We start from the raw sequence: 288,358 nt of genomic DNA, 5'->3' as shown, positions 1-288,358 counted from the left end.
TGCTAGTCACTGGGCATCCCTTCTAGTCACAGTGCATCCCTGCTATTCACAGGGCATTCTTTCTAATTCGCAGTACATCCCTCCTAGTCACAGGGCATCCCTGCTAGTCACAGAGCACCGCTCCTAGTCACAGGGCATCCCTTCTAGTCACAGAGCACCCCTGCTAGTCACAGAGCACCGTTCCTAGTCACAGGGCATCCCTTCTAGTCACAGTGCATCCCTGCTATTCACAGGGCATTCTTTCTAATTCGCAGTACATCCCTCCTAGTCACAGGGCATCCCTGCTAGTCACAGAGCACCGCTCCTAGTAACAGGGCATCCCTTCTAGTCACAGAGCACCCCTGCTAGTCACAGAGCACCGTTCCTAGTCACAGGGCATCCCTTCTAGTCACAGGGCATCCCTTCTAGTCACAGAGAATCCCTTCTAGTCACAGAGCACCCCTGCTAGTCACAGAGCACCGTTCCTAGTCACAGGGCATCCCTTCTAGTCACAGAGCATCTCTGCTAGTCACAAGGCGTCCCTTCTAGTCACAGGCATCCCTTCTAGTCACAGGGCATCCGTTCTAGTCACAGAGCATCCCTGCTAGTCACAGGGCATCCATTCTAGTCACAGGGCATCCCTTCTAATTCACAGCGCATCCCTGCTAGTCACAGAGCACCCCTGCTAGTCACAGAGCACCGTTCCTAGTCACAGGGTATCCCTTCTAGTCACAGGGCATCCCTTCTAGTCACAGAGCATCCCTTCTAGTCACAGAGCATCCCTGCTAGTCACAAGGCATCCCTTCTAGTCACAGAGCACCGCTCCTAGTCACAGGCATCCCTGCTAGTCACAGAGCACCCCTGCTAGTCACAGAGCACCGTTCCTAGTCACAGGGTATCCCTTTTAGTCACAGGGCATCCCTTCTAGTCACAGAGCATCCCTTCTAGTCACAGAGCATCCCTGCTAGTCACAAGGAATACCTTCTAGACACAGGCATCCCTGCTAGTCACAAGGCATCCCTTCTAGTCACAGGCATCCCTGCTAGTCACAGAGCACCCCTGCTAGTCACAGAGCACCGTTCCTAGTCACAGGGCATCCCTTCTAGTCACGGAACATCCCTTCTAGTCACAGAGCATCCCTGCTAGTCACAGAGCATCCCTGCTAGTCACTGGGCATCCCTTCTAGTCACAGAGCATCCCTGCTAGTCACAGAGCACCGCTCCTAGTCACAGGGCATCCCTTCTAGTCACAGGGCATCCCTGCTAGTCACAGAGCACCGTTCCTAGTCACAGGGCATCCCTTCTAGTCACAGGGCATCCCTTCTAGTCACAGAGCATCCCTGCTAGTCACAGGGCATCCCTTCTAGTCACAGGGCATCCCTTCTAATTCACAGCACATCCCTGCTATTCACAGGGCATTCTTTCTAATTCGCAGGGCATCCCTCCTAGTCACAGGGCATCCCTGCTAGTCACAGAGCACCGCTCCTAGTAACAGGGCATCCCTTCTAGTCACAGAGCACCCCTGCTAATCACAGAGCACCGTTCCTAGTCACAGGGCATCCCTTCTAGTCACAGAGCACCCCTGCTAGTCACAGAGCACCGTTCCTAGTCACAGGGCATCCCTTCTAGTCACACAGCATCCCTGCTAGTCACAAGGCATCCCTTCTAGTCACAGGCATCCCTTCTAGTCACAGAGCATCCCTGCTAGTCACAGGGCACCCCTGCTAGTCACAGAGCACCGTTCCTAGTCACAGGGCATCCCTTCTAGTCACAGAGCATCTCTGCTAGTCACAAGGCGTCCCTTCTAGTCACAGGCATCCCTTCTAGTCACAGGGCATCCCTGCTAGTCACAGAGCATCCCTGCTAGTCACTGGGCATCCCTTCTAGTCACAGAGCATCCCTGCTAGTCACAGAGCACCGCTCCTAGTCACAGGGCATCCCTTCTAGTCACAGGGCATCCCTGCTAGTCACAGAGCACCGTTCCTAGTCACAGGGCATCCCTTCTAGTCACAGGGCATCCCTTCTAGTCACAGAGCATCCCTGCTAGTCACAGGGCATCCCTTCTAGTCACAGGGCATCCCTTCTAATTCACAGCACATCCCTGCTATTCACAGGGCATTCTTTCTAATTCGCAGGGCATCCCTCCTAGTCACAGGGCATCCCTGCTAGTCACAGAGCACCGCTCCTAGTCACAGGGCATCCCTTCTAGTCACAGAGCACCCCTGCTAGTCACAGAGCACCGTTCCTAGTCACAGGGCATCCCTTCTAGTCACACAGCATCCCTGCTAGTCACAAGGCATCCCTTCTAGTCACAGGCATCCCTTCTAGTCACAGAGCATCCCTGCTAGTCACAGGGCATCCATTCTAGTCACAGGGCATCCCTTCTAATTCACAGCGCATCCCTGCTAGTCACAGAGCACCCCTGCTAGTCACAGAGCATCCCTGCTAGTCACAGAGCACCGTTCCTAGTCACAGGGTATCCCTTCTAGTCACAGGGCATCCCTTCTAGTCACAGAGCATCCCTGCTAGTCACAAGGCATCCCTTCTAGTCACAGGCATCCCTGCTAGTCACAAGGCATCCCTTCTAGTCACAGGCATCCCTGCTAGTCACAGAGCACCCCTGCTAGTCACAGGGCATCCCTGCTAGTCACAGAGCACCCCTGCTAGTCACAGAGCACCGTTCCTAGGCACAGGGTATCCCTTCTAGTCACAGGGCATCCCTTCTAGTCACAGAGCATCCCTGCTAGTCACAAGGCATCCCTTCTAGTCACAGGCATCCCTGCTAGTCACAAGGCATCCCTTCTAGTCACAGGCATCCCTGCTAGTCACAGAGCATCCCTGCTAGTCACAGAGCACCGTTCCTAGTCACAGGGCATCACTTCTAGTCACAGAGCATCCCTTCTAGTCACAGAGCATCCCTGCTAGTCACAGAGCACCGCTCCTAGTCACAGGGCATCCCTTCTAGTCACAGGGCATCCCTTCTAGTCACAGGCATCCCTGCTAGTCACAGGGCATCCCTTCTAGTCACAGAGCATCCCTGCTAGTCACAGGGCATCCATTCTAGTCACAGGGTATCCCTTCTAGTCACAGGGCATCCCTTCTAATTCACAGCGGATCCCTGCTAGTCACAGAGCATCCCTGCTAGTCACAGAGCATCCCTGCTAGTCACAAGGCATCCCTTCTAGTCACAGAGCATCCCTGCTAGTCACAGAGCATCCCTGCTAGTCACTGGGCATCCCTTCTAGTCACAGAGCATCCCTGCTAGTCACAGGGCATCCCTTCTAATTCGCAGTACATCCCTCCTAGTCACAGGGCATCCCTCCCATTCATATAAAGCATCCTATACCACCAGCATCCCTCACACTGCATTTATATGTACAGTACACCATGTATCACAGAGCACCAGTCATCATCACCATAATGAGCATCCTGCACAGATCATCCCTCCTGTACACAGACAGCACAAAAGCAGAGCATTGCTCCAGTACACAGAGACAGAGCATTGCAGCCTGCACACAGCAGCATCTTGTACACATCCAGCATCCTGAGTGGCCTGGGTGCAGGATTTGGGTGTGGGGGGCGTCAGGTTGTGGCCACTGCAGACACATTGGCTCCTCCCACCAGAGTCTGACAGCCCTTAGGAAGAGAGAGAGAGAGCCAGTATGAGTCCCTGTCGGAGACAGCTGGAAGCGGCTGTACTCCTCCGTCTCCCCGACACAGCACAGCGGGGAACCCCTGGGTGACTAACTGATTCTAGAGGTCCAGTAGACCTCTAGTATATGTCTCCTCCTAGGCGACGGCTAGACCGCATGGAATCTTCAGCCCCCCAGCCACCGCGCCCCACAAGCCTCCGCACCCCCAAGGCTTAATGCCATTAATGAGTGTTTTTGTATTCAACTTGTATTTCACTGTTACAGCCACATAAGTCACTTTACTTTATCTGAGGGCAAGATCCGCTTATTTTATTCGTTAGTATGCAATTTACTGGACGTCTAGTTGTCCGGCTATTTAATAAAACATGCCAAATTATTTTTCCCTTTTTACCTGGTTTGTGTGAGTCATCAGTCTAATGCTGGGTACAAATGTAACCATGTGTACCCGGCACGAGCTACTAAGCGATGGGACCAGCAGGAGTATCGGCATTGGCAAGTGCATACATACTTGCTGATGTCAGGAGCGACATCGCCACAGTGGGGGGCATGCTGCATTCGACATGGCCCCAGCCGTCGTGATGTCGCTCCCAACATCAGCAAGTGTGTATGCACTTGCCGATGCTGGGACTCCCGCTGGTTTAATCTCTTAGGAGATTGTGCTGGGTACACATAGTTACCCTACCCCCTTCTATCTCTGCACTCTCTACTCTCCTAGTCGGTCACCTGGTCTCCTTGCTCCCGTCCCATACCCATTCTCACTCACTGCCATCATCTCCCTCCCATAGCCATCCCATCGTCTCACACCATAAACCCAGCCAATCTTATCCATATCTCCCCTCTTCCAACTCTAAACTTCTCCTGTGCCCTCTGGAATTCCAGATCCATCCATAATAAACTTCCAGCTATCCATGACCTCTTCATCTCCAACTCACTCAATCTTTTTGCTATCATTGAAACCTGTCTTTCTTTTACTGATACCACTTTCCCTGTTGCTTTCTCCTATGAGGGCATCTTCATCAACCACTCCATCAGACTTGATGACCGCCCAGGCAGCGAGATGGGCATCTCCCAATTGTACCTTTCATGTCGTCCCCCTGAGCCCTACCTTTCCTTCTCCTCTTTTGAAGTCTCTTCCACCCCATCCATCTCTGTGTCTCAAGTTATCTATCGCCCCCCCAGGCCCCACTTCCCAATTCCTTGATAAATTTCGTGCATGGCTTCCCCACTATCTCTCCTCGGACATCCCCTCCATCATCCTAGGTGACTTTAACATCTACATTGATCTCCCCACTGACCCTGCTCCCACCAATCTACTCTGCACTGCCTCAGCCACTCTATTGACCTAGTCTTCTCTCATCTGTGTGCTCTCTCTGACTTCTCCAACTTTCCCTTCCCACTCTCTGACCACCATCTCCTCTCCTTCACTCTCTCCCCTTCTCCTGCACCACTCCAAACACCCAAATCTATTGTCATCAGATGCAATCTTGCTGTTCTTGAACCCGCTACACTGTCCTCCTTGATAGTCTCCTATGCCCCCTATCCACCCTGACCTGCCCCAACCTGATGGCCTCGTTCTACAACCTCACCCTCTCTTCTGCTCCCGACTCTACTGCCCCTCCTCTTTGGTCCCACTTTGCCACTCCAAACCCTAACATTGGCACTCCAATCTTACCCGATACCTCTTTCTCTGAAAGCCACTGGAAAAATTCCCACTGCTGTGCAGACTTTCTCCACATTAAACAAACCAGTGTGGTCCCACACTGATATACGCATGTATGTATGTATGTCAATATCTAAACCAGAGAATAAACGGTATATTGATTTATAATGACCTTACACCATCAGTGTGTTCTGAGATCTCAAATATTTCTTATTTCAAAGTTGATAAATGAAGGTGCTACCTAATCTTGTGAAAATACAGTATTTCAAACAACAAGATTTAATTCTGGTGCATTATAAAGGTCAATTAATCTATCTATATAATTATCTGGGAAAACAATAAAATTAGAATCTTTATTTCTTATTCATTAAAATATATTGTCCACAAATTAGGCAAAATATTGAATAATATCAAAATATAGTCTTCATAGAAAAAGTTGTATGCAAATATATAGAAAATCTGATTAAAAATTCCTTCTGTCGTTGGTCATGACACGTAATATAATTATGTATATCCAAGTGATAAACTTTTAATATACAGTTATATTCTCCGATACCATCTATATTGATGTAACTTTAAGTCATATAGAGGTATATTTTCTTTGTGACTGTACTTTAAAAAAAGCAGCCCTTGGCAAAACGCGCATCAGCATTCTATAATTATATAGAGAGATTAATTGACCTTTATAGTGCACCAGAATTAAATCTTGTCTTTTTTCTCCACATTAAGTTCATTGTCTCATCCTACAGTTCTGCCCTCTCCCTTAATAAGCAATCCTTCTTCAGCTCTCTCATCTCCTCTCAGTCCACTAACCCATGCTGTCTCTTTGCCACATTCAACATGTTCCTTTGCCCCCTCCCATCCTCCCTTACTGCCACTGATTTTGCATCCTTTTTCATCTCCAAAATCAAAACCATCCATCATGAAATCTCCTCTTCCCATCACTCTGCCACCTCCACCACTCCACCCTCCTCTATGCCAGGCCACCCCCATCTGTGCTATCCCCCCACCACGGGTAATGAAGTATTTCCCTAATCTTATTCTTTACCCCTTCTACCTGCCACCTGGATCCCATCCCCTCTCGCCTCTTTCACTCCCTCTCTGCCTGCTCCCACCTTTCTCACCTCTTCAGTCTATCCCTCTCCTCTGGCATCTTTCCCTCTTCCTTCAAACATGCTCTCGTATCATCCATTCTCAAAAAAAACAACATCAATCCCTCCTCACTATCTAACTACCGCCCAATCTCTCTTCTTCCTTTTGTCTCCAAAATACTTGAGCGGCTTGTCTACAATCGTCTCACCTGCTACCTCTATGACAATTCCAACTTTGATCCTCTTTCATCTGGCTTTTGCCTGCTTCACTTCACTGAAACTGCACTGACCAAAGTCACCAATGATCTTCTCTTGGCCTCTTCTCCCTGCTCAACCTCCTGGACCGATCTGCTGCCTTTGACACTGTGGATCGCTCGCTCCTGCTGTGCACCTCCAAACCACTGGTCTCTCTGAGTCCATTCTCTCCTGGTTCACCTCCTACCTCACCAACCACTTCTTCTCTGCCTCTGATTCCATCCCCCCATCCATCCTTAACATGGCCATTCCACAGGGCTCTGTCCTTGGTCCTTTGCTCTTTTGTTTGTATACCTCCTCCTTTGGTGAACCAATCAGTCCATTCAAACTCCATTATCACCTCTATGTTGACGACACTCAATGCTACCTCTCCTCTCCTGATATCTCCCTCTCCCTCCTCTCTTGGGTGTGCAGTTGCCTCTCTGCCATCTCCTCCTGGATGTCTGTGCACTTTCTCAAACTCAACATAGTCAAAACGGAACTCATTCTCTTTCCTCTCTTAAGAGTCTCCTCCCCTCCATCTCTGTCACAGTTGACACCACTATCTCCTCTGTTCCCCAAGTCCACTGCTGGTGGGTCATTCTTGACTCTCTATCACCCCCCACATTCAATCTCATGTAATGCCCTATCCTGTCATTTCCAGCTGTGCAACATCACTCTCATCAGACCCTACATCTCCCAGGATGTCACCATATCGTCCACTCACTAATCATTTCTCATCTCTACTACTTCAACCTTCTCCTTACTAACATCCCCGTCTCCCGTCTCCTCTCCTATCTGTACTTAATGATGCAACTAGACTTATCTTCCTCTCCCACCGCTCCACGTCTTCCTCCTCACTTGTAAGCCCTACACTGGCTCCCCCTCCACTACATAGCCCTCTTCAAACTCCTCACTCTCACATATAAGGGCCTCTCGAACTCCATTGCTCCCTACATCTCTAACCTCATCTCCCTACATAGTGCCTCATGCCCACTCCGATCAACCAATGACCATCGCCTTTCCTCCCATTTGGAGATTATTTCTCACTCCGGATCCAAGATTTCTCCCGTGCTGCCCCCCATTACTGGAATGTTCTCCCTCATTATATCAGACTATTTTCTAGCCTGCATAGCTTCAAATGGGGTCTGAAAACCCACCTGTACTCAAAAGCATATCCATCCACCAATTAATCATGTCAACACGTAGTCTACCTCACCCTCTTGAAATCTCCAATTCTCCCACTACTGCTTCCTGCCCTTAGCTCTGCCAATACTGGCTCATTCCTTGTGTCTTCCGTTTGTCTCCCCCTTCCCTTTAGACCTATCCGTTTTAATGCCGTTACTTGGGCGCGCAGAAATTAGCCACTGCGACGGCATACGCAGCTTGTGTACTCACCGCGTGCGATGAGGTTAGCAATTTCTGAGTAAGGTTAGACCTGTTGTAATTGTGCGTGAGGGGCCGATGTTACTCGATGTTCCCTATGTATATGCAGAATTGCAAGGTATTACGGATGTGCAAAAGCGGTAGTGGGCGTCTCCATGCTGGCTGTGGGCGTGTCTATACTAGCTTTGCGATTGCAGTCATTAGCATATTTTCACAGCAGACCTGCGTGCGTAATCGCAGCTGCAATTGTAGTGAATCAGGCCCATTGTGTGTATTACAGTAAGTGCATTAAAGACGGGTTGAAATAAAAGAAAATTATTTGTGGTTTCAAGTGTGTGATAATCTACGAAGATATGTATAAAATTCATTAAGTTCACATGGGGTTTACATGTGAAGAAGTGTACTACAGCAAATGCATTAAAAATAAATGACTGTTTGAAGGTGGAAAGTATGAAATAGTGAGTATTGCAGTCACACTACCAAGACAGCAATTATATTAAACAGTTTTTATTAGGCTTTGTATTTTTTGTATTGTATGTAAAGTAATAATAATAATAATTTTATTTATATAGCGCTTTTCTCCTAAAGGACTCAAAGTGCTTTACATTTATCTTTACAGTACAAAACACAAAATAAGCTTAAACGAGGGACATTAGTGAAATGCTTGGGTGAATCAGTGCCAGATTAAGGCCCTCATGGGCCTGGAGCTGAAATTTACAAAGGGCCTATTGCGTGCTGCTGCAGGGGGCGTGATTACTGATATGGGGGTGTGGCCAGTGGTGTGGGGGTGTGGTCTGGGCGTGGCAAGCATCATGAAGTATAGCTACCCACCTACATTCAACTATCTCAATCTCCCTCCCCTCTTTGATTATATGAAGCATACACCACCTGGTTTATTAATAAAATACAAAAAATTTTACTAAGAAAGTGTTTTAACAGAAACGTATGTGAGAATTGCTAGTTTTCCAATATTTACCGTTAATATTTACAATTATACAATATTTACAAAGTAAAAGGTGCAGAATATGAAAACATAATAAATAATACTAAATAAATATTAAATAAAGCTAAAATAATATGCACATTATTAAATATTAAATAAATATGAAATATATGAAGTGTGACTGCAAAAATGGCTCCATAAATATGGGGCCAAACTGTAAAAAAGTACACTTTTTGGAATTTTGTACATAGGGGTCAGACCGCAGTCTCCACAAAGAGTGTGATTGGGATCCTGCTGCACCATTGTTGGCCCAGTGTCAGTAATTAGCTTGGTAATTATTATGGGCCTGATTCACTTTGCATCTCAATATTGCGTACGCATGCAGTTCAACTGTGATAGCAAGCCAAACCACTGCGGATCACAATGCAAACTCAGCACTACATAAGGACGCCCACTTTACCATAAGCACATCTGTAATACTTAGCAGAATAGCGAAGCCATCGGTACAATCAAGTACCATCGCAGCCTCACGCACAGTAGGACAAGTCCTGATCTTACTCAGAAATGCTAACAGCCACGCACGCTGAGACCTCACACTGAGTATGGCTTCGAAGTGACTAATTTATGCACGACCCTGAAACGGCATGTGAACGCAGTGGCATGCCTGTGTTTCCCCGACCACCCCACCGTCACCACCCACAAACAGCACTTCCTGTCAATCACTCTGCAATGGGTCTGCGTAGCCTTCGCAATGGCCGGTTCGTGCCCTGTGTTGCGTACTCATGCGCAAAAACGCAACAATCAACCGATTGTGTGCGTAATCGCAATTGCGATCGGTAATGAACCAGACCCAGTGTTTGTATGCAACCTAATAAAAATTTTAATCTTTCACCTCCCTTCCTATCTCAAATATTGCACTTTTATTTGCCATTGTCTGTGTGTGTGTATATATATATATATATATATATATATATATATACACACACACAGACATTATATATATAAATATATATATATATATATATTAATTAGTATAAGTGTGTGTATATATTATAAATATTTTGAGTACACTAATTCTGCTCTCCCTGCATTATGTGTAAAATGTATACTACTGCAGTATACACAGCAGCAGCCAGGCAGCCTGGCCAGCAGGACTGACATGCACCTTACCTGAGGGCTGCCGGACCACCTTCATGCTGAGCTGCTGTGTGTGCCTGCTGGGTCTGCCCATGGCCATACTGGTGGATATAACCGGGGGCGATGCTGGCTGGGCTGCTTCAGACTCTTGGTGCGGTGGTGGTGGACGGCAAGTATGTAACGTCACACGCAGTGCGTCACGTGGCGCGGAGGCGTCGCCACCGCCGATTGACTGCGAGATAGTGGCGCTTGATGGCTACTAAATCATGTTGTTGCTTTCAACTTTGAGCTACAGGTGCCGCGGGTGGGGTGCGCGGCCAGGGGGCGGGGTCTCGTATAAGCACTGCAGGCTGCTGTAGAAGGGTAAAAAAAACCTGTCTGTCTACAGCAGCGCACACAGGCACAGCACAGATCCTTCTGTGTGGGCCTATTCTGATTGTGGGCCTGGAGCTGTAGCTCCATCAGCCCCATTAGTAATCCGGCCCTGGGGTGAATAGGTGAGTCTTGAGTCTATTTTTGAAGGATTCTAGAGTGGAGGCCTCTCAAACTGTGCGGGGAAGTGAGTTCCATAAGGTTGGAGCCCCAAAACTGAAAGCTCGACCCCCAGACGAATTCCGGGAGATTCTAGGTACTGTTAATAGCCCTTCACCAGCGGATCGCAATACTCGTGTGGGACGGTACGGAATCAGAAGCTGCTTTAGGTACCTTGGGCCATGGTCATGTAGGACTTTGTAAGTTAGTAAACCGATCTTGAAAACAATTCGCCATCTGACAGGCAGCCAGTGAAGGGAGTAGAGAGTGGGTGTTATGTGGCAGGAACGGGGCTGGTTGGCTAATAGCCTGACGGCTGCATTTTGTACCATCTGCAATCGGTGCAATTCTTTTGCTGGGAGTCCAAGGTAGAGGGCGTTGCAGTATTCTAGGCGTGATGATATAAATGCATGTATGACTTTAGGCAGATCTTCTAAGGGAATTAAGTGCTTGATTCTGGCTATGTTCCTCAGATGAAAGAATGAGGATTTGATTGTGGCTGATACCTGATGTTTAAGTGTCAAGCCACTATCCAGGACAACACCAAGATTCCGCACATGTTCAGTGTTTTGTAATTCTGAACCCCCAAGTGTAAGTCCTGTGGTTGGCTATGCTGTAGCCCTGACTTGTGACCTATCATAAGGACCTCTGTTTTATCAAGGTTCAGTCGCAGGCAACTGGCACTCATCCACTCCTGAAGCTCAGCTAGGCAGCCATTTAGGGTTGTTATGTGGTCCTTTGTTCCTGGAGCAAAGGACAGGTACAGTTGTGTATCATCTGCATAGCAGTGGTAGACCAGGCCATGACGTCTGATTATTTCACCCAATGGTAGCATGTATACTGCAAAAAGCATGAGAGATAGTATAGAACCCTGTGGGACACCGCATGGAAGTGGCACTGGTGATGAAGAGTTTACTCCAGAAGAAAGTAGCGACCCGCCACGGCTTCGCACAGGAGCAATTTCATATCATAACAGGTTCCTGCATCTCATAACAACCTACTCCATGTAACCTTTGTCCCCTGCATCTCACCACAGCCCCCCGCCTCTCACAACAGACTCCTGCTTCTTACTCCTGGCTGTAGCATCTCGCAACAGCCTTCTACTCACTACTGCCCCCTGCATTTCAACACAGCATCCTATATTTCACCACAGCCCATTGCATTTCACCACATGCCCCTGCATCACACCCCAGGCCTCTGCATCTCCCCCAGGGCCCCTGCATCTCACCACAACCCTCTGCTTCTCACTCCTGCCTCCTACATTTCACCAGTGTAACCACAACCCCCACTGCTGCTGCCCTGCTGCTGGCTGGGGCCTAGCCACTGGGAAGTTCTGGGTAGGGCAGGAGGATCATGGATGAGAGATTTGAATTGCAGCCACCATAAGCATTATCAGCACCATGTCCCCGGGGCTGGGGCACCTGTTCATATTTTCCGCAGCCTGCATGCACACCCCTCCCTGGTTGAACATGGCGATATCAAAGTCCTCTTTGCACAATGTGCCCTGTGTTTCCTGAGCTTGCTGTTGAGCTTCCTCGCCGTGGTGCTCCTGTTTGAGAACATTGCTGACTTCCATGGGAGGTGCTTCCTGTTCACCGAGGGCGCATGACTGAGCGTGAACATCATGCTGGAGAGGGAGCACTTCATGGTGGAGGAGTGGTGGCTAGAGTCCGTCTGCATGTAGGGATGGACATCAGAATCCGATGGTTACTACCCCAATGTTTTTGTTCCAATGGTAGTGTTTTTACCATTTGATGGTGGCAATCCAATGTTTGCCACCATCAAATGGAAATCATTCGATGGTGTTCCCATGGTTGTTTGTATTTATTAAATTCCTGATAGCTATGCCTCCCCTGGCTACTGTATCCGCATCAGGGCATTTTCGTGGTTTCGATAGAGACTGGGCCTGATTCAGAGCCGAACGCTATTTGCGCTCGCTCGTCCAGAAAAAGGGGCTGGCTATTTAAATTGACCAAAACATGCAGACTTTTTTTTGTAAAAAAACGTCCCCTGGCCGCTCGCATCATACGTCATCTCCGCTATTTATTAGATTAATCGAGTACATCGAAAGGCGAATGAACTGCTCGCTATTCTTGTGGTTGCATTTTCCTACCGCAATCATGCGAGCAGTTCTGGCTAAAAGACACCCAACTGACGTGGTCGATGAAGCAGCTTTGTTAATTATGCACACCCTTAAAACGCCCGTTTTGACCTTTTGGCACGCCTGCATTCGGATCTCCACTCCCCGTTTTCAAGCACCTTCCCCTGTTACCACCCACAAACGGCTCATCCTGTCACTCAAATTAGCAGGCATTCGCTATTTTGTGAGCACACGATTTTCGACCACACTGACTGGTTCGCGCATGCGTACTAAAACCCATACGCATGCGCAGATGTGCGAATGAGCGGCAGCTTACGAGCGGCTCTGAATCAGGCCCACTGTCTCTTAAGCTGGGTGCACAATAAACGACGTGTGTACCCAGCGATGCAACTGGCGACTTCCCCACCTACTGGCCGACATATCGGGTGGCCGGTAAACACTATACAATCTGATGTCCAACCACCCGATATGTTGGCCCCTGCTGCATCCCTCTGCAAGGGGTCTTCATCCGCATCATCGGGTTGGCCTGCATGTAGGGCCGACCTGACGATGCGGCTGACGACCCCACGGGAGTGTGATGCGGCAGGGGATTGTAATATCAATTGCACCGATGATTGACTGCACTACAAAAAAACCCCTTTCTATAATGCTGATCATCACCAGACCATAGGGGGAAAGAAATACCCCAGGATGGATTCCATGATTTCAGGGACACCCACATTTGAAAAGGGGTGTTCCCTTTTTAAAATGAATAACCCTTTAGTAATTATTGTCATTTGATCAAACTCGAAACTAAATGTTTGTGCAACATCAGTATTGGAGGATATTGTTCTTTGGCTGCACACCAGTTGCTGAATATGCAAGATTCAGTCACAAATCTTAGACGCTGTGGGTTACCTAATCTCAGAAGAATTTCAGAAAATTGTGACAAGGCCTTATTGAATAGAATTAGCTAGTGATCTAAAAGCCAGACAATGATGTAATAGATTGTCCTGATCCTGTGGGTCAAGCAATTCTCAATGCATATAATAATAAAAGTCAGTGAACCGGTCTTTCTTGGACAATATGGCATGCGGATTGGGGGCGCGCTGACGCGATCGCGTCATCAAGGCCCCGCCCCCACTTTATAATGCCGTGCGCTGGACTGCTCAGCTGACAGGGAGGAGGGGTCGGCGTCATAACCGGGGCCCTGCCGGGCCCCTCCAGCTAGCCTGGACCTGGGTAATTAGTACCTGCTGTCAAAGCCGGATGATTGGCTGAGACAGAATCTGTTAAAAATCGAAATCTGCAAGACGCCATTTTGCGAATGGCAAGGAGACGCCATTTTACGAATGGCCGCCCAACGCCATTTTAGCAAATCTCACACAATACATACGGCGATGTTATTATTTAGCGTTGTGCGATTCCCACGCAATAGAACACTATTAAAAGTCCTAATTATATAAATACATACATTTACTAAAACATATAATATGAACAATCCTGCAAATCACGTACCATGGTGTACTCCACAAACACGTAGACGCACAATGCTAACTAGCGTCTTTTCTTAATATCCCTACACTTACACATTGCCCACTTACATAGAAAGGTTCCCTAGCATTAAGGTTAATATTCAAGGTTATATTCATTATTAATTATGTAATAAAGTGACTGTATTTAAGATCTCAGGTTTAGTACATGATAAGCAGACCGTGTTTGGTGCTATTCTAAACCACTGTTTATTTGCAGATCTCTGGTTCCATCGGCAGGGAGATCGCAACATGTGTCTGCAAATTATGGATCATAGAGAGTTAGCCATTGAAATGTACTCTGTAATGCAGCCAGTTTAGACTTGTTCTTCGCCAGGAAAACGAACACAAAGAACTGTTGGAGGCTGAACTATTACAATACAAACTGACCTATGAACTGTATCGTAACAGAAGAACCAGGAGGAAGAACCAATGGTATTATGCCAACTTGTTCTTTTGTATTGCCTGTCTCTGCAAGGGTTTATATGCAAGCACCCTGGATCTATTAGTTAGTCATCTTTCTTTTCTGTTAACGGAGGTTTCATAGTTGATGCCGGGGATCTGGATCCAGAGCGCATGCGTATGTATTCGACTGTACCTTGTGATTGTATAATTTGTTTGCATTTAGATCACAGCATGTAACTATCTGCTTTTTGGTGAATAATATCTTTTTGTGCTTTGGAACCACAATCAAAGTCTGGAAAGCAATTATTTCTTGTGCGACTTATAATGCTAAATAGCGACATTTAGAGTATATAGATCATTAGGGGCGCTCCACCCCTTTCGGCGCCCCTGCTAGGGACACATCATATGTTTCCTTCCCGAAGGGTGCATAATAGTGGCCGGGTCACCTCACTCTTCCCCCGCTATATATTAGTGAGGTGACCCTACATATGCCGGGACACCACACTCACACCACACTTACAGCCCACTGCGGCTCGCTCTGCCCCCACCCCCACAATATAGTGCAGTGACCCGACATATGCATATGCCGGGTCCCCCCACGGCCAACTCGTTCTGCGACACACACACGCCCACAAGACCCTCCCCCCCGCCACCGCGACCTGCAAGGCAAACTGGTGCATGCGCAGAATGGACCTGCTTTCCACTCGCCAGTTACACAGAGAGGACCGCAGGAGAAGACAGGATTGCCAGAGCCCTCGTTTTCGGATTACTTTGCCAGAAAGGTAAGTATACATGAATTGCTACTTAACAAAGCTATATATCGCATCAAACTGATGCGATATATAGTGAAAAGTAACAATTCTCTTATCACTTTCTTTATGAATAGACCCCTAAGGCATTAAAAACTCTACCTGTTCCATGTTGTTTATTTATGTACCCACCATCATTGTCTGGCCATGTTTCTGTTGAGAAGTTTCTGAAAGAAGAAAACACCATATCAGAAGGTCGTTAATTCTACTAGGTAATTAATATCATACACGTTATTCTATTCAGGAAGCAAACTTTCAATAACGTCATAGGCTAACAGTCGATCATTATTAGCTTTAGTGCTGTCTTTTCCCCAAGCAATGGCTTGTCCTACTTGCATGACTTCAGTAGCATTGTTACATACTGGTTTCAGCGTTTCATGCCACTGCGCTACTCCATGCCCTGATTTATAAAGGTGGCACACGGTTTTCTGATTCTTTTGGAAATTGCAGTCAGATGATAGTTGACACCTTCATCACGTCATAATCTAATAATGTGCACCTAATTAAACTGACTCTAAACCAGGGGTTCCCAACCACGGTCCTCAAGGCACAACAACAGTCCAGGTTTTAAGGATAGCCATACTTGAGCACAGGTGACTTAATTAGTAGCTCAGTTATTTTGATTTAGCCATCTGTGCTCAACCATGGATATCACAAAAACCAGGACTGTTACTGTGCCCTGAGGACCGAGGTTTGGAATCACTGCTCTAAACACATTGCAATGCCAGAGTATAGAGCTCCATCATTGCTCCATCTTCCAGATTTTCTCCTGTGCTTACCAATGTTTCAGACTTCAGCTTGTTAGACTATTCTTCTGATTACTACTTTGTACAAAGCTTTCTATACCAATCAGCTTGTTATTACCAACTCATCATGCTGAGGGCCACAGCCTGTAGCTTACTGCATCAAACTCCCTGGTGAATACCAGGGGGTTCTTTATATTGCCTTTATTTTGCCAGAGCTCAGCTTGGTTGGCAATGGCAATCCACTACCTCCAGACCTCAGTACATGACAGCCATAAATGTCTAACAAGAGAGGACTCAAGTTTCCAAGGTAGTTTAAGTAAAGAAAGCCTACCTTTAGAAAGTGTTTTTGATAACTGGTCTGTGAATGTTGAATATGGTTGATAACTTGATATATGATGACACAAATAAATAGCACTAAACACTTTTATTGAATTCTAGAAGGTCACTGTTGACGTATTCAGAATAAAATCAAGCTTGGAATGAATGTCCTCTGAAAAATCATGTCACGAAGACTCATCTTTGAGGTGACATTTGCAGATCACAGTAATAAAACATATGCAGTATAGACCAAAACAGCATTCCACCCCAACAAGTGACTTCAAATTAGGCACCCAAGAAATAATCAATGACAACTTTAGAGGAAGAACACTGCAGGAGATGTCTGTCTCCAGAAATGCCCTGTAGAGATGAGTTAATCTAGTTTATTGATCCACACACATGATAGCTGCAGACATGAACAGATAAGTTACATCTTTCTTGTCAGTGCCACACAAGACATACTGTGCCTGCTTTTCTATAGAGTTCTCCAGGGAAGGAATCTAGGGCCTAATTCATTGGTGGTTGGATATGCTACATCTGTGCATGTGTCCGAAAGCCAATGCGCATGTGTCTCAATGGCTGCCAAGGGTCGCAGATCAGAATTGCATGGCGGTCCATGCAATTCTAATTGGCATTCCTGGGAGGTATACACGGGGGGAGAGGAGACTGGCATCAACGGGCGTGCCGCTGTCAGGAACTGCATTGAAAGACACAGTTACAATGACTCTGGCAGCCAATTTCCGTTGGACATTTTGAACATAGGGTTGCTCAGAAGTCCCTTTAGTGTTGCTGATGTCCGACCGATGGTGCAGCGTTTTGCGCACCACGGCGGATTAGAGCGGCAGATGGTGGGTGTCTCAGTAGGCAGCACATCATCTGCAGCATTAGCAAAACTTTGCAGTAGTAGCTGTGACAACAGCAACTGCATATCCATCCACCTCTAAATCAGATCCCTATAGTGTTGTGTTTTGTAATAATCGTCACAAAAATGTCCACTTTGAAGTTCGTTCACGGATTTCACTTATTCCATGCTGAAGAAAAATGTAAGATTATTGTAGTTATGAAAGCCACTTTTCTAGTCTTTTCAATGTTAGTGGTGTCTGCAACAAGGCGCCTGATTCAGAGATGGACGACGCAATGTCGATGTTGAACACAGTGGAGAGATCTTTTGCCACTGCACATGCATCATAGCCATACTGCGCACAAATGCGGTGATAGATAGAGGATTTGTCACAAAGTGAGTAATAGGTCTGGAGGACTGTTTTTTGGGCATGCTCTAGTGAGCCACTGCAAATTCGTTTGCAGCTGGAGAGGCCCTGGCGTCTTAGGAGAGTCACTATTTATGAGACAGCATAGGCTTATGGGGCCCTTACATCTGACCTGTATCTGGTCAATTTCTCATCCAGCCCACACTGGGGTTAGGGTAACAGAGAAATCCAATCTCGATCGACAGAACGGGGAAGATCGATGTGCAGTCGATGTGCGACCAATGTTTCTGCTTTTGTAATTAAATGGTGGTGCAAGACGACGGAGGTGGGCATCTCAGTGCAAAAGGCATCAGCTAAGTCATTGGCATATTTTCACAAGTTGGAATCGCAGTCACGACTGTATTTGTTTCCATCTCTGAATCAGGCCAATAATTCTGATTGTGATTTTTATTGAGAGTCCAAAAAATGCATCCACTGGGTTAATTTACTCTTATGTACTATGAGTCAGATTCTGAGTAGCATGCAACTTAGAATGCATCAAGCTATTGTTTGCATACCGTGAATGCGTTGCGGGCTTCATACCCATCTTTACAAATGTACACACAAGTCAGAGTCGCACGCATCTCAGCTATTTCTCTGTACAATTTTGGGTGGTAACTGGGCAGCAAAAATGTGAAGGTATCCAAGAGAACTGATATATGGGTGTCGTGGGCAACATGTATTGTTGTGCCATGCATAAGCATGAAGTAGGTGTAAGGTGCCAATGCAATGATGACAACTGCTCTCACATAGATGTATATGCATTACACCATGCATATAGTTGCATTCTGGCCCTGATTCAGAGCCGGACGCTCTGAAAGAGCGCTCGCTGTGAATCAGGGCCAGTCTTTTTTTTTTTAGAACGGCCTCCTGGCCGCTCGTATAGCTGTGGGTGACCACCCACAGCTATAGCGAGCGGCCAGGAAGATGGTCGCGATGGTCAAGACCATCGCGACCATCAGGCTTGCGACGAGACCCTGATCTCAAAACGAGGCAAAACATCATCCTCCCGCTGTTGGTTTCTCGCGGGTTTAGGATTATATAAAGGTCCCGGTGATCGGCGCCATTTTCACTCCGGGTGTGGATGTTGAACTGAACAGACGTGTTGCTGTCACTGTCTGTGTCAGTGTGTTGACTAGCTTGTCCTGTTGGGGTCTGGAGCTGAAGGCTGCTGCTGTGTTGTCCATAAAGGGGCTGGGGCTGCAGTATATAAAGGGGGGCATTAGTGGGTGCTGCAGCTGCTGTGTCACTTGTCCTGTCAATCAAGGGGCTACTGCTGTGTTATTATACATAGAGGCTGCTGTTGTTGTCCTGTCCATCAAGGGGCTAGGGCTGCAGTGCATACAGCGGTGCTGTGTTGTCTAGGGGGGGGGGCTCTGTCAATCAGGGGTGCTCTTCCCCAGTGTAAAAATAAATAAAAGTGCTTTTTTTTTGTGCGTTAGCAGCTTAGCTGCGCTATTATTGTTTGGTGACACTGCCGTCCAGACCGCAGTTTATCGTCCACGTATTTGTGACTCTGCAGGTGGTCTGTCCTCCCTCGGCAGGGGTGTTTTGTTGTCCATAAAGAAGGGGTCCTGTCTGTGTTGTTCATGAAGGGGCTGCTACCTCATTCAGAGGTGCTAATTCCCAGTATAAAAAAAATAAATGTGCTTTTGTTTGTGTGTGTGAGTTAGCAATATAGCTGCGCTATTATTGTACGGTGATACTGCCGCAGTTTATCGTCCACGTATTTGTGACTCTGCAGGTGGTCTGTCCGCACTCGGCATGGGTGCTTTGTTGTCCATCAAAAAGGGGTGATGTCTGTGTTGTTCATTAAGGGGCTGCTGCCTCATTCAGGGGTGCTCTTCCCCAGTGAAAAAAAATAAATGTGAAATTAAATTAATAATATCAATATCAATCCACAAAAAAAAATAATATATACTTTGTGTGTGTTTGTGTGTGTTAGCAAATTAGCTGCGCTATTATTGTTTGGTGACACTGCCGACCAGACCGCAGTTTATCATCCACGTGTATTGTGATACTATAAGTGGTAGTGCAGTGTGTTATTCATATTCATAAAAAATTAATCTTGTGACACTGTAAGTGGTAGTGATGTGTGTTATTCATATTCATAAATAATTAATCTTGTGACACTGTAAGCGGTAGCGCAGTCTAATATTTAACTTTTCACTTCTTTGCTCAATTGTGAATAAATGATTACTCTACACGCCGACTACAAGACCACAACAAAGTGCTAAATGACATGCGTTATATATAAAACATAATGACATTATTGTAAGTGGTAGCGCAGTGTATTATTCTTATTCATAAATAATAAATCTTATCACACTAAGTGGTAGCGCAGTGTGTTATTCTTATTAATAAATGATTAATGATGTGACTCTAAGGGCCGTATTCAATTGCCGGCGAAAAGCCGAGATTGATGAAAAGTTCTCGCCGGTGACATCATTTCGCCAGACGAGAACTTTTTCCCATATTCAATTGCAAAGACTTTTCGCCGTTGCGAAAAATCTGCGCCTTGTAACCAGCGGAAAAGATTCGTTTGTGAATCGAGGCGGAAAAAAGTGCAGAATTGGGGGTTTGGGGTGCAAAGTTGTGGGAACACCCCTGCAGCCTTGGGATAGTTCCCCAAAGGTAAACTGCTTCAAAATATGTTTAAAAAATACTTTACAACACCCCAAAAAAGTACTTTCGTTTTGGGGGACAAAAAAAAATCAAAGTTGGAGGACAAACTTAAAAACTAGCTAAATCGACTCCAGGGGGTCCCCCAAGTATGCTCATGCTTTTTTTTATTGCAGGTGCATGCTGAAGGTGCATTTTTTACGGTTTTTAATAACGCACTTTAGCGATTTTTAACCATGCTTGCACCCATTTTTATGTACCCCAAATTTGCTGGGACTACTTATTTTTGCAAAAAAAGCTGCTAAATGCTATTTTTCCCCACTTGTGCAAAGACGCAAAATAGCAGCAATTGAGACCATTTAAGCACCCCAAATACCTTCAGCAGGGCTATTCGGGGGTATCCATAGCGATGCCCCATGTCAGTGCATCTTTTGGGGGGTGCCAGGGTGTTTTCCCCAAATCTGACAGGACTTTTCACCGATTTCAGTTTCGCCGGGACGCGTTCTCGCATCCTTTGCAATTGAACTGGGCGAATCACGGTGACGAGTGCGAAAACTCCGGCATGCAAAAACTCCGGGACTTTTCGCCGGCAATTGAATACAGGCCTAAGTGTTAGTGCAGTGTGCCATTCTAATTCATAAATAATCTTGTTACACTGTAAGTGGCAGCGCAGTGGGTTATTATTTTCTTATTCATAAAAAAATCTTGTGACACTGTAGGTCATTGATACCACAGTGTAATATTTAAAATTGGTACAAATTGACGTGTGTGCTGTACCCCACTTCATTCGTGTTTGTTGATATGGAGAACGATCAGTTGAAACTTGAGAGGAGAGCAGGAACCACATACTAGTGCTGGAGCTGCTGCCAGTGCCACCAGTCATGACGACACTAGTCCATCTACATCATCTACTAAAGCTGATGCCCAAGGGCATACAGGGCTTAAGTCAGGGCATCTAAAATCAAGAACCAATATTTTGCAGTGGTAAAGAAGAAAAAATCAAAGGGAAAGTTAAAAAATATAAAATTAGCAATATGCCAGTTTCACCACATGAACTGGCAAGGAAAGGCTAAGGCCTTGGCCTTTATTTATGACTGGTGGTTTTGCTTCTTATGATGGTGTAAAAACAAGTGAACATGCTGACATAGAAATCCAGGATGCTTCTGTGGAAGTGCACCAGAATGAGCAGGATATTTGTGTAGCTGACACTAATGACTATGTTGATGATGAGGATGTTGATGAGGATGTTGATGATGAGGATGTTGTTTGTGTAAATTAGGCACCAGTGGATGAAATAATTGTTGCCCATGATAAGGAAAAGCCCATTGTCATGTCTGGGCACAAGACAAGAAAAATTGGTTGTGTTGACTCATCTGCATCACCAGTGTTTTTTTTTTGGGAAAGTTTGGTTTTTATCTGGGCAGATGCACTTGCTGTAGAAACTGAAGGAGAAGCCACCACTGCATCATGTGCCACTTGAGCTGACAATTTGCTTACCAACAGCTATTTGCATCTCTTCAGATCAGTGTCCATTGGGAAGAAAGACACAATGGGCCTAATTCAGACCTGCTCGCAAGCGCATAGCACTCGCAAGCGGGTCGATGGCCGGGCAGTGCGCACACGCGTGGTGCTCGCCCCCGGAGCGAGTGAGAAATTCACTCGCTCCGGGGCTCGCTACAAACGGGGTGGATGTTGATCGACAGCTCGTCCCATTTTGTAGGCGGGTCGGGGGGGTGGCTTGCCAAATGGAGGCGTTCCTAAAGGAACGCCTGCTGTTTGGGGGCGGCCCTACTGACATCACGTGTGATTAGAGCCGGAAGCTCACTGTGGCTTGCGATGGACGAGACCCTACCACAAGGGTCTCGTCGCAAACCCGATGGCCGCTCACAAAAGCTGTGGGTGGTCAGAACAAAAAAAAAAGCGCCCTAATTCAGAGTGAGGGCTCTGAAAGAGCGTCCGGCTCTGAATCAGGCCCGCAGATCCAAAACCAAAACACGGGGGTCAGCGCAAATCTCTACATCAGACCAATGCTGATTGGGATTCCGGACGGGGGGAGCAGAGAAGAGCTGGATCAGGCGGAGGACCAAAGACAGCAGAGCCGGGTGGGGCAGCAGAGAAAAGCAGGAAGAGAACTCTCTTCCCTGCTTTTCTCTGTTTGTGCAGACACATAAAAAAAAATCTGATTTGTCCAGTACGATTATGAGGGGGTACCGATCATGTTGTACCACTGTTATCCAGGTGTCACTGCCAAATACAGTGTGAATCCAATGGCTGCAGTGATGATACACAAGCATTATGCAGTATAACTCACCAGCTCTAGTTATAGGAGAGCGCAGGTAAAGCTGTCCATTAGATCAGCCATTCACAAGCCTGGAGCCGGCAATGTAGATCACTGAATGAATTTAGAGAAAGAGAGCTACTTGTAGTGTATATGTAGCAAATATCAGCGGCGGGGAGATCAGTGTATGTCCTCTGCGCCGGCAGCTGAACTCACTGGCAAGGGTACTCGATGTGTGCTGGTAACACCTGTGTCGAGATTCGGTGGCTGAGTTCAGTGCTGCCATCTGATTCAGGGCTGCCATCAGAAATTGTGGGGAAGATTGCTGTGCGTGTTAAATAATAGAGGATGTTACTGAAGGTGCTTGGGGAGGTGGCAAGATGGAGGGGGAGTCTGCCAGGGAGGAGTTAGGGGCAGCCAGGAGATGCTGGGGATAAAAGAGGAAGCTACAAGTGAGAATGTGTCACAGCGTGTTGGACCTGGCCTGCAGCGGGGCAGCAGTCGGGGAATCCGCTGCTCTCTCCTCCGGCTTCCTCTCCCGGCGTTCGGATCCAATTTGCAGGCAGCCATGGCTCCCCTGGGGGTGCGCATGCCGACCTGTAAGGTATTTAGAAGGCCAAGCACACCATTATGTGATGTCACAGAAGGCGCCAAATTCAAGCCCTGCCTATTTAAGGAAGTCCCTGGGAGAACTCCTGTGCCAGAGTATAGGCTCCCAAATGTTACTCCAGCGTTCCTGTGTGTGACTTTATTACTTGTTCCTAGGGCCAGCTAGAGAAATCTTGGGGCCCGTTACACAGATATCTCTGGGGCCCCCCCTCAACACACTCCACACATTCCTCCCAATACATTTGTCACCAAATATAACACACTGTAATTGTGCTATCTATCTATACAGCAGTAGGAAAGGTCAGGTGCCCTCTGTGGTAATTCCGGCTAGGGATTTATGACAGGCATCAAGATACCGACGCCTGTCACAATCCCGACGCCGGAATGCAGAACGACGAGGGCCTGAATGAGGTAAGAACGGGCGCCCGTCCTCTTAGCCGCGGGAGGGGAGGGTTAGGTTTAGGGCACCTCAGGGGAACTTAGGGTTAGGCACCCCCCCGGGATGGTTAGGGGAAGGGGGGGTTAGGGTTAGGCACCCCCGGAGGAAGGTTAGGGCTAGGCACCCCCCAGGAGGGTAAGGTTTAGGGTGCGGGGAGGGGGGGTTAGGATTAGGCACTAGGGGGGAGGTTAGGGTTAGGCACCCATAAAGGTGGGTGAGCTGTACTTACCTCCGCTGTCAGGATTTCCTCCCTTCGGCCAGCTGCTGTCGGGATTTACAGCCGCCGCAATACAATCCCATTCCGTATGTATGGATATATATATATATATATATATATAAAGAAAACTGTAGCTATATGTAAAGTGGACACTTACCCCTACAAACATCCACTGGGACAGACAGTGGAGGTGCGGAGCACTAGTGTGCTGGCCTGTCTGTATGCCCGGCGGCGGTCGTGTCCACTTCCTGGCCTCACTGCTCCTCGCTGAATGGATGGATGTTGCAGTGGCAGGTCAGTAATACAGGGGGTCCGGGGTAGTCATGAAGCGTCATGCGCAGTGACATCATGTCGCACTATGCGCAGCCACAGACAGAACGGGTGACGTGGCCGCTGGGGTTTCCATTGGGGCGGAGGCACGGGCTGGAGGGTAATAAATTTTTTTCTTCCTTAGCTACAAGTGCCAGACAGGTGGCCGGCGGGGCAGCAAATTCATTATTTACTGTTAGCCGCGGACCCATGGCAGATGCTGTTCGTGCCCGTGAGCCATCGGGGCCCCTCAGAACCTTGGGGCCCGACACGGGGAAAGGTATAATTCCCCTTCAATAGCCATACCTGGAAGTGACATGAGTGAGGGTGGAAGTGCAGGTTTCTGCCCAAAAAGTGCAGGTTTCCACCAAAAAGAGAAATTTGTCCCCTTGCGGGCTCTCTTCGATCGCCACAAGAATATATTCCCCATCTATGCCCACTTGGATGATAGGGAATGACGTTGGACACTGGCTGATGACGTCAGGGTACAGAAATTGAAGGGGATCTAGCTCTTCTCCCCGACACACCTTGGCTTTGTCTGTGACTCGATTTCGTCTGCTCCCTGGTACTGCGCTTGGTATTCTGGTTTGAACTTTGGCTATCCTCCGTGACCTGCATACGTCTGCTCCCTGGTACCGTCTTGTTCGCTTGGTTCTGACCCAGCCTGTCGACTACGCTGTACATCTTCTTCGCTCCATCCAAAGCTCACCAGTGCCTGTATTGGGGAACCTAGTCTGAGGGCCGCGACCTGTGTGTCAGACGCAACTAAGTCCATACCTTCTTGCGAGGGTTCCTGGTGAACACCGCCAGCACGTTAGACTCTGCGCCTCAGTTATAGGTCTCGCCAATCCCGAATACGAGTTTGCATCCATTAACCACCCGAGCGCTGCGACAGAATGATTGTAACACAGAAATTTAACAGGCCCGAGCAGCGCCCCCTGCCCTGCGGTGCCCTGTGCCATGGCACATGTCGCACCACCCAAGTTACAGCTGCTCAGCCCCTATTATATCTAATGGGGGCTGCAGGAATGTGACAGGAGAAATGAAAGGGCAAAGAAATCAGTGATTTCTCTGCAATTTTCATCTATCAACATACAGAGAAAACAAAAGTATGGCTTTCTTCAGCTAAAGTTCTGGAGAAAAGACAAATTTTGTTTATGCAATAGTCCCTTAAAGCTAGTACTGTATATATTTTGTTGTGGGATTGATTAGTTTTATAAATTAATTTGATAAAAAAGTCACCAGGATGAAGCTAATATTTTGGTAAATTAATTTGGTTTGATAAACCTTTAGCAAAATTTTAACTTGCAAGCAGCAGTTATTATTATTATCATTCATTTATTAGGCGCCACATAGTGTACGCAGTGCCATGTTATAAAAAATGTCAGTATTTTTCCATAAACAATAGTAGCCGTTGTACAACAAAAAGATTATTTTTGTGCTTTATAAAGCATACTCTTTTATTCAAGGATATGATGCAAGCATACAGATCTATTAATAAGTATAGTCTTCCAACCATTTCTAGTAATATCCTGCAGCTGGACCATGGATACTGTCACCATGGCAGCTGGAAGATGAGAGAGGCGGGCCCCATGGAAACTGTTACCAAGGCGATGAGAACTGCAGCATCCTTGCTATCTGAACTGACTTATATAATCACTAGAGTGCATACCTCTCAAGCAGACTTGTTACCAGATAAAATGCTGGCAGTAGGAGCAGGAGTCATATTACAAATCTCCAAATAAAATGCAGATCGAAGTTTAAATGCCTAAGTTCAACATACAGCGTTGCTGAGTTGAATATATGCCTGTTTGCGGAGCGTACATTACGTATTTTCGTACTGTGCAGGTTCCGTAACAGTGTACATGCTAGTAGGGTCTATTTAGAATTGTACACATTTCAATAACATTTTCAGTTATGACTGAAGAGCCGTAATTGACCTTTACTGGGACGTTCTTAGAAGTCAAAGTTCAGTTAGGGTGTTGATACAGCTGCAGGCTATGCAGAGATAGATATAAGCATAGATATATTTGGTTTCAGATGAATCTAGTATAAGGCTGGTGCAAGTGCACCATACTTGCCTACTTTTGAAAAAGCATTTCAGGGAGATTGCGAAAGCAACACCTATGAGCGTTCATTAAAGTGGGCGTGTACTGCTATATCTGAGAGGCGTGTCATAAAATTGATTTGAGCCCTAAAGCAGTTAGTAAGATCTATATGGTGATGAAAACACACTGACACTTTTCAGAAAATGCATATAGCTATACTGATCATTGTGCATTATAGCCAATGCAGGGAAATTATACTAATGATCTTATTTGAATGTATATATCCACACCAGTGGTCGAAGTGGAAATTTTACAGTGGGTGTATGGAAATATCAGGGGGGGTTTTACTTAGGCAGTCCCAAATCCTAAACTCCCTTGATATTTCCATACCCCCTCTTCCTCCCCTCACAGTTGTACAAACAGCACACCTCAAAACACAGCACATGCCCCACCACACTGCACAACATACTACACCTCACAGGACTGCACAGCACAGAACCGCTCCACACCTCACCTTGATGTGCTGTGCTCTGCTCAGTCCGGTGACTGCAGCGATGAACTGCTCAGCCCAGTGACAGCGGTGCTCCTAGGCTTCCCTCCCAGGCTTCCACTCACTCCTCGGAGCATTTTTAATTCAGTGCTGGCTGCGAACCAATGACAGCTCGCGGACCTGCAGCCCAGCCAATTAGAGGCAGCCACGTGGCCGCCGAGCCAAAGTGAATATGCTGACAGCTGCCCTGATTGGCTGCCGGTCCGCGTGCATTTGCTTGCAGCCGGGGACGAACTGTTGACTGGAGCTGGGACAGTGACAGTCCCAGCACCAGTCAGGTGCCGAAGTGAAGTGTCGGTATGACATACCGTTCATACTGGCACACTTCGAGCACTGATCCATACCTCCCAACTGTCCCGCATTCAGCGGGACAGTCCAGTTTTTCTGGGACTGTCCCGCTGTCCCACCAGTGGGCCGCAGTGTCCCGCGGTGGAGGGGAATTTTGGGAAAGCATACACCGCTGCTATAGAACACATGCGCGCAGCATCTATTCACAGTACGGGGGGAAGCCCGGGGGCAGCCCAGCATCTCGGAGATGCAGGGCACGCCCCATTAGTGATGCAAACAGGGGCGTGTCATCAGTCCACACCCCTTTATGATCAGGCCAAGCCCCCTTTCGGGCGCGACTCTGGGACTCCAAATGTTGGGAGGTATGTATATCTTTTTTTATTTTTATATAACCGCTTCATAATGGGGGTAAGATGCAATCAGGGAGACTGCTAGACTCTTCAGGGAGACAGGGAGATTGCTACTATTTCAGGGAGTCTCCCTAACAATCAGGGAGAGTTGGCAAGTATGAAGTGCACACTGATGAGATAGTATCAAGGCAAGCATACAGATAGGGGATAGCAGACTGCAAGATGGAGGGAGGGAGCTCCCGGCGCTATTCAAAACAGCGCACTGTTAAGGATTTCTTCTGGAGGGGTGCGAGCAGAAATCCGCCAAAAGTACAGGTGCGATGCTGTTTTCTGCCCTTAGCGCTGGGAAAACAGCATCGTGCCGGGAAGTTTAGTCAGAGAATGTCCATTCTCATGACTAAACACCCTGCTTAAGGCGCGAGGGGCAGGAGAATGGGCATTCCCCGACCTAACAGCTCGCAGAATTGAGCTCCCGTCGCTATTTATTTTGCGATCAATTGAATCGAACCCGATAATAGCTAGAATAATGAGTGTGTGATAAGTACAGCAAGAAATTCTGTCAGGCTACTCAGATAGAGCTATCTGAGTAGCCTGCAGGGATTGGGCTAAATCAAATGCACATTGGACAATTTGAAGTGCAGTGTTTCAAGGGTTTAGGACTGCAGCAAGTGAACTAATTCGAGAGTGTTTCTTCAAACCAGAAACTAACCCCTTGAATAACAGTGTTGATGCCTAAAATGGAGACAGAGGAACTGGACCTTTGAGCTAAAACAGCTGAACCGCAGTCTTCGCCAAAGTTTGATAATGGTGGTATGTAGTCAGTTTCACTAACGTCTTCTGGCAATACAGTGCCTCCACCAGAGTGTTCTCTTCTAGGTAGCAGCGGTTGTGAAGGGACGTTCCTCCATTGAGTGACTTGGAGACCAACTTATCACACCAAACTATGTCACTCCACACAAATTATTAACTGTAAAAACCACTCTGGTGGCTTCTCGGATCTGATACTATGTCTGAAAACCATTGGACATCTGAGTAACCCTCCGGTGAAATCACTCTACCAGGTCCAGTGAAGCTAAGTCCAAGGATGCAGCCACTGGCTTCGGCACACCCAGAGAATGGGGACAACACATTTTCAGGAATGCTGGCCATCGTCACTCCCTTTTGGGGTACTGCGAGTGGCATCGCAGACCTATATCTGCACATGTAAGTTTACAAAGTGGTGATACCTCCTTTGGCGCTGGGTGTTCAACAGAATAAGATAAATATAAATTATATTATACTTGATACTTGGGGGATGACGTATAAGGTGATGATATGAAAAAGACACAATCAAGAAAAGTAGGACTCGCCCCTTTTTATTGCATCATTTATTATGGTTACCATTTTCCTGTAAGACCCAGGTATTCCCCTCATCTTTGGCAGTGTTGGCTTCTGTGGCTGCTTGGCACACATCAGTTTCTTGGGTAAATGAGTTTCACTTTCCTACCACAGACCTGTCTCTGGATGCTATTGCCAGGTTAATCTCTGATTTGAGTTTTGACACATGCTCTATATTCCGCATATCTTTTATATTCTTTAAATGTATTTTACATGCCGAGATGTTTTACAAACTGATTAATCTGCTATATTTGACCCCTGCTAGATTACACAAAATATGGTCTTTTATTTCTAATCAATGCTGGCGAAACTGTGATCATGTGGGGGACTTATACCACATGTTCTGGGCTTGCCCGAAATGTAAACAGTTGTGGCATCAAGTTTTTGAGTTAATTTCTAAAGTAATTGGGACTTCTATACCCCCAGATCCCCTTATAGCATTATTTCACTTCCACTAGGGAGCTCTGGCTACTGGAGACAGGTATGTAATGGGCCACATTTTATTTGCCACTAGAGCTCTTATTGCTTACCATTGGCGTTTGGATATTTTACCAAATCTTACTGCTATAGAAAATAAAGTACAGACTCACTGTGATTTTGAAACAGCTGGTGTGTCCTACTCCTCTTCAGCTACTAACCCATTATTGAAGTGGTATGGGTGGTGTGATTATAGGGCAGATGCTAGACCGCCTGTCGGTATAGTGAGTACTTAAGTTGATTTAAATTAATTGAGCAAGTTTCAAGTAAGATCAGTCTCCCTTATTATGTGTTTAGAGATGAGGATTAGATTTTCATTCTGTCTAAATCTTGTGTTACTTATTTTCTTTATTATGTGTATTGTTTTTCTATATGTTGGTGATCAGTTACAATATGTTTCCGGTATGTCTATTTGTTATTTGTTTTTCTTTGGATGTACCCTTATTACTGATGTTTTTTTTCTCTCCTCCCTCTTTCCCTCCCCCTTTTTATTTTATATTTTCTTATATTTTGTTTTATATGTTTGGAAAAATATTTTCTAGAATTGTTTGTATTTGGTTATATTGCAGATTTTCAATAAAAATTTTAATTTTGAAAAAATAAAAAAGTAGGCACAGAAAAATATGCACAATAGTGTAATAACTTCACAGGTTATCATGGACATATAAAATTTGACAATTTATTAAAAACAAGCTCACGAAAGATAAGTTAGCTCTGAAACAATAAGGTACTGTAAATGGTGAACAATCAATGTAAAAGCTAAGAATATAAAATAATCATTATAAGTAAAACATATCATTGATAAAAGACATGGATTGAAATTTGAAGCAAATAAAGAGCCTGATTCACTATGGATCGCAACTGCGATCGCAGCTGCGATTCCGCACGCAGTCTCACTGTGATGATATGCTAATCCATTGCGACCGCTATGCCGTTGCAGCACTACATAAGGACGCCCACCTTACCTTACACACATCCGTAATGTTTAGCAAGACTGTGAAACCATCGGTAACATCGACTAGAATCGGAACCTCACACACACTTGCACAAGGTCAGACCTTACTCAGGAATTGCTAACCTCAGCGCATGCACTGTGTATGCGAGCTGCGTATGGCATCGCAAGGGATAATTTATGCATGCCCCTGCAACGGCGTTCGAACACACTGGCATGCCTACGTTTCGCCAACTACCCCCTCCGTCAACCACCCACAAACGGCACTTCCTGTCAATCACTCCATGATGGGTCTGCGTAGTCACTGCGATCGCAGTCCCGATTGCAGTGACTGGTTTGCGCACGCGCAAAGCGATGCATATGCATGCGCAGAACGCAACAATCGTCCGATTGCGTGCGTAATCACATTTGCGATCCTTGCTGAATCAAAGTCAGTTAGCCCGGTACCATATATTGCAAACAGAGGGAGTTCCAGAATTCACCTGTGTGACTCACTGTTATTGTCCTCTGGAAATGGGTATCAGGATAAAGTATGCCCATGCATTTAGATCAAGTACTCTTAATTAATGTATCTCCCTTAAGCTGGGTACACACTGACAGATATATTGGCCAATCAATTGATCAGCCAATATATCTAATGCCCGTTGGCCAGTGTGTACCAGCGATATGTCTGTGAACGACGTCACTGCACAGCCGATGTCAGATATATCTGTCCATCGGGCAGTGTGTACAGGAGTTCTGATGACCACTCGTTCACATGCAGCAGAGGTCGTGGGGAGGGGGCGGGACACGCCCCCCAGCCAGATGATGGTCGTTCAGTGTATATGAACGACCATCATCTGCAGATCACTAGACCTGCAGATATATCTGTGCAGTGTGTACCCACCTTTAGGCTCCCTCCCTCACTGCTAGAGGGGTTTTGGCTCCCCAGGGTATTGTTTGTACTTCCAAAGCATGGCTGCCTCTCTCCTTTCCCAATTTGCTGCCTTCTTCCATAAGTCCTTTCCACCCCCCAGGGGTTCCTGAGAAGGGATACTTGGCTCCCTATTGGTCAGTGGTGGCCATCATTGTGTAGCTCACTATGTGGGCAGCCATTTTCTGCTAGTCCCTGCTGCGTAGCCAGCACTATGAAGGGGCCTAAAAGTACATGAAGAAACTGTTAGTGAGGCACTTTTATGCACTGTGCAATTGCAAGCAAAGCCTAGGTAAAGAAAGTACAAGTTGCTTGCCATACCTAAGTAGAACAAAGAACCGTCGGTTTAGCCATATTTATCCACTGTGCAGTTGTAAGTACAAACAAAGTAAAGGCATCAAGTGTATCAAGCCGCACCTAAGTTACAAAAAGACAAGCAGAAGTGGTTTGTAGTGAATGCTGCACCAGAAAGCTACCAGAGACACTTAGGGATGCACAGACTAGTTTATTTGGAAAATGCTAACTGGGCAGTGGATTGAAATTCCACAGAAAGCTATAATTTTATTTATATACCTACCTGAGGACAGTAACCAAGGAGTATGTAATTTATACCTAAAATAGAGATTCATCCACGGGAAAGTACAGGTTGTTAATGTACGGGCAGCACAGATGGTGCAATGGTTAGCATTACTGCCTCACAGCACTGAGGTCATTGGTTCGATACCCACTACGGCCTTAACTGTGTGGAGTTTGTGTATTCTCCCTGTGCTTGCGTGGGTTTCCTCCCACACTCCAAAAACACACTGGTAGGTTAATTGGCTCCTAACAAAAATTACCCCTAGTGACTGTGTATGTGTGTCTGCATGTTGTAGGAAATATAGATTGTAAACTCCATTGGGGCAGGGACGGATGTGAATGGCCAAATATTCTCTGTAAAGTGCTGCAGAATATGTGTGCGCTATATAAATAACTGGTTTTGATTTAGTAAGAAAAGTGCACTAACAAAATATACGCCATAGGTTGTTAAGGCTATTGTCCTGATTCAGCAAGTTTACGCACACAGGGTCTGATTCAGAGCTGGACGCTATTTGCGCTCGCTCAGAAAAAGGGGGTGGCTATTTGAATTAACCGTTCGCTCTTTGCGGTCTGTTGACACCTCTAGGTCTGAACGAGCGAACAAAACATGCGGACGTTTTTTTGTAAAAAACGCCCCCTGGCCGCTCGCATCATAAGTCATCTCCGCTATTTATTAGATTAATCGAGTACATCGAAAGGCGAATGAACTGCTCGCTATTCTTGTGGTTGGATTTTCTTACCGCAATCATGCGAGCAGTTCTGACTAAAAGACACCCAACTGTTGTGGTCGATGACGCTGCTTTCTTAATTATGCACTCCCATTAAACGCCCGTTTTGACCTTTTGGCACGCCTGCGTTCGGATCTCCACTCCCCGTTTTTAAGCACCTTCCCCTGTTACCACCCACAAACGCCTCATCCTGTCACTCAAAATAGCAGGCATTCGCTATATTGCGAGCACACGATTTCTGACCGCACTGACTGGTTCGCGCATGCGTACTGAAACCCATACGCATGCGCAGATGTGCGAACATCACTCGGAATGAACGAGCGGCCGCTTACGAGTGGCTCTGAATGAGACCCACAGTCTCACTGCGAAGATATGCTAATGAGTGCAATCGCAATGCCATACGCAGTCTAACATAAGGATGCCCACCTTACCTTACACACATCCGTAATACTTAGTAAGACTGCAAAACCATCGGTAAGATCGAGTACAATCGGAGCCTCACGCACTCTTGCACAACGTCTGATTTTACTCAGAATTTGCTAACCTCACGGAGTAAAAGTCCAAGCTGTGTATGGCATCACAGTGCATAATTTATACAACGGCGTTCAAACGCACTGGCATGCCTGCATTTCGCCAACCATCCCCCCTCACCACCCCAAATGGTACTTCCTGTCAATCACTCTATGATGGGTCTGTGTAGTCACTGCGATCGCAGTGGAGGGTTGGTGCATGCGCACTGCGATGCATGCGAAGAACGCAACAATCGGCCGAAGGTAAGTAATGACTAACCTAACCCCCCTAACCCTAAACCTCCTTAGGGGTGCCTAATCCTAACCTCCCCCCCAAGTGCCTAACCCTAATCCCCCCTGTAAGTGCCTAACCCTAACCCACCCCTTCCCCGCTGCCTAAATCTGTCCCCTGGGGGGGGTGCCTAACCCTAAGTCCTCCCCGGGGTGCCTAACCCTAACCCTCCCTCCCCCTAGCCTAACCCTAACTCTCCCGGGGGGTGCCTAACCCTAAGTCCCCCCCCCGGGTGCGCTAAACCTAACCCTCCCTCCCCGCGGCTGTCCGCTCGCGGCGCCCAACATTCCTTCGATCGGGATGCTGGGCGCCGGTCTCCCGGCCTCGGTGAAATGAGCGGCGTCTACATCTAGACGCCGGGCATTTCACCCTCGCCAGGATATGACAGTCGGGAAGCCGGCTGTCGGTATAATGTCAGCCGGCTTCCCGATTGCATCCCCTGAGGAGGGTTTGGTGTATTTGGGTCAGGACAGGGCAGATTGGGAACTTAAAGGAGTGCTAAGGAAAAATATGTAAGCTGGACCAACTTAACAGTATGCAGGTTTGAAATGCCTTTTGCCTAGCAGGGTTAAAGAAAAAATTTATTATGTTGCCTCTGCCTACATGTACCTAAACCTTACACATCCTAATGACCATATAATACAGAAAGAATATAGGTGACCCTGATATAATCCAAAGAGCATCTTAGTAACAATGCTTAGAAACAAATACAAGAGACACATCATCCTCCACTTCATTCTCAAGAAAGTAATTGCCTCTACCAGATCATGTCTCACTCATATTGATTCACATCCAGATCATGGCTGACTGCATTCCTGATTCCTACTTCAATATTACTTAGTACAAACATGATGGTGTTTTATCAGTCTTTAAAGAACAATAATAAATACCAGGTGAAATAATGCTAATTCACATGTATAACACCTCTTTCGTATATGCCTATAGAGTATGGCCATGTAGAAGTGATGTCCACGCAGCAAACACTCTTCTTTTCAACTTATGGTAGCGCCTCCACCTAAATCTGGACAGGCCACAGAGGTAATGAACAGGTCTGCCGTCCACCAGAAATCGATTCAGGAAACCTCTGCCTCTTTATACTTGACAAGTAAAAAACACCAAAGTGTCTGATTCACTACCGATCGCAACTGCAATTACGCACGCAATCGGCCGATTGAGGCATTCTGCGCATGCATCGCAGTGCGTTTGCGAGAACCAGCCACAGAGAATGGGACTGCGATCACAGTGACTACGCAGACCCATCACAGAGTGATTGACAGGAAGTGCCATTTGTGGGAAGTGACGGGGGGGGGGGGGGGGGTCGAAGAATGCCGGTACAGGGGTGTGCATAAAATATCCACTACGATGCCACACCCAGGTTGAGTTCTCACAGTGTGCGATGAGGTTAGCAATTCCTGAGTAAGGTCAGAACTTGTGCAAGTGTGCGTGAGGGTCCGATTGTACTGTTACCGATGGTTTCACAGTCTTGCTAAGGATTACGGATTTGTGTAAGGTAAAGTGGGCATCCTTCTGTTGTGCATGCGACGGTATAGCGATCACAATGGATTAGCATACTATTGCAGTGAGACTGCGTGTGTAATCGTTATTGCAATCGCAGTTGCGATTCATAATGAATCAGGCACAAAGGGCCTGATTCAGAGCCGGACGCTATTTGTGCTCGCTCGTTCAGAAAAGGGGCCGGATATTTAAATAGAGCGCTCGCTCTTTGCGGTCTGTTGACGCCTCTATGACTGAACGAGCGAACGAAACATGCGCTCGCTATTTTTTAAAAAACACCCCCTGGCCGCTCGCATCCTACGTCATCTCCGCTATTTATTAGATTAATCGAGTACATCAAAAGGCGTCTGAACTGCTCGCAGTGCTTGTGGTAGCATTTTCCTACCGCAATCATGCGAGCAGTTCAGGCTAAAAGACAACCAAGTGACGTGGTCGATGACGCTGCTTTGTTAATTATGCACACCCTTAAAACGCCCATTTTGACCGGTTGGCACGCCTGCGTTCAGATCGCCACTCCCCGTTTTCAAGCACCTTCCCCTGTTACCACCCACAAACGCCTCATTCTGTCACTCAAATTAGCAGGCATTCGCTATTTTGCGAGCACACAATTTCCGACCGCAATGACTGGTTCGCGCATGCGTATTACAACCCATACGCATGCGCTGTTGTGCGAACATCGCTCAGAGCGAATGAGCGGCCGCTTACGAGCGGCTCTGAATCAGGCCCAAAGTTTGTTGCCAAAACCACCAAGGTATATTTAGTTACCCTTAATGTGTGGAAAGGGTGGCAATCTCTCAACTATCAAATATTTAACAAATATTAGCAGTGAGGGATATATAGGGGTAAATGTATTAAATGTCGGTTTTGGGTATTTGGGTGATATTCCTTCGGTTTTGCAAACCAGCTATTTACAAAACCGATGACTAACCAACCAAAAACCGACTTTAGAACATTGGAACAATAATCAATACTTTTGCATAGACCAGAACAGGATCCTCAGATTTACTTATGGTCAGTTTAAAACCGACTAAAAACTGACTATAAAATGACAGGAAACCACTATGATCTGTGCAGGCTTCGTTGGGTTTAAAAATTGCAGGGGTACCCCCCGTAACATCTCAGCTGGGCTGGTATGGGAAAATATGGGGGGGACGGGGACGGTGCAGGGTTCCCCTTATTTCACTATAACCAGCAACACGCAATAGCAGTGGGACACACTGCATGGGGTCCCACTGCCATAATGGCAACCAGCTTCAAAATGGTCAGACCAGTGCTGGAATTCCTCTGAAATTTGGGGCCTCAAAAATAAAATGAGGTCCCCTCTCTCAAGGAACAACAGGTGGGAGGATGCGGCATTAATGACAAAATAATAGATAATATTGTTCGTTATAGGTGGACTACAAGTCAGTGGCGTAAGTTCATCCCAGACGCCCGGAAGCAAGTTATAATTTGGTGCCCCCCCCTCACAGCCGCTGACACTGTAATGTAACATTTCACAAGCAGATACACCCGCAGTTGCACACAAAATGTAAGCATGCTATGGAGGAGTGACACAGAGTTGTGGGTGAGGGGACGCCGGACGTGTCGCACTGACAAAAGAAGCTGCTGAGGAGCAGCAACACCAATGAGTATAGATATAGGCTATAGATAGACGGAGGCGGCAGCTGATGGTCTGACATTGAGCTCTCCACTAGTATATGCAGTGGCGTCACAAGGGGGGTGCGGGCCGCACCCGGTTGTCACCCGCCGAGGGGTGACACCAAAGTGCAGACTGCCCCTCTGGTGACAGGAGCCGGGTGCTGCACTGTAGAATTACGTGCAACACTCGGCTCCTGTCACAGTGAGGGAGCCAGCAGTACAAGCACACTGGTCCCCCCAAAGACACTAAAACCGGACCTGTCCCTCCTTGCCACCGCTAAATGTTGGCAGGTATGTAATGAGCCCAAAACAGCTATTTGCAGATACTGCAGCAAGAAAATAAAAACATGTGCAAACACAACTAATTTAAAATGCCACCTTAAAAACAAACACCCTCTTGTGCTGCTTTGTATGTATGTATGTGTATATATATATATATATATATATATATCATACTTGCCGACATTCAGCTCCCTCTGCATTCTGCCTGCATTCTGTGGGGGGCGTGGCCGGACTGTGATGCCATTTTCACAATGCCGGAAAAAAGGCAATGTAAAGCAGGGGGCGGAGCCTCGATGACGCGATTCAGCGCGAAACGTGTCATCGGGCCCCCCGGCAGCGGGGGTTTTTACTAGTAGTCTGGGGGGGTAGGCGGCAGCCAGGAGGCCTGCCTGCCTTTCCGGGGAGTCTGATATAAGTTGAACTGTCTCCTCAGATCACTGGCTGGGAGAGAAGCAGTCATTAGGCAGCCCCGCCCCCGCCACAGTGTTCTGCCTCTCCAGTCCCGCGCAGCAGCAGCAGCCAGTCAAGACTAAAAGAGGATTCATCAGCACTGCAGAAGAGAAGTTGTCAGGAAGCTTCAGCAGGTAAGTGCAGCCTGGGGGGAGGGGTGGACACACAACGTGGGATGGGGTTGGGAGAGCACAGTGGGGGATGAGAGAGCAGTGGGAGTTGGGAGAGCACAGTGTGGGATGGGAAGGCACAGTGGGGCAGATGTATGAAGCTGTGGAAAGTGATAAAGTGCAGAGTGATAAATGACCAACCAATCCGCTCCCACCTGTCATTTTTCAAACACAGCCTGTAACATGGCAGTTGTGAGCTGATTGGTTGGTCGTTTATCACTCTGCACTTTATCACTTTCCAGAGCTTCATACATCTGCCCCAGTGTGAGATGGGGGATGGTATAGCACAGTGGGTGACGGGAGAGCATAGTGGGAGATGGGGGATGGGAGAGCACAGTGCGGGATGGGAGAGCACAGTGGGGGATGGGAGAGCACAGTGGGTGATGGGAGGGTACAGTGTGAGATGGGGGATGGTATAGCAGAGTGGGGGATGTGATAGCATAATGGGAGTCAGGAGAGCACAGTGGGAGATGGGGGATGGGAGAGCACAGTGGAGGATGGGAGAGCAGAGTATGGGGTGGGAGGGCACAGTGTGAGATGGGAATGGGATAGCACAGTGGGGGATGGGAGAGCACATTAGGGAATAGGGAATGGGATAGCACAGTGGGGGATGGGAGGGCACAGTGTGAGATGGGGAATGGTATAGCACAGTGGGGGATGGGAGAGCACAGTATGGAATAGGGAATGGGAGAGCACAGTAGGAGATGGGAGAGCACAGTGGGGGATGGGAGGGCACAGTGTGAGATGGGGAATGGGAGAGCACAGTGGGAGATGGGAGAGCACAGTGGGGGATGGGAGGGCACAGTGTGAGATGGGGAATGGGAGAGCACAGTGGGGGATGGGAGAGTACAGTGGGGGATGGGAGGGCACAGTGTGAGATGGGGAATGGTATAGTACAGTGGGGGATGGGAGAGCACAGTGAGATGGGAGAGTACAGTTTGGGATGGGGGATGGGAGAGCACAGTGAGATGGGGGATGGTGTTAGATGGAACGAGTGGCATTCCTAGGTCTGCGTTGCAGCGTTAAATGACAGCCATACATGTGATCCGACGTTTCGGGTTTTAATTAACCCTTTAAGGAACAATGGTTAAGGAAAAAGGGTTAATTAACACCTGAAACATCAGATCACATGTATGGCTTTTTGACTGTCATTTAAAGCTGCAATGCAGACCTAGGAGTGCCACTCATTCTAATCCATGTTCTTATTGTTTTTGGGCTGGCACCTGGGCTGGAATTAGTGTACATATAAATGGGACTGCCTTTCATTGGATCTGTGTACATATATATAATATCAGTCCCCATGCTGCTTAGGTTAAGTTCGTCGAGAATCAAGTAGCCGGCGGAGTCAAGCCAGCACCGAGAGGCAAGAGAGGATCCGGCGCTTTGCGAGCTGAGGAGTGGCGCTGACCCAAAGAAAAGACACACAAGCAGAGACGCTGTGGCAAGCAAACATAGAATAAGGTAAGGTGTGGGGCATGGAGGGACACTGTGAGGGCTTAGAGGTTCCCCAGAGAAGCCACATATATGTAAGGCAGACTCTCTAGCGTCTGGCCTGTACCTGCCGGGGATTCTGGGATGGGGGGCCCCTAAAACAATGGGTGTACCGGGCCCCATGATTTCTGTTGCCGGCCCTGCGTATTGCTGATCTGCATCATGAGCATCGCCATACACATGATCTACTCTGACAAACCAGTCACTAGCAACTCCAGTCAGGGGCTGGCTGGCAACTTTTAGCCTGGGGGGCAAATGCATGCAGGCGGCCCTGGCAGAGGAGTAGCGTGTAGCCAGTGTGACCGAAGAACGTGAGTGCTACGGCGCCGCCCCCCCTCAAGTGTTTAAGGAAGGAGGCGGGTCCATATGGGATTAATGTAAGGTAAAAATAAAGATTAGAGGCAGCCCCCTGTCGTAGTGCCCATATGCAGTGCCCCCGTGTGCCACAGGAGATAACACCCTTATGCAGGCCTCCAGTAGTGCCCCCAGTAGTGATCCCCCCCCTATGCAGTGCCCCTTGTGCCCCCAGTAGTAAGCCCCTTATATAGTGCCCCCAGTAGTGGTCAACCCAGTTCAGTGCCCCTTGTGTCCCCAGTAGTAAGCCCCTTATATAGTGCCCCTAATAGTGGTACCCCCTATGCAGTGCCCCCAGTAGCAGTCCACCCCCCCATGGAGTGCCCCCAATAGTGGTAACCCTTATGCAATGTCCCTTAAATAGTGGCCCCAGTTGTAGTCTCCCCCCTATGCAGTACCCCCAGTATTGCCCTTTATATAGAGCCCACAGCAGTGGTCCCTCGCAGTGCCCCCAGTGGTAGTCCCCTCCCCCTATGTAGTGCCCCTAGTAGTAGTCCCCTCCCCCCTATGTACTGCCCCTAGTAGTAGTCCCCTCCCCCCTATGCAGTGCCCCTAGTAGTAGTCCCCTCCCCTTGTAGTGCCCCTAGTAGTAGCCCCCCCTTGTAGTTCCCCCAGTAATAATCCAACCCCCTGGTAGTGCCCCCAGTAGTAATCCCCCCCTGGTAGTGCCCCCATAGTAATCCCCCCAGCAGAGAGAGACTTAATAAAAAATAAAAAAAAAACCACTTACCTGAAACTCCCGCTCCTGGTCCCGACGCTTCCACCGGCTCCTCTGGCCGCTTTGCATTATGGGAGAGACGTCGTCATGACGACGGCTCTCCCATTACCCACTGCGGGAGCCGGAAGATGGCTCCCGCAGTGTGAGCAGCGGCAGCTAAAGCTTCCTGCAGCCTGGCCGGGTCCAGGCAGCTTACGAGGACAGGAAGTCTGCGTACACCTACGCAGACTCTTGCCTCGTCCCTCTGGGAACGCTGCGAGGGAACGACCCTGCTCCGCCTCCCAAACACCGCAGCCTGTCAATAAGGCTGCGGCTGGGAATCACTGCGAGCAGATTCGCAGATGGAGGGCAGCACATGCACATTACACCTGCGCATGCGCAGTCCTTCCACAATCGGAGATGTGCGCTAACCATCAGGTCAGCGTACATCTCTGAATAAAGCCCTGTGTGGTCTCACAAACAACTCGAAATCCAGAAATGTTTGTATTTGGTTCATGATATATCTGTAAAAGTCCAAATAAAGAGGAAATTTGATACTCGTTTATGAAGGTACCAGTCCGTTGATTCAAAAAGTTTCAATATCTGTGTTTGAACATCCTCTGATAATGTATCTATTTATGGACTCCATTTACGATAAAATCGGATAACTCCTCTCTCTATATCAGGGAGAGTTGAATATCGGTCATAAAATAGAATATTAAGAAGCATTTCGTGCCCCGCCATAATGGTATGTGGTGATGTGACCGTGATGTCCATGATTTCAAAATTTATTTTTTTGCAGCTGTTACCAACACTGTGAGAAAAGGGTATAAATGTTACACGGAATGCACACCTCAAGTAATGTGCCAAGGCCAGTGAATCTGTGTTTGGAGTTTGCAGTTGCTAGCCTTACACTGCGACTGGAGCCGCAGCAGCATCATGACGCACACACAGCGATGGGAGCCGCAGCAGCATCATGGCACACACACAGCGTCTGGAGCCGCAGCAGCATCATGGCACACACACTGTGACTGGAGCCGCAGCAGCATCATGGCACACACACAGGGACTGGAGCCGCAGCAGCATCATGGCACACACACTGCGACTGGAGCTGCAGCAGCATCAGGGCACACACACTGTGACTGGAGCCGCAGCAGCATCATGGCACACACACTGCGACTGGAGCCGCAGCAGCATCATGGCACACACAGGGACTGGAGCCGCAGCAGCATCATGGCACACACACAGCGACTGGAGCCGCGGCAGCATCATGGCACACACACAGCGACGGGAGCCGCAGCAGCATCATGGCACACACACTGTGACTGGAGCCGCAGCAGCATCATGGCACACACACTGTGACTGGAGCCGCAGCAGCATCATGGCACACACACAGGGACTGGAGTCGCAGCAGCATCATGGCACACACACAGGGACTGGAGCCGCAGCAGCATCATGGCACACACACTGCGACTGGAGCCGCAGCAGCATCATGGCACACACACAGGGACTGGAGCCGCAGCAGCATCATGGCACACACACAGGGACTGGAGCCGCAGCAGCATCATGGCACACACACAGGGACTGGAGCCGCAGCAGCATCATGGCACACACACAGGGACTGGAGCCGCAGCAGCATCATGGCACACACACAGGGACTGGAGCCGCAGCAGCATCATGGCACACACACTGCGACTGGAGCCGCAGCAGCATCAGGGCACACACACTGTGACTGGAGCCGCAGCAGCATCATGGCACACACACAGCGAATGGAGCCGCAGCAGCATCATGGCACACACACAGGGACTGGAGCCGCAGCAGCATCATGGCACACACACAGCGACTGGAGCCGCAGCAGCATCATGGCACACACACAGCGACTGGAGCCGCAGCAGCATCATGGCACATGAATACTGCAGCTCCGGCACAGTAAACTGAACATTGGTCAATAACGACCGAATAGTCTCTTGCGTCCATCTCTGAATCAGGCTTTATGTTAGAGATGGACATCGGAAACCCGGCATCGAATAGTTGCCAGGCTTCCAACATCAAAACATTTCATGGTGTAACTGCGGTATATACTGTGTGCATGCGCAGAAGCAGACAGAGATTTGCGCATGCACACATTAGCTGAGCTGTGGACACCACTCCTGGGTTGACAAGCTGAGGCCGTTTGGGGATGGGGAGGAGGCGGCCACCGGGTCCATTTTACGGAACAGGTGCATGACGCGCCATTTTCTAGGTGTGAAGAGGCCAGGATCTGCATTTTCCTGGACCAGGCTGAGCAGTTCCAGCGAGCAATCTGAGTTGCCATGGTGGTCAGATGTGTCTTCAGACACAGCACTCAGACCTGCAATGCTTTTCCTCAGACGCCTCCTGCTGCATTAGCATATTTTAGCATTGCTGCTGCGTCAAATACCCAGCAGAGATGCTACTAGCGTCCTTCCCTGAATCACCCCCAATGGTTCTAACAATATTCTTAAAATGTAACAAACTCAGGAATCAGGTCTTTTTTGGAGTTTACACGTGATAGATTACTGCATCTTCAGCTACTGTAATCTATCTTTTATATATTTTCAGACCCCTCCACTGGCAATGTCGTCCCTTGTCCCTTGTCCAATTCCCCTGCTTTCGAATTAGCTGCAATACAGCAGACACACAAGTTTTAAAATAAATAAAATAATCTTATTAAAATTATTATTTACAGTACTTGTTTTATTTTAATACCTTTCCACCTGTTTCACCACTGTCCACATAGCTCCAGATCTTCTATGACATACACTGTGCATGCCAGAACTGTGATCGGCACATGTGTTGTGGCCGTTTGAAGAAGAGGATAACTGTCGCAGCTGCGGTCAAGCAGCTTGTCCCCGGGACAGGCAATTTCGCAAAATGCAATAATAAGAATTTATACTTTACGGGCTAAAAGCCAAATCATTGATACATCATCCCCATTCAGCTAATACAAATGTCAAAGCCCTATGCTGGGTGTAGATCAAAACTGATTTGTTGACTTAGAAAGTCAGAAGTATATTATTTATATTGTGTCTCAAGCAAGAAAACAGGATAGAAGGTGGATATTTTGTGCAAAGACATCAGTTTGTAAAATATATTGCAAATAAGCCAATCCAAAAGCTTAAATACTATAACTATTGTACTGTAGCTTTAACATACGGTACTGTAACTATTGTACTGTATTGTAACTATTATACTGTACTGTAACTATTGTACTGTATTGTAACTATTATACTGTACTGTAACTATTGTACTGTACTGTAACTATTGTACTGTAGCTTTAACATACGGTACTGTAACTATTGTACTGTATTGTAACTATTATACTGTACTGTAACTATTGTACTGTACTGTAACTATTATACTGTACTGTAACTATTGTACTGTAGCTTTAACATACGGTACTGTAACTATTGTACTGTACTGTAACTATTATACTGTACTGTAACTATTGTACTGTACTGTAACTATTGTACTGTATTGTAACTATTATACTGTACTGTAACTATTGTACTGTATTGTAACTATTATACTGTACTGTAACTATTGTACTGTACTGTAACTATTATACTGTACTGTAACTATTGTACTGTAGCTTTAACATACGGTACTGTAACTATTGTACTGTACTGTAACTATTGTACTGTATTGTAACTATTATACTGTACTGTAACTATTGTACTGTATTGTAACTATTATACTGTACTGTAACTATTGTACTGTACTGTAACTATTGTACTGTAGCTTTAACATACGGTACTGTAACTATTGTACTGTACTGTAACTATTATACTGTACTGTAACTATTGTACTGTAGCTTTAACATACGGTACTGTAACTATTGTACTGTACTGTAACTATTATACTGTACTGTAACTATTGTACTGTACTGTAACTATTGTACTGTATTGTAACTATTATACTGTACTGTAACTATTGTACTGTATTGTAACTATTATACTGTACTGTAACTATTGTACTGTACTGTAACTATTATACTGTACTGTAACTATTGTACTGTAGCTTTAACATACGGTACTGTAACTATTGTACTGTACTGTAACTATTGTACTGTATTGTAACTATTATACTGTACTGTAACTATTGTACTGTATTGTAACTATTATACTGTACCTATTGTACTGTACTGTAACTATTGTACTGTAGCTTTAACATACGGTACTGTAACTATTGTACTGTATTGTAACTATTATACTGTACTGTAACTATTGTACTGTACTGTAACTATTATACTGTACTGTAACTATTGTACTGTAGCTTTAACATACGGTACTGTAACTATTGTACTGTACTGTAACTATTATACTGTACTGTAACTATTGTACTGTAGCTTTAACATACGGTACTGTAACTATTGTACTGTACTGTAACTATTATACTGTACTGTAACTATTGTACTGTACTGTAACTATTGTACTGTATTGTAACTATTATACTGTACTGTAACTATTGTACTGTATTGTAACTATTATACTGTACTGTAACTATTGTACTGTACTGTAACTATTATACTGTACTGTAACTATTGTACTGTAGCTTTAACATACGGTACTGTAACTATTGTACTGTACTGTAACTATTGTACTGTATTGTAACTATTATACTGTACTGTAACTATTGTACTGTATTGTAACTATTATACTGTACTGTAACTATTGTACTGTACTGTAACTATTGTACTGTAGCTTTAACATACGGTACTGTAACTATTGTACTGTATTGTAACTATTATACTGTACTGTAACTATTGTACTGTACTGTAACTATTATACTGTACTGTAACTATTGTACTGTAGCTTTAACATACGGTACTGTAACTATTGTACTGTACTGTAACTATTATACTGTACTGTAACTATTGTACTGTACTGTAACTATTGTACTGTATTGTAACTATTATACTGTACTGTAACTATTGTACTGTATTGTAACTATTATACTGTACTGTAACTATTGTACTGTACTGTAACTATTATACTGTACTGTAACTATTGTACTGTAGCTTTAACATACGGTACTGTAACTATTGTACTGTACTGTAACTATTATACTGTACTGTAACTATTGTACTGTACTGTAACTATTGTACTGTATTGTAACTATTATACTGTACTGTAACTATTATACTGTACTGTAACTATTGTACTGTATTGTAACTATTATACTGTACTGTAACTATTGTACTGTACTGTAACTATTGTACTGTAGCTTTAACAAACTGTACTGTAACTAACATATCAGGAAAACTAATATGTTAAATATTTCAATAGTAGATGCAGTACTAGACCTGGTATATTTCAATTAATTATTAAATATGAATTACCTGAATGGACACAGAGATATGGGTCCTGTTTCTGAGATGCACACAGACAGGCTGCGCCTTTTGCCGAGATCAAGTCTGCGGCTTATGCTAATGCCACCGACGTTTACTGAGACATCCAATCGCAGCATCTTGAGACGGTGCATTTCCCTCTTGAAGCATCTTTAGATGGGCCATCGTTCGCAACATCAAAACTTGCACCCGCCCTACGGAGGGTGTACTTCCCAGGCCGAGTATGGCCTCATGTATGAGCGGTTCAGCATCTTTGGAGTCAGCCGCTTTCAGCAACAGGCTCACGTCAGCCTTGCCACCCCCCCGGTTCCCTCCCAGATACAAGCACTAAAATCCATAGATCCTGCATCCCAATCAGTACTGCGTCTCTGAGCAGTAACAATCGGGATACATGCGCTGTGTGACTGGGACGCATGCACAGACTTACAACATTGGCCGACTGCGTGCGGCATCGACACTTTGTCCTCTTTGAATCAGGCCCATTATAAGAAACAAATATAGCCCAAAGTAAAATAGAAGTGTTTAAAAATGCAGTTGCTCCTAAAGGTCCACACTCTACAAAATATCCAACCAGATCAAAAATAAATGTACAGTAAAAAGGTAAAGAGCAAAATGGAGCCACAAGTATAGTAATGGTTGCTCCTTATGGCTCCAGACGTACATCAGTCTTATAAATGTGTTTTCTTAGTCCTGATAAATAATAGTGTAGAGAAAGTACCTTGTAGATGTAACAGTCACATTTCCCTATTAGTTGGCAATGTAATAAAAATAATTCTGACACACTACCGCGGATATATCAGTGCAGGGGAGGATGCACTAGATTTTTTTAGCAACTATATTTTGCCATCAATGGCTGAGGCCCATTGGACATCTGCCATTATTGGTAAACCATTGACCATTTGTTGTTAACCATCTATGGTCAATGGCCACCCCTAGTATATGTACATATAGTTGGGTAGGTGTGATGACATCACCACACTTGGATGACATCCATGTGTATATATAAAGATGTCATCACACCTGCTCATTAAGGACACTGGGAGAATAAGTGTGTTGTATAAGCCCAAACGCTGCCATAACCCTCTCTTCCACCCTGATGGCCAGGACGCAAACAGCAAGTATCTTCCTCTATCGGCTGCTCCTCATCTTTTTTCCTCCACAGACATTATTGCCACTATGGGATCATTATTACCTCTGCGGGTCATATTAGTAGTATTTAATAGCTTGCAAGGGGTTCATTGCATTATAAAGGTTAATGATGCATAGCGGTTAATGTTGCACAGGAATTAATTGGCTGCAACGGCTACATGGGGTGTATATGGGAACAGTATACAGATATGCTGGGACAATACAGTATGTGATATATTTGGAGATACACCATGTCAAGACTCTTACTATGTTTCTTGGAGCACCTGAGACGTATGAAATACCACTGTAGAACAATGGTGTGAGACTGTCCAACGTGTTAATTTAAAGCAGGGCTCGACAAATCCCAGGGGCCAGGTCACCATGGCTAGCAGATTTTGCTGCCTGGCTACTAGATTTTGCAGTGAGGGAGGAAGCAGATCGTCATCAGCTCTGGCAGAGATTTGTGCAATTAGTATTGCGGTGTTCATATCATGCACAGCAGTGCATGTGCTGAGTGTCGCCTGTGGTGACTGCTGTGCCTGTGTCCGTCCTGGCCTGCACTGAGGACTCCTCTCCATCCTGGCCTGCTGTGATCCCTGCTGTTTGTCCCAGTCTACGCTGAACTTCCTGTACGTCCCGGCTGTCTACTGTCTCCTATCTCTGGCTGCATAGAGCTCTCCGGTAATAGGTTCTATGCGTGGCCGGGGATTGCGGAGCGGCTTCAGATGGATAGTGGTGTGACCACGAGGAGTGGGGGTTTTGTTGTACTTTCTGGTACCATTATTTTATGTGAAATGTGGCCCGTTATTACTGGAGGGTGGAGCAGGGGAGCTGTGCAGAGCAGTGAGGGGGCCTCCATTTTACTGTATCCATTCAACTGTGACCATTTTGTGGACTAGTATAGTGTGTATAACAGTTACATAACACACAGAGCTGTGCGCCTCACTCACTCCTGTAATTTTTTTGGGGGGACAGTGGTCTGGCTCCTACACTTTCATCCTGGCTCCTATATTTTAGAATAATTTGTCAAGTCCTGATTTAAAGGGTGAATTTGAATTTCTTCTCCTAAAACAAATTGCAGTGAATTGAAAATCAGTGCACACTATAATCTTATTTATTCCCTTGTGGTATCAGAGACATGAAGACAAAATAAACACCATAGGACAATGATGTGAACGTGTCAGAGGCTTATTAATGACATCTAAAGAGTGAGTTTAATTACCATACTGGGTCGATGGCCACCCCACAAATGTATAAACAGTGTACATTATATATCTCTATTCTATTCTCATATATTATTGGACGTTTAGTTTGAGGACTACCACAAGAATCTATTATCTTAAGGTTAAGAAGCCCCTGGACACCTTCCTGACTATCTACTACTATGAGGTGCCTAGCTGAAAGACCCCGGCTGCACATCTTATCCCTCTATACCCAGAGAAGTTCCTGGCATGGGCCAACCAGGATTACAAGTATAATATACAAAGAGGAGAATACTGTTATTAATAAATGCATATTCATTCAATATGAAATGTGTACAGGGAGTGCAGAAATGGCTGCTGAAAGCCATGTTGTATGCAGTGATTTTATGAATGTATCAGGCATTAGATAATGGTCAGACATTAGGTGGTGGTCAGGCATTTCATTAGATGGTACAGGAATGTGGAAACTAGACACACCATAAATCCTCAAGGCGTTGTATTTAAGTATATACGCATGTGTACCATTCTTATCAGTTTTATTAATGTACTAATAGAGTAGTTGGAAACAGACTTATACCCATATGTGTAAGTGGTGTCTGAGCCTGATGGCAGGCTGGTATAAAAGTTCAGGACAAAGAAGATTTATCAGCCTTTTGACTTCTCTCGATGTGCGAGATTCCAGCTCCGAGGTGTTGGAAGGGGCTCCTGGAAATGAACCATTTATGTCCTAAGTAGATGAACTGACGAGGAAGTTAAGTGTTTATCATATATTTTCTTTTACTTTGTAATAAATTTATTTTTAACTGATATTTGTTTGTGTGGCTTGATTAACGTCTTTGTATCAAAGAATCTTATCTTGTTTGACCGAGAACAAAATGTAATGAAATAGAAACACAACGTATCCGTTGTTTACCCCTTGAAAAATTCAGTGGAAACCTTTCCAATGGTAAATGACAAATAAGTCATGGCAATAGACAGGTGTGACTTGATATAATATGGCTGCTACCAACATAGAGTAAAGTGACAAAGAGGAGAGAGTAAACAGGGATCTGCCACAGCTTCACTGAAAGTTTATTACAATAGTAACATTAGAAAAAAGTATACCGACATGCTAAATAGAATGGATATTTATTTGTCATACACTAGGATGACTGTACATACCTCTTTATAATGTCTGTAATGCTACAATTAATGGGGGACACTGCGTTTAACTTTTTGTGGTGTCCTCCAATATTCTCTGTTTATACATGTGCTGCATGGTGGTATGGCGCCATTTTCCACCATGAGCTGCACCAACACCTCAACTTCTCTGTGACTGAAGTTGGGCTTGTGCCCCTTCATGGAGACATGGCTGGGACTACAAGTCCAGGGGTTAGGCTGTGCTGAAAACTGCTAAAATGTACAAAAATGCCCCAATAGACCAGTCAAAGTCAGCTCACTGTGCCTACAGACAAATGTTTCATTGCACCATCTACTATTGTCTGTTTTCTGTAGCTATAAATGTATGAAGAATGGTGGTCTCATGTACAACTAGAATTGGGGACACACCAGATCCGGCCCTAGGCATAGGCAAACTAAGCAAATGCCTTGGGGCATCCAAGCCCGCCAGCTGAGGTTTGGGGCAGCTGCTACTGCCGCGGTGCTGCGTCCACTGTTTCCTGCTGCCGGGCCTGATTGGAGCTGTCAGTTGAGCTCTGTTCGGGCCCGGCAGCAGCAAACTGAGCGATTAGGCAGTGGCGGAACAGCTGGTGATGGTTGTGGGGTCGGGGCACCTGGAGGGTGGGGCTCTACTAATGGTTAGGAAGCTCCGATCGAAGCTCTCTGCAGGTCTACGGAGGCTGGAGCGGAGTAGCAGGCTCTGCACAGTGGGGGCAATAGACATTGTGCATCAACAAAAATGGCCGCTGGTCTCTGAAGGAGGGCTACTGTGCATGCCCAGCAGCAGCAGCTCCAGCTCCTCCACCTTTGGGCAGTGCCGGCCCTAGCCAAATTAGTGCTCTAGGCAAGATTGTCCCCCTTGGTGGGATCCTGAAAAGAGGTTTGGCCTCATGGAAGAATCATAGTTTCATTGTGCTGTGGCTCCTTCCCCCATTGTTCTGTGCTCCCAGCACCCCTCTCCCAGCACAGATCACAGCACCCATCACCGTGGGCGCCAAGAGGGGGGGGCGGGTACAGTCTACCCGGGTCCGGGCTTGCTAGAGGGGCCCGGGTCTGGCGTCGCTCCTCCCTCACAGCAGCTCAGCACACAGCTTGTGCTGGGCTGCTGTGTGAGCAGTCTCCTATGGCTGTGGGGGGAGCGATCACACTGATCGCGCCCCCCCCTGCTTAGCACCGGGCTGGGGGGCTTACAGCACCCCCCTCCCCAGCGCTCAGCAGCGCTGAAAAAGTGGTTATTTTTTTTTCAAGGGGGCGTGGCCACGTCTCCCGCAATTAGGCCACGCCCCCTCCATTACTCGGGCCCAGCCAGGCTCTCAACGGCCCTGCCCATCACCCAGCACAGCACCCCTCTCCCAGCACTTCTCTCCCAACAAAGTTCACAGCACAGATCACAGCACCCATCACCCCTCTTCCAGCACAGATCACAGCACTCATCACTCAAAACAGCACAGCACCCATCAACCCTCTCCCAGCACAACACCCCTTACCCAGCACCCCGGGCCTCACTCAGCATAGCACCCCTGTCTCCAAGCACAGCACAGTGTTAGCTCCCACCCTCACCCAGCACTCTTATCCCAGCAGAGCACCCCTCTCCCAGCAGTTAGCACCATAGCACTCCGACTCTCTCCCAGTTCCAGACTTGCTTTACTTGAGCGCAGCCTGCAGAGCCGCCCAACTTGAGGTACAGCAAGCCGCAGGCGGCGGACCTGCTTTTCCCAGCTCAGGCTGACAGGCCTAGCCCCGATGGCGGAGCCATGAGGTGTGACCCACTACTCCGAGCTCTGCAAAATCCCATATGAGGAGCTGCTGTGGGTGCAGCAGCCCTCCTGCGACCATTTACTTATAGTTGTGAATGAACCTCTGCCCTTTTGCAGAAGCTTATTCTGATCGCAGTAGTAGCGGCTGCCGCCGGCCCATGTGCAGAAGCTTAATCTGATCACAGCTGCTGTCGGCTGCTGTCCTGCAGTGCGTGCCGCCCCAGGGCTGGCCTGGTGCTAGTAACCACTAGTTGCCGTCCAAATGGTCCGCCCCTGCAAACTGCCACCTGTCCCACTGCTGCCCACTTTCTGATTGCTTCTGCCGGGCCTGATCAGAGCTGTCAGCTGAGCTATGATCGTGGACACTGTACAACGGCAGTAGCAGCTGCTAGAGTCTCTGCTCAGCCAGCAGCAACAGCAGGTGCCCTGGCCATGCCTGCCCCAAACCCCCCGCCGGCCCTAGTTGGGCTTGGATGATCCTAGGCATTCCAAATGCCCTAGGCATTTGCTTAGTTTGTCTATGCCTAGGGCCAGCTCTGCCTATGGGCCTTAGCAGAGTCCAGCAGGCTGAGCCTGCACTGACTCCCTACAGCCTGCCAGTGCCACTCCACAAAAGACAGTGAGGAGGATTCAGCAGGAGGTGCAAAGTAAGTGACTGTTATGAAAATGTTTTGATTAAAGTCAGCACATCATGTAGTGAGGGGTGCTGAGCTGACTGCTGGTGATGTGTGCTGGCCGGGTGAGGGGTGTTGGGTGTGGCTGTGATCTGTGCTGCTGGGTGAGGGGTGCTGTGCTGGGAGAGGGCACAGGGGTTCTGTATGAGGGGTGCTGTGCTGGGTAAGGGGTGCTGGATGAGGATTACTGTGTGGGAGAGCGGTGATGGGTGTTGTTGGCTGCCTCTGTGATCTGTGCTGCTGGGTGATGTGTGCTGTGCTGTGAGACAGGGAGAGGGGTGCTGGGTCAGAGGAGGAACTCGTGGCGGTGCAGCCGGTACATTGCACAGATCTGGGCCCACCGCAATGAAGGGGCCCGCAGCAGTATAATGAGTCTGACTAACTAATTTTACGCCGTTCACCTCTGCACCGTGGGCTGTAACAAAGGAGGATGCCTGGATAGTTGTATATTTTGTGTGTTTAGCATGTGTTTCTTTAACAATAAAATAATAAGCCAGAAACCAATTTTAGTGTCTGTATATAAACACTAAACTTGTTGGTGGGATTATCTGCTAGGGGGCACCAATAAAAATCTTGCCTAGGGCACCAAATTAGTTAGGGCCGTCTCTGGGACACACTGTGGCATATAAAGCATATTGGATAGGAAGTGTCACGGCCAGGGTATTTCAGCATGGCGCTCGGCGGGTGTTACCTGTGAGGTCGTTGTGTCGCGTGCTGTCTGGTGGCGGAGCTGGTGTCTGGCGGGGGGCTTTGGCTGCGCGCGTTGTTGTGCAGCCCTGTTGTCACTCTGCGCTGGTGAGGCCTGGCGGCGTCTCAGTTCCGTTTGGCATGGGCGCCGCCATCTTGCCTTCTGGCCATGTGATGCGGCTGTCCAATCCTGGTGAGTCACATGTTCCCTCCGGCCAGTAACAGCACAGCATGGGGTATTTAGGAAGGGTCAGTGCCTTCCTTCTTTGCCAGTGCAACTTGTATCTCAGCCTAGCTGAGAGGGAGTTCTCTGTGCTTTCCTGTTCCTGTGAATTCGCTGTCTGCCAGTCTGCCTGTCAGCTCCTAGTTCCCACTGGACTACCCCGCTACCTCCACCACCCTTGCCCATACCTGAGTGCCTGAGCCTGCTGACATCCTGCGCTTCAGTTCACTACCTGCAAACCTGGCTTGATTATTTTCAGTTCACTACCTGCACACCTGGACAGCTCTAATTGTTCCTACCTGGACATTAACCCTTTTGCTCCCACCACAGAACTCTTGTGCACATTTATATTTTCCTGGACTTTTATTTACTGCCATTATATGTTTACTCAAGCACTTATTAAAAATCCTAGTTTTATTTTCAAATCTGCTTCTGTGATCGCTCCTGCTACCACCCCGGGTCCACAAGCAACCCAGAACATAACAGTTTGCACTGGCCTCATGGAGCCGGCCACGGATCAGGAGTCAGGAGTGGATTTGTTCAGGTGCATTTCTGGTCGTTTAGAAAATCTGGAAAACATGCAGCATCAGATGGCAAAATTTCTGCAAGAGATGTCCAAGCGACAGGATAGTTTGCAAACTTTCTTTTCTACCCCTGTAGTACCAGCATCTACATCCGCATCAGCGTCTGGGAATACAGGAGGCAGATCATCTCCCCGCTTACGTCTTCCTTTACCAAATAAATTTGACGGCAATCCTAAACTCTGCCGAGGATTCCTAAATCAGTGTGACATACATTTTACCCTGCAGCCTGACAACTTTCTAACTGCAAGAACTAAAGTGGCTTATATAGTCTCTCTGTTATCCGGCCAGGCCTTGGAATGGGCTTCCCCACTCTGGGAGCGCCCAGATCCGCTGCTGGATAATTACGCAGGCTTTGTGTCATCCTTCAGTAGGATTTTCGATGAACCTGGGCGTACTGTATCAGCATCATCAAACATCATGACACTGAGACAAGGGGTCCGTCCTGTCAGTCAATATGCCATGCAATTTCAAATTTTAGCATCAGAGCTCAAATGGAATGAGGAAGCCCTCACCTCGACCTTTTGGCATGGGTTGTCAGACCGACTAAAGGATGATCTAGTCACTCGAGAGCTTCCTACTAATCTGAACGACATGATTTCGTTGTGTATCAAAGTTGACCTACGCTTCAGGGAACTTCAGGCTGAAAAAAACAGAACTGACCGGCAAAGGTCATTTACCCCCTCCATTTCTACCCGTCCCATTCCTTCCCCTACTGAAGAGGAACCTATGCAGGTGAATCATACACACCTCTCTAAAGAAGAACGTCAGAGAAGAATGCAAAAGAACCTCTGTCTGTACTGCGGAGAGTCCGGTCACCTGCTGATCTCCTGCCCCCGTAAACCGGGAAATGCCAAATCCTAACTGACCCTGGAGACATCAAGTTAGGAGTTATGAACCCGTCTCCAAAAATTAAAGATTTCACGATTACCCTAGCCTTGGATCTTAAACCCAAACCTGTCTTTGCTACTGCTCTACTCGACTCGGGAGCAACCGGAAATTTCATAACGTCTAGTTTCATAGATAAATTTCAGATTCCTTGTTTGTCTCTCAACCATGCCATCTCTCTGACCTCTATAGACGGACGCCCTCTAACTAACGGGATAGTCACCAAAGAGACTCAACCAGTATTGGTCCGAATTGGGGCACTTCATTCTGAGTCCTTAAAATTCCTGGTGATATCAGAGGCCTCTCAAGAAATTGTTCTTGGTCTACCCTGGTTACGTCAACATAATCCCAGGATTGATTGGAGTTCTATGCAGATACTGTCATGGGGTATGGACTGTCAGAAATCCTGTCTTCCAAAAATTCGATCTGTGAGAAAGACAGTTCCATTAGTTTCTTCTGCCATTCCCAAGGAATATCAGATGTTCGCCGACGTTTTTTCTGAACAACAAGCAAATATCTTACCCCCTCATAGGGAATGGGACTGTCCAATTGAATTGATACCTGATAAGATACCACCTCGTGGTCATACCTATCCGCTGTCCTTGCCTGAGACTCAAGCCATGACCGAATACATCCGGGACAACCTGGCAAAGGGGTTCATTCGCCCCTCTACTTCACCTGCCGGAGCTGGGTTTTTCTTCGTTGGCAAGAAGGACGGTGGTCTAAGACCATGTATCGATTATCGAGGCCTTAATGACATTACTGTAAAGAATCGATACCCTCTTCCCCTGATTACTGAGTTGTTTGATAGGGTCAAGGGCTCTGTCATTTTTTCGAAATTAGATCTAAGAGGGGCTTACAACCTCATTCGTATCCGAGCTGGCGATGAATGGAAGACCGCTTTTAATACCAGAGATGGACATTTTGAGTATTTAGTAATGCCTTTTGGATTGTGTAATGCCCCTGCTGTCTTTCAAAGTTTCGTTAATGACATTTTCCGGGATCTGTTATATGTTTCGGTTGTTGTCTATCTGGATGACATACTGATTTTTTCACCCTCTGTGGCTAAACATCAAGAACATGTTAAAGAAGTTCTGACCCGTTTGAGAGAAAACCACCTTTACTGCAAACTGGAGAAGTGCGTCTTTGGAGTGCCTAGTGTACCTTTTCTCGGCTATGTAATATCTGGCTCTAGTTTAGAAATGGACCCCAAGAAGGTACAGGCAATTCTGGATTGGACCCAACCTCAGACACTGAAGGCCATCCAGAGATTGTTGGGCTTCGCAAATTATTATAGACGCTTCATTAAGGGATTTTCTACACTGCTGGCTCCCATTACAGCCTTGACCCGCAAAGGTGCTAATCCTGCCCAATGGTCACCTGAGGCAGAGTCTGCCTTTCATCTTCTAAAACAGGCCTTTATCTCAGCACCAGTTCTTTGACAACCCGATCTGGACAGGCCTTTTTTGTTGGAAGTAGATGCATCATCTGAAGCTGTGGGAGCAGTCTTGTCTCAACGTTATGAGGACAACTGAGTCCATCCGTGTGGGTTCTTTTCTAAAAAATTCTCTCCTGCCGAAAGGAACTACGCCATAGGTGAGCAAGAACTACTAGCTGTAAAGTTGGCGTTGAAGGAATGGAGATATTTGCTAGAAGGCGCCAAGTTTCCATTTACTGTATTTACGGACCATAGAAATCTCCTATTTCTCAAAAACCTCCAATGTGTGAGTCCTCGTTTGGCCCGCTGGGCAATATTCTTTGCCAGGTTTCAGTTCACCTTGACCTTCCGGTCTGGAGCACTTAATCAGAAGGCTGATGCCCTATCGAGATCTCTCCTCTGTGATGATCAATCTGAAAATCAAAGCAATACCCCTGTCTTGGAATCAAGAGTTTTCGCTGCATTACAAGTTCAGCCTCCTACGGGAAAATCATTTGTGGCCCCGGAATTAAGGAAGCAGCTTCTCAGTTGGGCACATTCCTCTCGCTTCGCAGGGCACTCAGGCACTCGGAAGACCTTGGAGTTCCTGAAAAGACACTATTGGTGGCCTTCTATGAAGGCAGATATAATGGAGTTTATCTCTTCCTGATCCTCCTGTGCCAAGCATAAATCATCACGACAAGCTCCAGCTGGGGAATTGCTTCCATTACCTACTCCATCACGTCCATGGACGCATCTCTCCATGGATTTCGTCACAGACCTGCCAGTCTCTCAAGGTTTCAACACTATCTGGGTTGTAATAGACCGATTTTCTAAGATGGTCCACTATATACCGTTGAAGAAGTTACCTTCTGCCCCTGACCTGGCACAGTTGTTTATCCAACACATATTTCGTCTACATGGCCTTCCTGCTGAAATTGTCTCTGACCGTGGTGTGCAGTTTACTGCAAAATTCTGGAGGGCTTTGTGTTCTGTTCTTCAAGTGAAGTTAAACTTTTCCACGGCCAACCATCCGCAAAGCAACGGCTCCACCGAGAGAGTCAATCAAGATCTAGAGACTTTCTTAAGAATTTTTATGTCATCTTCCCAGGACAATTGGGCTGCCTTGCTGCCGTGGGCTGAATTTGCACATAATGCTTCCTACCACTCGTCAACTAACCAAATGCCATTTCAGGTTGTATATGGCCTTCATCCTCGTGTTCCCGAATTCCGAAGCCTGCCTGTTTTCGATGTTCCGGCCGTGGAGGACACGGTGCGGAATTTTGCTACCATCTGGACTCAAGTACGGTCTGATTTGTTGAAGGCATCCTCTCGCTATAAGACCCAGGCCGATAAGAAGCGTAGAATAGTTCCACGCATGCAAGTAGGAAACCAGGTCTGGTTGTCTACTCGGAACCTTCGTCTAAGAGTTCCGTCTATGAAATTCGCACACCGCTTCATCGGTCCCTTCACCATAACAGAAGTCATTAATCCAGTGGCCTACCGTTTACAGTTACCCCCATACCTAAAAATTCCCAATTCCTTCCATGTTTCCTTATTAAAGCCCCTAGTCCTGAATAAGTTCCATAATGCTCTACCTGCTTCTCCTCGAGTCCAGACGGAGAGAGGAGTTGAGTTTGAAGTCGCCCAGATCTTGGACTCTCGTCTGCGCAGAGGTCATCTTCAGTATTTGTTGGACTGGAAAGGTTACGGTCCAGAGGAACGTTGCTGGACTGATGCTCGTGATGTCCACGCTCCCACACTCATCAGGAGATTCCATTCTGCCCATCCGGAGAAGCCTGGTGAGTGTCCTGAGGCCACCCCAAAAGGGGGGGGGTACTGTCACGGCCAGGGTATTTCAGCATGGCGCTAGGCGGGTGTTACCTGTGAGGTCGTTGTGGCGCGGGCTGTCTGGTGGCGGAGCTGGTGTCTGGCGGGGGGCTTTGGCTGCACGCGTTGTTGTGCGGCCCTGTTGTCACTCTGCGCTGGTGAGGCCTGGCGGCGTCTCCGTTCTGTTTGGCATGGGCGCCGCCATCTTGCCTTCTGGCCATGTGATGCGGCTGGCCAATCCTGGTGAGTCACATGTTCCCTCCGGCCAGTAACAGCACGGCATGGGGTATTTAGGAAGGGTCAGTGCCTTACTTCTTTGCCAGTGCAACGTGTATCTCAGCCTAGCTGAGAGGGAGTTCTCTATGCTTTCCTGTTCCTGTGAATTCGCTGTCTGCCAGTCTGCCTGTCAGCTCCTAGTTCCCACTGGACTACCCCGCTACCTCCACCACCCTTGCCCATACCTGAGTGCCTGAGCCTGCTGACATCCTGCGCTTCAGTTCACTACCTGCAAACCTGGCTTGATTATTTTCAGTTCACTACCTGCAAACCTGGCTTGATTATTTTCAGTTTCACTACCTGCACACCTGGACAGCTCTAATTGTTCCTACCTGGACATTAACCCTTTTGCTCCCACCACAGAACTCTTGTGCACATTTATATTTTCCTGGACTTTTATTTACTGCCATTATATGTTTACTCAAGCACTTATTAAAAATCCTAGTTTTATTTTCAAATCTGCTTCTGTGATCGCTCCTGCTACCACCCCGGGTCCACAAGCAACCCAGAACATAACAGGAAGCCTTTGATTTCAGTCCAATGCTATTGTAGTTAGTGGTGATATTGTTAAAGTCAAATAAGCGATCTATTGTCCCTCTTGTGGTTTGTACTTGGTATATGCCCAGAAGGAATGGGATTGAAATGCTGGCGGCGTGAGCCCGACAGCAGGAAATCCCGACAGCGGCAGGTAAGTGATCTAACCCTCCTCTCTCCCCCCATAACCCTAACCCTTCCTTAGGGGTGCCTAACCCTAAACTCCCTGGGTGGTGCCTAACCCTAACCTCCCCCTGGGGATGCCTAACCCTAACCCCCACTTACCGCTCCCTAAACCTAACCCTCCCGGGGGGGGTGCCTAACCCTCCCCCCTAGGCTTGCCTAACCCTGACATCCTCCACAAAAAACTGTAACGCTAACCCCACTAACTGCCCTAAACCTAACCCTACCCCTGCGACTAACAGGACGGGCGCCCCGGACTTACCTCGATCAGACACTCGTTGACGTGGATTCCGGCGTCGGGTTTATGATAGGTGTCAGTATTTCGACGCCTATCATAAATCCTTTGGGCATTCTCTAGTCGGGATTGCCGCCGGTTACACAACTACATCCCGCCCAGATGATGGATAGTGTGTTTTCCATACATGCATGGGATTCTCTTTACCTTCTGGCAAAAGGGAAATGTTTCACTCCTCTCTTTGCTTCTCTCTCTCCCCTCGCAACTCTTTGCCCCTCTCTCTTTCCCCTTTCTTCTCTAACTGCCTATCTCTCTCTCTCTCTGTGCCCCCTCTCTCTCTGTGCCTCTCTTTATCCCATGGGCATTTCTAGAGAGGAGGGGGCCCGTGTGCAGTCTCCAGTGCACTAAGCGGTGCGCGCACTAATAGACTCTGGGCACTAGAGTGTGCCCAGAGTCTATAGCGCATGCGCAGGAGAGCGGGAAAATGGCCGCGGCGGACATTTTCCCTGTACTGCGCATACACAAACGACGTGAATATTGGCACGGCCGGCATTTTCCTGCCGTTTTTTACAGCACGGACACCTGCGCCGACGTGGGACTCCGGAGAGGGTGCAGGGCCGGCCCGACCATTATGCCGGGTATGCGGCCGCGTAGAGCGCCACAGTGAGGAGGGAGCTGCCATCCAGCAAGCCCGACAGTAGATGTGATGGGGTGGCCGGCAGGCGCAAAGTCCTAGGGGGCCAGGTCCGCGTATACCTTTCTGTCAGGGAAGGAGCGATACCGGTGCTCTGGGATACTTTGCTCACATGAGGCAGATCCTTCCTGCTGCTACTCTCTATGGTAGGACACCCGCGGGGGTCAGAGGAGCGTGTGGTGAGCCCTGATTGGAGGAGCCATGTACACATGCTCCTCTGACTCGGGCAGGGGCGGAGCTACACTGTCTTGTTCTCCAACTCCTCAGTCCAGGGCTTCAGGCAGCATGGAGGAACTACTAGAAGCTCCACATCAAGGTAAGAGGGGGTGAGACTACAGGGGAACATATTGCTTATGTCCTCCACTCTCTGTGTTTAACCCTGTGTCTCTATATGTAAATGTGTGTGTGTGTGTGTGTGAGAGAGAGAGAATGGGTGACTGCTGCGTGTGTGACAATGGCTGGCTGCTGTGTTTGTGACAATGGCTGCTGTGTGTGCATGTGATGGGTGACTGCTGTGGGTATGCAAAGTCTGACTGGTGTGTGTAAAAACAATATCAAAAGGCGGGTAGCTGCTTTGAGCAAGCGGTGAATAAATGCAGTACGCATTTCGCCGCATCTATTCACTGGAGAAAGGAACTGGGGGCATGTCCAGCAGATCCCGGAGTGCTGGGCATGCATCCAGTGTGACAAAAATTGGGTGTTGCTCGTGGGTATGGCTTTTCTCACGAGACCCGTGCAACAATATGCTTAGGAGCGCCCAAAAATATATTCGCTTACCAAAAAATTTGGGCTAGGGCCGGCCCTGGGTGCGGGCCCCCCCTGGACCCAGGGGCCTGTGTGCCCCGCCCACCCTGCACCCATTATAAATACTCCCGTGCTTTATCCTCTCTCTCCCTCTCCTCTCTGCTGCCCCTCTCTCATCTCTCTGCCTCTCTCGTCTCTCTGTCCCTCCCCTGCAATTCTTGCTCTCTTCTTAAACGTCTTGCACTTGTCTACGGTCTCTCACCCCTGTGTTGTTTGCCTCCTTTGGCTTCCTTCTCTCTCCCGGAGCGCTGGACATGCCTCCAGCATGACAAAAATGGGGTGTGGCTAGTGGGTACAGCTTTTGCCCCCTTAACTTTTTCAGATGCGTGCAAAAGTACACCAGGGGGTGCCTAAATATTCGCTTACAAAAACAAATTGGGCTTGGGCCAGCCCTGTGTATGTTGGTGTATTTTTGTTCTGGGATGCCATGGCAACAAATTTTCTTATAATTTTTATAGTCAAAACTCCATACCTCCCAACTGTCCCAGCAGGACAGTCCCTTTTTTCTGGGACTGTCCCGTTGTCCCACCCGCGGGCCGCAGTGTCCCATGGTGGGGTGGAATTTGGGGGGAGCACAAACCGCTGCTTTGCGAAGCAGAGCAGCAGGTGTGCAGGAGGAGAACTGATGCCATGCGCATGTGCATGGCGTCTGTTCACAAGTATACTAAAAGCCTGGGGGCTGCCCAGCATCTCGGATGTGACGTATATGGGGGAAGCTGTGAGGCTCCGCCTCATTTCCCCGAGACTACCCCCTTTTCTCAAAGCCCCACCCCTTTTCGGCTGCGTGTTCCTCTTCGGGGGACCTAAAAGTTGGGAGGTATGAAAACTCTGGAGAATACCTAATTATGACAGGAAAGGCTCTGCCTCACCTGACCGCACATCACCGAATAACAGCTTCTTAGCAGTGGAGCTCTTGCTCCTGTCCTCTATTAAGAATGAGAAGCTGGGTATGACAGTGCCTTACCTAAGCAATCAACAGAAAGTGGATTCTTACAAAATCACACATATGCCTGGTATTGGGCTGCAAAGGCTTCGTGGTACACCTGAAGTGATGCTAGAGCAACCTGCGCAGAGGCATTCTCCTGCATTCTGAGCAATATGGCCACCCCTGGTGTTAGTGAGCAATTTATGTTATGTCAGATACTATACACGTCCATATCAATGACATCCACCATTCATCATCGGGAGTTTATGTAACCAGTCCTTCACAGCTTGATGTTCTGTCATTTCAAATTATCTGCATTTAGCCTTACAGATGTGTTGCTATTTGTTCTTGAATATAAAATACCTCCAAGGACTAAGGGCCTGATTCAGACCCGCTCGCAAGCAGGTCGATGGCCAGGCAGTGCACTCGCTCCGGGGCTCGCAACAAATGTTGATCGACAGCTCGCCCCGTTTTGCAGGCGGGGAGGGGGGTGGCTGGCCAAACGGAGGCGTTCCCGAAGGAACGCCTGCCGTTTGAGGGCGGCCCTACTGACATCACTCGTGATGTCAGTAGTTGAGCTTCCTGCTCTATTAGAGCAGGAAGCTCTCTGGGGCTTGCGGGAACGAAACCCTACCACAAGGGTCTTGTCGCAAGCCCATGGTCGCGTCCATCACCTGGCCACTTGCAAAAGCTGTGGGTGGTCAACGCCCTGATTCAGAGCGAGCGCTCTGAAAGAGCGTCAGGCTCTGAATCAGGGCCTAATTTCATTGTGTGTATTTTACAGGAACCCCCTGCGCACAGGCCCAGGAGGGCTGGAGAAGGGTTCAGTGGAAGATGAGCCAGGGAAGCAGGGGCTATAAATTGATCAGAATTGTGCCCATGAGAATACATACCTTTATTAAGATGCTAACAAAATTCTGTGATCCTGGTGCAATGTGGTGGTGCAATGTGAGATTGCATTACGGATGCAAATTGCACCAAATTAAATTGTCCACATAGAGTTACTTATTATATTAAAATCACCTTCCACAATGACTTTCTGGCTGCCCCTTCCGGGAGGGAGCAGCCAGATTGGCATGACAGGGGGCGTGGACAGCATGAGGAGGCGGGGCCGGCCAGAGTATGAGTAATTGTGGGAGGCGTGGCCACACGATCGTGTCATTTTGGCCCCGCCACACAATGCCAATATTACAAGCATTGTGAAGCAGGGGATGCGGCCAAAATGATGCGATTCAGCGTGAAACACGTCACTGGCCCCCCCCGCTGCGGGGATTTCAAAGGTAATTGTGGGGGGGAATAGGAAGGGTGGGCGGTAGCCAGGAGGATTGCCTGCCTTCCCGGGAGGTCGGAGCGGCACCCGATTTTCGGGAGTCTCCCGACCAAATCGGGAGGGTAGGCAAGTATGCATTGAGTAGACCCTTCTCCATCCCTTCCCCCCGCTCCATCCCTCCCCTATGGTGCCTCCAGTCGACCCTCCCTCCTCCAATGGCACCACTTCTGACTCCTGTGGTCCCTCCTCCACCGAATAAGCTCGACCCAGCTTATTTCAACCTGGCCCTTTCACACTACAGTAGTTGCAGCATGTTCACGTGCAAAAACCTGGGTTATTGGAGCAAGTGTTTATGGGGTACTCTTGTGCCTTGAGGACCGTGGTTGGGAACCCCTGGCATAAGGCAATCCTCCAATCATGAATCTGCGATGCACCCTAATCTCATTGTATTTATTAAGATAATCAGTTTAACTGATGATCTGGTTAGAAAGCACATTAGACAAAGAGAAAAACCCAGTTTACTGGGGTAGTGGGCGGCCGGGGATGCCCCATCTCCCGGAAGACTTGTCCACCTTTCCAGGAGTGCCACCTGATTTTCAGGAACCTCCCGGCTGTTCTGCAGGGGTAGGCAAGTATGTGCTGCACAATCCAGTGTACAAAGGGACGATGTACCGTTCCATGGTGCATGTTATAGCATGGTGTCATTCATTGCATCGTTCCATCTGCTGTGCAGCACAGAGGATGGGATGATGCAATGAACGACCCTCATGAACGTGCAATGGAGTGTACACACTATACGGTCCGTACGATATAACATTCCGAGCACGGTTGAATGATATATCGTACGATATATCTTATAGTGTGTACCAGCTTTAGACTTTCAGCTGTATGTAACATAATGCTTAACATTTTAACACAAAAAACCCTCCACAAAATTGATGTTTGTCAAACTAGAAATTAGGCCCATAATGAGTAACATAACAGTACAAACACCATACCAGTGATGGCAACATCTGTTATTATTTTTTTTACTGACATACAGCGATACTGACTGACACATTCTAATACTGTTTCATAAGTATGTCTCCAAAGATCAAAGTATTACAAACATATAGAGAAGGAAAGGAATGTTTTTACAACAACTTATATACTCAGTATAGTAATGTCCTCCAGATATCAAAGAAATTGTTATGATTTTTTTTCCCCTGCTAGTAAATTTACTGACCTATGCACCATATTCAGAAAGTAATGAGTAGAATAAATAAATATCTCTGGTTAAAAACATGTTAATGCAAATAACAAGGCTATGAGAAAGTATATATAAATATATATTTATGTTCCTAAAATTTAGGAGCTGCTTCACCACTAAAAAGTACATTTAGTAAAAGTATTTTATACTGGTGAACCAACTAAAAAGAGCAACGACAGTATGATGTTTTATTATTTGAAGTGCCCAGAACTGACAGGTTTAGAATAATATGATACGGTGACGGATAATAATGAATTAGGTTAATGTGTCTGAGAACATACAGCTGGAATAGGAATGTGTATAACAAGTTAGTGGAGTTGTTAGAGCAGCTGTAAGCAGAGGTGAAATCACTAATTAACTAATTGTGTTGTGAATGCATTAGACAGAGTAAGTATTACACAGCATTTAACGGCTGTCTTTACATAAATTATATACTTAAAGAGACAAGATTATTTAATAAAACAGTGCACGCAGAACAACGGAGTTGTTACCCATAGAAACCAAGACTGAAGAGATTAGTGCATTATTCTGATTGCAATAGACCAGTGACGGCCACAGGCAGCCTTCCAACCCTTCACCTGCGGCTCCGGCTCCGGCTCCTTCCGGCTTTATTCTCAGATTTATTTGATACAGCCTGTAACACGTGTTTAAAATGTCTACTGATATGTTCTTTTATTACATTTTTATTTTAATTTTAATTATTTAAATTTTTATCTTATTACTGAGATTAAGGATAATGTGTGGCCCTTTTGAAGGTTAGTGGGCGGTGCATGCAGCCCCTGAAGTGTATCAGGTTGCCTACCACTGCACTAGATTAGTACAATGTGATCCATGATTGGTTGCTATGGGTTACAACCTGAATATATTTATTTTTTGTAAGGAGGAGTCACAATTGAATATTACATTTGAATATTATGAGGTCCTATGCTTATTTAATAACGTTGCCCTTCATTTATGAAAAAAAATAAAAATAAATTGCGTTTATAATATAAATCTGCTTGTTTTATTCATTATCAGTCGGGATTTATGGCTACATGTAATCCAGGTATAGATCGTTTTTTATAACTAATCTTTGATCAGCCTTTCAGTGTGTATAAGTGTAAATAATAATAATAATAATACATTGATATACCTCTGCTTTCTTTATACAGAGCTGAAGAACATGTTAGCGGTTTATAAATAAAACATCATAATATAAAAATAGGATTTTTATAACATTATCATTCATTTAAAGTGATATTACACATGAGCATCTTTCCCATAGTCGATTTCCTTTAAAAGGGAGAGAAGCGGTTAAATGGCACTGTGTGCCACCCCCCAATCCTCGCTGCTTCCCTTATTCTTTCTGCCGCCCTATCTTACACACAGCCTTTCCCTTTCCATCTCTCTTCCTCTCTCACCAACACACACAAGCATACACACACACGTCTTCTGCCTCACACACACACATACGCAAATCTCCTGTGTCTTTATGCTGCTGTCCCTGCTCGCTACTTATGAAAACATCCAGAGTGACAGACAGAGAGACAGGAACGCCAATACAGAAACCAGAAAACCTGCAAAAGAAATATACAGGAGAGCAGAAAAGTTAGCACACCCTTCACACATACACGCTTCATAAAGAGATATTTCACAGTGTATATAGATGGGGACATAATTACCGCAGAAACAGACACATTTTATTTTATTTCACAAACAGGAAGGGAGATAATACACCTATATACAGAAAGAAATTTTGGAATACACACAATATACACTAAACCCACACAGATTCTGCTCACAGGAGCTGCATGCAGCTGATGTTATGACAGAGCAAGAAATGCAGCAGCCATGAACCAGCTGTGTGCGGAGCCCTGCAGAGCACTGCAAGGTGAGATCCATCTCTTCTATCTATTACATCCGTCTGTCTCACACCCAGCTACTGTATCAGTTATATCTGTCTATCTCTCTCACATCTATCAAAAAAATTATATATATATATATATATATATATTATATAATATACACACAGACATAGCGGTCTATTTCATATCTAGCTGACATAATACATTGGCATCATATTTGTTTATCTACATCATATCTATCTATCTATCTATCTATCTATCTATCTATCTATCTATCTATCTATCTATCTATCTATCTATCTATCTATCTATCTATCTATCTGTCTGTCTATCTTAATGACCCTCTAGAATATAACCAATGCTCTGTATATATACAGATAAACAATCTTTATAGAGGTTATTTATGTGTTCACCTTTACACTACCTGTATAGTTTGTGTGGCTGTATTGTATGTATTTGTAAGTTTGGATAATGCCTCAAATTATAACGTTAGCATGTTGCCATATAGACCCCTTAAAGACACTATTTTTAATTACAGAGATTATAATGTTAGAAGAAGCAATCAGAAAACCTGTTAAAAACTCCATAAGATGTTATACATGAGTAAATGATTAAGATGTTCAGTTTTGGAATCTTCAGTCATTACCAACTGTTGGCAATGTCAACATTATCCATTTTCCATGTAACAGCAATGTACAGTATGTGTAGTATAAGTGCTCATACACTGCTTCTGTATGTACCTGGAATAGCTGCAAGCCCATACTATACAATACTATATGAGCATAAAAACAAGTTTCAGATTTCCTGTTATATTTTCCTTTTCATATAAAAATATCAATATGCTCACCGCATTGTCTCACATTGTCTCCCCAGACAGCATTAGACAGTTGTTGAGCCGGGCTGGAGGAGAGTTCCGTCTCCAGAGAGTGCAACTGGAGACCAGACCGAGAAAACTGGAAGACAGGATCCTGGTGAGTAGCAAATGTGTATTAATCTCACATCCCCAGCATGAATGTACCTGACATAGAAAGACATCTTCCTATCTACACTAGCACTATAGCCTTAGTCATACAGATCCATAATAACTTCCCAAGTCTATAACGCTGCATTTATTTCAGAGCCTTTGCCAGCTTCACTGCTAAAAATTCTCATCAGGATGTTGGGATTCTACAGAAAAGTATGGATCAAACATACAAGAATAATTACCCATACTAATTAGTGCATTGGCAAACACAAACAGGCCAGACCACACACTTATCTTTTATGGAACTATGGAAAATGTAATAATGTCACAATACAGACAGTAGACCATCCATAGCGTTGTGGAACTTTAATAACTCCTGAAAGAGATTGCAATAAACAGAGCTGATGCAGAGTTGCATAATATTAAGTGTGGATCTTTGCCAGTATGCAGAATTGCAGCGATCTCTGTGGCTGCACTGCTCCTATTCATCCGCTTGCAGTAGTAGTCATCAGTATCAGCGCGCATTGGTTCCAGCCCAAACTGGTTCAAAAGATCCTTCCGAAATTAGATGGATCTTTACATATGCTCAGCTAAGCATGGCCCACAATTCCACCCACAAGCCTTCAGAACACTTGGCCTATGCACGAACGCCTTGTTGCCATGCAGTTATGCCCATTCAGCCACAAGTGGAGATGAGATTGAGTTGTGGTGGCCCATTGATGCTCATAGTTGTGCACCAATGTGTTTTATTACGACAGACATGACTTTGTTAAGTGAGTTCATGGCAGCATATGTAACCTGTGGTCTAGTGACTGCAATCTACTGACCTCTAGAATAATAGTGATATATTTGCCAAGTTCTCTTTTAATTTAATGCTTGTCTTAATGAAGAGCTAAGGGATGACCTTGGAATGGAAATGAAGGTAACTTGCCTTAGATATGCAAGTGGCCTTATACAGGCCCAGATACCCATATAAGTTGAATGTCGCATGTACATTCTACATAACAAATGCAAATGTGAGATTTGTCTAAACCATACTAAAAATGTATAGCTTCTGTGACTACAGAAGAGATAATCATTTGTATGAGCATTTTAGAGGTTAAATAATGTTTTCTTTTAATGGGCACTACCTAATTTTTTTATGTGACTTAATATATACTGTATATTCCAAATGTCACTGTATAGTGCTGTGTGGTACTTGCTCCTATAAGATAAGTTTGGTGTCAATCTTCTGTGTTGAAATGATTTTGTATTCCCTTCCTTCTCATCCACCAACAGGTTTTTTTTAAACTTTCACATCAACCAATACATTAGCTCAGATTAACATTTTGCTTCTCCCTAAGGGGCATATTCATCTTCGCTTAATTGTCACAAAAGCAGATGAAAAAGCAAATTTTCACCTGCAATTGTGAAAATTAAGTATTCGGGCCATTCATTAAGAAGGTAAAGCAGGAGATATCACAGATATCTCCTACTTACCTTCCGTTTGCGGAATGGCCCGCTGTCCCCATACACTAGAATCACAGATATCTCCTACTTACCTTCCTTTTGCGGAATGGCCCGCTGTCCCCATACACTAGTATCACAGATATCTCCTACTTACCTTCCTTTTTCGGAATGGCCCGCTGTCCCCATACACTAGTATCACAGATATCTCCTACTTACCTTCCTTTTGTGGAATGGCCTGCTGTCCCCATACACTAGTATCACAGATATCTCCTTCTTACCTTCCTTTTGCGGAATGGCCCGCTGTCCCCATACACTAGTATCACAGATATCTCCTACTTACCTTCCTTTTACGGAATGGCCCGCTGTCCCCATACACTAGTATCACAGATATCTCCTACTTACCTTCCGTTTGCGGAATGGCCCGCTGTCCCCATACACTAGTATCACAGATATCTCCTACTTACCTTCCTTTTTCGGAATGGCCCGCTGTCCCCATACACTAGTATCACAGATATCTCCTACTTACCTTCCTTTTGCGGAATGGCCCGCTGTCCCCATACACTAGTATCACAGATATCTCCTACTTACCTTCCTTTTGCGGAATGGCCCGCTGTCCCCATACACTAGTATCACAGCTATTTCCTACTTACCTTCCTTTTGCGGAATGGCCCGCTGTCCCCATACACTAGTATCACAGCTATTTCCTACTTACCTTCCTTTTGCGGAATGGCCCGCTGTCCCCATACACTAGTATGGGGACAGAATTCATCAAGCTCCGAAAATATTATATTTTCGGAGCTTGACTGCGGGGGCATTCCCCCCGCTTGAAATTCGCAACCCGTTCTTCCCTATGGGAAGAAGGGCCGGGTTGCAAGAAGGGTTCCTTTCTGATCCCTCCGTCCCTGTCCGGCTCCTTCCGCCGGATGTCGGGGCTCTTGTGCGCATGCGTGACCTGTAGGTCGCGCATGTGCACTGCCGTCACTGCTCTGACAGGAGCAGTGAAGCCGCTCACGGGGGCAGGTGATTTTACATCAGCTGCCACCGCGCCAGAGCAATGCTGAATTGCTCCAGTAGCCACGGCGAGTTGGAATGTTAATTATCGGGGTCCGTTCGAACCCCGATAATTAACATCATGAATAGGTCCCTTAGGGACACATTTATTAATTATTCCGTCTTAGATCCAATGATTAGATTTTTTTATCACTGCTGTTTGGGGCAATTAAAAATTATATACTGGATGGATGTACAGTATTATAAATCACATCCAGGTACAGGGGCTCCAATAGAAGCTTGTTCATGAAATGTGTAAAGTAAAGTGATCGCATTAGCAATCAGGTTGGGGGAGATTTAGTAAAGCTTGGAGAGAAATAAACTTGGACATAAATTGCACCAACCAATCATCTCCGAACTGTCACTTTAAAGGCTGTGTTTGAAAAATGACAGTTAGGAGATGATTGGTTGGTGCAATTTATCTCCAATTTTATCTCTCTCCAAACTTTATTAAATCTCCCTTTAGTGCTGCGGGACCCCCACCTGCCTACTGCGCATGTGTGGCATACTTGCCAACTCTCCCTCATTGTCAGGGAGACTCCCTGAAATAGTAGAAATCTCCCTGCCTCCCTGAAGAGTCTAGTAATCTCCCTGATTACACTTTACCCCATTATGTAGCTGTTATATTTAAAAAAAAAAGAGAGATATATACATTCAAATGGGATCATTAGTATCCTTTCCCTGTATTGATTATTATAAGGCACAATGGTGCAGATGTATGAAGCTCTGGAAAGTGATAAAGTGCAGAGTGATAACTGTCCAGCCACTCAGCTCCCTACTGTCATGTTAAAGGCTGTGTTTGAAAAATGTTAGTTGGTAGCTGATTGGCTGGTCATTTATCACTCTCCACTTTTATCACTTCACAGACCTTCATGCATCTGCCCCAATGATCCCTATGGCTACATGCATTTTCTGTAATATATCAGGGTGTTTTCATCAACAAGCAGATCTTACTAACTGCTTTTGGGTTCATTTGGATGTAAGTCAGTTTATGACACTCCTCTCAGATGTAGCAGTACAGTCCACTTTACCGCCGCGCTCATAGGCGTTGTTTTCACAATCTCCCTGAAATGCTTTTTCAAAAGTAGGCAAGTATGATGTGTGGTCATTAGACAGTGTATTTGCTATTACTGAGGAGGTATCCAGATGTCTCTCATGGTAAATATGAGATATGTAGCCTATAGGCTACAATGACTACAATACATTTCACACTATAGCAGCCCCCATAGAAACCTATGGGAGCTGCTATTGCGATTAGAAATGAGGGAACTACAATAAATGCTGCAGCACTCCTGTCATACATCCAGGAGATTCTTATATTTTGCAGGTATAGTTTGAAAACTGACATTTTGGGGGATATCCTGCAAAATTTGTATAATAAACATGATTCATAAGCTTGTTTATTGTGACTCTCCAGCCAACACAGGCCAGAACCCATCCTCCAATACACCCGGTCCCATAGTAAGCAGTGCACTTACCTTCTCATTTAAAGTAATAAATATATCTATTTTTAAAATGCATCCTCACTCACAACAGAACTACAGATATATTTAAAATTAGAGGGGCATACTGAAGGCCAATGAAGGCATTGGTCATAGTCCAGTTTGCTAGGCTCCCGGCCTCCTTTTTTGTGACCTCATTCTGTCACATACGCTGAGGGATGGGGCCCAGGGGCCTCTGGTGCAGAAAAGCCCTGATATAGCTGTGAAAGTTGGAAAGTCTCTTTAAAACAAACCACAAAACATTTAGTTACAAATTAATAACAGATTTGGTCTCTCTATTAGTCCTGGGTTGTCAATGCAACAAATCTATCTTGTTTTTATAATTATTATAATGGTTGTCAGACAACTAGAAATAAGGCATGTATTTGTGTCTGTATATTTGCTTAGAAATGTACAAAAAATCAGAGGTTTACATATTGGATCTATGAGAGGCTGTCAGGTTGCCTATTGCATACAGCAATCATCATCAGGGTGTGTCTGTGGAATTGGTATGTAATACCGACAGACGGGATCCAGGTGGCCAGAATCCCGACGTCTGTATTCTGACAGGGTTAACATACCGACACACCAGTATGCTAACCCTCCCCCTCTCCCTATCCTGTCCCTCACTCCCTGGTCCCCAATCCTAACCTCCCCCCTAGTGCCTGAACCTAACATCCCCCTCCCCACACCCTAAACCTAACCCTCCCCCCTTAGTGCCTAACCCTAACCCTCGCCCTAGTGACTAAACGTAACCCCTAAATCTAACCCTAACCCTCCCCTCCACCCTGCTACTTAAATTAAGCATCCCGGCGGTCAGGATGCCGGCGCCGGGATTCTGACTGGCCTCTGTATTCTAGCGCCGGTGAGGTTAGCGCCGGCATCACAGACAATACAAATGTGTTAATCAGCAAGTAAGACTTGGGACCTCATTCAGACCCGGTCGCAAGGGCTGAGCACTCGCAACCGGGTCGATGTTAAGATCGTGCGCACGCGCAGCTGCCGCACTGCACGTGCGCAAGTCCCGGAGCGAGAGAGAAACTCTCTCGCTCCGGAGCTCACTACAAAAGGGTCGGCTGTCGATGTTGATCGACAGCTCAGCCCATTTTGTCGGAGGGGCGGGGGGTGGTTTCACAAACAGAGGCGTTCCTTAAGGAACGCCTGCCATTTTGTGAGCGGCCGCACTGACATCAGCAGTGATGTCAGTGGGGAGCTTCCTGCTTGATCAGAGCAGGAATCTCCCTGGGGCTTGCGGCTGCCGAGACCCAACCTTAGGGTCTCGTCGCAAGCCCCGATGGTCACGATGGTCTTGACCATCGCGACCATCACCCTGGTCGGTCGCTAAGCTGTGGCTGGTAAGCCACAGCTTAGCTAGCGACCAGAAGGCCGCACTAAAAAAAGTGCCATCCTCATTCAGAGAGAGCGATCGCTTCTTGCGACTGCCTCTGAATGAGGGCCTTGGATCTTATAGGGGTGGGCAATAAGTGTCCCCCCAGCTGTTGTAGTACTGCCACAGTTTTGCTATTTGGCCATGCTAAAACTGCTTCAAGGCATGCTGGAATATGTAGTTCAGCCACAGCTGGAAGGCCCATTGCTCACACCTCTAGCAAGTGTAGGCCAAAAATGCTTGCAAAGGATGACTGTAAATAATGTTTCCATCACATGATTTTAGGTATATTTTTCAGCTTTTTAGCTCAACGCCATTTGAGAAAAATGGCTAGAAGATCAATGGGTTGAAGTCAAGGTACGTTTTGTGCAGCAGCACATAGAAACCTTTCAGTATATGGATCAAAGCAACATGGAGGTCACTAATAAGGCCAGGCTGAAGGGATAGTTAGAAGAGGACTTACTTCCCTGCCCAGCTATTTTTCTCCTGGCAGCAAACGATAGTGACTGTTTTGAACGCCACTGTAAGCTTTCATCCACATTTCTAAAAAGTGGCTTCTGCCATATAGAGATACGGAATCGGTATGTACCGTGTTTCCCCAATAATAAGACCTACCCCGAAAATAAGCCCTACCCTTACTTTTGAAAAACGGTCCAAAATAAGCCCTACCCCGAAAATAAGCCCTAACAAAAAAAATTAAATAAAAAAATAATGGAAAGTAAAGAATTGTAAAGCAGGACTGAGGCCATGATGGGGATAAAAGCAGGACTGAGGGCATGATGGGGATAAAAGCAGGACTGAGGGCATGATGGGGATAAAAGCAGGACTGAGGCCATGATGGGGATAAAAGCAGGACTGAGGCATGATGCTGTCAATGTTAATTAAAATAAGCCCTACCCCGAAAATAAGCCCTATGGAGTTTTTTTGACCAAAAAAAAAAATAAGACAGTGTCTTATTATCGGGGAAACACGGTAATACTGCCGGCCGCATCCCGGCAGTGTCAGGCCGACAGAGGAAGAGATCCCGGCAGCGGCAGCCCGACAGCGCTGGAAATCCCGATCGTCCCCAGGTAAGTACTAACTAACCTAACCTACTCCCCTAACCCTCCCTTAGGGGTGCCTAACCCTAACTTCCCCCCCCGAGTGCCTAACCCTAACCCCCCTCTAATTGCCTAAGTCCCCCGGGGGGGGGAATGCCTAACCCTAACCTCCCCATGGGGGTGCCTACCCCCCCCCCCGCAGCTGGCCGCTCCCAGCGCCCGGCATCACTTCGATCGGGATGCCGGGTGCCGGTGTCCTGGCGTAGGGGTATTGACAGGCATCTAGATTTTAGACGCCTGTCATGTAACCCTAACTGGGATTGAGGTGTCGGGAAGCTGGCGGTCGGTATTGCGGCCGCCGGCTTCCTAAACGTATACCAGAGATACTCCAAAGAGAGATTCGAAGTTTTAGGTAGGAACCTATTTCCATAATCAGAAATTATGGCAAAAAAGTAAAGAAGCAGCATCGGTTTGATTTGAATATAACACAAAGTCCATCACTGCAAGAAATAATGGGAGCGATTCAATTAATTTATTAGGCGCTTTAACTAATGATCGCCCGACAGAGATCTTAAATTGTTGTTTCATTCAGGCGCTCATAGCCACGGGTAGGCACATTTCTGCTTGCAGTTTCCTGAGGTGGCAAGCAGAAATGTGCAAGAAGTCGGCACTCCTTTTTAGGTGCCCAATGCAGTACTTTAGATAGGTTTAGCCACTTCGTGCAGCTAAACCCGGTGATGTTGGGCCAACAGTTTAATTGCTTTGTAGGGCGCCCATTGGTTAAGGCACCCAAATAAAGAATTGAATCACCCCCAATGATTCACAAATTGGACCAGCTAAGCAAGTCATGACCTATTTATTGCAGGAGTCAAACTGGTGGGAAAGATGGTAATACCTGTTTGGTGGATTCTGTCCTTCATAAAAGCAACACTGTTATCACTTCAGACTCAAAAATGGATGCCGTAGAATTTACTGTACCACTGAAATGTAGGATTGTATGGTTCTGCTGGTTACACTAACGGAGAAATGGGTCAAAGTGGTAGCAGGAGCAGTCCAAAGTTGCCATATTGCTTGATTCTAGTGGGAGTAGGCAACATTTTTCTCTTAGGGTGCTATCCATCCAACATTACATGCCCAAATAGTTTTCGGAGTGCCACCACCATTACAACATGTACAACCATTTGCAAAAGTAATAGATTTTTTAGAACGTAAGCTCTTACGAGCAGGGCCCTCTACCCTCTTGTGCTTCTCCCTACTTTAGTTTCATCTACTTCTTACTCACCTCTAGGGCACCTAACACTTGGTTGCTTATGCTCTGTTGCTTATCTGGGTGTTATGGTCACTAATGTAGTGTATTGTTCTGTAAGTCGCTTGTCTACAACATGTTTATGTACTTTGTAAGGCGCTGCGGAACATTTGTGGCGCCATATAAATAAATGATGATAATAATAATAGATGAGTACTAAAACTGTTAACTGTCTTCCTTTTTTGAAGCTAATTTGCTCAGGTTAGGGTGATAATTTTCAGTCTAGAAACAACCACATGCTTTTGTACTGTTATTTGACTGTGAGCAGGAATACCTGGCAAGGTTCTCTCAGCAGAGACCAGGCTTTGCTGGGTATGCAGGCCATGCTTGTGTTCTTCGGCTTGGAGAGGGTCTAATGTACCAAAAGGTCTGCTCTGTGAGGCAAGGCAGTGAAGTTAGAGTGGCATATAAGCACAGTGCCTAGTAGGAGAGGGGCCTATTTATTAAGCCTTGGATGGAGATAAAGTAAACGGAGATAAGATACCAGCAAATTAGCTCCCAACTGCCATGTCACAGGCTGTGTTTGAAAAATGACAGTTATTAGCCAATTGTCTGGTACTTTCTCTCTGTCCACTTTATCTCCTTCCAAGGCTTAGTAAATAGACCCCTAACTCCATGGGTGCCACTCAAACCATGCCTCACTAGTGCTAAGGTTTTCCTACCCCTGTTCTAAGGTATAATTTTTCTCTGTTGGAGGAAAAGATAGTACCAGAGAAGCAGTACTCGGGGGAGAACGTTATAGGATGTACTGCTGCAATGAACCCAAGAAAAGCCTCCGTGAGAGTGAGCAGATAGAGTGGTGTTGGTAAGCAGGCCAAATAGCATCTTACATTCTGACCACAAAGGGAACTCTCCTAATCTGCAAATGTGGCCCAGTGCCAGTCACAGTAAGTCTGACGACTGATGAGCAAATAAGACCGGAAACTTTACAGGATACTGAAGGCAAAACATTTTGGATACATTTTGAAGGACCTCACTCCACTTAAATAATGGATATATCTCTGTTTCTTAGCCTGCAGAGGTTAGGAACAAGAAAATGTGCTGATTCTTTAGAAAAAAGATAGTGGTTAAGAAGAAACATCTTCAGTAAGAGATGGAACGGAGCTCAGGGTCAAGAAGCCTCTCTTGATCACCACCAGTTCAAATCTCAAAGCACATGCACACCTGCTGGTTGCGCATATATACACATACTGCTGGAACTCTTCTCCGTCAGGGGTGAGGTGTGGTAACTCCATTTAGGAGCAGAATTTTTGCCGGGACACCTCTTGGATTCATAAGTAGGTGATAAACTGTGTTCTGTGTGGCAGCAATCACAATTTATTCACTGACCGAACACTGATAGATGTCCACAGTATGTAAAGATATGTTGGTACATTAGGTAGGGCGATCGATGTCGGACTATCTGGCCCATATCTACACAGCATATATATATATCTCTCGCTTGGAGTAGAGCATACCTCCCAACTTTTTGACTTCTGGAATTGGTACAGCATACACATGAGAATGGGGCATGGCCATGCTACTCAAGGGCATAGCCACATGACCTTGGAGAATTTCACATCTGTGAGTGGCTTGTCCATAATTTCTGAAGCCCTGAGCCCTGCCCTCAACCCTTCCGCTAAAGAAAAACCTTCAATGCCTTTTGTACACATTAGTGTAGCACACCTGCCAACTAGTCCTGATCTGCAGGATGATAAAGCAGTGGTGAGTGGTGAAGTATAGTAAGGGCCACCATTTTAGATTATGGTCATTTCCTTTTTTCACTATGTCTGCTGAAACTGGTAGCTGTGAATAAAATAAACTAGAAGATATTGTCAGGTCCATTATTAGAACACAATCTACTGTACACTGTACATTTAATATCCCATGAAAATCCTAAATCTGCTGTTGTTTTAAAGCCAAACATGAATATTTCTGTATACTGTGATTAACTGAGTAAATAATTATTTCTGGGCTTTACCTTTTTTGCCTTTCCTCTGAAATGTTGAGAAAATGTGATAGGTAAGCTAAATAAGGCATGAAAGTTACCATAGCAACCAAATTATTTAACTACTTCTTGGTATTCACTAGGATTTTATCCCCTGCAAATCACATTTTGTAATAAAAAAAAAAAATGTTCCTATGATTGTACTCATTACACCTATAAGAACATATCTGTGTTCCTCTACAGGTCACAACATGCTGGAGATTCTATATGTTCTACATAAAATTACCAGCAAAGGTGAGTAGGCATTGTACTTGTTTATTCCATAAAGAAGAATGGTTTGAACGCAAGTTCACAGCTGTTGGACAATCAACAGTCGCCCTATTTAAGGACTTATCATCGTAAAGCAGGGAGTTTTAGCGCCACAATGTATTAATGTACAAGTCCCTGCATTGGTGGTGTAAAAATTCACCCCTCTGGCTTTCTCAACACTGCTTGTATTGTAATGCACTGATGCCATATTGTATGTCTTTATCAGGTCGCAGCTCCAATGCACATTCATAACAACAGAAAGCGGCCCATGCGCAGCAGTAAACAGGAAGCTCTTCACTGCAGCACATACGGCTAGGAGCGACCATCGATGCATCTGCCATCAATGGTACCATTGGTGGATTACATCTATAGTGGGAAACCATTGATTGTTTAAGGGGATGGGGGGTGGAGCTAATCACATGCTTCCTGCGCTGAGGGAAAATACACATTGCTCTGCGCTCCATCATTGATAGAAAAACCATTGAACATCGGTGGCAAACAATGGATGGTTGCTATTCATAGATGGTCGAAGGCGATCCCTACATACAGCTTCCTCTGTCCCATCACAAGCACGCTGCACATTAATATTGCTTCTGACATAGGGCCTGATTTAGAGTTGTACGCAAACCAAGTTTATTTACAACTCTGATGATGGCCGATTGGCACATTTGAAGGATCTGTACTGCGCATGTGCAGATCTGTTTGCGATGACAATCGCAGTGCCGCTTAAGCCGTAGCTGACTGACATGCTGCTGCCATTTGGGGGCAGGTTGGCTCCATTTTCTGGGCATGCCGAGGCCAGTGACTGCATCTTCCGATGCAGATCTCCTGGCAGTGTGATTGTACCAGACATCCTGAGTAACCTGAGAGTTACTCCGGTGGCAGTGTCCTTGGACGCAGCAGCGAATCACAGAAACCAGCAGGGGGCGTCTATTTAACCAGACACATTCTGCGACATTAGTATAATTTTGCAGCAGCAATTATGCGAAGAGCACACAACTCTGAATCAGGCCCATAGATAACAGTTCTAATAATTGGCAATATGGCAGGTATGTATGTACAGAAAACATTGCTTAGTAATTTTTGCTACAAAATAGACGCTATAACCTTTCTGTTATAATCTTCTGGTAACTGTTGGAGAAATGTCAGATTTCTCCACAATATGCACTTTCATATATCTGTCTATGTGATAGATTTGCTTATTATCTGAAAAAAAAAAAAATTTTCCCACAAGGTTTTATACATTTGTCCTAATGCAGGATATTACAGAACATTAAAAACATGGGGAGATGTACTAACCTCTGGAAAGTGATAAATTGGAAAGTGATAAAGTACCAGCCACTCAGGCACTAACTGTCATGTTACAGGCTGTGTTTGAAAAATGAAAGTTGGGAGCTGATTGGTTGATAGTTTATCACTCTCCAATGTATCACTTTCCAGAGCTTAGTACATCTGCCCCATTCCATTGTCTCTTTGCTTTTGTTTCTCACCCTATAGCTTCACACACACTCTCTATCTCTATCTCTCTCTCTATCTCTCTTCTATGTACTAAGTATTGGAGAGAGATAAAGTGAACGGAGATAAATTACCAGCCAATCAGCTCTCAACTGTCATCTTTCAAGCACAGCCTGTAAAGTGAATTAGATTTGTTGGTACTTTGTCTCTGTCCACTTTATTTCTCTCCAAGGCTTAGTACATAGACCCCTTTCTCTCTCTCTCTCTCTAGAATATTGTATTGCCATCAGTTGAATTCTCTGCTTTACCTTTTCCACCCTTTCTACAGATGTTTTTCATTCCTGGCTTTGATTCTTTTAATGTCTTATCTGTCTTGCACACACACTACACTTTAGTCTCTGATCATAATTTCTTTACATTCATTGTGTTTCTATTCGCTCTCCTCTTCTTGCACAATGTTCCTTATGATCCTTACCTTGATTAATCCATATTGTTACTTGCTTTAGATTGAAAGTTCATTCAGTGTGCTGGAAATCCGATCTCTCACAGCTGTCTCTCCAAATCAGGTACTGAATAATTGGAAAATATATACTCTTGGGTAGATAAGGATGAGCTCACTGGCCAAAGGTCCATATCATTTTTATCATGCCACCCAGATAACCCACAGAAACTCCTCACTTGAAGTTCATTACTATACATACAATGCCCCATATTCAAAGTTATCTTTTACCAACTAATTATTGTATTTGTATGGAAATGTGGGCTATATAGTGACCCAACTGGCTTATTAGACCGCAACATTAGTGTTCTTTGTCTCCAGTAATCTGTTTTCCTTCTTCTTGCAGATCCTTATTGAGACTGAGAAGGGGAGCTACCAGCTGACACTGACCGCTCAGAATACAGACCAGCTGATCAGCAGCATCCAGGCCACACTTTCCAAAATATTTCCTGCTCCAGATACAGTGTAAGTTCCAATTATGAAATTAAATAAATTCCTGTGCTAGTGACAAGGAACGGCTTAATTAGTGCTCAATTCATCAGTCGAGTGGGAATGTTTTAAATTATTGCAGTTTACTTATCTCTGTGGTAAGGAATCTGTTAATAAGGGTAATCTTAGCCTAATACAGGTAACAGTCTAAGGGGTCTATTTACTAGCTGTGTTAGGAGATAAAGTGAACGGTGACTAGGTACCAGCCAATCAGCTCCTAACTGCCATGTCACAGGCTGTGTTTGAAAAATGGCAGTTAGGAGCTGATTGGCTGGTACCTTATCACCGTTCACTTTAACGCCTAACACAGCTTTATAAATAGACCCCTAAGTAACAGCTGTATAAAATTGCTTATTAAAATTTGTAGAGCACAAGTCCCAATTTGACAGTGGTGGTTAGGACTAGTCTGCAGTTCCCCCACAACTGCCCATTTTTATCTGCAAAATCCTAGTTAATCATATCTCTCATTTTGGAAATAGTTTATTCAGTGCTTTAATGGGTAAATTTTGTTTTTCACATTGGTGTTTTGTCTGGGCGAGTCGTGGTTGGCTTTCGTACATAAAGAAAATTAATAGGTATCATTGATCCATACTGAGCAGCGCAGATTGGTGTATGATGTAAATGAGTCCATATGACGGTTACATGCTGTGGTCTTATTACAGTTGACTGTAGTGCATGGGAGAGAGAAAATCACTAGAGCACTAAATATTCAGATTATAGATCATGAATCTATCCTGTGCCTCTTCTGGATTGCAAACAATCATCTATCTATCTATCTATCTATCTATCTATCTATCTATCTATCTATCTATCCATAGTATAAAATAAAGTCCCTGGTAGCAGGGCCATCTCTTCCATTGGGCTTGTTGGGCAGTTGCCCAAGGGCCGAAGCTTGTAGGGGCCCGCCAACCCGCCCCCCTGCAGCCGCGGCCAGTTGGTAAATTTGTGATATTTTTATAAGCTGGTGCACTGTATTCTGATCTAACCCCCCCCCTTGGTGCCGAGTACTCACCTTAGTCCCAGTTTCACTTTATCTGCTGGCTTCAGATCCGACAGAGTCTCTCTGCATGTGTGGGAGGTCTGATGGGCATGCAGGAGGGTTTAATTTTATTGACCATTTACATTTTATTGACCCGGAAATGGGTGGGTAGGGGCCCCAGTGCATAGCTTTGCCCAGGTCCCACACTGCTGTTAAAACAACCCTGCCTGGTAGGTGTCTGACTGTTGGCTCGGGCTAATCTCAAGAGCCACTGGGCGGATTCTCTATGGAGCATTTGTCGAGGAAGGTTTAGGTGTATGAAACACTAATGTATAACAAAAGGGAGCAGAGCAATGATGATTTTAGTGAAGCAAGTCAATGAAAAAATGGATGTCCAAGCGCTTTCTTGGCTTACGTTGCCTAAACGATGGTCTTTATATTATACCATGTACAGATTGATATGTATCATCCAGTTTTTCCAGAAAAATTAATGTAAGCCCTGTTTACTGATACAAAATTTTAATTTTTCCCTTTATTTTCCCGTTCCTATTTCATTTATGTGAAAAACGATTCTTTAATTTCAAACGAGTCCAATTCCCGGTAAGAGGCATGACAATTAATAAAGCACAGGGACAGACAGTTACCGTGGCTGGAGATGACCAAATTGAAGACTGTTTTGCTCATGGACAACTTTACGTGGCCCTTTTGTAGTTCACGTCAAAACTAAATCTTTTTGTGTTGACATCAGGAGGAAAAACGACTAATATCGCCTACAAGGCAATCTTATAAGACCTCAGTTAAAAAAAGACTATCTCCGTAAATTCACAATTGCTCCAATACAAAGTCAGGGCAGGTCGCTAGTAACTGATAATAAGGAAAGTGGTATGAAGGTAAAATGCTGGAGAATGTGTTTTGTAATACCTGCACCGCTACTGTCCATAGTCTAGTGACCTATTGGTTTTCGCTGTAGTGATCCAGATCTTCTCATACAGAAGAATGGGCCTCAATCACAGATATAGCCAGTCTGAAAGATCCGCATTTGCTGCTGGTTTATGTGTTCAACAAGATGGAAGGAGACATGCAGCGGGATGCATCAAGCATTTGGATGCGATGAATCCCACCAGTGATCACATGCATACCAGCATTTAGTACAGGTTGAATCTCCCATATCCAAATATTCCGAAATACGGATTTTTTTTTGCATGACTGAGATAATGAAACCTTTGCTTTTTCATGGTTCAAAGTACATAAACCTCGTTTAAAGCACAAATTATTAAAAATATTGTATACAATTACCTTCAGGCTTTGTGTATAAGGTGTATATGAAACATAAATGAATTTTATGTATGTACACAAACTTTGTTTGAGCCACAAAATTATTGAAAATATTGTATAAACTAGGGGTGTGCACCGGCCACTTTTCGTGTTTTGTGTTTTGGTTTTGGATCTGGATCTTTCTTCGTGTTTTGAATCTGGATTGGTTTTGCCAAAACCACCCTTCCGTGTTTTGGGTTCTGGGTTTTGTGTTTTGGATCTGTATTTTTTTTTAAAAAAGCATAAAAACAGCTAAAATCACAGAATTTGTTGGTTTCTCTGCTCCTATGCTATTATTAACCTCAATAACCTTAATTTCCACTCATTTCCAGTCTATTCTGAACACCTCACACCTCACAATAGTGTTTTCATGTCCAAAAGGTTGCACCGAGGTAGCTGGATGACTATGCTAAGCGACACGAGTGGGCGGCACAAACACGTGACCCATCTAGGAGTGACACTGCAGTGGCAGACAGGATGGCAGTTAGAAAAACTAGGCCCCAAACTGTACATAATGCAAAGAAAAAAAAGAAGTGCAAGATGGAATTGTCCTTGGGCCCTCCCACCCACCCTTATGTTGTATAAACAGGACATGCACACTTTAACAAATCAATCATTTCAGCGCCAGGGTCTGCCACACAACTGTGGCTGAAATGATTGGTTCGTTTGGGCCCCCACAAAACAAGCTGGCAATTAATGTGTCCCTGCACAAACTGGCTCTACGGAGGCAAGATGTCATCCTCATCCTCCTCATCCACCGATTCCTCACCCTCTTCAGTGTGTACATCCTCATCCTCACAGAGTATTAATTCGTCCCTGCTGGAACCACAGGTCCCTCTGTATGTTCTGGAGGCTGGTCTCCCTGGAAGAGTTGATAATTCATTTTATGAACATCATCTTCTCCACATTTTGTGGAAGCAACCTCCTACGCCTTTCGCTGACAAGGTTCCCGGCTGCACTAAACACTCTTTCGGAGTACACACTGGAGGGGGGGCAACTCAGGTAAAATAGAGCCAGTTTGTACAGGGACCTCCAAATTGCTTCTTTTTCCTGCCAGTACAGGTACGGACTGTCTGACATGCCTACTTGGATGCTGTCACCGATGTAATCCTTTAACAGACAGACGCACGCTTGTCGCTGCTGCTTTGAGGATTCAAGTGCGGCTACAGCCCACACAATTCACAAAGACAGAAAAAAAAAAAGAATATTTTTATTGTTTGTGGAGCACACTTTGAGGGTTACACCACCCTTTAACAGACAGACGCACGCTTGTCGCTGCTGCTTTGAGGATGCAAGTGCGGCTACAGCCCACACAATTCACAAAGACAGAAAAAAAAGGAGAATATTTTAATTGTTTGTGTAGAACACTTTGAGGTGTCACCACCCTTTAACAGACAGACGCACGCTTGTCGCTGCTGCTTTAAGGATGCAGGTGCGGCTACAGCCCACACATTTCACAAAGACCGAAAAAAAAAGAACAATATTTTAATTGTTTGTGTAGAACACTTTGAGGTGTCACCACCCTTTAACAGACAGACGCACGCTTGTCGCTGCTGCTTTAAGGATGCAGGTGCGGCTACAGCCCACACAATTCACATAGACAGAAAAAAAAAGAACAATATTTTAATTGTTTCTGTAGCACACTTTGAGGGTGTCACCACCCTTTAACAGACAGACGCACGCTTGTCGCTGCTGCTTTGAGGATGCAAGTGTGGCTACATCGCACACAAGTCACAAACACATTAAAAAAATAGTTTTTTATTTTTTGGAACACTTTGAGAGTTACACCACCCTTTAACAGACAGACGCACGCTTGTCGCTGCTGCTTTAAGGATGCAGGTGCGGCTACAGCCCACACATTTCACAAAGACCGAAAAAAAAAGAACAATATTTTAATTGTTTGTGTAGAACACTTTGAGGGTGTCACCACCCTTTAACAGACAGACGCACGCTTGTCGCTGCTGCTTTAAGGATGCAGGTGCGGCTACAGCCCACACAATTCACATAGACAGAAAAAAGAAGAAGAATATTTTTATTGTTTGTGTAGCACACTTTGAGGGTGTCACCACCCTTTAACAGACAGACGCACGCTTGTCGCTGCTGCTTTAAGGATGCAGGTGCGGCTACATCGCACACAAGTCACAAACACATTAAAAAAATAGTTTTTTATTTTTTGGAGCACTTTGAGAGTTACACCACCCTTTAACAGACAGACGCACGCTTGTCGCTGCTGCTTTAAGGATGCAGGTGCGGCTACAGCCCACACATTTCACAAAGACCAAAAAAAAAAGAACAATATTTTAATTGTTTGTGTAGCACACTTTGAGGGTGTCACCACCCTTTAACAGACAGACGCACGCTTGTCGCTGCTGCTTTGAGGATGCAAGTGTGGCTACATCGCACACAAGTCACAAACACATTAAAAAAATAGTTTTTTATTTTTTGGAACACTTTGAGAGTTACACCACCCTTTAACAGACAGACGCACGCTTGTCGCTGCTGCTTTAAGGATGCAGGTGCGGCTACAGCCCACACATTTCACAAAGACCGAAAAAAAAAGAACAATATTTTAATTGTTTGTGTAGAACACTTTGAGGGTGTCACCACCCTTTAACAGACAGACGCACGCTTGTCGCTGCTGCTTTAAGGATGCAGGTGCGGCTACAGCCCACACATTTCACAAAGACCAAAAAAAAAAGAACAATATTTTAATTGTTTGTGTAGCACACTTTGAGGGTGTCACCACCCTTTAACAGACAGATGCACGCTTGTCGCTGCTGCTTTAAGGATGCAGGTGCGGCTACAGCCCACACAATTCACAAAGACAGAAAAAAGAACAATATTTTAATTGTTTGTGTAGCACACTTTGAGGGTGTCACCACCCTTTAACAGACAGACGCACGCTTGTCGCTGCTGCTTTAAGGATGCAGGTGCGGCTACAGCCCACACAATTCACAAAGACAGAAAAAAGAACAATATTTTAATTGTTTGTGTAGCACACTTTGAGGGTGTCACCACCCTTTAACAGACAGACGCACGCTTGTCGCTGCTGCTTTAAGGATGCAGGTGCGGCTACAGCCCACACAATTCACAAAGACAGAAAAAAAAAGAACAATATTTTAATTGTTTGTGTAGCACACTTTGAGGGTGTCACCACCCTTTAACAGACAGACGCACGCTTGTCGCTGCTGCTTTGAGGATGCAGGTGGAATCTAGACGGGATTTGGAACCGAGGACACACTACCTCCATCAATTGTCTAAATCCCACTGCACTAATGTCGGATACCGGACGCACGTCTAACACCAACATAGCAGTCAAGGCCTCAGTTATACGTTTTGCTTCAGGATGACTGCTGTCGTACTTCATCCTCATCGCTAGGGACTGTTGGAGGGTCAATTGTTTAGTAAAAGTAGTGATGTTCCTACTTCCTCTCTGGGATGATGAACAACTCCCAGCAGCAGCAACAGCACTAGGAGGAAGAGGTTCTTGATCTTTCCCTATTTTATTTTTATCGGAGAAAGTTTGGTCCTCCATTTATGTTATATTGATATATATACGTGCGGCTAAAGCGCACACAAACACAGAAAATATTATTTTATTTTTGCTGGAGAGTAGTGCACTTTGTGGGTTACACCACCCTTTAAGAAATGAGCCAGCCGGCTCTTTACTTATGGGACACAGGCGCACGCTTGGCGCTGCTCCTTTGTTGATGCACGTGCAGCCACAGTGCACACAATTCACAAACACAGAAAATAATTTTTTTTTTGGTTTGGACTGGAGTGTACTTTTGGGGGTTACAGCACCCTTAACGGTCAAGCCAGCCGGCCCTTTACTTATGACACAGGCGCACGCTTGGCACTACTTTGTTGATGCACGTGCGGCTACTGCGCACACAATTCACAAACACAGAAAATATTTTTTTTTTTTGTTTGGACTGGAGTGTACTTTCGGGGGTTACAGCACCCTTAACGGTCAAGCCAGCCGGCCCTTTACTTATGACACAGGCGCACGTTTGGCACTACTTTGTTGATGCACGTGCGGCTACTGCGCACACAATTCACAAACACAGAAAATAATTTTTTTTTTGGTTTGGACTGGAGTGTACTTTGGGGGTTACAGCACCCTTTAACGGTCAAGCCAGCCGGCCCTTTACTTATGACACAGGCGCACGCTTGGCACTACTTTGTTGATGCACGTGCGGCTACTGCGCACACAATTCACAAACACAGAAAATAATTTTTTTTTTGGTTTGGACTGGAGTGTACTTTCGGGGGTTACAGCACCCTTAACGGTCAAGCCAGCCGGCCCTTTACTTATGACACAGGCGCACGCTTGGCACTACTTTGTTGATGCACGTGCGGCTACTGCGCACACAATTCACAAACACAGAAAATAATTTTTTTTTTGGTTTGGACTGGAGTGTACTTTCGGGGGTTACAGCACCCTTAACGGTCAAGCCAGCCGGCCCTTTACTTATGACACAGGCGCACGCTTGGCACTACTTTGTTGATGCACGTGCGGCTACTGCGCACACAATTCACAAACACAGAAAATATATTATTTTTTTAGCACTTGGGGGGAGCACCCCTGATGGACAGAGCACCCCCTGGACAACACTACAGCACTCCTTTAGGACTGGGACACTGCACAGGACTTTGGAGTGGACACAGCCCCTATGGAGAACTGACTGCACAACACAGTCCAGTCAGCCCCTATGGACTTTGAAGTAGTGGACACAGCCCCTATTAACAACAGCAGCACAGCACAACACAGCCAGCCCCTATGGACTTTGAAGTAGTGGACAACAGCAGCACTACACTACACTACACTACACAGCCCTAACTCCCACCCTCCCTCTTCACTGTCCACAGCCGAGTGAGAAAATGGCGCCGACGCGGGTACCTTATATAGGATCCAAAACCCGCGAGACTCGGAAGGCGGGATGATGACGTTTTGCCTCGATTTCAGATCCGAGTCAGGCGGGAAAAGTCGAGCCTGACTCGGATCGGACTCGGATCGGGGGGGCTCGGGGGGGTTCGGATTTCAGAAATCCGAACCCGCTCACCCCTAGTATAAACTAGCTGCAGGCTGTGTGTATAAGGTGTATATAACACATAAATGCATACTGTGCTTAGATTTGGGTCCCTTTCCCAAGATATTTCATTATATTATGCAAATATTCCAAAATACGGAGTATTCCGATATCCAAAATACTCCTGGTCCCAAGCATTTAAATATGGGAGACTCAACCTGTAATGCTGTATGCATGATGATTTAAGCAAAGGACAGCTCTCCCAAGAGCTGTCCTTTGTGGTATGGGGACGTCTGGGTACGGGGACCCTGGGAGGGATCCTATTGAATCCTACTCAGGGAAAACTCTGATAAAAACCCTATAGGCTTCTATTAGACAACGTCATCTAGAAGAAGTTTTGCTTTCCTGAGTTTGGTGCATACTGAAAATGCAGTCAAACCTCCGAAAATAGCATTTGTGGTGGTTTGACCGCATTTTTCAGCATAGTGCATCCCGTCCATGGGGAGCATCATGCACAGATCTACCTACAGGTCCCATTCCACCCAGTTCAGTAGTCTAGTGCTGTTCTCCTGGCTTATTTATAAGTAATTTACTAGCGTGCCAGGTGACATGGGACCAGATCGATGAGGTTACATAGAGAAGCTAGAAGTCTACTGAACAGTTAGTGGTTGCATATCTGTGACGGGATGAAGTGAGATTACTGGCAGCCATCGGAATCCCGACAGTGGAAGCCCAACCCGGAACTAAAGATAGGTGTCGAACTCCCCACGCCTATCTTTAGCCACATGCTGAAATCCCGACAGCTGGCATCCAGAACTCAGGTAAGCGGGGACAGGTTAGGTGATAGCCACGGGGGGATGGTTAGTTACCCCCCCGGAGAGGGTTAGGCTACGGGGAGGGGGGGTTAGGGTTGGGCACCTCCACGCAATGGTTAGGTTTAGGGTACGGGAAGGGGGGGGTTAGGTTTAGGCATCACCGGGGGGGAGGTTAGGGTTAGGCACTAGGGGGGAAGGTTAGGGTTAGGCACCACTAAGGGAAGGTTAGGTGGGGGAGGGGGAGGGATGGTATACTTACCACCCCTGTCAGAATCTTCAGTTATTGGAATGCCGCTGTAGGTATTTGAACTGGTGGCTATCGAGTCGCCGGTATTACATACCGATTCTGTCTGTGACAGGTTCCATAAGTAATGGAGAAGATCTCTTTATCATAGATCACACATCTCCATATGTTGTTGTTCTGCTCTGAGACAAGAAATAGGTTAATCAGTGTTGATGTGCTGTCTGCTGAAATCTTACATGACCAATATTGAGTTTAACAGATATGTTGGCAAGGACTATGTAATGAAATTATCTGTTGCCAAAATGCATGCTTAATTATTTACCATAGCAGATACTTCATGAAGTAATGAAATGATGGAAAGGGCCAAGAGTGCTCTCAAAAAGCACAGATTTCTGCAACAGTAAAATACGTATGGAAGTTTAGGAACAGAGGCCCTGATTCAGAGCCGGACAATCTGACAGAGTGCTCGCTCTGAATCAGGGCCGTCCCTTTGAATTTTAGAGCGGCCTCCTGGCCGCACGCATAGCTGTGGGTGACCACCCACAGCTATAACGAGTGGCCAAAAAGATGGTCACGATGGTCAAAGCCATCGCGACCATCGGGCTTGCGACGAGACCCTTGTGGTAGGGTCTCGTCTGCCGCAAGCCCTGGAGTGCTTTTGGCTCTATCAGAGCCAAAAGCACTCCCACTGACATCACTTTTGATGTCAGTGGGGCCAGCCCAGACGGTAGGCGTTCCCATGGGAACACCTCCGTCTGGCCAGCCTCGCCCCCGGCACGCCCACCAAAGGGGGCATGCTGTCGCTCACCACCTTTTTTTAGCGAGCCCATAGCGACGGCTTGCCCGTCGCTAACCAGGTCTCGCGCACGTGCACGACGGAGCCGGGTCCGTCGTGCGCATGCGCACTGGCCCAACATCGAACTGCTTGCGAGCGCACAGCACTCGCAAGTGGTTCTGTATCAGGACAAGAGCATTTTGAACAACATATAGTCTAAATGATTTTTACCTGATTCATATATGGCACATTGGGGGAGATGTACTAAGCTCTGGAGAGTGATAAACGAGCAGCCACTCAGCTCCCAACTGTCATGTTACAGGCTGTGTTTGAAAAATGACAGTTGGGAGCTGATTGGCTGGTGGTTTATCACTCTCCAGTTTATCACTTTTCAGAGCTTAGTACATCTGGCCCATTATTACACTACTAGCTGGGATACACTGGTTGCCTGGGTTGAAGAATGAACCTTGAAGTATATCTGCAATCTTAATTTTTTACATTGCTGACCAGCATTGGAGACCATGGCATATGAAAATGTGCTTGGAGGAAATGAGTAACTGTCAGTGCAGGTGCAGTTTGACAGTTAATCCTCCGAGTCACTGCTCTGCCGTTGGAGCTCTGCCTGCCCCCCACTGATACAGATCAGTGCAGGTTTAAGCACTGGAAGACATCCTGAGCAAACTTGTTTAAACCAAAATATCAAATCAGAGACTCCACAGCCTACTTGACGAGCTTATTATAGAGATATGTAAAGCCTGATATGGTAAAATTGTATTAAATGAGCATAAATACCAATTTATCACTTAAGTGTATGAATACATTTTCTGAATTTTAAAAGTAAGGGTTTGAATAGTTCCAATGTAACTAGTACAAGCATGGACAAAGAAGAATGAATATGTCCAGTGCTGTAACTCAGCGCAACTGATTAAATATCAGCTTTACTAAATTTAGCCATAGAGCAAGCCAAACTAATGAAAGCTAACATACTATTGGTTGCCATGGGTAACAGAACTGAAATGTTTTTCTTCACAGACTGTTTTGTGAAACAAAGGCTAGGTCCACGCAGATGGTTTTTGCAGGTGTGCAGAACCGTATTATAGCAGGAAGGAGCATGAGAAATGATGATTGTATTCTTTTCTGTGTTCCTTCACGTGCCAACACTGTCTGCATGCCAGAAATATGTCAGTGGCAACCTCCAAGTTAAGCTACCTACACACTTTACAATTATTGTGCTGATTTTCCAATAATCGGATGATCGGCCTCATTTATTGTATAGTGTGTCGTTTCAGTGTTTCACTGATAAAACGGTAAGAAAACATCCACAACCACATTCCTACGATTATCTGATCTGTCGGTCAAGAACAAAAATCTTGGCCTCAAATTCCCGATATGGAGCAGTGTGTATGCATTTTCAATAATCTGCCCATATTTCCTATGTTTTCCTGTCACTATGTCATCCAGTGGTGTAACTAGGGTATTTGGAGCCCAGGGCAAATGTTAAAATGGATGCGGCGATGCACGCGCGCCAAAAAATGGGCGTGGTCACAAGGGGCGGGGTCATTTAATAATGGGACGTGTCGACAGGACACATATACCCCTTTCTTGTCACTCTTAATATTCCTTTCCATATGCACCTTAACCCCTGTAGTGCTCCTTATACAGTCCGCCCTATGCAGTGCCCCCAGTAGTGGTCCCTCTTATGCAGGCCCCCAGTAGTGCCCCTTGTACAGTACCCCAGTAGTGGTCCCCCTTGTGCAGCTCCCCATTAGTTCCCCTTATACAGTGCCCCCAGTAGTGGTCCCCCTTATACAGGCCCCCAGTTGTGCCCCTTATTAATTGCCCCCATTAGTAATCCCCTTTATGCAGCCCCCCTGTAGTGGTCCCCACTATCCAGTGCCCCTTGTAGTGGTCCTCCCTATTTAGTGCCCCCAGGGCAGTGTCCCTTGTGCCTCCAGTAGTAAGCCCCTTATACAGTGCCCCCAGTAGTAGACCCCCCTTATACAGAGCCCCCCAGTAGAGGTTGCCCCCAGTAGTAGTCCCTCCAATAATTGCTCCCAGTAGAGGTTGCCCCCAGTAGTAGTCCCCCAGATAATTGCCCCCAGTAGTAGTCCCCCCGATTATTGCCCCCAGTAAAGGTTGCCCCCAGTAGTAGTCCCCCCAATTATTGCCCCCAGTAGAGGTGTCCCCCCAAATACATAGCAAAAAAAGAAGAGAAAAATAAAACTTACCTGCATCCACGCTCCTGCTCCAGACATGCTCTGCATTATGGGAGATAAGTCATGACGTATCTCCCATTACCCACTGCAGGAGCCGAAAGGGAGCTGGCTCTTGCAGTTGGCGCTGCAGCAGCCAATGAGAGTCTATCTGACACGCCCTGCTCTACCCCCCTTAGTTACGCCACTGATGTCATCATCCTTGTAGGTGGACATATGCTAAATCAGTGTGGTGTTGTGAAATATCTCTAGCTTGTATGGAAAAACTGCATAATGTGTAGCACAGATATTGGGGCTTTAAGTTTTCTGAAAAATCGTCCCATTCCTCATCCCGATTAAAAAAATCTGACAGTGTGCAGCTAGCTTTAGGCTTTCTACTGTATTTTACCCTTACTTTGGTTCTCTTAATAGGTCTATTACTATAGGCAGTAGTTTTCAAAGTGTCTGCCTTCAGCAATTTCAATGGAGGTAATGGAGCACACTAGATGCACAATGCAAAATACTTTAATGGATTGTTCAGTGCACTTCTAGGCACATGCCTAATCTTCACAAACTGTGCAAAAGTGTAAACATTACACCAAAGTCAGACCTACTACCTCTTTAGTAGCACACCTTTCAATAAAATAAACATTTTTTTTTAAGTACTGCTCCATTTAGCCTAATTTATGGCTTACATGAACCATGAGATTGAGTGGGAATTTATGAAAATAGTGAAGAGGAAACTGTGATGTTGCCCAAAGCAACTAGTTGTCTGCTTTTTTTTAATATCATACACTAAAAATTACAGCTAGAACCTGATTGGTTGCACCTAACCCTGCTCCCGCTGCCAGCAAAGTGGGAAAACAAAAATTCCCTCCCGCAGGTGATCATTTTTTGCAGGCAAAACCTGGCAGCCAATTGGATATATCTCTATATAATAAAATCGGCTGCTGATAAAAATGTATGTCATCACACTGGCATGAAATGAGAGTTGGTATGAACTCTAACCCTTCCCACTTTTGTCAGTGATGTACAGGAGAGAGTGAGGGGGTTGATGATTGGGAGGGAGTAGGAGAAGAGAAAAAAGCTTGGGTGGGGGGGAAGGGAGGTACAGAGATAGTGTTGGGGAAAAGAGAGTGGGGACAAGGGAGAGGAGAGATGAAGAGAGTGTGAGGGGAGAGGAAAAAAATAAATAAATGAAAGCCAGGCAATGCTGGGTATTACAGTAAGTGACTCATATAATATCATAATAAAATATACCACTCACTCCTGACTTCACTCTTTCATTCTTTGACAGATGTCTGGTGAGACGGCAGTATCCTGAGTCCACGGATAGTTCACGTAATTCATCACCAAACTCAGACACTGCGGGGATAATAGCGACAACTGGGATTTGTGGTGAGGTGTTGTGGCTTTGTGATGTGTTGTTGTATATCATGCATATTAGATGATGATACTGCATGTGTAAAAAGCATATACTGTAATGTGAACACCGAGTATAAATATATTGTTATCTGTACTTCCTTTGTTAAAATTTACAATGCTTGATCAACCATTATTTTAGAATATGCCTTCTAATCTATCTGAAACAGAACTAGGTAGGAGTTTGAGGTCAGCTAAGAAATCTATCTACATGGACATAGAGAGATTTTACATTAGCATAACCCCTAGTACAGTATATGGTAATATAATGTAACACTTCCGGCGGGTCTACAAGCAGCTCTCCTGAGAACTTTAACTAGCCATTGTTAGCCCTTTGCAGCTTAGTTACAGTAGCCTTCATAGTACATTTGTCAAACCATTTTCTGACTGTGATAGTAATTTGCATGCTCTGGCACTAAAAAAAAATCTCCTCTATGTATCTTGTATCTGTATGGTAAGCCATGGCAAGAGATGAGGATTTCACACACATCTGTTTTGCTCTGATGCCATAGATAGGAACCAATGGCAATTGTGCTTTATTAGCGGTAAGGTCTGTACAGTCATAATTGCTCTATGCCTATTTAAACGTGGTCTCTTCTATGAAGCTAGTTGAAAATCAGCATTGTTATAGTTTGTACCTGTGAATCTGCAAGTCTTCTGCTGTGACTCTATGCACCTGATTCTAAGTGCACACAATGCCAATGTCCAAGGAGTTGAGTGTTTTTATTTTGCTACAGCGTGTGTTACACTATGTGTATGCACAGAAGTGCAGTTGCAATTGGTACACGGGGTGGGATGCATCAATCATCGCATTTTGCGTGCAATGCATCCCGCCACTCATCACATGTATGCCAGCGTAAATAACACCGGTATGCATGAATAAAATTGCAAAGGACAGCTCTCCCGATAAGATCTGTTCTTTGCAATAGAACGACTTCCGGGTTTATGACCCAGAAGTCCCTCTGGTGTCCTTCTGCCGAAGGATGCGCGCACTGCGGGGGACACTGGGAGGGATCCGATTGCATCCTTCTCAGTAAACTTTGCAAAGAGAAACCCATAGGCTTCTGTTGGGCAGCGCCATCTGAAGATGGCGTTGCCTACTACCACCAAGCTGCGAAAAGCTTTGCTTTCTAAAGCTTGCATATGAGAAATGCGATCAAACTCCCGAATACTGCGTTTTCGGGGGTTTGTCCGCATAATATAATATAGTGCATCCCGGCCATGGTATTAGAAGTGTGCTGGGCGTTCCAAGGTGGTGACTAAGTAATGTTTATTCAGACGCACAAAATGGTCCATCTTATGAGCGTGGTACCGGAGTGTCACTGAAGTGGTTGCTTACACAGACGCTTAACTGCTCACAGTATGTTTTCATCATTGTCCATCTCTACTGTGAAGTGCCGTCTAGTCAACTTTGCTGAATTTGGCTGAACCTAAGCAGACAGTATATCCCTGTACTCTTCAGAATTCATCTGGCTGCTTCTTTATTCTGTAACATCATTAACACTAATGACCCAATGCCATTGGAAACCATACAAGCCCATGCCATCACACTGACTTCACTGTGTTTTACAGATAATGTGGTATTCTTCGGATCACGAGCCATTCCAAGCCCTCCCCATACTTTTTTCTTCCCATCATTCTGGTACAGGTCAATCTTAGTTTCATCTGTCCAAAGAATGTTGTTCCAGAACTGGGCTGGCTTTTTTTTAAATGTTTTTGTTTTTAAATCTAATCTGGCCTTTCTATTTTTTGAGGCTAATGAATGGTTTGCACCATGTGGTGGTGAACCCTCTGTATTTGCTCTTGTGAAGTCTTCTCTTTATGGTATGGAATGCCTACTGTACCTCCTGGAGAGTGTTCTTCACTTGACTGGATATTGCGAAGGGGATTTTCTTTACCATTGATAGGATCCTGTGATCACCCACCACTGTTGTCTTCCTTGGACGTCCATAACTTCTTTTGGTACCCAGAGCACATCAGTGCTTTCTTTTTTTTACTCTAAATGTACCAACCTGTTGATTTTGCCACTTCTAAGGTTCCAGCAATCTCTCTGATGGATTTGTTTTGCTTTTGCATCTTAAGAATGGCCTAGTTCATATTAAAAGCTCCTTTGAATGCATGTTGTGGGTTTATAGCAACAGCTTCCAAGTGCAAACACCATACTTGGGGGTAAATTTACTAAAGGTCAATTTTGTTTTTTTTGGTCAAATTACCGTCAGGTCTGCAAACAGACCATTTACTAAAGCCAAAACCGTCAGAAAACCGACCACAACCCCAACTTTACAAAACTTTAGACATATGCAGGGCAATAGAGAGCCAGCCCGGGCCCAGGGGGCGTGGCCTAATCGAGGGAGGTGTGGTCATGTCCTATTAGGTTATTTTCTATTTGTGGTGCTGCACGCTAGGGAGGGGAGCGCTGTAAGCCTGTTAGTCCAGCACAAATCCAGGGGGGTGCGATAAGTGTGGTCTCCCCCCCCCTTCCTCAGGCAGAGGAGAGGAGTCTCCCACTGAAGCCCAACAAACAGCAGCGTGTGCTGGGCTCCTGACAGATAAGCCTGGACCCAGGTAATTAGTACCCACCCCCCTCTCAGCGTCCCGGAACATGGAACCAACAATAGATTATTTAACATAGACCAGAATAGCATCCGCAAATTTACTAATCAGTTTTAAAATCGTCCAAAAACCAACCATGAAACAACGGCAATCCCGCCCAAACAATAGACCTACCTGTGGCAGACTAGTTTGGGAGAAGTACTGCACAGATCAGTATGATCTCTGCAGGCTTTGTTAGGTTATTTTTTTTTTTTTATAATGTGTGGGTTCCCATTCGAAATCAGTAACCAACCCAGGTCCTCTCAGCCTGGGTTGGTACTGGAAAATAAGGGGATAATGGACAGTGGCCCTGATTCAGAGCCGCTCGCTCTGAATCAGGGCCGGGCTATTTTTTTTTTTTTGAACGGCCACACACAGCTATAGCGAGTGGCCAGGAAGATGGTCGTGATGGTCAAGACCATCGTGACCATCGGGCTTGCGATGAGACCCTTGTGGTAGGGTCTCGTTGCCGCAAGCCCCAGAGAGATTTCGGCTCTAGCAGAGCCGAAATCTCTCCCACTGACATCACTCGTGATGTCAGTGGGGCCGGCCCCAGACAGAGGCGTTCACTCCCCCGGCCCGCCCACCAAAGGGGGCGAGCTGTCACTCAACATCGACAGCATGCCCCCTTTGGTGTGAGACCCGGAGCGACGGATTGCCCTTCGCTATCCAGGTCTTGCACATGCGCATGACGGAGCCGGCTCCGTCGTACGCATGCGCTCTGGGCCACCATCGACCCGGTTGCGAGCGCTCAGCGCTTGCGACCAGGTCTGAATCAGGCCCATAGTGTGTATAGTGCAAACCTGAACTGACAGGACACTCTGGGACACCGTCATAGAAATTAATGGGGAAGCGCAGATCGGCAGAGAGCGGATGGTTGCTATGGCAGTGTAAATGGGGTATTTCTACTATTTATATATTGGGCTTCTATAAGCAGAGACTCTCCCCCTCTAGAGGGGTCACTGCACAGGCAACATGGCTAAGCTAAATATGAAATTGGAAGCCCCTTAATTACAGGCATAGAGGGGGTGAAGCCATAAGTGAGGGAGTGCTAAGGCCGCAGAGGAGAACCACAATAATGAGTGGTAGCGCTGCAGAGCTGTGATAAGGACATGAAGAGCTGCGATAAACAAAGAGACACAGAGGTGTGATATAATAAAGAAAACATAGGGCCTGATTAATTACGAATTGCAGCTGCAATTACGCATGCAGAACCACTACGAAAATATGCTAATGTTTGCAATCGTAATGCTGTCGCAGCCTAACACAAGGTTGTCCACTTTCCCTTACTCACATCCATAATACTTAGCAAAACAGCAAAACCATCAGAGTACCATCGTAGCCTCATTCACAATTGCACAAGGCCAGACCTTACTCGGAAATTGCTAACCTCGTCGCGCTCAGTGGGAGCTCAAGCTGCGTATAGCATTGCAGTGGCTAATTTATGCACGCATTCAAATGCACTGACACACCCGTGTGTCGTCGACCACCCCCCCGTCACCACCCCAAACACTCACTTCTTGTAAATCACCATGAGATGGGTCTGCGTAGTGTCTGCAGTGTGATCGCAGTGAGACCTTCACGAATGCGCACTGCGATGCATACGCATGGGCAGAATGCAACAATTGGCCGCCTGCGTGTGTAATCGCATTTGCGATCTGTAATGAATCAGGCCCATAGTTTGGAATAGAAATGGTCTGGCGCCTGATTTATTTGCACACAAAAAAAGCCTTTGATGTTAATCCTGCATGAGGGGCGACCTCTTAGTCACTATGGCCCCCGAAGGCTTGGGTACCAGCACAATCGGGTTGTTACACTCACTGTTTGACTCCTCTATAACACTAGGTGCAGCATCTCTTCCACTTCTCATTTTACTGCAGCCCGTTTAGCTGCGGGTATACGGTAAGGCCTTTGTTTTATCACCACCCCAGGTGGTGTAATAATATTATGTTGTATGATCTGGGTTTTCCCAGGGATGGCAGAAAATATATCCTGGTTTTGTGTTACCAGGTCTATAGCTTCTTGCTTTTGCCTGGGAATTAATGAGGCTTCAATGGGCACCTGACAATCGGAAGTTTTTAAAACCAACAGAGAGGGTTGGCTGGTACTTCATTTACAAGGTTTTAACAAATTAACATGGTAAATTTGTACCTCTTTCCTTCTACACTCTTGGCGCACTTTGTAGTTGACAAGTCCCACTGCCTCTATGACATCATAAGGACCCCACCAATGGGCATATAACTTACTTTCAGGGGTGGGAACCAGAACTAATACCTTGTCCCCTGGCTTAAAGGAATGGTTCACTGCGGTAAAATCATAATTATGCTTTTGACATTGCTGAGCCAAGTTCATATGTTCCTTTACAAGTGGCTCAATTTGTCTTAATTGGCTATACAGTTGTGACACAAATTGAACAATGTTAGGCTCTTTGGAAAGTTGTTGTTCCCACCTTTCTTTTAAGAGGTCTAAGATTCCTTTGGGTTGTCTACCATAATGGAGTTCAAAGGGGCTAAACCCCGTAGATGATTGGGGTACCTCCCGCACCGCAAACATTAGATAGGGCAAGAGAGCTCCCAATCCCTCTTATCCTGGGATACTGCCCGCTTTATCATCTGCACTTAAAGCGCTCTACCAATCCGTCTGTATGCGGGTGATAAACTGAAGTGTGTATTCCTTCAACCCCCAACTGACGGCCCAAATCTTTCATTAATTTAGAAATAAAAGGCATCCCCTGGTCGGTCAAGACCTCTTTTGGGATCCCGAAGCGTGTATAAAGCATTACCAATTCCCGGGGGCGATAGTGCTAGACCTAATATTACATAGCAGTATCGCCTCAGGGTACCAGGTGGCATAGTCAACCACCACTAAAATATATTGATACCCATGAGCAGATTTTTCTACCTGAGCTACCAGGAACTCTGGTCGGGGTGCTTTCTTTTGGCACACTGGACATTCCTGGCAATACTTTTTCACTGTATCATGGATGCCTAGCCAAAAGAACCTTAACTGAATTCATTGGAGAGTTTTTCTCTTCTCCTAAATGACCACCCCACAAATGCGTATGAGCCGCCCTCAGTCCCAACTGCTTGTGTTTTCTTGGAACCAGCAACTGGTCTGTCTTTTTACTCTGCACATAAGTACAACAAATCATTCTTTAACACAAAATAAGGTGTGCCTTCAGGTGGTAAGGCATTTACTATTTTACCATGTATCATTAAAACATTTTCAAAAGCATTTACGAGATTCCCAAAGTTCTGATGATCTCGAACAAAGTCCTGTAAGGAGAAATTATTGTCAATGGGTAACCAATTCTCCTCTACCCTGCTTCCCTCCTGCTTACCGACTAAGAAAGGTTTGATATCCTCAGGAATCAGACCTCACACAATCCTAGTTTCTTTGGGCATCTCAGCCGTTGGCTCCCTTTCACCGTCACGCCAGGTAACCACCTCCTGCAATAGCAGAAAATCATGGCCCAAGATGAAAGGATAAGGCGACTTAAGGGCCACAGCAGCCACTATTTTAAATGGTTGACCTTTTAACACCAGCTGTAGCTGTACTCATGGGGTTTCTTCCAGATCTCTATGGATACATAATACCTTTACAGAGGGTAGGACTTGCTATTACAAGTAATGCTCATGACTTGTTCCTATCCAGCAATGTTCCTCCTTCTGGCAGTATTGTTCCTGGTGCCATTCCGTTGGTAGCTAGGTTATCCAGACGCTGCAGGATTGCATGTGTTATCCACAACACGGCATGATTGGTTCCTACTTCTATTAGTGCAAGCCGACCTTTTGCCGCCTCGCCGACTATAGCGTTCCTTGTGGATCTCTCGGCTCTGCTGCACGGTCTGGTCAGCGTTATTATTATCCTGGTTGTTGTGAATCTTGCTCCACCGGCTCTCTAGCCACTTTGTCAGTCTCCAAGCTGCTACTGGCTCCCTAGCCGCTCCATCAGCGTTCAAGCTGCTACCGGCTCCCTAGCCGCTCCACTGGCTCTCTAGCCGCTCCATCAGCCTTCAAGCTGCTACCGGCTCTTAAGCCACACCAGCGGCTCTAAGCCACTCCATCGGCGCTCAAAGTCACACCACCGGTTCTCAAACCACTCCATCAATTCTTCAAATTGTACTACCGCCTCTGAGCTGCACCATCGGCTCAAAGCCGCACCAACTGTGCTCAAAGTTGCACTATCGGCTCTAAGTTGCACCATCGGCGTTCAAAGCCACACCATCAGCTCTAACCCGCACCAACGGCTCTCAAAGCTGCACCATCTGCTCTAAGCTGCACCATCGGTGTTCAAAGTCACACTTTCAGTTCTCAAAGCCCTCAAAGTACCTCTGACTCTCTAGTTTCACCATCTATTCTCCAAGTTGCACTACCAGCTGCAAAACCGCACCAGCGGCTCCCAGGCCGCTCCACTGACTTTGTACTCTTATCCAGTATTTCACCCAATTCTCCGGTTCCCAGAGGTTATCCATGTAAACCACTACTACTCCGAGTTGTAAGACCAGGCAGCCACTTAAGTACCGGTGAATGATTCTAGTTCTAAGGGAACAGCGGGTGTCTGTTAGTGGCAGAAGCCCTCATTAGCCTGGGTTCTAGGGGGTTTACATGGAGCAGCTTTTGGATTTGTAACACTTGGTCAACTCTGTTAGGTATCAGCTTAGCCGAAATAATGGAGAGTGCACTACCCATATCAACCAAAGCCCAGACCTCCCTGCCTTCATCCTGTATTTTTACACGGAAAAAGGTGGTTTCTGCTGGGGAGGTGTTTCCTGCAAACAGGCTGACAACAGGTCGAGCTGCTTTACCCCTGCTACAGTCCATCGGCTCACTTCGGTTTGGACAGTCCCAGCGTACATGACCAGGTTCACTGCAAGCAAAACATACAATTGCTAGCGGTTTATCAGTTTTGAGAGGTAGGACTTTAGTCCTAGAATTGGGAACTGGTCGTACCTCTTGCTTAGATTTATTTAGCTTTCCAAGGGTCACATATAGTAACACCACCACGGCTAACTCCTCCAATGTTTCAGGGTCAGCCTAAAGTGCCCACTGTTGCACACCATGATCCATCACCCTTTTTCACGCCTGATGGTTGGTGTGGGTAGAAACAGGCATTGGAGGCTGAAGGGGAGATCAGACATAAGTGAAGAAATTTGGGTGGCTTGAACCAGAACTTTCTCATGTAATGATGTGAGGAGATATGGCAGTAGATGATGGGCCCGAAGGCAACGACAGGAATAGAATGTCTTTATCAAACAGCAGGTTGGAATGTATAATACTGAATGAATGAGCAGAAGCAGATTAGGACCGAAGATGCTGGATTGACAGCTGGATTGGTTTGAGACCGATGTTGGTGATTTGAAGAACTTGATGGAATTAAATCAGATGATAAAAGAATTGATGAACTTGATCGGTTTGAAACCGATGTGGAATAATTGAAGAACTTAACTGATATGAGTCCGATATTAATGAATTGATGAACTTGATGGTAGGGACCCATGTTGATGAATTGAATAACTTAACTGATATGAGTCCGATGTTGAAGAATTGATTAACTTGACCGATGTTGATTAATTGAAGGACTTGATTGGTTTGGGATCAATGATGATGAGTTGCAGTACTGGGTCGGTGTGGAACCGATGATGGTGAATTGCAGTACTGGATCGGTTTGGGACCAATTATGAATTGCAGTACTGGGTCGGTTTGGAAGTATCGGATGGGACTAATGGTTGTAGTTAGGAACAAGTCTCAGTGGATAACCCTGGCTGAGCACAGATGGAATAGAGACTTGCAACCAGACTTGAAACTGGAATCACACGGACTGGAACCGTTCAGATACAGAGTATCTGGGATATCAGGCCCTGATTCAGAGCCGGACGCTCTGACAGAGCGCTCGCTCTGAATCAGGGCCGGCCTTCTTGTTTTTTAGAGCGGCCTCCTGGCCGCTCGCATAGCTGTGGGTGACCACCCACAGCTATAGCGAGCAGCCAGGAAGATGGTCGCAATGGTCAAGTCCATCGCGACCATCGGACTTGTGACGAGACCCTTGTGGTAGGGTCTCGTTGCCGCAAGCCCCAGAGAGATTTCGGCTCTAACAGAGCCGAAATCTCTCCCACTGACATCACTCTTGATGTCAGTGGGGCCGCCCCCAAACGGAGGCGTTGACATGGGAATGCCTCCGTTTGGGCAGCCACTCCATCGGCCCGCCCACCAAAGGGGGCGTGCTGTCACTCAACATCGACAGCATGTCCCCTTTGGAACGATACCCGTAACGATTGTTTGCCCGTCATTATCTGCGTCTCGCGCATGCGCACGACGGAGCCGGCTCCGTCGTGTTCATGTGCACTGGGCCAACATCAACCCGCTTGCGAGGCTCAGCGCTCGCGAGCGGGTCTGAATCAGGCCCTCAGCACGGTGCTGTAACTTCAGCAGAAGCAATGTTGTACTGGAAATGGAGGCCAGTAAGGAAATTGAATTTATAGGGTTGGATCCCCAGGGATTGGATGCTGCGATCAGTTGGTCTGGGAGCAGCACTCTGAGTGGTGGAGGAGAGGCAGGTGACTGAATCCAACATGGCTGCACCCATACTGAGTTTGGAGGGAACTCTGGTGTGCAGCCTGAGTGCTAGCATGCTGAGTAAACACACTGAAAGCACAGAGTAGGAACCGTGTGGATAGACCTCATAGCCAGCTGGATGCGATGTGCATGCAGGCGGACCTCTGAGTCAGCCAGGAGTGATGTACGGTCACAGCACGAGCGAACCTCAGCGCTAGTTGGAACAAGAGGTAAAACATAGGAGAATATGGGAAAAATTTGTCAGGATTGTGACACCATTATAGCATGGTCTATAGCAACAACCTCCATTATGCACTGACGGGTGTTCTTATCTGGCTCTACCTAGTCTAGACAGTTCCGCTAGCTGAACCCTTGTAGGATCAGAGGAGTTCAGATGCCAATCATGTAATTTCTGGGCTTTGCTGGGGCCCATCACATCAATCCTAGAGAGGATAGCGTTTTTCAGGTGAAGATAGGAGTCTGCTTCTGACACTGGTAAATCCACATAGGCCCTCTGGGCTTCCCCTGTAAGATAAGGAGCTAATCTTACAGCCCACTGCTAATCTGGCCACTTTAGCATAGTAGCCGTGTGCTCAAAGGTGCACAAATAGGCCTCTATGTAATCTGATAGTGTCAGCTTTTGCAGCACCTCCCGATCCCGTTTACCTTTCCTTATTTCCACTAATTCCTCATTTAGTAACTGGCCTGTAGCCATCTCAGCAAATATTCTCAAAATCTCCTCCATTTTACACAGCAGTTCAATTTGTGGATAAACTTAGCATGTTTGATTAAATTAGCCGGTTTAATAACCAAAGGGAAAGCTAGCAGCTAGCTTTGGGTGATCTCCACCCCTACTGACCACACTGCCATAAATAAACACACAATACAGTGTTTCCTGGCCTCTAAAGGTGGGTACACACCTGACAGATATATCTGCAGATCGAGTGATCTGCAGATATATCTGCAGATGATACTTGTTCATACACACTGAACGGCCATCATCTGCTTGTGCCCTTGGGTCCCAGCGGCCGGGGGGCAGGACCCGGCCCGCCCCTCTCCTCGCGGCTGCCGCTGTGTGTGTAGGGGCGACGTACACACTTTCAGATGGACAGATATGTCTGCAGACATATCTGTCCATCAGCTGTGCAGCACAATGTGATATGTCGGTGAATGCCGACGTTCACCGACATATCGCAGGTAGACACTGGCCGACGGGCAGCAGATATATTGGTCGATCAATATAAACCAGCATCAGTTATGTTATCTGTGACCAATTACTGATTAAAGGTCTGCCTTCCTGACTCACCCTGCTGCTGTTAGTGCAGTTCAGTCTCACCAAGTCGCGGTCAGGGATGGATTAAGGCACTTCAGAAATGGGGGCCCCTATTAAAAAGGTAGCCATATTAATTATATGACTGCATATGTATGTATATATATATATATATATATATATATATATACAGTATGTATTGTGACACAGTTGGGATAGGGGTCCCTCTCCGGGGGTAGATGGACTCCCTCTTTACACACAGCAGCCGTGGAAACAGGAGACAAGTCTGGGAATCTCGTACAAACTGGTCAGCGCCAGTCTTTGTTGTGCCGCACACAAAAATATAAACAAAAGCATAAACATAAGTCCTAGTCCGGCTGGGCACTAACTACACAGCAGATTCCCTTGTTACAACAATGGTAGGGTCTATTGCCATCAACAAAACATGTGCACAGTATGTACAGGGTTTTAACCAAGTGTCTCTGAACAGGCTAGACTGCCAGCTCCCCCAGGTATGAGACCCTCAGCCACAAACAAACCCAGCTTAAATCAGCCATTTCCAGGTGGAGGCCCTAATGAGCCTGCTACCAGGCTGAAAGGCCCAAAACCTGGAGTGGCCTGTGGACGGAGCCCTCCCTCTCCTCACATCCACACCCCCAGGACCCATTCCGGCTTTTCACAGAAGCCGACATTACTAGTCTGCTTTTCTAACAGACTTCTTCTGGGGGTTTTAAAAGACATAAGACAGGAATCTGGGACAAATATAGAAGTCATTTCACACTTCTCCAGTGCTTCTATCACATATCCGCCCCTTTATTTCGACCTGTGGGGCGGAACAATTGCAGCCCCCAGACAATGGACACGTGACAAAGCGACTGCATTGGCTAGCTGGCTTTCTGGCCTAGGTTCTACCGGTAACTTAAAGGTCTGTAATGCCAAAAACCACCTCTTTATTCTCGCATTACTGTCTTTGTTTTCTGACATCCACTTCAAAGGGGCATGGTCAGTGATCAATCTGAACTTCCTTCCCACCAAATTGTACCTGAGAGTTTCTAAGGCCCATTTTATGGCCAATGCTTCCTTCTCAACTGTAGCATAGTTTCTCTCATGTAAATTTAATTTCCTGCTTAGGTAAAAAATAGGGTGTTCCTCACCGTCCTTGCTCTGAGACAAGACTGCTTCTATAACTACTTCTGATGCATCAGTTTGCATCACAAACTCCCTGTCAAAATCAGGAGTCACCAGAATGGGTTGGGCTTTTAAGGCCTGAAAAGCCTTCTCTGCTTCATGACTCCATTCCACCATGACTTTCTGTTTGTCCTTGGTAAGGTCAGTCAGTGGGACTGCAATGGTGGCAAAATTGGGTATAAATCTCCTATAATACCCAGTAATCCCTAAGAAGGCTCTTACCTGCTTCTTATTCAAGGGTCTTTGCCAGTTTTGTATTGCTTCAATTTTATTAAGCTGTGGCTTTATCAAACCTCTGCCAATGGTGTACCCAAGATACTTTACTTCTTCCATCCCTAGACAACACTTTTTTTGGGTCAGCTGTCAAACCTGCCCTATAAATGGAGTCCAACACTGCTTGTACTCTAGGCAAGTGAGCCTGCCAATCAGGGCTATGAATGACTACATCATCCAGATAAGCAGCAGCATACTGTCTATGGGGCCTTAGAATCCTATCCATCATTCTTTGAAAGGTCGCAGGTGCCCCATGTAACCCAAAGGGCAACATCTTGTATTGAACAACCCTTCTGGTGCTGAAAAAGCTGTATTTTCTTTGGCATTCTCAGTTAACGGGACTTGCCAATACCCTTTGGTTAAGTCAAGTGTGGTTAAATATCTGGCTGTTCCTAGCATTTCAATTAATTCATCCACCCTAGGCATTGGGTAGGCGTCGAATTTTGACACACTGTTCAATTTCCGGAAGTCATTGCAGAATAGCACACTCCATCGGGCTTTGGAATAAGCACAAAGGGGTTTGACCACTCACTATGCGATTCTTCAATGACACCCAATTCTAACATTTTTTTACATTTCTTTAGACACTGACTCCCTTTGGGCTTCTGGTAACCTATAGGGCTTTAGGTTAACCTTGACCCCTGGGTCAGTGATTATATCATGTTTAATGACTGTGGTTTTCCCTGGTATGTCTAAAAACAAGACCCTATTTCTGATAAGAAATTCTTTAACTTCCTGCTGTTGAACGACTGACAGGGTTTTTGCTGCTGTCACTTCGGGATCCAAGGGCCCTGGGTTTACTGGAGGGGCTCGGACGGCTGACAGAGCTGCTCTATCCTTCCAGGGTTTTATAAGGTTTACATGGTATATCTGTTCTGGCTTCCTTTTCCCCGGCTGGTAAACTTTGTAATTAACTTCCCCCACTTTTTCTAGAATTTCAAAGGGTCCTTGCCACTTAGCTAAAAGTTTACTTTCTACTGTGGGAACCAACACCAACTCTCTGTCCCCAGGAGCAAAGTTGTGTAAGCGAGCAATGCGGTTGTACACCCTCTGCTGTGCCTGTTGGGCCTGTTCCAAGTGCTCTCTTACTATCGGCACCACAGCAGCAATTCTTTCTTGCATTTGAGAAACATGCTCAATAACTGTTTTATACGGATTGGACTGCCCCTCCCATGTCTTTTTGGCAATATCAAGTAACCCCCTTGGATGTCTCCCGTACTGGGAGTATTTACTCATTATAATATCGCCAGTATTTCTTACTGACAATTTTATCAGTAGAGGCCCGAACAAGTTAGCTGCTCTGGGGGCCCCACAAACATTAATCTGGCCCTGCAATTACCAGCAATACATCAACGCTGTAACTACAAGTGCAGATAACCCCACATTTGGGCAGTAACATATACCGCTCCTATGTGCCATGTACCTAATATAACCTAACCGGCTCAGCTTTGTGCCATTTACCTAATATAACATAATCCGCTCAGCGTGCCATGTACCTTGCAGCTTCCCCCATTTAAGTTACTTTGGGGGCGTGCCCAGCACTCTTCGAGATGCTGGGCAGCCCTCAGGCAGTCCGTACACAAGAGAGCAGATGCCGTGTGCATGCGCATGGCATGTGTTCTCCTCCTGCACACCCGCTGCTCTGTTCTGCTATGCAGAGCAACAGTTTGTGCTCTCCCCAACTTTCCCCCAACCACGGGACACTGCAGCCCGCGGGTGGGACAGTCCCAGAAAAACGGGACTATCCCGTTGGTTGCGGGACAGTTGGGAGGTATGCTAATATAACATAAATAACCAGCTCAGCCAGGGCCGGACTGGCCATCGGGCACTTCTGGCAAATGCCAGAAGGGCCGATGGCCAAATGGGCCGCTTTGGCTGAGCACAGGCTCACCCGGCAGTACAACCTCCCGGGCGGCGCCTTGCTCTGTAAACAGATTGCACAAATGCGCGGCCGCGTCATGACGCAGTGACATAATCACGCTGCGTCATGACGCGGCCGCGCGTTCCTGAAATCTTCTTGCTGAGCAAGGCGAGGTACGGGAGGTTGTACTGCCGCGACCAGGGCCGTTTCTAGGGGCGGACGCGCTCCGCCCTTACGCCGGGTCCGACTCAGCGCTGTCTCCCAGCCTCAACCAATGGGGCTTCTACAGTAACTTAACTTCGCGTGCGCACGGCATGCACCAATAGCCGCCTTCCCTCCTGTCCTCCTGGGTGCACATGACAGAAAGGGGGCAGCGCGCCATGCACACAGCCGCACTGAAGAGTCCGGACGCCGGCTGAGACTCTTCATGTCTCTCTATTCCTTTTAGTATGTTGCTATTTCAAACCTGCAGATCCATGTAGTATTAATATTAATTGTATACAATATATTGTTTATTATATTTCTATTTTATAATATTTATGTGCAAATATTCATATATGTGTATGTGAATAAGGGACACTATTGTGTGACATAATGTGAAAAAGGGACACTACTGTGTGACATAACGTGACTATGGGGCACTACCATGTGGCGTAATGTGAAAAAGGGACACTACTGCCTAAGTAACGCGCTCTCCCTGCTTCCCCTATGGTTGGCGGCACAAATGCTCTTTTGTTAAAATGTGTAGTTGTGGCTCTGCTTTGGTGTGCACAGAGGTGTCCTCTGCATTCAACACCCCTGACCTAAAAAAGTCCTACAGTGAACACTATCTAATCTTCTATCTACCTGCTAAACTATCGCTTGGGGAAAATGCCTTCCCCTTTCTTTTGTGTATGACCTACACCAGTGAAGTGCCAGCTTTATCTATAGATATCTGTCCAATCTGTCTGGTGGGAAAGAAAATCTGGTCCATTTTCCAGCATCTGGGAGCAAATTTCTATTGTTATTTGCTCCCACACATTCCCAGATTTTCTGTCCCACTATACGAATTGGACAGATATATCTATAGGTGTCTGCACAACTTAACAGAACCAACACAATACCAAATGTTTGACTCCCATGCAGGATGTGCTCTGTTGTATGTATTTTAATAGATAATGATGTGTACTTGTCTGTTGTTCTAATATTAATTACATTTGTAAGAGCATAGACTAAGAAGTGGGAGGGGTCAGCAATAGTTAGGGAAGGAGTCTATGCCAGGAAACAGATGCTGACGCGAGGTGGGCCTGTGTGCTCTTTAAATACCAGGGCCTATTTTTAGTCCCAGTCCGGCCCTGAGCTCAGCTATGTGCAATGTACCTAATATAACATAACCCACTCAGCTGTGTGCCATGTCCCTAATATAATAGGGCCGGCGCTACCATTAGGCAGCTTTAGACAGCTGCCTATGGGCACCGGCCACTAGAGGGCGCCACTGAATCAGCCTACCACTAGAAAGAAGCAGGGGTGTGGGCAGGAGATATTCACTACCAGGAGTGGGGGTGCAAGAGGTGGACACCACCAGGAGTTTGTGGGGGGAAAGGGGTAGTGCAGGCAGGAGATGGAACTACCAGGAGTGCGTGGAGGGGGAGGGGGGGGTGTAGGAGATGGACACTACTAGGAGTTTGTATGTGTGTGTGGGGGGGGAGGGTTGCAGGAGTGGACACTACCAGAAATGGGGTGGGGTGGAGGAGATGAACACTACCAGGTGTGTGGATTGGGGGTGCAGGAGATGGACACGGGCCCTGGTACTAGGAGGGGGGCATGGCCAAATCCACCTGCTCTCAAAAACCTATAACCGCCCTCCTGTACCAACTCTCTCTGCCCACTACCACTGCGGGCGAGTTTGTATTGTAGTGCAGCGGCATATCGGGCAGTTAGAGGACACTGCTTCAGCTCAGCAGCAGCAGTCTTCTCTCTCACTGTCCAATGTGCGGCTGTGCTGTAATACAGATGTGGACAGTGCGGTAGCAAGTATAGAGGGGAATTTTCAGGTGGAGGTGATCGCTGACCCACGCCTCCAACTGCCCCACCCCCCCTCCCCAGCACATGTATACAGTATATATGTATTCCAGAGATGCGATTAATAGAATTGATCTGCAAAGCACGATGCTGCAGAAGCGATACACTTACTGACTTCTCTTGCTGAACTGCGCATGCGTCACCTGTTCGCTTTTCTTTTTTTTGACTGCACATGCGCAATTTTGTTCTTTCTCCCCAACAGCACATGCATCAAAATAATATCTATCTCTGGGAAAGTTCAATATAATTTTACCAGTCATTTCAAGTCTGTATCAGTCTGAAAAATCAATACAAGAGCAGCGACCGGCCACCCCTTTTCTCGGGTAAGACTCCTCAATCCTGGTTCACAGACTACATCAGGATGCACGTGGCGATATATGTCAGACTGTACCTCATCTGACTGGTGGTACTACAATATGTACAATCAGTGACTTTTACACCACGGTCACAGTGTCACCTGCTTGCTGTTGACCTGTGTCAGTTTTGATCTCTGAACTTAGCTCTACTGTACTGTTCCTCAGTATCTGCCCACAAGTGCACCAAACCCCGGACTGTGCTTAGGTGAAACTACTACTTATCCTTTCTGTAACTCTGCCTGCCTGCTAGTGCGCTGAACTTCAGACTGTGTCTCATACGTTGCCTGCTTATTCTTCTGTATGTCCCACTGTCTGCCCGAGTACTTGGTGCTGACAATCCAACTGTACAGTGCCTGTCACTATATCCCCATGCTATGTGTCTGGTAGACAGAAGCTGATTAGCAGCCTTCATTACCAGAACACATGTGAGAGGCTGATAAAGGATGTGTCAGTCTCTCACTGCCTGGGGAGCAGGTCAGAGGACTGTCGAGAGACACTGTGATTAATGTAAGTGATGTGCTGCTAAGGACTTTTGTTTTCTTCCACTGAGATAGGGAATATTTTTTTTTAGTTAGAGCGAGACAGGCCAAGATTTACTTTTGTGTTTTGTTACACTTGTCCCAAGGCTCTGGACTAATGTACAGCCATGGCCAAAAGTATTGATAATGACACAAGTATTGGTTTTCACAAAGTTTGCTGCTTCAGTGTTTTTAGACCTTTTTGTCAGATGTTACTATGGTATACTGAAGTAAACTTACAATCATTTCATAAGTGTCAAAGGCTTTTAAGTTTATGCAAAGAGTCAATATTTGCAGTGTTGACCCTTCTTTTTCATGACCTCTGCAATTCACCCTGGCATGCTGTCAAACAACTTCTGGGCTACATACTGACTGATGGCCACCCATTCTTGCCTAATCAATGCTTGGAGTTTGTCAGAATTTGTGGGTTTTTGTTTGTCCACCCACCTCTTGAGGATTGACCACAAGTTCTTAATGGGATTAAGGTCTGGGTAGTTTCTGGGCCATGGACCCAAAATTTCGCTGTTTTGTTCCCCGAGCCACTTGGTTATCACTTTTGCCTTATGGCAAGGTGCTCCATCATGCTTGAAAAGGCATTATTCATCACCAAACTGTTCTTGGATGGTTGGGAGAAGTTGCTCTTGGAGGATGTTTTGGTACCATTCTTCTGCCGGTACTCGCCGTCTCTTTCATGGTCTCCAGTTGTTGGTTGCTCCCGGATCAGTTCTTTTTTTTCATCTCCACTCTGATGTTTTCCTCACAGAACTGACCTGGGCTCCCATGATCCTTTGAATATATCAGTGAAATGACAGCATTAATATACAATAAAGTGACATGGCTTCATGAATAAATTAAAAATCATTGTTATAAACAAAGTGACATTCCCAGTTGATATGGCTTTAGATGGGTATTCTCTAGCCCATCCCTACCTGTGACTGAGTTTCTATGAACCAGGGGCCACACAGGAACCTCCTCCCCAGTCCTCAGCTCACTTACAGACAACCTACTATGTTTGGTTCCAGCATGTCTGCTAAAGCGGGATCAGTGACTCAGTGGGAAGCCTGCTGACTGTGTATAGCTGCAACTGCAGGAGGCATGATACACAACTAACAATATACAAATGCAAGGTATGCATACACATTAGTAGCGGTGTGTGCAGCCGCACCTGGCAACGTATAAGAATTGAAATTCATACATGGCTAACACAATACTATACAAGCAATGCTAAAACCCAATTTAGATGTGGGGGCTGTCCAGCTGGCTAAGTCCCTATTGTCCTGGCATCTCCATCTTGTCACAGTCTATGGGCCATATTCAATTAGGAGCGAAAACCGGTTTTGCGAAAAAGTTTCGCCGGTGATGTCATTTCGCCGGCTAGAACTTATCCCTGTATTCAATTTCACAGACTTTTCACCATTGGAACCGTCGAAAAAGTTTCACCTAGGAAAAAGGGCAAAATTGGGGTTATGGGATGCAAACGTTCAGAAACACTGTGCACCCTTTGGACATTCCCCCAAAGGTAAAACTGTGTCAAAAAAAGTTTAAAAAATACTAAAGGACACCCCAAAATGTTTAGTTTTGGGGGCGAAAAAAAACAAAGTTGGGGGACAAACTTAAAAACTAGCGAAATAGACTTCAGGGGGGTCCCCAAGTATGCACCAGGTGTTTTTTACATTGCAGGTGCTTGCGGCAGGTGGATTTTTTAATTTTTTTTTTTAAAGTTCACATTAGCAACTTCAAAATATGCTAGTACCCATTTTCATGGTACCCCAAATTTGCTGGGACTAGTTTTTTTGCAAGAAAAAAGATTGGTAAATGCCATTCTTCCCCACTTTTGCAAAGACGCTAATAGCAAGTAATTGAAAGACCTTAAGCGCCCAAAATACCTTTTATTAAGGGTACTAGTACACATTATAGTGATCCTCTATGTTAGTTCAGCTTTTCGGGGTGTCCTGGCTGATTTCCCCATTTTTGACAGAACTTTTCGCTGGTTACCAATTTGCCGGCTGACGGGACGCGCGCAATAGCGAAGAGGTGCGAAAAGTCCGGCATGCGAAAAGTCTGGACTTTGCGCACCTAATTGAATACGGACCTAAGTGTATGACAAAATCACTGACCAGCAGTAATACATTAGCTGTTACTGGATATTGGGATTCTGGATAGGAGAGATTGTATGTGTAGTCACCAGTGACTTCATAGGCTGAATGTTATCCCAGCCCACAAAGAGCCGTCCCCACAGTATGTCAGTGACAGGTAACTTACCTGTATGTACGCGCCCTCCTGCAACTTTACCTAACCCAGTGCTGTATCTTTAGTACTTCTGTGGTTTTTTTGGCAAGGTTTTTATATTATCAGGAAAACAGTGCTTGTTTTCAGTGGCCTTGGATATAACACATTTATATTCAATGCACTGAACAAAGCTAATACTTGTCATATTGGAGGATGATATAAAGTCCCTGGTGAAGAACACGGAAAGCAGTTGGAAAGATAACAACATATAGGAGGTCGCGTACAAACCAATAGATCTGAGTCTGAGGGGTAAATTACTAAAGGCCGGATATAAATCGATGTTCTGTTTCAGGGGCTAAATCACACATTTACTAAGAGACCATTTTTATTTTTTAGTAAATGTGCGATTTAGCCTCTGAAGCACAACATCAATTTAAATTGATTTCAGATTGATCAACATTGATTAAAATCGCCATTTAATACATTTATCCCCAAATCTTTTTGACAGTTATGTTTTTGCCATTAGTTCTAATATGAGCTGGAACTAATAAATAATAATAAAAAATAATAAATATGAATTAGTACCTTTATAAGTATCATAAGTCCATCAATTGGCTACCCCAGTTGAATATGAGGGCTGCAAAGGCGAATATGAAGGCTGCACAGGTGCTTATGATCTCTAATGCTCCTGGTGGCTGCACTGGTGATGCAGCTGCTGCAGCCTTCAGCGATGCCACGGTATTCTACAGAGAGAAGCAGATACTGTGTCACAAGCACAAGATACTGTGTCACAAGCACAAGCTCTCAGTCACATCAGGCCATAGACTGACAGCTGTGATTATTACATATATACGGCAGTATTCAATTTGAGGCAAAAAGCTGTTATCGGCGATAATTTATCACAGATGATGTCATTTTCGCCTATTTTAATTATCCCCGTATTCAATTTCAAAGACGCTCCGCCAGTGTGAAAAGTCTTTGTAAGTAAACGGGGATAAGTTTTCTCCAGTGTTTAGCTGGCAAAAAAAAGTGTAGAATTGGGGTTTAGGGGTGCAGACTTAAAAAAAATAGCCTGCACCCTTGGGAGTGTCCCCTAAAACTAGTCTGTGTCAAAAAAAAGTCAAAATAAAAAATCGGGACATCCCAAAAAAATAACTTTAAATTTGGGGGTGAAAGAAAAAAAAATAGGGAACAAACTTCTAAAATAGTGAAATTAATTCCAGAGGGGTTCCCATATATGCGGCAGGTGTTTTCTTCATTGCGGGTAGTTTTTGCAGGTGCATTTCTTATTTCATCTGCATCCCCCCTCATCTGGCTCTGTACCCCCTAGAAGCATAGCTCAGTGAGAGTACTCTGTACTTATGGTCTAATTGTGCGAGAAGCTCTTAGGGCCACAAAAGGTCCATAGGGACTAAACTAGTGCAAATAAGTTATCAGGGAAATTAAGAAGGCGCTTGGGCCAAGTGTACGTCACCATACTCCATAATAGGTTTTATTTGTTTCTAATGGCATACAACAATCTACACAGTGCTACAAAAAACAGAGGCAATGTTCTGAGACGCAATACAGAGGACATTACACGTCACTCATGTTAGTCACACAGACAATACAGTGGGCACTCCCATACAGATTCGGTGAACCAAATAAGGTGTTTTATTCAAATTGCCTAATTGGTGCATTTATTATTATTATTATTATTATTATTACATTTTATTTATAGGGTGCCACAAGTGTTCTGCAGCGCCGTACATACAGTAAAGGGTACACAGAACATTACATTACAATACAGTAACCAAAATATAAGCAGAACACAAGTAACAATTAGCAACACAATTCTCCATACACAATACAGCTCTGAAGGTGAAGGCTGTCATAGAAGTGTTAGAGAAGAAGGCTGTGAGACAGTGGGGAGGAGGACCCTGCTCCTAGGAGCTTACAATCTAGGGGAGACACAGATGACATGAGGCATGAGTGTGTAGAGGGGGACCTGAGTGCAGGAAGTAAGCAAGGTAGAGATGGCTGAAACGTGAGGGACAGAGACCTGGTAACATGGTTATATGGTGGAAGGGTATGCTTTGGTGAACAGGTGGGTTTTCAGTGCACGTTTGAAACTCTGCAGGGTCGGGGAGAGCCTGATCGAGCGAGGAAGCTCATCCCAGTGGAGGGGGGCTGCATGGGCAGCATGAGATGAAGTAACCAGGGTGGAGGAGAGGTAACAGTCATTGGCAGACCGGAGTGAGCAGGAGGGAGTATGTAAGGAGATAAGGTTGGAGATGTAGGGAGCAGTAGAGTTAGAGAGGGCCTTGTATGTGAAGGTGAGGAGTTTGAAGAGGATTCTGTAGGGGAATGGGAGCCAGTGAAGGTTTTGGCTGAGGGGAGCAGCAGAAGTGGAATGGCGGGAGAGGAAGATAAGTCTAGCTGCAGCATTGAGAACAGACTAGAGGGGGGCAAGATGGCAATGTGGGAGGCCAGTAAGGAGAAGGTTGTAGTAGTCAAGCCGAGAAATGATTAATGAATGAATAATCAGTTTGGTAGCATTCTGGGAGAGGAAAGGCCTAATGCGAGCGATGTTGCGTAGCTGGAACCGACAGGATTGTGCCAGAGATTGAATGTGGGGGTGAAGGAGAGTGTGGAGTCAAGGGTGACACCCAAACAGCGAAGTTGGGGTACAGGGGAGATGATGGTGTTGTCGACAGTGATAGCGAGATTGGATGGAGTTGAGACTCTATTAGGGGGAAAGATGATTAGTTCAGTTTTGTCCATGTTGAGCTTCAGATAGCGCTCGGACATCCAGGAAGAGATAGCAGAGAGGCAGCTGGATACCTGAGAGAGGACAGAAGGGGAGAGCTCAGGAGAGAAGAGGTAAAGTTGCGTGTCATCGGCATAGAGGTGGTATTGGAGGCCGAAGGAGCTGATGAGTTCTCCTAGTGTAGAGATGTACATGGAGAAGAGCAGCGGGCCCAGGACAGAAACCTGCGGGACACCAATGGGAAGGGTGGAAGGGGTGGAGGTGGAGCCAGAGGCAGACGCTGAGAAGGAGCGGTTGGTGAGGTAAGAGGTGAATTAGGCATGGATGGTGTTAGAGATGCCAAAGGTCTGAAGGATGCGAAGGAGGAGAGTATGATCCACGGTGTCGAAGGCTGCAGAGAGGTCCAGGAGGATGAGCAGAGAGAAGTGGCCCCTGGATTTGGCTGCAAGCAGGTCATTGGTGACTTTGGCCAGGGCAGTGAAGTGGGCAAAAGCCAGATGAAGAGGATCAAGGATGGAGTTGTCAGAGAGATAGCTGGTGATGTGGCTGTAGACAAGCCACTCAAGTAGTTTGGAGGCAAAAGGGAGAAGAGAAATGGGGCAGTAATTGGCGGGTGAGGACGGGTCGAGGTTGGGACTTTTAAGAATAGGTGTTTGAATGAGGAGGGAAAGATGCCGGTGGAGAGAGATAAGTTGAAAAGGTGAGCAAAGTGGGAGCAGGCAGTGGAGGAGAGTGAGCGTAGAAGGCGAGAAGGGAGGGGGTCAAGGGGGCAGGTGGAAGGGGTAGAGGATAAGATGAGGGAGTGGACCTCATCGCCCATGGTGGGACTGAAGGAGCACAAGGTGGGATGGCCGGGAGGTACGGATGGCGGGGGGAGGTAGGGTTGCAGCAAAGAGATTGAAGGAAATACTGTGACGAATTGCCTCAATTTTGGAAGAGAAGAAGGAGGCAAAGTCAAATGCAGTGAGGGAGGATGGGAGGGGTGGAGGGGGGGAACGAAGGAAAGTGTTGAAAGTACCAAAAAGGCGGCAGGGATTGGAGGACTGGGAGGTGATGAGCGACTGGAAGAAGGATTGCTTGGTGAGGGAGAGGGCTGAACTGTATTAAGAGAGGACAAACTTGAAGTGAAGGAAGTCCGCCAGAGAGCGAGATTTCCTCCAGAGGCGCTCGGCTGCGCGCGAGCACTTTTGGAGAAACCGGGTCAGTTTGGAGTGCCAGGGTTGGGGTTTGGACTGACGGAGGGGGACAGAGGAGGTGGGGGCAACAGAGTCAAGTGCAGAAGTGAGGATGATGTTGTAGAAGGAGGCTGCCTGATTACGGCAGGCCATGGTTGAGAGAGGAGAGTATCAAGGTGCATGACCTTGTTCACAACGTGTCACAATCTGATAACATCTGTTCCCATTATAAATTAGGAATAGGGAACTTGGGAAGTACCTCTGCACAAGGTTTAATTTGAAAATAATTATAATCCTAATGGTCTAAAAATATTTGGCATGAGACAATTGCAACTTGGTATTAGGGGAGGTGACATTGACAGAGAATTACTTAAGTTTGAAACTAAGATGATCTTTTTAATGAACAGTCTACATCCTTTTGGATTGAATGAAAGTATTAGTTACTTACCATTTTTATAAACTGAATTTTCTTTCTGAACGCCTAAGACTTGTCCTCTAACTTAGATTTAATTTTTAATATAATTTAAAAGAATAATATTATATATACTTTAAGATCGAGATCACATAAAAATAATCGGTCATGAATAATAATCAATAATTAACATACTGAAGTTGGATCCCAGTTATATAAGAAGGATTCTATTTAATTATGATTTGGGGTTTTTACAGTAATAAATCAACAATATAATTATTATGTATATACCCCAATATTAGACTTATAAGATCACTAGGTGCTTTATATTTACGGGGATTTACTCACATAAGTTCACTTACGTATATTTATATACTATACAATTCATCACTTTGAATATAATTATTGTAATTAATATATTTGGAGTTTATACAATCTATATTAAATTACTGACATCTATTATCAACCAATATATTTCCTATATAGGGTCTATAAGTGAGTTTGTATTCTGAAAATGAATGGTTGCTACTAACACTGAGGTAGAATTAAATGGATATGGTGGGTCAACAGGAATGTTAACCCCGGGATCTCTTTAGATTAATCACAAAAAATCTTTTTCACCATCAACACTTCCCAAAATGTTTTTTTCTTGTTTTCTTTTTTTCCTTACATTTCACTAAAAAAAATTTTTTATTTCCCTTCATGGTAGATCACTGCAAAGAAACAATCACTCTTTTTCTTAACTCGTATATATTATTCTTTTCCTTTTTTTACATACCCTATATGCACTTATTTATTATTGCAAGTATTCACTTCACTAAATTATTTACACTTATCACAATCACTATATTTAGATTATATATCTCACAACATATATATTTTTTATATAATTCTGAATTTGTAAATCATTCTATACGGGTGGAGAATTATTTGTTTTCATGAGTGTTAATGTACACTATTTGACACATGTAACCTATAGGGGTATAATAAATTTATAATACTAGGTCTATTCATTTTTATTTAATATTATAGATCATTTCTTACACAGAGAGCTGTATAGTATAGAATTATTAGTAAATTTATATATAGCAAGCGCTATAATTATAATGTTTGCTTACAATAATAATAAGAACATATATCTGGGATCCTTAGAGTGGTTATGTTGATTGTATTAATGTGAAACAATTAAATAATATATATAATTTGCAGGGGACAGAGTAGATATTTGGTTTATCATACTCCATATAATGTTTATACTTACCTTTGGTTTTATTATGAGTTCCCATTATATCTAAATATATATAGGTAACCAATTCCCTCATATAGAGGGGATCTAATGCAGAGATAGTGATAAACTCAAAAAGATATATATGCCTTAAGTATTAGGACTGCGTTGTCTATCTGCTTGTTTATTTACTGATGGTAATCGGGAGGTGTGTCTGTGGTCTTCCGCCTGGATTGGTTAGTGGGACTAGTGATGCACGATAAGACAACCCCGTGATGCTTACTTAGCAGAGCCTCCCACTGATTGGTCCAATGATACGTGTGATGACGCTGACGCGTCGTGATTGGATGATACAGGGACAGTCAATGATTGGCGGTTGACACGATGACGCAGCAGCGCTCTGATTGGCTCATGTAACACACTTAAACGGCGTGGCATTACACATTCGGGTTGCCTTGACAAAAGATTAAGCGAAACGTACGTCGGCGTTTGCGGCTGTTGCCGCGTGTCATGTCCATATTGTGATAAAATTAATAGGTAATTATTTTTTCTTTTTTTGATTTGTATTTTTAATTACTGTGCTGATAGAATGGCAAACCCACATGATGTGGAGATAATGGTATAGGGCAATAAAACTCCCCACAGTTTGTGCACTGTGTGATTTACACTGTGAATATAAGGAATATCTGATTGCATTTTACATATGTGAAAAATCCTATAACCCAATAGGGGGAGCTATAACAATCAGTACTGAATCGATACAGTTTTTCTGTTTTCCCATAGAGGGTGCTGTGATTAATAAATTACATATGCACAAGATAATGCAGCTATGAGTAAATGCATCAGTCTACTACATATATGTAAATTCCACAACCCCATAGGGGAAATTATATTGTATTGAACAAATACGGATCTTTGGCGCTTACGGCTGCTGCCGCGTGTCATGATTATGCCGTGATAAAACTAATAGGGAGTTTTTTGTATCCACAACCAATATATTGAGAGATTGACAAACCTACATGATGTGGAGATAAAGGTATGAGGCAATAAAACTCCCCATACTTGAGCATTGTGTGGTTCGCACTATAAACATAAGTAATACCTGCTTGCATCTCACATATGTGCAAAACCTTATAACCCTATAGGGGGAGCTATGTCATCAATACTGAATTAATATAATTTTTCCGCTCTCCCATAGAGGGCACTGTAATCAATAAATTATACATGCACATGATGATGCAGCTATAAGCAAATGCATAATCGTTTGTATATGTGAAAACTTCATAACCCTACAGGGGGAGCTACAACATCAGTACTGAATTACTAAGGTTTTTATGCAATGTGATGAATGAATCATAAGTGTACATGGTATGAATAATACCGATTACTAAGGGGTAACGTTGAACTGCCTGGTAGTTATTTATATAATTGAGTAACAATAGGTAGCCTTATAAAGAGGGAAAGTCTAAACTTTGTAATAAGATATGGATACATGTTCCCATGTGACATAATCCCAAACTGAAGAAGTACTTTTCCCCATAGAGGGTGCTATTGTTACTACAGTGGTATTAATTGTTGGTCGACAGTCTCAATAATCTATTATACATAACCAATGGTAGTACGAGACTGGCCAAACATATAAGTTACATGAAGGCATCGTTAATTTGAGATATCCGACAACATTACCACTTATCCACAACTGTGGGTTTGCTACAGGCACAATCCATTTGAGAATGAATTATCAATAAAAGAAATTCCTATAATTAATTTAATAATAGAACAAGGACATAGAGACAAACACATTACTTATTACGTTATTGTTTAATATTGATCAATAAATATCAGAATTATATACATTTATGTGTTGGTTTCATGATTTTTATCTTTCCTTTTTTTGTGTAACTTCTGTTCCCAGCCAGGGCACTTTCTCCAGTTGCCCATTCCTCCACTCATGACATGGCTTAGTACATCTCTCCCTATGTTCTATAGCTGCATAATACTCTTCAGGCAAACGCCAACCAAGTAGACCATTGAAATCAACATTTTTCTTAAAGGGATTGTCCATCTTCACAGGACACCTGCTCTGTAAGGATGGACCATGGACCCTTTCAGAGAATGTTCCTTCTTTATAGCCCAATTCCTATTAGTAAGTCAGCCATGTACAGCAGCAGGGAGAGTACAGGTCACAAGACTCAAAAGGGGCTCATTCCATTAAAGGCAATGGGCCACCTAGCATCTCGAGGTCAGGTTGCGTTTGTATGTAAATATTATAGTAGACTGAACATGGCTAAATTCCTGTGTACCCCTATGAAATGCTTGGAAAAACCACATCAAGTCACATAGAATCTATAACCTATCCAAGAAGGGCCTGTAGGGATGGATGTCAAAGACAGATGGCAGCAGCTATAATGATCTTTTCCAATCTTCTCCCCATATATAAATCATGACTGTTTTGTTTTTGTTGTTTTTTTTTTTTGTTTTTTTTAAATCTCTTAAATCCATATATTACAAAGAAAGAAAATTGCTAGTATAAATGGTTACAGGCCATGCGGTAACATTATACAGACGTACATCAGCTCAGAACATGAATAAGTCATGTTATATGTGCTATAGAGTTATAAGCCATGTTATATGTGCTGTAGAGCCACCGTTGAGTGGCTGTTTGAATAGTTACTGTGATTTGCTTGTCTACATGCAATAGGGATAGGCTGATGGAGCAGGTTATGTCCCATTGGGCTTGAGATAAGGAGTGTTGTGGAAGTAGGTGGAGGTGCAGCTGTTTATATTATTCTACAAAGCAATCATGGCTAACACCACACACATGCATCTGTACACAGGGCCGGATTAAGGAGGGGGGGGGGCGACGGGGCGGTCGTCCTGGGGCCCCCACCACTAGCGCATGCTGAAGGAGCAATTTCCCCTGCAGCTATCGTGGGGGCAGAGCCAATATGGTAAGCCCCACCCCCATATGACCCACAAATCGCTGGATTACGGCATGAGGGGGCGGAGCCTAATGAAGGGAACAGCAGCTGCATAAAATGTAAGTGTATGTGTACTGTTTTATTGTTTATGTATGTGTTTATATATGTTGTGTATATGTGTTTTTGTGTATACAGTATATGTGTATGTATGTGTTTATATGTATGTTTGTGTTTATGTGTATATATGTTGTGTATGTTTGTGTATATATGTGTATGTATGTGTTTATGTGTATATATGTTGTGTATGTATGTGTTTGTGTATGTATGTCTATATATGTGTATGTATGTGTTTACGTGTATATATGTTGTGTATATATGTGTTTATGTGTATATATGTGTATGTATGTGTTTAGGTGTATGTGTGTGTTTATGTGTATGCGTTTATGTGTATATATGTTGTGTATGTGGTTGTGTATGTATGTGTATATTTGTTGTGTATATACAGTATGTGTATGTGGACCCTGTTCCCGGATGGGGGCTGAGCTGCCGCTGAGCTGTGTTCTGAATGCAACAGTACAGTTATTGCTGCTGCATAGAGCGCAGAGCAGGTCCAGAGTCCCCTCATCAGCATCGCGTGACACATCATGCACGTGGCGCAGATCACTGACGTCGGGCTTCAGGAGCCGCTCTGCGCTCTATGCAGCAGCGATGAATGTGCTGCTGCATTCACAACACAGAGCCAGAAGGTAAGTAATCAGGAGGGTTAGGGATAGGCTTCATGTGGAGGGGGAGGTGGGGAAGGCTCCATGTGGCTTGGTGGGGGCCCCCACAACTTAGTTTCCCCAGGGCCCCCACAAGCCTTAATCTGGCCCTGTCTGTACATGTCACACGCCTGGCATCTACAGTACAATATAACAGGTAAGATGGTTCTCTTACTGGTCAATTCCTCTATCTGCTGGGCCTGCTCCGCCAGCTGGGCCTTACGACGGCTCTAATAGAGAAAGAATAATGTATTTACATCATTAGTTATATAACACAGACATTACCCTGGGGCCCCTGTAATGTGTAGGTGTAAGCAGTGTGATACAGAGTGACACTTACTCATCAATGCCCCACGTTACAGTCATACGGGTCTATGGGCTGGGCTTCTCGGAGAATAGAATAACCATTTCTATTTCTGCTTTTCTTCCCATTTTAGTGGATCTGCAACTGGTATTATAAGCCCAGGGCCGACCTCTTATGGCTGCCAGTCAGCAATGTTACAATGTGGGGATAACTGATTTACAACAATACCGTAAATAATAACAAGTAATACATAACCCCTTAGTGGTCAGACTTGGGCACAGACACCTCCCAAGATTTACACCTACTAAATTGGGACAAAACACCACCCTCTATGCCCAGAAACGCCCACTTTCATCTCAGCTCTGTCCCTTCTGAGATCCATGAAAACTCCTAATTGTGCAAACAAAGTACAACAAATAACAATAACAGCGCACTTACCTTCCTCCTACAGCAGGGCCAGCGGATCTTAAAACAGAAGCAGCCCATGGCTGCTACCCTAGCGCCTCCTCCCTACTCTATCCTCTCCTACTTCAATATATACGAATATACTAAACTAAAGAAGATACTAAAACTATACTAAAAAAAGTGACTAAAACTAATACTAAATAAGCTACTATATATACTAATAAAATAAAGATAACACTAAAACTCTACTAAAAAGAGAGATACCTAATACTAACACTAACTAACGCTAAGTAAAATAATTATAAATTAAATCAAACCTATCACTAGCAATCCTAATCCTAAACCAACAGCTCCAGACAATGCTTCCTGCTCTAGGGGGTACCACGCAACAGGATAAGCTCTAGAGTTCTGCACTGGCTTACCACTTATTGTGTAACAATGGGCCATTGTGATGTCATCACACAGACATTAGCAGCAGCCATACAGGCATACATTTGTATGAAATAAAGTATCAGACTGTGATTAGAGGTGAGCTGGGGCAGGATAGCATACCGCCCAACTGTCCCAAATTACAAAGCCCAAAAGGGACAATATTTCAACCAAATTGGGCAGTTTTGCAGATTGGGGAGGGCTTATTTTGTTCCAATATCACATGTGTGAATGTTGTGCAGTGGATCAGGCACCATAGTAAAGTTTGGGTAGGGGCCTGGCGATGCTGCTCCAGCCTCTTAGGACACACTCTGTGCCCTCAGAAGGCCAGTGTGCAGCCCTGTACTGGCAGGGGCACATCTAAGCTTTCTGTCATCCCCGGAAAGACTCATCCAGGGCTTGCACAAAAGGGACAGATCCTACTTAAAAAGGGGCGGAGCCTCGCAGCTTCCCCCATTTTCGTTACTTTGGGGGCGTGCCCAGCACTCTCCGAGATGCTGGGGTTGCCCTCAGGCAGTCCGTACACAAGAGAACAGATGCTGTGTGCATGCGCATGGCATGTGTTCTCCTCCTGCACACCCGCTGCTCTGTTCTGCTATGCAGAGCAGCAGTTTGTGCTCTCCGCAACTTCCCCCCACCACGGGACACTGCGGCCCGCAGGTAGGACAGCGGGACAGTCCAATAAAAATGGGACTGTCCAGCTGGATGCGGGACAGTTGGGAGGTATGATATTATAATATAAATAACCAGCTCAGCTATGTGCCATGTACCTAATATAACATAACCCACTCAGCTATGTGCCATGGCCCTAATATAACATAACCCACTCAGCTATGTGCCATGTACCTAATATAACATAAATAACCCGGTCAGCTATGTGCCATGTACCTAATATAACATAACCCACTCAGCTGTGTGCCATGTACCTAATATAACATAACCCACTCAGCTATGTGCCGTGCCATGTACCTAATATAACATAAACCGCTCAGCTATGTGCCATGTCCCTAATATAACAGGGCCGGCGCTACCATTAGGCAGCTTTAGACAGCTGCCTATGGGCACCGGCCACTAGAGGGCGCCACTGAATCAGCCTACCACTAGAAGGAAGAATGTCTCTAATTGAGACATTCTCCATCTATGTACAGTACATCATGCTGCTAGAAACTGCCCTGGTTAGCAGGAGCAGTCACTGCTCACCCCTGATCTCTGTCTCACTAGGCTGGGGCTGGGCTGCCAGGCTGCCTGTCACTCTTCACACAGACAGAGGCAGCCAAACATCGTACAGCACTGCTCCTGTCTCCTGCAGTTTCCTCCCCTCCCCTTCCCTCACTAACAGGCAGCCAGGCACAGAGTAGCTCTGCCCCCTAGAAGAGACAGAGGAGCCTGTGCTGGGATGAGAGATTCAGTTGCTGAAGAGTGACACCCTGGTGGTAAGTGCCATGTTCCTGTATCAGAAATGTAAACTGACACCTGCAATTTACTTTTATTTGCTATGTTTTGCACTGTGCCACTCCCTCCCTGCAGCTGGCTATCTATTTATCCCATGTCTATCTATTCCCTATCTGTCTGTCCCCGCAAAGAAAAATAAATAGCGAGAGGTGCACTATAAAGGCAGTGATGGCTGTCATACAATGCATTAAAGTAGAGCCAAAGTGACTACAGGGCAGCTGGCACAGTTACCCAGGGGCCCAACACACATAGCCACATCACCAATGTGGGGACATATGTGGCATATGAGAAATGGGGATTTTGTGTGCCGTAATGGAAACTGGGGGCACTACATTGTGTATAACACATTTGTGGTACTGGGAGTATTTACTCATAATAACATCGCCAGTATTTCTTACTGTCAATTTTATCAGTAGGGGCCCCAACAACTTAGCTGCTCTGGGGGCCCCACAAACATTAATCTGGCCCTGCAATTACCAGCAATACATCACCGCTGTAACTACAAGTGCAGATAACCCCACATTTGGGCAGTAACATACACCGCTCCTATGTACCATGTACCTAATATATCCTAACCTGCTCAGCTATGTGCCATTTACCTAATATAACATAACCCACTCAGCGTGCCAAGTACCTAATACATACCTCCCAACATTTGAACCTCCAAAGGAGGGACAGGTCGCGCGTGAAAGGCGCGGGTGGCTTGCCCAAAAGGGGCGGATCCTACTGAAAATGGGGCAGAGCCTCACAGCTTTCCCCGTTTTCTTTACTTTGGGGGCGTGCCCAGTAGGGTCATTCAACTGCTCCATGGTAAAGACCTCCTGACCTCAAGATCAGGGAGGCGATCCACGGGCTCAACAACACTCCCCACCTCAGTGGGAGGCACACCGCCTGGTGAACCACCATCACTCTCAGGTTCGCCAACCATGCTAGAAAAAGGGAACATCACAGACTCTGAAGAAACTCCCCCTTCTACTGCACCAGTTACCCTCTCAAATGGGTTGGGGTTGTTTACTTCTGGAACAAATCGGCTTTCCCACAACTTCCAGAAGTGGGCAAAGTCTCTCCCCAATATCGCATCATACATTAAGCCATGTACTAAACCCACAGAGACTATCGTGGAACCACATGGTGTCTCGATGTTCACTTCTGCAGTAATATATTACCTAGTATCCCCATGTATGCAGGTAACACCAACAGTTTTCCCCTTACGCTTCAAGGGGTTCACCAGTTCAGCTTTCATAAGTGTAACCAGGCTACCAGAATCTAACAGAGCCTCTACTCGGTTGCCTTCTACAGTGAGTACACACATGTGCTTATCTGTCTAGGCCTGCCGGACAGCAGTACAGGCTGGCTGTGCAAAGAAAAACATCCTGCGGTTAATATGAGCAGTATCACATTGCATAGGTTCAGAGGTTAGTGAACAATTAGCCGCAATATGGCCAAAACCACCACATCGGAAACACTGAATCATATTACATCCTAGTTTTTTTACGGGGTAGGAACCTTCCTAGCCTGGCTGGCCTGTCTCCAGGTTCCTCACCCTTAGTCTTAGGTACATTCCATCGCCCAGCACCCTTCTCCCCTGGAACAGTCTTATCAGTCTCGATGGGAGTTCGCCGGTGCGTCTTCGGGGCTCAGTGGGGCAGACTCAACAGCTCCTCAGCCACCACATACCTCTCCACCAGTTTGACTAACTGGTCTGCGGATTTAGGGTCTGCATGGCTCATCCAGTTGCGCAGAAATGCAGGTAGTGACCGTAGATACTGGTCCATCACAACTCTTTCCACAATCTGTGGTCCTGTTAGCATCTCGGGCTGCAGCCATTTTGTGGTAAGATGGATGAGGTCATGCATCTGTGAGCGTGGAGGCTTTTCTGTTTGGAACTCCCAGTGGTGTACTCGTTGGGCGCGAACAAATAGGCTGACTCCTAAACGAGTTAGGTTCTTTCGTTTCAATTTCTCATAGTCTTTGGCATCAGCTAGGCATAAGTCGTAATAGGCCTTTTGTGGCTCTCCAGACAGGAAAGGTGCTACTAGACTTGCCCATTGTTCCTTGGGCCAACTCTCCCTCTCTGCTGTTCTCTCAAATGCGGTGAGATACGCTTCCACATCATCGCCCGAAGTCATCTTCTGTAGGAAGTGACTGGTGCGTATGGAGCGAGCGGTGGCGGGAGGACCAGTGGTAGCATCACCAGACCGGGCTACTAGGTGTTGTACCATCTCCATTAAGGCCTGGCTGTTTTCCGCTAAGGCCTGGTGGGTTTTCTCAATGGTAACCTGTTGCTGCCTCTGGGCCGCCTCCAAGGCCAACAGTTGCACCTGGGTGGATTCCTGCTGAGCTCTGGTAGCTTCCTGCTGAACCACCGTAGCTTGGAGCAAGGCTTTTACAACTTCCTCCATGCTGCTTTTAGGTGTCGTCTGGAAGCAAAATCTGGCTTCTCTAAGCATCTGCAGGTGCCACCTCCATGGACTTCAACGTTATATCCACCATAAAAAATGGGTGTCTGTCACTTTAAATTTTAAACATAGACATTTTTTCCTGGCTGCAACTTCAGTGTGTTTGCCCGCATTCTCCACCAAATGTGACACAGTTGGGATAGGTAGATGGACTCCCTCTTTACACACAGCAGCCGTAGAAACAGGAGACAAGTCTGGGAATCTCGTACAAACTGGTCTTTGTCAATCTTTATTGTGCCACACACAAAAATATAAACAAAAGCATAAACATAAGTCCTACCCCGGCTGGGCACTAACTACACAGCAGATTCCCTTGCTACAACAATGGTAGGGCCTATTGCACTTACCATCAACAAAACACGTGCACAGTACTTGCAAGGTTTTAACCAAGTGTCTCTGAAAAGGCTAGCCTGCCAACTCCCCCCGGTATGAGACACTCAGCCACAAACAAACCCAGCTTAAATCAGCCAGTTCCAAGTGGAAGCCCTTATGAGCCTGCTACCAGGCTCAAAGGCCCAAAACCTGGAGTGGCCTGTGGATGGAGCCCTCCCTCTCCTCACATCCACACCCCCAGAACCCATTCCGGCTTTTCACCTGGGGGTTTTAAAAGACATAAAACAGGAATCTGGGACAAATATAGAAGTCATTCCACACTTCTCCAGTGCTTCTATCACTATATATATGTCATATAATTCATAATACATAAAATATGTATTTTTTACAATATAATATGAGTGTGTGGGTGCATGTTACAGCAACTTACCTCTGAGTGCATCTGCTCCAATCCACAAATCCCCTCTTCTGGACAGTTGGTCCAAGCCTCCAGATCTGCAGAGATGTAAAGGTGTGAATCCTAGCACCATGGTAAGTGGGCCAATGGTATTACTATACCCCTCACCCCACATAGTGAGCCTGATTCAGAGGTGGATGCTAGTCAAACATTGGGTGCACCGCTCATGCTTTACCGGGGGATGCATATATGAATTGCTCGGAGATCTATGCAATATTGATTGGTGTTCCTGAGTGGTGACTTTAACGGCGATAGGCTTGTCTGTGTCAGGAACTGCGTCGAAAAACGCAGTCTCACTGGCACCACAGCCATGATCCAACAGACATTCTGAGCAACCATAGGGTTGCTCTAATGTCTGAAGGTGCAGTTGATGTTCTATCGATGGTGCGTCTTCATGCGCACATTGACGGATTTGCTTCACCGAAGAGGGGTGTCTCAAAAGTTTGCCTACTGACCACAGCATTAGCATAGAGGCGCAGTATTACTACTACACCCCCAAACCACCACCCAGATAGCAGTAATATACCCCCCCATAACTTTATTACACCTCCCATCCCAATAACATTACCCCCACAGGTTACATTATTACACCCCACCCCCAGACTGCATTAATATGCTCCCTACACCTTCCCATATACTGTACTTACTTCATCAAGAAGTAGCTCCTGGTGTCAGCAGACTGCAGATCTCCGGAGGAGGGGAGAGACAGCCTGTGTGACACAGACAGAGGAGAGGACTGAGTGGAGACTAGAGGAGGAGAAGTCCACACATGTGAAAAGGATCACATACACCAGTGTAAAAGTTCCAAATGACAGGTTTATTTCTCCACAGCTTTCCAAGACAGGCAGTTCTTTGCAGAATGTCTGCAGATTACAAGCAAGTCACAGGTTATAGCACAGGTCACAGAAAGTCACACAAACAACAGTGTCCAAACCTCAGATCCAGGACTCCTAACAGTAGCCACCCCCCTGGCCTATCACCTGGGCGACTAATTCACCATCCGGAGCTCTGGCCCCTATTTAACAAGGATGGTAAACACCAGTGGAATTTTTCGTTTAGTATAAATGTGATACTAACAAAAAATCCATTGGTACTTATCAATACTTACCCCTCCGACGAGGTCCCGCGAAGTCTTCGGCGAGGTCCTCCGCCGAGCTGCTGGCAGCCTGACGCTGCCAGCGCCGGTGTAATTCGCATGTGCGACGATCTGTCTGTAGCCCTGTCTCCTGTGTCTGAAACCTTTTTAAAACAAAATGACAGGTGTCTGCAATCATGCCTGTCACAGGACCTTCTCTGCACATGCGCAGAATGGGACCTGTGCAGGCCCTTCAACATCGGAGATGTACGTTCATCCTTGGATGAACGTACATCTCTGAATCAAGCCTTTAAATAAATATCACTCATACTCTGGCATGTTATATTTTACTCTGGTCTATCAATTAACCTGGAGAACTACTGCTCCCAGCATATTCTACATGTGCATCATTGCATTAACAGATTACACTACAACCTTCTATCACCACCATCTCTGCTCTCCAAAAATCACATTATATGGCGCACTGTGCCCCCAACTTATAGTATATGCCACATGGTGCCACCAAATCACATACAGGATGCCACACTATGCCCCCAATTGTAGTTGTACATGAGACCCCTAGTATTGTAGATCTCAATGACAGAAAGATAACCCAAAGATGTAGAAGAGCTTGATGGTTTTATTTAAAAATAGTTATATGAAACAATTTGCAACTGCAAATTTTGAAAATCGATTCCCAAAAAAAACAATTGAGCAATGTGTATATACGTTTACAAGGGGCAAAGCTAGTTGCTCACCTCTGTTTCACAACTGCAACAGTCAAAAGCCTGTGTCTGGCGAACTGTGTGGAGAAATTCTGGCGGTTGTGTCACCGGCCAGGCTATAGTGTCTGTGTCTATGACATGAGACATGGTACACTACAAGTGGTGGCACCTGTGGGGCAGAAGTTGAAGGAGCAGGGCGGGAGGGGGAAGAGGGATGGCCATTAGCCTATCCAGTGTGGGGCTGCTCAAGCTCTAAAATGGCTAGTCCCTGGGGAAGGGTCAGCCACCAGAAATTAAATAATTATTTCTATGTCTAAGCTGGCCCTGTTAGCCCCTGGCCGCGCATACTATAGTAAAAAAAAAATGTACATGTACATGTGACCCCCTAGTCACCGGCCTGCACACACTGTATCATTGTGCTTATTGTAACAAGGGGTTGCTACTTGGACAAGAAAGGGTAAACATTTCCACTTGTTCCCAGACCTTCCTACATCTTCCAACATGCCCACCAGGTCTCATCACACATTAAAATATTATCTAAAATAATCAGCAAAGCAGTGTCAAAAATAGTCTGGCTCTTCATGTTCGCTCATGCCCATATGCCTCTTATATGCCATCAGACATCCCCACATGCCTTTTACATGTCCTTCAGATCACCCAGACATGCTAAAAAGACCTCCACACATGTCCTTAAATACCATCAGACCACCTCCACATACACATACCATTAGATTCCCCATACATGCATATCAGACTCCTAAACATGCACATGCCATGGGCCACCCCTGTCCTTGAAACCCCCGCACACACACATGCTATCAGACCTCCCCCCACACATGCAGTCAGGCTCCCTTTACATGCCATCATACCCCTTATGTGCACATCAGACTTCCTCACATTATTATCAGACCTGTCAAAGCCGGACAATTGGCTGAGACAGAATCTGTTTAAAATTAAATCGGAACAATGCCATTTTGCGAATGGCAACAAGTCTCACACATAAGTTCATACGGTGATACTATTATATAGCGTCGTGCGATTCCCACGCAATAGAAAGATGTTAAAAGTCCTCATTATATAAATACAGTTACTAAAACATAATCTGCAAAACACGTACCACGGTGTACTCCATAAACACGTAGCCGCACAACGCTGACTAGCGGCTTTTCTCAATACCCCAATACTTACACACTGCACACTTACATAAAAAGGTTCCCTAGCATAAATATTTATATTTAAGGTTTTATTCATTATTAGCAAGGTTGTGGAATACCTGTTATTTGATATCTGAGGTTTAGTACATAATAAGCAGACAGTGTTTGGTGTCATTCTAAACTACTGTGCCTTTGCAGATTTCCGGTTCCATCGGTGAGGAGATCGCAACATGTGTCTGAAAGTTATGGAATGTAGAGAGTTAGACATTAAACTGTACTCTGTAATGCAGCCAGCTTAGATTTATTATGCAGCGGGAAAATGGACACAAAGGGCTGTTGGAGGCTGGAATGTGACCATACGAATTGACCTATGAACTGTACTGTAACATAAGAACCAGGAAAAAGAACCAATGGAATCATGCCAACCTGTTATATTGTATTGCCTATCTCTGCTAGAGTATATATGTGAGCTCTCTGAAACTAGATGCTAGTCTTCTTGCTTTGCTGTTGATGGAGGTTTCATCTTTGATGCCGGGATCTGGGTCCATAGCGCATGCGTATGTAACGACTGTACCTTGTGTGTCTGTATAATTTGTTTGCGCTAATTATATTTAGATCATAGCGTGTAACTATCTGCCTTTATGGTGAATAATAACTTTTTGTGCTTGGAACCACAATCAAAGTCTGAAAGCAATTATTTCTTGTGCAACTCATAACGCTAAACAGCGACAATTTTAGAAGATATAGATAGGTAAGAATCGATAGTTTGGGGCTCGCAGTGTGAAATCACGCCCACTTGTCACACGGTAACACTCAGTCAGCGGTCTCTAAGCAAAAGGGTGGAGGCGCCATAAGCAGGAAAGAACGCATTATGCCTTCGAATACCTGCTACCACTTTGTTGCTAAGAGTCCGCTACCCGTTATTGTATGAGTTCAAGGAGCGCTGGTTAGAATCCAGGGACAAGGGAGGAAAAAGTTTGTTTTCCTACGTTGATAGAATTTTCATGTTAAAAGGGGAAGTCGCACAATAGCGTAAGGGTAATAATACGTTTTGTGTAACAGTTGCCTTATTGTGTATGCGACTAGTTGCACAATAGCGTATACGTATTTCCTGTATTGCTGCCACATGTTTTAAACAAAGCCGTTGAGATTGCATTGATAGATAACATTGTTATAAATATCTTGGTCAGTGTTGCCATAATCTGGGAAAACGTTTATTTTTCTGCGCAGGAAAAGGGTGTGTAACAGTGAACATTTGTTGGTAGGGGTAACATGTTCCCTAGTTAAGGGTATCGTAGGACCCTTAAGTGCTAGGCGCCTGGTGTCGGCCTAGTGGCTCGGTAGTAGATACCGCAGTCTATACACATAAGCAGGTGTAGTTGTTGTCTGTGTTGTAGGTTTCGGCTCTCAGTGTGATTGCAGTGATCAGTTAGGGTTATTTGAGCATTGTAATTGAACCGCACAGTTGTGGCAAATTGTGATTGTGAACTGAGCAGAGGGTGGACGAAATCACTGAAAAGGGTAGGTGTTATTGGAATGCCTACATGCTAGCAGTTGAAAGGTAGTCGAAAAGGGATTAGGTGCGTGGAAGCAGCCTGGTTATTCTTCCATAGGTGTGTGGACGCATCCTGTTAATATCGTCCACAGGTAAGTGAACGTAGCCTTGATGTTCTTTCACCAGTCTAAATCTCTATTGAAAAGCTTAAGGTTATTTTCCCAGGATGGGAGCCAAACAAATGGTAGAGATGTTAGATGATGTGCTGCTGTTGGAAGCGCCGCTTGGGTCGGCACGGCATATTATGCATACTAGGTACAGTGCTTATGCAACTAGGTACTGTGATGTATGGTTTAAAATGACGAGGAAGAGTGTTAAACCGTTTCCCAGAATTGGCAGCTTTGATGAGGTATTGAACAATGTCCGAGATAGCATCTGTTTGGTGCACTCTCGAATGAAAAATATAAAATATAACGAGTGTTTAAAGTTGTGGCAGCATGAGGGGGATGCGTGGCTTAAAAGTGTGCACGCGACGCAAACTAGCGTCATGAGCACGATGCAGGAAAGTGCACACGCAGCGCTAAACTGCGGTGCGTGTGCGCCTCGAAATAGCGCGCATGCACAGCAAGGTAGCGTTGCGGCAGGTATTGCCATTGTTTCATGCGCACCACCACCGCCCTATGCAGATGGGGGTGGAGGTACAGTCGATGTAAAAACTCATAAAAATGTAACAGGTAACTTGTACCCTCTCTTGAGTAATCACGGGGAAAATTTTATGATGCGGATGATGAACCTGTTGTTATGTCTGCCATTTCCCATGCTGTACACATGTTAGATGCTCCATCACAACAAGCACAAGTGGTGGCCCCATCTTCATCAGTGATAGTACAGGAAGTGTTAACATCCACTGCACCCGTATAGGAATTTGTTAACCCTATACGTAGCAGTAATAGACTAAATCCCCAGCCAGGTAACAAGGTCAAAGGTAACAGTGTGGGTGGTCTCAATCCCATCCGGACAATAACTGTTCTCAATGGGAATCTGGATCCGAATGGTGTAGTGCCCACAAGGGAGGTAGCAATGCATTGTCCTTGGTCAAGAGCTGAGCTAAATTCCATAATGAATGACTTAACTGACCCTAAAAAGGAATTAGCAAAATGCCAAAGATTTTTGAAAAATTTGGGTAATGCTCACGAGCCAACCAATAAGGATTGGCGAGTGGTGTTAAGGGCTTGTCTTCCACACAATACCGACGGGAAAAAGTTTATCACGGATTGCGTATTGGAGGGAGATGGTCCCTTAACAGACGAGGATAACCAAGGTAACATTACCCGCATAATAACTCAATTGGGTGTAAATTTTCCAGTAGTAGTTAACTGGAGTAAAATTTTCACCATAAAACAAAAAGAGTGAATCTGCAGAGGATTACTGCCCCCAAGCTCTGCAGGCTATCACCCAGTACACTGGGATAGAAGATATTAAAGATAGCACTCATCACAGGGAAATGGTCATCACGGTGCTTATGGATAGTCTTAAAGACAATCTAAAAACCAGAGTCCAGACCTCTCTACCTGGCTGGAGGGGAGTTACTGTAGACACACTCAGGGAGTCTGCTATTGAGCATGAAGCTAATGGCTGTTAGTATTCAAGCTCTAGAAGGAATTAATGTAACATCACAGCCACCAGACACACATGCACCAGCACAGCTACACGCCCTCACCAATCCTGCACCGCCACAAACACCGCCCTACCCCACTTATCACACACAGCCACAAAACCCATACTATCCACAACCACCATATCAGCCTCACAATCCCTATCCACACCCACAGTCTTTCTCTACCTCTCAACCCACACAGCAACCCTTTCACCCACCCCACTCACGAAGGTGCTTTAACTGCAACCAAGTAGGACATGTAAGTATGAACTGTAAGGTGAAGAAGGTAGGACCCCCTAATCAGGGAGTACCTGCATATCCACATAAGGGATATACACAGAGTACAGGAAATTTCCCACAGTCACCAGATCCAATTGTGGCCTTAAATGCTGAATTGGAGAGTGAAAGTCAACGCTAGGAGTCAGGTCATACCTGTAGTCTACAGATAGTCAGGTTAACGGGAAGTACTAGGGAAGAACCGGTGATGATGGTTGATGTAGCTGGTTCTAAACATCCTTTTCTTGTAGACACAGGGGCGACCAGATCAGTGATAAAATCTCCAGCTAATTTACAGGTGACCAGCGAGACAGTACCAGCAATGGGAGTAACGGGTAAAGTGCAACATTATCCTTTAACCAAATCCACAGAGGTTAGTATCAGACCATTGCATACCAAGCATTCTTTCCTCCTGGCAGCAGCGGCTCCTATTAACCTACTGGGAAGGGATTTGTTATGTAAGATGGGATGTGTCATATATTGTACCCCTGATGGTATATTTCTAGATATCCGAGAGAGAGTTGCACACGAGGTGAGGGATATATTGGACACTCCCCAAAGCTTAATGTATCACTCTACCGGTTCAAGTAAAAATCCATCACAGGTAGATCAAATGTGATCCGAAATACCAGATTCACTTTGGACCAAGGATGGACAGGACACTGGATTAATGGCAAATGTAGCTCCCATAATGGTAAATCTAAAAAGCGGTAGGCAAGCTCCAAAAATCCCCCAGTACCCATTAAAACAGGAGGTAGAGTTAGGGGTTTATCCCATAATTGAGCGGTTGTTACAACAGGGAATTTTAGTCCGTACAGCAGGTGTAGCAAAACAGTCCCATCTTTCCTGTGAAGAAAAGTGGTGGGAGGGGTTATAGGCTGGTACAAGACCTTAGAGGGGTTAATAAGGTAGTAGAGAGCCAATTTCCCGTAGTGCCAAATCCAGCTGTCATTCTTATGCAGAGCCCACCAAATGCAACCCATTTCACTGTCATTGATCTCTGCTCTGCTTTCTTCTCTGTACCTCTTCATCCTGACTGTCAGTACCTATTCGCTTTTACATACAGGGGTGTACAATACACATGGACATGATTGCCCCAGGGCTTAATAGACAGCCCCAGTATCTTCTCCCAGGCCTTACACGACTGTTTACAATCTTTTCAACCTGCCAATGGATCCATTCTAATACAATATGTGGACGATTTATTGTTATGTTCTGATTCTATATGTCATGTTTAAATGATACTAAACTTTTATTGCTTCATCTCTCGCAAACAGGACACAAGGTTGCTAGGGACAAACTACAGCCATGCCAGTCCAGGGCTAAATACTTGGGACACTGCCAAACGCAGGGGTTACAACATTTGACAAATGACAGAATCCAAGCCATACAGACCATGACACTGCCGCAGAACCAACAGCAAATTCGTACCTTCTTGGGAATGTGTGAATACTGCAGAATGTGGATCCCAGGTTTTTCTATTTTGGCCTTGCCATTACAGGACTTAGGGTCTCATCCAGACCCGGTCGCAAGCGCTGAGCGCTCGCACTGACATTAGCAGTGATGTCAGTGGGGAGCTTCCTGCTCGATGTATGTGTGTTCTGTGGGTCCGTAGTCAATGAGAGATGCATCCAACAGTGCCAACCTAAGTACAACCAGTATTGGGGTGGGTATCCTTTAGAGGATTATCATACCATGGTGGGCAAAGTTTTAAACGAAACCGACTGTTGGGTGTGCTCTCACGTGCCCCAAGGACAGCATAATGTAAGATTTGTGTCATTTCCATTAAATATTTCTGAGATTTTAGACTTACAAAAAGGGAAGATGCTGGATGGCAAATTTCTTAACACCAAACCACCTCATTGTAAACTCTACCAGTACCAGGTAGATAGACATCACCAAGTCCAACGACCCAGGAAGTTGGGAGGTGACTGGGAATAACCAGACGATGACCTTCTCACTAAGAGCTGACCATGAGCCTATGAATTATGAACTGTTACGCACAATTAGGTCGGGTGGAAGACACTTCCGGTAAAAATATACACTAAGTAACATCAAAGAGATGATTGGTAGGTTACCAGAAGGATATTGTGCCAAGATATTACAATGGGAAACTTGTATGAGTCAAATGGGAGAACCTGAAGTAGGATCACTTGCTAGGGAAATTTGTGGGTTACTGATATTTACTATTCCTTATGTTCTCCCCGATGATGTATATTTTATATGTGGTAGAAAAGCGTATAAGTGGCTCTCTCCGAGTTCCGAAGGTTTGTGTTACCTGGGAAGAGTAGTCCCAGAGGTTATGACCCTTACACATGGTGAAATGCTTGGTATTCATAAAAACACACCATCACCATATCTTCACACACAGTATGAACACAGAGACAAAAGAAATATGATACCTAGTGACGTGCATAAAGCCACACCAGGATTGCTCAGGGTACACTAAATTTTAGATATATCCAAGATCTTGTTAAATGAATAGATAATATCACCGAGATGTATGATGACACGTTTAGGTATACAGGTAGGGAGTTGCAAGCTTACAAGAAAGAACTTGTGCAACATAGACTAGTGTTAAATTATTTAACAGCTGTCAATGGAGGGTATTGCGTAACTTTGGCCACCCAATACAAATAACACTAGTGACCCCAAGGAGGTGATAGACCGGAAGATGGACGAAATTCTGCAGCTGAAATGGGAATTACGGAAGAACCATAATGCTTCAGTGGCTGAAGTAGAGGAGAAGGTAGAGGAATGGGTTTCATGGTTGAACCCAATTAAATGGTTCTCCAGTCTAGGAGAGTGGGTCCAGGAAATGGTTGCTAGTATAGGTAAACTCCTGATCCTCATATTGGTTGTCGTCATAGTAATTGGCTTATGTGTCAGGTGTGTTCCTATTGTGTTGAAATATGGAAAATGTAAAGATAAGGTAAACCGAAACAATTACATTTTGATGGTGGTTAGAAGTAACAATATGAATACTGAGATAAATGTAGGACTGCATTACAACCCTGAACTAGAAGGTACCATAAGATGATGTATAAATTTAGCCATGCATGAAATGTGTTATTAAAATGTTATGTTAAAACATCTTAAATAATGTAAGTCCCTATTCCCCTTAAAGACTTCCTTTCCCATGATCTCCCAAGATCCGCGGTGTGTCCCAGAGACACATTATTGATGGTTAAAGAATCATCTTCTGCCATCCCATAATATAACATTAAATAATATGTCATAGTGTAAGCCTAAATTAATTTTAAAATCAGATTGTGATAGCATGTTGTTTGCTATCAAAGGGTGGACTGTCGAAGCCGGATAATTGGCTGAGACAGAATCTGTTTAAAATTAAATCGGAACGACACCATTTTGCGAATGGCCGCCCAGCGCCATTTTAGCGAATCTCACACATAAGTACATACGGCGATGCTATTATTTAGCATCGTGCGATTCCCACGCAATAGAAAGATGTTAAAAGTCCTCATTATATAAATACAGACAGTTACTAAAACATATAATATGATCAACCCTGCAAAACACGTACCACGGTGTACTCCATAAACACGTAGCCGCACAACGCTAACTAGCATATTTTCTCAATACCCCAATACTTACACACTGCACACTTACATAAAAAGGTTCCCTAGCATAAAGATTTATATTTAAGGTTTTATTCATTATTACCAAGGTTGTGGAATACCTGTTATTTGATATGTGAGGTTTAGTACATAATAAGCAGACAGTGTTTGGTGTCATTCTAAACTACTGTGTCTTTGCAGATTTCCGCTTCCATCAGTGAGGAGATTGCAACATGTGTCTGCAAGTTATGGAACGTAGAGAGTTAAACATTAAACTGTACTCTGTAATGCAGCCAGCTTAGATTTATTATGCAGTGGGAAAATGGACACAAAGGGCTGTTGGAGGCTGGAATGTGACCATACGAATTGACCTATGAACTGTACTGTAACAGAAGAGCCAGGAAGAAGAACCAATGGAATCATGCCAACCTGTTCTACTGTATTGTCTATCTCTGCTAGAGTATATATGTGGGCTCTCTGAAACTAGATGCTAGTCTTCTTGCTTTGCTGTTGACGGAGGTTTCATCTTTGATGCCGGGATCTGGGTCCAGAGCGCGTGCATATGTAACGACTATACCTTGCGTGTCTGTATAATTTGTTTGCGCTAATTGTATTTAGATCACAGCGTGTAACTATCTGCTTTTATGGTGAATAATAACTTTTTGTGCTTTGGAACCACAATCAAAGTCTGAAAGCAATTATTTCTTGTGCGACTCATAACGCTAAACAGCGACAATTTTAGAAGGTATAGATAGGTAGGAATCGATAGACCCAACACACATTCCTTCTTACCCCCATATGCTATCTGTTATGCCACACAAGTAAAGCATGTGACTGCATTTATTATCTTTCCTCCAAATATTCTCATTTTGTATTGGGGTTCCTGGCAAGGCTGGCAGAAGGTCTATTGGTCTGCTAGCTACCGATATACAGCTGTTATATTAGTGCTTACAATGATCCTAAGACTGCATCACCAACTCACCGAGTACTTGACCTGTAATAACCTTTTCCGAAACATATAAAGGGAACAGGACACTTCTAGCATGACTAAATGGCATAGGAATCTAAAAGCATTAGTTAAATGTACAGTACCATTAAACTAGATGGCACCAGTAACTTAATGCACTAGCTAAATATGCCAACTAAATAGGAATAACCAGATGATGCTATAATAGAAAATAGCTAACCAAATCTTCAGAATAGCTGATTATGTGCTGATTATGCAAAAGGTTTTCATCCTTCTCCCAACAAACACACAGTGCATGTGAGATCAATGTGTTCAATAGAGTCATGAAAAAATAATAATTCTGTGTTATTTGTTAAATCTGATTATGTATCATTAGGAAGATCAAATTACATTTCGATCAATAATGTATGAACGCATTTAATTCTAAGCTGTTCACAAGCTTTCTGTCTCCAAGTTAGATTGTCATAACTTAAAACTGCATACACACACAACGATTTTTTGAACGATTATCGTTAAACGATATAATTTAACGATAATTGTTTGAAAAAATCGTTCACTTTCTGAGTCAAACGATGAACGATTATCGTTCATGCGCGTTCACGTTTGTAGTTTGTAGTTCAGTCAGACTTGTCAACTCAACGATTTTCAGTAAGGGAATATGTAAAAATCGTTTGGAGTTCAAAAAAATCGTTCATTACACTTTAAAAAATCTGACAGATATTCTGACAGATAATCTGACAGAAAATCGTTCATAAAATCGTTGGTAACAAAATCGTTGTGTGTGTATGCAGCTTAAATGATAACAAACAAATAAATTTAATATATTTGAAATATTGATTATTGAAAACAATTAACCTTCATTTTTGCAGGTGGGTTTTCAGAGACATACGCTGCTCTATGTGACTACAATGGTGTATGCTGCAGAGAAGAAGTTCAGTGGGTAAGTAATACAAATGATGCGTAATGGAAGTAGTTGGACAGTGCCATGTTCCAAAACAGTCCTGTATCACAATCTACATCTTATTTCAGGATGTGGATATGATCTATCACTCTCAGGACAGCCGGGAGTTTAACCTGCAAGACTTCAGTCATCTGGAAAGCAGGTCAGGGGGGTAAAGGTAAGAAGGTGCTGTACTTTGTCACTGGCTGCTTTTTCAGTCACAGCATATCTCTTTGTGTCTCCTCAGGGATCTGGCTTTGGTTGTTGCTTCTCTTGCATATAATCAGTATTTTCTCAGGCTGCAGGCTGCAAATCTCAAGCTGGTAAATATGTATTTATTATTAATTACCAGTTATTTATATAGCGCACACCAATCCTGCAGCGCTTTACGGAGAATATTTGGACATTCACATCAGTCCCTGTCCCAATGGAGTTTACACTCTATATTCCCTACCTCATGTATTATGCACACACAATTACACAGTTAACCTACCAGTATATCTTTGGATTGCGGGAGGAAAACCGAATACTCAGAGGAAACCCACGCAGGCACGGGGAGAATATACAAAAGTCACACCATTGGGGCCGTAGTCTGAATCGAACCCATGACCTCAGTAATGTGAGGTAGTAATGCTAACCATTACACCAACCGTGCTGCCCGTAATATGGAACTTATTGTATTTTAGGAGTGTAGGTATGTCTGCATGTTCCTTAATGCGTCATGCAATTGGGATCTATAATCGCACGCATGTGATTGTATTTTTTTAACACAGGGATCGGAGGTGACAGAGCAGATCCTGCACTGCGTGGGCCGATCACAGCACCTCGAGGAGCTGATCCTTGAGGACTGCGGACTGAGAGCGTGAGAGAGGGAGACAGAGAAAGAGGGATATATGGATGGGATACTGAGATAAGGGCAGAGAGGAAGATAGAAGGATATTGGGAGATGTTGTAGGAAATAGTCATAGATTAGTGTATATATCAGTTAGATAAGCAAAGGAAAGGTAACTGGATGGGCAGGACGTCAAGAACAGGAGAGGAATGGGAGGGACTGGTGAAGAAACATGGATGATGAGACATGCAATGCGAAAAGTGTAGCACACTGGGTTACAGCACGGTGCATATGTTTGTATTGTCATTAAGCATGCTTGTAATGTCTGAAAGGAATGTTATTACTATAAGGGGGAATTAAGGGGACATATCTCATTGTTTGGAGGGATAAAATCAGACAGAAGAGTAACAGGAAAAGCTACAAAGGGATTGAGAAATGGACAATGAGCAGCATTTCAGATTAGCTTGTCGTTTCCAAAAGTACAGTACCCCTTCCCCAATACCTTCCCTCTCTCTCACCCCTTATCCCTCTCTCTCCGTTCCTCCTCTCTCTGTCCCTCTCTCTCCTGCAGTGATTTTGCTCTCCGCTTGGCCTCTGTATTGTCAGATAATTCAGCCTCCTCTCTGCATTCACTGAACCTGTCACATAACCCGCTGGAAGACCGAGGTAACCCATCCTCTGCACATGTAACCCCATATCAATAAATCATATACATGAAAGTTCATATTCATAGAGTACTGTGGATACTTATATATATATCTCATCTGCAGGGGCATAACTAGGTCTTTAAAGGCCGCATAGCAAAAGTTTGTAAGGAGTCCTATGTAACACTCAATGGTGAAATATGTATATGACAAATGTAACTTTGACCAGGAAGATGGGCCCCTCTAAGTTCTGAGCCTGATAACAGCTGCACCTTTTGCACCTATGGTAGTTACATCCATGCTCATCTGTGTTCCGTTGTTGTACGAGATAGATAGTTGTGCCTATATAATCAGTGCCTACTCATATGCATCACATATCCAAGCCCAGACTAACTAGGCTATGGATGTATTGACCTAGACATGTACATCATGTGTATAACCTTTCCATCTCTCTAGGAATCTCTGCTCTCTCTCAGCAATTTCTGTATTTTCATGCCGGACTTCGGAGCCTAAATTTGAGCAAAACAAACATCACAGCCAGAGGTACACGGATGTACGCTGTGTTACTGCATGACATTGTCTTACAGTGTTTACTTGGCTGTGCTCATATTTGTGGCTTTAAAACGTGTGTAAAACTGTGGTGTTTACAATGAGTGGGTGTTTGTGCCACTGCGCTTGTGACAAATGGGTGCATGTATAATGTTTATGTGTGTATATTACTGTCACACTTTCTCTCTGTAGGAGCACTCTCTCTGTGTCAGTCTCTCTGCCAGAATGCTCTTTTCTCCTCATCGCTACACTCTCTGACCCTCAGTAAGAACCCTGGACTTCTCGGGAGCGAGGAGACCAATGTGAGACTGACCACTAACCAGATATCACTATGCTTCTATAACTCACTAAATTCATCATCCAGATGTTACAACACGACCAATAATACCAAAAGCAAAGAATCCATGCATGTTTACAATATGACCTTTGATACTTTTTATTATTTATTTTTTCCCCATCGCAAACACATGATTCATTAGTTTAATTTATAAATGTGCAAAAAAAAAAAAAATAGCTTTAAATTACTTCCCCTGGCTGTAGACTAATGAGATACTGTAACATGCTAAGCTTTATGCTTTCATTTTTCTTGTATACCTGTAAAATGTAAAGTATAGCCATTATAAATATATCATGTGTTACTTAAATTAATGTATAATAATAATAATAATTTTATTTAAATAGCGCTTTTCTCCAGCAGAACTCAGGGCCTGATTCAGCAAGGACCACAATAGCAAAGCTGCACGCAGGCTATAGATATATGATGTATGCACAAAGCGTATAGATATATGATGTATGCATGCAGGCTATAGATATGTGATGTATGTACGCAGGCAGCTTTGCAATTGCGATCCTTGCAATTATGGTAATGCAGCTGGAGGCATCACGCCTCCTGCTGCATTACATATCCGAGCTGCATTGGATACTCTGCGGACCATCGGCCGGCTGCGTGATCCATGGGGTCCCGCAGCCGGCCTCCGCAGATTAGAGTAAGAGGAGAGGAAATGTCCGTCAGACGATGGAGATCCTGGCCTCTTCCTTCCCCCCCAATGGTGGTGACACGCCTCCATTTCGGGAAACTGAGGGCATCGCCGCCCCCTCCCCGCCCCAAACGGCAGCAGACTGTCAATCACTGACAGTCTGCTGACAGTCTCCGTGCGGGCTCGCAGACCCGTTCTGCACATGCACAGAACGGGTCTGGCGCCTGCACAGATTCCTGAATCTGAATTTGGCCCTCAGTTGCTTTACAAGCACAGAAATATAGCACAGAGGTTTTAATGGTATAGCAAGAACAAAAGAAAACAAAAAACAATTAACATAGTGAACAAACAGGGACAATGCACTTAATGCAGGGTTAGTGAAGCCATTTTGACTAATAAATTCAATAGGTTATATAACCCACCCACGAAAGGTACCAGGTGAGGTGGCCATTTGGGCGCGCTACATAGGATACCTTAGGGTGGAATAAGAAATGCCTAGAAGAGATGATACAAGATGGGGAAGTTGCAGTGTACTAAAGATAGAAGCAGAGCCCTTACATAATCATCAGTTCCAAGTGTTTTTCATCCCGCCCACGGGCGTACCAGTCGAGGCAACTAAACAGAAAACTTATCCAGCTGTATAACCAAATCACAGTTTAATTGAGGCTACAGAATATAGTTATCGCCAAAAAAGTTTAAACCCAGATTCTGGTGCTAACGCATGTCACTATAATGTCACATCACCTCCTAAGCCTTGGGCACCATTACTCCATTGTACCATTCTCATCTAACGTTCCACAATTAGGCTGCATGCTTTACATAATGTTTACATTATCTTCTGCAACACTTCTTTATTTCTGTCTTCTTTTCCTGAATTTCATTAAATACTGAAATGTCTACTCCAGTTAATATTTCAAAATGTTCCTTACAAAACCCAGGCTCCATTCCCTTCATGTGATACAGATTACTTTTAACACTTCCTTGTAATTTACTAATACTTCACAAAACAAAACACACACCTTCTTATACAGCTGCATTAACTGAATAACAACTAATCTCTGTTTTCTAGGCACTTTACACTTTTCTGTCTCATCCAAATTCGTTGGTTTATTTGGATCTCTCAGGAACAGACTGTGCTGTGGACGCTGTAAGAGAAGGGCCATGTGTGGGGTTACTGTATGGGTGCTAGTGGTGCAGGAAATGCTGAGTGCTGGAATATCAGTGGTGTATGGTGTGGTGTTGGGTAAGATGGTGGATGAGAGCAGAGTGCTGGAATATCAGTGGTGTATGGTGTGGTGTTGGGTAAGATGATGGATGAGAGCAGAGTGCTGGAATATCAGTGGTGTATGGTGTGGAGTTGGGTAAGATGATGGATGAGATCAGAGTACTGGAATATCAGTGGTGTATGGTGTGGTGTTGGGTAAGATGATGGATGAGAGCAGAGTGCTAGAATATCAGTGGTGTATGGTGTGGAGTTGGGTAAGATGATGGATGAGATCAGAGTACTGGAATATCAGTGGTCAATGGTGTGGTGTTGGGTAAGATGATGGATGAGAGCAGAGTGCTGGAATATCAGTGGTGTATGGTGTGGAGTTAGGTAAGATGATGGATGAGATCAGAGTACTGGAATATCAGTGGTCAATGGTGTGGTGTTGGGTAAGATGATGGATGAGAGCAGAGTGCTGGAATATCAGTGGTGTATGGTGTGGAGTTGGGTAAGATGATGGATGAGATCAGAGTACTGGAATATCAGTGGTGTATGGTGTGGAGTTGGGTAAGATGATGGATGAGAGCACAGTGCTGGAATATCAGTGGTGTATGGTGTGGTGTTGGGTAAGATGATGGATGAGAGCAGAGTGCTGGAATATCAGTGGTGTATGGTGTGGTGTTGGGAAGATGATGGATGAGAGCAGTGCTGGAATATCAGTGGTGTATGGTGTGGTGTTGGGTAAGATGATGGATGAGATCAGAGTACTGGAATATCAGTGGTGTATGGTGTGGTGTTGGGTAAGATGATGGATGAGAGCATAGTGCTGGAATATCAGTGGTGTATGGTGTGGAGTTGGGTAAGATGATGGATGAGATCAGAATACTGGAATATCAGTGGTCAATGGTGTGGTGTTGGGTAAGATGATGGATGAGAGCAGAGTGCTGGAATATCAGTGGTGTATGGTGTGGTGTTGGGTAAGATGATGGAAGAGAGCAGAGTGCTGGAATATCAGTGGTGTATGGTGTGGTGTTGGAAAGATGATGGATGAGAGCAGTGCTGGTATATCAGTGGTGTATGGTGTGGTGTAGGGTAAGATGATGGATGAGATCAGAGTACTGGAATATCAGTGGTGTATGGTGTGGTGTTGGGTAAGATGATGGATGAGAGCAGAGTGCTGGAATATCAGTGGTGTATGGTGTGGTGTTGGGTATAATGATGGATGAGAGCAGAGTGCTGGAATATCAGTGGTGTATGGTGTGGTGTTGGGTAAGATGATGGATGAGAGCAGAGTGCTGGAATATCAGTGGTGTATGGTGTGGTGTTGGGTAAGATGATGGATGAGAGCAGAGTGCTGGAATATCAGTGGTGTATGGTGTGGTGTTGGGTAAGATGATGGATGAGAGCAGAGTGCTGGAATATCAGTGGTGTATGGTGTGGAGTTGGGTAAGATGATGGATGAGATCAGAGTACTGGAATATCAGTGGTCAATGGTGTGGTGTTGGGTAAGATGATGGATGAGAGCAGAGTGCTGGAATATCATTGGTGTATGGTGTGGAGTTGGGTAAGATGATGGATGAGATCAGAGTACTGGAATATCAGTGGTCAATGGTGTGGTGTTGGGTAAGATGATGGATGAGAGCAGAGTGCTGGAATATCAGTGGTGTATGGTGTGGTGTTGGGTAAGATGATGGATGAGAGCAGAGTGCTGGAATATCAGTGGTGTATGGTGTGGTGTTGGGAAGATGATGGATGAGAGCAGTGCTGGAATATCAGTGGTGTATGGTGTGGTGTTGGGTAAGATGATGGATGAGAGCAGAGTGCTGGAATATCAGTGGTGTATGGTGTGGTGTTGGGTAAGATGATGGATGAGAGCAGAGTGCTGGAATATCAGTGGTGTATGGTGTGGTGTTGGGTAAGATGATGGATGAGAGCAGAGTGCTGGAATATCAGTGGTGTATGGTGTGGTGTTGGGTAAGATGATGGATGAGAGCAGAGTGCTGGAATATCAGTGGTGTATGGTGTGGTGTTGGGTAAGATGATGGATGAGAGCAGAGTGCTGGAATATCAGTGGTGTACGGTGTGGAGTTGGGTAAGATGATGGATGAGATCAGAGTACTGGAATATCAGTGGTCAATGGTGTGGTGTTGGGTAAGATGATGGATGAGAGCAGAGTGCTGGAATATCAGTGGTGTATGGTGTGGAGTTGGGTAAGATGATGGATGAGATCAGAGTGCTGGAATATCAGTGGTGTATGGTGTGGTGTTGGGTAAGATGATGGATGAGAGCAGAGTACTGGAATATCAGTGGTGTATGGTGTGGTGTTGGGTAAGATGATGGATGAGAGCAGAGTGCTGGAATATCAGTGGTGTATGGTGTGGAGTTGGGAAGATGATGGATGAGAGCAGAGTACTGGAATATCAGCGGTGTATGGTGTGGTGTTGGGTGAGATGATGGATGAGAGCAGAGTGCTGGAATATCAGTGGTGTATGGTGTGGTGTTGGGAAGATGATGGATGAGAGCAGAGTGCTGGAATATCAGTGGTGTATGGTGTGGTGTTGGGAAGATGATGGATGAGAGCAGAGTGCTGGAATATCAGTGGTGTATGGTGTGGTGTTGGGTAAGATGATGGATGAGAGCAGAGTACTGGAATATCAGTGGTGTATGGTGTGGTGTTGGGTAAGATGATGGATGAGAGCAGAGTGCTGGAATATCAGTGGTGTATGGTGTGGAGTTGGGAAGATGATGGATGAGAGCAGAGTACTGGAATATCAGCGGTGTATGGTGTGGTGTTGGGTGAGATGATGGATGAGAGCAGAGTGCTGGAATATCAGTGGTGTATGGTGTGGTGTTGGGTAAGATGATGGATGAGAGCAGAGTGCTGGAATATCAGTGGTGTATGGTGTGGTGTTGGGAAGATGATGGATGAGAGCAGAGTGCTGGAATATCAGTGGTGTATGGTGTGGAGTTGGGTAAGATGATGGATGAGATCAGAGTACTGGAATATCAGTGGTGTATGGTGTGGTGTTGGGTAAGATGATGGATGAGAGCAGAGTGCTGGAATATCAGTGGTCAATGGTGTGGTGTTGGGTAAGATGATGGATGAGAGCAGTGCTGGAATATCAGTGGTGTATGGTGTGGTGTTGGGTAAGATGGTAAATGAGAGCAGAGTGCTGGAATATCAGTGGTATATGGTGTGGTGTTGGGTAAGATGGTGGATGAGAGCAGAGTGCTGGAATATCAGTGGTGTATGGTGTGGTGTTGGGTAAGATGATGAATGAGAGCAGTGCTGGAATATCAGTGGTGTATGGTGTGGTGTTGGGTAAGATGATGGATGAGAGCAGAGTACTGGAATATCAGTGGTGTATGGTGTGGTGTTGGGTAAGATGATGGATGAGAGCAGTGCTGGAATATCAGTGGTGTATGGTGTGGTGTTGGGTGAGATGATGGATGAGAGCAGAGTGCTGGAATATCAGTGGTGTATGGTGTGGTGTTGGGTAAGATGATGGATGAGAGCAGAGTGCTGGAATATCAGTGGTGTATGGTGTGGTGTTGGGTAAGATGGTGGATGAGAGCAGAGTGCTGGAATATCAGTGGTGTATGGTGTGGTGTTGGGTAAGATGATGGATGAGAGCACAGTGCTGGAATATCAGTGGTGTATGGTGTGGAGTTGGGTAAGATGATGGATGAGAGCACAGTGCTGGAATATCAGTGGTGTATGGTGTGGAGTTGGGTAAAATGATGGATGAGAGCAGAGTGCTGGAATATCAGTGGTGTATGGTGTGGTGTTGGGTAAGATGATGGATGAGAGCAGAGTGCTGGAATATCAGTGGTGTATGGTGTGGAGTTGGGTAAGATGATGGATGAGAGCAGAGTGCTGGAATATCAGTGGTGTATGGTGTGGTGTTGGGTAAGATGATGGATGAGAGCACAGTGCTGGAATATCAGTGGTGTATGGTGTGGAGTTGGGTAAGATGACGGATGAGAGCAGAGTGCTGGAATATCAGTGGTGTATGGTGTGGAGTTGGGTAAGATGATGGATGAGAGCAGAGTACTGGAATGTCAGTGGTGTATAGTGTGGTGTTGGGTAAAATGATGGATGAGAGCAGAGTGCTGGAATATCAGTGGTGTATGGTGTGGTGTTGGGTAAGAGCAGAGTGCTGGAATATCAGTGGTGTATGGTGTGGTGTTGGCTAAGATGATGGATGAGAGCAGAGTGCTGGAATATCAGTGGTCAATGGTGTGGTGTTGGGTAAGATGATGGATGAGAGCAGTGCTGGAATATCAGTGGTGTATGGTGTGGTGTTGGGTAAGATGGTGGATGAGAGCAGAGTGCTGGAATATCAGTGGTGTATGGTGTGGTGTTGGGTAAGATGGTGGATGAGAGCAGAGTGCTGGAATATCAGTGGTGTATGGTGTGGTGTTGGGTAAGATGATGAATGAGAGCAGTGCTGGAATGTCAGTGGTGTATGGTGTGGTGTTGGGTAAGATGATGGATGAGAGCAGAGTGCTGGAATATCAGTGGTGTATGGTGTGGTGTTGGGTAAGATGATGGATGAGAGCAGTGCTGGAATATCAGTGGTGTATGGTGTGGTGTTGGGTGAGATGATGGATGAGAGCAGAGTGCTGGAATATCAGTGGTGTATGGTGTGGTGTTGGGTAAGATGATGGATGAGAGCAGAGTGCTGGAATATCAGTGGTGTATGGTGTGGTGTTGGGTAAGATGGTGGATGAGAGCAGAGTGCTGGAATATCAGTGGTGTATGGTGTGGTGTTGGGTAAGATGATGAATGAGAGCAGTGCTGGAATATCAGTGGTGTATGGTGTGGAGTTGGGTAAGATGATGGATGAGAGCAGAGTGCTGGAATATCAGTGGTGTATGGTGTGGTGTTGGGTAAGATGATGGATGAGAGCAGTGCTGGAATATCAGTGGTGTATGGTGTGGTGTTGGGTGAGATGATGGATGAGAGCAGAGTGCTGGAATATCAGTGGTGTATGGTGTGGTGTTGGGTAAGATGATGGATGAGAGCAGAGTGCTGGAATATCAGTGGTGTATGGTGTGGTGTTGGGTAAGATGGTGGATGAGAGCAGAGTGCTGGAATATCAGTGGTGTATGGTGTGGTGTTGGGTAAGATGATGGATGAGAGCACAGTGCTGGAATATCAGTGGTGTATGGTGTGGAGTTGGGTAAGATGATGGATGAGAGCACAGTGCTGGAATATCAGTGGTGTATGGTGTGGAGTTGGGTAAGATGATGGATGAGAGCAGAGTGCTGAAATATCAGTGTTGTATGGTGTGGAGTTGGGTAAGATGATGGATGAGAGCAGAGTACTGGAATATCAGTGGTGTATAGTGTGGTGTTGGGTAAAATGATGGATGAGAGCAGAGTGCTGGAATATCAGTGGTGTATGGTGTGGTGTTGGGTAAGAGCAGAGTGCTGGAATATCAGTGGTGTATGGTGTGGTGTTGGGTAAGATGATGGATGAGAGCAGAGTGCTGGAATATCAGTGGTGTATGGTGTGGTGTTGGGTAAGATGGTGGATGAGAGCAGAGTGCTGGAATATCAGTGGTGTATGGTGTGGTGTTGGGTAAGATGACGGATGAGAGCAGAGTGCTGGAATATCAGTGGTGTATGGTGTAGAGTTGGGTAAGATGATGGATGAGAGCAGAATGCTGGAATATCAGTGGTGTATGATGTGGTGTTGGGTAAGATGATGAATAAGAGCAGAGTGCTGGAATATCAGTGGTGTATGGTGTGGTGTTGGGTAAGATGATGGATGAGAGCAGAGTGCTGGAATATCAGTGGTCAATGGTGTGGTGTTGGGTAAGATGATGGATGAGAGCAGTGCTGGAATATCAGTGGTGTATGGTGTGGTGTTGGGTAAGATGGTTGATGAGAGCAGAGTGCTGGAATATCAGTGGTGTATGGTGTGGTGTTGGGTAAGATGGTGGATGAGAGCAGAGTGCTGGAATATCAGTGGTGTATGGTGTGGTGTTGGGTAAGATGATGAATGAGAGCTTTGCTGGAATATCAGTGGTGTATGGTGTGGTGTTGGGTAAGATGATGGATGAGAGCAGAGTGCTGGAATATCAGTGGTGTATGGTGTGGTGTTGGGTAAGATGATGGATGAGAGCAGTGCTGGAATATCAGTGGTGTATGGTGTGGTGTTGGGTGAGATGATGGATGAGAGCAGAGTGCTGGAATATCAGTGGTGTATGGTGTGGTGTTGGGTAAGATGATGGATGAGAGCAGAGTGCTGGAATATCAGTGGTGTATGGTGTGGTGTTGGGTAAGATGGTGGATGAGAGCAGAGTGCTGGAATATCAGTGGTGTATGGTGTGGTGTTGGGTAAGATGATGGATTAGAGCACAGTGCTGGAATATCAGTGGTGTATGGTGTGGAGTTGGGTAAGATGATGGATGAGAGCACAGTGCTGGAATATCAGTGGTGTATGGTGTGGAGTTGGGTAAGATGATGGATGAGAGCAGAGTGCTGAAATATCAGTGTTGTATGGTGTGGAGTTGGGTAAGATGATGGATGAGAGCAGAGTACTGGAATATCAGTGGTGTATAGTGTGGTGTTGGGTAAAATGATGGATGAGAGCAGAGTGCTGGAATATCAGTGGTGTATGGTGTGGTGTTGGGTAAGAGCAGAGTGCTGGAATATCAGTGGTGTATGGTGTGGTGTTGGGTAAGATGATGGATGAGAGCAGAGTGCTGGAATATCAGTGGTGTATGGTGTGGTGTTGGGTAAGATGACGGATGAGAGCAGAGTGCTGGAATATCAGTGGTGTATGGTGTGGAGTTGGGTAAGATGATGGATGAGAGCAGAATGCTGGAATATCAGTGGTGTATGATGTGGTGTTGGGTAAGATGATGAATAAGAGCAGAGTGCTGGAATATCAGTGGTGTATGGTGTGGTGTTGGGTAAGATGATGGATGAGAGCAGAGTGCTGGAATATCAGTGGTCAATGGTGTGGTGTTGGGTAAGATGATGGATGAGAGCAGTGCTGGAATATCAGTGGTGTATGGTGTGGTGTTGGGTAAGATGGTTGATGAGAGCAGAGTGCTGGAATATCAGTGGTGTATGGTGTGGTGTTGGGTAAGATGGTGGATGAGAGCAGAGTGCTGGAATATCAGTGGTGTATGGTGTGGTGTTGGGTAAGATGATGAATGAGAGCTTTGCTGGAATATCAGTGGTGTATGGTGTGGTGTTGGGTAAGATGATGGATGAGAGCAGAGTGCTGGAATATCAGTGGTGTATGGTGTAGTGTTGGGTAAGATGATGGATGAGAGCAGTGCTGGAATATCAGTGGTGTATGGTGTGGTGTTGGGTGAGATGATGGATGAGAGCAGAGTGCTGGAATATCAGTGGTGTATGGTGTGGTGTTGGGTAAGATGATGGATGAGAGCAGAGTGCTGGAATATCAGTGGTGTATGGTGTGGTGTTGGGTAAGATGGTGGATGAGAGCAGAGTGCTGGAATATCAGTGGTGTATGGTGTGGTGTTGGGTAAGATGATGGATTAGAGCACAGTGCTGGAATATCAGTGGTGTATGGTGTGGAGTTGGGTAAGATGATGGATGAGAGCACAGTGCTGGAATATCAGTGGTGTATGGTGTGGAGTTGGGTAAAATGATGGATGAGAGCAGAGTGCTGGAATATCAGTGGTGTATGGTGTGGTATTGGGTAAGATGATGGATGAGAGCAGAGTGCTGGAATATCAGTGGTGTATGGTGTGGAGTTGGGTAAGATGATGGATGAGAGCAGAGTGCTGGAATATCAGTGGTGTATGGTGTGGTGTTGGGTAAGATGATGGATGAGAGCACAGTGCTGGAATATCAGTGGTGTATGGTGTGGAGTTGGGTAAGATGATGGATGAGAGCAGAGTGCTGGAATATCAGTGGTGTATGGTGTGGAGTTGGGTAAGATGATGGATGAGAGCAGAGTACTGGAATATCAGTGGTGTATAGTGTGGTGTTGGGTAAAATGATGGATGAGAGCAGAGTGCTGGAATATCTGGTGTATGGTGTGGTGTTGGGTAAGAGCAGAGTGCTGGAATATCAGTGGTGTATGGTGTGGTGTTGGGTAAGATGATGGATGAGAGCAGAGTGCTGGAATATCAGTGGTGTATGGTGTGGTGTTGGGTAAGATGGTGGATGAGAGCAGAGTGCTGGAATATCAGTGGTGTATGGTGTGGTGTTGGGTAAGATGACGGATGAGAGCAGAGTGCTGGAATATCAGTGGTGTATGGTGTGGAGTTGGGTAAGATGATGGATGAGAGCAGAATGCTGGAATATCAGTGGTGTATGGTGTGGTGTTGGGTAAGATGATGAATAAGAGCAGAGTGCTGGAATATCAGTGGTGTATGGTGTGGTGTTGGGTAAGATGATGGATGAGAGCAGAGTGCTGGAATATCAGTGGTGTATGGTGTGGTGTTGGGTAAGATGACGGATGAGAGCAGAGTGCTGGATTTGATGAAGAATGAACAGAGAAAATGCAACAAATAAAGATGACTTGAGGATATTGCAGCTGTACTGTCTCATTTCAGATTTTTGGGGCATTAGCTCTTGGTTGCTGCTCCTGTCTGTCACATCTTGACCTCTCTAAAAACTCCTTGTCGCACCGGTAGGTGTCCTTTTTTTGTATTGAGTTTTATACTGGTAGTTTGAGCTATGAGATGGATAAATTATTTAATAGCATGATAATTTATTCTTTTAAACCACCCTTAAATTAATAGTAAAAATAAAGGGGAGAGTGTACTGATGAAGGAAAAATGTGTTCACTGGAAATGAATAAACAAATACAATAAAACAATGTATCTAGGACAGTAAGTAATACAATCATAGGACCTGTGTGCATGCAGGGCCTGATTTAGATATGGCCAATATTTACGCAGTTGAGCGATTATCGGCTGACTGTGCATGCGTCACGGGTCGCACTGCACAGTCAGCCGATAATCGGACATGTATCAAACATGTATCTTTCTACATCTGCGATCCAGTATGCAGAAAATATGGCGCCATTGTCTCAGTTCTCAGTTTCAATTCTGCGTGACCATAAGGGTCCTCAGATTGTCGATTATCAAAGGATCTGTGACCACTGCTGGGTATTTGTACATTTCCAGGTGGCTACATGTATTAGCATATTTACACACACCAGCTGCATACGTACATACAGCCCGCAGACAACTAAATGGTTAAAAAATGCGCATATACTATGAAAATTGATAGAGTCTGTTACAACAGAAGATACTATAAAGTGGTGATGTCAGGCACAAAAGGCACAGCTTATAGTCTCTGAGGGCCAATGTTGGTAATAAAAGGATACACTGCACCCCAATATTGAGGTGAGCTGCAGTTGTGGGTCATGTATTCACTATTTCCACTACAGTTGGACACAGATACACAGCAGTGCTTGTTTCTTACATATACCAATAGCAGACTGCTGCTAGCATTGTTATTAGTTTGCCGCAGAATGATTATATGAATCTTTATTTGATTTGAGTGTGAATTTCCTCTGGAAAAGACTCTGGGCCTGATTCAGAGCCGCTCGTAAGCGCCCACTCGTTCGCTCCGAGCGATGTTCGCACATCTGCGCATGCGTATGGGTCACAATGCGCATGCGCCAACCAGTCAGTGCGGTCGGAAAACGTGTGTTCGCAAAATTGCGAGTGCCTGCTAATTTGAGTGACAGGATGAGGCGTTTGTGGGTGATAACAGGGGAAGGCGCTTGAAAACGGGGAGTGGAGATCCGAACGCAGGCGTGCCAAACGGTCAAAATGGGCGTTTTAAGAGTGTGCATAATTAACAAAACAGCGTCATCGGCCACGTCACTTGGTTGTTTCTTAGCCTGAACTGTTCGCATGATTGCGGTAGGAAAATCCAACCACAAGCACTGCGAGCCATTCAGACGCCTTTCGATGTACTCGATTAATCTAATAAATAGCGGAGATGACGTATGATGCGAGCGGCCAGGGGACGTCTTTACAAAATAGCGAGCGCATGTTTCGTTCGCTCGCTCAGACATAGAGGCGTCAACAGACCGCAAAGAGCAAGCGCTAAATTTAAATAGCCGGCCCCTTTTTCTGAACGAGCGAGCGCAAATAGCGTCCGGCTCTGAATCAGGCCCTCTGTATCATATTCTATAGCAAACAGTGATTGGTGCACACCACATATAGTCGTAATGTAGGGAATAGTATATGATTACTGGTTTCCACTTTAGACTTGCTCACATTTCTCTTCCTCCCAGGAGAACCCCGGAGACACTGCCATCTGTGGAGAAATTTTTCGGCAGCTCTTTGTCACTATCTCACATATCACTGAGTGGAACCAAAGTGCCCCCAGAACTTTTGAGGTGAGAAACTAAATTTCACAATTGCCTAAAAAATATGAGTATTAAAATTCAATGGCTCTTTGTTGCCTAGCTGAGTGCTGTCGTGTCCAATTTAGGACTATCCACAATGTAACATGATGTGTTATGAATTGCTAAATGACAAAATATGGGGCATGATTTACATTTAGTAGTAAATACAGCCTCAAAATGTGTACTTGGAAAAACTTTTTTTTTGGAGGCGGGGAGCCACAACCTTGTAAGATCGTAAGGGGGAGCCACAGCCTAACCCAACTCTAAAATAGAGTTAATCTGTATGTGTGGGCAGCAGAGCCATGACAACCGGTGCCACCGCTTAGCGAGCAAGGCTATGGATATAGTACTGTCGATGCCCCGATAGTGACTAAAATAGGCTTGTAGGATACCTGGAATGGAGTCTTGAAGCATGGAGAGTCGCTTTCTGCTCCCAGACATTTCTACTGTGATTTGATGATGTCACATGTGCTGGGGCAGCAGTATGGGGGCATCGGCTCTGCTACGGCTCTGTGCAAGATTTGTCCTTTAGTCTACACCTGACAAATTGTGCACTTATTGCCTAATTCAGATTTGAGAATAGAGTAAAGGTGCACATCCGCTAGGCGATGCGATTGAACGATATAGTTATCGTTTAATCGCTCATTAATCGTGCATGAATCGTGCACTAAAATGTCGGAAATGACCAGCGATGCGCGCTCCCGCTGGTCGTTTCCGACATCAATCATCACCCGAACATGCCGGTCAATCTGGCGATAACGACAGATTGGCCATGTTCAGGGATGATGGAGGATGCCTACACTGAACGGTATATCGTTCAGTGTATGCACTGCACAGTACAATGAACGACTGAACGATAACGATATCATTATCGTTCAGTCTTTTCATTGTCACCCAGTGGATGTGCCCCTTTAGCTGCATACACACGGTACGATCTGTACCACCAACGACTTGAAAGATATCTTTCAAAGATGTCTTTCAGTGAAGTCATCCTGCCACATCTCTGAATAGGCAAAGTTGACAATATCGTGCAAGTTGGCCTGCATGTACGGACGCTCATAGATATCGTTATCGTTCATTCGGGAACGATCATCGTTGATCGTTCACTGGATAAAAATTAACAATATGAACGATATATCATTGGACGATATCATTATCGTTCATAGATATCGTACTGTGTATGGGCATCTTTAGATAGAGCAAGTAACTGTGCATCATGGTAAAACTATGCTGCACTGCAGGAGGGGAAGATGTAAAATGTGCAGAGAGATTTAGATTTGGGAGGGATGTGTCCAAACTGACATCTAAATTGCAATGTAACAATAAAGCTGTCCAGCATTTGTGGGTTACATGCAAAAGGAGCCAGTATAAAAAAAAGTATGTATTTGCACCCCCTGCATTGCAACATGGTTTGTCCAGGTGCACAGTTACTTGCCTGATCTTAGCTGGCCATACACCAGACCAACTTTCCTACAACCATCCAACTAGGTGGTTGGTTGGAATGAAAATCCGGTAATGTATGGGAGCAAATGACAATCAGCAATTTGCTCCCAAACACCGGAAAACGGATGAAAGCTGTTGTTCAGACAAGTTATTTAAATCAAACAGATATAACCAGCTTGCCTGAACGACCTTTTTCCTGTTTTCTGGTGTTTGGGAGCAAATTGCTGATTGTCATTTGCTCCCATGCATCACCGGATTTTCATTCCAACCAACCAACTAGTTGGATGGATGGAGGAAAGTTGGCCTGGTGCTTTACTCTATTCCCACATTGGGCCCTTAACTATAAATCAATCAATATTGTAACCGGAAATTTTTTTTCCCATGTATTACAGCCATATCTGAAATAACCCTAGTTATGGTTTGGCACTGAAATGTTTGCATAGATACTGTACTATGTGTATTTGGCCCAATTTTTTTTATCAAACCGCTTAATGGAAAGTTAGAAAGAAACTGTATTTATACATTGTATAAATATTAGGGGTGAGCGGGTTCGGATTTCTGAAATCCGAACCCCCCCGAGCCCCCCCGATCCGAGTCCGATCCGAATCAGGCTCGACTTTTCCCGCCTGACTCGGATCTGAAATCGAGGCAAAACGTCATCATCCCGCCTTCCGAGTCTCGCGGGTTTTGGATCCTATATAAGGTACCCGCGTCGGCGCCATTTTCTCACTCGGCTGTGGACAGTGAAGAGGGAGGGTGGGAGTTAGGGCTGTGTAGTGTAGTGTAGTGTAGTGCTGCTGTTGTCCACTACTTCAAAGTCCATAGGGGCTGGCTGTGTTGTGCTGTGCTGCTGTTGTTAATAGGGGCTGTGTCCACTACTTCAAAGTCCATAGGGACTGGCTGGACTGTGTTGTGCAGTCAGTTCTCCATAGGGGCTGTGTCCACTCCAAAGTCCTGTGCAGTGTCCCAGTCCTAAAGGGGTGCTGTAGTGTTGTCCAAGGGGTGCTCTGTCCATCGGGGGTGCTCCCCCCAAGTGCTAAAAAAATAATATATTTTCTGTGTTTGTGAATTGTGTGCGCAGTAGCCGCACGTGCATCAACAAAGTAGTGCCAAGCGTGCGCCTGTGTCATAAGTAAAGGGCCGGCTGGCTTGACCGTTAAGGGTGCTGTAACCCCCGAAAGTACACTCCAGTCCAAACCAAAAAAAAAATTATTTTCTGTGTTTGTGAATTGTGTGCGCAGTAGCCGCATGTGCATCAACAAAGTAGTGCCAAGCGTGCGCCTGTGTCATAAGTAAAGGGCCGGCTGGCTTGACCGTTAAAGGGTGCTGTAACCCCCAAAGTACACTCCAGTCCAAACCAAAAAAAAAATTATTTTCTGTGTTTGTGAATTGTGTGCGCAGTAGCCGCACGTGCATCAACAAAGTAGTGCCAAGCGTGCGCCTGTGTCATAAGTAAAGGGCCAGCTGGCTTGACCGTTAAGGGTGCTGTAACCCCCGAAAGTACACTCCAGTCCAAACCAAAAAAAAAAAAATTTTCTGTGTTTGTGAATTGTGTGCGCAGTAGCCGCACGTGCATCAACAAAGTAGTGCCAAGCGTGCGCCTGTGTCATAAGTAAAAGGCCGGCTGGCTTGACCGTTAAAGGGTGCTGTAACCCCCGAAAGTACACTCCAGTCCAAACCAAAAAAAAAATTATTTTCTGTGTTTGTGAATTGTGTGCGCAGTAGCCGCACGTGCATCAACAAAGTAGTGCCAAGCGTGCGCCTGTGTCATAAGTAAAGGGCCGGCTGGCTTGACCGTTAAAGGGTGCTGTAACCCCCAAAGTACACTCCAGTCCAAACCAAAAAAAAAATTATTTTCTGTGTTTGTGAATTGTGTGCGCAGTAGCCGCACGTGCATCAACAAAGTAGTGCCAAGCGTGCGCCTGTGTCATAAGTAAAGGGCCGGCTGGCTTGACCGTTAAGGGTACTGTAACCCCCGAAAGTACACTCCAGTCCAAACCAAAAAAAAAATTATTTTCTGTGTTTGTGAATTGTGTGCGCAGTAGCCGCACGTGCATCAACAAAGTAGTGCCAAGCGTGCGCCTGTGTCATAAGTAAAGGGCCGGCTGGCTTGACCGTTAAGGGTACTGTAACCCCCGAAAGTACACTCCAGTCCAAACCAAAAAAAAAATTATTTTCTGTGTTTGTGAATTGTGTGCGCAGTAGCCGCACGTGCATCAACAAAGTAGTGCCAAGCGTGCGCCTGTGTCATAAGTAAAGGGCCGGCTGGCTTGACCGTTAAGGGTACTGTAACCCCCGAAAGTACACTCCAGTCCAAACCAAAAAAAAAATTATTTTCTGTGTTTGTGAATTGTGTGCGCAGTAGCCGCACGTGCATCAACAAAGTAGTGCCAAGCGTGCACCTGTGTCATAAGTAAAGGGCCGGCTGGCTTGACCGTTAAAGGGTGCTGTAACCCCCAAAGTACACTCCAGTCCAAACCAAAAAAAAAATTATTTTCTGTGTTTGTGAATTGTGTGCGCAGTAGCCGCACGTGCATCAACAAAGTAGTGCCAAGCGTGCGCCTGTGTCATAAGTAAAAGGCCGGCTGGCTTGACCGTTAAAGGGTGCTGTAACCCCCGAAAGTACACTCCAGTCCAAACCAAAAAAAAAATTATTTTCTGTGTTTGTGAATTGTGTGCGCAGTAGCCGCACGTGCATCAACAAAGTAGTGCCAAGCGTGCACCTGTGTCATAAGTAAAGGGCCGGCTGGCTTGACCGTTAAAGGGTGCTGTAACCCCCAAAGTACACTCCAGTCCAAACCAAAAAAAAAATTATTTTCTGTGTTTGTGAATTGTGTGCGCAGTAGCCGCACGTGCATCAACAAAGTAGTGCCAAGTGTGCGCCTGTGTCATAAGTAGGGATGTGCAGGCTCGGATAGGTTCGAGTTTGCACGTGGAGTTCGGATTTTTCCCTCCAAAAAAACGGAACTCAGAACGAGGCAAAACGTCATCTTACATGGACGAACATCATCATTCCTGGACAAAAGACCAGGAATGATGATGTTCGTCCATGTAAGATGACGTTTTGCCTCGTTCTGAGTTCCGTTTTTTTGGAGGGAAAAATCCGAACTCCACGTGCAAACTCGAACCTATCCGAGCCTGCACATCCCTAGTCATAAGTAAAGGGCCGGCTGGCTTGACCGTTAAAGGGTGCTGTAACCCCCGAAAGTACAGTCCAGTCCAAACAAAAAAAAAAATTATTTTCTGTGTTTGTGAATTGTGTGCGCAGTAGCCGCACGTGCATCAACAAAGTAGTGCCAAGCGTGCGCCTGTGTCATAAGTAAAGGGCCGGCTGGCTTGACCGTTAAAGGGTTCTGTAATCCCCAAAGTACACTCCAAACCCAAAAAAAATATATTTTCTGTGTTTGTGACTTGTGTGCACTGTGGCTGCACGTGCATCAACAAAGGAGCAGCGCCAAGCGTGCGCCTGTGTCCTCATTTCTTAAAGGGTGGTGTAACCCACAAAGTGCACTACTCTCCAGCAAAAATAAAAAAATATTTTCTGTGTTTGTGTGCGCTTTAGCCGCACGTATATATATCAATATAACATAAATGGAGGACCAAACTTTCTCTGATAAAAATAAAATAGGGAAAGATCAAGAACCACTTCCTCCTAGTGCTGTTGCTGCTGCTGGGAGTTGTTCATCATCCCAGAGAGGAAGTAGGAACATCACTACTTTTACTAAACAATTGACCCTCCAACAGTCCCTAGCGATGAGGATGAAGTACGACAGCAGTCATCCTGAAGCAAAATGTATAACTGAGGCCTTGACTGCTATGTTGGTGTTAGACGTGCGTCCGGTATCCGACATTAGTGCAGTGGGATTTAGACAATTGATGGAGGTAGTGTGTCCTCGGTTCCAAATCCCGTCTAGATTCCACCTGCATCCTCAAAGCAGCAGCGACAAGCGTGCGTCTGTCTGTTAAAGGGTGGTGACACCCTCAAAGTGTGCTACACAAACAATTAAAATATTGTTCTTTTTTTTTCTGTCTTTGTGAATTGTGTGGGCTGTAGCCACACCTGCATCCTTAAAGCAGCAGCGACAAGCGTGCGTCTGTCTGTTAAATGGTGGTGACACCCTCACAGTGTGCTACACAAACAATTAAAATATTGTTCTTTTTTTTTCGGTCTTTGTGAAATGTGTGGGCTGTAGCCGCACCTGCATCCTTAAAGCAGCAGCGACAAGCATGCGTCTGTCTGTTAAAGGGTGGTGTAACTCTCAAAGTGCTCCAAAAAATAAAAAAACTATTTTTTTAATGTGTTTGTGACTTGTGTGCGATGTAGCCGCACTTGCATCCTCAAAGCAGCAGCGACAAGCGTGCGTCTGTCTGTTAAAGGGTGGTGACACCCTCAAAGTGTGCTACACAAACAATAAAAATATTCTTCTTCTTTTTTCTGTCTTTGTGAATTGTGTGGGCTGTAGCCGCACCTGCATCCTTAAAGCAGCAGCGACAAGCGTGCGTCTGTCTGTTAAAGGGTGGTGACACCCTCAAAGTGTGCTACACAAACAGTTAAAATATTGTTCTTTTTTTTTCGGTCTTTGTGAAATGTGTGGGCTGTAGCCGCACCTGCATCCTTAAAGCAGCAGCGACAAGCGTGCGTCTGTCTGTTAAAGGGTGGTGACACCCTCAAAGTGTGCTACACAAACAATAAAAATATTCTTCTTTTTTCTGTCTTTGTGAATTGTGTGGGCTGTAGCCGCACCTGCATCCTTAAAGCAGCAGCGACAAGCGTGCGTCTGTCTGTTAAAGGGTGGTGACACCCTCAAAGTGTGCTACACAAACAATTAAAATATTGTTCTTTTTTTTCCGGTCTTTGTGAAATGTGTGGGCTGTAGCCGCACCTGCATCCTTAAAGCAGCAGCGACAAGCGTGCGTCTGTCTGTTAAAGGGTGGTGACACCCTCAAAGTGTGCTACACAAACAATAAAAATATTCTTCTTTTTTCTGTCTTTGTGAATTGTGTGGGCTGTAGCCGCACCTGCATCCTTAAAGCAGCAGCGACAAGCGTGCGTCTGTCTGTTAAAGGGTGGTGACACCCTCAAAGTGTGCTACACAAACAATTAAAATATTGTTCTTTTTTTTTCGGTCTTTGTGAAATGTGTGGGCTGTAGCCGCACCTGCATCCTTAAAGCAGCAGCGACAAGCGTGCGTCTGTCTGTTAAAGGGTGGTGACACCCTCAAAGTGTGCTACACAAACAATAAAAATATTCTTCTTCTTTTTTCTGTCTTTGTGAATTGTGTGGGCTGTAGCCGCACTTGCATCCTCAAAGCAGCAGCGACAAGCGTGCGTCTGTCTGTTAAAGGGTGGTGTAACCCTCAAAGTGTGCTCCACAAACAATAAAAATATTCTTTTTTTTTTTCTGTCTTTGTGAATTGTGTGGGCTGTAGCCGCACTTGAATCCTCAAAGCAGCAGCGACAAGCGTGCGTCTGTCTGTTAAAGGATTACATCGGTGACAGCATCCAAGTAGGCATGTCAGACAGTCCGTACCTGTACTGGCAGGAAAAAGAAGCAATTTGGAGGTCCCTGTACAAACTGGCTCTATTTTACCTGAGTTGCCCCCCCTCCAGTGTGTACTCCGAAAGAGTGTTTAGTGCAGCCGGGAACCTTGTCAGCGAAAGGCGTAGGAGGTTGCTTCCACAAAATGTGGAGAAGATGATGTTCATAAAATGAATTATCAACTCTTCCAGGGAGACCAGCCTCCAGAACGTACAGAGGGACCTGTGGCTCCAGCAGGGACAAATTAATACTCTGTGAGGATGAGGATGTACACACTGAAGAGGGTGAGGAATCGGTGGATGAGGAGGATGAGGATGACATCTTGCCTCCGTAGAGCCAGTTTGTGCAGGGACAGATAAATTGCCAGCTTGTTTTGTGGGGGCCCAAACGAACCAATCATTTCAGCCACAGTTGTGTGGCAGACCCTGGCGCTGAAATGATTGGTTTGTTAAAGTGTGCATGTCCTGTTTATACAACATAAGGGTGGGTGGGAGGGCCCAAGGACAATTCCATCTTGCACCTCTTTTTTTTCTTTGCATTATGTACAGTTTGGGGCCTAGTTTTTCAATGCCATCCTGTCTGCCACTGCAGTTTCACGCCTAGATGGGTCACGTGTTTGTGCCGCCCACTCGTGTCGCTTAGCATAGTCATCCAGCTACCTCGGTGCAACCTTTTGGACATAAAAACACTATTGTGAGGTGTGAGGTATTCAGAATAGACTGGAAATGAGTGGAAATTAAGGTTATTGAGGTTAATAATAGCATAGGAGCAGAAAAACCTACAAATTCTGTGATTTTAGCTGTTTTTATGCTTTTTTTCAAAAAAATACAGATCCAAAACACAAAACCCAGAACCCAAAACACGGAAGGGTGGTTTTGGCAAAACCAATCCAGATCCAAAACACGAAGAAAGATCCAGATCCAAAACCAAAACACAAAACACGAAAAGTGGCCGGTGCACACCCCTAATAAATATATAAGGCAACATTGAAAGACTATCAGTAAATAGTGTAAAGTGAAACTATGCTATATAAAACATGTCACTGTTTCCTTATTTACTCATGTTACATACTGCATATTGTAAATGTAGATGCTATCAAGTGCATATGTATCTTAGAGAACGCCAAGAACATACAATAGGAAATATGTGATCATGATTTATGCAATGAAGAGCACACACATTATATATCATTTCCATACTATGATACTGAACGCAATGTTTCAATGGACTTAGGAATCATTGCTGATTTAACTGAGAAATGCTCAGAACTCATATAATGAGTATTTAGTAAACCCACAAGTACTGTATAAAACCAACAACAAATAATTGACCACCACTTGTGATGACTTATATTTAGTTTTAGTAACTCTGTTTTCCTCACCTAGAGCCTTGCTGCAGGGGCTATGTTCCAACACGCACCTCCAGGATGTTCAACTGGACTTAAGCAGCTGTGAGGTAAGATGGGCTTATGTCAGTGTAAGAAAAGTTCTGTCTAGTGCAGTGGTTCTCAAACTCGGTCCTCTGGACCCCAAACAGTGTATGTTTTCCAGGTCTCCTCACAGAATATCAAGTGAAATAAATAGCTACACTAGTGAAACTTTTAAAATATGTCAGTCAGTAATGAATACACCTGTGCACCTGCTAGGTGACCTGGAAAACGTGACCTGTGTGGGGTCCTGAGAACCTCTGGTGTAACACATAGCATCTTCAGATGCCATCCTGTCCCCACTTTCAAATGGCCGCAGCATGTCAATCATGCTGCGACTTGGGGGCACTGCGTGTGGACTAGTTCTGCACATGAGCAAAACAGGTCATGCGAATGCTGAGTCCCCCCACCAACGGAGGTGTACGCAAACCATCATGTTTGCGTACTTCTCTGAATCAGGACCATAGTGTAGTGCAGAGATAGGCAACTTGTGGCTTTTTAAACTGTTGTGGAATGGAATGTCCAGTCTCAGTGTGTCCTGTTGTAGCACCGCAAGATTCCTAAAGTAGGTATGGTTTATGATCCAGCCATTTACTCTCTTTCTCTGATTGCCACCTCTGCTCCACCCATGTTACCTCATCTCATGCCCATCTTCAAGAATTCTCCCCTCAGTCCCTCTCCTCTGGAACTCAATCCCCCCTAGTAAGACTTTCTCCTAATCTCACCAGCATCAACATGTACTCAATGTACTCAGAGCCTACCTCCTCCTAAATCTCCAATCTTCTCACCTTCCCTGACCTACACTTCTCCCGAGTTCACCCTCCAACTGTTCACCCCTTTTAATACAGTAGCATGTAAACTGTCACGGTCAGGCAGGAACGTCCTTCCTCATGTCCATCCCTAGTGCTATCCTTGCTTCTAGTGCTCCTTATCTCTTGCATCCTAGTCCCTTTCAGCAACCATGACTGTCTGTGCTCGCCCTTCACTGGGTACAGTCTTATTGGGTGCTGAACTACCCCCCCCCCCCCCTGTGAAGTACCTCTACTTGCTTGTCAAGTTAGTGAGTTACCCAACCCACGACCTTGTCCATGTCCTACCCAATTTGTTGGTTTATTAAACTGTATTGTTCCAAGGATATGTTGCTGTACCATTGATAGGTCAGTTTTTCTTACTTTTATATTACCTGCACAGCGCTGATGAAACTATAATAATTTAGGGAAAGGTATATGTGAACTCACCAAATGACTAAGAACTAAGTGACACTAAGAGACCATTATCTGAAGTTGTTTGTGCTGATTTCACATATGTACATGTTACAGGTGCATGTAAATTCTAACCTAGAAATAAAAGATGTAGTTAGACCAGCTTAAAGTTTTATTGTTTATTGATTTGATGTAGATAATGTACACAGCTATAGCTAGGACAGATTAAGCAATACAGAGTACAATATATTTAAGATCAACACATATAAGTAGCATATATTTAGAGATGTTGCCTCAACGTACTTTTATACCTGCTGATGTCACTTACTCCACTTTATTTCATTTACTCTCAATGTCTTCCAAGTCCAGCTCCTTTTATATTATTACTGCAATTTAGTACATTAAACCAAATGTCTAATTAACTTCTTTGGGTCATTATTTTCTTCAGTTATCTGTAGAACAGTTTAATTGACTAACCCTTATTGCTTTATGTTTCTCTTATTGGGCCGTAACAAAAAATGGATACACTATACAGTCACGTGTGTACAATCTTGTCATTGGTGTTCCTGGCATAATACAGCTTGAGAATCCCCCCTGTAATCTACAATACATGCCATAGTCAAATGGCTGACAAAACTCTCTCCTATAACTTCTAAATGGTGCCATAGTAACTGGCAGAGCCCTCACTCAAGTCTCTTTGTAACCTCCATTCAGTGCCATAGAGGCCAGTAGAACCTACCTTGCGTCACCTGGTAACCTCCAATCAGTGCCATAGTGGCTGGCAGTAGCATGGTGATTGACAGAGATACTGCCTGATACAAGATACATACCTGATGGACTGCAAAACATTGCACATGTTACCTATTTCAACTGTGTAGTGATAGCAGTCCTGGCATCTGAAACTTGTTACCTAATTCCCTGTTTGATACACACTTCCGTGTGACATTTCCAGCTCTAAGTGCCTTCTAGATAGGGTGTGAAATGCATGTGACCAAACTCTCCAGTAACATCAACACTTAATATTTAACCTTCCACTTTTCCACTACCTCTCTAGCTGCGCTCTGTGGGTGCTCAGATATTACAGGAGCTTTTCCCTCCAATCAGCAGCATTGGTAGTCTGAATATTTCTGATAATGGTGAGAACTTGTGTTTTGATGTTTCTTTTTCATATTTTGTGTACTATATAGTCTATCTTTTTGTGGCACTGTCCCTTTTCATCATGCACTCTTTTTCCTTCTCTTTTTCTATAAGGCTTGGATTCTCATCTGCTCTCTCTTGTACCTGCGTTGGGTAGAAGCAGACACCTCAAACATCTTTCTATTGGTAGAAACTTCTCGGTTAAGTCGCGGTAAGAATCTCAGTGCTGGTGCAACAATCAAGGCCTTTTGTTACACTGTGCCTTGGACATTTTTCTTTTCCTAAATTATTTACATTGAGGGGACATATGAATGTTCTATGGGAAGTTTAACAGCACTATTATAGTAGTAATCTATTTAGTCATCATACATCATACAGAGGTCAGATCTGACTAATACAGAGGATAATTGGCTTATCAGCAAAGCTCATTCACTTTAAGGTTTTTCCAAGTAGGGAAAAGTTTTATGAGAATTGCTTTGTGTATAACTGTAACTATATTTTATTCTAACTGAGAAACAAATAGAACTGTGTTGTTTTATGGAAAGACAGAAGACTTTTATATTCTGTAACCTCACAAATTTCAGGGTCCTCGAGGAGGTCCTCCAAAGAATTGTGAATGTCCTTCAGGATGAAGACTGTGTGAGTAATAACGAAGCAACCATAGCTCTATAAAATGTATGTGTGTGTGTCTGTACAGCATGTATGTATGTATACTGTATACATATATATATATATATATATATATATATTATATATATATATAATATAATATTATGCAAAGTTTTACCCATCTTGTGATGCACCCACCATTTTTTTCTGTGACTAGTTAATTATTTATAACCCTACACTCACCCAAAACTTTTACCTTTTATGTTCTCTGCAGCAAGCTGCATATAGCATTCATACATGTGTAATATTTCATCTTTTAGTTGAAATTGATAAAGGAACTCTGAAAACAAGATCACAATGACTGTAGGAGGAACATAAGATCACTCTCCCAGTGTTAAGCTGCAACACACATAAAGATTTTCTGTCCAACCATCCAACTAGTTGATTGGTTGGAATGAAAATCTGGTAAGGGATGAAAGCAAATGACAATCAGCAATTTGCTCCCAAACGCCGGGAAATGGACAAAAACTGTTGTTTGAACAAATTGTTTAGATCAAACATTTAACAAACTTGTCTGACGACCATTTTCATCTGTTTTCTGGCATTTAGGAGCAAATTGCTGATCATCATTTACACCTATACGTTACCAGATTTTCATTCCAACCAATCAACTAGTTGGATGGATGGACAGAAAATCTTTACGTGTGTATGCAGCTTAAGAGCTTGAGAAATTAGTCTGCACCAACATCACAGAACCAAAGCTGACCTTGTGATTGTTGAGTTTCTTCCCATTCATTAAAAACATGATGGTAATGTAAGAATACAACTCATGAATGAGATCTTAACATTGACATAGTATAACTAATATAATTGCACACAGACATGCAATACTTTTATTTTCTTCTTCTACTGACCAAATAATCATAAATGATAGGGTCCAACCGATCCATGCATTGCCTGAGGCACAGAGAGACTTTTGTAGAGCTAGAGATTGTGATCTGTGATTCACTCTTCTCTGATGTGAAGTCTATGATCTGAATGGAAGTGACACATGTAGTTCCTGATCAGGAGGTATTTATAGTTCTGTCTGTTGTGCCTTCCACTGCGACTTGCAGGCTCCCAGGGTGAGATGAGACATCTACCACTGACATTAAGGCATGCTGCTTCTCAACACCATAACTTGTAAATTAAACTCCTGGAGAGAAAGCAATTCAGGCTGTATCTTTCCCTCAAAGCATCAGTAGAACAGCTGTATCTAACATAGTGTAGTATAAATAGTGATGTAACACGTAAAAGTGTATAGTAGTAACTGTGTAACAGTTATGATTGGACAATTCATGATTAAAGAATTGCTTATGAGAGATCTCCTTCAGGTGAATCATTTCCTTCTTATATAATCCATAATGATTTGCCTATAACTGGCTGGGTTTCTGAAGGTTCTCCGCTATCTCCAGCCCAGCAATGCTTTGAGGATGTTCTTAATTATCATCCAAGTCACACACATTAATTTTCTGTATAATTATCCTACATATTCTCACACATATAAATGGTCAAATTTTGTGGGTAAATGAGAAGATGTGTGAGAATTTGGTCTTTGTGTCCTATCTGGAACACTCTGCCATGTTTGTTTTAGTAAATACCTCTAGCACCACTCACCAGACTGTTCTCTCCATTCCACCCTCCTTGTTGTTAGTGTGCAAAGGAGAATGCACCTTATAATCTCCTCAGTGTTAGTGCTAAAACCCCAAACTTTAAGGCGGACACGAAACGTTTAGCCAAACACAAAGTTAGGCAGGCTAAACTGTACCTACTCAGTGCTCACTCTAGCCTTTCATGGCAGCGGGGTTTAGGACTACAGTCAGACATGACAGCCTAGTAGTTTCAGTACTAAATAAAAACTATTATTAACTTTCATCCTTTCAGCAAATATTTACTTTTTATACTGCTAGATTATCTACTCATTCTCTTATTCTACTTTGTATGTATGGTGATGTCCCTGGCATTACGGCCAATATCCCAGCAGAAAAGAGAGGAGAAATATTTCATATGAACATTAATATAAAATAAATACTATGATATTGTTGCCTGACTTCAGTTATAGACTACAGTTGGGAAGCATGCAGTAAACCTCACAATTCACAGAGGGGATTTTCAGCAACAGGGGCATATTAAGTGAGGAGGGGGCCCTTGTGCAGTGTCTGTCCGGGCCCCCTCCTCTCTAGCCATCAGCACTAGCAGCTAGTAGACTGACACTTTTCCTGAAACAGAACAGAGGATAGCATTAGGGACAGACATTAGGGACAATGTAATAACAGTCATATAATAATATATAGAGATGGTAATATACTGTTATCCTCACAACTCTTTCTCTCTCTGCCTCATCCTCTTTTAGTGCCTCCAGTCTCTGTCTCTTGCAGACTCTCGCTTAAAGTCTCGGACTTGCATTGTTCTGAATGCTCTTGGGAGTAACACCTCCCTTCAGGAGTTTGATATTAGTGGAAATGGGATGTCAGATATTGGAGCAAAGATGCTCGGCAAAACCTTACAAATAAATAGTACCCTGCGGTGAGTTGCACACAGGAATACGTTATTGCAATCAATGTTACCTAAGCTGTGAAAACTAAACATATAAAACATGAAACATTTAAAGAAGATGGGTAAGTGGTTTATTAAATAACAAGACTTGCAAAAAAGCATAATGAAAAAATATTACAACATAATGTAATAATAAAAATAGGAAAATAGTGATAACAATATCTTCCTCTCTGAGCGAGTGAGTGGATTTATTTATTCTGCATTATGTTCCTATCACTTTCCATTTAAGTAATAAAGGGCTGTTTGGTTTATGACAGGTCCTTTTCATGGAGTTTCCCAAGTAAACCTGTTTGTGCCTGTGAGTGTGTCATGAGGCTTTCTAAAGGGAGTTGTATTACACAAAATGTAATGATTTTGTATATCCTGCATCTGCCAATTGGTCATGCTAGTACATGTGCAGAACCCTCAAAACATAGTGCAGGGTGCCAAGCACTTCTGGGCTTGGCACCCTGCACATATAATGGCACAGAAGAAGAGAACAGGAGCCGGAAGCTGGGTGCCAGGTGCACACTGCCATTTTCTAAAAGCCCAGCCTACTTGGCATCTGCCCTGGTTCTCTAGGGGGTTGCCCAGAAAAATGATTGGGTCACAACACATAGAGATGACTGGCAAACCACATACTAAACCTCCCACTAGTCAATCTTCCTTTACTGATTACTCTATGTGCATTATAATATATAGGAGGTGATTACCATGATGTGCGTTCTCCATAGAGAAGCGCAGGAAAATCTGCCATATTAGGTTACAGTACTATACGGTAATGTGTGTACATCACAACCCATAGTCTATTTAGTGTGACTATATTAGGACAGCACAATCCAGCCAATTTGTTTAAAGATATGACTTTTCTTGTTGCAAAGGTCTAAAATATTGTTGTCTTATCATCTCATGGTGCCCAGGTCTGTGCTTTGGGACAGGAATGCAGTTTCAGCTTCTGGATTTATGGATGTAGCTCGGGCTCTTGAGAAGTGAGTTGAAAATAAAATGAGGTTCCCACATATGCTCTAAAATGTCTACATAAAATTAATTGTATAGAATTAACACATATTTATTATAATCCCTCCTTTGTTAACCTCTACAAGAAAAAAAAAAATCTTTTCATAATGCAATGTCCCTCTGCAAATTGATACGTCACAGAAACAGAACCCTTCGCTTCATGTCCTTTCCTGTTGGTGACATCTGTCAAGCATATCAGAGACACCCAGAGAGGGCTGAGAGTGCCTGGAGGAAGGTATTGGACATGGTCATGCTCACAGACATTTTATCTATACATGTTTTACTGTACATAAAAATGGGCAAAACATCTTATTCAGAGATTCAAATTTCTGTACATAATGGCACTAAATAATATACCGTAATAATATCAATTACCAAGGTAATATGAATAATCATCCATAGGCATCATCATTATAAGACGATGCTTAGTAGCCAAATTATTTATAAAATAAAAAAAATGCTTGAAGGACTGCTATAATATTCAGTTAATCATTTATCAGACATAACCGTACCCTGTATATGTATAAGCAAGTTGTTGCACTTGACCATTTCATGGAGCATGGAGCAGATGTTAATACTGAATAGTAAACTGTCCAACATGTCTGTATTTAAAAAATTATTTTATTTTTTTTGCTGAAAGCCTATTTGATTTTTTTTTTTAATTATGCCACCATTGTTTTTAAACAGATTGTTTACAAGTATGATGTACTAATAATGTAATGTTTATTATATATCAGATACATAGCTGTCTCCTTCGAAACTCTCAGACTTTGGCTGTCTCTGACCAAAGAGCATTGCGACTTCAGCAGGGTGTCACAAACAGTGCGGAACAGGTATAGTAGCTCTCATTTGTCTATCTCTTCTTCTCTGGTTACTGTCATACTCTTACTGTCTATCTCTCTTTCTCACACTGTTAGATGCTGCAGACTCTGTCTGTGATGATACATGATCACATTAATGCTCTGCGGTCCTGTGACTTGGAACCTGTACAAGAAGACATCTTGTGTGCTAGACAGCTTCTCAGAGATGCCAAGAACTGTCGAGCTGTGAGTGTCTCACTCTCTGACAATTAGGACTTATTTGCACACCTGCTAAACAACCTGGATAATCTATGGGGGTCAATTTGATTAGGTGTGAATTGGGTTCTGCGAGCCTTTTCATGGTGCAATTCATTTCCAAACTCGCGTTGATTTTTCAGAAGAATTTTTTTATGCGCACCCCCTGAGCAGCTGAAATGGTAGGGAAAATCTGGTACACAGTTCACAATAAATAATCACACACTTGGATGGGTTTAAATAGCATAATTTGGCCAATACAGACATGTCAGTTTTCAAGTGAATTTCTCTAAAAAGCTCAATAATGGGATAAATTAAGTGGGATAGGTATGTGCAGGTATAAATAATATGGGGCAGGTATGTGGAGGTGTAAATGATGTTGGACAGGTATGTGGAGGTGTAAATGATGTAGGACAGGTATGTGGAGGTGTAAATAATATGGGGCAGGTATGTGGAGGTGTAAATGATGTGGGACAGATATAATGAGGTGAATATGATGTGGGGCAGGTATGTGCAGGTGTAAATGATGTGGGGCAGGTATGCGGAGGTGTAAATTATGTTGGACAGGTATATGTGGAGGTGTATATGATGTGGGGCAGGTATGTGGAGGTGTAAATTATGTTGGACAGGTATATTTGGAGGTGTAAATGATGTGGGACAGGTACGTGGAGGTGTAAATGATGTGGGGCAGGTATGTGCAGGTGTAAATGATGTGGGGAAGGCATGTGGAGGTGTAAATTATGTGGGACAGATATGTGGATGTGTAACTGATGTGGGACAGGTATGTGCAGGTGTAAATGATGTGGGACAGGTACGCGGAGGTGTAAATGATGTGGGGCAGGTATGTGCAGGTGTAAATGATGTGGGGCAGGCATGTGGAGGTGTAAATGATGTGGGACAGGTATATGGAGGTGTAAATGATGTAGGACAGGTATGTGGAGGTGTAAATGATGTGGGACAGGTATGTGCAGGTGTAAATGATGTGGGACAGGTATGTGGAGGTGTAAATGATGTGGGACAGGTATGTGCAGGTGTAAATTATGTGGGAGAGGTACGTGGAGGTGTAAATGATGTGGGAGAGGTACGTGGAGGTGTAAATGATGTGGGACAGGTACGTGGAGGTGGTGTACATGATGTGGGACAGGTGCGTGGAGGTGTAAATTATGTAGGACAGGTACGTGGAGGTGTAAATGATGTGGGACAGGTATGTGGAGGTGTAAATGATGTGGAACAGGTATGTGCAGGTGTAAATGATGTAGGACAGGTACGTGGAGGTGTAAATGATGTGGGACAGGTATGTGCAGGTGTAAATGATGTGGGACAGGTATGTGGAGGTGTAAATGATGTGGGACAGGTATGTGCAGGTGTAAATGATGTGGGACAGGTACGTGGAGGTGTAAATTATATGGGACAGTTACGTGGAGGTGTAAATGATGTGGGACAGGTACTGTACATGGATGTGTTGTATCGATGGCAGAGGGGTTTTTGAACTTGCAGACGAAAGGTTAAAGTGTGTATTCCAACTTTTTACAAACAACTGAAATTCACATAAGACATTTTTCTTTACCCCAAAAATACTTTTAAGAACCTCCAGCATTTTCCTTATGGCCACTAACAGCTCTCTATATAGTCCTGCTGTCTCTGCCGTCACTCTTCTGGGTTCCTGGGTGGTTTCCCCATTTTTTCATGCAATTCTCCCAAGTCACATTTTGTAGCAAAGTAGTTAAATTTCGCCATGAGTACAGTGTATTGGCATTTCTAATTGACTCTTGGATTTCTCGGGGGTGCTCATTCATGCGATGTATGTTTGTTTCATGAAACAAACTCGCTCCAAATTGAATTGATCCCTATGGCTGCACCAAGAACATACAAAGGGCCACAATCGATGCACAACAAATCATTTGCAAAAGTTAAATGGATGCAGTAAGTAAAAATAAAATTTTAAAAAGCAGGAAATTAACCTGTCTGAATAGAATAGAGAATAGTATTACTGCATCCAGTGCTCATGTCAGTGGGGTGTAGTTGGCTGAAGATCTATCAGGATTAGATATGGGCATCAGATTATCAGCTCCCGGGCAACCCATTTACACCCCATTGCTGCCAAGTTCACAAACAATTACTCTATTATTATAAACTAAGCTTATTGAAGTGGAATCATTATATATTTAAATTGAATACGGAGTAAAGTGGACACGCGCGTGATACTTTTCCGCCTACAAAATAGGAGAAAAGTCCGGGCCGCGAAAAAGTATTGGTGCAGATGGTGCGTACACACTGGGCGATTAAAGTGGATGATGAAAGATAACAATATCGTTATCGTTCAGTCGTCCACTTTATCGTCCATTTTTAACACCAAAACGATGAACGATAACGACGATGTGCGTTCCCACGGGTCGTTCGTCATTATCGTTCATCGGGTAAACATGCAGGCCAACCCGACGATATTGTCAGGTTGCTGCATGTTGGGGAATGGGGGAGAGAGGCCGGCGCTAAACGATATCGTTAATGATATCGTTCAGCGGGTGTGCTCAATGTCATGAACGACATTGAGCACACCCTGCCAGGGACACACTAGACGACATCGCTCAGGGAGCATATCGTCTAGTGTGTACGCTCCTAGACAGATCGTGCTTTCCCAGCGCGGTCCCCGCTGACCGCACGATATGCCGGCTCCCCCCTCCTCCATCTGAATAGGATCGTACATCGCATCCCAGATCTGATGAACCTGCGGGAAGATCTGGGGATGCGATGTACGATCCCACGGGAGCGCGCAGCACGTTATCAGGTACGATATCGTGCCCATACACGGCACAATATAGTACCTATATCGTGCCGATACGTCGGATCAGCACGTACATTGTGCCGTGTATTGCCAGCTTAAGTGTTTCACATGTGCATCATGGAGACTCACTGGTGGAGATAGGTAAATTAAGATCATTTATACATATAAAATCAGGCTTTTGCTTGATATCCTGTGTATTAAAATGATTATAACAACACAGTAAGAAACTGCACAAAAGTGAACTACTACTATAACACTGCTCAGAGGCGCTATAAGAGGGAGTGGGACGGGTTGCCCCTGATACTGCTATACTTTATTATTACCTTGTGTTACGTGTATTTGTATGTTTCCTTCTCTGAGCACACCATGTTTTCTCCTTCCACCACCAGCTATTGCCACGCCTCCTGGAAGCAGGCAGCTGGCTGTCTACTTCTGGCCCTGCTCAGCGGCTTCTTGAGACGGTCTCATTTGAACTCTCTCGAGCAGTGGACAGAGAACTGCAGGTACTGAGAGAGTCGTGTGCGTTGTCTCTTTCAGGTCTGAGGTGTAAATGTCTTTATATTTATAGAATACAACTTCCCGAACTTGTAGTTTTTTCTGGGACCTATTGCCTCATGTTAATGGGTTAATGTAATATGTAGGGAACCTATGGTTTCTAGTGGTAAAGAAACTGTCAAATATCTTTGAATCTAACTATATAACTGTCAATATCAATAAATATATATACTTATATATAGTCTTATTGTGCCCATATTATGTACGTTCTATGAAATTCCATCTCCTATCCTGGCTATTGACCACTTCACTATGAAGGATATCATCAATCATAACATGATACCTGCTCCTCGTGGTTCTAGTCAATCCTTTCCCTTTTCCATTCAGAACATTGCAGACACCATGTGGGAGGCTACTCAGGATCTATTCCCAGGAGCAGCGCGGGATGCTCAGCGAGGTGGTGCAATGCTCTGTAGACTTAGGGAACAGCATGGGCTCAGTCCCCCGCATATCCGAGATATGCTTCGGCAAGTTGGGAATGACATACATAACAAGCTGAGGTAAGTGGACGGCAGGAAACATATACAACAGGCTGTAGGAAGTAAATGGGAAATGCCAAAGAACACGTAGTTTAGGAAAGTAGTCAGACACACAAGAAGAAATGTGGACTACAGCAGGAAACAACTGATTCCGAGATGAGCAGCAAAAGCTCCTCTAGAGTATTGTTGAACACAAGTTTAACATAAATGATTATCCACTTGTGCAGGATAGCATTGTACATCATCTATGCAGCTCCTGTATCCTAATAGCACAGTAGACTATTTCCACTTGATGTGTATGTGGTGTGTTATTACCACCTTGATTGCATGCACAATGCACTGAAACTGAAGGAGGCAGGCTTTGGGATCATATTCCCCATGCCATGGCATCTCTCTATTAAACATATTAATGAGCATTAAGTCCAACACACTAAGAATTTCCTTTATAAAACTAACTCCGGAACACAATCCAACAAAAAGTAAAAACAAAATGAATTCTGACCGAGGCCCGTATTCAATTTGAGGCGAAAAGTCCGGATCTGTGATACTTTTTCGACGATGCCGTCATTTTCGCCTGTTTTGCTTTTACCCCGTATTCAATTTGAAAGACTTTCCGCCTAGGGGGTTGGGGTACAAAGTTAAAAACTTGCGAACTTACTCTGGGGGGTCCCCAAGTATGCCCCAAGTGTTTTTTTGATTGCAGGTGTTTGCGGCAGGTGGATTTTTCACGATTTTTACAACTTCACTTTAGCAACTTTTAAATATGCTGACTCCCATTTTCAAGTACCCCAAATTTGGTGGGATAACTTATATTCTGCAAAAAATACTCCTGAATACTATTCTGCATCACGTATAGAAAAACGCTATTTAGCACCTATTGAGCCCGTTTAAATACACCAAATACATTCAGCAAGCCAAATCGGGGGGTACCATAGGGAACCCCCATCTCAGAGCATCTATTGGGGGGTGTCAGGCTGATTTCCCCAATAGATGCTCAGGACTTTCTGACAGGACTTTCCGCCTGTTTTGCCGGGTCCCGTTTTCGCATACTTTCAAATTGAATACGGGGTAAAGTGGACACGCGCGCGATACTTTTCCGCCTACAAAACAGGCAAAATAGGCGAAAAGTCCGGGCCGCGAAAAAGTATTGCGGCTCAGCTCAAATTGAATATAGCTCATATTCTGTCTTAAACTCAAGCTGTGACTGAGCATGGACGTAAAAGGTTTTTTCTTTGCAATCCGTGTCTTTATCAAGCCTTATTTGAAACTCGTTGTGCTTAGGGGGCTAAAACAATGGCTTCTGTGTATTTTGGGATCACCACTAAGAATTGGACGCTGGAACTAAAGTTGTCTTTTAACCGCTCTCCGTGTAACATTTGTGATCGGTGCACTCAGTTACAGCCTCTGCGGTAGTTCCACGGTCATTTCTTCCGTGGGAGAAGCAACAAAATTACTATTGACAATAATTTCCATTCAACAACTTCCGGTACTAAAGGCCACTAAAGGCTAAAGCCTGTTGGTCTCCATTTCTTATTTATTGTAACAGCAAAACTCCTTCATTGGTTATCTCCTTACTGCCTAAAGTGGCCTTACAATCGGAAAGTGTCGACATATGCAATACATGAGCCCCTATATTCAGGAGACATGGCATTATTTCTATTTCTAATATGTCCTTCCAGGGCTATGTGGCATGAAACAAGTGTGCACGGTGGCTACATGGTTATCTGTCCACAGTATAATTCAGTTACGTTAATGTCCTCCCTTTGATGGCCACACTCTGCAGCTCTAACTCAAACACTTTGTTGTTTATAATTAGGGAATCCTTCAAATACTGGATGGATTGTGAGACCCCCACAGTGTGTGTCCTGCAAGTTGCCACAGGGAACAAGATAACCCTTTTATTTACCTTATAAATCCTGTACACCGCGCACTATTGGTGAACAGAGACCATCTTGCCCAGAATTAGGTGATAGTTCAGGTGTCGACATTGTGAACATTTTGAGGATGGGTTTGAGTTTGAACCATGTCGACATTGTGGTGTCGACATTATTAATGTCAACATGGTTACTGTTGACATTCTGACCGGATACCCATTCTATTTACCATGTTACATACATGTAATATAGGTTTAGCCAGACATTATTTATGTATTACCTGTTATTTATATAGCGCACACACACATTCCGCAGCGCTTTACAGAGAATATTTGGCCATTCACATCAGTCCCTGCCCCAGTGGAGCTTACAATCTATGTTCCCCACCACATCTACACACACATACACACTAGGGTTAATTTTTGTGGGACCCAATAAACCTACTAGTATATGTTTGGAGTGTGGGAGGAAACCGGAGTATCTGGAGGAAACCCACGCAAGCACAGGGAGAATATACAAACCTCACACAGGTAGGGCCATGGTGGGAATCAAACCCACAACCTCAGTGCTGTGAGGCAGTAACGCTAACCATTACACCGTCTGTACTGCCCAACTTAAAATTCCTTTAAAACCCGGAAGCCAAACACATCTGTATGTGTCCCCCAATACACCTCACAGAAAGACATTCAGTGGTAAATTAAAAACTTACACACACTTATTAATTGAAAGGCAGTTTTGATAATTATACAGAAAATAAAAATAAACTGGTTGTTCTGTCTCCTTCTCTGCCAATAAACAACTCCAGAGACAGTAGAGGGATTAATAACAACCAAAAACATAATTAGGGGTATATTTACTAAAGTGCAGGTTTATAGAAGTGGAGATGTTGCCCAGCAACCAATCAGATGCTACTTATCATTTAGGTAGCACCTTCTAGGAGATAATAGTTAGAGCTGATTAGTTGCTATGTGCAACACCTCCACTTCTATAAACCCACACTTTAGTAAATATACCCCTTAGAGTCTAGAGTTGTATACAAATATGATGTGTTACAGATATGTTTACTGTTGTGACTTGTGCTGTCATTTCAGGGCTGCACAACTGTCCCTGATGACGCGTCTCAGTAACTCTGTTTTGGAGCAAGTTCTGCAAGAAATGCAAAGAACACATAGAAAGCTGGTAACTAGAGGGACTAAGAGGGCCGTGTTTGGGATGGTGCTGGACACTTGAGTCATGATACAGCATGAGATTAGATTCATAAAATTGTGACCGTGTCACTTATTATTATTACTAACATCTGCAAAACACACACTGCTCTGAAGTCTCTATTGGCTCTAAAACTGGATATAGACACTGAACACCAAGCTGATTTTATGTTCTTTCTGGTGAAATACAATGTTAAAACTTAAAGACATATGGCTCTATTTATTAACATTATTTTTACTAAAATAAAGTGAAAAAGGTTGTTTTCACACCCTTTTCACATTATTTTAGTTTCACCTACAGTTACTATAGGGCAATTGGAGTAGAATTCGTAAAATTCTACTCCAACCCCTAAGTATCACTTATTTTTAGTAAACAGATCGCATTTCCCATAATTGTAATGGGAAATGTGATCCGACCAGAGTTACTAAAAATAAATTGTAAAAAAATACCGGGGAAAACCCTGTGATAATAACCCCACCTGGAGGTGCTGTTATCCAGGGTCTCCCCCGGTTATCGGACTCCTGCCCTTCTCTAACGGGGAGAGCAGAGCCGGGCGTCAGCCCCAGTAATCAGCTGTGTGGTCTAAACAGACCACACGCTGATACAGTGTAAAAAAAAAAGGAAAGAGAAAAAATGGACTTATCTGACTCCAGGGACCGGTGGTCGGGGCTCCGGGTGATGTCCTCCCTCCGGTCAACTGGTCTCCCATGCTGCACTGTGGCCCGGTCATCAGGTGATCGGGTCCCAGTGCAGTATGGGATATCACCTGACCGGAGGACATGGAAGACATCACCGGAGCCCAGATCATGCAGGTAAGTGTAATTAAGGGAGAGAGGGGGGGTTGCGGGGGGGGTCTGCGATCGCGGCGGGCGGGGCTTAGCGCCGGGGGGTAGCAGCGAAGGTCGGTCGGCGCATGCACTGGGCACTGCTCACTGTATTTTTTTGCGAAAATACCGTGACTAGTGTGCGGAGGGGATTCGCAGGGACAGAGCTTTCTCGCAAGCTCTGTCCCTGTAAGGGATTTGTAGTAAATCCCTGTGATATTGCCTGAATTCGCTATGCGAATTCAGTCGGTAATATCACACTACAATCTGCATTACCAATGCGGATTGTAGTAAATAGAGCCCTAAGCAGTATATTATTTATTTTCAGCGGCTCAGATCAGTACTGATGTAATGTACTGCAATAGATCACCAGCAAGCACTGATTATTAATCTTTTTTTTTTTGTGCTCTCTCTCCCACCATTCCGTAAACCCTGGCAGTCTCGTCACAGGTCCCAGCTGCAGAGTTTAATGGAGGAGGAGCATAGGATTCTGGGATACCTCCCACAAACACCACCAAGGAAACAGGAGACACATGAAGGAGAGATGTACTCGAGCATTGTAAGTGGCTTACATCTCTATACACTGAAGTGACAAGTCATGGGATAGATGCCTAAAAGGGCCGGATCCATCTAGACTTTGCGGAGTTCAGAGCGACAGTTTTATTTGGCACCCTGATTGGGGGTTGTTACCAATGGCGCAAAAAGAATACATAAAGAAAATAATTGCGGGCACGTGCGCTGCACGTGGGTGGGATACGTTTGCCTGGGGGGCTTGGTGTTTGCCAAGGGGGATCCATTTACCTAAATCAAACCGTGTGAAGGCAGATGGGTGCCTCCTCCTTGCTGCTGTGCCCAGGAGAATGATTCCATGTCTGCACGCTGCAAGTCCCGATACAGAGTTAAGCACCAGCCGTGGTCCAGGTGCATACAGAAAAGCCGACTGCATGGCATGTCTCTCCAATCCTGTGCAGCAGACAGAGTCCAGCAGAGTCAATGGTGAGGCTATCTGACTGGTCCAGAATGATTTACCCAGAATGCCATGCCCGACGTCGTCACACTCAGCATTTTGGTGGCGAACCATTGGATATCTGCCATTGATGGCAAAACCATTAGCTATCGATGCTTGTTAGCCATTGATGGCCATCTCTATCTAAATACCCATAAGAAATATTTATTGTAACCAAATTAAATTGTGCACGTTTTAAGGGATTAAGGCCTGACTCAGAGATGGACACAGATTACACAGCCACTGCTTTTTGGTGCACAGCGGCTGTGTGATATTATGCTAATGCTGCAGGAAGCGTCTTGTGTAAATAGATCCCTCCTGCCTGTTTCAGATCTGCTGCTGCATTTGAGGATTCAACGTCAGATCATCTGCGTGAACAACGGTCATCTGAGTAACCATCAGGACGCAGCCACTGGCTTTAGCAGGCCCAGCAGCATGTCAACCATGCTGCTGCGTTTGTGGCACTGTAAGCGACATTGCAGCCTGGAATCTGCACATGCTCAGTACGACTTCTGAGTACATCTAAAAACATCGGAGATGTACCTAAACATTGCTTTTACGTACATCTCTAAATCATCCCCTTAATTCTTAGGGATCTCTATTACTGCAATTAATTTTTTCTAGAAAACTCATTTTATATACAGTATTTGCAACGGTGGACCACCCATAATATTGCCTACATCAAAGAAAACACAGCAAATGGACTAGTTGAAGTCACAGCAAAAATATGACATGTACTTGTGGGAGCTTTCTGCTTATTTCAATTCTTCTGTCTCCACAGGATACCATGGTGATAAAGAAGCGTCTTCAAGGCAGAAAAATCCGACCTGTGTCTGCGTTTATCAGTGAGATCTCTAATATGTACTATTTCCAAGAATTCATGTAGAATCTAAACATAAGTGCTTTTATTATATAGTCAGCACATGAACGGTCAAACTTGTATCATTATAATGTTCTATTTATATATTGTAAAATGATATGTTAACTATATATGTATGTCTCTCATTTGGTAGGTGTGAGTGAGCAGGAATTAAGCCCTAAAACTCTAGATTTGGGGTCCCCTGGATCCCGTGAACTGAGTTCTCCACCTGCACTCTCCTCATCTGCTAGCAGTCAGCTCTCTCGCTCTCTAAGCGTCTCTCTAGAAGGTCTTTCTGAGCTGCCCACAGAAGGAAGTAAACTACAGCATCAAACTCGTGACAGACCTAAGCAACAGTCACGTAGAGCACCAGGAGGTGGCAAGGTGAGTGAACGAGGGAACTAAGAGGTCAAAGTTACACTGGATAAAGGTGCATTGTTATTAAAAGGGTATGTGGCCATTTCTTTCATTTTCTGAGGTCCGAGGCCCTGCGTCTGATTCAGAACGTCCAGATCCTGCTTTAGATGAGGGCTTGGATGAATTTTTTCATCACACTGTGTTGTCACAATCAAACAGGTATTGAACAGCTCTCGAGAACTGTTTATTCAGATCTTGCAGTCTTTCTGTGTTCTTACAGACATTCCCTACACCAGTTCTACTATTACATCTCATCATGTACCACAATATGTACTATGTGTTCTTACAGACATTCCCTACACTAGTTTTACTATTACATCTCATCATGTACCACAATATGTACTATGTGTTCTTACAGACATTCCTTACACCAGTTCTACTATTACATCTCATCATCTACCACCATATGTACTATGTGTTCTTAAAGATATTCCTTACACCAGTTCTACTATTACATCTCATCATCTACCACCATATGTACTATGTGTTCTTACAGACATTCCTTACACCAGTTCTACTATTACATCTCATCATGTACCACCATATGTACTATGTGTTCTTAAAGACATTCCTTACACCAGTTCTACTATTACATCTCATCATCTACCACCATATGTACTGTGTTCTTACAGACATTCCTTACACCAGTTCTACTATTACATCTCATCATCTACCACCATATGTACTATGTGTTCTTAAAGACATTCCTTACACCAGTTCTACTATTACATCTCATCATCTACCACCATATGTACTATGTGTTCTTACAGACATTCCTTACACCAGTTCTACTATTACATCTCATCATCTACCACCATATGTACTATGTGTTCTTAAAGACATTCCTTACACTAGTTCTACTCTACTATTATTTATTTTATTTTTTATTTATTAACAGTTTCTTATATAGCGCAGCATATTCCGTTGCGCTTTACAATTGGAAACATTGATAGAACAAAACAGGGTAATAACAGACAGACATAGAGGTAAGAGGGCCCTGCTTGCAAGCTTACAATCTATAGGGAAATAGGCATTGATACACAAGGATAGGTGCTATATATTGCAATTTGGTCCGGCCAGAATGCAGAGTTTCTTGGTGGGCTGCATGATCCAGTCACACAGGAATGTCGGCAAAATGTCAGGAGTATGTGAAAGAAAGACAATATGTGAGGTTATGTGTGGACTGTGAGAGGGGATGTGATAAGACATGGAAGCTATGAAGGTTATGTGGTCGGTTCTGGAATCTGATAAGCTTGTCTGAAGAGGTGAGTTATTACATCTCATCATGTACCACCATATGTACTATGTGTTCTTAAAGACATTCCTTACACTAGTTCTACTCTACTATTACATCTCATCATCTACCACCATATGTACTATGTGTTCTTAAAGACATTCCTTACACTAGTTCTACTCTACTATTACATCTCATCATCTACCACCATATGTACTATGTGTTCTTACAGACATTCCTTACACCAGTTCTATTATTACATTTCATCATGTACCACATTATGTACTATGTGTTCTTACAGACATTCCTTACACCAGTTCTACTATTACATCTCATCATGTACCACATTATGTACTATGTGTTCTTAAAGACATTCCCTACACTAGTTCTACTATTACATCTCATCATCTACCACCATATGTACTATGTGTTCTTAAAGACATTCCTTACACCAGTTCTACTATTACATCTCATCATCTACCACCATATGTACTATGACGGAATCTTTTATTTATCCTCCAGTGTCTCTTCAGCTCAACAAGGCGATAGCGATGCCCCCCCAAAAAGGAGACGTCGGAGCCTTTTCCATTTCCGTAGAAGCCGGACCCCAAAGAAAGAACGAGACAGAGGGAGAGCTGTGCCTCCACCTTCACCTGGTCCCGAACCTTCAGACCACATGAAATTTGAAGGTTTTCCGATAACTAATGGGACACCAATCAGCAATGGAGCTGAAGTACACATTATTGGAGTGAGGGGGTTGCCTGGCCGGGGAACACCAGTAAGCCATGCAAGCTTAATGGTTAGAATGAGCAGTATAAAAAAATAGAAGTACTAACTGGAAATAAATATAAGTGAGCAATAATAACAGAAGAATAAGAGATTGTTTGTAATGTTTCCTTTTAGTCTTGTGAGCAGACTCTGGAGGTGGTGCAGCCTGCAAGGGTACGAGGAGTTCCTCTGCCTGGGATGGATAGTGTCCGTGCGTGGAAAGAGGTATGTATTAAAGTGGAGAAGTATTATGGATCATTATTAGAAATAAAACATTCTACTATGTGATCTTTTGATTGAAGATTAAAAGATCTGCATTGCTTTCAGATGGATACAACAGGAGGTACTAACTGTGTTCCTGATGACAGGAGGCGCTCTTCTGGGGATGGGGGTAAGTATTTATACTAACACAACCTATGTATCACTCTTTCCCTTTTATTCCTTACATTCCATTATCTCTGACCTCTCTCTCACTCATAAGCAATTCAATCCATGCTTGCTCTCTGTTATCTCCTGGTGTTTCTCTATATTTCTTTCCCACTGTCTATGTGCTTCCTATGTGTATCTGCTTTGTATCCCTATTTTTCCCTTTCCCTACACTTGCTGTCCTGTCCCTTCTCTCTGTCTCTCGCTCTCTCTCTGTCTCTCAGAGGAGGGTGCTACGTTTGAGGACAGACAACCTTGTTTTTCCAACGGGGACAGAAACAATCAGAAGAATTTATCAGGAGAAGAGGTAATAACAATATTGCACGTTTTTCAGAACCAGTCACCAAAGGTTGCCATAGTAACAGATAGAATCAATATTTATATAGAAAATTTACTGCGATATCCCCCCGATTTGTCAACTCAGAGATTTACTAAAGGCAAACTCGCATTGAAATTGCATGTCAAACACAACTTTAGACGACATTGGACTTCATTAGTCCATCGGACCAAACATCATATGGTTTATATAGACAAGAAATTACGGATTTGCTAAGAATTGTGTTGTTAAATAGACCTGCCTATCGACAGCATTTTAGTATGAAGCACTGTACAGATCAGTATGATCTGTGCAGGCTATGGTGCATAATAGTGTAAAGGGTTAATGTTACAAAAATAAAATAAAATGTGCGTGGGGTCAATTTTATTTCTGGGGTCCCAACTTTCCAAGGATTTACAGCCCTGGGCTGACATTTTTGGGGCTAATTTTACATTATGGCAGTTGGACCCCATGCTGCTTGTCTCCCTGCTATAGTGTAAGTTCCCCCAGCTGGTTCAGCCCAGTGCCTGTTAGTGGAAAATTCGGGGGTACCCTACTCCGGTTTCCGACACCCCCCCTGTTCCCGATTTTCCAATACCAGGCAAGGCTCAGAGTTCTGCCACTGGTTATGCTTTTGGGAGGGGGGTGTTGGCGACCCCACTCACAGTCTTATTAACCCTTTCTTTGAACTGTAACAAACCAAAGCCTGCACAGATCATATTGATCTGTGCAGTGCTTTCAATCTGGTGCCGAATGTCTGTAGATTCCTAATTCTATTTGGCTGCATAAAGGGGGCAATCCGACTGAAATCGCACACAGAAGAAACTGATGAGTATCGCCATCGTATCTAAATAGACAGTCAAATATATACGCTGCTCAGTAAATTCGTTTTATTTAGTCTAAAATGTACCGGCGATCTCCAGTGATTTGCTTTAGAAGTCAAACATGATTCTTAGTAAATTTACTCCTGAGTGGTGGTGTTAGTGAAAAGTAGTAGTGAGGTAAATGATATCCTAGTTAGTATAAGATAGTTAAGATAGACTATAGTTATACTGGTATTGATCAGGGTGTACAGGGAGCAATCAAATCCTGTATATAAAACGTGGAGAAAATAGTGGTTTACATTAATGTATTCGAAATAAACAGCCTACAGTCAGCCTGCAGTGAGATTTACAGTGAGGGACGATTACTGTAGACCATTACCATACCATTTCCTATGTACAGTTTGGGCATTTTTACACATTTTCATCTCACTACTTATATTACGAGAGCTGTTGCTGCAGATATGCAGGTTCTTTATTCTTTGTGCATACAGTAACAATAGATCCTGGGAAGTCAGCGAAGGGCCCGCAGATCAGGTAAGTACCTTTTGAGCTACCTGTAGCTGGCTGCCTCAATCACAGCTAAAAGGATGCAGGCACTTATAGAGTAAAGGGAGGAGTGAGGACCAAAGAAACAAGAACATGGCATGTGACAGGGAGCTTGGGAAGTAAGGCTGGGAAGGGATGTATGTTTTCTGTTGTTACTCCCCTGCTGATGTGAAACATACACAATCCTTCCTGCCACAGTATGCTAATGATAGAAGTGAGCCATGGGATATGTTATTTTTACCTTATTGTAGCACAAACCAGTTTGTCCCCAGACTGCAGGGTGATGTGGAATGTTTACATCCCATTCACTGCACCTTCCCCTCCCTTGTTTTTCCAGGGGGGTCTTACTGTTTCCTGCCCCCCTTCTGCTGAACAGCGGCCAGTTGCAGCACCACGGGGTAGGAAAGTGTCTTGTGGGGGGGGGCACGGCGATACCGAATGTCCTGAAGAGGCGAGGAAGGAAATCCCAGTGCCCAAACCACGAATCAGAGAACCTGGGAAAGAGGCGGCCCCCCCAGTGGGAGGTGGGAACAGCCCAGTGCTCACTGTAAAGACTACACACCATGCACCCACCTTTACCAAAACTCTCTATTTTTCTACCTACATCTATATTCGCTTTATCACTTATCGTTTAATAACTGCATTCTTTATTCTATCTCCTATACCGGATGTTTACCTCTACATTTTGCACTCGTTTTCATTCCTAATGTTCTCTATCCATTTACGGTTTCTACTTTAGTGCTTGCTCTCTGTATTCATTGCTCACTCCCCTTTATCGATCCTTCACTCCATTTTTCCTTTCCTCCTTAACTTGATCTCTTACTATATGAATGACTTTCTCACCAGATGGTGCTCCCCCAGTCCGCAGGCCTCCACTAAAGCCTCAACGATCTCGAAGGATGCAATCATGTGACTCAGCTGAAACTACAACTGCTGCTGGTGAGATTTATTATTACTGCATTACGGAGAAGGCAGATGTTGTTAAACAGATAATGTATTACTATTTATACAATACAGAATAGACCATAGATTCAGTCTGCTTTAAGACTATAGAAAATGTGTTAGAAATACAAGGTAAAGGTGCTTAGTGGTCCAGTCACATTAGGTGCTCAGGTGTGCAATCTGGACATGCTACTCCATTAGCCCCATCTGGGGTGGGCAATATGACCACGGTTGTTGCAGCAGGATAAGCAATGGATTTATTCATGTGTACAGAGAATGATCATGTTATATTTTTATAGTAGTGTGTGGTTAGTTTTTCAAATGGGAAAGCACAGATGCAGCATAATGATAGTCTTACATTTAATGAGAATGATCGTACCAGATTATAGCTGTTTTTCAAAATGATTTAACTAAGGAGGTAGGCAGAGCGAGACACTTGAAACAGAAGCTCAATTGTAATAATACCTCTAATAGATGCAGTTTCAGTTTATATATGAGGAGACGGTTTCAGTGCATTGACAGTATGGTGTTCAGATTTGCTTTTGTTTATTGTTCTAGTGGCTGGCACAGGAGGGACGTTACAAACACATGAACAGAAAATGCCTCAGACAGGTGATGCCTTGCGCCGTGGACTGCGCCACATGGCTGGTAAGTTCCAGAGCCACAGAGGAGAAGTTAGACATAAATCCATCTTAATTATATGGGTTTTGTATTATATATACACCATTTATAATAAATAAATTACCTACTGAAGGACTGGCTGGCAATGTTTAGCCTGTGGGGCAAGCACAATGCACTGTGCCATTATCCAATTTCTTCTATCAGCCATGGCATGCACCCCTTATCCCTTCCCCCATGTCTTCTCTCAGCCATGGCATACACCTCTTTCTGCCCTTAATCTAGGTCTTCTCTCAGCCAATGCATGCACCCAATATCCTCTACCTCTTGTCATCCCTCAACCATGGCACCTTTTATCCCCCAGGTCTTTTTTTAGCTATGGCATGCACCCCTTAGCCTCCTATGTCTTCTCTCAGCCATATCACCTGCCTAAGCGCGTAGCTACTCCCCAGCAGCCTGGGTGCACCGTCATGCAGAAGTTGCAGATGTGAATGAAGCAGCTGTGTGGTTGCCTAGTTACATATAATAGGATTGCGCGGTGATGTCGGCCCCTCTGAACCGCTGCCTCCTGCAACCAGAACCCTTCATAAAGCTTCAGACCCCGTATATAGGCGTGCAGACGCCAGATGAGAACACAGATTCCAGCTTACTTCCCTACCACACAGGGGCTCGCTAATTTGGCTCCATTAGGGAGGGCCAGCAGCAAGCGAGGGAGGGATGTGCGGGACTCTTCCCGTATCCTCTATCTGGCCACGCACGCTCTTTGGTCTTGCTGCACTAACACGCCACATGTGTGTGAGCCGCAGCTCACACACATTGCCTGGGGGCCCACCCCGCATCATTGCTAGGGATATGCAGTGGAGCTGCCCATTAACCTTTAGTAGCTGCACATTACTTGGAAGACAGAGTTTGGGGAAGGGGAGGAAAGGTCATGGTGGTCGGCTGTTCCACATGGCTCAGGAAGATGTCGGAGCTGGCCACTAATAGGCTACAGCTGGGCCCGGTGAGCACACAGGGCTAATAAATACACGCTCAGCCATCAGCTTATAGGGAAAACTCTATAGCCAATCTGCCCCTGTATGTGTGTCGTTCCCAGTTAGCCTGGAGCACAGCCACGGTGAATGCCTGCTGGGCTAAACCGCTCAATTCTGGACTGGCCCCACCTTGCACCCTGGTCAGGCCCGCCCCTACTTACTGATCATGTCAAGTTATTAATACAAAAAAAAAATTGTAAAGAACTCTTTTTAAAATACATTTATTATAAATATACAACAAAATTAAAATAAAACAGTATTTAAAGAGACATGGAAAGAACTATTCCAAGGAGTCTTTGTGCCTCATTCAGAGGCGGTCGGAGGATGCAAGCGGTCGCTCAGAAACTGGGCGGCCGCTTGCATCCTGACCGCCCGCCTCTGTTGCGGTCGTTAGACTGTGGGTTAACACCCACAGCTCCAACGACCTCTCCGGTGATGGTCGCGATGGTCAGAGACCATCGCGACCATCGGGGCTTACGACGAGACCCTAGGGTAGGGTTTCCCTTGTCGTAAGCCCCGGAGAGCTTCTGGCTCTGTCTGAGCCGGAAGCTCTCCACTGACATCACTAGTGATGTCAATGGGGCCTCCCCCAAACGGTAGGCGTTCCCATGGGAACGCCTCCGTTTGGGTGCCACCCCCCCGGCCCGCCTTCCAAACGGGGCGAGCTGTCAATCAACATCGACAGCTCGCCCCCTTTGGATCGAGACCCGCTACGACCGGCGCTGTCGGTCATAGCGGGTCTCACGCATGCGCGCGCCGGCGCCGTCGTGCGCATGCTCTGTGGGGGGGCCATCGACCCGGTCCGAGCGCATCCGGGTCTGAATGACCCCCATTATGTATTTGTGAAAAACATTTAAAAACTCTCCTGTAATTTAATTTATCAAGAGTAACACTGAATAATAATCCTTATCGCATATATCTATTCAATGTACTGAAACCATAAGTAAAGTTATTTTTTGTATATATTAAATTAAAGTTATTATTCTTTAAAATGGGGTGATGCTATACAGTGAATTCTCTTCCCCATACTTGCAGCTATTATCTTTCTTTCTCAGTGTACTATGAGTGACAACTGAAAATCAAATATTAAAAAAAATTAAATAATGTTTGCATTCGCTTGTATGCTACAAAAGTAAATCAGAATAGTAATTGATATTTTATATTCCCTGTCCTTTACATGTATATTATAGATTTTGTGCAGTACTATACCAGGTGGTGTGGTGTATTAGGAATGCCCAGAAAAATGACTGTCCGCATATTCACCCATGCAGATTTGTGTGATTCTGGTTGGCATATGGTTTATGATCGTAATGGCAACTATTTTAATAAACACACTTTCAGTCTGTGATGCATCAGCCTCTTTGTATGTTATGCAAAATATACAAGTATATGTATTAATGTAGTTATTATATTTGTAATTGTAATATGTCTCCTGTTATCATTCTAGAAGCCAAAGAGAGAGATGCAAAGAGCCTGCCCTCGTCTGCCTGACTCGTGACATTTGGAAAACTTGAATTGTGACTTACTGGAAATCTGCCTGTGAATACACCACACAGAGTGCTCACCCTGAGAATGGGAAGCACTGAGAGGCCTATAACATGTGTGCATTTTCAGCACCAAATACAACTTCAGACCTTGAAAACGTCAATGATTTTATACACATTGTAGGTGCGCCGTTTAAAGGATAAAAGAACAGGTTAAAATGAAAAGTACCTTCAGAGTAAAGCTGACCACACATGCTGTGATACTAGCAGTGATATCAATCAATCGGGGCCAATATTATATTAAATGTGGCTTTGAAACAGCCATGATGCCCAATAATGACCTGAAAACAGTAATTATCTGGCAAGTTAGAAGACGATTGCTAATGCAGTCATCTTCTGATGTATTAGCAGGTCCAATTGATTGCATACGTGATCAAACATTTGACCCAGTACAGAATATTCACATTTTTTCCCATTTGGCCCCCCAAATGAGTGGTTAAATGGACAAAGCGGATGTGGCAATATCAAAGCATATGTGGCCAACTAAAGCTTAGTGATGGTGCTCTCAGAGTTTGATGTATAATATCTCACTAAAATTATAAACCATGGCAAACAGGATATGAATAAAGACAATATATTGCTAAAAATACATTTTGACTGTACCTTTATCTGTTGTTGTTCTATATACATCATAATTCTGCAGGATTGTACAATCATAGAATTTAATTCAGACACATCAGTCACAGCCCCAGTGACACTTACAGCTCCGTACACATTCACTACAGTTAATTTGGACAGAAACCAGTTAATGTTCCTGATACAGGAGAACATCTAAACTTCATGCAGATTGAAGGCAACCAAATGTATTTATTCATATAGTGCACACGTATTATGCAGTGTTTTACAAAGAAATTCTAAGCTCCTCACATTATAGTGTAATGAGTAATAGTGAACAAACCATTTTTTCCTCAAAATATCTTTGAAGTGAAACTGAACAAAATAAATAAATGTACAGAGTGTGTGTGAATATCTATATATATAAGTGATAACCTGGGGTAATTTAGCTTGGCAGAGGGGTCAGTGGTGCAGTGCCTAGGTGCATAATAGGGGGCCACACGCAGCTTTTCAGGTATAAATTAAATAAATACTCTCAGCATTAAGGGACAAAAAATAACAAACACCTAGCCCTCATTCAGGGCACTAACCTTGACTATTATTGGCAGCTAGTATGCAAATGTAACACAGTCTCTCAAAAGTCTCAGTCCTGTCTCCAACAGGTATAAACGTGACATCCTGGCCTGACTTCCACAAAGTCACACAGTCTCTTTAGTGGTCCTCCCTGACTGACTGCAGGTCTTGACACTGGCCCCCAATGGCCTCCAAGCACACTGGGCTCTATAGTTGCCACAGTCCCACTTGGACTATCCTCTGGCAGCCTGACTGGTCTGCCTCGTCAGCCTCACCTGAGCTCTGTATACAAGGCAGCCTCTAGGTCTGGTCACATTTCCTATTTCTACCCTTTGTGGGCAGATCCATCCAGCCCCACACAGAATCCATGGCTCACTATCGCCACCTGGCTTGGTAGTGCCGCTATATATATATACACGCAAATATATATCTTCAGAATGAACCATCGAGCATCCATTAAGAAAGAAAAAAATTGCATAACAAAAATTTTGATAAATCATTACATGGGCTCGTGATTTTTTTTTTTTTACAGTGATCAGCTTGTGCTCTTTTTAGATCACAAAGCTGATCACAGGGGGCCAGCTCCCAGCTCTGCACTGTCTGTCAAGAGAGGAGCAGGAGTCTGGGAAGTAGGGGGAACTCTGCTTAACGCCATCTTCAAATGGCGATGTTATAGCAGGACTCCCACCCGGTATTTTTCACAATTCCCCCTTAGTAAATTTCAAGCAGATCGTATTTCCCATTACAAGTACGGGAAATGCAATCTACTTACTAAACAAATGCGAAAACTGCTCCAAAAGCCCTTTATCGATACCTATTTAAAACCTCTATGCAATCCTGTTTTGTTTTTTTTGTTTTTTTTTTAAAAAGTGCAATGTAATTTCGTCTGCCAAACTTGTTTTGCTGATGACAACAATAAATACAATACAATACAATACAATACCTTCTAAAATCCTGCCTATACCTTCTAAAATTGTCGCTATTTAGCGTAATGAGTCGCACAGTAAATAAATGCTTTCAGACTTTGAGTGTGGTTCCAAAGCACAAAAAGTTATTCAATATAAAACAGATGGTTACACTCTGTGATCTAAAGACAATTAGCGCAAATAAATCATACAGACCCAAGGTACAGTTGTTACATACGCACGCGCTCTGGGCCCAGATACCGGCATCAGCAATATACTGCCAAATGATTTCTACAAGGTTTGGAAATATTTGCTCAATGAAATCTGCAGTACCACCTAGGTAAAATATTTTGCTAAGGTGCCCTCTCCCTATCTGGAACCTCAGGGTCTGCTATAAGCAATCTGCAAATCAACTGTAACTAAACTAAACAACTTTAAGAGGGGTATTCAATATGAAACGTTAACTTCACTGCCGAAGTTAACGTTTCATATCAGAGTTTTTTTCTGCGTTAAGTATGGTGCACGCTCCCGCTTATCCCCGTATTCAATATCAAATGAACGAAAACGGAAACCTCCGAAGTTGGATTCGCGTAAAGTTACGAATTTTTCCTTAAAATAATTGTAAGACCCCCCTAAAGTTGTAAAAACACGGGGGAACACTATAGGTACCCCCGTTTTAGCCTTTAATTGAAAGTCGGGGATTTAAATAGCCGCAGCAGGTGTTTTTTTCCCGACATTAAAGAAGTGATGCAGAAGAGCACTTAGGTTATTTTTTTAAGTGGTCCCATCAAATTTGGGGTACATAAAAATGGGTACTAGCATATTTTGATGTCCCTAAAGTAAGTTTTTAAAAATTCTGCATTTGTGCACCTGCCGCTATAATTCTATTCTTCAATACACCTGCCACATACATGCAGAATAGTTCTGAACCTATTTGCCTATTGTTTAACAATTTTTTCCCATTTTTTTTTTTGCACCCCAATTTTTAAATACATTTTTTGGGGTGTCCCTATTTTTTTAAAAAACTTTTTTTGACACAGTTCTTTTTTAAATGTCAATCTCAGGGGTGCAGGCTATTTTTTTTAAGCCTGCGCCCCTAAACCCCAATTCTGCAGTTTTTTTCGACACCTATTCAATGGTGAAAACTTATCACCGTTTTTTATCAAAGACTTTTCAAAACTGCGATAAGTCTTTGAAATTGAATACGGCGTAAAACTAAAACCAGTGATATTAACGCAAAAAAGTTAAAAAGTGCGATATTAACGCAAAAAACGATGTTATCGCACCCATATTGAATACCCCTAATAGTGTTTATGGTGGGAGGGGGTGGGGGGAGGAAGAGGGGGTGAGCAGGAGGACCAATTCCCTCCAGCAATCTCTTATTTGTGGCTTCGGATTATTCCTCCCAAATTGTTGAGGTCTGTAAGGGGAACAGTGGAGATCTGAAAAAATAGCTGCACTGAGCAGAACTCAAGGGTACAGCTATGAAGATTTTCTATTCAGTCTTGGTGAAACGTATTGGCAGATCCTATACGTGTTGATATACAGATGTGTCCACATACACCTAGGGGTAAATTTACTAAGAATCGTGTTGGTCCGAGATTGTAATCTCAGGTGTAAATATAGTTTTTTACCAACATGAAAATTTACTATTGTTAAAATCGGGTGTTTTTTTTATTTTGGGGGGGGGGGGATTAATTCGGCCGCAAATACGGCCTTTTTTTCACTGGAAATTAATATACCATTAACTCAATTCGGAAGTACTTTTCATTCTTTTCAGCATAACACAGGAATTTACCATTATTCGTTTTGTTCTATTCGGACGTTTTTGCAGGCAAATCGTGGAGTAAATAGAAGTTGCAAATAGAACCACCTCCTGAGCTGCGAGTTTCCCTGAAACATACAAAGATCAGTGTGATTTCTGTATGTTTCAGCATGGAAACAGTTTGTAAATGGTTAAATAAAAAAATAAAAAAAAAGTAGGCGGACCCCCAAAAAGATATAACCAGCCCCGGGCTGCTCACTGGTTCCTAAAAATACGGGGGGGGGGGGAACGTGTAGGGTTCCCCCGTATTTTAGGAACCAGCACCTGGCTGCTGGCCAGTCCTGGTTTTAAAAATAGGGGGAATTGTGTAGGGATCCCCTTATATTTAAAACCAGCACCGGACCAAAAACCAACCAGGGTGTAATGCCACAGCATTATCACCCAAAGTTGGTCAGCCCAAGGCGTGGAACTCAGGGGAGGTTAGGACCCCCAATAAAGGGGCCCCCCCTCTCCCGAGCACCCCAGGCTTAGTCTGAAGCCCGGGGCTCTTCCCCACACCCCTGGACTGTGGGTATGGGGGTAATAGTAGTGTAAAAATAGAGAAACTATTGTATTTTACAGTGGAACATACAGGTGCCAGCATGCCTGCCCTTTGATACTTGTGGAACTAAAATTGCCAGCAGGCGGCCAGTACTCGTACCCCCGCTGTAAAATAAATAGTTAAATAACCACAACACTCACACACCGTGTCAAGTATAACTTTACATACACCTACCTACCCCACTCACACATACTTACCTGCTGCCAGGTGATCTGTCCCCTTCTCCATTTAGAAATCCAATGGGAGTACCTGGAAAAAAGATGCTATACTCACCTCTGTCCTTGCCCTGGTATCTGTAGAATCCCCGGACTTGGCAAAAAAAAACGAGTGACCTGATCCATGCCGGACAAGTATTGCTATATGTGTTGTCACATATACCAATACTTTGCGAATGACAAAAAACGGGCCTATATGGAAAATCCTCAGTCGCACACATATATACAAGTGTCGCATATCACATCAGTATAGTCTCGTGAAGGGTTTATATACCATCCAATTGCGACTAAGATGCACATTCAAGCGAAAAAGACATAAAAATATGCTCAGCGCAAGCTGAGTCACACTGGACCTGGCACGCCAAGAAGAGCTGTTTGTATAGTGTATGAGGACACATGGGTGCCAGCTGTGTGTAATGGAGGTCAGTCCACATGATGGATAACTAAACAACGCCTTTGGTTTACTAACCAGACAGAACAGGTACTGACTCTCTGAACAAGTCAGTCATGGTGAAACGAGCGTCAGACTATCCAAGGGACCTTATGGTGTTCACCCAGGATTCCCTCATACCACTGAACCAGCCAGTGTGAATACATACAGGACAGGTACCTACCTTATTCGCGCTTTTATTTTTACTGTACTCTCATCAGCATTTGAAACAGGGCAACTCTTCCATTAGGTAATCCATCCCCCTGGCTGATAGCAGATGCAGACTATCCATTTGATATTCGTTTGACTTTCTTGGAGAAAGCACTCTCATCACTCGTTCACTGTCGCAAGACACACAAGGGACAGTAGATTCTTACCGCTTATTGGCACAAATCTTTTCTTCACTTTTATTTGATCTAAGATATATATTTGCGGTACACACACATATAAAAGGTTTGACTGATGTAATGGTTTATGTGTTGATAAAGTGTTAATTATGCCAATTGATTAATTGATAAGTGTATAAATGTCCACGCTGGTTGCTATATAGCTATACCCAGTGTTAAAATCTGATACAATTAAATGTCAATGCAATGTTTTTTGGATAGTATAATATGATTAACGCTTCAACATAAGTGGTATCTCCTTACAGGAATTTATTTAGATTGATGAATAGAATATTTTTGATTCAATATTTCACGATTGTTTTAAAAGGAATAAGATTTCTTCATACATGCGCAGGTTAAGAGATTGTACACTGATGGTGGCTCACTGTACCTTATTACTATTACTTGAACCCACCTGACCAATGTGTTTTTTGAATGTATGTCTAATATAGTGGTTGGTCATAGTACTTGTTTTTATATGGTACTAATCAGTGACATGCGGTGAGGTCCCTACCTGCTGATGCACCCGATGCGGGTAGGGACGGGCAGTACTATAGCAGTGCGCGTCGCGCCGGTAAAAGGGGGCATGGCCTCGTGACAAGGTGGCGTGGTCTCGTGGCTGGGGGCGGGGCCACACATTCGAACCCCGTTTTCGTCTCTCCGTGGGTCCCGGAGGTGCGGGCTGCCCCCCGGGGACCAGTGTACCAATAGTGCCGGCTCCCACACTGTGACAGGAGTCGAGTGCTGCACGTAATTCTAAAGTGCAGCACCCGGCTCCTGTCACTGATCGGGAGTCTGCACTTTGGTGTCAACCCCTCGGCGGGTGACATCCGGGTGCGGCCCGCACCCCCCTGGTAACGCCACTGTTGCCGACCGTTTTGGGGGAGTGCCGAATCCAGTGTTTCCAGACGCATGTTTACTGGCCCTGGCACCTTAGTTGAGGTGGATATTATGAGCATCTTCAGGATTACAATATAATGCTCATGATCAACCTAATAGTTCTTCACAGGTGCTTGTAAAGGTAAGGGTTTATTCTAGGCTAGAAAAAAAGAAATAAAAATTCCCTCCAGCACACTGCAAAAAGACTTGAGTATTACACAAAAATAGAAATTCAGAAATCTTTGTTGCCTATATTTGCAAATACATGGTTAAGCACCAGACTTCTCTGTACCGCCGTCCCTAACGCTACATAATAAAAGCGCCCACTCTGGGTCATATAATTACATACTGTAATGACACATGATAACAGCACGTACATAAATATATTTAAGTTGAGAGCCAACTCACCTGATGGTACCCCAGAGCCTTCCAAATAGCACTACAGGAACCGGCACACCCTCTCATCTTTAGGATTAATCAGATGTCCGATGCTCAGCGCAATGGTCGCGATGTTTCTCTGATGCTGCGTCTTCAGATGCATGCAGCGGATCTGAGAAGCTGGAGGAGATCGTCTCATTACAAAAGATTCCACCTGCAGCGTTTGCATAATTTCTCAGCTCCGCTGCAGCTGTCTATGCTGCACTAACTCAGACTGCATCCATCTCTGAATCAGGCCCATATTGCTGCCGGGTAAGGAGATAGCACTTTTGCGAGTCTTCCCGTATTTTTAGAGTGGCAATCTTTTAAAGGCAAAACCAGGTTGGTTTTGCCTTTAAAATGATTGCCGTTTTAAAAATATGGGCAGAGTCACAAGAGTTCCCGCAGCGGCTGCCCATTGCATCCTATTACATAAGCCGCAATTTCTACTTCAGGGTCCATAGGGGTCCACAGGGTGACCTTGGGGTATAGCTGGATCCTCGGGCACCACGGAGTTAAAGCTTTCAGCTGCTCCCAGGATGCACTTGGGTCCAACCTCCCCTATACCCCGCCCCCGAGCCACAGGCACCTCAGTTTTAGATGGTGCCCGGCCGGAGTCGGGTCACCCTGCGGGGTGGGCTGCAGGAGCAGCCCCCTAAAGCTTTTAATTTTTTATTTAACTTAGTTAAATTTATTTATTTATTTTTTACTACAGTTTTTCTCCAGAGCGACAGCGCTGGGCTGTCTGTACAGACGCCCACGCTGCCGCTCCTTCTCCCTGCTGGCGCCGCGACGCCAGCACTGAACTGGGGATCGCGGCGGGGGAAGCCAGAGTCTGTACTAGCCGGACTCTGGTTTCCCCCGGGACTGCTGCCGGAAGACGCCGGGGAGACCAGGTAAGCCGCACACCGCTGATTAGCGGTCGGTGCGCGGGTTCCTTTCAAATGCAGTCCCATGCCCCCGGTCTAGGGGACAGACCGGGGGCGCTAGCGGCGGGCCCCCCCTCCAGCGGAGGCATACCCCGCCAGACCACTAGACCACCAGGGTTAATATCGCAGCAAGCGGGATGCCGGCAACCCGGGGGTTAATATGCTAGCCAGGGGAGGAAGCATTCCCTGTCTAGCGGCTCCTCCCCTCAGATCAGCGCGCCTTTCAGCTCGTAGTCTGGCGTCGCTGAGCTGCAGATTACTCGGCCACTCCTCCTCTGAGGTCTCCAGCGGCCATTTTCTTACTGGCAGCGCAGATACACTCAGGGAGCACGCGGACCGGTCCCCCTGTGTACCTCTCCCCTGCAAAAGGACAGTGTACACAGCGCTATAGCCCTCCCAGACACTGAATCTGGGAGGTTGATTGTAGTGGAAAGGTGCAGTGAGTATATCTTCCTGCATTTTATGTGACTTTTGCTAGTGCTGCCTGTCTGTGTCTTTTTTCTACTTACTGTCAGCCTATACCTATCCCTTTCCTTCTCCTACAAGCCCTACAGGTGTGCGGGGGAAGGGTGTTTCTACTGACCTCACCTATATAGATCACGTATTTGTGAGGTCCGTCACATACAGTTGTGTGCCATATTGTGGGCTGTTGTCCAGCACACGGGTGAGTGCGCACGTTTTCTTCCAACGTCATGTCCGAGGAGGAGATTGAGCACTCCGGGGCTCCGGTATTGTTCTCCTGCAGGCGCTGTTCTGCAGGAGTGGATAGGGAGGATTTGTCACAGGACGGCCTGTGCGGACGGTGCCAGGCGCTCCCTGGTATGTCTAAACCTCCCATGTTGCAGGAGCCACCATGGGCGATGTTTTCCCAGGTGCTGGTGTCCATCGCGGACCGTCTGTCGGTCCCGACTGCCGCCCCTACTAGGGCGTTGCCCCAGCCTGCCATCCCCCATTCCCCGGGTGTCCCACAATTATTGCAGACTCCCCCGGGGTCTCAGCCTGTTGTTGCCTGTTGTTGGCCTGTTGGCCTCTTGCCAATGTATATTCAGTCCACCCCTGTGGCACAGCAGGCTGTGGTGCCGTTTCAGGCTCCTGTGGCGACTCCTCCACCCTGGGTGGATGCGCTTTCCCACACTGTCCAAGATTTGGCGGCAACATCTTCGGCTTTTCAGTCGATGTTGCGCAGTGACGTGCCCTCCAGGGCGTCTAAACGCTCAGTCATGGCGCAGGCTGCGCATCTTCCGGATTCTGAGGGGTCCTCGGATGATGGTGAGGTGCAGGATGACTCAGCCTCAGATGCCTCAGTCCAGGAGGTAGACACTAAGTCTTCCATCAATGCGCGGGCTCTGGTTAAGGCGGTGCGGGCCATTCTTCTGATTGAGGATGAGGCACCTGCTCCCAAGTCGAGGTATCCTAGTTTTAAAAGAGCTAAGGTTACTTCTGCAGCGTTCCCCTTGTCTGATCAGTTGACTGATCACATGGCGGTGGCCTGGCAGACACCCAGTAAGCGTTTCCTGCCACAGAAACGCTTGGCGTCCAATTATCCATTCCCGGAGGCGCATTGTAAGAAATGGGAAACTCCGCCTGCAGTCGATTCCCATGTAACACGCCTCATCAGGAGTGCTACTTTGCCATTGCCGTCTATATCCTCGCTGAAGGATCCTACGGACAGGAAGGTGGAGACTTGTTTAAAGTCTATTTATTCTCTCTCAGGGGCGGTAGCCCCGGCCGTCCATGGCCATCTCCTGGGTGGCCAAGGCCATTGAGGGGTGGGCCAACGCCTTGGAGGATGCGTTTACGGATGAAGCTCCGGACGTCCAGAGGGCGTTGTTAGGACAGATGAGAGATGCCGCCTCCTACATTGGAGAAGCATCTTTGGATGCTAGCCTGTTGACCTCTAGGGTTTCGGTGGCAGCAGTGTCTGCTCGTAGATCCTTGTGGTTGCAGTCTTGGAGAGCAGACGCGGATTCAAAGAAAGGCTTGGAGGCCTTACCTTTTAATGGAGAATTACTATTTGGTCCGGACCTGGACAAAATAGTAGATACCCTGGCGAAATCCAAGTCAGCCTTCCTCCCTTCAGCTACTACACCTGCTAAGGTCCGGAGCTCGGCCTTTCGTTCCTTTCGGGTTCAGGGCAAGGCAAAGGGTCAGTCCTTCCCGAGGCAGTCCGCACCCAAGACCGCCTCAAAGCCAAAGAAGCAAGCCTGGAGTGCTAGGCGCCCTTCTTCCAAGCCAGAAGATAAGCCTTCTGCGTGATGGGACGGGCCTCCCTCTGGGGGACCCAGAGTGGGAGGCCGACTTCTTCAATTCGCCCAGTGCTGGCACAATACCACCACGGATGCCTGGGTGCGAGAAGTGGTCTCCCAGGGGTACGCCCTGTCTTTTCGGCACAGGCCGCCTTGCCAGTTTTTTTGCACAAATCCTTCTCAGGACAAAACCAAGCCTTGCAGGTTCAGGAAGCCATAGAGGCCTTGCTGATGGCGGGGGTCATTATACCCGTACCACAGTCTCAACGTGGGATGGGGTATTACTCTATGCTGTTTCTGGTGCAGAAACCCAATGGCTCTCATCGCCCCATCCTCAATTTGAAGTCCATGAACAGGTTTCTCAGCGGATGGTTCATTTGGGGGCCCTGCTGGACTCGTCAGCAACGGATTTTTCTGACTCCAGAGAAGGTCTCCTCCTTACAGCTGCAGATTCACGGCTGTCTGAGCAGTGGCAGAGTGTCGGTGCACTCAGCGATGAGAGTTTTGGGGTCCATGGTGTCGGCATTCGACATGGTGGAGTTTGCCCAGTTCCATTCCAGGCCCCTGCAGGGGCTGATTCTTTTGGAATGGAACGGATTGCCACACAGGATCCGCTCTCAGATGCTGGTGTTGTCCTCGGAGGTGCGTCTGTCCCTAGCCTGGTGGCTGCAGACAGCTCATCTCCTAGAGGGGCGCCCCTTTTGGATCCCGGAATGGGTTCTGCTCACGACAGATGCCAGTCTCCGGGGTTGGGGGGCGGTGACAGGCTCCTTGTCACTTCAGGGTCGTTGGTCGGCGGCGGAAGCGATTCTTCCCATCAACATCCTGGAACTGAGGGCAGTATACAGAGCCCTGCAGTCGTCCGGCACCGCTCTTCACAGAAGGGCCGTTCAGGTGCAGTCAGACAATGCCACCACGGTGGCGTACATCAATCACCAGGGAGGGACTCGCAGTCGAGCTGCGATGTCGGAGGTGTCCCGCGTCCTGGCTTGGGCGGAGCGCTATCTTCCAGCTCTCTCGGCAGTTTTCATCCCAGGAGTCCTCAATTGGGAGGCAGACTTCCTCAGCCGTTACGACGTGCATCCCGGGGAATGGTCACTTCATCCAGAGGTATTCCAACTACTCGTGGACAAGTGGGGGCTGCCAGAGCTGGACCTGATGGCGTCCCGTCACAATCACAAGCTGCCCGTGTATGGGTCAAGGACAAGGGACGCAGGCGCAAGTCTGATAGACGCGCTGTCGGTGAGATGGCTGTTTCAACTGGCTTACTTGTTCCCTCCGATATCTCTGCTGCCTCGGGTCCTGCGCAAGTTCAAACAGGACGGAGGCACACTGATCCTGGTGGCCCCAGTGTGGCCCAGAAGGCCGTGGTACTCCGATCTGCGGAGCTTGTCCATGGACCCTCCATTCCTCCTACCTCAACGGCGGGACCTGTTGTCTCAGGGGCCCTGTCTTCACCCGGATCTTGGTCGACTATCTTTGACGGCGTGGCTCTTGAGACAGCCGTCCTGAGGTCTCGGGGCTTTTCTAGCTCCGTTATTACCAGCATGCTGAGGGCGAGCAAGCCTGCTTCCACGAGGATCTATCACAGAGTGTGGCACACTTACTTTCAGTGGTGCGAGGCCAGAAAATATGATCCCCAGGTGTTCCGGGTTTCGCGTATTTTGGCTTTCCTTCAGTCGGGTTTGGACTTAGGATTACGTCTTTCCTCACTGAAGGTGCACGTGTCTGCTCTGTCGGTGTGGTTCCAGCGCAGGATCGCTGCTATGCCGGACGTACACACCTTTTTCCAGGGAGTTTTAAGAATCCAGCCTCCCTTTGTGCCACCTGTGGCCCCGTGGGATTTGGCGGTGGTTCTTCGGGCCTTACAGGGTCCGCCTTTTGAGCCCTTGGAGTCAGTGGAGCTCAAGTGGCTAACTTTTAAGACTGTTTTCCTCTTGGCAATTGCTTCTGCCAGGAGGGTTTCAGATTTGGGGGCACTTTCTTGTCGTCCCCCTTTTCTGATTTTTCATCAGGACAGAGCGGGGCTTCGCACTCGTCCTGATTTCCTGCCTAAGGTGGTTTCCAGGTTCCACATTAATCAGGAAATTGTTGTACCAGCCTTTCAGTCGCCTGATGTTTCGGCTGGGGAGACTTCCTTAGACGTTGTCCGTGCACTCCAGGTTTATGTGGACCGGACTAGTTCTGTGAGGAAGTCGGATTCTTTGTTTATCCTCTTTGGTTTTCACAAGAGGGGTTGGCCTGCCAACAAACAGACTCTAGCCCGTTGGCTTCGTTCTGTTATTATTGAGGCTTATATGCAGGAGGGTTTACCTGTTCCAGCCTCTGTTAAGGCTCATTCCACTCGGTCTGTGGGTCCCTCTTGGGCTGCTAGACGTGGCGCCTCTGCTGTTCAGCTCTGTAAGGCGGCCACCTGGTCTTCCATTCAGACCTTTTTGAGGTTCTATGCGTTTGACACCTTTGCCTCTCAGGATGCATCCTTTGGGCGCCGGGTTCTCCTATCAGCACAGGAGCGTCCCCGCCCATAGTTGGACTGCTTTGGGACATCCCCAAGGTCACCCTGTGGACCCGTATGGACCCTGAAGTAGAAAACAAGAGATATGGTAAGAACTTACCTTTGTTATCTCTGTTTCTACGAAGTCCATAGGGTCCACAGGGCACCCGCCCTGACGCACCTGGCTTCATATGGGCTGTGTGACTGGTCACCGGTTTTCCGTCTCCCATTTCTGTGAGTATGGTTCTTGTGTGTTCCAGTCTTCCTTCTCTCTGTTTCGTCTCCTCCTCCGGCCTGGGCTGCTTACCAACTGAGGTGCCTGTGGTTCGGAGGCGGGGTATAGGGGAGGTTGGACCCAAGTGCATCCTGGGAGCAGCTGAAAGCTTTAACTCCGTGGTGCCCGAGGATCCAGGATCCAGCTGTACCCAAAGGTCACCCTGTGGACCCTATGGACTTCGTAGAAACAGAGATAACAAAGGTAAGTTCTTACCATATCTCTTGTTATCTGTGCTTGTATACAGATGATCCTATTAGTACTCCTGATATTTTGATTCAAACTCCTATGTACTAGCATAGACATTTATAAAACCTGGACTGTGAGAGGGAGCTTGCAAACTGAAATTTGGAAATACTGTCCTAGTGAGTAACAAGGCTTGATATATGAGCCTTGTGGTTGAAATATAGTATTGTTAGTTTTTCTGCAACTTCAGGGGGGAATTCAATTAGAGACGATATATCGTTAAGTTAACGAGTTTTAGCTTAACAAGCCTATCACCCGTTAAATTCACTTAATGCCTGTGTGCCCGCTCCCGTTTAGTGTCCAATTAAATTCGATAAGTGGTCTACGGGCCTTCACTTGTTATTTCTTGCAGGGATGACAGGCGTTAAGTAGAGATGAAAATGGGGAAAGCGGCCTGTACCCCTAAAAAAGGTAAAATAACATTGGCTAACAATATAGTGGCCAAAATCAAATGGTTTGGGGTTCTTAAATTGTATCAAGTGGGTGTTATAAGCATTTTTCAATGGCAGTTTAAAAATGATAGAAAGCAAAATACATTCTCTAGAAAAATTAGGGGTACATAAAAATGGGTGTAAGTAGGTTTTTGCATCATTTAAAGGTACTTTTCAAAAATCTTTAAAAAACACCTGTCACTGCCAGCTGCAATGTTTAAAACACCTGCCGCATCCATACAGCTCCCATGTACCTGCCCTATCCATACAGCACCCCATTTACCTGCCCTATCCATACAGCAACCCATGTACCTGCCCTATCCATACAGCACCCCATTTACCTGCCCTATCCATACAGCACGCCATTTACCTGCCCTATCCATACAGCACCCCATGTACCTGCCCTATCCATACAGCACCCCATTTACCTGCCCTATCCATACAGCACCCCATGTACCTGCCCTATCCATACAGCACCCCATTTACCTGCCCTATCCATACAGCACCCCATGTACCTGCCCTATCCATACAGCACCCCATTTACCTGCCCTATCCATACAGCACCCCATGTACCTTCCCTATCCATACAGCACCCCATGTACCTGCCCTATCCATACAGCACCCCATGTACCTGCCCTATCCATACAGCACCCCATTTACCAGACCTATCCATACAGCACCCCATTTACCTGCCCTATCCATACAGCACCCCATGTACCTGCCCTATCCATACAGCACCCCATTTACCTGCCCTATCCATACAGTACCCCATTTCCCTGCTCTATCCATACAGTACCCCATTTACCTGCCCTATCCATACAGCACCCCATGTACCTGCCCTATCCATACAGCACCCCATTTACCTGCCCTATCCATACAGCACCCCATTTACCTGCCCTATCCATACAGCACCCCATGTACCTGTCCCACATCTTTGACCCCATTATTCAGCACTTTGAGGTTTTTCACCCTAAAACTGACATGTCATTGCCCAAATTAAGCTAATAAAAAAATATTTATTAATAATTATTCATTAAGGAGAGTGTCCCGGTGATTCTGTACCAAGTTCTGACTGTTAAGAGTCTGTGTGTGCTGTGGACCCAGGGTGGTAACAGGAGTAAACACCGGAACAGGTTTAAACTGAAAGGTGGGTTGTTTAATATGAATGTCGGTAGACATGAACAATAAGATAAACTAAAGTCCAGTAATAAACAAACTAATATATGTGACAGGAGGGAACTGTAGTGAGTGGGAATAAACAAATGTCCAGATCAGTGACAGAGATTAATGAGGTGAATCCAGATAGACTGTAAGAGTGTAGTGGATATCCTGGTATGCTGAATAGTGGCTGAAAGGGAAATCCAGTAATGCTGTGATGATGGCTGAAAGAGAAATCCGGTAATGCTGTGATGAGGGCTGCTCAGGGATGGTTTACCTGAGGAGACAGGTCCAGGCAGGAGTGGATCTGGTGGAGGGTGCAGGCTGATCCCAGCGGAGTGCAAGGCAAGGCAAGGCAGAGTGGTGCAGGCTATGCAGGGAGCCGGAGGCTGACAAGGAGCTAGGGCAAGTACCGGAGCACAAGTCTTAGGTTCAGGAGCGCAGAGAACTCTCTCACAGCTGACGCTGTGAACACGTTGCACTGGCAACTCAGGGTGCTCCAAACACCCTTAGGTACCCAGTAACAGAGCGTGATAGGCCAGAGAGAGCAGGTGACCCACAGACGATTGGCCTGCTATGTCACATGGCCAAAGACAACATGGTGGTGCCCAGACAGCCATTACACGGAGACGCCACTAGACTTACCCTTCCCTTGATGGCCCAACGCTGGCAGACCTCTGCGTACATGCAATGCCAGTCTCCACACGCCAGCTCCCCCGCCAGAAGGACCGCGCCACAGCGCCCTCACTGGTAAGGACCGCAAACCTCCCAACTGCGAAACTAGGGTCGTGACAGTGACATTTTTACCTTAAAATAGGGGTTTTGCAAAACTTAGCACCTGCTCAAGGGGTTCTGTTAAAAAACACGTGTTATCACCAATACAGAATTAATGCGGGACAACTGTGACTGTCTGTAATAAATTAGTTTTATAGGATGAGGGAACAAATTCACTTTGTAAAGACCTGCTGGATCAAGCAAAAACATTTGTTATAAAGAAAACAACATTGCTAGATAAGGTTTCAGTCATAGCTGAAAATATAGCAACTATGATGGCAACAAGTAAATGCTTGGTACCATTATAACTGGCAACTTGAGAAGTTACCTTTTATTTTTTATTTATATTAGCAAAATGACTAAGCTCATCTATTTACTGTCAGATCTGTACACAACTTATCGCATCTGTAGGGTATAGACAAAGATTTCTCATGGCTGACAGAGCAATAACTGGTGCTCGGTCGTTGCCTAAAGCTGCATACACACACAACGATTGAGTTAATGAACGATTTTAGTAAACGATTTTCTACCTTGAAAAAATGAACTAAAATCGTTTACTAAAGTTGTTAATTTACTATGTTCATTTACTATGTTCATTTAAATGTAATGAACGATTTTTATGAACTGCAAACGATTTTTGCATATTAACTTAATGAAAATCGTTGAGTTGACAAGTCTGACTGAACTACAAAATACAAATGTGAACGCGCATGAACAATAATCGTTCATCGTTTGACTCAGAAAGTGAACGATTTTTTCAAACGATTATCGTTAAACGATATCGTTCAAAAAATCGTTGTGTGTGTATGCACCTATATACTGTGCAATTATCGGCCCAATTAGCCTATAACTGTCTGATTGAGCAGATAATTGCAGTACATAGCAGCCTTAACCAATAAGTAAACTACTATTAAATCTAGTTTGCCTGGTTATCTTAGCACATGCTGGAAAAGGAAGCCTACTAATAGAAGGAATTAAGGGGCCTATTTATCAAGGCTTTTCTTTTCCATAAAACATTATGCTGAAACCTATGCTGCGTTTTCAGATTATGCTCTCAGGTTATACTTTAACAGCCAAATGCAGGAGAATTCACAGAATTTTCCTGCAAAAGACTAATTAACGCTGCAGATCGCAGTCCACATTATTCTCAATGCGGACTACAATCTGAACCCTATGAACCAAACTCCAAAAAGCTTAGCCCCGCTGTTTTAAGCCATCTGCAGATGGCGCATACTGCTTTATGCCTATCCCTCTCCCGCAGCCTCTGTACGGCTCCAGAAACTGACACTGGGGCCTGATTCAGAAATGGAATGCAATGCCGATGTTTATGAGGGTAAGCGATTATTGGTGATCTGCTGCATGCGTGTGAGTCACACTGCACATGCGTCAAGTTTTAATCACAGCGAGGATTTGGCCACAGAGTGACCGACAGTCATGAAGTGTTTGGGGAGGTGACGGGGTAGTGATGACGAAAATGCAGGCGTGTTGCGACCGTTTCAGGGGGTGTGCAGCAGACTGCAATCCAGTATGAAGTAAAAATGGCTGCGGTGTCCATTCTGAATAACCGTAGGGTTACTCAGAACTCCAATAATCGACTGATCTGCGATCGATACTGCGTCTTTGTACACAGTCACTTGGATTTGTAAAGCCGCTGTTATTAAAAGTGGAATTTGAAGCCATAGGGCAATATTCAATTTGGCGCAAAAAGTCAGTTGCCGGACTTTTCGCCGTCATTGGAGGTATTGCCGTCGAAAACTTATCGCGCGCATCCCCATATATCCCTGTATTCAATTTCAAATTAGCGAAAACGGGACCAGACAAAAACGAGATCGGCAAAAAGTCCTATCGTTTTTGCGGAAAACGGCCTGACACCCCCCTAAAAATGCTCTGACATGGGGCTTCACTATGGGTACTCCCGAATAGACCTGCAAAAGGTATTTGGGGGTCTTTGAATGGTCTCAATAGGAGCTATTTAGCATGTGTGGGAGAGTGGTGAAGAATAGCATTTAGCCACTTTTTTTGGTCAAAATAAGTAGTCCCATCAAATTTGGGGTACATGAAAATGGGTGCAAGCATATTTAAAAATGTCTCAAGTCAAGCATTAAAAAGCGCCAAAAACGCACCTCCAGCAAGCACCTGCAATTAAAAAACACCTCCTCCATACTTGCGCAGACCCCCCAAAGGCTATTTCACTAGTTTTTGAATTTGTACCCCCACTTTGAACTTTTTCAAAGTGCTTTTTTGGGGTGTCCTTTGTGTTTTTTTAAGATTTTTTTGATGCAGTGGTTTCCGTACCTCTGCACCCCAAAACCGCAATTTTGCACTTTTTTCCGCCGGGTATTCATAGGCGAAACGTTTTCGCCTATTACATTGAATTGCGTTTTCGCACTCCCGAAAAGACGCTACAATTGAATACGGGGATAAGTGAAATCGGAGAAAGTTACGTCAAAACGTCTGAGAAATCTGAGAAAATTACATTAAAACAGCTCTTCGCTCCAAATTGAATACGGCTCAAAGTCTTGATTTTCTATCCACTCCGCATGTCTGTATGCATGTTTGTTACATTGATCTTCAGGGACTGACTGGTGAAGTGGTAAGAATAGTTCTACCGCTGCCAGTAAGTAAGGCTGAGGGAGTGGAGTGTACAAATCCTAAGGTACTTAAATTTGGTAATCCATTGTAAGGAATGCTGTATTTGTACTTTATGAGGAATTTCACGAGAGGAAATTTATTGGACTGAGACCTGCAAAACCCCCATATATATCTACGATCTGAAGTCATCCGCATTGCCCCGAAAAAAGAGCATATCATCATATAATCAGTATATAAGGCAATAGTGGCAGCAGAAATCATTCTGAGAGTCCACAAATGTTATGATTTCATGAGAACAATGGGTTTGGTTGCCAGTACAAATACTGCAGGTAACACACATGGGGGCCAACTTTTAAAAATAATTGGGGGTGCTTACATTCTCCCCCACCTCTACCCCCATCTAACTGCAAAATACCATTAACAGACATTGGTAGTGTCTAACCCAGTGGAGGTGCTTATGCACCCATTGAGCTGATTCTTACGGAAAACCCACCCATTGACGCAAATTCTTGGCACCAGCACTGAATATAGCATCCTAACCCATTTATTAAACCTGGACTAAAAATTATCATAGCCTTCCACAGATATGTCCATTTTACTGAGTCAAAGGCCTTAGCTCATACTCATACTATATTTTATTCACATTTACAAATGTAATAATGACCATAATACTCATTCAAAGTCCCAACACTCCCAATTTTGTCAGGAATGCCTGATCTGTGGACTCAGAAAGAGTCATGGCCTATTGAGAATGTAGTCATGGTTTCGGCATACCTGAGCAGGTCATGGAAGCTTACCATGTCCAGATGTCTTAAAATGTCTAAAGGTATGCAGTGCAGCTACAGGGAGCATTATATTTAGACTGTCCTAATATGGACACACAGGTCTGATTTATTTACCAAGACTATTGTAATGCTCACCACATAAGCAAAACTATCACTCAATGGACGGTATTCAATTGTATCGCCCCCCCTACAGGAGCTATTCAATTGTTGCTCCTATCGGGCGTGATCAGCTGCCGGCGCACCATTTCAGCTCACAGCCCCAGGGGGGTGCGTGTGTGAGCTGAAATGGGTGAAAAGTGACCTGTTTGGGCGCCCAAACGGCACTTTTCGCGATTGCGCCCAGCGCTTTGGTCGGGGGTACATCTTACATTGATCATCAGTGAGGGGAGTTGTGTACTGGCTGTAGTGTGTTACTTTATATTTTGAGGCAATTTTAGAACAAGGGTATTTGTGCGCTTAATATAAGTGCGTCTGATTGTTAAATGGTTCAATCAGTGGCGAAACTAGGGGGGGTCGGGCAGGGTGCGTGCCCTGGGCGCTTTGGGACCGGCGGCACGGGGGGCGCCGCCGGCCACAGTCCGGCCTAGTTAGCCACCAGTGTAGCGCCGACCGCAGTGAGTGCTACACATTTACACAGGACCGATGCTAGGCTTCCAGCGCCGGTCCTGTGCTGCACAGCTGAGCCCGTTCCCTCCCCCTGAGCGCTTGCCCAATAGCGCTAGGAGGCGGGCTCAGGCTGTGTATAACACACGCATCGCCGCCAGCGCTGGCGGCGATGCGTGTGTTAAACAGCAGCCAATGAGAGTCAGATAGACTCTCATTGACTGCTGCAGCACCCACTGCAAGAGCCGGGCTTCCATCCGGTTCCTGCAGTGGGTAATGGGACAGACGTCATGACATTATGAAGTCTGTCCCATAATGCTGAGCGCGCCAGCCCGGGAGGGCTGACGGGCGGCGACGGCGTGGTCCAGAGCAGCAGCATGGATTCAGGTAAGTATATTTTTCTATATATTTTTTTTTTTAAACCTGTCTGCACTACTGGGGGCATAACGGGGGAGGGGGGTGGCTACTACTGGGGGGACATCTACTGGGGGTGGGGGCACAACGGGGGAGGGGTGGCTACTATTGGGGGCACCATTATTGGGAGGACCTCTACTGGGGGGGCTACTACTGGGGGCACTTAATCGGGAGGGGGAACCTCTACTGGGGACTACCACTGGGGGCATTATAAAAGGGGCCTACTACTAGAGGCACTGCACTGAGGGGACCACTACTGGGGGCAATAATAGGAAGGGCCACTACAGGGGGCACTGGATAGGGGGGATCACTACTGGGTGCCTGCATAAGGGGGACCACTACTGGTAAAACTGCATGGGGGGGGACTACTGCTGGAGGCACTATATAAAGGGCACTGCATAGGGGGGACTACTACTAGGGGCACTATATAAAGGGCACTGCATAAGGGGATACCGCTATTGGGGGCACTGCATTGTGGGGACTGCTACTGGGGGTACTTCATAAGGGGGAACACTACATGGGGCACTGCATTTGGGGGGCCACTACTGGGGGTACTGAGTAAGGGCAACTAATTCGGGGCTGTATAAGAGGGACCACTACTGGGGATACTGTATAAGGGGCACTACTATGGGCCTGCATAAGAGGGACCACAACTGCATACTGGGGGTACTGGGGTTAAGGTGCATATGGATAGGAATGTTCAGCGTGAAAATAAAGGGGTGTGTCATGTTGACACACCCCATTTTTAAGCAACCACGCCCATTTTTTTTTACGCGTGCGCACATCGGAGGGGGGGTTCCCTTTTCAAATTTGCCCTGGGCTCCAAATACCCTAGTTACGCCACTGGGTTCATTACCATTAAAAATAAGATGACTCGGGTTATCGGCAGCTCCTGAGCAACCCTAAAAAAGCAGCCCTGAAAACACTCATTTAAATACGTCCTGGCAGCTCTTTAATCTGATTTAAATATATCACCTTACATAATGAAATGTCATTTTTGCAGCTGACCGCAATTTATGTATGCAAATGTGCATCAGCCCCCATTTACCTAGAAGCAGCAAGATCAAGATGCAAAATTTAGCGCCTGTTGAAATCTAGACCCATGCGTTTCCCATAAACAAAAGGTGCATTTACACAATGTTGCTGCCAGTTGTGCTACTGAAGGGATTTTATGCTCTTCCGTTGTAAAAACTGAGTTTGTGCAGCAATCCTGGTGTCCGGGCAGCAGCAGGATGTACAAAGCAACATAGCCACACTACAGACACCGACCCAGCCCAGTGCAATACATGCAGTTGTTACTATGGCTCGGAGCTCGCCCCAGACAGACACGCCATTCTGCAAAAACAGAGCAATGAATTTGAAAAAAAATAAGTTTGCCGCCGACGCCCGCTCTATTTCTATGCATACTTTTTTTTTTTTTTAACCACTAGTTTATTTTGTTACTGTCACTAAAGTCACCTGGTTTACTGACGTAAGCGCGTCAGGCGTGACCCCTAGGGGATTCAATTTCACAGAGCAAGATGGCGGCGCCCATGTTGGGTAAGGACGGTAATGCATGTATATGGTGACAGTGACGCAGTTGCAGGCACAACATAGGGCGCTGCATGGGCACCTAATACTTTTTTACATCTCTGTGCCAGGGCATAAGCTTGGAGTATGGGTAATACGGGGCATGTGTTATAGTAAGTTATAGGATCTCTGTTAGGGCTGCACTACAAATGCTATGCTACTGAGACACGCCGTGAGCAGCACTTACAGGGATGTCTGACTGTTATCATGGCAATATGCAATAGAAAATGATTATGAACTAGATCATTAGGGCATAACTGCCCTATTTATATTCACAGTAAGGTGGTGGCAGCTCTGTGTGTCTTTCCAGTATAATAAGGTGTGCTATTGATGTTAAAATGTAGTTACCAGGCGCCCACCTATTATTGGCTGATCTTGTGCTGCCAGCCCTCCTAGGGTTCCACCTGTACCCTGAACTTATACTGGACACAAACAATACCCTAATATGATAAATAATATTTAATAAAATGGTTTATAGATTAAACCTTAATCTGATAAAAAAATATCACTTTATATATCACATATAAAATACAATGTTCCCTTTATACAAATGACCATACGTGACAAATCCACGTCTCTCACACTTTCTATTGCTAGGAGGAAGATCTAACTACACTTGTCAGTAAGATGTTAACTCCATTGGTTGCTTCTATGGATATGAACTGCACATTGACTCTGTAATAGGCTGGTATTCAAACAATGTTCATTAGTTACTTAGTAGCTCCTTGTTTGAACAAAAAGTAGCCACACGTTGCCACTCCTTATAATGGACTCCAATAGAGATTATTTAAATGGAAAGCTGCTGCTCCCTAGTAAAAGTTTCAGCGTGTGTAACACGCGGCTTTAACGGGATGTAGTTATGAGACCATCTCAATCCCGGCAAGGGATTTAACATAGGCGTCACCTATGTTAATCCCGACGCCAAGGACGCCAGCTCGAACGAAGATAAGTCCGAGGCGCACTTAGCGTTAGCCGTAGGGGGGAGGGTTAGGGTTTTTTTTTTTGGGGGGGGGGGGTGTTAGGGTTAGGCACCCCTAGGGGGGAGGGTTAGGCACCACCGGGGGGGGGGGAGTAAGATTTAGACACCCCCCGGGAGGGTTAGGTTTAGGATGCGGGTAGGGGGAGTTAGGTTTAGGCACCACTAAAGGAAGGTTAGGGGGGGGGCAGGGGAGGGTTAGAATACTTACCTGCCCCAGTTGGGATCTCCTCCTGTCGGGCTTTGAACTAAACAGCCGCCGGCATTTCATTCCCGTTCCGCTGTAACGTGTGTCTAATGTCTCCACAATCCAGTAAATCAGGATAGTCTGTAACTGCTGCAGCAGTCCGCAGATAGCAATGGTATTATAGGTATTAAACGGCTATGACAAATAAAGCTGCTTACCTGATATAGCCGCCAGCGGCAGAAGCCTTGCTAAGTGGGAGACCCGACACAAAGTCCAATGCGATCCACAGTAAGTATAGATGATGACCCAACTTATGACCGCTCATCTTGTATGGCTGTCGGCGGCAGGAGCCTTGCTCCATGGGAGACCAATGCAAGCCGTCAGATGGCTCAAATCCCGGAAACAGTAGCAGTGGTTAGCATGCAGATTAGGAGCCTGCAGTGTCCGGACATTGTTCCAGGTAGCGGTGTGGCAAATTAGTGAATAGTGAAGAGCTAAACACGGTCTATTCTCCTGCAATGTATGGAGAGCTGGGGGTATATTTACTATAGGTTTATTTTATTCGATTTAAAATTCATCAAAATAGATTAACATCGATGTTGTGTTTCTGAAGCTAAATCACACATTTACTAATACTTAAAAAAACTCAGTAAAAAATTGTCTTGTTAGTAAATGTGTGATTAAGCCCCAGAAACACAACATTGATTTTAATCGATTTCACATAGTCTTCAAGAAATTTTCTAACTTTATATCTGTAGGATCTTTGAGAGGTGCCATATTTGGGATCGGAGGCATGACCTAATAAGACGGGTAATGTGGGCATCCAACTGGTTGAGGAGACTCCACTTAGCCCTATCCGCAGCAGGGGGGTTAAAGGTAGCAATACACTTGAAAGCGTCTACTAGGGTGTGTCCATGCTTCCACCAGAAGATCTTCTAGCTGCGCAGAAGATGGAAATTCTGCCACAGACTTTTTCTGCCTTTTAAAAACAGGTGCCTTAGATCTAGGAGGCTGCTCCGATTCCTCCGCTAGCAGAATAGGGTTAACTGCTCTAATAAGAGCTTCTACATCTACAGGGGACAGTTTCCTCCGGATCAGAAGACGTTTCCACTTCTGAAGCGATGGAGGCGCTAGCCTCGCCATCCGAGGAAACTTCCGAATCTGAACCCCTCCCAGATAACGGTGTGGAACTTTCCCGTGGAGCAGGCCTATCTCTATCAAGCATTTGCTGAAAGGACGTGGATACCTGAGCTAGTCCCTGGACAGACTGGCCAAAAGTTTGCATCCAGGGTGGCTCCGTCATGGGAGTCTGTGGCACAGCGACAGGTGGCATAGATACTGACATACGGTTTACAAACTGTGACATTAAGTGTGTCAGACAAGACGCCCAAGCTGGTTCTTGACTAGAAGCCATAGGAGAAATCACCTGTTGCAGGGCCCCAAAGCAAATGACACACAGGCCATCATGCTCCGTTTCCTGAGGAGAAATGACAGACACTGTTTACATGTGCGCATTACTGTAGCCTAGTTTTGTTTCTGGACAGGTTGTAAGTCGCAGAATCACTATACACCAATTAGTATTATAGCTGCTGGGAGCAGGCTAACAGAGGAGACAGGAGCCCTTTGCTTCTCTTTCCAATGCAAGCTGTAGCTAAAATGGCGAGAGAGGGAGAATCATCCTGGGGCTTACTGGCCAGGAAAGTGCGCCCCAGGGATGGGGGACGGGCAAGCACCAGCCTCCCCCGTGTGGTATAACCTCCAGGGAACATGGCCGCCACTGCTTAAAAACAGCCCGTTCCATATGGAAATCCCTGGTGATCTAGTGGTGAGCACAGTCAGACTGGGATCCCCTCACTGCCAGCACCGCCGGAGGTCTCCTGCCTCAGCAGTGGGAGCTGCGAACTCGCAGCTCCATGCTTGCAGGGAGCTGTTTTACCTTAGATTTCCCGCTGACCGACGGTTCCTGCTGTGTGGGTCCTGCTGTGTGGGAGTCCGCGGCCGAAGACACTGGCCCAGTCTCCAGTGCTGCGGCCACCGGCACTGGGGCTGTGGAGAGGCAGTGCGGCCATCCTATAGGACGCCTTCCACTGCACACTCTAAACTATGAAGGTAATTAAAATAAAGAAATAAAATATGGAGGACCATCTAAAATAGCCTCCGTAAATAACCGGTGACCAGCTCCGGCCGGCACCAGACTTAAAACTGAGGTCCCAGTTCCTGGGAGCAGGGTATAGTGGAGAGGAGCCTGGGCTTGTGGGTAATTTCATATTAACGGTTTGGTGCCCAGATTCTCCTCTCCAGGCTATACACAGAGGCCCTGATTCAGAGCCGGACGCTCTGACAGAGCGCTCGCTCTGAATCAGGGCCGTCCTTCCTGATTTTAGAGCGGCCTCCTGGCCGCTCGCATAGCTGTGGGTGACCGCCCACAGCTATAGCGAGCGGCCAAAAAGATGGTCGCTATGGTCAGAACCATCGCGACCATTGGGCTTGCGACGAGACCCTTGTGGTAGGGTCTCGTCTTCCGCAAGCCCTTGAGTGCTTTCGGCTCTATCAGAGCCGAGAGCACTCCCACTGATATCACTTGTGATGTCAGTGGGGCCGGCCCCAGATGGTAGATGTTCCCATGGGAACGCCTCCGTCCGGCCAGCCACGCCCCCGGCACGCCCACCAAAGGGGGCGTGCTGTCACTCACCATCGACAGCATGCCCCCTTTGTAGCGAGACCCATAGCGATGGCTTGCCCATCGCTATCTGGGTCTCGCGCATGCGCACGACGGAGCCACCTCCGTCGTGCGCATGCGCACTGGGCTAACATTGACCCGCTTGCGAGCGCTCTGAATTATAGGCCAAGAGTTTTCCCTGTGCCCCGTATGGAGTGGAAGAAAAAGACTTAACAGGTGATTCTCTGTGAGACGCATGGGACATTTACATACATTCAAGTATGTGAACTGTTTCTATAGCACAATTGTTTTTTTCTGGTGTCCATGTCTTAAATACTTCGTTGGTAGAAAAAATACACCAGAAAAAATTTCACTATAGTAAACCATTCCATCTGGAATTTATCAAAGCTTGGAGAGAGATAAAGTGGAGAGAAATAAATTACCAACCAATCAGCTCCTAACTGTAATTTTTCAAACAGCCTTTAACATGACAGGAGCTGATTGATTGGTATTTTATCTCTCTCCATTTAAATTTTCTACCAATGAAGTATTTAAGGCTTGGACACCAGAAAAAATAATTGTGGTATAGAAACAGTTCACGTACTTGAAAGTATGTACATGTAGTGCAGTGTAGGGCCTCGTGAAGAGGGGATGCAGAAGTATATTGTTTGACGAGGAAGATGAGCTGCACATCAGCATTGAGGTCAGATAACTGGCACTTAACTGGATGTAGTAACTCAGAACAATAACCTATAGTATTAGAATATAATTTCAGCATGAATTCAGAAAGAAGTCTTACGATGGGTTGGGTATGATATCCCGACGGTCAAAATCCCTGCAGTGAAATTGGCCTCAACAAAATCCCGACTGGGTCTAAATCCTGGCAACTATAATCCCGGAATAAATATATCTGTAGGTATTTTTAATTATTTTGTTGCACAATTGCCACCGATATGGAGTGTAAATACATTGTTGGGATTTTGATGTGTTGGGATTTTGATTGTCAGGATTTTAACTGTGTCGGGATTTTGAACGTGTAGGTATTTGCATGTGTCTGTGTTGTGTCCATGTCGGTAAGGTGGTTGTTTGTATTCTGTCCATGTCGGTAATATGGGTGTCAGGATTTTGATGTTGAGTTTTAGTCAGGTGGGATTTTGACTACTTCCCCTTAAGATACCCTGTCTTAAGAAATAAAAGGAATGGGAAGGGTCACATGATAAAGCTTGCAGCTCGCACACTCTACTGGAAGAACACGAGGCCAACAGCAAAACGTCCTTTAATAATAATATCTCTAGTGAAGCATACTCTAGAGATCCATAATTATATTTGGACAAGGTATCTAGTAATAACAGGGGATCCCAGACTGAAATAAATAGCTTAACTGGGAGATCAGAAAAATGGCAAAATCACCTCTGGATCTTGTGCCATCTGGGTACCTGTAGAAACCAAGGAATTGTCCGTAATATGCAAACAGCTCTGTCCTGCCACAGAATGACTGTGAATGGAATTTACCAGGTGATATCTTACCTTTCAGACAATCACAAATGGTTTTCGGGGAATCCTGGATACTTCCTGCTTTAGGCACACATCAAAACAGATTATTTGCGTATCTGTGGATGTGGGGGAAAAAGTAAGGAGCAACGCTTAAACATAATCGGCCTAAGGATGTATATATTGGATATATATCCACAATATTAACCTGCCTCGGTCGGTTGCCAAGGGAGCGCTACAACAACAATAAACAGGGACTTTGCTGTGAAAAATCACCTATATTTTCTCAATATACACATGTGTTAGCGTTGTGTTGTGCCCACTTATGGTAGGTTTTAAGGCTCATTTCATAGCACCATTGGCCAGTTATATTTCCTGGATATCCAAAATGATTTTCTGTCATTTCCGGGGGGCGGAGTTACACTATAATGGATGCTACTATCTAAGTCTGCTCAGGGTGAGTGTGGGCTTATCTGGTGATTTTGATACTTTGCTGTCTTGAAACTGGTCTATATTGATCGAAACGTCGACTGACTTACTGTACTGATGGCCGTGAATTAATAAATCGTGTTGATTTTACTTCAATGTGGCGAGTGCCCATCCCACTGGATATATATATATATATATATATATATATACACACTGTATGTGTGTGTTTGTGTATAAAATATATATTGTGTATATAGAATAAATTGTGGTAAAACCGGCACTCCAAATATCTCTAGTAATTGCCAGGGTGCCCTCCAAGGGGAAACTGTAGATAAGTTGCAAGCAGAGGAACACACAGGACTATGTACAGGTCCCGTGAGTGCCTCTGCTTGCAACTTTATATATATATATATATATATATGTGTATATATATATATATATATATATATATATTCCAGAGAGAAGAAACAGCACTCCAAGGGCACAATTGCTGATTGACATAACTTTTTTTTTGCATCAGTAATTAAGAACATTCTGTCTGTCTGTCTGTTCCAGTGACCCATTTTCAGTTGGGGGTGACCCACAGGTTTGTATTGTGCCTGTGGAAGAGAAGTTTGAAGAACAGTGCTGTGCTTTGTGCAGGCCAGGACTGGAGAATTCGGTGAGTGACAATTAATGTGTAATGTATCAGGAGCAATATAAGGTACTGAAGTGTGTTTGTAAGACTGCTTCCTTGCATTTCCTCTCATCCCCCAGACATGGTTTAGCTCGCAGTGGTTCGGAGTACGGCCCCATGACAGACCTCTCAGACTGGAGCTTTGCAGGTAAGTGATAAACTTTGCACTATATTACATAGGGAATAATTGACATAAATTTACTCTTGCACATATATTTACACTAGTTTTTCCTCTCCTAAAGTACATACAACCAGTCTAGATGCGAGGTAAATATAAATATCATAGATAATTTGATTATATGATTAGTTTAATAGGCAAGTACTGTTTTTTGTTTGTTTTTTTACATGCATGTTGCTTCATATTTTGCATTATTATATTCTATACAAGCACATGCAGCCACACATGCCATGACACTGTGCATTAGCCTCTGGTACCATGAAACATTCATTACGTCCTTGCCAAACCACTGTTCTGAGAATCTTTACTGTTTTTCCAGCTATTTTCTGGGACTGCAAATCTAAAATGATGCTCTGCTGTGTATTTACATCTTGTGTGTAAAAACTATGCTTCAATGATAGATTTTCTACATTCATTTAACAAGCTGCTGTGTCCTTTATAATGTGTTTGATTGAATTAGGTGGTGAAAGCACAACAGGTTGTTGAGAACCAAGACAATAACTCAACTAAGCTGTTTCTTATTATGGTTTATTCTGTTCTGGTGTATTGTTATTTTGTTATAGTTCATACAGGTGGTTTCTTGTTTTCTGGTGTATTGTGATACTTTGTTATAGTTCTCACAGTGAGTAAATCAGGGAGCAGTGTAATGAATGTGCCCTAATTGACCAAGTGACAGCGGCAAATGTTTGTGGGCTATTGTATGACAGTCTGTTCACAGGAAAAGTCTTATGCAGCCAAATCTTAAAGACAGCCCATAACACAGACACTCATACACACAAACTAATGTATGCAACAAATACAATCTTTACATACAGTATATAACTTGCTGCGTGGCAGTTATTAGCCAGTGTAACGTTAGCCTGGGAGGAGGGGGGCTGCATGTTCCAACAATAATGTGGGATACAAAGGTAGAATGGACAGTAATTTTGGAAGTTTCAGCCAATCACATAATTGCTTTTAGCTATATTATTTAGGGCTGTGGATACCAAGGCCCATATTCAATTTGGAGCTAAAAACCGGTATCGGCGGAAAAGTTTCGCCGATGACGGTTTTTCGACAGGCGGAAAAGTATCGCCGTATTCAATTTGAAAGACTTTCCGACTAGGCAGAAAGTCAATGCAATGTAATAGGCGAAAAAGTTTCGCCTATGAATAGCAGGCGGAAAAAAGTGCAGAATTGGGGTTTTGGGGTGCAACGTTGCGGGAGCCCCCGTGCAGCCTTCAGACAGTCCCCCAAAGGTAATCTGTGTCAAAATTAAAAAAAAAACAAAACACTTAACACCCCAAAAAAATCACTTTCAATTTGGGGGCGAAAAAAATAAAATGTTGGGGGACAAAGTTAAAAACTAGCAAACTAGACTCTGGGGGGGTCCCCAAGTGTGCCCCATGTGTGTTTTTTTCATTGCAGGTGCTTGCGGCAGATGGATATTTCACAATTTTTTAAACTACAATTTAGCTACTTTAAAATATGCTGGCCCCCATTTTCACGTACCCCAAATTTGCTGGGATAAGTTATTTTCTGCAAAAAAACCTCCTGAATACTATTCTGCACCACTTATACAAAAACGCTTTTTATCAGCTATTGAGGCCGTTTAAAAACACCAAATACCTTCAGCAAGCCAAATCGGGGGTAATCATAGCTAACCCCCTTGTCAAAGCATCTTTTAGGGGGTGTCAGGCTGATTTCCCCAAATCTGACAGGACTTTCTGCTTGTTTCAGTTTCGCTGGGTCCTGTCTTCGCCTACTTTCAAATTGAATACTGGGATATGCGGGCACTCGCGCGATTCTTTTCCGCATTCAAAACAGCCGAAGTAGGCGGAAAGTCCGGGAGTCGAAAAAGTATCGCGGGTGCGAATCAAATTGAATGCGGCTCCAAGTCAGAGACAATTTTGGGTGAAGCCAGAAAAATGTTCTGACTCCAGCTTTAAAATACTTATTTCATAAATATACATGATAGCATTAACACATAGACAGTTGTCTATAACTCATCATTCCCATTTCCCAGACACTTCTCTTTATCTTACCCCTGGGGCTGCCTGTTGTATATGTGACTGGCAGGTGGCATTGCCAATAGGAAGCCACTGCCAGTTACAGTGTAGCCAGTGCAGTCTCAGACAAGGACAGTGTAGCCAGTTCTAGTCCGCAGGCACTAGAAAAGAAATTAGGCTTCAGGGAAGCAGGAGAGTTAAGTGGGGGGGCGAAGCCAATCAGATTAACTTTGTAGTGTCTACTCCTAAAGCCCAGCCCACCTAACCCAATGTCATTTTAGCAGTGTCCGCCAGATCTAATGATGAGGAATAGGAGTGGTTGTCGAAATGTAGACAACCCCTATTTTATGTATTGTTTGGGGAATCATCTATGTTAGTAGAGTTTCACTTATTAAGCTAAATATTATAAATAAATAAAATCTGTATTGGTATCTTTAAAAGTTCCCCATTAATAGAAAGCAGCAATATAATTTGATCTAAAAATGTTTGTATTTTACATATTAGGTAATGTGTTTTAGTTGTCATCAATTTTTAATTTTTAACTGTACAGCTGTATACATTATATTTAAATGTTGTATTGTACAAGAACATAAAACAAACAAAAGTAACAAACAATCTCCACCAGAACAATATGGCGAAAAAAAAGAACCATGAATATATAAATATCAGTACAGGCACCAAAATAGAAATAGCAGAGCTTTATTTTATCAACACAGTGAAATATAGTCTGTCACATCAAACCCAATCTGAATATTTAGACATCATCCATCCTCTATTACTCACCTCTATTACTCACTGCGTTCTGTTTGACAAAAATGAGTCAGAATAGACTCCTACCGTAGCATTCCTAGCCTGTCTGAGCCCCCTCTACTGAAATAGTTATATATATATATATATATATATATATATATACTTATGAGGTCGGAGTGACCCTTTGTTGATTAACCCGTGAGTGCCGCCGTCAGTGGTTAATATTTTCTCTGAGCAGTTGAAGGGCACCCGGTAACTTTGAATCGCTAATAAGCCTACTACATACACACATTTGTCAGATAAACTCCATAGACTTTTGTTCACCGACTTCTTAAGGGGGGTATCCACTAGACGATAAAGTTGAACGATAATGATAAAATCGTTCGATAATCGTTCAAACATCGTTTGCAAATCGTGCAGTAATTGTTTCTAACGATGTACGATGCACGCTCCCGCTGGTCGTTTGATCGTCTCCTCCATCGACTGAACATGCAGGTCAATTTCACTTGATTGCTTACAAATCGTTTACACATCGTTTACACATCGTTCATGCTGAACGATCAGACGATGAACCACTATCTGCCCACTATAGCTGAAAGCTCTCAATCACAGATTAAAACAACATAGTTTTGTTGTTAGATCTTTTGCAAATCGTTTGCAAATCTTTTGCAAATTGTTCAGAGTGGAAGATCATATTTCAAGGGAAACTTCAAGGGAAAATCGTTAAGAGGTTGGACAGGGATAAAATCGTCTAGTGGATGCCCCCCATTAGGATGAACTTCACTTGTATTCCAATTGTATTTTCTTAATTTATAATCCAACTAAAATAATTTAAATGTAATCCAAGGAAATAAAAGTAATAAACCATAACTGATGACATTGAAATTGAAGTAATATAGGACTATACCTAGTCCTATATTTGTTGCATTTAGGCTTTGTTCCATTTTTTTAATGTGAAGTCTTGGGGGCACATGTCCATAAGGTTTTAGTCGCCCCACTCTAGTTACTGTTTCGTTAGGGAGCTAGGGGTTGATAGCATGCCTAGCACAGAAAAAAGGACTCACTATGTTTGGGATTAGTGTACAGCGTGGGGGTTTGGGTTTGTGTTATTTGTTTTTGTTAACTGTATTGTTTATATTTTTCTTTGCTGTTGTGCTGTTTGTTTCTTTATCACTGACTTTCACCTGGATGTGGTGGAATGCTTGGGATGTTCAGTGGAGCTCTGCCCATGCTCAGATCATTTTTCATGTTCCCTGGTGCCTATCTCTCTGGTTAGGCTAGTATTGTGGAATGTAAGAGGCCTCAATGATAACATTAAGAGGTCCCTTGTGCTATGCCAGTTGAAGGACCATGACCCTGGTATAGCCTGTATTGTTGAGACCAACTAGTAAGCAGTCAAATTCTCTCTTTTAAAGCCCAGGATGAGAAGGTCTAACCATTTCACATTACAGTCTAATTGCCCCGGGGGCAGGGTTCAGTTGAGCCCTTAGGGAAGATTTGTTATCTTGGGAGGTACTGTCCATACCTGTCCTTTTATGCTTTTACCTGTGTGGCCTTGATAGATGGCATGAGGATACTGTGGCCTCTGCCAGTGGCCCCCCTGTGTTCTCTTGGCTGGTCACAGAGATGGGATTATTAATGGATTACTTGGAGATTCTTACCTATTCCTGCTTTTCCTCCACACACTGCACCTTCTCTAGGATTTATTTTTCATTAGGAAGCCCCCCCTGAACTGCACCAGCATTAAATATATAGAATAACAATAGTAAATAGTAACCAGTGAAGGAGTACCAATAAAAACTAGAATTAACATTAGCTTCAATGCAATACGTACGAGAACACCTGATAGAGTCCTTGGTTAGTCAGTCTGGGAGGTGAGCACATCTCAGTGCCAATCTCTCCAACCACAAAGCAACCTCCAGAGGCATATCAAAAAAATGGGTCTGACCAACTTTCACCGCTCTCAAAGCAAGCTGAGAACAATGGGATGTAGATATGTGACTGGCTTCCGCAATTTTAGGGTTAGGCACTAGGGGGGCAGGTTAGGGTTAGGCACCCCTAAAGGAGGGTTAGGGTTGGGGGGGGGAGGGTTAGCTGTACTTACCTCCGCTGTCGCGAATTCCTCCCTTCGACCAGCTGCTGTCAGGATTTGAACCGACGGCTATACAGCCGCCAGCAATACAATCCCATTCCAGGAACAACATGTCATATTGAAGTTGCAAATCTCAAAGGTATCTCTTAACTTGGGTAAACTGGTAGCGAGATCTTTACATGTCCATAGAGAGATCCGCATAGGTAGCGAGTCTGTGGCTGTTCTACTCCAGCTGACCATGGAGCCATGCTACGTGCAGGATAGTGTACAGATCCTTGTTATGGAGGAACATAGCAAAAAAGGTCAGAGGAGGAGCCCCAGGAGGGAGATCACGGGCAGGAATACGGTGGGCCCTTTCTATGGTAAACTGAGCAGTGAATTTCTCCCTACCAAACATTTGAAAAAGCCAAAAGTCTCCGTTGCTGAGGCTTCCACCTTTTCAGGGAGGCCAGTCATCCGTATAATTTTTCTAAATCGTCCCTCAATGTCAACGAGCTTTTGATGACAGGTTGCCATTTGGTATTCAAGAGTAGCAACTTTACCCAGAATAAGGGCAGTGGTGTCCTTTAGATTGGAGATACGAGTTTTTGTGACACCAATATGGTCCCTCATTTTCTACTTGGTTCAACAGGTATCCACTTGTACATCCCTGCTATTATATCAGTCCTCCGTTTACCTGAAGCATTATCACCTGAAGGATTTGGTGAAGGCTGAAATCTGCAGATCCTCCAGAAGACTCAGGTGGAGGAGGGGTTGGGGGCAGAAGAAGAATCGGGAAGAGGAGATTATGGGGCCAAAACAGGGGAATTGCGGAAAAACTTATTCAATTTAGCGGCAACAGTGGCATGGGAATGTCTGCCCATCTTGTAGGAGTAAATGCTGTCTCTGCCAAGTCCAGGAAAATAGAAAAGGGGCATCTCACCAAACAACTGTAAATAGAGGAGGTGGGAGAGTTCACCAGGGTAATCAGGAGACCAAATCTAGTCTCAAAGCCGAATGAGAGCAAAATAGGGTGAATGACATGCTCAACAGGGTAGTAGAGGCAGTTAGGGACAACAAACAGACAGCAGCCACAGGATCCGGACCTTTAGGTTGGCGGCAGACAGGAGCCGCAGTCACCGTTAACAAACCCCACAGAAGCAGTTGCAGGGAGAATGTGGATCACACAGCTCAGACCACCCAGCATTGGAGGACCATTGAGCCAGGCGCCATATGGGCACACAGAGGGGACCGGCACTACAGGAATCGCAATGGTGGACTGCAGCAGGAGCAGACCCCAAGATGGTGGAGGGGGCAGCCGGACACCTGAGAAAACAGAGATGCGCTTAGACAAGACTGCAGGGAACCCAGCAGGGCCCAGGTAGGAATAGTGACAGGGCAATAATCTCAGTAGCAGCATATGTAAACTGTTTGGAGAGCGTATAGAGACAGGCAGCTAATTTGATCCCCCGGGGACAAAATCCCCGGTAAGGAGCCCTGTTTTTGCAATTGCGGCTGCGAGCATAGGTCTGTGACCTTATCATGGATCCTATGTGTATTCTCCCGAAACATTGAATTACACAAATGCAGAAAAATGCAGCAAGTCCCGTTTTATTCGCCAGTAAAATTATCGGGGCTAATTGAATTCTCACTCAAGCGTAATAAGAAATAACAAGACTAGTGTGACCACTGTTAATAATACCCCTTAGTTGGTAAGTACTCGTCAAGAATTAAATGGTGTTTTTCGAGAACAAAGTCTTGTTATGAAATGGAGCACATACCCACACTCCAAATACCGAGACTTAAAATGCACACAGACACAAGTATGAATACAAATGGGTAAGATGAAATAAAATAAATTGGAGTTTTTCTTTTAAAACAGCATGTTGGACACAATGTTTACACGTGTGTAAGGGACCATAAAGTGGTTAATAATTCACAAGGAGGCAATTTAACTGCAGAAAGAAATGCAATAGATAGTTACACTGGGAGCACACTTAAAGTATGGACTAAATAAGTGGTTTCTGAACTGGGTGCCGTGAGGCACTTTGCAGGGGTGCCATGGGTTGATGGCCCAGGTTCAAATCAAATAATTATGGTCCATGTGATAGATAAAACTTGTGCTGGTGTCTACCAATCATAATATATATGTGACAAACAGAAGCGCAAACCTGTCCACCACCACATAACATAAAGAAGCAGGTAAGCACAATCTTTGATGAATTGCTCAATAAGAAACTTTTGGCCTAAGGGTGCCGTGATTCAATAATGTTTTCAGAACCCCTGGATTAAATAAAGAATTACTTAGTATTTTTGTAAATGTATATTCTCTTGACATTCATAATTTAATCATGTCATACAAAAAATAAATCTTGTGCCATAGAATTGACACCATGGTCCTTAGCAAGTTCATATTCATTGGATAATTTTTACGGTAGGAATGATATTTATGTATAGGCTCCTTTTTTTAGTCTTTTGATGTGGTGGAACCTAGTAAAAATTAATTATGCCTGCAGTGGAGGTAATGTAGTGGCATTATCTTTTCCATCAGGTCAGGTACTGCTCGTTTTAAGGAATCTGCAGCAATTTTTGCTTTAAATGTTTAATGTGTATATATTTGTAGCACAAAACTTTCTCCGCTGTGTCTCTGATTAGTTATTAAGCTGCCTAAATGGATGGCTTTCAGACACAATGGCCTGGAGATTACACAATCTGTCACCCTGTTTCTGAAAGCGTAGGGATTTTTTGAGACCCCCACAAATCTAATATTTATTATTTAGAGGGTGAAAGTTATATATAAATAATTTAGATTCACGTGTTACAATTATCTTCTTTTGTCCTGCACGCTTAACTCTTCCAGCTATGAACAGTTACATCCTCTTATTTACAGATGGACGGCCATCCCCACTATGGAAAGGACAGGTCAGGAGGAAGGAAGAAAACAAGGCACTAGCTGTACGTGGGTGAGGTGGAGTCTGGTTATTGCATGCTGTTGCATTGTCCATCAGAGGAACAGGGTCTAAAGTGTGACATAACTAATGTGGTGACAGAAGCCACAACCTCTACAGGACTTGGAACTTAAAGGGCCTCCGTGCCAACCACCATCCCTTTGAACAGTGCAACCAGTGTACAAACTTATGCACTTTGACAGTATTCTAGGGCAGTCTTTTGATGTAACAAGGTTATGTAATCTGTGCAATCTCTTACTGTATTTGTTAGTATTAGGAAGATTGCTGTTATGCAAATGTCAGTGAAAGTAGTGTAGGTATAAAAGCGATGTATGTGCTACTAGCACTGGCAAAGGGCATTGTGTGTGTGTCAGGCACAGTCTGACATTGCTATACTGCATGTGTGTGCATAGGCGACTGATCCTGTGTCTGGGTGAGGTTGTCACTACCACTGCTCATAGTCTAATGCTACAACCTTGTTTCCTCTTTACAGAGCCGCATTGTCCTTCTCAATAATGAGATAGATCAAGGCATGAAACATTGGTCAGAGAGACAGGAAAAAAGCAGAGAGGAGCAGCTGGTGAAACAGAAGAACCAACTGAAGAGCAAGGCATTATTTAGAAAAACTTCAAAACCCAAATAAATCTGCATTGTGCATTTGTACTGTGTTTGTTTTCTACCATTCATGGAGGTCTCTCTCTGAAGCATATGCAATATATTGTTTATTCACTTCGGCTATATCCTTTTAAAAAGTGTTTCCACTGGTTGTGAGGTTGTGGTAGATAGTACTGTTTTAATAAAGGTTTGTAGTGTGTAAAGTGATGGCACCCTACACAATACCATGGCTACAAGGATATTGGTATGCCTACTCTCACTCTTGGAGATCACCTCTGCAATCTACATGTGCCTAGCTTTATGAGGACATGGAAAATTTTGAGTGTTTCAATCTTGTAAATATCACATTAAAATTAGAACCACCTACTAAATACAAACTTCCCCTTTCATTAAATATAACGTTTCCGTTCTTATCCTGACTGTTAGGTGTCACTTATATGTAAACTGAAGAATAATCATGAGGGGACATCAAGAATGCCTTTGTTACTTTTGACACTCTTGTGTATTTTTTTAATTTGTCCTACGCATAGTGTGCCCAGAAATTTGCTTCTCATTTAGTACAACTGAAATCATGAATTGTGTACCATTCCAACTATACGACAATAGCCAACCTCCGGCATCTCTGAGCTTGTGCTATTATCACATCCTTTGCAAGGTTTGCCCCTAAAAGAGAAAGCTTCCTCACCTCCCCTTTACCTAATTTCAATACTCTCAGTGGGCTAATTGAAGTCTTGGTCTTGCAATGCGCCACAAAACTAAGTGTAACTGTTCTGTACTTGGCAAGCAATGCTCTCCCATTGGGTGGTGCAAATTCCTCCTTCAACATCTAGCTCTGCAGACCTATCTGCTTCAGCACAAAATGAGACTCAGAACACCAGCAAATAGTAATGAGGCCTATTGTCACTGCCATCTCTTCCTATTGCAGTGTTTCTAAGTCACTAGTCTTCAAGGCTGTAGTTCTTATTTATTTACTAATATTCCACTTAAGTGCAACATTTGCACTGAACCACAGCAACCAAATACTTGCTTTCATTGGGCCTGATTCTGAGTCGCACTCATAAGTGAATGCAGCAGCTTTTTTTTAGCAGTCACTCGTCATCAAGTTTATACGAATAGCCTACAAACTTCTTCCCCTGCGTACATCCATGTGGTCAAATGTGCACGGACTGAGATGCCCACTTTAAGCTCCCATTCATGCTTTAATACTGATTGGTGAGTACTTATATGTCCCCACCATCAAAACATACACCAACCCTAAAGGCAGTGCAGCATCTCTGTGTGATCGCGGCCTCAAATGCTTGTACCTGTGAACATAGCTGCTTGCATAATATACTCCCACTGAACAGAGTGTGACACTGCCCTAATATGCCCACTGACCGGACCATTTTAGCATGCACTACACCACCTAGGAATGCCCATCACCACCTTTCTAATACCATTTGTCCCGATCGCAAAAACACCGTTGTGTGTACACTGTTATGCATGCAGCGTAGGGGTTTCCACGACTGTCTGCAGCTCCGAATCAGGACCATTGTCTCAACTTAAACAAATAAAAAGCTAATTGCTGACTGGTTTATGTGGTTTAGGACCGTATTCAATTTGGAGCGAAAACCCATTATCGGCGATACTTTATCGCCGATTACGTCATTTTCGTTATTCTCACTTATCCCCGTATTCAATTTGGATGACTTTTCGCAGGTGCGGAAAGTCCCCATTGAATAGGTGGTGAGAACAAGTGCAGAAGTGGGGTTTTGGGGTGCTGACTTCTAAAAACCACCGTGCATCCCATGGACAGGCCCCTAAAGGTATTCTGTGTCAAAAAACCACAGGATACCCCAAAAAAGGTACTTTCATTTTGGGGCCGAAAATAAAAAAGTTTGGGCACAAACTTTTAAAAGTAGCAAAATAGACTCAGGGGGGATCTCCAAGTATGCCCCAGGTGTTTTTTTTTATTGCAGGTGCTTGCGGAAGGTGAATTTTTCTTAATTTTTAAAGTTCACTTTAGCCACTTAAAAATATGCTTGCACCCATTTTCATGTACCCCAAGTTTGATGGGACTAGTTTTTTTTTTTTTAAAAAGTGGCCAAATGCTATTCTTCACCATCGTCCCAAAGACGCTAAATAGCACCTATTGAGACCATTCAAAGACCCCAAATACCTTTTGCAGGGCTATTCGGGGGTACCCATAGTGAACCCCAATGTCAGAGTATCTTTTGGGGGGTGTCAGGCTGATTCCCCCCAAAAAATTTCGGCTATTTATTTTTCGTACGGTCTCGTTTTCGCCGATTTGAAATTGAATACAGGGAATCGTGGGGACGAGCGCGATAAGTTTTCACTCCCAAAACCTCCAATGATGGCGAAAATTCCGTCAACGGACTTTTCGCCTCAAATTGAAAATGGCCCATAGAGTATTTTGGCACAAAGGTTGTAATACCTTGGCAGGGCCGAAACTAGCATTTTTGTCACCAGGGGCAAGACAGTAATTTGGCGCCCCCCATGTAATTCCCCCTGCAGTAGTGCCCATATTGTAATGCCCCCATAGTAATACCCATATGTTAATACCCCATAGTAATGCCCCTGTAGTGCCCACCATACAGTAATGCCCCTGTAGTGCCCATGCTTTCATAGTAATGCCCCTGTAGTGCCCATGCTTTCATAGTAATGCCCCTGTAGTGCCCATGCTCTCATAGTAATGCCCCTGTATTGCCCATGCCCCATAGTAATATCCCTGTAGTGCCCTTACAGTAATGTCCCTGTAGTGCTCATGCCCCCACAGTAATGCCCCTGTGGTAATGCCCCTGTAGTGCCCATGCCCCAATAGTAATGCCCCTGTAGTGCTCATGCCCCATTAGTAATGCCCCTTATTGCCTATGCCCCCATAGTAATGCCCCTGTGGTAATGCCCCTGCCCCCATAATAATGCCCCTGTAGTGCAGCTTATTAAAAAAAAAAATACTTACCTTGAACCCCACTCCTGCATCCAGCGTCGCGTCCGGTCCGCCGGCTGCTCCTTGGAACTATGGGGGAGATGTCATAACGTCTCCCCCATAGTGCCCGTGGGGAGAGCCGGAAGCTGGAGTTCGGGAGAGAACTCAAGCCTCTGGCTCCGGCTACACCGCGTCGCTGCAGAGAAGGAGCCGGGCGCCCGCTGGTAATAAATATTACCAGCGGACGTCCGGCTTGGAGCCTCTGCAGCGCCGGGCTGGAGGTCACTGGCACCAGGTACAGCGGCTCACCCGGTGCACGTGCACCTCCAGCCCCCCCCTAGTTGCGGCCCTGACCTTGTGAATGCATATATAAAAAAAAAAGAACAGATATAATTTCAGGGGTGTAGTAGGTATTACCGAAAGCGGCAGCCCGGTAAGGGTGAAAATCCCGATTATTCCTAAGGTAAGTATCGCTAACCTAATTCCCCCCCTAACCTTCCCTTAGGGGTGCCTAACCCTAACCTCCCCTTTAAGTGCCTAAACCCTAACCCCCCCTTCCGCGCCGCCTAACCCTATGTCCCCCGGGGGAGGGGGGATGCCTAACCCTAACCTCCCCCCCAGGTTGCCTAACCCTAACCCCTCCTTTCCCTAGCCTAACCCTTACCTCCCGGGGGGGTGCCTAACTTTAAGTCCCCCCTGGGAGCCCTAACCCTCCCCCCATGCGGCTGTCCGCGCTCAGCATCACTTCGATCGGGATGCCGTGCGTCCGTCTTCCGGCATCTGGTTAATGACAGGCGTCTAGATTTAGATGCCTGTCATTAGTACCACGCCGGGATTAGAACGTCTGGAAGCCGGTGGTCGGGATTTAGACCGTCTGCTTCCAAACTACCTCCCAATTTCAGAAACTTTTTTTTTTTTTTAATGACTTTTACATGTAATGTAAAGACAGTAGACCTGTTGTTTAGGAATTAAAAAAAAAAACTGATGGAAAATTTTAATCAGTGAATTAATTTGGTCCAGACTCATGGTTAACTGAATCTTGTTATTCTGAATATGAATGAATGAGCAAAGCACCAACAGAGTCTGTCTGTAACAGATAACTTTCCCTGGGAACAGTAGTGTCATTCAGCCGAGGGGAAGTTTTGGTAGCAGCAGTCCGTACATTGAGAGACATTTATCCATCTAATGACCAGTGTAGGCTGATGACATCCATCTCTAGTCTTCCTCCACTGAACTCTCATCATCTCTGCTGGATAACACCAAGTGTCTCCTTTTATATCATTTACTTACCTTCAACTTCATCTAAGCTTCAACAACTTCCACTAGCATGACCTCTAGATAACATTTCCATGTACTCCAATGCTATTTTCAAAAGCTGGCTGTTTAGGATACATTTTCAGTTCTGCCTGTTACTTCTGTCTAAAAACAGGTCTTACATTTGTCATTAAATAAAATACACGCATTCATCATCTCCCTTACAGCGGAGTCATTTTCTGATTATTCTATTAATACTTCTATTCAGCAGTAATTGCAAGAGTTACTCTTCCAACATTCACTTCAGAATTATTGCCAGCCCTTGAGAAAGCTGCACCTGCCCATCTGTTGTTTCTACATAATCATATTTTACAATCTGCCAAATAAACATTCCATTGCCCCATATTACTTCACAGTCCCACCTCCCAAGACTTTCCTAGGTTACACTAACCTTATGGAATGTTTCATTTTATCAAGCTGTTGCTGTACCTTTGTCCTTCCTCGTACACATACCTTTACAGCAAAGATTCTCCAATGACTGTAATCTAATCCAGTTATAACTTTAACGCCCACGTCTTCCCATACTTGTCATAATGGAGCTAATGCAGAGCTGAACACAATTTTTGCGGACGCCTCTTGCATGTTATCGCACATGCTCTGGAGCTGTGCATACACAACTGCGAGAGATATGGGGAGATGTACTAAGCCTTGGAGAGTGATAAAGTACCAACCAATCAGCTCTAATAGTTTACAGGCTGTGTTTGAGAAATTGCAGGGGCTGATTGGTTGGTACTTTATCACTCTCCACTTTATAACTCTAAGGCAGTGGTGTCAAACTTGGGTCATCCAGCTGCAGTGGAACTACAGATCCCAGCATGCAGTGCCACAGTTTTGCTATTGGGGCATGCTAAAACTGGCAGGGCATGCTGGGATATGTAGTCCCACAGCAGCTGGATGGCCATGAATTTAACACCCCCTGCTCTAAGGCTTAGTACATCTCCCTCATAGAGTCATAAGCAACTCGGGGCCTGATTCAGGAAGGAACACAGTTGCTATTACGCAAGCAATCGGCCGATTGTTGCATACTACACATACGTATGCATCGCAGTGCGTAAACCAGCCGATGCGATCGCAGTGTCGACACAGACCCATTGCAGAGTGATTGACAGGAAGTGATGTTTGTGGGTGGTGATGGGGTTGGTCAGGCGAACACAGATGTGCCAGTGCATGCAGGGGCGTGCATAAATTAGCCACTGTGATATCCTACGCAGCCTGAGGCCTCACAGCGTGCACTGAAGTGAGCAATTCCTGAGTGAGGTCTGACCTGCCTTAACTGTGCGTATGGGTCCGATGGTACTCGATTGTACCAATGTTTTCACAGTCTTTCTAACCATTACCGAATTGCGTGTAAAGTAAAGTGGGCGTCCTTATGTATTGCTGCGGCAGCATTGCGATCTCTATGGATTAGCATTCAATTGCACTAAACTGCGTGCGTACGCTTTAGTGCGTTCCTTGCTGAATCAGGCCCTCAGTCACATCTTCACTTGTGGCTGAAAGTTGTAACTGGGTGGTAACAAGATGTTGGCAAGTTTAGTGAGGATGTATCAGCAGAATTATGGGCTATGTAGAGTTGTGTGTACTTGTGGATATGCCTGTTATCACGTGTGTCTCGCATAAAGGATAGGGCTGGCGCAAGTACACACTGATATTGGTGGCTATGAAAAAAACAGATGGGGGTCGTTCAGCTGCAAAAATGCACAGAGCTCAACATATGGGTGTATATACATGTCTATATATACCACCAATGCAATGCGGGAGCAATTACGGCATTTAACACCGCATTTTCTCTATGTCTTCATTATCTGTACTATATAACGACTTGTGTACATCTTCCAAACCATTCTGCTGTCCAAAACAGATATCTTCAATCACTAGCGGCTCCCTTTAGGGTTCTGATTGGCTCTTGATAATCTGTACAACTATACTTCTATATATATTTTATATTTGCATCACTTCTTTCATTCTCCTTTGAGATTGTATGCTGAACTGACTAATCACAGGTCCCTCCTCTTTTTGGAACATATAATAACACAAAATGTAATGTCGATGCTGGGTAGCAATAGGCGTTGTGCCAATAGATTTAATTTCCCAGATACTCATGGCTTAGGGCCTTTGCTATTTTTAACATAATTATGCGCACTGCATGACGAAGGAGTGTACCCGATGAGAAGAGTATGCCAAGGAAATAGCAATGCAGATAACTGAAGAACAAGTATCCACTAGTATAAGATAAATACAGTATATAGCATCTTTTTCATGCCTCAAAGGCTTTTTCAATGAAGCTACGCCCATGCAAACACATTAGACTTAATTACCTGTAAGAATGGGCACAAGCATTGTGCCCAGCCCACTCTTGCCTTCCATCCACACATTCTGTGGAATATGATATTGCTTACAGTGGACTTTCTGTATACATTTAACTATCTAAATGTTGTTTAAAATGTTTCAGTTAAAATGATCACACTCGCCCTGTGGTTCCACTGGTGTTTTAATAGTATCTCAGTTTGTGTACTCAGGTGGGGATTGGAGAACGTCTGTGCTGAGGCTTCTTCACCAGAGGGCTCCAAATTAATCCAGTGTGTTGCTTTATGGAAATCTCTCCTTGGAGTTGGTAGTAGGCCCTGAGACCAAATCTAGAGGTTGTTTTGGGTAAAAGATTTAACAACTGGCTAATATTAAATCCAAAAATGTCTAAAATTGCTGGTTTATTTATTATAAAATTAGCTAAGGAATAGCTATTTAAACCTGATTCAGTATCATTTAATTAACAAATATGCAGATCTGTTAATAAAACTATACTGAATCAGGTTTAAATAGTACGGGCAGTGTGGCAGTGCACAGGGGCAGCAGCAGGGAACAGAAAAGCTTACTGGTGCTGATAGCCCCAGCCCTGAACTGCTTTTTAAGACCCCTACACACGGAATGATGCGCTCACGGTGCGATATCGTGAACAATTTCCCTTGAACACCCCTTGGCACTCCCGGACACGATATGGTGCTTAAACAGCACATTTTGACTTTGGAACTATCGTGCAAGATCTAAAGTTAGCTGACTGCATACAGGGATCAGTGAGATCCGTGATGCAGGCATCTGCCCGCAGAAACAACCAGCCCTGGGCTCTGGACACCCAGTACTGGTTATGCTATATACAGGGGACAAATGATGTAGGGGTCCACCGTATGAGACACAACCAGCACCGGGCTTTTCAGAACCAGTCCTGGTTTCCAAAATACAGGTGGACAAACGACGTAGGGGTCCCCTGTATTAGGCACAACCAGCACTGGGCTCTGAGCTGGTTCTGGAAATACAAGGGACAAAAATGTGTAGAGTCCCCCTGTATTAACCAGCACTGGACAGAGGGGTAATGCCACAGCCCAGAGAGCCCTATCACCGGGTCCCCCAGCCGAAGCACCACTCCTGACCACTAGTCAGCCCAGGCTGGGGATCCTTGGGGAGTTGGGGACCCCCCATAAAGGGGTCACCCTCTCCATGGCACCCCATATCTGGACTGATAGCCCGGGGCTATCCCCAGCACCCCAGGCCGGTGGGTGCTGGGTTGATAGTGTAGTGTGCATATGAAAGTAAAAATATTGTCTTTTGCAGTAGGACAATAGGTCCCAGCAGGCCTCCCCCTCATGCTGGTACTTGGAGAACCACAAGTAACAGCAAGCGGGGTACTACGGGCCTGCTGGTAGTTTTTAGGCACCGGGGAGGGGGTGTTAGGTTTAGGGTGTGGGGGAGGTTAGGTGTAGGCACTAGGGGGGTGGGTTAGGGTAGGGGTTAGAAAATTACTCACCATTCATTCCTGTGAGTGTCGGGATTCTGGCTGTCGGGATGCCGCTGTCGGTATTCTCACTAGCGGCATCCTGACAGCCGGGATATCCTACCCAACCCATTTGTACGGTGTGGGCCCGCTGTACCCATTATAGATACGCTAGCTCACATCAAAGGATCTCCAATTTCCAGCAACTTCTCTGCTTGCTAGGCTTATAATCCAAAATTTTCATTATTTATACTATTATGCAGCACTAATTAAGAGTACAAAGCACTGACAGTAATACATAAGCCCCAATGAGGAAGGGACTGTAGTAAATTAGTAAACATTTTCTGCACAGCACTTGGTAATGTAATTGATGCTATAAAAATAGCATGAGTTACTGCAGACGACTGAGTGACAGTGTTACTGCTGTGTCAATTTGTATCAATGCACATTAGTTTCATGTTATATAGTGGGAAGCCTGAGCCCTTTTAAGGAGCAGGGCCACTGCTCCCATAGGGGCCCATTTATCAACGCAATCAGGGCATGCCAGTAACGCCCATGAGCACATTGCAAATGCAATCATACCGGTCGGATTTATCATCCGGGACATGCAGGGTCCCTGCGATATCTCCGGAGAGTTGCCGGTCAGTGCAGGGGGTACTGTGCATGTACATGCGCCATAGCCGAGGAGGGTTCCGGCTGATCTCTCTGCCAGCTAATTATGCGTGGTGTAGCCCATAGGCTACAGCAGCTAACGTCATCTTCAGATGGCATTAGCTGCAGGGCCAATATCTGCAATGCATCGCATTCAGGATATTGGTAAATTTGGCAGCATCGCATCCCCCATAGAAACCTATGGGGGATGCGGCTGCCAGAGGTAATGGAGGGATCACAGCAGGTATCAGAGATACCTGCAGCGGTCCCTCCTTAATACATACGGGGGATACTTAGTATTTGAGGTAAACCCCCGAAAACTGGTGTTTTCGGGGATTATACCTCAAATACACTGATAAATGGGCCCCATAGTGATTGACAGTATCTCTCCCCCACCCCTTCCTTTTTATCACCTTCAGTACTCTCTGCTACCTTTTCTAGAACAGTAAATCCCCTGCAAAGCATTGTTGTGGTACCATTACATCACGTAATCACTGCAACTCTACAAAGGTAGAGATGCAGCTTTGCATAGTCCAGTATTACCGCACTAATTAAAATAGATCTATCTATCTATCTATCTATCTATCTATCTATCTATATAATATAAAATTAATAATAAAGTCCCCAGTTTAGGGCTCTGTCTGTTTGTTCGGGCTAATCTTTTGAACCACTGGCCGACGTTTGATGGGGTTTTCACTATTCTATAGAGTATTGGTTGAGGAAGGTTTAGGTATATGAACCATTCATCTGAAAAAAGGGAGCCGAGCAGGGACGATTTTACTGAAGCAAGTCATGGAAAAAAATGTTGCGCTGTGTGAGTGACTGACTGCTGCTGCAGGGGTGAGGGCTGCACTCTGATTCGCTCTCAGACAGTGAGAGCCAATAAGAGCTAGCAATGTGCCCTGTTGCTTAGCAGCAGCCTTAAGAGGGGTGGGAGCCTGGGACTGAGCAGGGTCATGTGTGAGACAGACATAGAGTGAGACAGCCTCCAACGAACCCATGAGATGCCCTGATGCAGACACAGTAGCCAGGAAGGAGTCATGGAGGCATAGCTATCAGGAATTTAATAAAAACAAACAACCATCAAATTATTTCCATTTGGTGGTAGCAGACATCAAACCACCACCATCAAATGGTAAAAACACTACCATCGGAACAAAAACATTGATGGTTTTTGCATTCTGATGTCCATCCATAAGCTGAACCTGCAGACGTACTCCGGCCACCATTCCTCCACCGTGAACTGCTCCCTCTACAGCGTGATGTTCCTGCTCAGCCATACGCCCTTGGTGAACAGGAGGCACCTCCCATGGATGTCAGTTCTGTTCTTGGACAGGGGCAACACGGCAAGGAAGCTCAACAGGAAATACAGGCTACATTGTGCAAAGAGGACATTGCTCATCGCCATGTTTGGCAGCCGGGGAGGGGTGCACATGGAGGCTGCAGAAATATGCACTTGTGCCCCAGTCCCAGGGAACGGTAGCTGCAATACAAATCTCTCACCCATGATCTTCCTGCCTTTCTCGGTACATCCCAGTGGCCGGGCCCCAGCCAGATGCAGGACAGCACTAGTGGGGGTTGTGGTGACACTGGTGAGATGCAGGGGGCAGGAGCGAGAAGCAGAGGTTGTGGTGAGATGCAGAGGCCTGCAGTGTGACGCTGGGGGCTGTGGTAAAAACCAGGACTGAGAAGCAAGGGCCTGGGGTGAGATGCAAGGGGCTGTGGTGAAATATAGGATGATGTGGTGAGATGCAAGAGGTAGGAGTAAAGACACACATCCACTAGACCACAGGTTCTCAAACTCGGTCCTCAGGACCCCAAACAGTGCATGTTTTCCAGGTCTCCTCACAGAATCACAAGTGAAATAATTAGCTCCAACGGTGGATCTTTTAAAATGTTAGTGATTAATGAATACACCTGTGCACGTGCTGGGTGACCTGCAAACCATTAACGGTGTGAGGTCCTGAGGAACGAGTTTGAGAACCACTGCACTAGATGATTAAATTGAGCGATTTAACAATATCGTTATCGTTCGATCTTCAATAATTGTTTGAAAATTGTTGGTCGTTTAGACATCTATCATCGTACAAATATGTTGTACAACCTATCGATATCGTCAGGTTCAACATGTTTGCAGATGATTGATGTGCCTTCACTGAACGACTGCTCATTCAGTGAAGGCACATCACAGACAGACAAACGACTGCACGATTACAATGTCGTAATCGTGCACAGGCCCGCCAACAGCCGCGGCGGGCCCGGGTAACACGGGGTGTGACCTAATCACGGGAGGTGCGGCCACGCCCCCTTCCACAAAAAAGGGGAGGGGGGGCGCTCTGAGCCCCCTCAGCCCGGCTCAAACCCAGGAGTGGCGCGATCAGGGTGATCGCTCCCCCCCACAGGCATAGGAGACTGCTGTGGCTGCTGCTCAGCAGCCACAGCAGTCTCCCACTCCAGCTCAGCACACGCTGTGTGCTGGGTTGCTGTGAGGGAGGGGGGGCGGCACCGGGCCCCTCAGGAAGCCCGTGTAATCTGTACCTCCCCTCCCCCCCTCTCGGCGCCCCTGAACGTGCAATCTTTTGCCTGTCATCTAGTGGATGTGTGCCTTAAGAAGCAGGAGGCTATTGTGAGATGCAGGGGGCAGAAGTGAGAAGCAAGAGGCTGTGGTGAGATGCAGAGGACTGTGGTGTTATGGTGTAGGTTGTTATGAGATACAGGAGGCTGTGACAAGATGAAATTGCTCCCATGCGAAGCCGGGGTGGGTTGTTAGTTGCCTTATTGATATTTTAATAAGGTATTGTATGTTGCATCACTGGCTGGTGGTGCCAGGGCTCTAAGCCCCAGGTGTCACCTCATACTCCCCATTATAGTAGAAGGCACATACTTGATAAAAATGAATACACAATGGGGGCTATCTTGAGCGGCCAATGGCAACACTTGACAGGAATTTACAAGATCCTCTGCAATGTCAAGGTGAGGATAACCCTGTTGTCTGTGGGGCAGTATGGTGGTGTAGTGGTTAGCAATACTGCCTTACATCACTATGGTTGTGACTGTTGTATGTTCTTCCCATGTTTATGTGGGTTTTCCATGGTGCTCTGGTTTCCTCCCACACTCCAAAAACATATTGGTAGGTTAAGTGAGAAAGCTATATAGATTTTTTCTGTTTATCCTCAAATTATTTTTAGCTTTTACTTACTAAGTGTTTGACTATACCTAATAACATTTGCATTAGTATGTGACCATCAGAGGAAATGTAAAATGACCATGTCCTGTCTAATCACTTCCCTTCTCATGGTGAACCCGTGCTTACTCATTACCAGGCCTCACAGGTAGTTTTAAATGAGCTCTTTCATTTCCTACTACATAAAGTAGTCTGAGCCTTTGATGGGGGCTTTACTCTTTAACTTTGATTTCTTAAACCAGAAATCTGTATTAGCATTGCGCTCAGCATTGTTCTGTTTTATCACACAAATGGAAACAGCTGCATAAACAAAGTGCACAACATATGGCTAAAGCATGGGCCTCCATACTTACATTTCGAGATACCCACAAGTTACCGACACAGCACAATCTACGAAAAGTATGCAGCTTTATTAGGAATAGGTTTAAAGCCAGATCCCTGCTAAATATACAGAAAAAAACGGAACCACACTAAATTCTCGCAATAATGTGTAAGCTGGCTTTTTTGGTGGATACAGCTTTTTCAATTCGTCCTTTTCATTGTATTTAGTATGGATCTAGCTTTTTTAATGTATTTAGCATGGATATGACTTTTTCAGTACAGTTATGGATCCAGCTTTTTAGATGTATTTAATACAGATCCAACTTTTTCGGTGGATCCGGCTTTTTCATTGTCTTTAGTATGGATCAAGTAGGTTCTAGCTTTTACCCACATCTGCTATATTGTACTGTCCACTTTTAAATGCAGACTGGGCATTATATCATTGGGGGACATTTATGAAAACTGGTGCAAAGGATAAAGGTGATGTTGTCCTTAACAACAGTGGGGAAATTGGTGAAATGTACTGTCCTAATGGATTGTTACCCATAAGTCTTAGGAAAACTCCAGTAAAACTGCAGGGCAAATGCAAAGGGACAGATCTGTGGAGGTCACTTCACTGACCCCCTTGAATACACTGCAGTAAACATGAGTTAATGGAGGATAGCACATCGTACCCGGGTAATTAGTACCCGCTTTCCCCCCTCTGGGCACTCCTGATGCTGATTTTCTGGTGTCTTCAGCAGTAGGTTATTTTCCTATACACATTTTAAGGTAAGTGTTGCATCTTGGTGTGTGAATTCTATTAGAAAATGGATACATATTTTATTTATTATTAGTATTTTTTGGGAAAGACTGCTATTAATAGTATTTTAGGGTAATTGTTTATATACATGTCTTGTGTGTATACACATCCATCAGCCATAACATTAAGAATAATAAACAGAAATTTGACAGGCCCAAACAGCGCCCCCTGACCTGTGGTGGCCGCACTACCCTAGCTACGGCCCTGGATAGAATAGTCATTGTATTATATTTGGCTTTGCTCTCACTACATCAGGACTTATGCTGGCCATACACGCTGCAATTATCGGGCCGATCCGCCCGATATCGGCGGATCGCCGCGATAATTGTAGCGTGGGGGGGGGGGCGACCGAGGGTTAAATATTGCTCGGTCGGGCATGCTGGATTGTCCAGCATGCCCGTCCGATGCGATATTTACCCGGTAACTGTCGGCCGCATCGGGCAGTGTATGCCCAGCGCGGCCGACAGACAGACATTTCCTATGTTCCTTCCTACGGAAGGAACAGGGAAATGTCTCCTCCCCCGGGGGCGGAGCGCAGATGTCGGGCTGATACACTGTGAGATTTCTCTCACAGTGTATGCCGCGGATATCTGCCGCTGGCAGCCGGCCAGATAGAATGTCTGTCGGTCTGACAGACATTTTATCTTGCCGTGTATGCCCAGCATAAGCGATCTGTCCCATGTGACAGACCATATCTATGCATCTGAATAGCACCTCCCAGGAATACCCATTACATTTGCTATACATTTCGGTGTCTGTGCACCTGAATAGATACTGCTGCATTGTACGCACACACCATTTCACACATGCACTGTGACATATTTGTGACTTTGACGCATGTGCAGTTGAAAAACATCAACCACTTGCGTGAATATCACCATTCGGTCTTACTCAGAATCAGGCCCTTAGTATCTAATGAGCATCATGTGCTTCTGCTTGTCTGCATTTGGTTAATAATAGTAAATGTTTATTTTATTAAGCTGTGCACATTACAAATCATAACATGCCTAATATTACATATATACTAATGATGCTTATTCATTTACAGTAGCATAAACACAGTATTAATTTGTTTGCAATGTTAGAAAAGTAAATTATATAGATTGTGGCACAATTTTCAAACTTATGTCAGATCTACTGATTGTCATATATTTTATATCCAGCCGTGTTCCGCAGAAGCCATTTCCCCACTGCACAATGTGTGTTGTGTGTGGGCAGAGCTGCCTGGGCCTTCATGGGTCCTGATCGGTGTCTCTGTCCTGACCTGTTTCTTTGTGTTAGAAAGAATATCTGTTATGCTGTAGAATCAGGTTCCCGCCCATTATATTGTTAGTGTAAATGTGAAGGAGAGAGAGAGAGACTGACTATATAGGAAGGGCAGAGAGAAAGAGCCTGATGTGGAAAAGAAAGGGGGAGCTGAAAGCTTAGACGGGTGTGGGAGGAAAAGTGGGCGGGAGTGTCAGGAAATGGGGGTCACAAGGAAGAAGAAAGGTGGGGGAAGGAGGAGAAATCACGGCTCAGCAAAAAACACACCCATAGTTTGTGCTGAGACAGGATTTCTGGGGTTGAGCACTGTGGGGAAGGCAAAATGCCAGGTGAACAGAGGGGGCTGACATATCATGGGATGCTGAGGGCCAGAGAAAACGGAAGGGCATATTTTGTTGTGTAAACCTTTTCTTGCAGAAGGTGTATTGTAGATGTCTCCCTCTCCCCTTCCCTCATTGCCTGATGGGCTGTTGGTCAGAGCTGCTGAGATGAGAGATTTTTAAAATGACCGCTGCTGTCTACAAAGCACTTTTACAACTTTATTTTACCACACAGGGATGCTTATTACAGATATTTTAGTTTTGGGACTACCTCCCATGTATGTCCTTGTGTGACCTGTCATTTCTATTGTGTCATGTGCTATTGTATTACTATCAGGAGCATAAGTGCTGCTGACTGCTGAGAACAGGAAAGCTATATTTTAGACATAGTTGCCAGCTGCCCTGCTTTCCAGAGACCGTTCCAGGTTAGTCATTGTCCCCCTAGTTATTTGAACATAATATTGTCACTGTATTTTGATGAATTGCACTGACTGTATACTGGATAACTTTCTCAGGTCATTCTTAACCTGTATGATGCACAAGTGAATATTTATAATGTAATAACAGCAAAAAGAATAGATTTGTATTTAAATCATGACCAGTGAATATGTAATGTTGGAAGAGGTAGTTCTCTAAAATGAGAAGATCAGAAAAAGAGTTTTGTTTTTTTTTAAATGCTTTTAGGGCCTGATTCAGCATAAGATGCAGGGATGCTTTTTACGCAGATTCCCGATGTTCGGGAATCTGTGCATGCGCCGGACCCGTACTGCGCTTGTGCAGTACGGGTCTGTGATATCGCACGCAGTTCGGCAGCAGATTGTCAGTGATTGACAGTCTGCTGCTGTGTCGGGGCGGTGTGGGGGCTGCGACGGCTTCCGTATCCCAAAATGGAGGTGTGTCGCCGCCAATGTGGAAGAGTGATGAGACGAGGATCTCTGTCAGCTAACGGAGCATCTGCGGCGGCTGGCTTGGGTGACCCCATGGGTCACTTAGCCGGGCCAATGGTTACTCAGTTGCTTGGATGTTGTGTTCTAGAATGCAACTCGGATCCGTAATGCATGCAGGAGGTATGACGCCTCCTGCTCTATTACGATATTAGTGCTATCGCAGCAGCTACGATGTTAGCAGCTGCAATAGCTAGTGCTTCCTGTGCTAAATCAGGCCCTTAGTTTGTTATCCCCATCCCAAAATCAAGTATCACGGTTTTACAATTGCCACCGGAATACCTTATGGTCCATTTCATAAATATGCCCCTATATCAGCATAGATTCTGCCAACCAGTGCGTAACTAAGGGGGGTCGAGCAGGGTGTGTGCCCTGGGTGCCGTAGGACCGGCAGTGCGGGGGGGCGCCGCCTACCTCGGTACCGACCCGCCCTAGTTAGGCAGTGTAGCGCTGACCGCAGTGTGTGCGGTCAGCGCTACACATTCACAAAGGACCGTCGCTAGGCTTCCCTGCGACCAGCGCCGGTCCTTTGCTGCACAGCCGAGACCTTCCCTCCCCATGAGCACTTACCCAATAGTGCCAGGAGGAGGGTGGGAGGCGGGCGGTCTCAGACTGTGCAGTAACACACACATCGCCGCCAGTGCGGCAGCGAAGTGTGTGTTAACCAGCAGTCAATGAGAGTCAGACAGACTCTCATTGACTGCTGAGCTCCCACTGCAAGAGCTGGCTCCCTTCCGGCTCTTGCAGTGGGTAATGGGAGAGACGTCATGATGTCATGACATCTCTCCCATAATGCAGAGCGCGCCAGCCCGGGAGGACTGACGTGCGGCGCCGGGAGCAGTGGCTGGAGCCGGAGCGTGGATTCAGGTAAGTGTATTTTTTTTTATTTTTTTTACTTGTGTCGCGTGTCTGCACATCGGGGGGGCACCATTACAGGGGGCAACCACTACTGGGGGCACCATTACAGGGGGGAGCACTACTGGGGGCACCATTACTGGGGGAACCACTACTAGGGGCACCATTACTGGGGGTGGGGCACTACTGGGGACTACAACTGGGGGGGGGACTACTATTGGGGGCACTGCATCGGGAGGGGGGAACTACTACTGGGGGCACTATATAAGGGGCTTACTACTGGGGGCACTAAATAGGGAGGAAAACTACAGGGGGCACTGTATAAGGGGCACTGGATGGGGGGAACTGCTGGGGGCCTGCATAAGGGGGACCACTACTGGAGGCACTGCATAAGGGGGGGGACTACTGCTGGGGGCACTATAATAAGGAGCACTGCATAAGGGGGACCACTACTGGGGGCACTTCATAGGGGGGGCACTGCATAAGGGAGACCACTACTGGGGTACTGAATAAGGGGAACTAATGAGGGGCTGTATAAGGGGGACCACTACTGGGGGCATTTCATACTGGGGGTACTGTATAAGGGGAACTAATTGAGGGCTGCATAAGGGGGACCACTACTGGGGGTACTGTATAAGGGGCACTACTATGGGCCCCTTATACTGCATAAGAGGGTCCACAACTGGGGACATTGCATACTGGGGGTACTGTATAAGGGACACTACTGGGGTTAAGGTGCATATGGAAAGGAATGTTCAGAGTGACGATAAAGGGGTGTGTCATGTTGACACGCCCCATTTTTAAGTGGCCACGCCCATTGTTTGCCGCACACGCCTTCTGCGTGCGCACATAGATGGGGGGGGCTCAATTTTTACATTTACCCTGGGCTCCAAATAACCACTGCTGCCAACACAGTATGCTTCAGGAGTTTAGTAGAGAGGTTGATCTTACCACAATGTATATCAATAGTACTTCGGCATCCAAACTCCTTCCCATTATATCCACCCATGGTTCACTCAGTGGACCTCTTCTGCCACACACCATGTAGGCAATTCCTTGACCTAATGTTCTCTCGCTGCTGTGATATTTCTGACTACTCTAGCTCATCCTTTCTGCTTTCTCTCCTTCCAAGTCTTCCTACACACTTCTTCCCTGGTGAACTCAAAAGACTATGAGTGTGATCTTGAACCCTCCCACTTCTCTGCCACCCTTGAATCCCTTCTGCCAACCTTGAACCACTACTCTCTAAACTCTCATTTATGTTCTGCCTTAATGCAGCAGTATCCTTTTATAATTCTATCATCTCCTGGTTAATGTTGCCCCTGATACTGCACTTTACCTCTGTCATGCTAAACCACAATCCAAGGGCTTCAAGAATCACTGTCTATTTACAAATAACATCCTGTTGTAACCTCAGACACCAACTCTATCAACTTCATGCTGCCATCTCTCTTGTCAAAAAATCCTACTTCAACACCCTAGTCCGACAAACTTAGTTGGATTTTTTCTGCTATCAACTCCTTTCTCTACCCACTCCTTCCTCATCCTCTCCTTCCTGATACCCTTCATTCTCTTGGCCTTAATGGCATGTTTTTTCCTAGTTGATATCCTACCTTTCTGATCGCTCCTTCAGTGTTTCCTTCTCTGGCACCTGCTCTCCTCCCTCTGTCTGGTGGGGTCCCCAGAAGCTCTGTTCTTGGCCAATTGTTTTCCTCTTTTTACATCACCTTTGTTGGGCACCACATATGTTCCCTCAGCCTTCAACTGCTGAAGGCTAACCACGCTGTTCCATTGTCCATTCCATCATCACAGGAGTTGCATTGCACCTTACCACAAACCAAGGGTTAATTGCAAGCCAGGATTCTGGGATATTCGTGTTATTCTATTACAGGGGAGCGGTGAGTGACATTGCTACAAAGTTCCACCTGTCGGTTATTATTCTCTGGATGTGGGGAAAGGCTATTAATACACCATTACATACATGGTGTATGTTTTTTTACCAAGAGAGGCTATGCATTTATATTTTAATTAACAGGACATTCAATTATTGTTCATGAGTCACATTTTTAAAGATATTTTTTACCAGTTGGGACTATTTTTTGGATATTTATTGCAATATATTTTTCAGTGCACTGATTGCTACATCTTGTCATTTGATCAAACATAGTGTCCATTATCCTAGGAACTGCAGTTCTATCTGTTTATGTTATTATAATTTATAATGTTGCTAATAAATTGTGAATAACAGCTCTGGAGTATCACTTTAATTAGTGGTTATAAGCGCAGACATATACATTTTGTTCAATATCACCCCTATGCCTGTGATACTTTAATCATCATTTGACCTGATCTCTCTCCCTCTCATCTCTCCTGTGTATCTGATTACTACCTGATACTCATCATTATCATATTGTCAGCACCCACTGTCATGTTCCCCTCTTCCTGGCTCAATTAAAGTTGATAGTGTCATCCTTTCTGCTGTTTCCCATGCCCACAGCATGGTGGCAATCATTGACTCTGCTCTTACCTTCACTATCCAAATCTAGTCCCTCCCCCAATCCTGTTGCCTGCACATTGGCAACATTGCCTAGATTTTACTTTCCTCTCCCTTGCTGCCACCAAGACCTTTGTCTATGTTTTTGTCATCTCTTCCGCCTTGATTATTGCAATCTCCTAATCTCTGGAGAGATGTCTCTCCCCTGACAGACTCTCTGCAAAGCTCTCCATTGGCTCCCCATTCACTGCAGAACTTAATGCAATATGCTTACCCTCACCTATAAAGCCATCTTTAATTACATACACCACAACTCACCCACTATGTTCTGTCAATGCCCTTTGCCTCTCCTCCTCTCCCATTACTTCATCATACTCTCGCTGTATAAACTTTTCATCTTTGGAACAATTCCCATCCCACCAGCCTTGCCCCGACCTCCAATCTTTCAAGAACTCCTTTTAAATGTACCTATTCTTACCCTACTAAATACTATGCTGCTACTCCTCTTACTTCAGTTGCTTCGTCTTCTCCTTTTCCTCCTCCCTCTTTGCCTCCATTTTCTTCACCCCAAACTGAAAAGTCACCATCTCACTGCACCAATATCTTCCACTCATTTCCCTCCACCAATATCATCTCTTTTTTATTTCTCACCCCTCTTCAATATTAGCTCCCACAACAATTGCCCTCCCTACTTCCTGTCTACTTGTCCTCTTGGATTGGTTTTCTTGATCCATTTTTGTTTTATCTTGTGTTGATTTTTATTCTTTTCATTTGCATTGATTTTTTATTTATCTTGGAATTTTCTATTATCTTGTATTGCTTTTTAATGATGCTATTATTTCTGTTGCACCTTGCTTATTTATATTTTGATGTTAATATTTTACTTATTATATGTCTCTTTTAAATAAACAATGATGATTATTATGGTCTTGAAGATGGAGGATTTGTGTATTATTTTATATTGCAATGTCAGTCAGATCTGTTATAGCGTCACAATATGGCAATTATAGCAAATCTATGACTGTTACATTTAGGTGTAAATTGTGCAAAGAACCATATTTACAAATCAGCAATTATCTGTTGAGGTAAAATTAGACAATTAAAGCAAGTGACTGATTGGTGTTATAGCTTAGTGCAATTTTTGCACCTAAATCCATTTTTTTTTTTAAATAGTATAATATGCCTATATAAAAATCTCCTGTGATGTCGTTTACCATTTCTAGATAATGGAATATTCTAATGTGTCCATAAGTACATTAATTCAAATTATTATTAACATTTTTTTTATATAGTGCCAGAATATGCTACATAACTTTACAATTGGGAACATTATTGAAACAAGACTGGGTATTAACAAAAAGGTAAGGGGTCCCTACTCATAAACTTATCATCTATGGGACCAGTAGGCAGTTTGGTTGTGTTAGGCTGAAAATCAGTTGACTATTCTAAAAAGTATTTGATTGAGATGTTAATGTGTTCTAATTGGCATCAGTCACGTATTGTCAAAGTGGAAATCCTTCTCAAGGGCTAAAGTTCAGTGCTACTGCCCTTTGTTATGTAACAAAATGTGTAATGTATTAGAAAAGTATAGACTGCTAGTACTTGATTGGGTGATTTGGGTGAACTTACAAAGATGATTGACAGAGAGTGCCCCAGGAGAATATAATTTCATACTACTTGCATGTATAGCCATAACTTTAAAGCAGTTTAACAGTAAAGTTGTTTATGCAGTCACCCTAGGTCCCAACTTTCTTTGACCTCTTGGTAAATTTGTTTGCTGACAGTATTTATAAATTTGCTTGACTGACATATATAGGGCTAAACTTACATGCCCAGAGAAGCCTGGAGGCATTATAGATTTGCCACATCCTGGCCACTAGCCACACAGTTTTTAAACAGAACTCTCAACAAAGGGGAAGTAGCATCAACATTTGATTTTCAATATGTTGCATAAAGAAATTATTTAAAAAAAACTGACTATATTTTAGCAAAATGATTTTTACAGTGTGTATTTCATTAATTGTTTAATTATCAAATGAATGCTAGACTTGTTTGCTATAGCATTAGAGATAGGGCTAAGAATGATAAATTATTCCAAAACCTTTGAGCTATCACATATCACACTTTTGCGTTTATATTTTTATTTAAGGATGCATGCAGTAGGTAGGAATGGTGACTTGCTAAAATGGCCTGCATGCATTCTCCACTAGGTGGGGTAATAATCTGTGAAGCATTCAAATTCTTTTCTGTACCAAATCTTCAGTGGGAATATCGACCACGTCTGCAAGTCTGAAAAAGAGAGAAGTGAGAGGGAGGGCAGAGTGGGAGAGCACTGTAGAAAAGATAGAATTAGGGGAGGGAGAAGGGAACGACAGGAGAGAGACTTTAGAAAGAAAGGGAGTGTAACAGAAGAGGTTGACAGAGTGAATGGAGGAGGGGAAGAAGAGTAGATGACTGTGGAAGAAGCCCACCGAGAGTGAAGCAGGGAAGTAACAGGAGACAGTAGTTGAAACTGAGCTGAGAAAAGTGGAGGTGGGAGAGCACAGGACAAAAGACTCATAGCTTTGAGTTTTCTAACTCCCCACCTCCAACAGTGTAAGAGACTGAGAGCAGACCCTAACCTAAAGAATGACATCTCTACATGCAATCTGGATATTGCTCCTGCTATCTATTGTGTACAAATCAAGTATTGCCAAGTTCAGCCCAGAGGTGAGAATCAATCTATCTATCTAATCTATCTATCTATCTATCTATCTATCTATCTATCTATCTATCTATCTATCTTATTAGCAAATTAATACTTTCAGATATTTCTATATTCCCTTGAAACCGTTCTCTCCTTTCCCTCCCTCCTGGAGAAGTCATTCTGGGCTCTCCTTGGAATCTGAGGTCACACATGAATCCTGTTAAACTCTGGAAATGTGCTCTCTGGAAGAGATTCAATGTTTAGGGTGAGAGAAGAAGGAAAAGAGGGAGAGTCCTGGCATGGAAGTGAATAAGAAGGAAACAAGTTTGCAGGGAATTCTGCTGCTGCTGTGCCAGTGTTATACATACTAGGGATTGTATAACAAAGAATAGAGCAGAGGTAGGAAGGAGAGCAAGGGTTAAAGACAATGACAAAGGACAAATGGGAGCAAGACAAGAGAACCAAGCTAATGAGTGGGAAATAACTAAGAAGTACTGTTTAGGTACTGGTGCATGGTTCCACCGGTTATCTACAGGAATCAGGGACATTTTTGGAAGAGTAAGCTTGGAGACTTTCTTGTAGAGCAGCAGAATCCATATTGAGCAGAGGGTGACACTGGGGGTAGATGAAAGAGGGGAGGGGAACATAAGGTACAACTAGACTGAGGCTTGTGAGAAGAGAAAACCCAACCTGAACCCAGGGTTTGTTGCATCAGCTGACTCTTGGGTTTTTGAATTGCTACTTTTCTGTTCTGTAACCAGCAAGGTTGTAATTTACTTTAACCAGCTTTGTAAGTGAGAAGTTGTTAGAATGTTGTGAGCAGAATGCAGACTATCAGAGTATACCAGAGACGAAAGTGTGAATGAGGAGGCTGAATGAGGAGAGTCATTGTGGGAGTAGGAGGAGAAGGAGAGAGAGGCCACTTGGAGGATCTTCTGTTTGAACAGACAGCTTTTCTTTGGTTTCCTTGTCCTAGCTAGCCAGAGACATGGGCTCAACAACAGGCTATGTGTCCTGTGAATGCGGCATTAGCAGCTTGATTTACCTAATCAGTTTATTTCCAAGAAATATGTATAGATGCTTTGTCTGATTTTCATAGAAAAATCTGGTGCAGAAACAAAAATTGTACTTACTACTAACATTATAAAAAAAACACTACCCATAAATTAAAAACATCTGTATAAAAGAAAGATGGGTAATAATCACAAACATACACGCAAGAAGTCTTGGGAGATTATCCCATCTATTATTATGTGGTGTGACCCAAAAAGTGGGTCACCATGCCAGAGTTAGCCAACATGATCCTCTTTCATAAGATTCGTGGTGATCACTATAGCCAATGACTACGGTAGTTACCCTGTATTTCCATGGCTATGGGTTTTTTTTACCATAGATCACCGCAGATGTTTCCTTTCTTACATTACTCTTGTCATATAATAGGATACTCCGCCTCTATAGGTAGAACTGGAAAATATTGTTATTGTGTATTAGTATTAGAGGACCTGCTTTCATGGTCTATATATTTTTTTTTTGGGGGGGGGGGCAGTTTTTTGTGAGACTGTATTTGAGATAGAGGTATGTGGGATGATTTTTTTTTCTGTCTATTGTTGACTTCCTCCCTGTATCATTGAAGGACACTGCATTCTGAGTGTGGGTACACACTACACAATATCTTGAGCGATTTGGCCGATTCCGACGCATTGGAACGACAAATCGTTCAAATCATGTAGTGTGTACCCACTTTCACGATGCCGATGCGTGTTCCCGCCGATCATCCATCGCATCCTCAGATCTTTTGTACATGCAGAAAGATCTGAGGCTGTCGCTAGCGATGCCATGCTGCCGAATGCAGCATGGCCCCGCCAGCCCCCGCCGTCGCTCCATCGCTGACGGCATTGACAAGTGTGTATGCACTTGCCGTTCCCGACACTACCGTCTGGTCTGTTGCTTACTAAAGTCGGTACACTCTAGACATCGTCTAGTGTATACCGGCCTTGACAATTTTAGCAGGACAATTCCTGGTACTATAGAACAGCTCATAGGACCAGATTCAGAGGTAGATGTCAGACATAGGGCCGTATTCAACTTGAAGCAAAAAGCCGATTTTGCGTGTTTTTGGCAAAAACTTTTTGCAGATGACGTCATTTTCACCTGTTTTGGTTTTACTCCATATTCAATTTCAATTTGAGAGACTTTCCGCCTAGGATAAAAATAGGCAAAAAAGTTTTGCCTATGAATGGGAGGCAGAAAAAAATGCAAAATTGGGGTTTTGGGGTACAACGTTGCGGGAACCCCCGTGCTGCCTTCAGACAGTCCTCCAAAGCTAAACTGTGTCAACAATTCTTAACACTTAAGGGCACCCCAAAAAATCACTTTGAATTTGGGGGCGAAAAAAAAATGTTGGGGGACAAAGTTAAAAACTAACAAACTTGACTCTGGGGGAGGGGCCCCAAATATGCCCCAAGTGATTTTTTCATTGCAGGTTCTTGCGGCAGGTGGATTTTTCACGTTTTTTCCAACTTAACTTTAGCAACTTTTAAATATGCTGACCCCCATTTTCAAGTACCCCAAATTTGCTGGGATAATTTATTTTCTGGAAAAAATACTCCTGAATACTATTCTGCACCACGTATAGAAAAACGCTATTTAGCAGCTATTGAACCCGTTTAAAAAAAACAAATACCTTCAGCAAGCCAAATCGGGGGGTATCATAGGGAACCCCCATGTCAGAGCATCTTTTGGGGGGTGTCAGGCTGATTTCCCCAAATCTGACAGCACTTTCCGCCTGTTCAAGTTTCGCCAGGTCCCGTTTTCGCGTACTTCCATATTGAATACGGGGTTTATCGGGCACGGCCGCGATACTTTTCCACCTACAAAAGACGCGATGTAGGCGAAAAGTCTGGGAGGCGGAAAAGTATCGCGGATCCGCTCTAATTAAATACGACTCATAGTGGAGTAATTTTTTGGGTTCTGCGCATATGCTGTGATGGATTAGCGATGGCGGATGCAGTGAGAATTTATTCGCAAAGTGAGGTGACAGTCAGAGCTTTGGTGAGGTAACAGGGGGTGGCTACAACATCGAATGGGGTGCCGGGAATATTTTTGGGGCGTGCCACAGTGAGCCTCTGCGGATTGGGAGGCCCTTGCGTCTTAGGTCAGATGGACATTTTTAAATTTTGAAACAGCATAGGGTTGCTCAAACATTCGATGGGCGGCCAATGTTCCCGATGTTTCGTCTTTTGTACGTAAGCAGAGAATTTCAGGTGCCGGAGGTGGGCGTCTCTGCGCACACGACATCAGCTAAGTCATTAGCATACATTTGCAAGCCCACTGCATCCAAAATTGCATTTGCGAATGCAGCTGCGTCCACCTCTGAATCACGCCCATAGTCATGTAATCCATTTCCTAGGAAATGTAATTACAAGCACAAACATTACATGTTCTTTTAAGGTATGGGACAGAGGGCCTGATTCTGACCCGGTCGTAAGCGCTGTGCGGTCGCAACTGGGTCGATGGTGGGCCAGTGCGCATGCGCACGATGGGGCCGGCTCCGTTGTGCGCATGCGCGAGACCCAGATAGCGACGGGCACTCCGTCGCTCCGGATCTCGTACCAAAGGGGGCGTGCTGTCGATGTTGAGTGACAGCACGCCCCCTTTGGTGGGCGGCCGGGGGAGTGGCTGCCCAGACGGAGGCGTTCCCATCACGAGTGATGTCAGTGGGAGAGATTTCGGCTCTGTTAGAGCCGAAATGTCTCTGGGGCTTGCGGCAACGAGACCCTACCACAAGGGTCTCGTCGTAAGCCCGATGGTCATGATGGTCTTGACCATCGCGACCATCTTCCTGGCTGCTCGCTATAGCTGTGGGTGGTCACCCACAGCTATGCGAGCAGCCAGGAGGTCGATCTAAAAAAAAATATAGCCCGGCCCTGATTCAGAGCGAGTGCTCTGTCAGAGCGCCCGGCTCTGAATCAGGGCCAGAATGTTATCAGTAAATCTTTAATACCATCTTCAGACAGAGAAAAGGACCCAGTAATTTGTCAGTTCAACCCTGGTCCCAGGAATTGCAAACCGGGTTGATCCTTTCACATAGCAGAAGGACCCGGGTTGACCCGGCTAATTACTGGGTCCAAATGTTTGACCCGGCAATTTCATGTTCTGTCTGAAAGGGGGTACTGGCCTGGGATCGGGAACCGACATGTGCCCCAAAAGCCGGGTCGAAGCCCTGGCTTCTGTGTGAAACCTGTATTATACAGGGCATATTGTGCTTTCCAAATAGTGATCCTTTTATGACTGGAATCATCTTAATACCTTTATATATGGTTTAATCAAATTGGCACAAAGCAAATACTTCTGTTTATAGTGGTAAGTTGTTAGATGTAGCTTTTCTCCAGATTTAAGCAAAGACACACATGATTTAGTTTTTAATTGTTCCAGTAACAATTCTAAATGCATTTCCAGCATGCGCTCATAAAATGCCTATGTAAGCATCTATTACATTCCAGGACAATGAATGAGGAACCCTATTATTGCTGTATAAGGAGCGCTACGACTCTAGTCCATATTGTGCAGATCATGCTTTTTAGCTGGATGTATTTCCCCTGTGATGCCTCACCAACAGAATACTGCTGACAGGCAGGGATTGATCATCTGTTTGTGCAGTGACTACTTAACCTCATCTGTATTCTTCTGGGCCAGGTTTTAATGTTACTAATCTAAGTTGTCATTTTTAGCAGTGATTGAAAATCAAAGACACCTGAAATAATACAAATCAAAACCAATTTTACTGAGTGACAGTACAGATCAGATATCATTAACTGTAGGAATTTCCACAAACACCACCCTTGTAGGAGCTCTCAATAATTCTTCCTGAACAAATTCATCTAAATTGTGTCTTTAACATAAAATAAACAGCAAATATTTTAATCTACAAGCTGTGATCCAAAAAGTCGGTCACTGCGCCAAACAGGGTGATCTAGCGTTATCTTCTTTTATAAGATTCAGGAATTGTAATCATTCATAATAACCAATGGTTGGGGCTGTCATGCTGTACAGTACTGCTATAGTTATGTTCTGTTTATGATAGATCAATAACAGGGAATGATTTCTTACATTTCCTTTGTCAAGTCATGAAATCCTCAGTCTATTTGTGTGTAGAACTGGGACCTCGAAAATATTTTTATTGTGAGCAGTATGAGAGGACACTGTATTGACAAGTAGAGTAGATGATCAGCAGAAATTACCATCATCTTTTATTTTTTGCTCGACCCATATTGAGAGACATCATCATGACTGACAAGAGATAACTAAAACTGAAACTGCACAAATGATGTTAATCCATTCCTTATTTGTAATTTTTATGCGTATGAATTAATGTGTACCCAAACTTTATCTCTGGCCACTGTGTCTCACAGTTGTCACACACCGGAGCCCAGGAGCCCTTTACTCAGTCTGGCAGTGTCACTTATAGACCCATTTATTAATTATCGCATTTGCAATACGATCTGGACGCCATATTAGTATGCGATCATAGCGGTCCAAATGTACTAAAGGGCACCCGACAGGAGAGGGGCTCCTGGTTCTATATTGCTTCCAGCATTCTGTTCCAGTATATTCCAGGAACCTGCACCAGTAATCAGTGCCGTAACAGGGCTGCATTGCACCCTGTGCCGACCTGCCTCGTAAGCGCATGATGACGTCATGATGTCACTCAGTGGGGGCAAGGCCAAAGGCACCCAGAAGTGCAGCACTGGCCAGAGCGTCCTAAGGGCACTTTGAGCAGCTATACAGACAGCAGGGTGCATGTCTGTTCGCGCCGTGTGCACTGCTGCAGCCATACTGGCTGGAACGGCACCCTGCTAGCCAGAAGCAAGAGCAGTGGGGCAGCGATGGTGCCGCCACAGAGCCTTGTGCTCTGTGTGATGGCACCGCTTGCACACCCCTAGTTACGGCCCTGCCAGTAATGCTTCACAGCATTCAGTTCCAGTTCATTCCGGTAGCCTGCTTCAATTGTGCTCCCAGCACCCAGTTGTAGTATATTTCTGCAGCCTGCTTCAGTTGTGCTCCCAGCACCCAGTTCCAGTATAATCTACAGTCTGCTACAGATATTCCAGCATACTTCTCCATTATATGTCTGTAAACCTGCACTTGCCTATCCTCCATCTATTGGCAAATCCTACTAGACTGCATCTGGTCTCAGTTATACTGCTTTTATACCGAAATTCCAGGTCTGACCCAGAGATTGGAACAGGGTTCCAATCCGGATCAGATCCGGAATTTTCCATGCGCCAACCCAGGATATTCCCAAATCAGCGCCGTTCACACCGGAGTCGGGTCTGCAGAGACACGGTTTTTCCGGCGTTGAAGTGGACGCTTGGAGATTTCGTAATCTCCAGGCACCACTGAAGCTGGCTAATCGGCAGGCATGCGGCACGATCCAGGTCACTGACCCGGATCGCGCCATTTACACTGCAGGGTTTCACAGGTTATTCCTGTATTAAACCCTGCAATTTACCTGGGTTGGATTGCCGGGTCACTTGACCCGGCAATCCAACTTTTACACCAAGGAGCTACCCGGGTTAACCCTAGTGTTTTAGCTCTGGTGTAAAAGGGGTATAACTGTCCTTCTAACTTCCTCTACAGCATCAGTCTCCGGCTAACACTACGCATTTTTAGGCCATCCTGCTTCACTCACATTCCAGCACATACAGCTAAACCAAGGGGTCCAGACCAGATTCACCAACCTCATAGTCCTGTGACAATAGTGTGGGAAGACTGAACCCATGCATTTCTATGTAATAGAGCTAAATGAGGTATCCTATTCAGCTATCCTATTCCGGAGGATTAGAGAGCCCATTTACGCAGGTGACATGAGTGGGGCCTAGAGGTGTGACATTCCAGATAAATTGTCGGTACAGGTAAAAATAATAGTGTCTTGTCCAAAAGTATACAGCAGTTTTAAGTATCTTCCATCTTTGATTATTTATATTCATTTATATTTGTAAGAGCTCTTGGTAAGTTGTCAGTACCATTTATGTAGTGGTAATTGAACAAGCCCTATGTCTTGTGTTACTGGCCTTTTAATGGTATAATAGTTTGATGGAGGCCATTGTTAAGCAATTATTTGTGTGTATGTACGTGTGTGTGTGTTTATATACGTATGTGTTTGGGTTTTTTAAATCCATGCTACTATGTTCGTTTTTCTGCTGCAGATTTATTTCTGGTTTTGTCTCAAGAAAGAGCAGCAATTATTTCTGGCCAGTAATATTAGCCAGTGCTTAAGGAGTGAACATTCAGAACTCCATGATTAGTGTTTGCTGATCTGCTGTTTTTTTCCTAAGTATCAGCTGTTTTTGGTGAATGGACATTAGGCTGTGACACGCACAATTATTTTATAACATATGTATAACCCTGTGCTAAAAGCCAGCTGAGGATAACAATGAAAAGTTGCCAGATTGTTTTTCATTGTTTATTAGCAAAGTATGGAACAAATGTTTAAATGACTTTTCAATTTCTACCAGAGAAAATAAAAATCTTATTATCATTTTTATATTCGCTGTCTGATACAAAATTGTATGCCAAACTGAAACTTATCTAATTACAGGATAGTATGGAAAGTGAAGGATAGGGGCCACTGATGCGGAAGACTAAACTTACTGTCAGTGTAGGCTTTAACTAATCCATGTTCATATCATTCAAGTAATCTAAGGGGGTTGACCCACAATTGAAGATTTCTAGTTTTCAAATTTGTAATCCCGACGGATCAAAATCCCAACTGGGGCTGGTAAGCACTCTAACCCTCCCCTCCCCCTACTCTAACACTTCCTTAGTGTTGATAAAAATAGATTTTGTACCATGCGCTCACCTTGTCTATATATCATATTATAGAAAATGTAGCTAAAGTAAAAAATGTGGAGATGACAACAGATCCAATGAATGTTATAAACAATCTTTTATTTATATAGACACCATATACCAATGCGTCTAGTGATATGGATGGCTATTTTAGACTCTTATATGTCTCCTTTCTGGTAGTAGGAGTATGATGGTAAAATAATCTAATAAAAATTATATATGATGATTAAGTCCTATATGGAAGGATCAAGGTATGTCTGGGTGGCAGGTGTGCCCTTTGAGGGGGTTACCTTTCCGTAAATATATACGGTACCCTTATGTTATAATATCAGCTCAGTATTTGTCCATACCGACTAGTAGCCAAGAAAAAGTCAGCCAATAGGACTGATCCCAAGTGGGTAAATAATGTCCGGGTGGTAGGTGTGCCAATTGAGGGGGTTACCTTCCCGTAAATATATACGGTACCCTATGTCTAAAAAGACAAGTATGTGTATGTCCCTTTGGCTACTTGCAATGTGCTAGGGAAGTGAGGGTAACCTTATGTAGAAAGGTAGCTCTCCGTATGTGGATATCCACGTACGTGTCCCTGCACTGTCTGAAGCAATGTCCCGGTGATAGAGTGAGCCGTGCAAAGTGTGACTGCAGCGTCCCGCTAGCGGGGCTTACCGGTCGGCGTCTTCACTGAATGTCACGTGTTGCACTGTCCATGTGGTGTGTGGAGGAGGGGAGCAGTGCGGTATGATTTCAATTGCCGCAGTCAGTCCAGCCGGACCACTCGCTCAACCCTCTGCTTCTAATGCACGCTGCTCTGTAGTATGGCAGAGGAGGGTGCTGTTTCCTGCTGTTTCCTGTTAGGAGGATAAGGAGTAGCAGCGTGAGGCTGTGCACAAGGCTCTCTGCTTCCTTAGTCACGTGTGTGGAAAACTGGGCGTCGACGCGTTTCGGCCAATCAGGCCTTCTTCAAGGATGCTTCAGACAGTGCAGGGACACGTACGTGGATATCCACATACGGAGAGCTACCTTTCTACATAAGGTTACCCTCACTTCCCTAGCACATTGCAAGTAGCCAAAGGGACATACACATACTTGTCTTTTTAGACATAGGGTACCGTATATATTTACGGGAAGGTAACCCCCTCAAAGGGCACACCTACCACCCGGACATTATTTACCCACTTGGGATCAGTCCTATTGGCTGACTTTTTCTTGGCTACTAGTCGGTATGGACAAATACTGAGCTGATATTATAACATAAGGGTACCGTATATATTTACGGAAAGGTAACCCCCTCAAAGGGCACACCTGCCACCCAGACATACCTTGATCCTTCCATATAGGACTTAATCATCATATATAATTTTTATTAGATTATTTTACCATCATACTCCTACTACCAGAAAGGAGACATATAAGAGTCTAAAATAGCCATCCATATCACTAGACGCATTGGTATATGGTGTCTATATAAATAAAAGATTGTTTATAACATTCATTAGATCTGTTGTCATCTCCACATTTTTTACTTTAGCTACATTTTCTATAATATGATATATAGACAAGGTGAGCGCATGGTACAAAATCTATTTTTATCAGTATAATTTTGTTGGAGACAGGACATCTCCAGTACCAAGCAGCCCCCTAAAACAATAAACATCTTGTTGAGCGCTGTTCACATTTTCCACTTCCTTAGTGTTGCCTAACCCGAACCTCCCCCCATTGGTGCCTAACCCTAATCCGCCTTCCCGCACCCTAATCCTAACTCTCCTTGGTGAGTGCCTAACCATAACTTCTCCCTAGTGGTGCCTAGCCCTAACCCCCCCCTTTCTATAGCCTAACCCTCCTGGGGGGGGCTAACTCTAAGTTCCCCCGGGGGTTCCTAAACCTAAACCCCCCCCCCACCCACAGCTACAACCTAAGATACCCGTCTACCTTCGTTCAGTATGCCAGCTGTCGGGATATCACCGTGGAGCTAACGATAGGCGTCGGGATTTCGAGGCCTATCTTTAGCCCCTTGTCGGGCTTCAGTGTCGGGATCCCTGACGCCGGTAACCTGCCTACATCCCATTACATTTACCTTCTAGGCCAGTATTTCCCAACCTCAAGGCACACTAACGGTCCAGGTTTTAAGGATAGCCAAACTTCAGCACAGGTGACTTAATTAGTACCTCAGTTATTTAATTGAACATTCTGTGCTCAAGCATGAGTATCCTTAAAATCTAGACTGTTAGTGTGCCTCCAGGACCGAGGTTGGGAAACACTGTTCTAGGCTTTCACATCTGCACTTACTACTTGATATGTCACATATTTTTTAAGTTTATGGAGCCTATCCATCATACGATAAATGGCCCGGTAACCATGCAGAAACCCTAGTTTCTACATATTTAGGTTACCGGGCCATTCATCATCGGGTCCCAAATGGACCACCTGATATTAAGCAAACTCCGAAAACTGAACGTCCCCCAATGATGAATAGACCAGTATATATATATTCCCATAATTTATCTATGGCCTTTGCCACCTCTCACCCGATACGTCTCGCTATGCACATAACTATGTGCCATTACCGTCATTCTAGCTACTATTGTTTCAGCATTACTCTCTCCCTCTGGATTGAAAGCCCTCATGGACAGGGCCCTCTCTACCCTCTCATACTGAATCTTTTCTGTCACCCTCCAATGTCTTTGCTCTGTTTCTATGGGGGCTACTTATCAAATAATATTTGCATGCTATCCCTTGAAAAAAGTATTTTTTGGGGGTACCCGCAAATATTATGGGGGCTGCTAAAAAGCTGAATTTCCCAAGCTCCGGGATACAAAGAATTATGAATATTAGCCCTGCTAGCTAATGTCATCTGCACCCCAAAAGTTGCCAGGATCCTTCCCCAGGAATTGCTGTTTGCATATATGTGGTCTTCTGACAGTGCATGCGTAGTGTTACAGCACCATTCTCATGCCTTTCAGCATATATATATATACATACATTTATTCATTATGTGAGCTTCTGATAGATATGTAAGAACAAATTATCTTTTATACAACATTATATTTATCCTAAAAGATTAACACAGTCGGCCTTCCTTCCTAATTATGTGCATGGACCAGTTTTCTTGTCATGCTTGTAACATTGGTAACAACAAATTGAGGGCAATCCATACTTTTGCGCAATAAACTGGGTATATGCAGCCTCCTACACCATCTTCAAGGAAACACTAACTTCACATGCTTATACAGAAATAAAATTGTGTGGGTGGGAGGAATGGCGCTATTACCTTACATGGATAAATATCAAAATGATCCAAATCAAGGATAATATAGAGAATAGATTTATTGAAACACACATATATATATATATATATATATATATATATATATATATATAATCAAAAAATCAAAATGACATAAATATGGGGGTAACCAAAAACTTTCCGCCAGGAACTGTATTTTGCATTAAAAAAAAATAATCTGCCTCACTGCCAAAATTCAAAATATAATCAAAAACATTTGTCACATATATTTATGAATGTGATTTAGAGAGTTGTTTACTTAAATGTAGCAGTACTTTAAGGGTATGAGATGTAGAATAGACAAAACTGTAGATGGACAGAAAATATAGGTAATAGGAGAACAAACTGTTGATAGGAATGGTACAGGATGTGGTAGATGTGTCATTGGAAAGTTTCAAAGGTTTATAGTTGGACAATAGTTTATGTTGCTGAACCCTTTTATGACCAGAGATAATTTGACGAGAACTTATTTTGTACGCAATTACTTCTTTGAAACTAATTTACTTATGTCTAAGCCTAAATTAATTTGACATTGTTTATTTTCAGGAGACTTATACCCCTTTCAGACATAACGAGATTCCCGGGTTATTGACAAGGGTATTTCCCGGGATTTAAGTCCTGGGTAGACAACCCGGGTTATGTCTAAATGGTGCGACACACAATTTTATTCCCTAGTCACACCTAGAGGCATCTGATTGGCCCCTCTCTCTTGGGGCTGCCTGGAGGGGGCGGGGCATCCTTCTACAATAAGGAAAAAACTGTCAGCACTGGATTTGGGGAGAGAATCAGTGGTTTCACAGCCCTTATAACAAGGAGTGAAGATCACGCGCCCATCTGGTCAGTGCTGCAGTGTGGGGAAGCAGCCCCAAGAGAGAGGGGTGTGTGATTGTGTGTGTATGACATGTATGTGTGTGCATGAGCATGACATAAGAGCAGCCTGGTAGCCGTGGATGTTAGAATGCCATGGCAGACAGGCTTATGTCTGAATGGGGTCGACCTGAGAATTTCCTGGGTCTCAGGTATAGTGTGAAAGGCGGTCTTGAGCAAAAACCCGGGTCTGAGCAGGTAAATTCCTGGGTCATATGTCTGAAAGTGGTATAAGTGCTTTCATTTGGTAGCTTATGGGATGAAACATCTCTTATTTTATGGGCATTGCTTACGATATAGGGCCCGATTTAGCGTTATATATGCTAATGCCGCTGCCGCTGCAAATTTGTATGCAGTGGATGTGCAAAAATATGCAAATTTTGCAGCCGTCTGGATTTGTTTTGAAATGCCCACCGGCGGCGTTGCAAATCTAAGCGACTGCCTACAAAGGAAGGAGAATACCCAAATAGGTATACACAGGCGCTGGAATGAGCTGTTAATCTAGCAGCTACTATAATATGGGATCGTCACTCCCTATACAATTAAAAAACACCAACACAGATAGCAGCGCTATTGAATAAAGTTATATAAGCATATAAGCAGGTAATGAAATTCAATTCGGTGCCAAATAAAATAAACAGTAATTTAATAGTTAAAATTGCATGGTATTCACCATATTAGCTGGGATATAAAATAGACATATACAATAATAGCATACAATCTCACCCACAACTTTAGGTTAGAATGTCCTGATGGTAACGGACCGATTGGTAAGTTGGTAAGTTCTTATAAAGTCTGCCAAATGGAGAAAACAGATATTTATAGCAGCATAGTCCTCCTGGTATCCGCTAGAGGGATGTCCCTTGATCAGGTAACTGGGTCCTCAGTATTGCGGTATCCATGGGTAACACGCTGGAATCCGATATAATATACCTCCTTTATGGCTGATAACTTTGGCTACAAAGAGCTCAATGCGCTTATGTAGGTATCCGCTAGAGGAAAATCCCTTAAGGTGGTAGATCAGTAGAGTATGTCCTCAAATAATGCAGTGTCCATCAACAAGCAACTGGCTTTAGATGATATATAGCTCCTCCGTGGCTCAATTTTTATGGTCCCAAGAACTCAGTAGTAGCGGTAAGATGAATCCAGATCAGAGTGGGTGGTGAGAATGGTAATGCAATGAGTTCTAATGCGTTTCACTGCATCCAGGTGCAGCTTTATCAAAGGATAAAGCTGCACCTGGATGCAGTGAAACGCATTAGGACTCATTGCATTACTATTCTCACCACCCACCCTGATCTGGATTCATCTTACCGCTACTACTGAGTTCTTGGGACCATAAAAATTGAGCCACGGAGGAGCTATATATCATCTAAAGCCAGTTGACCTGATCAAGGGACATCCCTCTAGCGGATACCAGGAGGACTATGCTGCTATAAATATCTGTTTTCTCCATTTGGCAGACTTTATAAGAACTTACCAACTTACCAATCGGTCCGTTACCATCAGGACATTCTAACCTAAAGTTGTGGGTGAGATTGTATGCTATTATTGTATATGTCTATTTTATATCCCAGCTAATATGGTGAATACCATGCAATTTTAACTATTAAATTACTGTTTATTTTATTTGGCACCGAATTGAATTTCATTACCTGCTTATATGCTTATATAACTTTATTCAATAGCGCTGCTATCTGTGTTGGTGTTTTTGACTGCCTACAAAGGGCCTGATTCATAGATGTACGCTAACCCGATGGTTACCGTACATCTCCGATGTTTAGAGATCTGCACAGACGAAGGACCCATTCTCTGCTTGTGCACAACGGGTCCTGCGATCTCGCTCACAGTCCCCCTTAGCTGCAACATGATTGATTTGCTGCGGCGTTTGGGGGGTGGAGTAGGGGTGTAGCCAGCCACTGTTTCTGGAAACTGTGTTGCCCCCATTTTCCGCGCGGGTTGAGGCCACGCTCTGTGTCGGTGAACCAGATTTCCAGGTCTCACAAGTGACCAGGCACCAGCCAGGCTGAGGTAAGCTTCAGCTTATGCAGCCTGGCCAATGGAACAACCATCGCGACTGTTGGTTGCGATGGTTTAGATGGTGATGGTATTACATACAGACACCTCCTGCTGCGTTTACCTTTTATTGTTATTGCACAGCCGCTGGAATTGAGACGCCGAAGCCATTTTTACTGCATAGGGGAATACAGTCAAACGACCCCTCACCTGTCAATTGCTTTAAAAATAAATCCCACTGCAACAACTAAAACAGAAATTGGCGCAGGTGCAGTGCGACTCAGATGCCTGCGCAGATTACCAATAAACGCTCAAACTGCGTAAACATTGGCATTGTGTACATCTCTGTATCAGGCCCATAGTTAGATAGGCTCATAGTTAGATAGGTATATCTCCCAACTTTAGTGGCCATGTCATGGTGAGTGAATGTACCTAACGCAGCATAGCAGGCAGTGTCCTGTCAAAATCTGGATATTTGGGGGGTATATATAGGGCAAGAAGCAGGGGTATGATTTTTTTCATATTCACAATATATTCCCCCTCCCAGAATTATTCAAATATGTATTAATATGCAAGTAGCACACCACTAGGAAATGAACATATTATGTATATGGAAACAGGAATATTATCAATTTTATTTATATTGCCACATCATACCTCATTGTGGCATGGGCAAGCCACATTATGTGGACGTACATCATACTGGGATGCATTTCAATTACCGGCGTCCGGAATGCCGGCTGACGGAATCCCGACCTGGTTATAAAGATAGGCGTCTAAATCCTGACGCCTATCTTTAGCCAGACACTGAAATCCCGCCGGCCGGCATTCCTAACAAAAGTAAGCAGGGGGGGGGACTTAGGGTTAGGCACCGGTCCGAGGGGCTGTGACGCGATTCGTTCTGAATTGTGTCATCATGGCCCCGCCCCCGACTGCACAATGCCTGTAATCTCGGCATTGTGTAGTGTTCCGCCCCAAAATTTGCATCATGCCTTCCTGCTCTGACAATCTGGCTGCCTCCTCCCGGAAGAGGCAGCCAGATTGTCGGCAACCCTGAAATACATCCACTGAAAACACACTTCAATTGCCACATGCACCAGAAGGCTTTCCCCCTCTTGTTATTCCCTTGCGTACTCCAGTTCACCAGTAGTTTGCACCCTTATATCCTTCTCCTCTTCATAAAGTCTTACTTGATTTGCTCGCTCATTAAGTGAGTTGTCCTGTTATCTGTCCTATCCAATCTGTGGTGTGATACAATGTTTGTTACTTATGCTATGGTCTGCCTTTGTCTATATTCTCTGATATTGGGTTAGTTATGGGAGGTCAACAGTGACAATGTCACCAGCTACTATGTCAACGTCACTATGCTGGCACCAGGATTCCAACACGGCTGACATGCTACTTACAGCATTACCTGCATGTTTAAAGTTATTACAATCCCATGGATGAAATGCTGTGAGTAGCATTCAGCTGTGTTGGGATCCAAGCGTCAGCATAGTGCGGTCGAAATAGTGACTGGTGGCTTTGTCACTGTCAATCTTGTAGCCACATACCCTGTTACTGTATTTTATGTTTACCCTGTACAGGACTCTGTGCAATTAGTGAAGCCTTATAAATTAAAAGTTAATAATGATAACAAAAAAGATCCTATCAAAATTGATCCTATTAATACCAGTCGTAGAAACATAGAATTTGATGGCAGATAAGAACCACTTGGACCATCTAGTCTGATACCTTGTAACCTCAAACCTAACTGATCCTTACTTCTTTGTAAGGATATCTTTGTCATGTCGTGGTATGACATGACTATGTATGAATGCAGTTGGTACATGACTGGTAAAGGCCTGTGTGTTATCTTAAATTAATCTCTTCGTTTTTATGAGAAAACTGACCCTCACCAATATGTCTGAGCCTCGGAACATCGAGCCCTCCATGAATTTACAATTATTACGTTGGGCATTCTCCATGGTCCTATGTATATAGCCCTCCTTAGAATCTGAATGTGTTATGGCATTCCAAATCAGAAAGGCTGATTATCCAGATGTAATTCCTAAGAAGGCTTGTTTACCAGGAAATGACCAATAGAAACTGGCAGCACAGGCTGATGGGGCAACAATATGGAAATAAATTGAATAAAAGCCAGAAACTTGTTAATGGGCATTGTACGTCACAGTAGTGGGAAGAGTTCTTTGGCTTTTGTGGCTGTATATAATAAGATGTTTTGTATCTGCTGAGGTGTGTGAATGTCTTTGTGTATAATAAAGCCAAAATCATGTCTTTTATCAGTAAGTGTAAGTTCCTCTCCTTCACTATGTGAATTTCCAGGAGGTTGGCAGATGTTAGACCTGCTAATACACGGCTATGCAGCCAAACCTCTGGACATGCAGTCACATCCGCCGACATATAATTAGTTTACCATCAGTTGTTTTGTTGTCGTAATCAGTTCTACAATGCATTTTCTAACAAGCGCGATGGGAGCATTTTCTTATATTGCATTTTGCACTCTAGCATTATGAAAATACTGTACTGCAGGCACTGTATAGGAACTGGGATGCTGAAGCCATATTCCTTGCATACGGGGTTACAGACGCAGGGTCTGACACTCCCCCAAAACTGTCGTGACATGCCTGCGTTCTTTTTGTTACCAATACCTCTCCCAACTGTCAATCACACTGCGATCATTCTGCAAGTAATGAGCGACTACGGTAATGTACCTTGATGAACGCACTGTGCGACTTAGACGCATGTGCGAGTTACTGATAATCCCTCAACTCTGTAAACATTTGCTTTGCGTACAACTCTGAATCAGGCTCATTGATCCCAAAATTGTTTTACTCCTGGTGACTCAACACTGAATATTTGATCATTATTGTCAATGTAAATGTAGCTATTGTTTGCATATTATGTTGTTACATATAATAACTCATGTGGGGGTTGGCGGTATTCATCTGATGACTGCTTGCACTGTTCTCAGATAAGATCACTGCTTCCATTGTAGCATCTGTGGGTGTAAGTACTAGAAGATACTTGCACCACTTCATTTATGACATGATAAGGGTAATACAGTATTGCTGTCATTTATGAGCCATCTTAATGCCCTGTTATGTTGGGAATGTAGAGTATTAGAGACATTGCGTCTGATTTAGTTGCATCTGTTAGAGAACCTAGATCGTGTGCGTGTACAATGAGCGTATTTGCACCCATAAGTTACAGATATGGCATACCTGGAATAGGGTAACACAATGCACACCAGTTATACAGATGAAAGCTCACACAAACAAGCAGAGTAGCAAATAAAACATTATGTAAAAGAACCTACCATCAGAGATATAATAAACAATTTGTACAAAAACGTCATTAACCAAGGGGCTTATTCAGAGATGGCCGCTAAATGCACAGCCGCTAACCCTTTGTACACAGCAGCTGTGCGAGATTATGCAAAGGAGGGTCTTTAGTAAAAGTACGCCCACTGCCAGATTTGTGGTCCACTACTGGGTCACGTGAACATCGGACATCTGAGTAACCATTAATCAAAATATCCAATGAAATAAGTCTGCCAGGGCCAGTGAAGCTGCGTCCAATGACGCAGCCACTGGCTTCATCACTCTCGCATCTTCTGGAACACTGCCCATCGCCGCCCCCAAACACCAGCAGCATACGCAGATCTGCAAAGATGAGTTTACATCAGTTTAAATAGCGTAAATTGGGCACATTTGCATTGTGAATGCTCACAGATAGAAAAGGTACATATGCATCAGTGCAGACTATGGGCCTCATTCAGAGCCGCTCGCAAGCGGCTCAATGGTTATGGTCTGCGCATGTGCGAGCCCCGGCGAGCGACTGAAGTTCAGTCGCTCCGGGGCTCGCTACAAGATGGGGCGACTGTCGTTGGTGAGTGACAGCTATTAGAGCAGGAAGTCCACTCGGGCTCGCGGGACTACCACAGGGTCTCGTTGCAAGCCTAATGGTCACGATAATCGTGACGATCTCCAGCTCGCTTGCACAAGGTGTGGGTGGTCACCCACAGCTTTGCGAGCGGCCTGGAGAAAAAAAAAAACACGCCCTGATTCAGAGCGAGCGGCTCTGAATCAGGCCCTGTATATCTAGACCTTGTACATTCTTATGACTGGAGAGATGGAACAGGGAAGGGCAAGGGGGTAGTTGGACATAGGCAGTGGTACAATAAGAACTTGTTCACCCCAATGTAACTCATGCAGACCTCGAGAAAAATGCTTACACGCTGGTTAAAAAGGCTCCCAAAAATCGGGTGATGCTTCTGGCCGCATGGAAAAGTGGGCAAGTCTCCCAGAGTTGGCCGCCACTCGCCCCCAGCCGCCTACTTATTGGGTGACGTGGGTGATCCGGGCGGGAGATGACGCTGTACAATGCCAGTAATCTCTGTATTGTATAACGTGGGTGTGGACATGAGGATGTGACTGTGGCCACACCCCACACACTGCCTCCATACCGCCCCTATGTCATGCCAAGCACCCTCCCCCTCACAGCCCTGCCACTCTCCTAGGGGCAGCCAGAAAGTCAGCTACTATGGTGTATACAGGGACAGTGCAATGTGGTAAGCGGGGAAAGCATTGCAGGGGGCGCCGTGCTGGATAGGCCCCCTACCCCCGCTCCGCTGCGATAATGTGGACACATTTTAAGATGTATGCATCTCTTCTCTGCATATGGGCAAAAATACACAATTTTTGCCTGTGGTTTTGTCTTACAGTCATATAATTACCCATTTTGCAAACAATTTTACATCAGCCTATTTTGATTGACAGAAATTTTGTTGCATTGTTATTGATTGCGTAAGGTTTCATTATTATTGTTCAAAACTGTCCATCTGGCATAACTAAATGTGAGAATGTGTTTAGGATATTTCATCTACCAGTTATAACATCTCCTCCTCTCCCTTTTCACGATTGGCTTTCCCCCCTCTCTGCCCTACATCTGTGTAAGGTTTTCCTGTAACTATAAGCAGTTTTCCTGTATACGTTGCAGTGATAGACCATTCCCTCCCCCACACTTTGAAGTTGTGTCCATTTTATGTAGCCTCAGGAGAGACAAATACATTATCTCCTTCAGAACATCCCCCTACACACTGATGCTCCTCTCTCTCTCTCTCTCTCTCTCTCTCTCTCTCACTCTCTCTCTCACTGAAGAGACAATAATATAACTGTTAACTCCTCGTCTGACAAAGTGCTGTTAAACTTTGTTACATCCCTATCAGGGTTTCCAATCATTGCAAATAATTATTACAATATTATTTATTAATGGACATATTTTTTACTGACATTTTTATATTATAGCAAAATTTATCGGTACAATTGGCTGTTGAATAACAAAGGCATTTATTATATATTGTCCTCACTTCAAACAGGCCGTTCATAGGGCCTTATTCAGAAGTGTGCGCTAATTCCGTGGCTGCTGGGTGAAAAAATATGCAAATGTCACAGCCCCCGGGATTGTATTGAGACGCCCACCTGCGGCTTTGCAAATCTATGCATCTGTGTACAAAGATGTATATCGGTCGCAGGTCATTCGACTATTGCAGTTCTAAGTAACCCAATGTCTGCTCTTAATGGCCGTGGGAACGGAGATGTCACAGCCAGTTTCACTGCATACGGGATCACAGACCCAGAACCCAAACAGTGTCCATCTCTGTATCATGGCTTATGAATGTTAAAGAGCATTAAGCAGGCATTAAGAACGCACATTGGTTTTTGCATCGCATAGAATTGCCGTTTAAATTTCCTGCTTTAACACAACGAGAAATAAATTACCCCAAAATTTGTACTCGCCTAGATGGTGTTTCAAACATTCAACCTTCATGTCATTATAATCTAAATATTCCCTATCACATGGGCACACCTACACACTACAGTTACTTTTTGTTTGTTAAGTGCCTATTTCCCAACCAGTGTGTTTGTGGATTCAGGGAGGAAACCAGAGTACCCATGGGAATCCCGCAGAAACACTTGGAGAACATTCAAATTCCACACATATAGGGCCCTGGTTTGAAATGAATCAATCACCTCAGTGCTGTGAGGCAGCAATGCTAATTATTGTTCAGTTATGCTGCCCATCAATTACATTATTGATATTACTTTATTCCATGTGGGTCAGAATATATATGAATGCATACTTGCCTGCTCTCCTGGAAGTTGTGGGAGACTCACAATTTTTCGGGTAGTCCCCCGAATCCCGGAACAGTAGGCGGAGCTTCGGAATCCTGCCTATTTCCTAGGGAAGTGGGTTGGATGGGGAGATAATACAGGAAATCTTAGGTCTGTACGAACTGTCGGAACTAAAATGATGCAAGCTCGTCATTTGGCCCCACCCTTTCCCCGCGGACCAATGAATCGCATTTTGTCACAATGGGGGTGGGGCCTAATGACATGAAGAGCCCGGCCCTGTCCCCAAAGCTGTCAGCTACATCTCCTCTCCAGGCTTCTCCTGGAGATGAGATAAGTAAATTAGGCAAGTAGTACAAGTACCCTGAAAAGTGCTCACCGTATTCTGTATTCATTTGCTCACGTGATAATATGTCACACAGATGGTCTATGTGCATCAGCCAGCAAACCCCATCTCACAATGCAGTAACCTTTCCCCCTTCCTTAGCTTTTCTCCTACATGATTATATCACCATTTGTTTTATCTGATTGTTATACATATCATGCCATCTAAGTGAGGGAACATCTGTGCTTCTTTATATACAGTATATGCATATAATATACAGACTATGGACCTTATTCTGAGTCTTATGCAATGCCAATATTCACACAAATGGTCTCTGTGTTTCCACTGTGCATACGCTTAAGCAACTGAAAGGTCGCACACCGCATGCGTCCCAAGGGGTGTATACACAGAGGCACAGTAGCGATTGAGACGTACGCTATCAGTAAAGTGCTGGCCATTCCTGGGCAGTGACTGGGAGGTGACTATTCAGACACACGGAGATGTACCGTCTTATGGGCGTGTTGTATGAGGGTCGCAGATGCGTCACTGAACTGATGGCAAACTCAAGACACTAAATCACTCACATCTGATAGAGATTCTGGACCTAACATGGGGCAGGCACAAGTTTTGAGGGTGCACCTGATGATAGTGTCTAAAGACGCACCAAGAGTACAGTATGTCAATGTCTTAAAACGCTGACACAGGCTTGTACTCCAGGGAAAAGGCTGATACAAGCATTAGCATAAAGTCACAGACACAACTACAGCAAAAGATGCTAAAGCGGTCTCATCAGTGTGCGACTCTGAAACAGCCCCCTTATGTGGTAACAGCAGCGGAGTCTGTTCACCTACATCTGTGCATTCTGATTAATACAGTATTTCACTTTCAGGTCTGTAACAGGTCCCATAAATTCAGGTCAGGTAGGGTCATTGAATATCTATATACAGACATATATATATATATATATATATATATATATAAAATAATGTTATATTTACAGTCAGATTTTAGACCAATTACCAATTGATACAGGCAGTGCAATATATCAGTGTAATCAATAAGTATCCTGCTTGCTAGAGAAGTGTTATGTGAATGAAGAGGGTCCCTTGTGCGCATGTGCAAATGAGCTATTTGGAAAAAAAGTTTGATTTTCCCATAATGAAAAATGCGCCATATCAGTTCACAAGTAATGATCCCTTATTGATCCAAAAAATTGATACGGACCCTCTAATCGTCCATCCCTAATTCAGGCATGTCTTCTAATATATGTAATCTCTACAGCTTCCACCTCATTAAAATAAATTGTTCCATTGCCTGTAGTAGCAAGAAACTCCTATCCGTACATCTGCCAAGGTCATCACATTCTAATGCACAGACCTGCACTCAGTCCCTAGTACTCTGTTCCAAGATGACTGCGGGTCTGAAGTGTTGTGGATCAACTTCAACATTTCCCATCTCTGTAGTTTTCCATTGCATTACATTTATCACAATACTAACAGAGTTGACCATATTATAAAATGTATCAGATAAATCAGGGACAGTCTGATTACCTCGTACTACTAAGACTTTACTGTTAAAAAATATCTGTTTTTATTTTGAGAAACACCAATCAGAGACACTCCAAAGCTTTTTCTTTTTAATCCAAACTAGTGGACTGCTTTTACCCTTTCATTCTAGAATGTAACCAAGAAGGCTGAACTTAGAAGTAAGGGACATTTTACCACTGATCCTGGAAAATATTTGGCTGTATGAATTCACACGTTTCACTGGCAGAATTTGGCCTTAAGTGTTTCCAGCCCTGCTGTAACCACACCACCCAGTACAATGAATTAACTTCTGTCATCCCAGCTCTATTAATACATTCAGTGAAATGTAAATTCACAAATACAGTGTAGAATGGTGATGCAAAAACAGATCTCAGAGATTGTATCCAGAAACGTATTGAAACCCCTTGAAGCGTACAATATGTCTGTAGTCTGCCGTAGTGGTCAAACAATAATGAGAGTCCCTAAACTCCCAATGAAAATAGAATGTTATAAAACAGTGGTGATGACTCCTTGGCGCTCAGTATATAGAATTGATTACAATATATTTCAAAATAAGAGCGGAATTCCTTCAGAAAAATACTAATTAGAAGCATCTAATTAGATCAAAATAATGTTAAATATCCTATAGTACAAATATTCCAATATAAAATAGGTACACTTCAAAAAATGCTATTTAAAAGCATTTTATTAATCAATTGAAAAAAAATCATATTTAAAAATCCACAAATAAACATATTAAAAACATGAAACAACATATAAAATCCAAATGCCGGATTTCATTTAAAGTGCTGGTGATTTGTTGTAAACAAATAAAAATGGAGCATCATACCCAATTGGAAGTATGGAGCCACAGGATCTGAAATACAGGGTAAGTCCGGACTACCCTGTATAGGCTCAACAAAGCTTTTTCCAGAAACACAATAGGGAAGATCGTCCAAATAGTTACACACAGCATGCACAGTCCACCAACTCGCTTCCAGCTTTATTGAGCTCTTTTTCACTGGGGAGCTGATTCGGAGTAGGATAGGGCAACATCGGTGTGCGCGCCTTTTGCCAGTATTGCTTCTGTGACTGTTTGCAAATGCGGCTCCTAGCCCTTCCATGCTGTACAGCCATGTGTCTGATTGTGCAAGGACTGAGAGGCCCACTTTGAACGTCTTTAGACGCTCAAATACCACTTGGCTCGTATCTACATGCAACCATCGGTCACACCATCGAAACATGTACCAGCCCCATTCCAGGTCCAGATTCTCCATCAGAGTGTGGCCTACAATGTGAACTATCATGCGTTTGAGTTTGCAACCACTTCAGCGACACACCCACTGCCAGTGTGGTAACTAGGGTATTTGGAGCCCAGGGCAAATTTGAAAAGGGAGCCCACCCCCAGCCCATGTGCGCGCGCCTAAGGCGCGCGCGTCAAAAAATGGGCGTGGTCACTTAAAAATGGGGCGTGTCAACATGACACACCCCTTTATTTTCAAATTGAACATTCCTATCCATATGCACCTTAACCCCAGTAGCACCCCTTATACAGTACCCCCAGTATGCAGTTGTGGTCCCTCTCATGCAGGCCCATAGTAGTGCCCCTTATACAGTATCCCCAGTAGTGGTCCCTCTTATACAGCCCCCAATTAGTTCCCCTTACTCAGTACCCCCAGTAGTGGCCCCCCAAATGCAGTGCCCCACGTAGTGTTCCCCCTTATGCAGTGCCCCCAGTAGCAGTCCCCACAATGCAGTGCGCCCAGTAGCGGTATCCCCTTATGCAGTGCCCTTTTATATAGTGCCCCCAGCAGTAGTCCCCCCCACGCAGTTTTCCCAGTAGTGGTCCCCTTATGCAGGCACCCTGTAGTGATCCCCCCTATCTAGTGCCCCCTGTAGTGGTCCCCGCAGTGCCCCTAGCAGTAAGCCCCTTATATAGTGCCCCCAGCAGTAGTGTCCCCCCCTCCCATGCAGTGCCCCCAGTAGTGGTCCCCCTGATGCAGGCTCCCAGTAGTGACCCCCCCCCTATCCAGTGGTCCCTGTAGTGGCCCTTCCTATTATTGCCCCCAGTAGTGGTCCCCCGAGTGCAGTGCCTCTAGTAATACTAGGCCCCTTTTAGAATGCCCCCAGTGGTAGCCCCCCCCAAGTAGTAGTCCCCAGTAGAGTAGCCCCCCCCAGTAGAGGTCCTCCCAATGGCACCCCCAGTAGATGTCCCCCCCAGTAGTAGCCAACCCCTCCCCCGTTGTGCAGATAGGTTTAAAAATAAATAAATATATATAAAAATATACTTACCTGATTCCACGCCGCTCCTGCTCCTGTCCGCGATGCCGCTCCCGCCCTCCAGTCCGCCCGGGCTGGCGCGCTCAGCATTATGGAACTGACGTCATGACGTCAGTCCCATTACCCACTGCAGAAGCCGGACGGAAGTCCGGCTCTTGCAGTGGGTGCTGCAGCAGTCAATGAGAGGCTATCTGACTCTCATTGGCTGCTGTTTAACACACGCATCGCCGCCAGCGCTGGCGGCGATGCGTGTGTTATGCACAGCCTGCGCCCGCCTCCTGGCGCTATTGGGCAAGTGCTCAGGGGGAGGGAACGGGCTCAGGCGTGCAGCACAGGACCGGCGCTGGAAGCCTAGCGCCGGTCCTGTGCAAATGTGTATCGCTGACCGCACTCATTGCGGTCGGCGCTACACTGGCTATCTAGGGCGGGCGGGCCGGTACCGTGGCCGGCGGCGCCCCCCCCCCCCCCCGCGCCGCCGGTCCAATGGCGCCCAGGGCACGAACCCCGCTCGCCCTGCCCTAGTTACGCCACTGCCCACTGCATTCCTATAACACATCCATAGGACAGATCATCTGTGTGTGTCCGTATAGCCACCTCCCAGTCACAGCTCAGGAATATCCAATACATTTTCAAGACATTTCTGAGACCATGTGCCTCAATCCAAACTGCGACTCTGTGCGCACGGACTCTGGTCGCATGCACAGTGAGACTTAGACACATGCGCAGTAGAAAATAGTCGCTCGACTGTGTCTGACATTGACATTGCACGCGACTCAGAATCAGGCCCTGGGCGTGCAAGTGAGTTATGCCCCCATTATGGACACCCTACTGTTATATTTGTAATCCACATGTATCTATGAAATAACAGTGCGGCAAGTATTTTATCCCCGGTGATATAGATTATTAGCTGATCATGTGACATTACCCAATACTCTGGAGACATAATGCTGCCTATGCCAAAAATTACCATTACATTCATGTGTATCCCTACCATGCTGCACATAATATCTTACCTTTACATATTCCTACATACTATTAGTAAGAGGTAGCAGACAAGATTACCCACTTATTTTCTATAAACCTTCTGATCGATAGCCATCATGTGGTAATAATGGAATGTGTTGTTAGTATATCTTACTGTATTTAATTATTTCACGCTTTAACTTATTATTTGGCTTTGTGATGTTGCATAAATGATCAATATTATATCATGATATCACTCACATTCTTCTGTTTCTACAGGGCTGGCTACAGCAGTATGGATATCTGCCTCCAGGAGACCTCCGCACACACACACTGCGCTCCCCACAATCAATGACTGAAGCCATCGCTGCTATGCAGAAGTTCTATGGACTCACTGTTACTGGCAAGGTGGATAGCAACACGGAGAGGTATTGGTTACTGCTGGTTGTTAGCAGTTGATGACAATTTATAGGACACCTTGATGCTGCCTTATACATTTATTCCCTGAAAGACAAAGGCAGTGTAGGATCAGGGCCTGAAACATCCTAAGGGGTGTGTTTGGGTAATATTGTCTCATTCCTCATTGCAGAATTACTGAAGCTGGGTCAGGTTAGTTGAAGAGCAGGGTTAGACAGCAAGTTTGAGGTCCAGCCACCAATTTCCGCTGGGATTAAGGTGTGGCCTCTGACTGGGGTTATGCAAGGACATTTATAGCTACTCCGCTGTTGCTATTGCATTATACTTTATATCATTGTCCTGTTGAAAGACAAACTTCCTCCACAGTTGAAGCTTTTTGGCAGAGGGTTCCCGACTTTGTGCGTAATGTGCACCATTCATCCATCCTCATATGATTAGCTGTCTCTGCCACTGAAACATCGTAATAACAAGATGCAACTGCTGATGTACTTTGCAATGGGGCTGGTTTGAGTTGTGTCATTTAGCACTCTGCACTTATTCAGGATAATAAATTCCACCTTAGTCTTGTCAGACCTGCAGTATATGTTAGGTAGCATTTTGTACAAGTACAATATTGTCCATTTAAGATACTGACATCTGTAGCTTGCTATGTCTGACCTTGTAATAGATGCTCGGATATTGACCTTTCTGCCAAAACTTTGTTTAGGGAGGGTAGTCTAATCTAGACAATGCAGCTGTATTTTTATACTACTTTCCCTTCTGTGCAATGGCCTGCTGCACTGTGCTTCCAAGGATGTTTAGACCTTCTGAAAATTAGAAGGTCGTGTCCATAGCAAGCAATCCGATTTTACCTGTCATTTGTCTCTAGTACATTCAAGAAAATTAATTTTTAGAATCTAATTTGTTGGTATGAGCAACACATCTTACCCTTTTAGAGGGTTTGCTAAATCTCCCCTAGAGTTACAACAATCATCACAACAACACACAACACAACACTCGGATTGCTGCCTGCAAATTATCAATGTGGACCCTTCACAGTATCCTATAAATGAGTAAAAAATCGGAAAAATAATAATTCACAATGGCGCTAATCACAGTCAATGGTGTGAAAGTCCAGAAACAAGTTTTTCTTACACTTCATCAACTACTGGATGATTATTCGTCATTCAAAACTATTTCTTCAAAGGTCGTATATTCTCAACATCTTTTTCCAGAATTTCTCTCTCAAATGCAAGACAACCAGAGAAACATAGCGTAATATTGTAAAAACACCAGAATAAATTTGGATTTATTGATAAATCTCACTCACATTTACAAACAAGTAACAAGCATATCACACCAATAGGTGTAGCAAGGGGAATAATACACGACTGGTTACCCTCCCAGATGGTATAAGGAGAGACAGGCGCCCGGCATCCCGATCGAAGGGATGCCGGGCGCCGCGAGCGGACAGCCGCGCGGGGGGGGGGAGGTTAGGTTTAGGGCACCCGGGGGGGACTTAGGGTTAGGCACCCCCCCAGGAGGGTTAGGCTAGGGGGAGGGAGGTTTAGGGTTAGGCACCCCCGGGGGGACTTAGGGTTAGGCACCCCCCGGGGGACTTAGGTTTAGGCAGCGGGGAAGGGGGGGTTAGGGTTAGGCACTTGGGGGGGAGGTTAGGGTTAGGCACCCCTAAGGTGGGTTAGGGGGTTAGGTTAGTTTATACTTACCTTAGCGACGATCGGGATTTCCAGCGCTGTCGGGCTTCCGCTGCCGCGAACTCTGCTTTTGTCGGCCAGGCGCTGGAATCGGTATTCCACCTGCAGTGCAGCATGGTTTTACCAACATGCACAGTTACTTGCCCTTTCTTACTCTATTCCCAAATCTGCATCAGGCCCAAAGTCTATACTTCTTCAGCACAGATTGCTGACTGACCTGTCTTTGGGGATTCCCTAGCATCAACTAAATGATTATTGGTTTTGTTATTTCAGGGCAATGAAAAGGCCAAGATGTGGTGTTCCAGATAAGTTTGGGGCTGAAATTAAAGCAAATTTGAGGCGAAAAAGATACGCTGCACAGGGACTAAAATGGTCGCACAAGGACATCACCTTCTGGTACGTGGCACAATATCCTGGAGCATCATTTTAGAATTAGGTTCTATCCTAGGTTTGTAACAAAATAACTGTTTACTTCCAGCATACAGAATTATACACCAAAAGCGGGCGAATACGAGACATATGAGTCTATCCGAAGAGCATTTGCGGTCTGGCAGAGTGTGACCCCGCTGCGGTTCCGTGAGGTTCGATATGTGGATATTCAGGACGGCTATGCCAAACATGCTGACATCATGCTTTTCTTCGCTGATGGTTTCCATGGGGATAGCACCCCTTTTGATGGAGTCGGGGGCTTTCTGGCACATGCATACTTTCCTGGGCCTGGCATTGGTGGAGACACTCACTTCGATTCTGCAGAACCATGGACATCCAGGAATGATGATCTTGATAGTAAGGAAAAGGAATAAAAACTGAAACCAGTAGTGAGCAGTGCATGGGAGAGGGAATGGGGAATTAGTCATAATGTCATAATGTAAAACAGAAGATAGGAATCAAGAAGGAAAAGCTAGAAGCGGTATTGTGCGAAATGTCTAAAATAAAAATATTTTTATTCCCCTGTTCAATTAGGCAATGACCTATTTCTTGTGGCCGTGCATGAACTAGGCCATGCACTGGGTCTAGAACATTCCCAAGATCCATCAGCTATTATGGCACCATTCTACCAGTGGATGGACACTCAGAACTTTCAACTACCAGACGATGATCGTCAAGGTATCCAGCAGATATATGGAAGTGGTGAGTAAGGCTCTAGAAATATATGACAAACGTAGAAATGCAGAAATATAGACAAACGGGTCTATGTACTGAGCCTTCGAGAGAGATAAAGTGGAGAGAGATAAAGTTCCAACCATTCAGCTCCTAACTGTCATTTTTCAAACACAGCCTGTAAAGTGACAGTTAGGAACTGATTGGTTGGTACTTTATCTCTCTCCAAGGCTTAGTACATAGACCCCAAATGATGTTGTAAGATAGCAGGAATACAAGCTTAAAAGACAGGTGGAAGTTCCATAACTTCAAAGGAAAGTGGAAGCAGGTGTAGAAATTGCATGCTAGATATTCACTTCAATATTGTGGTAGTTCCTGCACAGACATTACCAACATAGCTGTAAGGCACCTGTGTGTCAGTGAAGGTGAATAAGATAGTTTGGAATACCTATGCTAATACAGAGATTTATTGTCTATCTTACTGATACTGTTTGAAATCCCACTAATTTTAAAACCCATACTTAGGCCATGGGGAAGGACCACCAACACGTGCACCTCGTCCCACGCGTGCACCTCATCCCACTCCACGTCACCGACCAGACAATCCTGATGATCCCGATGTACCACGATATGGGCCTGATATTTGTCAAGGCAATTTTGACACCATTGCCATTTTGAGAGGAGAGATGTTTATCTTTAAGGTCAGTATACAGTAGTCACAAATGTTTTGAAGTGTGATTATTTTTATATCTAATCGCCTCTACAACAACCACCTTCTGATCAACTCCATCATCTGTATTTCATCACTAATGGATCCTTTTTGTCACAGGAGCGCTGGTTCTGGCGCCTACAGAATAACCGTGTAATAGATGGTTACCCACTGCCCATTGGACAGTTCTGGCATGGGCTTCCAAACTCTATAAATTCAGCATATGAAAGGAAAGATGGCAAATTTGTCTTCTTCAAGGGTAACTATATAAAGGACAATATCTATCCTTGTGCAGCCTTTTATCTTGCTTATTAAGTGTAATTTATAAAACTGTGCCAAGTAAAACAAACTGAAAGCAATGCCTTTATAGTTAGAAAGTTGTTTTTCATCCCCTGAGGAGCTCTTTTTAGATTTTAGTGCTCATATGTATTTCTGTGGTATATGTGTTCAGGGGATAAGCACTGGTTGTTTGATGAGGCCACTCTCCAGCCTGGGTACCCCAAGACACTGAAGGAGTTGGGTCGAGGATTACCAAGTGATAAAATTGATGCTGCTATCTACTGGATGCCCAATGGAAATACTTACTTCTTCAGAGGAAGCAAGTAAGTGATGGTGATGACCTAACAAGGGCAGAGGGTACAGATCATGGAACTCATTGATTAAACTTATTCTGTGCTTTCTCCACACTCTCTATCTTCTCTCATTCAGGTACTATCGGTTTAACGAGGAGATGAGGACAGTCGATGCAGATTACCCAAAACCTATAACACTGTGGGAAGGAATCCCTGACTCTGTTCGAGCAGCATTTAATGGAAAAGATGGAGGTAAGGAAGCATAGCTGTGCCCTGCTGGAAATACATTAGATTAAACATGACTTCAGTAGAGAATGATCCAGGAAATCTATGTTTTACATTTACTAGTAAATATAAAATTATATAATTTCTTGTATTTTTACTTTGCACACATCTAAATGACCTGGAAATGTAGCAGGTACTCATGGGATTGCGTCCTTCTACACAGTGTAGGCTCCTTATTGTCTGTTGATGGTCACACAAGATTACACTGACTGGATGAAGTCTCCTGTGACTTTATAGCAGTGAAGACAACCTATTATCCTATTTCCTAGTTCTGTGCTTTTATTGCATTGACTTTTATTATACTTCCTCATTTGTTTAATTACTGGCTCCTTTTTTTATATAACCACCTTTTTCCTATTTCTAGCCTTCACCTACTTCTACAAGGGCAACAAGTACTGGAAGTTTAATAACCAGCAACTGAAGACAGAATCTGGTTTCCCTAAGTCTTTTGTGCAGGACTACTTTGGCTGCAGCACCGTCAGGCAACCTGATGATGTTGATGATAACACAGAAGTGCTAATCATTGAAATGGATGAAGCCAGTGGAGGAGTGAGCGTTGCAGCTGTTGTAATACCTGTCCTCCTCTTACTTTGTGTCCTATTCCTTGGACTGGCTGTCTTGATCTTCAGGCAGTATGGCACTCCCAAGAGGCTTCTATATTGGCAGCGCTCCCTTCTGGACAAAGTGTGAGACCTCATGGATCTGCCTATCTCCCTCACACAGATATCATGTGGAGCAGTATCAATCTCCTGGGGAGGGAGGAAGGGAGAGGGCCAGGTTACACCATCTTTGCCGCTTGTTAGGTGGCACACATCGTTACTTTTATCCCCTTCACAGATTTGAACCATGTCTTCCATAACGGTTATTGCACTGGTACTTATATTAGTTCTTATTGGTCAGACAGTGATCTTGGTACAGCCACCACTTGCAAGAGTTAGAGCAGGGATGGACACTCTCTATAGCATCATAAAACAACGTATAACTGCATGTTTCTGATACATGGTGTTTGTTTACCCTTCCCAAATACCACAACTACACATTAGATGTATAGGTCTTTCTGACAGGATTGAATATTCAAAAGTGCCAAACATTAGCCTTATTCCTAGATGAGGTACATGCAGGTGCAAGTGGGGGAAGAGCTGCCTGTCTGACCATGTGAGCTCTTGTCCACATGCCGAAGCTTGTGGCATCTGTGTCTTTACACCCAATAGCACAGTTAACGTTATGAATACCAAAAATGGACATTATCAATAAGGAGATTATTTATTCACTTCACTCAATAAATTGTGTCACAGCTGTGTTGTGACCCACAATTCTCCTCTTAACAGACTATGGTCACAAATTATAAAGGCTCAGTATCATTTGGGACCAAGGTGACCTACTTCAAGTTAAATAAATTAGTTTCCATAGTAACCAAAGGTGTTTGTGAAGAGTACATTGATGTCTTGTCCCGTAGAATATAAAGTACTGTACATGATATGTGACTTGGAGAAAGGTGAGAAAGTTATGTGTATTTTGCAGAGCAGGAATCTGTATCTGGAAAGAAAAGGAAGGAAGGACAACAGTAAAGTCAGTATCATCACCCAGCTTCCAAAGTGCCTTGAAAAATGCCCTGTACCTCTGTAAACCCATCCATTGTGTTTCAATGATGCCTCCTCTACCCTCCAACATCTTCTGTATACTTTGGAATAGAGTAGAGAAGGGTTTGTTTCAGCCCTCAGGGTTATCTGTTGGTATCTGACTGAGAAGGAGTTAGCTGCTCTTCTGGACTCTTTAGCAGAAATTGGTTAGTCATTGTTTTGCAGGTCCTGGCAGAGAAAGTATTGTGCAGGTTTTTCTCTTAGATGGAAGGGGTTAATCACTGCTCTGAAGAATTTGCAGGTCTCTGGCAGAGAAAGGATTGGGCTCTGCTCTTGCCATGTCTCTGTCTTAAAATGGGTTAATATCTGCTCTGCAGGTCTCTGGCTGCGATGGGGTTTTTCATGGTTCTCCAGTGCCCCCGTAGTTGGGAAGGAGAAAATCACTGTTCTGCAAGTCTCTTAGGGATGGAAGGGGTTAATCACAGCTCAGCAGGTTTCTGTCAAGTGAGGTTAAAAAGGGCAGATCACATGGTACGGTCAGTGGGGTGGGGGTCACATTTTCTTGTTTCCTGTCTTTATCTTTGGTTTATATTTTGATTATTATAATTATTAATATTTGATAATGAGGCAGCTCCTGCAGGTCAGGCCGCTGTGCATCTCCAACATGTTCACAACAAGAGGAATCATTGGAATAATTGAGTCCAAATTATGTTCCACTGGTTCCTCATGCAATGAGTGGGTAACCCCTTCACCCCCCCATCCCCAAAGTACAGAGCTTTAGGGTTAGAGTTACACAAGATCGTGGGCCCGAAGTCCTTCTCACCTAACCTAACTCTAAGTAACATATGAACTAGGAACCTCTTACTGTGCCTTGTGCATCATTCCCTTGGATAGGCTAATGTAGCTGTGGAGGGGGTTGGGGGCCCACTTTATTGGTTTCATTAAAGCTTCTCTCTTGTGGACAAAATTTGTGTTTTTATTTTATATTTTTACATCTTTTGTAAAACTCTCCTGAAAGCTATTTGTTATGAACCAAAGGTTTTGTAACATTACAAATATAAAAATACAAAAAAAGTGATAAAGTCTTGTTAATTTATCAGTGTTTGTTGGTTTCATAAAGTATTTCCTACAATTGTAACTTGCTAGAATATCTGCTGCTGATTTATATACACTCCAATTACTCTCTCTATGTCACCTGTCAGTGCTGGTATATGTACCGTCTATATGTCATGGATACACATCATCTTAAAACAGAAAACATAAGGTGTAATTTATTTATTTCAGACAAGATATGGGCAGGGCAACCTGTGGCAATCCAGCTGTTGTGAAACTACACATCCCAGCATGTCCTGCCACAGCATCATACTTGCCTAATCAGGATACTCCAGATTTTTCCGGTAGTCCCCCGCACCCCCAGAAAAGTGGCCAGTTCTCCCGCATCCCGCCCACTTCCTAGTGAAGTCGGCAGGATGGGGAGATAATTGCCTGGAATTGCAGGGCCGTAGGTGGGGGGCGGAGCTAAAATACAGCTAATTGCATCATTTTAGCTCCACCCCCTCCCCACATACCCTCAATTCGCATCATTTGGGTATGCTGGGATATGTAGATCTACAGCAGCTGGAGTGAGATACGTTGCCTACTCCTGGACTAAGTAAAGTAGGGGGACATATGTTAATAATCGGATGTGAACATGCAGCATTTTCCCTACACAGCTAACCCTAAATGAGGACATAAATGTTTTGCCAGTGCTCCACACAGCGGGCTTGATTCTGATTCACATGGAGAACTAGCTGCGTCTTATTCTAATGCTGCGGCCAAATTCTTTAAAACCAGGACACCCACTTGCAGCACCATTGAAACTTGCGCTAGCACTAGGGCAGGTGCAGTTTCTCCATCTGAACATGGACTTCTGTGTGAGCGATTTTGCGTCTTCGGACACAGCTACTTACAGCGTCACGCCTGTGACACATCCGCGTCTGCCTAACCACCCTCCCGTCACCTCCAAGGTATGCCCAGAGATGCCGACATTCTGACTGCCCCTTCTGGGAGGGGGCAGCCAGATCGGCAAAATCGGGGACATGGCCGGCTGTTGTGGCCGGAGTGGGGGCATGGCCACACGGTCGCGTCATTCTGGCCCCATCCCGCTACACAATGCCAATATTCACGGCATTGTGAAGCAGGGGGCGGGGCCAAAATTATGCTATTTGGCGTGATTCGCGTCACAAGTCCCCCCGCTGCCAGGGATTTTCATGTAATCGCGCATGTGCAGTGCGATGCATGCACAATACTTACAACATCGGCCAACTTCGTAAACATCGGAATTGCATGCGGTTAGCGTGCGACTCAGAATCAGGTCCAGTCATTAATGAACAATTATAATTTTGATCAGTTTGAGACTAAGGGCCTGATTCAGAGCCGCTCGTAAGCGGCCGCTCGTTTGCTCCGAGCGATGTTCGCACATCTGCGCAGGCGTATGGGTCATAATGCGCATGCGCCAACCAGTCATTGGGGTCGGAAATCGAGCGCTCGCAAAATAGCGAGTGCCTGCTAATTTGAGTGACAGGATGAGGCGTTTGTCGGTGGTAACAGGGGAAGGTGCTTGAAAACGGGGAGTGGTGATCCGAACGCAGGCGTGCCAAACGGCCGTTTTAAGGGTGTGCATAATTAACAAAGCAGCGTCATCGGCCACGTCACTTGGTTGTCTCTTAGCCTGAACTGTTCGCATGATTGCGGTAGGAAAATCCTACCACAAGCACTGCGAGCAGATCAGACGCCTTTCGATGTACTCGCTTAATCTAATAAATAGCGGAGATGACGTAGGATGCGAGCGGCCAGGGGGCGTCTTTACAAAATAGCGAGCGCATGTTTCGTTCGCTCACTCACACATAGAGGCGTCAACAGACCGCAAAGAGCGAGCGCTCAATTTAAATAGCCGGCCCCTTTTTCTGAACGAGCGAGCGCAAATAGCGTCCGGCTCTGAATCAGGCCCTAACTCCGATTTTCACTGGTTTTGGAATTAGTTTTCAATATGCAGAAAATGAATGCACCTTTATTACAGTACTCCCTGAGTATGATCACCAGTAGGAATCCTTTTTACCTAATGACTTACTATTGTGTGTCTCTTGTTATATCTATAATACACATCCATAATATATGGTGTTTCATACTGCAGTCTACATTTAAATAGGTCATAAAGGGCATACAACAGCAAGCTAGAAAATGACTTATGAGGAAAAGTAACTGTGCTTCTTACATTATTTATTATTAACATTCACTTATATAGCGCTAGTACAATTAGTAGCTCTTTACAAATGGGAATAAAACAGTAATAGAACAAGCCAGGGCAATAACCGGCAAAGATGTTAGAGGGTCCTGCTCGCAAGCTTACAATCTATAGGGAGATAGGCATTGATACACAAGGACAGAGCCGTAACTAGACTTTTTGGTGCCATGTGCCAGAAAAAGCATTGGTACCCCCTCATTTTTCATAGGGACATAATGCACCCAAAAAGGCTTCTTGGGGAAGGGCCAGGGAAGAGATAGGAGAGGCCAGGAGATGTTACGGATGAAATAAGAGGAAGCTACAAGCAAGAATGATAATAAACAGAAAATTGACAGGTCCAAACATCGCCCCCTGACCTGTGGTGCCCGGTCGCACTACCCTAGCTATGGCCCTGCACAAGGATAACTGCTACATATTGCTGCAGCCAGATTGCAGAGGTTCTTGGTGGGCTGTATGATCCAGTCACACAGGAATGTTGGCCTGGGGTCAGTGGGTTGTGTGACTGCAGAAAGAGAACATATGTAAAGTTATGTAGACTGTGTAGAGGGCAGGTAGTAACATAGCTTATGGTTCTGGGATTTGATAAGTTTGCCTGAAGAAAGGTGAGCTTGCAGGGAATGTTTGGAGACTAGTGGAGAGCCTTATGCGTGGGAGGGCATTCCAAAATAAGTGCAGGCCAAAAAAAGTCCTGTAACCCTGAATGATAGCAGGTAATGAGTGTAGATAAGATACACAGATACATCAATTATGTCATCAGAGTGTAACAAATTGATAGGTCAAATACTACTATGCTGCACATAGGGCCTGGGTAATGGTCTCACTTAATAATCACTCAGTTACGTAACACAATTAGCAAGTATGCAATTATACTATGGAGTCTGAGGGCCTGATTCAGTACCGATCGCAAGTGCAACTACAGACGCAGCTCAAGCGATTTTTTGCCATCGCGCATACATATAAGCCGCACTGCATGTGTGCAGTGATTGCACTATGACTATGTACACACAGAGGAATCCATCGCAAGTGAGTGACAGGCTGTCAGCATTTGGGGGTTTTGCGTCAATGGTACTGATGATTACGCAGAAGAGCGACATTGAACGGATGTGAGAAAGCAGCAGTGGGCGTCTTTATGGCGGCTGAGCTGTGGCAGGCATTAGCATATTTTCGCAACTGCATTCCGTGCGAAGTCGTAGCTGCGATCGCAATTGCGATTGGTACTGAATCAGGCCCTGAGTCTGTAATAACCAAGTGAAAAATAATTTGTGCATCTAAAAATTTATTAAAATACATATATACAGTATAGAAAAACTAAAGAAACATCACATTTAGTTAATTGACAATAACTGAATTCCAACATACATTTTTCCTTTTTTTTAAACAAAATTTTGTGTGAATCTCTTGACAGTAATTTAATTTCTTTATGTGCTGAAAGAAGAATGAAGAAACATGTATTATATTCCAATAATATCTGCGTACTTACAGGTGAGGTATATCTAGTTATTTTACACAATGTTTCTTTCTAGGAAAAAACATACCAGTATTCCACTTAATTTTTATTTCAGAAAGGAACAACAAGAAGTGGCACAAAAATTGTACACTTTCTTCAACAGTGTTACAAATTACATTGTACAATTGTGTTTGATGTACATAACCAAAATCAACATTACACCTCAAAATAGAGGAAGAGTGAGAAAAACACAGTAAAATTAAAAAAATCAATATCAATAGCAATAGGCACGGTTGGCACATTAACCAAATAAGATCTAAGGAACCATTGTGTGCATACTAATTGGTGCTTCTCTGAGTAACAATGTAGTCTCATATCATTGTGTAGAACACTTATGTAATTGATTTTTAAGGTCCCCTGATAAGGAATCTATGAACCCTTCCGAGATATTAAACATTTTTCAGTGTGTTGTTCTTTGTGTAGTGAGGCTTCCAATCAGTCCATGTGGAACACGTGAAACACTTTTGCTTTGAATAATTGTATGGATGGGGGTTCCCCATGAATCCATTGATGTAATATACTCTTACGAGCTACTTCAGATATTACGAGCATCAACGTCCTGCCTCCCTGTAACATTTTGGTTGTAGGGGGTACAAATCCCAGAACTGCCCATTCTGCTGAAAGAGGCAGATCGCTAAGAAGATAGGTCATTGTGAATCGCCTAACTTGTTTCCAGAAATTATTTATATGTGGACAATCCCACATACAATGCATAAATGTGGCATCTGGGCTATTGCACTTTGGGCAAGCTCCAGAATCGGAAATCCCAATTAAAAACCTGTGATGTGGAGAATGATATCCATTGTGAAATATATTGTAAAGCATTTCCCTGTACATTGAAGAAGATAGTGTTCCTTTGGAAAAGTTAAAGGTTTTCAAAAGAATATTGTCAGATTAGGGAAAATCTGTGTCCAAGAGAAAATTCCTGCCTTTGATTTTGTGAGATCTAGAGGTTCGAGAAATATTTAGTAGTATGTGGATATGGCTTTCCTATCAGATGATGGTTTATTTAGTGTGACGTCGAGAGGATTGGACCAATCATTTGCAGAGAGATGTTGGACAATTGAGCTAGCGTAATGTTGAGCTTGGTACATGGCTAGAGTGTGTGATTTGGGTAAAGTATATTTATCCGCCAATGCTTGTATCTGGAGAGGTGAATGAGATCTGCCGTCTACTAGTGCTTTAACCTGGGATACGCCCTTAGAATGCCAGGAAAGGAAAGCTTGTGATGCTTGACCATATTGGAATTCAGGGTTGGCTATCAATGGTAGAAATAGCGAGTAGTGACTATTAGGACCCTTTTTGTGCCTTGTGGTGTGCCAGATGATCCAAGAAGACATCAAAAGCGGATTTAGAGATATTAAGGGGGTTATTTCCTGCCGATGATTGTGTAAGAATGATAATAGATGTTGTTGTGGTAGGAAGGCTTTATCTATTTCGGAAATTGTGTATCGATCCGTACCGTGAATCCAGCTCGGATATATCTGAGAATACCTGCGTGGGTATATACTTTTAAATTTGGAATATTCACCTCCTCATTTGGCTACAGGCTGCTGCAATTTGTTTAAACTTATGCGCGCTCTTATTTTGCCAGATACATTTTCTAAATGTAGTATTTATTAGCTTTTCATCTGTTGCTGACAACAGAATTGGAAGCATCTGAAGTGGGTAAAGAAGTTTTGGGAACGTAATCATTTTTAATAAATGGGCACGTCCTAGATAGGATAACATTACATGTTGCAATCTCTCCAATTCCCCCAGTACTTCCTTAATTATCCTATTTATGTTAAAAATATATAGGTCGTGTATATTTTTGGAAAGTAAAATTCTGAGGTACTTAATGGAGTTGGAAGCCCATTTAATCCGATAATTTGCACACCAAGGGGAGTGACCCTGAGAGCCTAGTAACATACCCTGTGATTTATCATGATTGATGGTAAAACCAGAGATCTGTCCATAGTTTCCCAAGATATGTAATACAATAATACAGAGGGCAAAGTTGTTTCCGGATATGAAATATATAATAAAAGATCATCAGCGAAGGCCATGATCTTTGTTTCGCATGTGTCTAATTTAATACCTGGAAAAGTTGGCCAAGATTGCAGAAGTCTTAAAAGAGGATCCAGGCTATATTAAATAGGAGAGGTGATAAGGAGCAGCCCTGCCTCGTACCTCGTGCAATGGAGATCGGGGTCCATATTTCAACGTTAATTATCAATGAAGTAGAAGGCGTGGTATAGAGATATCTAAAGAATTGAGAGAAATCGCTTTCAAAAGCTCTGATTTCGAATATCCGCAACAAATGTACCCAGGACATGGTGTCAAAGGCTTTCTCAGCATCTAAGCTAAGAAGCATTGTTGGGACATTATTGTTATCATTAGCTGCTGAGATAATTGCAGCAAGAGCGCTTCCAACTCCCTACACTGAGTATCTATCGTGGGTGAATCCTAACTGATGTGGGGGTCAAGATATCTGGCAGAATAGATTGGAGACGATTTGCCATGATGTTTGACAATATCTTGAAATCTTGGTTGAGCAAAGTTATGGGGCGATAGGAGGTTTCAGGGTATCTGTATGGTTTTGGAAGCAGGACAGTGTGAGATTTGTTAAAACTAAGGCAATGAATATGGTCTCTATGAAACTTTTTGTATAATGAGGTGAGGATAGGGACTATGGACCTCATTCAGAGTCGGTCGAAGCGGCCGCATGGTCGTTCGGGAAAAGGGTCCGGATATTCAAATGATTCCCTCGCAAGTTGCGTCCCTAAGTTCGGATCGGTAGTTGGCCGACCAAGGGGAGGAAGCGGTCGGAAGACAAAAAAATACGCCCCCTTCTCGTACGCATTGCACGTCATCTCCGGGCATATAAGGATTAATCGAGACCATCGGGAACCATCGGAACTGGTCGTAGAGCTTAAGGTTGACCATACCCTCTCTTAAGCTCTACGATCATGTCAGTGTAAAAACCTCCCATGTCACATGTGCCATGACGCTACTTTGTTAATTATGCACTCCCATAATCCGTATGCACTCCCATAAAACGCCGTTCGCATAATGAGGCACGCCTGCGTTCGGATCTCCACACCCCCGTTTTCAAGCACCTTCCCCTGTTACCACCCACAAACGCCTCCATCTGTCACTCAAACTACCGACCTGGCTGTGTTCAAGGAGAGAGAAATTTCTGATTGTAGCGGCTAGTTTGCGCATGCGCATTGCAAACTTTATGCATGCGCAGTATAGCGAACATCGGTGGCGTACGACCGTGCGGCCGCTTCGACCGACTCTGAATGAGGTCCAATATGTGGTTTCAGGAACTTAAAGTATTCCCCAGTAAAACCATCCGGTCAGGGGCGTATCTATAATGGGTGCAGGGTGTGCAGGGAACACGGGCCCCTCTGTCCAGGTGGGCCCCGCACTGCACACTCTGCACCCATAGTATTACTTAGCTCATTTTCCCGGTGATCTGCGCATACTCTATAGACTCTGGGCGCACTCTAGTGCCCAGAGTCTATAACTCCGGCGCTGGCCGCGCACAGCTCAGTGCGCTGCCGGCCGCCTGATAGAGAGGAGGGTGCCCGTGTCGGAGACTGCACACGGGTCCCCTCCTCTCTAGAAACGCCCCTGCATCCGGTCCTGGTGATTTATTGTTGGGGAGTTTAGAAATTACCAAAGATACCTCCTTCTCTTCTATATCCTCATTAAGAAACTCCCGTTGGGCAGAGGAAAGTTTGGGCAACCGTGCCTCCTCCAACAGTTGACTGTGGAGGATAGAATCGGATGTGGGAGCTGAGTATAATTTTTTATAATAGGAGTGAAATCTAGAGAGCATATCTACTGTTGAGTGAACTGTAGAGTTGGACAAGGGTTCACGAATTGTTGTAATGTGGTTTTTAGGTTTCTGCGCCTGGGTCATATCTGACAATAATTGGCCGGCCTTGTTACCCCAGCGGTAGTATGTGTTCACTGTGTATTTGACCTGCATTTGTGCGTTAGCAAAAAGGACATTTTCGAGAAGTTGACACTTTTGTCTGTAGTCGACAAAATTAGGGTCTCTGGGGTCAGATATATAGACTTGATAAGCTTATGAAATTGATTGGTAAAGTGAATCATACTTCTGCTGAAAGCGTACCAGGATTCAACAGACAAGTATTAGTATTTGGCATTGCTGAAGGTCCTGTGGCTAGGTAATTGTCTCCCTGGTCTATAAAGTGGATGGAACAGAGGCGTTTGATAGGATGTGCAGGGACTCACCGGACACAGCTTCACACAATGCTTCATTGGGTATGTCAGACCAAAAGACAGATCGGTAATGGCTGGCACAGGTACTGAACCTGGTGAGGAAGAAGTTCCCTTCCCATAAATGCTTTCTCATGTACTCTTACAAAACTTCCTGCTCCTGGAACAAGTTATTAGGATTGTAAAGAAAAAAGTCCCAGTATTGCGTATCAATGCAGACCATCAGAAATCAAACACTGATTTCACAATATTTTATAAGCTATATCCTGACTGCTATTTAGTAACATTAAGACACAAAGAAGTGAAAAAAAAACATTAAAAAAACATTAATATATCTTCTTCATTGAATATTTTCTACAATTTTAACAAAGAAAAGCTGGTACACATTAGATGATATACTGGCCGATTTGCCAATTTCCGATGGATGGAACGACAAATCGTCCACATCGTCTAGTGTGTATGCACTATCGCACGCTTCCGTGAGTCATTTGTCGCATCTACAGATCTGCCTGCAGTGCAGGTCAATCTGAAGATATTGTGAAAGATTTTCAACAAATAGTGCAGTGTGTACGCACTACCGGATGACCAGGCGATATGGTAACGATCTGACAACCAAACTAAGCAAGAAATACCGCTCGGTCGTTTGAAGGATTGCACAGTGTGTATGCACTATATAATTTGTCAGGGAGTTCAAGGGCAATCGGGACGACCATTGCGTCTTTTGCACATCGTCTAATGTGTACCCAGCTAATGTCTGCTGCTGATTTATATACATTGCAAATAATGACACTGTCTTTCTCTATGAATACCTACCAGTGCTGGTATATTTTTGTGATATATAATCTTCAAGAAACCTAGGAGCAATTCCATATATGCTATGGCCAAAGTAAAGCATGTGGGTCACCTCTTACTAATGAGATGTTAGTTTGACACCCATATTGCTCATTAACACAAATACTGGCTAGTTTGTGAAGTGAACCTAAGTAGTTAATAACTGCAGCCCCTCCCCCAGTAAAGTCCACCACTGCCCTGTGAGTCCCCAGCCATGGCCGCTACATGAATTAGCAGTGGCTTCCCATTGCAATCGATTTCTGGTAATCATACTTCAGACTGGCAGCCCCAGGTTAGGTGTTTTCTGGGATGGCCAATCTGTACTGTGCTTCCAATGGTAAGCCTATTCTGCTGTTATTATAGCAGCCCTATTCGGCTTCTAGGGGGCAGCAGCCGATGCAGCCCCTAGCTGATGAAGCCTCTAGCCGATGCTGTTTTTTCCTGCGCATGTGCAAGGCTTGTATGAGTTTTTTTCCTAGTTCTTTTTTCACACATGCGTTATGGATAGGAGCTGGACCACAGCCGAGGAGAGAGGCTATTGTAGCCTAGGAGGCCCTTCCATAGAAGGAAGGTAGGAACCACCACTGGTAATTATATTTCCCAAGGCCTTTGTTTTGTTTAGCGGTCATGGATACCAGCTACATAGAGGAGCAGCAGTTAGGCTCTAGGGGTCTTGGTTCCAGTTGCTATTGCTGTTGTCCTTAATGGTATAACTCTGATCTGTAGTTATTAAGAAAATGATGAAAAGAAGACATGGAAAGTGGAAATAATAGATTCTAAGGGCTCTATTTATTAAAATAATTTTTACTAAAATAAAGTGAAAAAGGGTGTTTTCACACCCTTTTCACATTATTTTAGTTTCACCTAAATTTACTACAGGGCAATTGGAGTAGAATTCGTAAAATTCTACTCCAGCCCCAAAATATCACATACTTTTAGTAATCAGATGCATTTTCCATAATTGTAATGGGAAATGCGATCTGCCTGGGATTTACTACAAATAAAATGCGAAAAAATACTGGGTTAAGTCCTGTGATAACGCCACCTGGAGGTGGCGTTATCCAGGGTCTCCCCCGGTTACCGGACTCCTGCTCCACTGTAACAGGCAGAGCAGAGCCCCCAGTGATCAGCTGTGTGGTCTAAACAGACCACAAGCCGATCGCTGCTAAAAAAAAAAAAGGTACACAAAATTAAAACTTACCAGGGTCCAGGGACGGTGATCGGGGCTCCAGTGATATCCTCCAGGGCTCCAGTCAGATAGTCTCCCATTCTGCACTGTGACCAGCTGACCGGGTCACAGAGCAGGATGGGAGACCAGCTGACCGGAGCCATGGAGGACACCACCAGAGCCCCGATCACCAGAGGTAAGTGAAACTAAAGGGAGGTTGGTCGGGGGAGGGTACCAGGGGCCCCAATCGCGCGGGGAATAGCGGCGGCCGGTCGGCGCATGCACGGCAGCTTGTCACTGTATTTTTTTCCGAAATATACAGTGATAAATACCGCAAGGCTCTGTTTTAGGGCCTCTGTTATTCTCAATCTATACCTCGTCTCTTGGCAAACTAATCAGCTATTTTGGATTTCAGTACCATCTGTATGCGGATGATACTCAAATCTACCTATCTTCCCCAGATTTATTATCATCTGTACTGGTCCGTGTCACTGAATGTCTTTCTGCAATCTCATCTTGGATGTCATCTCGCCATTTGAAACTTAATATTTCTAAAACAGAATTCATTATATTTCCACCAGCCAATAAGAGTTACCAACCTGATCTCTCCATCACTGTTGATAACTCGACAATCCACCCTGCCCCACAAGCTCGCTGCCTTGGTGTCATCCTTGACTCTGAACTGTCCTTTGTTCCCCACATTCAATCTGTCTCAAAATCATGTTACATACATCTAAAAACATATCCAAAATTCGACCATATCTCACACAAGACACTGCAAAAACTCTAATCCATGCACTTATTATTTCCCATATTGACTATTGCAATAGCCTCCTTACTGGTCTTCCCAAAAACAGGCTATCTCCATTACAATCAATTATGAATGCAGCTGCAAGGCTTATCTTCCTTGCCAAACGTTCATCGTCTGCTGCCCCGCTCTGTCAGTCCCTCCATTGGTTGCCGGTTTTCTACCGTATTCAATACAAAATACTCTTACTTACACATAAGGCTATTAACCAAACCACACCAACATACATCTATTCACTCATTTCAAAATATCTCCCTACCCGACCTCTCCGCTCAGCACAAGATCTGCGTCTCTCATCCCCACGCATTACTTGCTCCCATTCATGGTTACAGGACTTTCTTCGGGCTGCACCCACTCTATGGAATGCCTTACCATGCACAATACAACTTTCCTCTAGTCTCCAATCCTTCAAGCGATCCCTGAAAACTCACCTCTTCAGGCAATCTTATCAGATCCCAGAACCACCCACATAACCTTCATAGCCTCCATATGTAATTACATCCCCTTTCACAGTCCACACACAACCTCACACATAGTCTTTCTCTCACATCCTCATGACATTTGGCTGACATTCCGGTGTAAATGGATCATGCAGCCCACCAAGAAACTGTGCATTCTGGCTGGACCAAAATGCAATATATAGCACCTATCCTTGTGTATCAATGCCTATTTCCCTATAGATTGTAAGCTTGCGAGCAGGGCCTTCCTACCTATATATCTGTCTGTTATTACCCAGTTTTGTTCTATTAATGTTTACAATTGTAAAGTGCAATGGAATATGCAGCGCTATATAAGAAACTGTTAATAAATAAATAAATTAATAATAAGGCCGCAGAGGGGATTCGCAGGGACAGAGCTTTATAGCAAGCTCTGTCCCTGCAAGGGATTTTTAATAAATCCCTTAGATATTGCCTGAATTCACAATGCAAATTCAGTGGGTAATATCACACTACAATCTGCATTGTAATGCGGATTGTAGTAAATAGAGCCCTGTAAATAGAGCCCTGCTTCGCCTGTTGCACCATTTCCTGCACTGACCATTTAGCTCAGCATCTTCACTTGACCCACCATCAACATCACTCACAAACTTACCCACCTTCCTTGATGTGTGAATCACCTTCTCCTTCCTAGCCTTCCTCCAGGATCTACCATGAGTTAACCAGCTACTACCAGGGTCATCTGTCAAACAATTTGCTTGTTGCTCACCTTCTGCACATTTCACAATATTTAACCACTATTTTGCTTTTTTTATTGCTTTCTATTGTTAATTTACCATATTTTTCTTACCCTTTACTCTAATTGTTTTCTTGTTTTTATTGGTTTTCTTTTCTTGCATCTTTGTCTAACATATTGTCTTCCTGTAATTTCCACATTCTCACCACTGATTTATCATTGTGCACTCTCACCTCTTCTCTGCCACTGTCCAGACATTGTATTACCACTTTATTGTTGCTTTCCACCAACTGTATAACGACATAAAATTTGCCAATTCCTCAGTTGTTTCCTGCACCTCTCTTCATTCCTGAAACCTTGATATGAATATATGTCCATTTCCTTGTGTACACTCCCA

General features: G+C 44.8%; 3 protein-coding genes across 6 annotated transcripts; all 3 read left to right on the top strand.

Moving 5' to 3' along the window:
• The first annotated feature begins 64,290 nt into the window (after positions 1–64,290).
• Positions 64,291–186,206, top strand: CARMIL3 (capping protein regulator and myosin 1 linker 3). Of its 4 annotated transcripts, none has more exons than XM_088469982.1 (40): positions 64,294–64,834; positions 65,682–65,779; positions 75,656–75,706; positions 77,683–77,742; positions 78,022–78,140; positions 90,814–90,914; positions 136,719–136,789; positions 136,879–136,952; positions 137,037–137,112; positions 137,563–137,651; positions 138,193–138,287; positions 138,722–138,808; positions 139,007–139,116; positions 140,861–140,938; positions 149,548–149,624; positions 151,248–151,352; positions 159,729–159,798; positions 162,026–162,107; positions 162,223–162,319; positions 162,693–162,747; positions 165,110–165,282; positions 166,212–166,280; positions 166,450–166,543; positions 167,046–167,141; positions 167,226–167,354; positions 170,535–170,648; positions 171,028–171,200; positions 174,145–174,232; positions 175,523–175,642; positions 176,871–176,934; positions 177,103–177,332; positions 177,427–177,524; positions 179,122–179,377; positions 179,503–179,592; positions 179,695–179,758; positions 180,018–180,100; positions 181,817–182,003; positions 182,326–182,418; positions 182,980–183,069; positions 185,521–186,206. In XM_088469982.1, the coding sequence occupies exons 1-40, from the start codon at positions 64,795–64,797 to the stop codon at positions 185,562–185,564; spliced, it is 3,990 nt and encodes a 1,329-aa protein (XP_088326108.1). In that variant the 5' UTR covers positions 64,294–64,794; the 3' UTR covers positions 185,565–186,206. The 4 variants fall into 4 exon arrangements, with proteins under 4 accessions (XP_088326109.1, XP_088326108.1, XP_088326107.1 ...); XM_088469981.1 differs by having other exon boundaries at positions 179,122–179,398; XM_088469984.1 differs by lacking the exons at positions 180,018–180,100; positions 181,817–182,003 and having other exon boundaries at positions 179,122–179,398.
• A 20,514-nt stretch (positions 186,207–206,720) lies between these two features.
• MRPL52 (mitochondrial ribosomal protein L52) lies at positions 206,721–221,871 on the top strand. Its single transcript, XM_088469979.1, has 5 exons — positions 206,721–206,828; positions 213,156–213,261; positions 213,357–213,424; positions 221,154–221,218; positions 221,705–221,871. The coding sequence occupies exons 1-5, from the start codon at positions 206,810–206,812 to the stop codon at positions 221,852–221,854; spliced, it is 408 nt and encodes a 135-aa protein (XP_088326105.1). The 5' UTR covers positions 206,721–206,809; the 3' UTR covers positions 221,855–221,871.
• Positions 221,872–243,023: 21,152 nt separating this feature from the next.
• On the top strand, positions 243,024–276,051 carry MMP14 (matrix metallopeptidase 14). Its single transcript, XM_088469978.1, has 10 exons — positions 243,024–243,375; positions 268,877–269,025; positions 270,982–271,104; positions 271,187–271,494; positions 271,672–271,839; positions 272,335–272,510; positions 272,639–272,777; positions 272,970–273,120; positions 273,227–273,342; positions 273,740–276,051. The coding sequence occupies exons 1-10, from the start codon at positions 243,295–243,297 to the stop codon at positions 274,063–274,065; spliced, it is 1,737 nt and encodes a 578-aa protein (XP_088326104.1). The 5' UTR covers positions 243,024–243,294; the 3' UTR covers positions 274,066–276,051.
• Positions 276,052–288,358: the final 12,307 nt, after the last annotated feature.

The sequence above is a fragment of the Taudactylus pleione genome, unplaced genomic scaffold, assembly GCF_031769625.1.
Source record: "Taudactylus pleione unplaced genomic scaffold, aTauple2 ptg000095l, whole genome shotgun sequence".
Taxonomy (NCBI): domain Eukaryota; kingdom Metazoa; phylum Chordata; class Amphibia; order Anura; family Myobatrachidae; genus Taudactylus; species Taudactylus pleione.
This window is presented reverse-complemented; position numbering and strand designations above follow the sequence as displayed.

Excerpts from the sequence above, each read along its gene's own strand:
- CARMIL3 (XM_088469981.1), top strand. The coding sequence starts at position 64,795 with ATGAACCAGCTGTGTGCGGAGCCCTGCAGAGCACTGCAAG. Across the intron at positions 151,353-159,728 it reads GTGCCCCCAGAACTTTTGAG|AGCCTTGCTGCAGGGGCTAT; the intron begins GTGAGAAACTAA and ends TTCCTCACCTAG. Across the intron at positions 180,101-181,816 it reads AGAATTTATCAGGAGAAGAG|GGGGGTCTTACTGTTTCCTG; the intron begins GTAATAACAATA and ends TTGTTTTTCCAG.
- MRPL52 (XM_088469979.1), top strand. Across the intron at positions 213,262-213,356 it reads GGCCAGGACTGGAGAATTCG|ACATGGTTTAGCTCGCAGTG; the intron begins GTGAGTGACAAT and ends CTCATCCCCCAG. Across the intron at positions 213,425-221,153 it reads CTCAGACTGGAGCTTTGCAG|ATGGACGGCCATCCCCACTA; the intron begins GTAAGTGATAAA and ends TCTTATTTACAG.
- MMP14 (XM_088469978.1), top strand. The coding sequence starts at position 243,295 with ATGACATCTCTACATGCAATCTGGATATTGCTCCTGCTATCTATTGTG. Across the intron at positions 271,495-271,671 it reads CAGGAATGATGATCTTGATA|GCAATGACCTATTTCTTGTG; the intron begins GTAAGGAAAAGG and ends CTGTTCAATTAG. Across the intron at positions 272,511-272,638 it reads GAGAGATGTTTATCTTTAAG|GAGCGCTGGTTCTGGCGCCT; the intron begins GTCAGTATACAG and ends TTTTTGTCACAG.